This window comes from Hippopotamus amphibius, chromosome 14 (assembly GCF_030028045.1).
Source record: "Hippopotamus amphibius kiboko isolate mHipAmp2 chromosome 14, mHipAmp2.hap2, whole genome shotgun sequence".
Lineage (NCBI taxonomy): Eukaryota > Metazoa > Chordata > Mammalia > Artiodactyla > Hippopotamidae > Hippopotamus > Hippopotamus amphibius.
This window is the reverse complement of record NC_080199.1, coordinates 46,725,376-47,013,733: the sequence shown is the minus strand read 5'-3', so window position 1 is coordinate 47,013,733 and position 288,358 is coordinate 46,725,376. Positions and strand designations below refer to the sequence as shown.

General features: G+C 34.5%; 1 protein-coding gene and 1 pseudogene across 2 annotated transcripts; both read right to left on the bottom strand.

Moving 5' to 3' along the window:
- Window positions 1-12,433: 12,433 nt before the first annotated feature.
- On the bottom strand, window positions 12,434-13,392 carry LOC130835570 (centromere protein L-like; annotated as a pseudogene).
- Window positions 13,393-161,567: 148,175 nt separating this feature from the next.
- On the bottom strand, window positions 161,568-167,700 carry PCDH20 (protocadherin 20). 2 transcript variants are annotated; one of them, XR_009049028.1, is made up of 3 exons: window positions 167,569-167,700; window positions 163,476-166,514; window positions 161,568-161,693 (listed from the first exon to the last, which is right to left on the bottom strand). XR_009049028.1 is itself a non-coding variant. In XM_057707599.1 (2 exons), exons 1-2 carry the CDS (start codon window positions 167,698-167,700, stop codon window positions 163,791-163,793), a joined length of 2,856 nt encoding a protein of 951 aa, XP_057563582.1. In that variant the 3' UTR covers window positions 162,230-163,790. The 2 variants fall into 2 exon arrangements, 1 of the variants encoding a protein (XP_057563582.1); XM_057707599.1 differs by lacking the exon at window positions 161,568-161,693 and having other exon boundaries at window positions 162,230-166,514.
- Window positions 167,701-288,358: the final 120,658 nt, after the last annotated feature.

Genomic DNA, 288,358 nt, shown 5'->3' with positions numbered 1-288,358 from the left:
GTCAAAATAGCCATTATCTTTGTCATAAACCCCATTCTTACCATAGCTCACAAAGATAATTTGCTGAACAAAAATAAAATACTTAAGACTTTGTATTTAAAAATATATTGGATGGAAACATATAAGTTTATAAATTAACAATATAAATTTATAAATACTATATATTATTACAAATCTTGTAAATATTCTACCTAACAATCAGTAATTGTTTTAATGTCAGTAATTATTTTAATGAAGGCAAATTAATGTATTGTTGAGGATTGATGGGGAGAAAATGATCATGAGTTTAATTTTTCTGGAAATCTGAAAGTAAATAAAATTCCTTTGGTTTTCTAGTAAGCAACATTGAAAATCAAATTTGTACCAGAACACATTACTTTCCTACTACTTTTTGATGAACTTATGTATTTATGCACTCATTTATTATTAAACATATAGGTATTTGAGGCCTGATATAGCTTGGGTAATGTACTTAATATTTTATTTATTGATGATATTTTACAGATAATTTATATTATCTATAATAATATAGAGTTGCTACCTCCAGGAAATTTAGTATCTAGTAGCAGAAACAGACAACAAAGTCTTTGAATAATGTACAATGTGAGGCATTATTGTCAAGTGGAAAGAGTATAAATTTTAGCATAAAGTAAATCTTTTTTAACTTTTAATTTATTGAATGACTTTAAATTCTATAGTGTTCTATAATTTTCAAAAGTTTCACACACATGATTTCATATAGTCCCATAATATCCCCTTATTTTTATCCCCCACCTCTATATTGCCCCTTCCCCTTCTCTCTCCCCACTGTTAGCCATTAGTTTGTTCTCTATCTGTAAGCCTGCTTCTTTTTTGTTTTATTCACTAGTTTGCTTTATTTTTTAGATTCAGCATATAGGTGATAACATGCAGTGTTTTTCTTTCTCTGTCTGATTTATTTCACTTAGCATAACATCCTCCAAGTTTTTCCATGCTTCTGCAAGTGGCAAAATTTCATTATTTTTTATGGCTAAGTAGTATTCCATTGTGCATATATACCATATCTTCTTTATCCACTCATCTGTTGATGGACACTTAGGCTGCTTCCATACTTTGGCAATTGTAAATACTGCTGCTATGAACATTGGGACAGGTATCTTTTCAAATTAATGTTTCTGGGTTTTTTTTTTTTTTTTTTTGGCTTTATACTCAGCCTGCTAGTGGGTGGGGCTCTGTGTCTACCTGGTTAGTTGCTTGGCCTGAGATGTCCCAGTACTGGTGCCAACAGGATGGTGACTGGAGATGGGTGCCAGCACTAATAAGTTAGGGGGAGGTTTCCAAAATGGTGCTTACCAGCACCAGTGTCCTGGTCATAGAAGGAGCTCCCAATGATTGCCACCAGTGTCTATGTCCCCAGGGTGAGCCCCAGTTGCCTCCTGCCTCTCAATGAGGCTCTCCAAGATCAGCAACTGGGTCTGGCCCAAGTTTCTTTCAAATTATTATTTATTCCCTGGGTCCTGGAGTATTTGTGATTTTGTGTGTATGCTTTAATAGTGGAGTGTCTATTTGCCACAGCCTCTGTCTCTCTGGTGGCCTTCAAAGTGTTTTGGAGGCTCATCTTCCTGGTGCAGGACTCCAGGCTGGGGAGACTGGTGTTGGTTTCAGAGCCCTTGGTCCTAGGGGAGAAACTCTGCAATTGCAATTATCCTCCTGTTTGTGGGTTGTTCATCTGGGGGTATCTTGAATATGGTCTCTGCCCCTCCTATCCATCTCATTGTGTTTTCTTCTTTATATCTTTAGTTATATAAAATTTTATGCTAATCTTTCAGGCTTTTTCATCAATAATTTCTCTGTAAATAGTTGTCATTTTGGTGTGCATATGAGAGGAGGTGAGCCCAGGGTCTTCCTATTCTGCCATCTTTGCCCCTCCTTATTGTATTCTTCATTGTCATGTCTTTCCAGGAAAAAAGTTTTAATTAACAATGTCTTCAAAAGAGCAGTAACAAAATTTAATATTACTAAACCTCACCCCTTAAATAAATGTTCTTTTAATATTCTGTGTCAGAAAAAGTGAATGCATAAAGTATTTCTGTTAAATGCTACAGTAGGATGTTTGTATCAGGGAAAAGCTCTTAAGTGATTTTTTCAGCTGCAGGTGAGTTAGCTAATTATTCCATTTTTCTTTGAAAGAACAACTGAAAAGCTAAATATGGGTAGTCAGACTTAAGTATTTGATAGACATTTTCTCAAAAAATTACAAAATAAGTTGTTTTCCTGACACTACATGGAAAACAACTTAAAGTATTTGTTGCCAATGATAAAACCTGAACCTGAAAGAGCAGAATTTTAGGAAACTTGTATCCAATGTTGGAAGTTTTCTAGCTTTCTATTATTTAAAGACATTTCTGATGAAGTTGGTGGTAATATTGGCAAATAGAGTTCTTGATACTTTTTAATGATACATGTTGACATTCAGAGGATTTCCAAAACTCAGCACTGAATTTTCCAAATGACCAATGCATATTACTTCAGAATGATGCATGGTAAAAATACATCCAAAGTTGAAGATAGAACAATGGACTTTAGAATAAAAGAGTAAAAATTTCACTCATATGATTTCAGATTCACGTTGCAACTATGGAGTCACTATGTTGTGTATATCAGTAACTAATATAGTGTTGTAGGTCAATTATACCTCAAAAACAAACAAATAAACATAGAAAAACAGATCAGGTTTATAGTTACCAGAAGTATAAGGTGGGGGAAGGGGAATTATAGGAAGGTAGTCAATAGGCACAAGTTATAAGATAAATAGGTACTAGGGATATAATGCACTATATGTTTATATAATTAAAACTGCTGTATGTTATATATGAAAATAGTTAAGAGAACAATACCTGAGTTATCATCACAAGGAAAAAATGTATTTTTTAAAATTTTGTACCTTTATGAGATGATGGATGTTTACTATACTTATTGTGGTAATCATTCATGCTGTATGTAAGCCGAATAATTATTCTGTACACCTTAAACATAAAATAGTTCAAATATATCTCAATAAAACTTGAAGAAAGAAAAGAATATTCCACTGTGTATACCATATTTTCTTTATCCATTCACTCATTGTCAGACACAGAATGTTTCCATACTATGGCTATTGTAAGGCTCCAATGAGTATGGAAGTACAGATATCTCTTTGAGAAAACTGTTTCCTTTGGATATACATCCAGAAGTGGGATTGTGAATCATACTTTCTATTTTTATTAACCTACATACTGTTTTCCACTGTGTCTGTAATATTTTACATTCCCACCAACAGTACAGAAGGGCTTCCTGTTCTCTACATCCTAACCAGCATTTTTTATCTGTTTTCTTTTTAATAACAGACATTCTAACATGTGTGAAGTGATATTTTATTGTGGTTTTGATTTGCATTTCCTTGGTGATGAGCCTCTCTCCATGTATTATTTGACTATTTGTGTATCTTCTTTGTTAAAATGTCTATTTAGGTTGTCTGCCCATTTTTCAAAGTGAGTTTTTGTTGTTGTTTTTCTTATCAAATTGTATGAGTTCTTTGTATATTTTAAATCTTAATTGTTTATGTGGTTTGCAAATATTTTCTCCCATTCCATAGTTGCCTTTTTATTTCATTCATTGTTTCCTTTGCTGTATAGAAGCTTTTTAGTTTAATGTATTCCCACTTGTTTATTTTTGCTTTTGCTGCCTTTGTTTTTGGTCTCAGATCCAAAAAATCATTGCCAAGAACAATGTCAATGAAATTACCTTCCATGTTTTCTTCTACAGGTATTATGTGCAAGTTTATAATCCATTTTGTGTTGATTTTTTGTATAGTATAAAGTAGAGATCCTGTTTCATTCTTTTGCAGGCCACTTTTCACTTTTCCCAGCACCATTTGTTAAAGAGACTGTATTTTCCCCATTGTATATTCTTGGCTCTTTTTTTCAAAACTTTGCTGACCATATATGCATGGGTTTATTTCTGTGCTTTTTTTTTACATTGATTTATTTGTCAGTTTTAATAAAAGTACCATTTTTTATTACTATAAGTTTGTAATTTAGTTTGAAATTGAGAAGTTTGCTGCATTCAGCTTTGTTCTTCTTTGTCAACATTGCCTTGATTATCCAGGGTCTTTTGTGGTTCCACACAAAGTTTACAATTGTTTACTCTATTTCTGTGAAAAATGCCATTGGGATTTTTAGAGGAATTTCATAGAATCTATAGACAGCTTTGAGTAGTATGGACATTTTAGCAATGTTAATTCTTACAATCCATGACATAAATTATCTATCCATTTATTTGTTTCTTCTTCAATTTCTTTTAAAGGTTATAGTTTTTAGTGTTCATTGTTAGTTTATAGAAACAACTAATTTTTATATATTGATTTTTTTATCTTGCAACATTATTGAATTCATTTATGAGTTGTAACAGGTTTTTTTTTTTTTTTTTTTTTTTTGGGTGTTTATGGTTTTCTTATATAAAATCATATCATCTGCAAATAAGGACAATTTTACTTATTCTTTTTTTTTTGTTTTGCATGCCTTTTAATTTTTTTCTTGCCTAACTGCTCTGACAAGAACTTCCAGTTACTATCTTGATTAGAGGGGTGAGAGTTAGCATCCTTCCCTTGTTCCTTAACTTACAGGAAAAGTTCTCAATAAAGTAAGATCTTTCTATTTCAGAGTGAGAAGTCAGTTAATTGTTCATGAATAAATGAGTATATAGTCAAGTTGAATATAATATATTGTAATCAATAAGTGTTTAGAAACAGAGTTCTTGCTGCATAGAAAAACATCAAAAATGAATGATCTCTGCAAAGTAAAGCAGTGTCCCCCATCTAGTATGAACTATGTGGTGATGTGAACTTGTTCATAATTTGGCTTTGAAGATCAGTGCTAACTTAGCTAGCAGAGATTAAAATTATCTTGAAATCTCAACTGAAGATATTATCAGTAAAAGCAAAAGGAAACTATTTTTTTAATATTGAAGTTTAAAATCCTTTGATATGAAAGAAATGAAATAAAGGAAACTTGTTTTTTTGGCCTCAGATTCTTAGTAGAGAATGAATATACAAGTATTAGGAAATAGTTTAACCTGTTTTATACTGTAAATAAATAAATGTTTGTTTTAATATATAATTTCTCATTTAAAGTGCTAATAAAATACATCAATAGAATGTCATACATTACTTGTGCTGGTTTATATAATTGAAAATTTAGTAGTACTTTTTTTTGTCTAAACATTGTTTTTTAACTATTTTAAAACCAGTTTCAGCATCAAATAAGTGACAATTTGAACATTATTCTGAACATTTACTAATATTTTTATTATCTATCTTGCTTCCCTGAATTCACAAATATCCATATTTCTGTAAAGCACATATTCATCCTATATCTTGTATTATATTAAATTAAAAAGTAGAGTAGATATCAGAGCTGAGTTTTGTAATCATTTTATTTAAAAGGTCCTCTTAATTTTATTTTGTATTTCATTTGAGTACAACTGCAATTTACATAATTAAGATGGAGCATCAGTGAAAATACCTTAAGTACTAGATTCTTCCAACAGACTTCCAAGTCATGTGTGTGCCAACATACTCTTAAATCTTAACAAAAAAAAAATTATATATATATATATATATGTCTTCACTTTTTTGTTGTTTTTTTGCTCTGTGATAATAAAATATCTACAATTTTTAAATAGATAAGATATATACCATGTTTTCAACCAAAATTTTCAAAATACTGACACAATATAACAAAGGTTAGTTCTAAACACAAATCTAGAAAGTGTCAACATCCATAATTATTTTACTTTTACATTTATTATTTAACAATTCTTGCTACAAACACAGAAAGGAGACCCTAAAACCATGTGGAGAATTAGTCTTAATTGAAAAAAGGATAACTTCCTATTCTAACAGAAGAAAAGCATATAATGTATTCAAATAGAGAAAGGTTCCTTGTTTGATATTTAGCAGATGAGGTTGTTCCTTAACAATTTTTTAAAAATGTTATTACTATTATTAATAGAAATCTCATCTGTTGAGGGTAGGAGGATTGAGGTGGGTGAAGGTTAAAGGAATACCGAGAAAGTTTGAAATAGATCTTGTGGGAGGGTGTGAGTAGGTTGCAACAGAAATATAATGAAAGGGTTGTGATTTTCAAGGGCTTTCGAGATTGGTGAATTTTGAAGTGTTCAAGATCTGACCAGCTTCCATGGTAATTTCTCCAGAAACTCCATGTTAATTTTTTTCAGATGAAGACATAAGAAATTAAATAGGGGTTGCCCAGGAAAAGGATATTGTCAAACAGATGCAATGAAATATTGGATGGTCAAGGGTATTTAAGGTATGGGAAATTATTATTGAAATTATCTACTGTAGAATATAAACTGGATGAGGAAGGAAAGAAGATTACCATTTGTGCGGTGCAGAAATATAAACCTGTCTATCATTCAAATCTAAAATTTATGCTTGTTCTTTATTGTTGGGATTTGAATTGATTGTTTTTCTTTTTGGGTAACTTTTTTCTTTGTCTAATGTTTGCAGTATTTTATTTCTTTATTGGTTTTAAATATATTCTAGGACCAATTTCTTACTCCCTTTTAATTGTGATGTATAACTTCAGAATATTGTGTAAGATAGTTATGAGCAGTGTTAGGAATAATTACAAAGTTGTCAAGTGAGAGCATGGTGCCTGATTTTATAACATTGCCTGATTTTTTTGTGTCTTACTCCCTAATCACCTACTGCTTCTACCTTTCCTGGATATAACCAATATCCTGATTTTGTATGTATAATGCCCTCCAAATTATGTTTTATTTTACCATTTTTATGTGAGTTCTACACTACATAGTCTATATGTCTGCTAGGTAATAGAAACATATGTTTTGTATTTGTAGGCAACTTTCTTCTTTTATAATAGTTGTGGTTGTAAGATGCGTGCAGGTTTTATGTAACTGTAGCTCATTTATTCAATTTATTTTTATTAATTTATTATTTATTTTTATTTATTCTTTATAACAGAATGAATCAGACATTTTTGATTGGCTGTCTCCTTTACACTCAAAAATTATTGAGAACCACAGATAATTTTGGTTTAGATGTGTAATAGCTGTCAAATTAACCATATTAGAAATGAAAACTGAGATATTTTGTAAAATTTTATGTATACCACAAAAAATTATACAAATTTATTATAAAAATCTCATTACATCACAATATAAATGACAATTTCATAAAAATAATATTTTAAAACCTTAGTAAGAAGACTAGCATTTTTTAATATTTTTTTCAAGTCTATTTAATGTCTGGCTTAAGAACAAATAGCTAGATTCTAAAAATCTGACTCTCTATTTAAGCCATTGCAATAGATATGTGGAAGCACATAAAGAAGAGAAATATATAAATAAAATTCAGCCTCACACAGATAGGTAATTGGAAAACAGAAAATTTTAATAGCCATTTAAGATAATTGAGAATATTCCTTTTGATACTACATAAAATGCAAAACATGGTAGCTTTTTAAAGTTACAAGGGTGAGTCAAAAATTATCCACACTCTGGCTATAGAATTTATTTTAATTAACTTTTAGAAAAGACAAATACATCATTTTTTGACATAATCTCCTTGTTTTCTTTAGGCTGGAGATTTGATACTCTGCAAAAACCTCATTTTGAGGTGTTAAAGCATCCTCCCTATAGACCTGATCTTGCTGCATTGGACTTTCACCTGTTTGGTCCCCTGAAAACAGCCCTACAAGGATGAAGATTCACTTCTGATGAAGAAATGAAGACAGCAGTACATTCATGGCTCACAGCTTAGCCTAAAACATTTTTTAATGAGGGAATATGAAAGCTTGTTGACAGATGGACAAAGTGTATTGAAAAGCAAGGAGATTATGTTGAAAAATGATGTATTTGTCTTTTCTAAAAGTTAATTAAAATAAATTCTACAGCCAGAGTGCAGATAATTTTTGACTCACCCTGGTACATTACCAGAAGATTCATTCAATAAGTCTCACTATTTTCCATCACCATACAAAATATCACATTGACTATATTTCCTATACCATACAGTTCATACTCATGACTCACTTATTTTGTAACTGGAAGTTTGTAATTCTTAATCTTCCTCTCCTATTTCTCTCATTCCTCCACCTCCACCCCTCTGGCAACCATGTGTTTGTACTCTGCATCTATGACTCTTTCTGTTTTGCTATGTTTATTTCATTTGTTTTTTAAATTCCACATATAAGTGAAATCATAGAGTATTTGTCTTTGTCTGACTCATTTCACCTAGTACGATACCCTCTAGGTCCATTCATGTTGACAAGATATCGTTCTTTTTTTATGGCTGAGTAATATGCCACTGTATATGTATACAACCTCTTTTTCATTTATTCATCTATTGTGGGGCACTTAGGTTGTGTTGACATCTTGACTATTGTAAATAATGTTGCAATAAATGTAAGGGTTCATATATCTTTTTTTAAATTATTTTTAATAGAGTATAGCTGCTTTATAATGTTGTGTTAATTTCTACTGTACAACAAAGTGAATCAGCTATATGTGTATATATATATATCCCCTCCTTCTCAGATTTCCTTCACATTTAGGTCACATGAGTGCATTGAGTAGAGTTCCCTGATCTATACAGTAAGTTCTCATTAATTATCTATTTTATACATATTATCAATACTGCATATATGTCAAGCTCAATCTCCCAGTTCATCCCATCCTCCTTTCCCCTCTTGGTGTCCACACGTTTGTTCTCTACATCTGTGTCTCTATTTCTGCTTTGGAAACAAGATCATCTATACCATTTTTCTAGATTCCACATATATGTGTTAATATACAATATTTATTTTTTTCTTTCTGACTTACTTCACTCTGTATGACAGTCTCTAGGTCCAGCCAAATCTCTACAAATGATCTAATTTCTTTCCTTTTTATGGCTGAATAATATTCCATTGTATATATGAACCATATCTCCTTTTCCATTCCTCTTTTGATGGACATTTAGGTTGCTTCCATGTCCTGGCTACTGGAAATAGTGCTGCAATGAACATTGGGCTGCATGTGTCTTTTTGAATTATGGTGTTCTCTAGGTATATGCCCAGTAGTGGGATTGCTGGGTCAAATGGTAGTTCTATTTTTAGTTTTATAAGGAACCTCCATACTCTTCTTCACATTGGCTGTATCAATTTACATTCCCACCAACAATGCAAGAGGATTCCCTTTTCTCCACACCCTCTCCAACATTATTGCTTGTAGATTTTTTGAAGATGGCCATTCTGATCAATGTGAGGTGTAGTTTTGATTTGCATTTCTCTAATAATTAGTGATGTTGAGCATCTTTTTTGAATTAGTGTTTTCATACTATTCAAATAAATACCCAGGAGTCAAAATGCTGGATTCTATGGTAATTCTATTTTTATTGCTTTCCAATGTGGCTGCACCAGTTTACATTCCCACCAATAGTGCACAAGGGTTCATTTATTCCACTTATTTATTTGTTGTCTTTTTGATAATAAGTATTGTGAGAAGTGTGAGGTGATATCTTACTGGGATTTTGATTTTCATTTCCCTGATGATTAGTGATGTTGAGCATCTTTTCATGTTTCTGTATCATTTCTTTGAGACAATGTCTATGTAAGGCCTTCACCCATTTTTAATTGGGTTGTTGGTTTTCTGATGTTGCATTGTATGAGTTCATTGCATATTTTTTATATTAACCCCTTATCAGATATGTCTTCTCCCATATACTAGGCAGTCTTCTTGTTTTGTTGATAGTTTCTTTTGCTGTGCAAAAGCATTTTAGTTTGATGTACATTCATGTATTTGTTTTTGCTTTTGTTTCCATTGCCTGAGGAGACACATCAAAAAAAAAATTATTGCTCATACTGTCTATGTTTTCTGCTAGCATTTAATGATTTCAGATCTTACATTTAAGTCTTTCATATTTTGAGTTTATTTTCTACATGGTGTGAGAAAGTAGTCCAGTTTGATTCTTTTGCATGTAGCTCTACAGTTTTCCCAACACAATTTATTGAGGAGGCTGTCTTTCCCCCAGACTATATTCTTGCCTCCTTTGGGGTAGACTAATTGACCACACCATATAATTGTGTGTTTATTGCTGGGTTCTCTATTTTGTTTCATTGATCTCTGTGTCTGTTTTTGTGCCTGTACCATAATGTTATTATTGTGGATTTGTATCATAGTTTGAAATCAGAGAACATGAAAACATGCAACTTTTTTTCTTTTTCAAGAATGTTTTGGCTATTTGGGGTCTGTTGTGTTTCCATACAAATTTTAGAATTATTTGTTCCAGTTCTGTGAAAAATGCCATAAGTATTTTGATAGGGATTGCACTGAATCTGTAGTTTGCCTTGGGGAACATGACCATTTTAACAATATTAATTATTCCAACTCATGAGCAAGGTATATCTTTACATCTGCTTATGTTGTCTTTGATTTCTTTTATCATTGTCTCATAGCTTTTGGAGTACAGGTTTTTTCTGCCTTCTTAGTTAGGTTTATTTCTATGTATTTTATTCTTTTCCATGCAGTTGTAAATAGTATTTTTTCCTTAATTTCTTTCTGATAAATCATTGTTATTGTATAGAAATGCAACAAATTTTTGTATTTTAATCTTGTATGCTGCACCTTTACTGAATTCATTGATGAGTTCTGGTAGTTTTTTGGTGGCGACTTAAGGATTTTCCATGAGTAGTATCATGTCATGTGCAAACAGCGACCATTTTACTTCTTTTTCAATTTTGGTGCCTCATTTATTTTTCTTCCAATACTCTGTTGAATAAAAGTGGTGAGAATAGGCATCTTTGTCTTATTCCTGATCTTAAAGGAAATGTTTTCACTTTTACACCATTATGATGTTAACTGTGAATTTGTCATATATGGTTTTTTTTTTGTTTTTTTGTCATATATGGTCTTTATTATGTTGAGACATGTTCCCTCCTTACCCAGTTTCTTGATAGGTTTTTTCATAAATGGGTGTAGAATTTTGTCAAAAATTCTGCATCTATTGAGTCAATCATAGATTATTTTTCAATTTGCTACTGTTGTGTATCACACTATTTAATTTGTGGATATTGAACCATTCTTTCATCCATGGATCAAATTTCACTTGATCATGAATGGTGTATGATCCTTATAATGTATTGTTGAAGTTGTTTTCTATTATTCTGTTGAAATTTTTGCATCTATTTTCATCAGTGTTATTAGCCTCTAATTTTCTTTTTTTATGGTTTCTTTGCCTTGTTTAAACACCAGGACAATGCTGAGCTCCAGAATCAGTTTGGAAGTGTTTCTTCTTCTGAAATCTTTTGGAATAGTTTGAGAATGATAGGTGTTAACTCTTACTTAAATGTTTGATAGAATGCACTTGTTAAGCCATCTGATCCTAGACTTTTGTTTGGTGGGAGGTTTTAAACAATTTGTTTTTTTCATATTGTGTATTTCTTCCAGGTTCAGTTTTGGGATATTTCACCTTTCTAGGAACTTACCCATTTCTTCAATGTTATTCATTTGTTGGCATATAATTGTTCATAGTAATCCCTTATAAACCTCTGTATTTCTGAGATGTCACTTGTAACTTCTTTTTTTCTCTGATATGATTTGTTTGGGCCCTGTCTTTCTTTTTTTAATGAAACTAGCTAAAGATTCATCAATATTGTTTACCTTTCTGAAGAACTGTCTCTTAATTTGATTGATCTTTCTATTCATTTTTTGTCTCTACTTAATATATTTCTGCTCTGATCTTTATGATTTACTAACTTTGAGTTTTGTTTGCTCTTCTTGTAGTTCTGTTAGGTGTAAGATTAGATTGTTTATTTGAAATTTTTCTTGTTTCCTAAGGTAAGCATGTATCACTATCAACTTCCCTCTTTGAACAGCTTTTGCTGTGTGTCATGGATTTTGGATCATTGTGTTTTCCTTTTCATTTATTTCCAGGCACTTTTTATTTCTTTTTTGATTTCTTCAGTGAACAATTGGTTGTTTAGTACCATATTTCTTAGCCTCCATGTGTCTTGTTTTTTGGCAGTTTTCTTCATTTGTGATTTCTAGTCTTAAACTTTTGTAGTTAGAAAGATTTGTTGCTGTTTTTTTTTTTTTGATATAATAAACATATATTTTTTAGAAAGATGGCCAGCAAATTAGCAACTTGGCATAATCTAGAGACTGACATCCAAAACAACCATGACTATTACATGAGCACCTGGCTGCAGTTCATCCACTACTGCCTTCTTTGTTCTAGATCTTCTTGGCTTTCATCTGGGTAACACCAAGACACTGTGAGGAAAACTGATGCACAGATTCCCATTTCTACTGCAGTCCCTCTCAGTATAGCAATTAGGCAGATAATCAATGAGAAAAAGGTACATAATCCACAACTTATAGTCCCCACAAGGCCTTAGTCAATTTGAAAAATTGTTAGTTCTGTCAATATGCCAACACTCCAATAAGGTATTTATGACACAAAATCTTTACTTTTCCATCAGTATGTGCTGAAGCTATAAGTGTTGAAACATGAACCAATCTTGTGGCTGATAAATGAATTTTGAAATGCCTATGGAAATGTGAATACAGGCAGTCCATGAATAAGTCAACTTCCTCTTGGGTAACTTCCCCAGGTGTGTTGTGAACACTGTCCCATAAAGGTTTTGCATCTTCTAGGCTAATGGCATAAAAAATATCCAGACTTTGAGGGATACAGGGTACAGACCAAATAAATTCAGTAGTAGCCATATAATGGTCCATTTTGCATGCAGTCCACATAGCAGCCATCCAGAAAAGATTAAGCGATTGATTGTTAAGGGAGGGAAATAACAGTCAAAAGTTTTCTGAAACAAGGTTCCAATTATGGCTGTATTAGTCTCTGCACCATTTGCAAGGAATAAGGGTAAACAGGTGAAATCTTCTGAAACAGTCTACAGAAGACTGTCTCCAAATATACAGCAGAATCAACCAGTCCACAACACTTTACCTTCTCTGTGCTCAGACAGCAATTGAGATTTCAACAGATTCTGGACAAGAAATGCTTCAGCATCTCTCTGTGTTCCTTTTATTCCTGGGAGAGTAGAGAAAATCACTTTGACATTGAAGTCATCTCCCACTTCCACAGAAAGTCCTTTTTGCTATTCAGCAGCAATAAATGCATTCAGAAGTTTAGAATACTCTGAAATTAGTATAGGCGAATTTATACCAGAGAGTTAAACTATATAAAGTCCATTGTTTATGCAGAAGGAATGCAAACTTTTGAGGATCAACATCTTCCTACAGTTGTGAACACTGGGGAATTTTCCTTGGAGGTGGAGTCGGCATAAATGAAGTCTGCTTCCTGACTGATTCTAATCGTTTTTGCAGAGGTAGAAAGAGGTTTAATATGATTTTAATATTTTAGATTTAGTGAGACTTGTTTTGTGCCTAGCATGTGATCTATCCTGGGGAATGTTCCATGTGCATTTGAAAATAATGTAATGTATATTCTGCTGCTTTTGGATGGAATGTTCAATATGTACCTATTAAGTCTATTTGGTTTAATGTGTCATTTAAGGCTAGTGTTTCCATATTGATTTTTTGGGTAAATATTCTGTTCACTGATGTAAGGAGGATGTTAAATTCTTCTACTATTATGTTACTGTCAATTTCTTTATGCTTGTTGATATTTGCTTTACTTGGTGCTCCTAAATTGAGTGGAAATATACTTATAAATGTTATATCTGCTTGTTAGATTGATTATTTTACTATTATACAAAATCCTTCTTTGTCTCTTGTTATAGCCTTTGTTTTAAAGTTATTTTGTCTGATATAAGGATTGCTACATTGGCTTTTTTTTTTTTTCTTTCCATTTGCATGGATTCACCTTTTCCATCTTCTCAATATATGTGTGTCTTTAGAACTGAGGTGGGTCACTCATAGACAGCATATATATAGAATTTGTTTTTGTATCCATTCAGCTAGTCTATGTCTTTTGACTGGAGTATTTAATCCATTTACATTTAAAATAATTATGGACAGCTATGTACTTATTGCCATTTTGTTAATTGTTTTCTAGGTATTTGCAGTTCTTTTTTTGTTTCTTTTTTCTTCCTTTACACTCTCCCCTTGTGATTTTGTTATTATCTTTAGTGTTAGGTTCGCTCTCCTTTCTATTGTGTGTGTGTGTGTGCGTGCGCGCACTATCATATGTTTTTTGGGTGGACTCTCTGTACTTTCTGAAGCTGGATGTCTGTTTTCTTTCCCAGGTTAGAGAAGTTTTCAGCTATTATGTCTTGAAATATTATGTCTTGAAATATTATGTCTTTGTTCCTTTCTTTCTCCCTTCTCCTCTGAGATCTCTATAATGTCCTTTCTTAAACTGTCTCATGGTTTTAAATCCTTTTTTTTTCTGTTCAGCTTGAGAAATGTCTCCATTATTCTGTCTTCCATTTTGCTGATCTCTTCCTCTGTATCATATAATCTACTGTTGATTCCTTCCAGATTATTTTTTTTATTTATTGTATTCTTCAGCTCTGTTTATTTCTTCTTTATATTTTCTAACTTTTCATTAATCTTATTGTGTTCATCCATTTTTCTCATGTATTTGTCAAGCATATTTATGGTCATAAACTTGAATTCTTTATTGGGTAGCTTGCTTATCTCCACTTTATTTCTCCTTCTGGGTTTTATCTTGCTACTTTGTTTAAAAAATATTCTTCTGTCTCCTCATTTTGACTAATAGTCTGTGTTTATTTTTATGTATTATTAAGGTTGGGTACATTTTCTGACATTGGAAAGATGTCCTTATGCAGGATCTCACTTATATGTGGAATAACAAAAGATTAAATTCACAGAAACAGAAAGTAGAAAAGTGGTTGCTGAGAGCTGGGGGTAGGTGGGAGAAATGGTGAGAGGCTGATAAGGGGTGCAAACTGTTGGTTATAAGATGAATAAGATCTGCAAATCTAATGCATGGCATAGTGACTAGATTTGCTAATACTGTATAATTTTATAGTACTGTATAATTGAAATTTGCTAAAAGACAGAACTTTAGTGCTTTCACAAAGAAAAAGGTAAATATATGAGATGAGAGATATGGTAATCAATTTTGTTACATAAATATTTTCACAATGTATGTGTATATGAAATCATCACATTGTACACTTTAAATATATTAACATTTTATTGCAAATTATACCTCAATAAAGCTGAAAAACTTATGTGAAGTTATTCAGGCAATAGTGTAGGTGTAGGATATAATTTGAGAGTAGCACCAGTTTTAGTAAGAACTATGGTCCAATGCCAGGAGACCCATTTTGCATTGGAGTAAAGTTATAGTAGAAGTAGTCTACTTAATCAGCTTACTATTTCTTCATTAGGAAAAAGTGAAAAGGATTCACTGTATGATCTACTCAGCTTAACAATTCTTCATTAAGAAGAAAACTGAAAGTACTGGATCACACTTATGAGGATTGTAGGAAAATTCTATTCCTTTCCCTCTTTTTTTCTATTCTTATTTAGAAGAAGAAAAGCTCCAGGGATGAGCCTGCCAAAAGATACCCTACTTAAGATGATTCTCTCTGGAACTGTTAGGATAAGCAGCAGCATTGACATAAAGCTGAATGCCAAGGTTTTAATGTCATAACTGAATACATGAATGAGGCTGATGATGTTCAAGGGCTTTACAACAGAGATTAAAAATGTCTAAGAATGACTATAACTACCTGGAAGGCTTGGGCAGCAAGGAAAAATACAAGATGTAGGGAATTTCAAAATGGAAGAAATTGGATTTTTAACATATAACACCTACAAATATAAATCTATTGTTAAGGTGAGGTTAGTTTAGGGGAAGGAGAGAATAGTAGATATTCTTTACTTTCATGAAGAGATTCTTTCTCAACATGTGGGATTTAACCACTTGATTTATATTATTTTAATAAAGGTATATTCACTTGGAAAAGAAATGAAAGGAATTAAATTAACTTCTTTTGATGAGTAAAAGAGAAAGATGATGCCAAAATTGTTGCCTGTTCCATGTTCTTAAACTGGCAGCAAATTTTTCAGCCCTTTCAACTCTCTTTGTATAATCACAACTTTTTATATAATTAATGTGAAGTACCAGATGAGCCCTTGGAATATATACATTGATGTGTAATATAACCCTAAGTCAAGAATTCCTGAAGTTTGAGACACTATTAGTTCTTATAAAATAAATATTATTCTTTATGATTTTTAAAAACACTGATAATAATGAATTATATAATTATGAATATGATCAATATGACTAACATAATCATATAACTACACATTATTCATATATAATGCAGAATTGTATATGAGTAACAATGAATATTATTAAAATGAGCATAAGCTTTATTTTAAAATGGCTACAATATGATTGGCAAAATTTATTTTTTATATAATGACAAAAATTTAGTGTTAAATATTAAGCTAACAAACTATCTTAGCTATTTTACAACTTACAATTGCTTTAATGGAATTTATTAAATAAACCTATTTATTAAATAAATTTTATGAACTTATAAAAATATTTCTGTATTAGTTAAGAATTTGGAGATCAAGTGTTTAAAAGGTCTGATACATTTGTTTATTTAAATCCAGAATCTTGTTGGCTCCCATTACTAAATAGTCCAAGCATAAATGGCTTTGGGCCTGGTTTTCTTGGTATCTATATTCTCTGACAGCTTAATTGCTCATGTATTTATCAATTCATTATGAGTTAGCTAATGGTTATTGAGTACTTACCAGGTTCCTAGCACTGTTCTAAGATCTTTACATCTTATTACATTGGTAATAACTAATGCTTACGACAATCCTAGGTTTCTTATTAGTGGATGAACTAAGACATTTAAGTAAAGCAGTCTGGTTCCATACTCTACATTCATAAATATACCACTGCCTTGCCTCACCAAAAATATAAACAAACAAATAAATAATGAATAAAAATTCTTGGAAAGTATTTCTATACATGTAAGCTGTATATGGAACACATAGTAAAGGTTGGAGTTCTCATATAGGAATATATATATCTTCCTTTTGCCTTGAGTTTTTTGTTTGGTTTTTTTTATCCCTGCAAGGGAGTTGTTATTATTGCCTCTACTTACAGAAGACTAAAAACTTGTTCAGTCATCTAGATCTGTATAATTCCCCTGAGGGGCTATGTTCCAGGTTTTAGATACTGCTTGGGTATCCCTCATTTCTCATAAATAGTAACATTTTACCCCTAGGTTGGGGAGGAGAGAAACAGGGGACCTTCTAGGATCTTTATGGTAGTGACATCATTCACCCATGTAAGACTGTGTTCTGGGTAGCGCTGCTTAGTTAAATTTGTATTTCATATAAGCAATAAATATTGCCTTTCATTATAATATGTCCATAAGGTATTTGGAACATAAATATACTAATAATATTTGACATTTATCTGAAATTCAAATTTAACTGACATCCTGTATTTTAGCATTGCTCATACAGGCAACATCTTAGTTATGAATCCTTTTAAGCTTTGTTCATCAGTCTCTTAGAGAGAAAAGATAGAGACGGGTTAATGGTGAGTTTTTGGCCTTTCATTATTTTTCTCCACCTATTTGGAGGACCCAATAATTATTCTAAAAAGACTTAGAGCACCATCAAAACATTTGTTAAGTTTCATACAGTGTTAGCTCCTGAAAACAGATATATAATTTAAAATGCACAAACTCTACTTTGCTTAAAATCATCCAAAGACCACGTATTGCCAGAAAAGAGTTCTTAGTCTGATACAAAAGTCCATTCACAAGCTGTACCTCACTTTATTTCTCAACTTTTCCTTTCATACTATACAAGTTCCAGTTCTGTGACATTATTTTATATTTCCTAAACAAAACATTTGTCTGGTGCTTTGCTATGACCCCTCTGCCTTAAATGTCCCTCTCCTTTTTATGCACAAATATTTTACCCTTCAGGAATCATTTTATGTGTACAGACCTTGTGATCTACATTCATCTGTTTTAGATATTTTATTATACAACTAGAATCTTTCAAGATCAGTTTTGATATCTTATAATCTTTATATTCTGTAGAACATAGACTGTAAGTTCTCAGCTTCTAGGCATTCAATGAATGAATAAATAAAAGAATAATTGAATTTCTCTAATCCTACCAAGAAGCATATGGCTATAACAGGAAGTAGAAATATTTTTCCCTCCATTATTTAAATCTTATTGTTTCAAGACATTTTGTTCATAATTCAAAATGAAAGTAGAAGATACAATAATATATACTGCTGTTTAATTATCACGTGAATTCTTTTGATGATACAGATTGCCGTTTTTTGAGAAACAAGCAGAGTAGAATATATTTTCAGCATGACAGAAAACAGATATGAGAAACATCAATGTTACATCATCCTGATCACCTGTTCTGTATTGTGCAGACAGAACTTTATCTTTTGAAACGCTTACTAGCTCTGTGGAACATTTATCTTTATTGAATACTTTTTTGAGCATGCTAAATAAAGGCCTTGGCATATGGTATATAATTCAAAATGATCCATTCTCCCTTTCTACTCTGCAAGTATTTAAGCATGCCTCTCCCCATCCCCAGTTATGAAGTTAGTAGTAGGTTTTTAATGCACTACACAGTTGTACAGAAAGTTTTTAAAAATCTTCTTGAAATAGCAATAGCAACAATCTCATTAAATGGACCAGAGAATGAGTTACAGTTACAGTCTGTCTATTAAAATGTTATGGGAAAAATGTACAACAAAATATGGTAGCAAGGACTGACTTCTGGGTGATTTTCATGATGTTTTAAGAGAAAACAGAGAAAGGGAGAGAGGACCATCAACTTAAAATATCAAAGAAAAAAGAAATTATATTGTGTATATTATCTTAGTGATTTTTGTGTAAGTTAAAATTGAAACTATTATAGTAAAGTTCTCATGAATTATTTTCCCACTTAAGGAGAGGGTAGAAAGAGAAAATGGCAGAAAGGTTGAAACTTTGCTCAGAAGTTTTTTTTTTCCTAGTTGGAAACATCAAAGACTAATTGGCACTAAATATTGCTAGAAAATGAATAATTAATTTGACATGGAGTCTAAGGTTATTTTTGCTGCTTGGAGGTCAAGATAAGGGAAAATAAATATAAATTTAAAAAGTAAAATCATAAAATTATATGTTTTTATTATGTTCTAAAGAAAATAAAGCAGTAGAAATATTGTATCAAATTAAATTCAGTATTTTATTTTTTTTAATAGACTTTACCTTTTAGAGCAGTTTAGGCTCACAGCAAAATTGAGTGGAAAGTCCAGAGAGCACCCATACACTCTCTGCCCCTACACATGAAACAGCCTCCCCCACTATCATTGTGCTGTACCCCTTGTGGTACCCTTGTTACAATCAATGAACCTACACTGGCAAACCATTATCACTCAAAGTCCATAGTTTACATTAGGGTTCACTCTTGGTGTTCTATACTCTACAGATTTTGATAAATATGAATGATGTATCCACAAATATTGCATCATACAGAAATAGTTTCACTGCCCTAAAAATCCTCTGTGTTCAACTTATTAATCCCTGTCCTCTCCCAACCTCCACAACCACTGAACTTTTTGCTATCTTCATATCTTTGCCTCTTATAGAATGTCATATAATTGGAATCATATGTATGTAGACTTCTCAGATTGGCTTACAAATATAGTAAGTAATAACTTAGTAATATGCTTCCTCCATGTCTTTTCATGGCTTGATAGCTTATTTCTTTTTAGTGTTGAATAGTATTCCATTAACTATGTGTGCAATAGCTTATTTTTTTAATTTACCTAAGGATGTCTTGGTTGCTTCCAAGCCTTGACAATTATGACTAAAACTGCTATAAACATCTATGTACATGTTTTTGTGTGTACATACATTTTCAACACTTTTAAGTAAATACTAACAAGTGTTATTGCTGGATCATATGGTAAGAGGATCTTTAGTTTTGTAAGAAACCACCAAGCTCTCTTCCAAAGTGGCTGCACCATTTTGCATTCTTACCAGCGATAAATGAGAGCTCCTGTTGCTCTACATCCTCTCTGGCATTTGGTGTCAGTATTTTGGATTTTTGCTCTTCTAGTAGGTGTGTGGTAGTATCTCATTGTTATTTTAATTTATAATTCCCTAACAACACATAATTTTGAGTATCCTTTCATATACTTACTTGTCACTTGTTACTTGTCACTTTTGATGAGATGTCTGTTCAGAGCCTTTGTCTATTTCTTAGTGTTGAGTTTTAAGATTTCCTTGATATTTTGGATAATTGCTATTTATCAGATATGTCTTTTGCAAATATTTTCTCCCAGTCTATGGCTTGTCTTCTTATTCTCTTGACAGTGTCTTTCACAGAGCAAAGGCTTTTTAATTTTAATGAAATCCAAACTATGAACTATTTCTTGGATTTTGCCTTTTGTTTTGTATCTAAAATGTAATTGTCAAACCCAAGTTTATCTAGATTTTTCCTATATTATAATCTAGGAATATCTTTTTAATTTTATATTTAGATCTATGATCCATTTTGATTAATTTTTGTGAAGAGTATAAATCTGTGTCTAGGTTCATTTTTTTGCACGTATATGTCTAGTTGTTCCATCACCATTTGTTGAAAAGACTGACCTTACTACTTTGTACTGCTTTTATTCCTTTGTCAAAGATCAGTTGACTATATTTATGTGTGTCTTTTCCTGAGCTGTCTATTCTGTTCTAATAATCTAGTTGTGTATTATTTCACCAATAGCTCACTGTCTTGATTATGTAACTTAGAGTAAGGTTTGAAGTTAGGTAGTGTTAGTCTTTCAACTTTGTTCTTTTCTTTCAATATTGTATTGGTTATTCTTATTCTTCTATCTCTTCAATAAACTTTAGAATCAGTTTGTTGATAGCCACAAGAGAACATGGTGAGATTTTTATTAAAATTGTATGTATAGCTTGATTGGGATGAGTCTATAGATCAAGTTGGGAAGCACTGATATCTTGACAATATTGAGTCTTCCTATCCATGAACATGAAATATCTCTTCCTTAATTTGGTTATCTTTTGATTTCTTTCATCAGAGATTTATAATTTTCCTCATATAGCTTTTGTACATATTTTGTTAATTTATACTTATTTCATCTTGGGAAGTGTTAATGTAAATAATATTGTTTTAAATTTCAAATTCCAATTGTTCATTGTTGATATTTGGGCAATAGTTTAAGTAAGTAAAAGACAATTTGTCTTTGATCATAAATTCATTAATATTGTGGGCAATTTTGAATACAGTCACAATGGAATAAAAATGCAAAACCATATATATCCTCATACTCATATAGGCACCACCACACTAGCACACATACTTTTTGAGTTTTATTATTCAAAGATAAATCACTGATAATGTTTTGTGGAGGTTCTCATAGTGTTTGATGTGCATATGTGTGTGCAAGCATGCATGCAAGAGCTTTTGACATCTACAATTTTGATGTTACTTCCAGTCTACTGACTATCATGTTTTACTCTCCATCACTCTTGTAATCTGACCTTCAATCCCTGACTTACTCCCTTAAAAATCCCATTATAATTATTTCTTTATAACACTTTAATTCCCTTTCTACCTCTCTCTCCTTGTTTCACTGACTTGGCAAAAATCCAAACTCTGGCTGAACTCAACACTGTGGCTTTTTATATGTTTTCCCCAGCAGCTACATATTTTTGAAGAACATTTCAGATAGGGATAAGTACTTTAAATTCAAATCACTAGCCTCAAATAATTAAATCACAAATGCCCTGCTGTTCAACTATGTTTGCTCAGTAATTTCACTTTCTCAAAAATATGCCTTTTTCTTTCCTTAAACCTCATTTTCCCCAAATATTAGCTAAAATGAAGATATTAGAGACAAATGTCTCAATTTTGCTAACAAACTTTCTTCAAGCTTACTGAAACCATTCTTTTCAATTATACTTATTGACCATCTAGTCTTTGAAGGCTTGAGATAAAAACTAAAAAGCTAAAAGGTTATGCCTTTAGGAAACTCACATTGTGTGGGACAGACTGACAACAATACTATATAATTTACCTTTTATATTAATTAATTCATATAAAAGGTAAATTATATAGTATGTAGAAGCTGATAATTGCTGTGAAAAAAAGGAGAGTAGGAAGGTAGGAATCTGAATTATAGGTGTTGGGATTATAATTTTAGATTATAATTTTAAATACAGTAGTCATAGGAGGTCTCATTGAAAAGAAGATTGAAAACAGTTTTTCACCTTCTTTTGGAAGGTAAGAGTTTGTCACGTAGGATTTTGGAGGAAGAGCACTTCAGGCTGAGGGAATGGCCAGGAAAAAGACCCCAAGATAGGAACATGCAGGAATGTTACTGAGCAGCAAAAAGCCCATGTAACAGGAGAAAGAAAAAGAGATATAGAAGATGAGGGCAGATCATAATGGCCAACTGTAAGAAAATGCCTGTGACTGACACACACCCATTGAAAGCTTTTGGACTTTTTTTTTTAATCTGTCATTTAAACTATCTTCAGAGTCTTTAATTCATTTTATTTTTCATTTATAGAAATTTTCTAAATTTTTTGTTGGATATATTGGTTTTCTTTATGGTTTCCTATTCCCTGATCAGATTTTAAGTTTAGATGTATTTTTTAAAACATATGTAATTTATTTATTTTACATTTTATGTTAAAAATTTCGGTATTTGAAATTTTAGGTGATGTGTTTCTCTTGTTTATTGTTTCCTCTGTTTCTCATTCATAGTTCCAATCCACTCCTCCTTATTCAGGGAGTGGGGCTCAATGCTCTTTATACTTCTTGGAAATTTTCTTAGGTTGAATTTGAGTACCTGTAGAGAGGACCTCTGTGTTTGTGTGTATGTGTGTGTATGTTTCAGACATTCTCACACTAACCTGGTGCAACATTAAATTAAATTTTCTGCTGAAGATTTTTCAGACCACACAATTAGCTTGTGGAAATTATGTTGGTGAAATAAATAAAGTTTCCTCTATGTCTTTTATTTTTTTATCAAGAAATGTGGGACAAACTTCATGTGAGAAGGAGAACTTGTGATTTTGATTTCTCTTGGGGAAGGTATTTTTATAAATTTTTCCCTAAGTGCAGAAGTACAAATAGTCACATTTTCCTCTATATTTTTCTATGTGCGAAGTTTTACTTTGGAAGGTATAGACTTTTCAATTCTCTGCTTTAGCTTTTTGTTTTGAGAAATTCCTTCCTTGGTGAGGTCTCAGACCTTACCTCCAAAATCTTCCAATCCCTTGTGGTCATAAACAGGAAGCTCAAGGACTCCAGGGTCCAGAGAAACTTTAAAGCAAACTCAAATTTGTCCTCACTTACCTTCCTGTATCTGCTTTCCATTTGTTTGTGTGTGGGGGTGGGGTGGGCTTCAGAATCCTTACTTTCATATAAGATTAAATGTCTTATCTAGCAAATGATTATTTCATTTATAGGTACTGTTAGGAACATTTAATATGTCATCTTGTTGGAAATGGAATTCCCTCATTATTTATTTTTATAACATCACAATCTAAAATTATGTTTATGTTTTGTTTCCGTTGTTGCTGGTCTTTTCCTAAGCCCTATGCAATGAAGTTAGTAACCTTTATATTTCATGAACTACAGTCTTTCCAGACAATAGCCCAGTCCATTGTACTTAGTAAATACAGAATACATTTCATTCAATGATTAAGTAGATAATTTTATGAACTTCTTTTTCACTTTATAAGTATTTCTCCTACTAGTGAAAAATTCTGTATTAGAGCCAATTTTCAGTGCTATGTAAAAAAGTATACCAGAATCATTTAATCCATTTTCATATTGTCAAAGAATTACATTCTTTTTCATTTTTTTAGTATTCAAAATATTTCTGAGCTGAAAATTATGGTTTGCAGTGCTTTTTTAATATTTTGTAGTTCATCAGATATTTTTCCATAAGTACAATTATCAAGTCAAAATACTTCACATCATTTTTGAAGCTCTTTATATATATTATAGAATTGCATTTCAGAAATAATTACAGCTCCTACTAACAGTGTGTGTGTGGCAGATATAATAGTATCTGTTTCATCATTTTCTCATCAGCATTTTAGAATTTGCCATGTAAATCTAATATTGTGTGTGTTAATAGAGGTTTCCTTGACTTAAGGGGGTGAGGTTCTAAAAGTGATAATGAGGAAAATATCTCCTCAAATTTGAAAACAGAGAAAACACTTAAGGAACAATCCTACAGCATTCACCATTTTAGGCATTTTTGGAGAAGTATTTTATTTTAAGAAGTCTACAATGGAATATTACTGAATAATAAAAAGGAATAAAATTGTGCCATTTGCAGAGACATGGATGGACATGTCTTTTTAGGACTTCATACAGAGTGAAGTAAGTCAGAAAGAGAAAAACAAATATTGTATAATGTTGCTTATTTGTGGAATCTAGAAAAATTATACAAAAGAACTTATTTGCAGAGCAGAAATAGAGACACAGACATAGAGAACAAATGTATGGATACCAATGGGGTGAGATGAATGGGGATATGAGGATTGATATATATATGCTACTATGTATAAAATAACTAATGAGAACCTACTACATATCACAGGGAACTCTACTCAGTGAGCCATGGTGAACTAAATGGGAAGGAAATCCAAAAAAGAGGGGATATGTGTATACATATAGCTGATTCGCTCAGAAACTAACACCACATTTTAAAGCAACTATACTCCAATAAAAATTAAAACAGAAAAGAAAAGAACTTCAGAGGGGGAAGAAAAGTAAAATGGAATAAAGGGTATTATCATATACAAAATAATAGCACTTAATATTTGTTGAAAATTTACTATGTTCTAAGTGCTTTTCATTTATTTTCTAACTTAGAACTCTACTTCTTTAAAATAATGGGGTAAGTGGTTCTTCTTCCCACATCTAACATTTCCTTCCTGTGGAGGGATATCTATTTCTGTGATTCTCTTGGTCTCTCTTGCTCTTTTACATCACCAGGAAGGATGGAGTGACTTTTCTGTTTGATGAGGTTGGGCATGCTTGGGTTGGACAGTTCTTTCTTGGGAGTGAGGTCCTACTACCATGCAGTATATGATCTGCTGTATTCATCGCTGTATACTTCATAAGGTCAGGCATGAATGATATATAGTCTGTCTAACCCTGACAGATTCAGGTTTCACATGAAGAGGTCCCTCCACCTGCTCATAGACACAAATCACAACTGTGAAGATACGTTTTATCAAAAATAAAGGAGGTATTTTGGTCTCCACATGGTAACTTCTTTTCTTTCTCTACTGATTGAGAGTTCAGGTGGGAGAGTGTGTGCTATTGATTGGACCCTCCTTACACCACCAAAAGTAAGTTCTAATTTTGGCCTTGTTTGACAGTTTAAAAAAGCAAAACTAGCTTATTACAGCTTGACACTTGAGAGACCATGTAATTGATGAAAAAAAAGTTGCATCAAGGTTCTTTCTAATTGGAAAGACTGCTTGTAACAAGTTCATTATACTTTCTCTTATTAAAAAATATAATTTAATGAGCAAGGTAAGACTGGACAATTAGATGGAATGAACATAGTGGCCTGGAATCACGGTTGTTTCCAGGCTTTGGGGAATAAAAATCTTATTCAGCCTAGAAACATTGTATACATCATTCACATTTATTAAAATTACTATTGCATATTTAAAAAGAAATACAAATTTTTAGTCATTAACATTTAAAGTAACTTCTATGATACAGGTCAGGTAAGATATCTACAGCAATGTCACAGCACTCAGTAAATTCTTAGGTGTTTGCTTGGTTTGTTTTGATTAGAGAGGCAGTTTTCTTTTAGAGTAGAAGGAAAATCTGTCTTGTTTATTAAACTGGTCAGTGCAATAAAATGCTTAGTGTGAACATGCTTATTTTTCATGGAAATATTTACTGCAGTGCACTATGCCAAATATCTCTATCATATCTACTCATCTATTTAATTATGCATGTAGATACAGAAGAGGGATTCTCTCCAGGCCCTTCCAGCTCAAAAATTCTATACATCTTTGGTGGGCTTAGGCTTAGTCTGAACAAAATTTTATTTCTACTTTTAAAATGTCTTCTCTTACTTAGGCATGTTTCCTTGACCTACAGGAGGCATTCTTTGGAAGACATACCTTTACTACGCAAGGCCTAATATGTGTATCTTTCATATCTTGCTCAATAAAACATTGATATTACTACATGTAATTTGAGATTTCATCATTTCAAATTTTGATTTTACCTTCTAGTTACTATTTTTCCTACTCTTAATTCATTACTCCCCTGATAACTCAGGGGAGTTAATTACAAAGTTAATTTATGAACAGACCAAAGTTTCCAAACCAATGTTTCGTGTTTTCACATCATTTAAGGTTGACATTATCTCTGCTATGTTTCTGACAATTCTGTTATACAAATATTACATGTGGCTTGATAAGACATCTGTCATTAGACCCAATTTTATACCTCCTGCTGAAAAGTTTTCTTGGGAAAACATTTACATGCCATGCCCATCCTGTAATGTGAAAAACAAATGAAAAATATTTTCCACAGCTTACTACAACTTCATGAAACAGCCTGGTGTAGTGGGAAATATGCAGACTCTGTAGTCAGGGATACTCAGGCTCCAATTCTACACTTATAAATGTGTGATCTTGGAAAATTTGTTTACTTTTGTTCATCTGCAGTTTTACTACTCTTAGAATAGTGGTAATTATACCTACTTTGCAAAACTGTTGAAAGGACTTTTAGATAATCTGTGTCAAATGTTTGGCATTTAGTTATTACTCAATAAATTTAAGCTATTTTATTCATAAATTCTTCTTTATATAGAACTATGAAATAATATAAATATATCCTTTAAAGGCCTTGAAATGTCGCATACTTAGTATCTCCAGGCAGATGTGTGTCTGAGGCAGGAGGAAGTGACAGAGCACCTCAGCTCTCTTTCTTCATTAATTCAAAGTTATCTGCTGGTGTATGATTGCACTTATGCCTGAGGTGCTAGCTTTTCTCTGAAGAGAGTGATGTTTACATCATTTAGATAAATGCCTTGGGATTCCTTAAGTTAATCCATTCTTCCTCTTTTTTGCTCTTTTTACTAACAATATTAGACAGTTTTCCACTTGACAATGATTTATGCATCTCAGTGTTTCAGATTTCCTGCTGCTAGTGCTGCTGATACACCCCCAAGGCACCTGTACATAGTTTACTCCAATCTCAGAATATATATATGGATAAGAGGTGTATTCTTGCAAACGGAATAGGCTACGACCAAAGGAAAAAACGTATTTTATTTTCCAGACACATTGAGGTGCTACAATCGTATGTTATCCAGTAAGAAATTATATACAAATGATCCTCCTATGAGGTATTTGAAACTTCTCTATTGGTGTAGGAAGTTGCACTTCATTTGCGATAGCTTGGATAGAGGGCTTCTTCAGAATACTTTTAATATCTAGACTTGCTAGCATTCAGAGATATGATATGATGTGTTTAGTTTAATACTTTTTTTGATTTCTACATGGATAAACAATTCACTTTATTGAAGTTAATAAATAATATTTTGACATTCAGTTTTCCATTTAAATTATTTTAATGTTCTCCTTATTTCTCACCTGTTGCTTGAATTGTCTGTCATCACTGATTCTCATTCTTCATTCCCATATGCAATTGAGTGTCACAGATGTCACTATTTACTTGATTTCTAAAGTTCTTCCATTACAAAATCCTACAAATTATTTATGTTTTAAAAGATAAAAGACATGATACTGTACAAAAACAAAAGGGACTCTATTGTTATTTTTAATTCTATGGACATAAATTTTAGTGAATTTGATCTATTATCAGTTTCTTAGAATTATTTTTATTTTATTGGTACACTGTAAAGTTTATAAAATATGTACAAGGCACAGAGAATAGATACAGATTCAGAAATAGTAGAATAGTAATACAGAGTGAATGAAGTAAGTCAGAAAGAGAAAGACAAATATTGTATGCTAACTCACATATACGAAATCTAAAAATGGTACTGATGAACTCAGTGACAAGAACAAGGACGCAGATGGAGAGACTGGACTGGAGAACTTGAGGTTTGGGGGAGGCGGGGGGTGAAGGGGAAGCTGAGATGAAGTGAGAGAGTAGCACAGACATATATATAGTACCAACTGTTTCAATAGATAGCCAGTGGGAAGTTGTTGTATAACAAAGGGAGTCCAACTTAAGGATGGAAGATGCCTTAGAGGACTGGGACGGAGAGGGTGGGGGGACTCGAGGGAGGGTGGGGGGGGGAGTTGAGGGAGGGAGGGAATATGGGGATATGTGTATAAAAACAGATAATTGAACTTGGTATACCCCAAAAAATAATAAATAAAAAAATAAAAATACATAAATAAATACATTTTTAAAAAATAGTAGAATATAACTCTTAACGTGGAAGTCTCCTGCAAATACCTCCCATTTCTCTCCCCTCTATTCATTAGCACAAAACTATACTGTAATTTTACATATAAACTTCCTCTGCTTTATAATTTTAGCATGAATCTTTAATTTCTTTGATATATTTTGTTTAGATTGATTTTGAATTTTTCATTAAAGGAGTCATATTATATATACATAGTCTTTTACAATTGATTTTTCTTTCCTCAATCATATTTTCCTGAGCTATTCATGTTGTGGCATGTAGTTCATTCTATTGCCCTGTGCAAAGGTAACTTCTAGCAGACAATAGCCAGTGATATTGACTATGACAATAGATTTCAGTATATGAATATACCACAACTTATTTATACGTTCTACTGTGATGGTCATTTAAATTGTTTCCCATTTTTTAATTTGTTTTTGCTATTACAACCAATGTTGTTATGAACATTCCCCTATATGATATGACTTAAATAGGGCTATCCATTCCATTTCTCCTCTTACTTACTGTGCTAACCTCTCTGTTTCTTATTTCTCCATCTGTATAATGGGAATAAATAGTACTTAATTCATAGGGCTGCTATGAAGATTAAATGAGATAATATACAAAGTACTTAGTTTTAAATGCTGATAAGTATTGATAATTGTGATGATGTTTTCTGGATCATATACACAAGAGGATACATTTTTTGGAGTGGAATTTCTGGTTATAATATATAAGACACCTTAAACTATGCTATGGCAAATTGTGAGTAGTCTTCTATTGTCCATTCTCCCTTCTACCCACAGGGTTGTCATTTCATAGACTCTTTGCAACTATGCAAAACCTATGATATGACTAAGTGCTTGTCTGTGAAATGTTACAGGAAATAATGGATGCCCTCCTTCTTCTTGTCCTTAAGAGATTGATATATGCTCTTTTTGTACCATCCCCTTTTCCATTTGTGGGAAAGAATTAAAATTAGAGCAAGTGCCTTGGAGCTGGAGATGAAAGCCACACGTTGAAGGTGTCAGAATAACTTTACCAGCACTGCTCTAATGCTTGAGAGAAACACACTTTTCTCTTATTTCAGGTGGCTATTTTGGGCTCTTAATTTTTCAGCAGCTAAGCCTATAGCTTAATAAATAAATATGAAGTTGACAAAAGGTGAAATATTTAAGCCTCATTTCCAGATGTTTAAGTAGGATTTGTTGGCACAGTCAGGAGCAGCATTACAGCCTCATTTAGAGTGACTCTGAATGACAGTGGGGAAGGAAATCCTGGTAAGTTGCCAGGCCTTCTAGAAGTAGAGCTATGTGTAAATTTTTCTTAGAAGGAGAGATAATCAGAGGTATAAGTCTGAATCAATTAATGAGCATTAGTTAACGTTTGGTTGAATTTTCTTAAACATCAAAGGAAAAATACTGGTGAATTGGTACAAGGTGGTTGGGGTAAGAAGTACATGCACAGATCTCTTGGAATGCACTCATATTGTGACAACAGTTGAGACCCACAAAATACTCACCAAAGGGAGTTCACCACAGAAAATGACATCAGTTACTTTCTAAGATCCGATCATGTGGACAAGGTGACTCGTTATACATATGTCAGGCAACTTGTCCCACCCACCCTAACGCTTGCTCAATAGTCTCTTAAGCAAAGTGGCCATGGTATCAGGATGGAGGTGATACATGAATTCAGCAACATGTGATTTCCCTTACTGAGGCTGATCTGGCTACTGATATTGCTGAGACACTCAAATGAGCAGAGAAAATACAGCCCCCATTACAGCATCATATCCTAGGAAAACCACCAAAATGCTTAATTGATTTCATTGTACACTTTCTATGACAGAGGAGGTAGTGATTTATCCTTCCTAGAATAGATACTGATTGTGGTTACGAACTTGTTTTCTTTGCCTGTCCTGCTTCTGCCAGAATCATTATGGCTAAACTTTCTGAATTTCATGTTGACTGAAACAGATTCCTTCACAAAATTTCTCTCACCACAGAACTATCTCACAGCAAAAGCAGTGAGGCAATGGGATTCAGTGTTCTTATTATGTGCCTGGATACCCACAAGCAGCTGAACTGATACAAAATTGGGAGTCCTCCTGAAGCCTCAGTTATAGGATCAGTTGGAAAGATCACATTTTTAATATTATAAATGCATGATGAATTTTATCTGATTCTTTGAATTTTATCTGATTTTATCTAATTCTTTTTGAGCATATATTGAGAAATTCATATTATTTTTCTTTTATCTTTAATGAAGTACATTACTACCATTGATTTTTCTAAGGTAAAACCAAATTTTTATTGTATTAATCTGACTTTTTTATACATTACTTCATTATTTTATTTATTTATTATACTTTCTTCATTAAACACGGCTAGTTTCAATTTGCCAATTATTTATTTGTGAATTAGGAGGATTTGGGGAGAATAGGACAGAAGGTATATTCTCCAGATGCTTCAGGCCAAAAAAAATTCAAAAGTAGAAGATGAATTGGAGAGGTACAAAAGAGACAGTAGGAGCTTAAATCTTGGTGAAGGTTTGATGTGGGAGATAAGGAAGGGTGAATATTTAGTCTAGGATGATGTAGGCAATTGGGTAAATGTCATTGTCAATAACAACAAATCAAGAGGAATGGATTTTGGTGAAAAGATAATGAATTCTATTATGTATGCACTGATTGTAGAGTATCATCTACAGTATCATCTACAGGATATCCAGATAGAGAATTCCAGTAAGCAAATGGATAAATTGCTGTGGTCATGAGAGATGATTTCACAGATATATGTAAATTTGGGAAGCAGCAGGCTTATATACATGGAAATAAAAACTCTGATAATAGACAAAATGCTGGGACAAAATGTAACATTGGGAAATAAAACAACAGAACACAAGTTCAAGACAAAAAGAGAAATCAACACTTTGTGATAACTAGCTGTTTTCACCACACACACTAAAAAGAGTGGGTTTTTTCTCATGCAGTATTTCCTTTGTTTTAAAATGATAGAGAATTTAGGCCATTTATGTATTGAAGGTACATAAAAAACTGAAGATAGTTGGGAGAGGGAGAAAATTTGAAAGCATGAGAGGAAGGATATATTTTAGAAAGCAAGTCTCTAAGGAGAAGAGAGTTAAACAGATCTAGAAAAGTATTATAAGCAACAGCCTTAAACAGGAGAGAGAATTTTGTTTACACTGTTGAGGAGGAAATGATGTTATAAATATTAATAAGTTGGTTGAGAGAGAAGTGAGAATTTGATATTTACAGTTTTCTCTCTGAGGGAAGATGTGAGGTCATTTATGGAGATAAAACAAGATGTAATATGATAGGAGAAATCTTTGGATTGTAATATTCTGGATAATTGTGTGAATGTTTGTCAGCAACTCATTAGCTAAAGTGCAAAGGGGTATCATATATCTTCCATTTTCTCAACATAATTTGCATTAGATAAGTAAGAATACAAATTCACAAACATGTTAAATTGACCAGAGTTGCTGTGTGAGTGAGAGTAAAGGGAAACTAATCATACCAACATCCAAGGAAAACACAATTTGTAATTTTGAATAAAGCTCTTCTAATTGAGTTCTTTTTAATTTGAAAACTATAGTTAGGAGAACTGAGAGGGGTTGAATAAACAAGATTCTCTGATTTATGCATTCAGTTCAGTTTCAACTAGAATAAAGTGAGTAGTTGATTGGGGTGAAAAGAGGTGGGTTGGACAGCCCTTGCTCAGCTTGAACAAAGAATAGATATACATATGATATTCATCATAGTTGTCAATTTGATTGAATTAATTAGTAAATGCTAATATTTACTTACTACACTAGAGTCATAATAGTTATGAAGAGTAGATGCTTCTAAAAACTTTTCACCAGGTAAACTATTTTCTAATTGAATGAAAATCAAAGAGATTTTTCAGAGATAGATGATAATATAATAATTGGTGTCAGGTAAGGCTAAGCATCTTCAACTTTTTAAAAGATAACTGCAATTTTCAAAGTTCTATGTACTTTAAAATTGTGTTAAATAATTATAGTTCAAGAAACATATAAATGAATCAAGAAAATTGACCATAATCCATTTGTATAGGCCAGTAAAGATATATAATTTTAAATTTTAAAACTCCTGACTTAGTTCCCTTTACCCTCACTCACACAGCAACTCTGGTCAATCTGGAGGGATATCATAACATCTATGATTATCTTGAAATGCCTAAATAACAAAAGTTATACTTGGCATACAGGGTAAAATGTCAAAGATTTGTTTTCATAATAGACAGAGAGAAAATTGACAAGAATATTGGAAAAACATGGAAATAAAGGAAAGAGAAATAGAGAAAGGAGCTAGCAGTCTTTAAGTTACAAGTCAGTATGACATAATGGAAGGAATATTTGACTTGGACTTGGAAAGGCTATATCACATCCTATTTCTAGCTAGCTGTGACCTTAACCATTTCACAATTTTGGACTTGCATTTTATCATTTGTATGTTAGAGAAAATGATATCTGTCCTATCTTCCTCAAAGGACAGGTGCTAGGATCATGAATAAGTAATGAATGGTTGATAAACTTATCTCATTACTCTGGGTGATCTCTAAGACATTCCAAGAATTTCCAGTTGAATGAAACAGTTTGTTTCATCTGCACATCTGTAGAATCTAAAAGACCTGTGACTGGTACAAGGATAGCAATCTGATAAATATGAGTAAGATTGCTTCAGATTGTTCTGATTATATATAGAAATAATCTGAAATCTTTGAGCAGAAAGAACAACCTATTCTCCTATGGCTGTTCTATATAGTTAGGTACTTCTTGAGACTAGATTTATATTTATTAAGCTGGGTTTCAGTCATAATAAATAAATCAATCCTTGAAATTAGTTTCTTTGTCATGCTCATAGAAGCTCTACTTTTTTTGAATATATGACAACCATTTGGTTTTTTATTTTCTCTGCACATCTAGCTGGGAACACTGTTTCACATTTGTTTCATTTTGTTACATCTATTGATAAGGCAATTGTGCTCAAGACACCTTAAAATCCATCCTAAAATCTATCTCCTGAACATTTTGCCTTATCAAGATACTTTGCCAATTTCTTTTATTTCGTAAAACATCCAATAATTGCAAACACTGATATAGAAATATTTTCTAAAAGAAAGAAAAACTTTGGTATCAAGAAGTCTAACAGAAATATCAATGCTTACATAAATCACTCACTACATATATAGTTAACAGTGCAGTGTAAAATTTGGGAAAGTAATTGAGGTCTCCTGATAATCTATTACCAACTATTATATTTACTCCTAAATCAAAGATCAAAAAGGAAAAAAAAAAGTTCTCAGTTAACATTTTCATTTCGGTTATTTGTTACTAGTCATTATATACAAACAGACATACACCTATATATGTGTATATATGTATATACTGATCATAGTATTTCTAAACCAACAGCGTACACAAATGTTTGAATGCTCTTTGACCTGACCACTACACTTAATAGTAATTTCAAGAATCAGCTCATGGAACATTTATAACTCAAAGACTACTCATTTGATTATACTGAAAAAATCTGTTTTTAGTAGAAATTTACCTTTTGTAATCAGTTTTCACCAGTATCAGCAATCTTGTCAGCTTCTCTGCTTGTTCCAAGCTTCTCTGCATGGCCAAGCAGCTAGGTAGGTCATTTGTCACAGAGCATAAAGGAAACAATTCACCACTTTGAAGTGGGGAATCCAAACCTACCAGCCTGTCAGTAATTCTTGCTATAATTCCATCTTTGCATAATCAGGGAGATTAGCTGCCAGCAGTCTGCTCATGTGCAAAAAGTACAGCAACATCTTGTAGTTAGTTTTCCATTCACGCTCATAAATTTTTATGAGGGGTATATGGTCTGATCAGCAAAACACATTTAAAAAAATTAAATATTCCTCTTTAAAAATAAACATTTTAATTTTTAATGAAAACACAGTCATGGCAAGAGACTTTTTATTTTGAAGGACATCTTTTCAGTGAAGGATTTTGTTCCAAGTTGAGGCCACATTCTGGATTTTAAAAGAGCTGGCACCAGCAGATCACAGTGCAGATATACTACTGAGTCCATTTGACCTCCTAGTCAACCAAACTCAAAAAACACATAAAAGCAAAAGTTTACTGCCTTTAATGGTTGATACAACAGTTGAATTATTTGATATAAAGAAGTTCCTTTCCAAAATAATTTCAATATATATATAACCAATATATAAAATATATATTAAACATGACTACTTTAAGACAGAATTTTTTCTTCTATTATGCTTTTTAATTGGAAGATATATATCAAAACTAAGGAAAGTCCTTGGAGAAGTCTGAAATAAATAACAGTATGATACCATCAATTTCTTAGAAATAATATACAACCTACGATTACTTTTTAAATCTCAATGCCAAATATCATACATAACCTCTCAGCTGTAATGCAGTTCATAGAAATCAATCACATCAATCAAATGAAAAATAGATTCAACATACAAAACTGATTGGAATTGCCTATAATAAAAGCATCAGTCTTTTAAAAAATATATTTTTCAAATAATCTAAATTCTTACTTTTATTGAAGCTACTTATAGTGGAGACAATTTTAATAAAGAAATTCCCCATGAACTCAAGTTCTCCAATATATATCTTAATCAAAAATTAAAATGTTTCTGAAATGCAGCAAAATTTTATTTTAAAATAAAAATGAAGAGAATGAGAGTTACCGCATTTTATTTTTGTTCCTCCTCAAATAAACTTATCTCTACTTTGAAAATTTGTGTTTGTTTTATTTTTATGACCCTGGCCTCAATGACTATGCAGACAAATGAAGCCATCTTTGCATTTGTGTTGAGATTACAATAGCTCCATACTTATCTGCTCATACTGGAGGGGACTTTGTGAAACCCAACAAAGAATCAGCATTTCAGAGACAAAGAGAACAGCTTACATGAATCTATAATAGAGTCTGCCATTTGCTATACCTATATGGAAACCCCATTTTCTTCCTCTCCTGCTCTGACCTCCCTTGTCAACATACTACTGTTAAGACTGATTACTGGAAACTTGTCTTTGCCACTGTTAACAATGATCCCCAATGTAAATGACAATAACTTTGTCACAGGTGTCATCTTCTACTGTTCCCAAAGCCACAGATCCTCCCTGAGCCAAAGCTGTGCTAGATACCATGCTGGGCTGGAAGAAGTGCCCTCATATTTGGTCATATGCTTTCCCCTAGAGTTTCACAGTCCTTTATTTAAAAAAAAAAAAAAAAAAAAAAAAAAGAGTTCCATTAGCCTCTGGAAATACTCCTAGTTCAGAATCTGACAAAGTCTTATGAAAAAACATATACTGCCAGATTTTGACACTGATCTCTCTAGCCACACATGGGTTAAATCCAGAACAAGGAAATCAATCCCCTTTCTAAATACAGGCTGACTAGAATATGCGTATCCAACCACCCCTTCCATCACCTTCTTACTTCTCCAGTGGCTGCTTTTGGAAATAAATGTGAATACATAGTGATATATGGGAACAGTATGAAGGAGGGTCATCTACATGCATAGTATGTAGCAATGGTGTAGCTAGAGAAAATAACATGGTATATAGAAGAAGTTAATATATATATGTATGTGTGTGTGTGTGTATATATATATATATATATATATATATATATATATATATAATTAGACAAAAAACCTGTTAATAGCCTAACAAGGCAGGTTACTATTTTCCAGAACCAGTAGTCTTGATCAAGCATGTGACTGGTACACAGTGTAAAGAATTATATTACTATATTTTATTACTATATAGTAATAAATAATTTTCTATAATAATTTTCCCTTACCTTGTTTATTGGACTGAAGAATCAAGGATTTCTCATGACTATCAAATTAGAATTAAGAATGATTTCTGTAGAAGGCACAGATTTCTTGTACCATTTTTACCACAAATCTGGTTGCTATCCTTTATCATTGTAGGTTTGTAAAGTCAATCAGAGATTATCATATCTGAAACCACCTCTTATGGCAGAGGGTTTAGTAAAGAGTGTCAACTTTTACTTGAGATGGAAAAACAAACAAGTCAACTGAAAAGGTAGGGGGATGCTTAACTGAAATGTAGCTGTGGAAAACCAGAATGTGGAGCTCAGACTTAGAAGCAGAGAAAGACAAGAGCTGGGAGCAGTACCAAGCATTCCCACACCAACACTAAACATTAGGCTTGTCTTCTACTGGCTAGCTATATCTGAAGCACCAGAGAAAGGGAAAGCTTCCTCATTTTAGCCGCAGGGTGGAATCAGTCCAGGCTTTCTTGTCTCTGCTGGTGAATAGTACTGATGTATCATGTCATTTTCCTGAAGTGGGAAGGAGGTTCCCATGATCATTTTTTTTTAGTCTTATATACTTAAACTAGTTGCTGAAAAATAGATCTAGTATTTCCTCAAAGACATTGAAGTGCTGTACGTTCAATTGAGTTGTTGTGGCAGGTCATCGGGTGCATGGCTAAAGTTGACGTACTTTGTAAGCATTTGTACTTTGAAACAAATTTAAACTTTTTTGATATTTCAGTGTGGGTGTTAAAGAACCACAGGTTTGTTTACTCTTTCAAAAATTATAATTGTGGCCTTGTAAAGCTTAACCCTGAGTCTTTTGAACATACACACAATTACTGGCACCCTCTGGCTATCAGCTCAATTTGTTCTCCTGAACTTTTTTCTTTTTGTACTTTGCTTTGTTTCAGGGTCTCTTTTACCCCTTGACTTTGCCTCCTGCTTTTAATCCTATGACTGTTCTTTCAACAAGACTGCAAAATCTGGACCCAAAAGTGGACTATCCTAAATGAAGTTAAAATTTCACAACTTGACTGGTACAGTATAAAAGAAGGTGTCCAAATTTTCAGTAGAGATTAGATTGCTACAGTGAATTTATCATGTAAGGCCTGATTGGGAAATCCCAAATTCTGTTCACAGGATGATCCAAGGGACACTTCCCTCACTGAGGAGGTTAGAAATATATTTGTGAGGGAGCCCTGGCTTTTATAAAGAGCTCTGAGATGGATATTCTTTGCAGGTCATGAGTGAAAATGAAATTGCTGCTTTGGATCTAGGCTCCAAAATCATAACAAACTGTGGGGGTTATCTGACCTATAAAACCATACAATTCAATAGTGTGCATAGCAGTCTATCATCAAAGGTCCTGGTCTGTAAAATATCAAGTTCACATATGTCCTGAAGACATAAGTACCTTGCATGGATAGTTGGCTTCTATGTCTCCTGTTCTGCTATATTGCCTCCTCCCTCTCAATCTGCCCCCTTGTCCTCGTAAGGATTTCCCTATAAAATTAACCTAAGAAAAATTATGTTCCTGGTTGACAGGTAGTTCTATATGATGATGCCAAAACTACCTGAAAATAGTTGAGTACAAAAATACAGCCCCACTCCAGGGTGTCCTTCAAGGACAGTGGTAAAGGAAAACTCTTTTAGTGGACAGACCATTGAGCAATGTATATTGCTGTTTGTTTTGTCTGGAATAAGAGATATTCATAATTATGGATCTATTCTGAATTATAGATAGTGAGTTATGGTTGTGCTGAATGACCTTCATTTCTTGGGAATTGGTGCAATGGGATCTGGAGTAAAAATATGTGGGAAGACATTTACAAATAGGTAGAGAATATAAAGACACCTATGCCCCATGTGAATGCTTAGCAAAGGGGTATTTTTATAGTTTTAGGAGTATTTTTATAGTTTTGTAAGTAAGATAACCACTTTGTAGATATTAGGCAGCTTCTGTCCTCATAAACCGAGAGGTAATGTTGGCAAGAATATTATTCATGGGATCAGCAAAATGAACTTACACTCCTAATATCTGACAATAGCTGTTGATGAGTGGCCAATCTACTCTGAAATAGTATCATTCCTTGAGGATCAATCTACCATCTCATGGAAGGTTGATTGCATTTAAACATATCCATCACAGAAGGGAGAGTGGTTTAATATTGCTGGATAAGCACTTATTTTGTATATGAATTTTCATTTTCTTGTCCACAGTGTTTTTGGCAGTACCATATCCAGGTACTTACAGAATGCCTTAGTCATCATGGTATTCCATACAGCTCTGCTTTTCACCAAACGACTCATTTTGTAGCAAAGGAAGTACAACAATTGGATAGTGTGTAAGGAATTCATTGGTTTTACCATGCTTCCTATCCTACTGAATCATTTAACCTGTTAGAATAGTGGAATGATCTTTTGAAGATTCAGGTATAATACCAATTGTTTGATGGTATCTTGAGGGTTTGGGCAATTTCCCTGGGATATAGTATATGCACTCAATCTGTGTCAAAGTGTGGTGCTGTTTTTTCCTAGCCAGTATTTACAGGTCTGGGAATCAACGATAGAAATGGGAGTGGCTTCTCTCTTTTGTGCCTTAGAAATCTGCTAACAACATTTTTGCTTCCAATAATTGTGAATTTGTGCTCTTCTGATCTAGGCATCTTAGTTCACAAGGAAATAATGCCTCTGTCAGGGTCACATCAATGATTCCATTAAATTTGATGTTGGAGTTGCCATTTAGCCACTTTGGTTTCCTCATGCAAGTGAATCAGTGGACAAAGAAGGAGGTCATTGTACTAGCTGTAGTGACTAATTCTAACTATCCTGAAGAAATTGAGTTACCACCAAATAATGAGGTTAAGGAGGAACATGTCTGCAATGAAGATGATTGCCTGGAGGCTGTCTACAACAAGTGATAAAAGGCAGTGCAAAAGTACAACTCCATTCAGGCAGGATTGCCAATGGACCAGACCGTTCAGGAAAGAAAGTTTAGATCACCCTATCCGGCAAGAAATTATGACCAGCAAAGTGCTTGCTGAGAGGAAAAGTTATGTGGAATGAATAGTCTATGAAAAGGGTTAATAAATAGCAGTTATGAGTATGAGCAATTGTATAACTGAGAACTATAATAGTCTAAATATTTTCCCATTCTTATATGAATCTACTTGTAAATACATTAACTAATTACCATCTTTCTCTTTCCCCTGTAATCTAACATTAGATGTGTCAACCACATATTTCAGTATTTAAGTTATGAACTATCAAAGCATCAGTGTGATTCAGCTAGAAATTAACATTGCCCAAATTGGATAGAGAAAGTTTATATCCTTTTGAAAAGAGATTTAGTATGCTCATGGTTGGATACGGGATACTTATATAAATCTAGGCAAAACCATTACTTAGCTATTATTTTTACTGAAGAATTAAGTATAGTTAGAGGAGGTGGGTATGATGCCAACTTGACCAGGGGTAGACTTTGGTGGCTTTCTACTTTGCCAATATAGCCAAATTTGAACCTACCTTTTTTTCTGCCAGTCCAGGTTAGGGGTAGCCACAATAGAAATTTGTGGGAGATTTGGAACAGGAAAGTAAAGAGAAGCCATTTTGATGCACTGGGTTTGGCAAAAGATACCTAACAGTGTGGCAAACCATACATATTGTCTTCTGTTCTGTTAATTCAGAAACTGGCAAGGGATACTACCAGGCCCACCACTCTCCCAGCTCCCAGGATTCCTCCTCTTTCAACTTCTTTATACCATGGACCAGGTGTGTGTCTAGTTCTGTGGTGACTGATGGATGATAATGAAACCTCTAGGTGTCATTTTCAGGGGCTCTGAGGAACTCTGGTCCTATATGTCTCAGCACAGAAAGAATTCAGCAAAAGGCAAAGTGATAGATAAGTGATTTACTAGAATAGGGTGCCTTGTGAGGCTTACAAGTGGTTGGGTGAGAGGGTGAACTTAGTGAGCTGCAGTTTTATAATCAAGGGAAAAGTGTGGAGGGGAGAAAAGACAATCTTCTTCCTCATTCTTGAGTAGTTGTCATGTTTCCATCATCAGCTCCTCCTCCAGGTTTGGCAGGGGAGTTTTCTTGTCCCAACATGGTCAAGCCAGGACTGCCATGGCACTATGGAAAAATTATTTCAAGTCTCAGTACAATCAGGGCCTTTCACTTTGAAATGTCACCTTTCCATAAATTGTTTTTTATATGTGCAGAGAGCATGTCTTAGGGGTCATTAAATTACTGAGCTCCCTGGGCTGGATGTGGGTCTCATGCCACCATTGCTTTATTGTTTGGGGGCATGTCTCATGCTTCTGTTGCATTGTTTTGTTGCTAAGCAAGCCTGCTTGGTTTTGTGGTTAAGCAAACCTGTTTTCTTGAGTGATCATTAACCTACAGGAATCTCCTATACTTTTTTCTTTACTTACAATCCCCTAGTAGGATTAACTATTTAATCACCTACTTTGTCCCTATCAATACTAGCATCTTCAGTAGGTCACTCACGTTATCAAATTTGGATGTGGTGAAAGACCGAGGTATGTTTTATTCTATCCTTGTGTGTTCTAATTTATCTTTGCTTTCCTCCAAGTTATATGCAGCTGTCCTTCCTGACTGCAGACTGGGGTGACCTATCATGACTTTGGGTCCAACACTAGACAAAAAGGCAACAACCTTGTATAGAGTCATTAGCTAACTCTCATAATTATGTTAGATCTAACCCCTATAACAATTCCCTTTTCCTATATCATGCATTGAGTTTTGTTTCTCTGATCAAACCCTGATGTAGATAATGACCATACATTTTTTGTGTTTATGCACCTAATGCCTAACAGTATGCCTAGCATTAATAAATCTTTAATAAATTCTGGCTGACTTGTGATGATGATGGTACTTGATTCCCAAGGACTTGATTTATATTTCTGCTGTACTTTTCTTACTCATTTTTAGTCTCTTAGATCCCAGCAATTCCCTTTATCTCTAAATGTGCCTGTCATACCCACCCCTACCTCAAGAAGGAAGAATTAGAAAAAAATCTACAATGCTGGGTAAAAGAGGTAAACTATATGTATAATAGATTGACTCAGAAGTCCACCTAAAATTATCTGCTAATTTTTGGTTTTTAAGGAACATCCATACTGTTTAACTACCATATGACACAGTAATCCCATCACTGGGCATATACCCTGAGAAAATCATAATCCAAAAGGATACATGTATGACAAAGTTCATTGTAACACTATTTACTATAGCCAAGATGTGGAGGCAATCTAAATGCCCATCAACAGATGAATGGATAAAGAAGATGTGGCACATATATACAATGGACTATTACTCAGCCATAAAAAGGAATGACATTGAGTTATTTGTAGTGAGGTGGATGGACCTAGAGTCTGTCATACAGAGTGAAGTAAGCCAGAAAGGGAAAAACAAATACTGTATGCTAACACATATATATGGAATCTAAAAAAATGGTACTGATGAACCCAGTGGCAGGGCAAGAATAAAGTTGCAGATGTAGAGAATGAACTTGAGGACATGGGGAGGGTGGAGGCAAAGGGGAAGCCGGGAGGAAGTGAGAGAGTAGCACTGACATATATACACTACCAAATGTAAAATAGATAGTTAGTGGAAGCTGCTGCGTAACACAGGGAGATCAACTCAATGATTGGTTATGATTTAGAGGGGTGGGATAGCGAGGGTGGGAAGGAGTCACAGGAGGGAGGGGATATGGGGATATATGTATAAATACAGCTGATTCACTTTGTTGTACAGCAGAAACTGGCATAACAGTGTAAGGCAATTATAATTCAATAAAGAGCTTAAAAAATAGTTAACTAATAAAGACCTCCTGTATAGCACAGGGAACTCTTCTCAATACTCTGTAATGGCCTATATGGGAAAAGAACCTAAAAAACAGTGAATGTATGTATACATATATGTGTAACAGATTCACTTTGCTGTATACCTGAAACTAACACAATATTACAAATCAACTATACTCCAATAACAATTTTTAAAAAATAAAAAAATGAAAAAAGAAACAAAAAAATTATGTGCTAAGTTTCTTCAAAATGAAAAGATCTGATGCAACTTAAGATTATATGCAAACAATAGAATTGAGAAGTCAAATTAAAAGCAAAATTATGAAAACCCATGAATATAATTTTAAAAGTAGAAATTGTTACAATATGCTTATTACACATCTGAAAGTTGTTCACTCAATTTCTAATTTTCAGGGTCTTTCATGGTTTCTTTTAACCTATTAGAGGAATTTTAACCATGTTTCTTTCCTCTTGGAAACATGTTTTACAACTCTCTTGCCATACAATTATACCTTATATGTTTTAACAGGTCTTATTATTATTTAGGTATGGTAATGGCAACAGAACAGGAATAATAATCAGTTCCCAAGAAGAAAGGTCCACATGGGGAAGCCCCAAGGTTGGTCAAGAGGGTTTTGGGGCATAGCTGTCAAGTGCTTGGCCCAGGGTGACAAAGGCAGGTGGATAGCACCCAAGAGTGTGAGGTCTTGATAATGGAGGTTGCTGAGGGCATGGACTCTAGATTGGTTGGCTTTTATTTGAAAAGCAAGCTCCTGGGTGAAATGTTTGCTATCTCTAGGAACTGGCTGACCCTAGAGACAATAATACAGGGTCAGCAAGATCCCAGATGTGAAAATATCAGAATACAGAAAATAAAAGACATGGTTTATACAATATTGACAATATAAGTAGCTGATTAAACACATGTCCTTACCAATGTTAGTAGATGAGACATATTTTCAACTCAGGAATATCATAGTTTAAAGAATCAGGCTCTTCTATTATCAGTGATGAAAAAAATATTTTGTATTGTCAACTTAAATTTAAGTTGTGAAAAACTGAATACAGAGTGCTAAGTCTTTTCATTTTATTAAAAAAAAAGATCATATTGGAGAGTTTATATTTGGTATTATTCTCATGTGTTTAGAGCTAGGTAATTGTAGATGTGAAATGAGTGTCAGGAAAGGCCTTGCAGTCTTTGTACTTTTAAGTGCTTGTGGATTTCACTGTAATTTAAGGTTATGTAAACAGAGAAAAAACTCACAGTTTTGAAATTGCTAAGCTATTCATTAAGGAAAGGTTGTTGGGGCACAATTTTTCCGTTGGAATAAGAGGTAGATAGGCCATTGAAAACCCTTCAGTGAAAAGTCCAGGTCCAATTCTCCCTACTCTTTAAGTCACAGCTATCTAAAGATTTTTCTGATCATTCAAAGAAGGAACTATCACTAATTTGATAAATGGAAAATTAATAAAGTGCTAAAATGAAGGACGCTATCTTGAACAAAATAAATGTGTTTAAGGTTGGCTTGTTAAGTCCAATTGACCACTAACAAGGAGTCGTTCTTTCCTTATTATTTGAATAGAAATGTTCATTCTGCTTCTTATCAATAGTACTATGAAACAAAACTGGGAAAACACTGGTGTTTTGGGAGCCATTCATTTATGTAGTCATTCACTCATTTGTTTAATAAATATTCATCGATTGCCTACTGTGAGCGAGGCACTGTTCTATTTGCTAGGAATTTAATGCTGAGGATGACAACCAAGGTTCCTGTCATGATAGAATTTATAATCTTGTGAGAATAAACAAGTAAAGAAACAAGCAAAGAACTTTCAGGCTAGTGATAAAAGCTATGAAGGAAGTAAGCAGGATGATAGAGAGTAATTAAAAGAGGTGATTGCTTTAGACAGAGTGGAAAGGTAAATCCTCTCAGAGGAGGTCGCATTTACGCTGAGGGCTGAAGTATGAGAAAATGGTTCCTTATATCTGAGGCCAAATTAATGAGTTAGGTAGGCGTCTTGGTTAGAAAAGACTATTACAAATGCAATGAGATTCCATTGAATTCCATTTTAAGCATAAAATAACACAATCTGACAAATTAAGAAAAAAATACTATTTTGCTATCCTGTAACTCAAGGTATCAGTATGCCCATTTTTCTAAATAATTTTAATTGAGTACAATTTGTACTTGTATTAAGTCACTAGGTTAGGGATGATAAAAATATTACAATTTTTATTCAAATTTCTTTGTCCTGAATGCAAACTAAAATGGTGGAAAAGATTTTATTATGCAGCTTATATGGTGTACCCACATCTTAGATAAGATATTCACCCTAAAATCCAGCTTATATTTTATTAACCAAATTATATATCTTATATCAATTATGATGCTGTTAAATACAAGTAATAGAAACTGTGATTTAAACTGACTTTAAGAATAAGAAAACACATTGCCACACAAAAAAAGATATGACAGGCTTGAGGAGCTGGGTAGTCAAGTCTTGACCTCTGCTTCTCTGTGGATTCTTTTGATTCTGGCCTCCTTATGTCAGCTTAGTCTTTAGAATGGCTTCTATTGTGGTCACAACATGGCAGCAAGAGTAATAGGGGCCATGAGCTTCCTTGTTTATGCCTAGCATGAGAAGGAGAAAAGTCTATCATCTAAATATGAAAGAAAAGTCCTGTCCTATTATCTGGTTGTGTCACCACCTATAGATGAATAATAGTCATTTTGTCATGTGATAATTTACTAATGTTTGGATTGCTGAAATAATTAGAGAGAAAGGTAGTGGGGTTTTAATGTTTGGTTTAATCTAATTTAAGACCTGCCTCCCTGGATCTAGGCGTATCATGAGATTTTCTTGCATGGGGAAAAGGTGGATTCCATCCATCTTTCACTCCCCCTACAAAGAAAACAGTGCCCCCAAAGGAAGTAAAAATGGGACATGAATTCCAGTTGAGCAACAAAAAGTATTTAGTACTTAGTTATAAGAAAAAGTTTTTAGGCTATGCATGAAATTAAAGTACATGGATTATATGCCTAAATATGTACAAGGCGCTGTAGGGCCTGACAGAAGCATAAACATAAATGAAGTAAAGTCTAATAGAAAAGTGAAGATTTTAAAAAGATAGGAATTGGCATTTGAAAATGCTAGGAATACATCCATGTTTCATCTCCCATTGGATCACTTTGCCCAAATATAACTAAAGATGTGGGAGAATTTGCATCTTGTTAGAAAAACCATATCTTTTTTCTTCCACAAGTATTCTTCTGCAAATATTGTATGTCTAGGAGTTTCCTTTCTTTTTCTTGAGTAATATATGGACTTTGGAGTCAAATAATACTGGCTCAAAAATTTGTTCTACCTACCATTTAAGAACTCTGCCACTGTGGCTGAGTAAAATACTTAGCCTCCCAGCCTCTGCTGAGATAAATATTTGTAAAATACCTGCTTATAATGTAAACACAGTGTATTATTGTTGTATGGATTCTCTCATGTAATATTGGATTTTTTACAGCTTGACACACTGTGATAATATTTCTCACAATATCTGATTCTGAGATAGTTGGATGTTTGAGGATAATAGAGCTTCTTTAAAAGGTGCATCATTAAGTGATTTTGAAGACACTGCTATGTCAAAATGTACTGTTCTATTTATATGCTTTCTGGTTGCCCATAGATACATTACATCATGTGCTTGATTCACTGTTGATTCTGCAAAGGCCTAAACACCTTTGGTAAATTCAGTTTCTTGGAACAGATGGTTCAGTTTGCCTGCCACTGTTTTAAAGGTTGTTGTCACCACTTTTAAGTGTCTCTGGGCTTTTCTGGTGCTATTGTTATTTGTCCATTACTATTGTTTTTTGTTTTCAGATTTTTATTTTGTTCTTCCATTGCTCTTTCTTTTTTTATGATGAGAATTAACTCTGTTCTGTTAACTATATTTTAAGGCCTCAGATTCTCATACATACAAGGGTCCTGATATTAATAATAAATAGCTTTGTTTCTAAACCATTGAAATTTTTATGATAATACATTTAAACAGAGGTTTGTTTAAAACCTTTTGTAATACTAAGCTGCTAACAATTTTTACAATATCTCCTGAGTCTTTCCAGGACTGGGATTCTCTAAAAGCAACCCCACTGTGCCAGCACAGCAGTATGCTCAACTAATCATAAGCAGCAAGAATATTTTGAAATTCTCCCTTGCAGAATTTGTTCTTGTTTTGTTTGTTTTAATGAATCATTCTCAGTGTCCTTGCCAATGCTTATTTTTAGTTTCATGATCTGGGAATTGATATAATGAATACAAAAACTTATTTTCCCTTGCACATTAAGGTAGTTAAGAGAACATTCTCTAGAAATTTAAACTTTTTCATGTATTTAATCTGCTTCTGGAAAGCCACTTAGAGAATGACTGCAAGTCTCTATCCATATGGACAACCCGTGTTGTATTTTCTGCACTGGGTGATATTTTCACAGTGGAAGTACTAGAGATATAATAGAGATATGAGTGCTGTCCCTATATTCCATAAGTGTCTGTCATTTGGAAAAATGATTATTGAGGAGAGCAGTAGGTAGCCTCCATCTATGAATAAAAGAGATGAATTAATGATTTGTGGTCACAGTTTACTTAGATAAGATTGTTACTTATTTCTTGCCCTCAAAGTAATTCAACAAGTGACTATGGTGATTGTTATGAAAATTTGCCTGGATATCTCACTTATTCCTTCACTCAGTAAATATTTGTTGAGGATTTTCCCCAAAGTATAAGCATAATGCTAGGCTCCAGAGACAAAATGAAGAGCAAAACATAACATGGTCTTTACATACAGCTTCTGGGCTAATGGTGATGGGGGCAAAATGTAAAGGAACATATTTCTATGAGTTTGACAGTGGAAAATTGGTTTGGTTCACTTGTTTAGAGAAGTGGTGATTCGGGTGAAGGGAAAGCTGAGACGAAGCGAGAGAGTAGCACAGACATATATATACTACCAACTGTAAAATAGATAGTCAGTGGGAAGTTGTTGTATAACAAAGGGAGTTCAACTCGAGGATGGAAGATGCCTTAGAGGACTGGAACGGGGAGGGTTTGGGGGACTCGAGGGAGGGTGGGGAGGGAGTCAAGAGAGGGAGGGAATACGGGGATATGTGTATAAAAACAGATGATTGAACTTGGTGTACCGCCCAAAAATAATAAATAAATAAATTAAATTTAAAAAAAAAAAAAAAAAAGGAAGTGATGATCCAAGCTAATGGGAGGATAGGGGTTAAAAGGGAAGAAAAATCCTTCCAGGAAGGAGAAATCATTTATACAAGGGACCTTAGATACAAAAGAGCATGAGAGACTGAAGACAAGCTGTGGGGCTTGAAAAGAGCATATGGACCTGAGAGGCGAGATAGAGATGAGGCTGTAGAGTTGGATGGAAGCAGGCCATGCATAGCCTTCAGTTTCATGTTAAGACATTTTATATCTTTTGTAAGAAGAAAAGTCACTAAAGACTTCCATAAGAGGAGGCAAAATAAACAGATTCACATTTTGTAGGGGTCACCCTTGATATATTTCTAAACTATAGATACTCATCTAAATCTAAATGTTATGTTTTTAATTTATTTTTATACATTTCATTTTCTTTTTAATTTTTACCTTTTCCCTGGACATATCAATATATCTGTTTTCTTCCTTGATTTTGTAAGTAATTAAGATGGTTTGTGATTTGATTGAGGCCTCTACTTTAAAAATTAGAAGGTCACATATCCTAGTCCTTAGATGATGAAGCTTGACTTAGTCACAAAGAACCACATGTACTTCTCCAGGGACAAAACTGGCTCTACATGATGTTGGTTTGACATTTGATTAACTGCTATTTCTTCCCTTTTGGCTTTTACTGATATTTGAAACATTTTACAGATTTGCTCTTTGTAATAGCATCCTGTCCATCAGTTAGTTTCAATGGTGAGATTTGTGAGCACAACTCCTACTGAAATCAATAACAGCTCTGGAAACCAGTCCAAGAGAAGACTTGGCTCAGAGTTTGCAGTGATCTGTAGAGGTGACTTCATTTACTTTTTCAGTTTGATAGACATAGACTATTCTTTGAATTTATTTACAGAAGATATTACTATGAATAAAATCTAATGAAAAGAATATTTTATGTTTACATGTTCACTGTATGCAGGATGTTAACTTCTTACCTTCTTTTTCCCCTGGTATAAATTTTTATACATATGAATTTTTTATTCAAATATATATCATGAGATACTTCAGAAAAGGGACCTAAAATGCCCTATCTGAGATTTCTTCCATTTGCTGAGGTCCTACCACCTGTCAAAGTCCATGTCAACCAAACTTTCCTTTTTTGAAGCTGATTAGAGTTCATCATTCTTTTCTTTCCTGCTGCATTTATCTTTTCTTAATAACCACACAGGGTAACACATACTTACTTGCAAGATTGTGTCCTCTATGAAACTGTTTCTTTTCCTCTTACTTTATGAAAATACTTTTTTATCCATATTTGTGTCCCCAGCCTTTAATACATACTGTCTTTGATGAGTGATTATTGAATTCATGGCGGGAGGTTAGACTATCAATGAGGGAAAAAGCGCATAGTGCATCTTGCAGAAATTAATGTGCCCATATTAAGACAGAAAAAAATTCCATGCATAAATATCATTTATCGTTGTTTAATGAATACAGTAAATATACAAGTATATAGGTAGGTAGATAGAGAGATAAAAGGAACACTTGAAAAAATATGCAAAGCTTTCTATATGTGTTTTAGTAGAGAAAAGAACACACAACAAAGAAATCCATAGTTTTCCACCTTGTTGTCACTCTAATCCAAAAATAACTTTTAAAATGTTAGGATTCTTCAATAGTGAACAGTTAGAAGCATTAAAATGTGATTCCCTGGCTTTATTTTCTAGTGAGATGTGTTAGACTGACATGTTTTTATACCTAGCCACTTAAAAAACCAAACAAAAAACTGAACTACCAAAATCAAACCCCAAACTCAGACACTTTAAGATAAAGAATTAGATTTGAAAATAAAAAAAAAGACAAATAAGTGTAAATTTAAATCTCTCTGACCTTAAAATGATGTTTCCCTAAACTCTGTGCCACTTATCTTTTAGTTACCTTGCTGCTTCCTTTCTTTGACAGATGCCTCAGAAGAATTACAATTATTTTGCCTGTTTCCACTTCCTCCATTACCACTTTTTTTCCAAACCCCAGAGTGATAAGCAAAATGTCAGAGCACTAATTCATTTTTTTTTTTGTCCACATCAAATTTGCATATTTGGTCCACTTGGTTTCAGAATTTGGGTTCATTTAGGTAGAGTCCAGAAGCTAGGCAGCTGGAGTAGGAATAAGCCTTCCTGGGACAAACACATTTCTTTAAATTTAACTGGAACATTTTCCACAATAAGCTGGCACCATAGAGTGCCATCTTCCTTTGGGTAAGTGTCGACCGGAATTAACCCCAACCACCATCCCCAACAGTAAGGAGGCTGCTTTGGGGCTGAGTAAAGTAATGAAAGAAAAAGAAAAGGGAAATACTACCTATTCTTATAAATGTTGGGTCACAGTTAGGCCTTCACATGGATTTACACTCCTGCATGCGGGGACTATTTGGCCAAAGAACCCACAAGCTGTAAAATTGGTTTGAAGTGATCCCTGATTGCTCCAAAGCACATTAAAACCAGAAAAAAAAAAAAAAAAAAGAACTAGAAAACTCTGCACATATTTGGAAATTAAGAAATACAGTTCTAGGTATTTCTAGGGAGTCATTTCCTACATCTGTGCTGTGGGGTTGGTGGGATCTACTTGGTTAAGGAAAAGGGCAGGAGGGAAAAATTGATGTGGGAAAGAGAACTGGAGATTAACTCAGCTAGTGGTATGAGCTATGAGGATGGCTTGTTGGGGATGGACCAGCCTCAACCGCAGACCTTCCTGATAGGATGAACAGCAGCACTGCCAGTGGGAAACCAACTGAGTATGAGATTATGGAGTTGCTGGGGCTGAACCAAGTGAGCCACCAGAATAGGAGTTGGGCATTGTAAGCCAAGACAGATTGTAGAAGATCCTACTGTGTCCTTGAAAGCATCTCACAGTTTCAAACACCCAGATGTTTCTGATGTAGATTTGGTGCATTATGGGGTGCAAAACCATCGTGATCCTATCCTATGATGTCCTGCCCACTCAAGGTTACTGAAGTCAACTGTAGTTTACCCTACGGATATTGGTCTAGTTGAGGGTAGTTGGTATTTCATGGCCAAGAGGTCCATGACATGTTTCACCTGTGCTTCTTTATTGACACTGACCCCCATTGTCAGATAGTCTCGAGAATTTTCCAGGTTGTGCATCTTGGGAAGATTGGGGTTAGATTAGAACTTGGGGACTTCCTAGGTGGCATAGTGGTTAAGAATCCACCTGCCAATGTAGGGGACTTGGGTTCGATCCCTGCCCCAGGAAGATACCACATGCCATGGAGCAACTAAGCCCATGCGCCACAACTATGGAGCCTGTGCTCTAGAGCCCATGAGCCACAACTATTGAGCCCATGTGCTGCAACCACTGAAGCCCATGTACCTAGAGCCCGTGCTCTGCAACAAGAGAATCCACCGCAATGAGGAGCCTGTGCACCCCAATGAAGAGTAGCCCCCACTCACCGCAATTAGAGAAAGCCTGTGTGCAGCAATGAAAACCAAACACAGCAGATAAATTGATTAATTAATTAAAAACAAAAAAGAATAGAACTTGGTTTTAGTAAAGTACACCACATTTATGAAAGCATCCTTCAAGAAATTCTGTCTGTTGACAGGAAGTTTGCTGTTGTAAGAATCCCTCCAGGGGTGACTTTTATGGTTGCTATCACCTTGATTGTGCTACATGTCCAGGACCTTACAAATGGCAACAGTAAATGGCATTGAGGAAGGCCCCATTGGTAGAGAAACAAAATGATATTTTCTAAGCCACTAGAAGATGAACTTGGTGTATACTTCCTTGGAAAATAATCCCTCTTGGACGTCAGCAGCAGATCCCACTAGGCATACCCGTACCCATAATGAGGCATGGGTACAGTGACTGGGTCTGGAGATGCCTCCACTGATCCTAAGAAAACAACCAAAATATCCTTTTGGCATCTGTTACAAGGGAGCATTAGGATAAAGTTGTTACTCATATATGAATGGAAATCTGTATATTTTGCAGAAACTCAAATTTGTAGGCTAATAAAATTGTGTTCCTAATATTTTACCTGCTTCTTGATATTTCAGGAGTTTTAAAAATCTCTCTGCTGAGAAAAGCCATGAAATGAATGAGAAAGTTGTTTATGCTTACGCCCACAAGAAATTTTGGAAAAATTCAGGAAACAGTGTTACTGTGGCTAGGATGATCTAACCCAGCTTCTTAGACTTTTATGACAGTGAAAGCAAAGAAAGAAGTATATTTTCTCCCGTGATCAGATTCACACTCACAAAAAAAAACACAAAAGTTTCAAGAGACAGTGGTTTCTCTTATTACATGATATATTCTCTAACATTTCTGTTTCATTATATTTCATAACAATATACTGGCTGTAACCCATAAAGTTGATTTCATTATCCAGTAATGGATCATGCTGTCCAGTTAGAAAAAGTGTGATCTAACAGCAACCATATAGAAAGGACACTTGGTTTGAGTTGTCCCATTTTTTTTCCTTCCACATAATGGCCATTGCGAAAAAAGTAATCCCTTTGCATTGCCTTAAGCAAAACTGCTTGGTCACTTGTGTTTTCCTTCTACCTGATACAAATCATTGCAGTTATATAAGATATACTTTTATTTGAGCTCTGTTGGCTGGTTTCTAAAATATAACTGTGTACAAGTTTACTTATTTTTGTTTGTGCCATTTTCTCAGAGAGAATCAATAAATGGCCACCTAACATTTAGGTGAAATAAAAATTTAATTCCAAACAATTAAAAATGGTGAATTATCTAGGAAAAATTAGTGGTAGAGGACATCATTGGGAGAAGTGGCAAATTTCAAACATGAGTGTTAATTGTGTAACAGTATTACATGCAAATTAGATTTCCTGATTATGATAATTGTATGGTGGTTATATAAGAGAATGTCCTTGTTCATGAAAAATACATATTGAAGTATTTCAGGGTAAAGGTGTATCATGTCTGCAATTTTCTCTCAAATAGTAAATGGTTCAGAAAAAGTATGTATGAGAATGTGCTCATGTAGAAAAAGAGTCATGAAATAAACAAATAAGGCGAAAATGTTGACACTTTAATCTAGTTCAAGCATATATTGGAGTTCTTTATACCATTTCCACAGTGCTTTTTGACATTATATCAAAATAAAAGTATAAATAAAAAAGATATACACTGCTAAATGACCTATGGTTCATGGAAGAAATCACAATGGAAGTCAAAAAATGTTTTAATCTGAGTGATAAAAATGTTACTTGTGAAATGTAGTTAAAAAGAACATAGAGAAAGATTTTCAGCTTTAAATGCAAAGCCTGAAATAGCCATCTCAAGAAGTTAGAAAAAGAATACTCACCCTTTCCTCAAAATACACATAATTGAAGTAATAAAATAATAAATACCAATAATATAAATTAATAAAATAGAATACAAATAAACAATAGAGAGAATCAACAAAGTCAAAAGTTGTTTCTTTGAAAAGTCAAATAAAATTGACAAACTTCTGCTAAGTTTATCTAGTAAAAAAGAGAAGACCACAATAAGCAAGTCAGAAAGGAAGAGGGAGATCACTAGAGATGTTGCAAACTTAGATATATAGTAAAATAAACAGTTTCCATGAAAAGTTCTACAAAGCATTAAGTAAAGAAGCAGCTCTATGTTTACCAAAATTTTCTGGAGTGAGTTGGGAAAAATAACCCTGAATTTATTTTATGAAGCTTGTCAAAATTGCATTTCAAAATCTGACAACAGTACCATTATAGAAAATTACAAGTCAAACACTTTTATGGGAGTGGATACATACATCCTAAATAAAATACTAGAAGAATGACTGCAGGTATATGTAAGAGTACTCTACATAATTAATAACTTGGATTATCCAAGAAATTAAAGAAGACTTTCTCAAGCTGATGAAGGGTATCTACAAATTACTTATTGCATTGCAGCTTGAAATCTTTCATTTTGAGATCAGGAAACAGAGAAATTGTCTAGCATCGTTACTTCTGTTTAATATTGTGCTGGAGGAGGTCTTAGCCTGGATACTGAAGTAAGAAAAAAATGGAAGAAACATACTGTCATTAGTATGACATGAGTATCTCTATGACCAGTCCAAGAAAATAACAGATCTAGAATGGAGGCTTAACAAATTTTCTGGAAACAAAATAAATATCAAATACTCAGTTGCATTTTCAAATAAGAGGAGGTGGACATAAAGAGTAAGCACACTTTGCTAACCCTGGCTCAAGGTACCCTTCCAGAGGAGTGGTCTTATCTTGCAACTCCTTCCTCCTAGCTTGCAGAAATATTAGCAGAAGTTGGGGCAGCCTTCTTAGACCACAAGATGGAATCTGTATGCTGCAAATGGCAGAGCAGCTAGATGAGAAGAGTAGGAGCTCCTTCTGACTCCAAGAAGCCAGAACATGCAATTGATTTATTATGGGAAAGAGATCTCTATTTTAAGCCAGAAGTATTGTGTACTTTGCTACCAGAGAAAAATCAGTTTCTAAATTAGTATAGTTAGGAAAAAATTAAGAGAAGAGAAATTGGAAGATACATTATTGGAGAACCAGGAAAATATTCATGACAATCTGGGTGAAGGAATGGTCTCTGGAAACTCTATGAGGGCTTTAAAACCAAAGGCACTTTAGTATAAATATTCTCTAATTAGGAAAAATTGTAAAATTTGAAATTAAAAATGTAGCTCTGTTTTCTATTGCTAGTAACTCTGATTATGTCCATGTATAGTGTGAGAATACACATTGTGAAACAGTATACTGAACGATTCTAAATAATTAAATCCTTAGATGCTGTGATTGATATCTATGCCCAGGGGGATAGAGAGAGAAGATTTAACCTCACAGCTAGAGAGGAGTGCTGCTCCGTTAGTCCTTAGTCACACAAGAACACAGGACATAATGAGCTGGGGGCCTCATTAGGACTATTGAAGCATTTGTTCTCAGCCTATAACAATTTGGTGCTGTGTGTGTTGTGTGTGGCAATGCATGTACACGCGTGTTTATTCCCAAAGGCGTATGGTTAATTTTATCTAAATTAGTAACAGTGGAAAATGCAATTCATCAAGGCAGAAGAGGCAGTAAACTATGTTTTGTTTTCTCTCTACCTTTTCAGTCTTTCTACTTAGTTGTTCTCTATTACCTGTATAGAGCATATCAGCAGCTGCCTCACCATCAGGCCAGTAGCTTACATGTCTATGTGTGCTATAATGGCACCTTTATATTGAGCCAATGGAGCACAGAGGGAAACCCTTGCATTAGGCTACATTCCAAGTTTTCAAATGGTTACATTCTACTTTTAACTCAGGGCAAATAATTTAATCTTCTCAGACCTCAGCCCCTCATTAATAAAATGAAGATATCTCCCATGCCTACTCCAAAGGAGGAGCAACAGAACACATTCTGAAGTTAAAAAACACTGGTCTGAATCTTGATTTTGCCACTATCTAGTCATATATTTTCTTGGGTATATCAGCAACATTTTCTAAGCCTCATCATTCTCATCTGGAAAAATCGTAATAAATACACACACAGCAGAATTTTTATTGATATTTAAATGAGCTAACGGAGGTGAAAGTGTATAGCATAAGACCTTATCTGAGTGGATCCTTAAAAAAACTTGATTTAATCAGTTTATCCTCACTTAGGTTGCATGGAATATCAAATGAGATAATAATGAGAAAGTATTTTAAAATTTAAAAGTAATTTACAACAATTATAGAACAGCATATTCTTATATAACTACTTGCCTTAGAAAGATCACCTCTCCATATACCCTTTAGAGAATGCATCTTCTTGGTCCATAGTTGTTAATAATATCGAGAGTGAGCTATGTGTTGGATAAATAGTACCTTACATAAATTATGCCTTTTCAAATATCTGATTGGATATGTTAATGTAACACATGTTAAAATGAGTTTGAAGTGAAATTTTTCTTCTGGTACAAAATTCATAAAATTCATGTTGTTCATGTGATCATATAAATCTTATTTGTGTTCAAACTAATTTGAAAGATATTGGGTGAGTTTTAATATTCATGATAAAAAAATTCTCAGATGACTTAAAATATGAAAATAAGATCAGTTAAAAAAATAATATCTTAGGGACTTCCCTGGTGGTGCAGTGCTTAATAATCTGCCTGCTAATGTAGGGGACACATCAATCCCTGAGCTGGGAAGACCCCATATGCCACAGAGCAACTAAGCCCACACACCACAACTACTGAGCCTACATGTCACAACTACTGAAGCCCCCACCTACAGCCAGCGCTCCATAACAAGAGCAGCCAGTGCACAAAGAAGCCCCCACACTGCAATGAAGAGTAGCCCCCACTCACCACAACAAGAGAAAGCCTATGCAGCAATGAAGACCCAACTCAGCCAAAAAAAAAAAATCACTTCTTGCATTCTCTTAGTGAGCTTATGCTATACACCTATAATAAAATATGCAATGTCATGTTTTCTTGGCGGGAGATTTAAGAAGAAGACTATGTATCTCACAAAAGGCAAGGCTTGTTCTTTTTTAGGTTATTTGAAAGTTTATTTTAAATAAAATATAAAAACATTGATTATTAAAAGAATTTCTATAGTGATTGCTATAAATAATGAAAAAAGTCTCATAATTTGTGTTTTCTAATTTTTAACGAACTATTTTAATATTAGATTTCTAAAAATAAAATCATTCACTTATTTCTGGATGACATACAATGGAAATATGCTAAGAATATATTTTCGTAATGTTCACTGTATAAAATATAAAGTTCTTCATGTTCTTTCAACAATCAATTAAAGATAAATTCTTAAAATTAAATTAAATACCATAGTACTAGAAGATGTGGGATCATATTGGGAATTCCCTGGCTGTCTAGTGGTTAGGACTCTGCTTCAACTGCAGGGAGCATGGGTTCGATCCCTGGTCAGGGAATTAAGATCATGCATGCTGGTTGGGATGGCTAAAAAAAAAAAAAAAAAAATAGGAAGATGTGGGATCATATACCATAAACATTTTCTTAACATCTAAAATATCATTAGAAAGAACATAGTTTTTTCAACAAGAATGAAAAAGAAGTCAATTAAATTTTATGGCATCAGGAACAAATAGAATTCAGAGACAGAGAGAGAGGTCTGTATTTCACAGTGGAAGCTAATTTAATCTGCACCTTAAAAATGGAACAAATCTGGATAAATGCTGTGAGGCAAGACAATCATTTATATTAGGCAAATAATATGAAAACACAGTCATGATATGTTTTCTTGGTGAAAAGTAAACATATTACTTTGACATAATCTAAAGATTCATACTGAGGAATAATAAGGGATAATAGTGGATAGAAAAAAAATATGGTTGAGTAATTGGTCAGTCTTAAATGCTAGGCAAGAGTAAATTATTTTTAAAGAATCAGCAGTATATTGGGACAGGATCAAGACTGCAGAGTAGGAAGACCCTGAACTCACCCCTTCCCATGGCACACCAAAATTACAACTTGTTACAGAACAACTATCTACGAGAATAATCTGACTAGCAGAAAAACTTTTCCACAACTAAAGACATAAAGAAGGATCCATAATGAGATAGGTAGTAGGGAGAAGAGATGCAGTCTAGTGAGGACTCACATCCCTGGGTCAGTGACCCACCAATGGGAGGAATGTCATAACTGCAGAGATCCTCCCCAGGTAGGGAGGGTTCCAAGCCCCACATTAGGCTCCCCAGCTAAGGGGATGAGTGCCCCAGAATGTCTGGCTTTGAGAACCAGTGAAGCTTATGTTCAGGAGAGCTGGAGGGTTATAAGAAACAGAAATGCTGATCTTAGAGAGTGTGTGCAAAACCTCACCTGCTCGAAGTCCCAGTATAGAGGCAGTAGTTGAAAAACACCTGAATCAGACCACTTGCTGATCTTGGAGAGCCACCCAACAAGGCAGGAGCCAGCTGGGACTCTCCCTTGGGATGGAGATGCTGGTTGCAGTCATTTTGGGGATCTTATTCTACTGTACCAGCACCAGCACTGGCAAGCACCATTTTGGAATCCTTCCTCTAGCCTATTAGTACTAGGGGCTTTCCCTGCCCAGCAGTAGACTTGCAACAACCACATGAGGAAGGGCTTCATGGCCAGGAGGCTAGGGGCCAGTCCTGCCTATTAACACACCCATAGTAACTGCCCTTGCTATAAGAGAAGGGTATGTGCAGACCACATAAGGGACACCGCTGGAGCATCTAGCTCTAGTGGCCAGAGGGGCGTGAACTGCAGGGACTCATAGACTGTCTTCTATATAAGGACACTTCTCCAAGACTGGGAGATATACTGGACCTACCAAATACATAGAAATAAACACAGAGAATTATGCAAAATGAGGAGACAGAGAAATTTGTTCCAAAAAAAAAAAGGGGGGGGAGGACAAAACTTCAGAAAAAGAACTAAAATAAATATAGCTAAGCAATCTTCTTGATAAAAAATTAAAGGTAATGATTGTAAAGAAGCTCACCAAATAATGGATGAGCACAGTGAGAATTTCACAGAGTTAGATAATATAAAATAGGACCAATCAGACCTGAAGAATACAATAACTGAAATTAAAAATTCACTAGAAGGAAGCAACAGTAGACTAGATGATATCAACTACAAATCGGCACTTGCCATGGGCACTTGCCATCTACCTCTACAAGGATTAAATCACATATGCTGCTGCAGCTGCTGGCCTTCAACATTTCCTGATGGGAATTCAGTGTGGAGATCAGAAATGAGGCACATTTGTGCTTTGGAAAAATGGGCAGAACAGGTCTTCAGATAGTTAGATGTTTTCAGGAGCTGATTTTGTGAGCCAATCCTTGCATCTCCTCATATCCAGAAAAGCACTAAATCCTTTCATGGTGATGTCTGCTCCTTGTAACTAGCAGAAACATTCTACAAAAATATGTTTGATTATAAGTACTTCTCCTTCACCAGGATCATATGTATATTGATCTCCCCCTACCTCTTTGGAGCAGTTTCTCAGAGCTATCTGAAATGCTGTCTCCCAGGCTGCAGTCCTCATTTTGCCCCAAATAAAATTTAACCCACAACAATCACACTGCATTTTTTAAAGTCAACAATCATATAGAAGAAGAGAGCAGTGATCTAGAAAACAGACAGTGCAAATCACTCAAGCTGAACAGAGAAAAGAAAGAATTAAAAAAAAAATAAGAATAGTTTAGAAACTCCTAAGACAATATCAAGTATACTAATATTAACATTACAGGGAATACAGAAAGAGAAGAGAGAGAGAGAAACTGGCAAAATACTTATTTAAAGAAATAATATCTGAAACTTTCCCTAACCTGGGAAAGAACACAAACATCCAGGTCCAGGAAGTTCAGAGAGTTCCAAAAATATGAACCTGAAGAGGTCCACACAAAGAGACATTATAATTAAAATATCAAAAATTAAAGATAAAGAGTGCATCTTAAAAGCACCAAAAGAAAAACAACTAGTTACAAACAAGGGAACTCCCTTAAGACTTAGTTGACTTTTCAGCAGAAACTTTGCAGGCCAGAAGGGAGTGGCATAGTATAATCAAAGTGCTGAAAGGAAAAAAACCTGCAAGTAAGAACAACACTGTACCTGGTAAGGTCATCATTGAGAATTGAAGGAGACACAAAGAGTTTTACAGATAAGCAAAAGCCAGAAGAGTTTACCACTATCAAACTGACCTTAGAAGAAATGTTATGTGTATGTGTATGTGTGTGTGTGTTTTAATATAGGAGATCTACATGAGTTTCTTACATACATATATATATATATATTTGTTTGTTTATTTATTTTTGGCTGCATTGGGTATTTGTTGCTGCGTGTGGGCTTTCTCTAGTGGCAGAGACCAGGGGCTACTGTTCATAGCAGTGTGCAGGCTTCTCATTGTGGTGTCTTATCTTGTTGTGGAGCACAGGCTCCAGGCACGTGGACTTAGTTGCTCTGCAGCATGTGGAATCTTCCCAGACCAGGACTCAAACCTGTGTCCCCTGCATTGGCAGGCAGGTTATTAACCACTGCACCACCACAGAAGTCCAGAAGAAATGTTAAAAGGGCTCCTCTAAGCAGAAAAGAAAAAGCTACAACTAGAAATAAGAAAATTTTAAAGGAAAAATCCCATTGGTAAAGGCAACCATACAGTAAATGTAGTGAATCAACCACTTTAAAGCTAGAAGGAAAGTTAAAAGACAGAAGTAGTAAAATCATCTATATATAAAATAAGTACTTGAGATACACAAAATAAAAAGATGTAAAATATGATGTCAGAAACATAAAACCTGAGTGGGGAGTGAAAATGTAGGACTGTTAGAATGCATTCAAAACTTAAGACATCATCAACTTAAAAAGAAAGCTACATATGTAGACTGTTATTTGTGAACCTCATGTTAGCCACAAATTAAAACATGTAATAGATATACACACAAAAAAGAGAAAGGAATCTAAACATAACACTAAAGATAGTCATCAAATCACAAGGTAAAAAAAAAAACAAGAGAAGAAGAAGAGAACAAAAAAATCTATAAAAACAACAATGAAACAATGGCAGTAAGTACATATCTATCAATAATTACTTAAAAGTAAATGAACTAAATGCTCCAATCAAAATACATAGTGGCTAAATGGATAAGAAAAGACCCATCTATATACTGTTTACAAGAGACTCATTTCATACCTAAAGACACACAGACTGATATTAAGGAGAAAACTATATCCCATGAAAATATAAACAAAAGAAAGCCAGGGTAGCATACTTATATCAGAAAAAAATAGACTTTGCACCAAGACAATAACAAGTGCATCACATAATCATGAAAGGATCCATCTAACAAAAAGATATAGCACTTGTAAATGTATATGGACCCAACATGGAAGCACATAAACACATGAAGTAAATATTAATAAACATAGAGGAAGAAGTTTAGAGTAATTCAATAATAGTAGGGGACTTTACTACCCAACTTACATCAATGGGGAGATCATACAGACCGAAAATCAACAGGGAAACATTGGCTTTAAATGACACACTAGCCAGATAGCCTTAATGGTATATTCAGAATATTCCATTCAAAAACAGCAGAATACATACTCCTTTCAAGTGCGCATGGACCATTCTCCAGAATGGGTCATATGTTAGGTCACAAAATAAGTCTCAGTAAGTTTAAGAAAATCAAAATCATTTCAAGCATTTTTTGACCACAAAAGAATGGGACTAGAAATTAAATACAAAAAAAAAAACTGAAAAAACAAACAAACAAACATGAGGAGGCTAAATGATGTGCTGCTAAACAACCAATGGGTCACTGAAGGAATCAAAGAGGAAATGAAAATTACCTGCAGACAAATGAAATGGAAACAATGCAAAACATCTGGGACTCAGCAAAAGCAGATCTACATGGGGAGTTTATAAAGTTTATAAAAGCCTATCTCAGAAAACAAGAAAAAACTCAAATAAGTAATCTAAACATTTACCTAAAAGATCTAGAAATAGAACAAACCCAACCAAATTAGCAGAAGGAAGAAAATAAAAACATGAAAATGGAAATAAATGAAAGAGATTTAAAAAAAACAGTAGAAAGATCAATGAAACTAAGACCTGTTTCTTTGAAAGATAAACACAATTTATACATGTTTAGCCAGTTTCAAGAAAAAAAGAGAAGGCCCAAGTAAATAAAATCAGAAATGAAAGATGATAATTTACAATTGACACCACAAGAAATCAAAGCATTATAAGAGACTACTAGGAATAATAAAATAAAATAGATAACCTAGAAGAAATGGATAAAGTCCTACAAAAGTACCATTTTCCAAGACTGATTCAGGAAGAAATAGAAGATATGAACAGATGAATTACCAGTAATGAAATTGAATCAGTAATAAAACAACTCCCAAAAAACAAAAGTCCATATTCAGACAGCTTCATCAGGTAATTCTAACAAATATTACATAGTTAATAGCAATCCTTCTTGGACTATTCCACAAACTTGAAGAGGAAGGAATGCTTCTGAACTCATTCCATTAGGCCAGCATTACCCTGACACCAAAACCAAAGACACCACAAAAAAGAAAATTACAAGCCAATGTCCTTGATGAAAAAACTACTAGCAAACCAAATTTAAAAATGCATTAAAAGATCATACACCATGATCAACTGGGATTTATCCCAGGCATGCAAAGATGGATCAATATCTTCATATCAATCAATGTGATACACCACATTAACAAAATGAAGAATAAATATCATACCATCATACAATAAATATCATACAATAGAGGCAGAAAAAGCTTTTGACAAAAATCAACATCAATTTATGATAAAAATCTTTAAATGAAGTTTGTATGCAGGAAACATACCTCAAAATAACAAGGGCATATATGACAAACCCACAGCCAACATCTTACTCTATGATGAAAAGCTGAAAGTATTTCATTTAACATCAGAAACAAGATAGGGATACCCACTTTCACTACTTTCATTCAATAGTTTTGAAGTTCTAGCCTCAGCAATCATCCAAGAAAAAAGAAATAAAAGGAATCCAAATAGGAAAGGAAAACTGTTGCTGTTTTGCAATTTACATGATACTATATACAGACAATACTATTTGAAGAAATATTTATACAAACAGGTGAAAAGTATAAATATTTCTATTCCAATAATAACATACTAAAAACAACTAATCTTTTTGTGAAAGGAATATAGAATTTTCTCTTGTTTTCTACAAATATTTACTGAGCACTATATATGGTTCAATAGTAGCCATATTGTTTTCCATATAAATTTCAGGACATTTTTATACCACTGAAAGAGAAACATGTGTTTTTAAATAATATATAGGTTTTTGTTTTCTATTAAGAAAACAAAGATACTTCCAAACAATTACCATTAATTATAGTGAAATTTATTAAAATTTTTATTATACTTGTTAAATCATTTTGAATATTGTTGGAAAAAATTTGTAAATGTCTTCAAATTTTAGATATTTCCAATTCAAAGTTGTACTTCTGATTATAGCATTATGCTGTCTTTACTGTCTCAGAATATTCTGTATCTTAAAACCAACATCATGGTTACCATATTTATAAATACATAATTCCTAGAGGCTTCCTGAAAATCTTGAATTATCATCACTGAATTCTTGTCACTACTGATTAGATCATATTTATTTTTATCTCATAATCCAGCTGATGAAGAACATTCACTAGGAATGGGAAAAACAATAGTCACTATTTTCACTGTTCATTTTTACATGAGTAAGTAGTATTATTTTCAACCTGTGGTTTGCTTGTAGAATTCATTTAAAGCTACTGGTCCATTTGCTGAGAATATTTAATTCAAATCATATCATATAATCCATAATTTCATTAACCAGGTGATGAGATTTACAGGTATATGTAAACTGTTACTGATTAGAAAAAGTGCTACTATCAACCACTCTACCACAAAGAATTCCCATGCTTCCCAAAAATTTATCTGGCCTCATAGTCAATGAAATTATCTGTCCTTTAATCAAGGTGGGTGTCCACCGTCAATTCATATACTAGAAAATAGTAAAGCATATCATTATTTTTAAAGTAAAAGAAAATGAAAGCTGTAACTTTAATGCAATATACTTTCCTTTTATTTCAATGGTGTGTGTGTCTGTGTTTGTGTGTGTGTGTGTATGAGACTTGGATATTATAGCCCATTCTTAAAGGCAACATATTTTCTCAATGAGAAGTATGACTTGAAGTTGAGATTATTTGTGTAGGGAATTTAGGAAGGAAGTTACTAGAAGAGTCTTGATGAGATAAGATGAGGACTTGGAGACCATAATGACAGGTCCCCTTTGGCTCCCTAAGAACAATTCTGTTAGTTCAATTTTACAACACACCCACAAGACACCTGAAGGATACATCAAATGGTTTTGTTATTTTGAGGTTAATATACCTCTTTTATTTAGTCTTGAATGACTAGGTTATTTGCCCTTTAATTAATTTGAAGCATTTATTTACTCATCCCTCCAACAAATACTTATAGAGCACAGTATATGTGGCAAGTATTCTTCTCTTCTACACACTGGATACTCTTACAACATCAAGTTTAAGCAAAAATGTAAGCAAATCTCTGTCTCGTGGAGCTTACATTCCGCATTTACTGAGAGTCTTTCCATCTACCAGGCAGTGTATTCATATCTAGGGATAAAATGGACAAATAGGTTATGTCCTCAGGGCCCCATATTTTAGTTGCAGAGTCAAAAATGTCCAAAATAAGCATAGTTTAAGTGACAGAGCAAGAAATCAAGAGTAAGTCAGAGGATCGAAGATACCTCAAAGGACTGGGACGGGGAGGGTGGGGGGGACTCGAGGGAAGGTGGGGGGGAATCGAGGGAGGGTGGGGGGGAGTCGAGGGAGGGAGGGAATACAGGAATATGTGTATAAAAACAGATGATTGAACTTGGTGTACCCCTAAAAAAATAATAAATAAATTAATTAATAAAAAAGAGTAAGTCAGATTTTCATATTTCTTACTATGTGATGAAAGAACTGTATTTCTCTTAGAAATTGTAGTGAAAAAAAGAAAAACAGGAAGAAACTAAGGGGCTGGTAAAATATGAAAATGCAGCACTCTTCAAAATGCTCAAAATTATATTACTAGTTCTAAAATTGGTTAAAAAAAGGTTGAGATGAGTAATAAGGGTCATGAATAAAAATGCAGCCCTGAGATGTTGTGCATTATTGTTAACGGCAACACTGCTCAGGGTTCTGAATGTAAGGAAGCTTTGAATCAGATTTGATAGTGAGTGTCAAAAACAAAGTGATATATAAATTTGTGTATGAAAGTATGCTATTGAAATGGTAAAGAACGTTTTTTATGTGTATGCATATATAGCATAGTGCTTGGGAAGCTGTTATTTCTCGACACCTATCATACCTTTAACATAGCATAGAATTAAGTAAATATAGTCTTTGTAAAGTATGTCTAATTTATTCCCCTCTATTCAAAATATGGTAAAAAAAACACAAAACACTAGAGTAGAGAATTTTTGCTGAATTTCATATCCTTGTGATTTCACATCTCTAATATAATTAAGTAGTCAAGTGTTTTTCAAGTGCCACTCATTCCTTAGGAGCTATTTAAAACCATGGCCATATCCATTTTCTGTTTCATGAGCTTTGTGTACAAAGAAGGCATCTGTCAATAATAAATGGCAAATAATTACAGAATCATAAAATCAACAGTAAGTGACTGAGCCTTACTGAATTGTACTGAAATAGCAGTGCTTTCACACAAAAGGAAAGCAAAGAAAATTCTGGAAAAATCATCAAAGAAGACATCTTTTCTTGTTTAATTTTTTTAAAGAAAATTCCTTTATTAACATATTTTAAAGCCTTCTTCACAACTTTTAAATAAATGGATATTTCAGGATTGTCGAGCAAGCATAGCATCTGCTATGTATTAAGTGATACTTCGTGTCTACCGAGATGGTGCAAAATGGGAGAGGAAAGCCACTGGATGAGAACTTAGATCAGAATTGAGACTTATAGATATCTTGTATCTAATTATTTGTAAAAATAGTTTACTTGCATAAGCAGGGGAATAATCTTTCACATGTTTCTTATGTTTTCATGACATAAATTGAAATTTTGAAGCATGTAAAGAGAACTACAATGTGAAAGCACAATCCATACTATTTATAGATGGTTTTGTGTGGAGCACTAGGTTTTACCTGAGAAAAGAACCCAGAACTTAAACTGCATATGTGATTATAAAATTTATATGTCCTTTATAACCTGATTACATGTTGTCTTTAATGATACTGAAGTTTCTCAAAGCACTCAGGGTAAAAGCCAATGTCCTTGCCAAGGCCTACAATTGAGATCTTTAAAATAGGGCATGTGTACCAAATAGGTGAAAGACTTGAACAGTGAAAACTACCAAGCAGTTGTGAAAGAAATTAAAGAAGACACAAATAAATAGAAGAGAAAGTATTCAAGCATTGGAACACTTAATATTGTTAAGATCTTAATACTACCCAAAGTGATCTATGGATTCAATGCAATAGATGGAGATTGTTTATATATCCAATGGAATACTATTCAGTCTTTAAAAAGGAAATAAATTCTGACATATGCTACAACATGGATAAACATTGAAGACATGTTAAGTGAATGAAGTCAAACACAAAAGGATAAATATTGTATGATTTCACTTATATGAGGTACCTAGAGTAGTCAAATTCATAGAGACAGAAAATAAACTTATGGTTTCCAAAGACTGGTAACAGAGAGGAATAGAAAGTTATTGATTAATAGGTACGCAGTTTCAGTTGGGAAGATGAAAAAAGTTCTGGCGGTGTATTATGGTGATGGTTACACAACAATGTGAATGCACTTTAATGCCACTGCTCTGCCTTGGACCATTCCTGTGAATAGTCTAGCTTACCTTCCTACCTCTACTACAACATTCACTCTGCTCCTGCATTAGAGAGAAGGTATCTTTTACCCACCCTGAATATTGTTATAGTGCATTGCCCAAGGTGTTAAAACCTCAAGAGGCACCAAACAAATAAAAATTCACAATTTTTATGCAATAAAAGCTCCTTTAGTCAAAGTACAATAAGCTCTCAGTAGGGATTATTGTCTTTGCCTTTCTAAGATATGTCTTTAAAAATGTGTACAAAGTTTCAGTTAAATCAGGTGAAATAGTCCTAGGAATATACTGTAAAATAGAGTACCTATATTAAAGGTACAGTATTGGATATTTTAACATTTGCTAAGGCCTCCACCTTTCACCATTTCATATCTTATCTTGCTTTATATTTATATCAGTTATTACTGACAAACATACTTTTAGATACATACATAAAATGTCTCCTTCTAGCAGACTATAAGCTATTTGTTGATTGGTTTATTTCTAGCATCTGTTACATAGTAGTTGCACAAAATATGTGTTTAATGGATGGATAAAGGAAAAAAAGAAAGAGGGGGCAGAAAAAAGCAAAAAGAAAAAGGTGAAAGAAATGAACAAAAGAAAATAATTATTTTTCTTTAAACATAAACTCTGAAAGATATGAAACCATATCTTTTACCTTCAATTCAATGTTCCATATTTTCTAGAAGTTCTGAGGTTCACTTTTGATTTCATTCAGCTATACAAATGTATGGTCATGTTGCAGAATTCAAAATCACACAGCACTATTTCACATCTAAAAATCTCCAATTCATTTTTCCCTATCCCATACTTTTTTTTTTTCTTTTTCACTAGAAAGTCTGCTCTCTGCCTCTATTGAAACCTTAAATCATGAAGGTCTGTGTGCATCATTCCTCTAGGAACTATTCAGAACTTCCAAGAATCCTACTGATTATCCCGTCTGTTGGTCATCACTCCCCTTTCTACCTCCCTTGCAACAATACAGGCTATATCTTTTCAAGGATTACTGTGTTACATGTTGTTCTTAACGGTTTGCTTGCTAACTGTTTTATGTAAGTTGTTCTCAATTCCCTAAATATTTTGAAAATGAGATCTGGGCAGAGACTTAGCCTGCCCAGATCTTTTCACATATGGGGCACATAACAAACTGAAGACATTACATGCTTTTTTCTGCATTGAACGTGGTCTTACTCCAACACTTCTTACCCCAATGTCCAACATTTTCAGTTGTATCCTCTCCACTGAGTAATTTCTTTTGTCCTCAATCTCAGAGTTATTTGATATAGTCCATAGATCTCTCCCTGTATCTTTCTCAATTGGTTTTCTTATGGATGCATTGCTATGATTTAAACTTGATTTATCCAAGTGCTCTATCCAGTGCCAACAGTTTCTTCCTTTTTCTACTCATTAATACACCTTGTGTATATGGTGAAACAATGAATCCCTAAGTTTGACAACTTTATTCATGATTACTATATTTCTGTCTCTTACTTTATCCACTCTAATTCTTCAGTACATAGTCATTAATTCCTCACTATGTGCAAGATTCCATACTCAATATCTCATTCACTGGTGTATCCTCAATTTGAGGATAATGATATTATATAATACTGAATAGTAGTCTCCCAGGAAATATGATTGCATAAGAGAGATTAGAGGCCATATAACTAGCTGCTAAAGTGAAAGATGGTAAAAATCTTTCTGGGGTGGAGGGATGCCTCTCCAAGCCTCTAAATAAAGTGGCCATAATAGGCCTGCTACCGCCTAAATTAGCCCCACACTTTCCTCTCCCCAAGCCTGTAAGAGCATAGTTCCATAGAAACAAAGGAATTGCTTAAGGCAGGAGTGAAAGAGTGTACAGAGTTTATGGTAATAGACTAATCCCTCACTCCATTTTTGGGTACCCAGCAGATATATTGCCTATGGTGCAAAGAAGAAGGGGAAACTGGCATCTCATTCCTTATTTGAATACCTTCTGTCCTCTTACGCGGTATTTTAGCTGCTCCTAATTGATTACCTCCTTGGGTTGATGCAGTAGTAAAGGGGAAGAGTCAGCAACTACATGTAATTGAAGTTTTTAGTTGGGCTAGATTGGTTTGGTTACGTACTTGAATGTGACCTGAAACGTCCAAGATTTTCTCATGAGAGTATTACAGGGGGAAAAAAGATAAGGCACAACATAGTTGAAGACAGTAATTGAAAATAAACTATAGAAAACATTTTATTTTTTACATATTATAGAGTTGGAAGTGTTCAATAAATCTGATCATTTGAATGACTGAAGAAATGTGGAAGATAAAATTCAATATAAAGTATACTTCATTCAACATGAAGTATTAGTTCATGAATTTCATAATCAAGGACATCAGAATTCGAAAATTTGAATCATGACTTCCTGTCATGTGGTTTTGTGACCTTGGGCAAGTCATTCATCATTTCAGTTGCTTTTAATCCATAAAATGATACATTAAATTGACATCAGATTAGGATTAAATTAAACTAAATGACACAACAGGAATGTTCAGATCTTCACACATAGCAGCCTCTCAAACCTTTACAGGTCCTTTCCTTCTTGTTCTTTATTCCCCCAAGAATTGACACCTGACAGATTATACCTGAAACACAGAATAAGAAATCATATGACAATAGCATTTGATTCCAAAAATAGTGTAAGATTCAAAATATAAGTGTATGACTTCCAGTGAGGACTGCTGGTATTCCTCTGGAATTTGCAGAACAAATGGTGTTTTGATAGGCTCTGATTTTGGAGAGGAAGACTAGATAGAAATGTGACTTGAGAAGAGAAAAACTTTTGAGTCATGTGGATAGCAGTGGAGGATACATAATTAGGTCAGATGGGAGATATTTGGGGCTTCATGGAAAGAACTCTCCGAGTGAGAAGATGTTACCAATAAATGTTAATGATTTAAGAGATGTTAATGATTACTAATCATTAGCCTTACTAATCATTCTCACTTATAACAAAAAATAACTATATAATCAATATTATATCTTTTAAATTAATTATACCTGCCTTCCCTGTTGCACAGTGGTTAAGAATCCACCTGCCAATCCAGGGGTCATGTGATCAATCCCTGGTTCAGGAAGATCCCACATGCTGCAGAGCAACTAAGCTCGTGTGCCACAATTACTAAGCCTGTGCTCTAGGGCCCATGAGTCTCAACTAATGAGCCCATGTGCCACAATTACTGAAGCCCACGTACTGCAACAAAGAGTAGTCCCCACTCACCGCAACTGGAGAAAGCCTGTGTGCTGTAATGAAGACCCAACAGAGCCAATAAATAAAAATAATAAAAATAACTAAATTAATTTTAAAAAATTAAAAGAAATAAATTATATGAACTGAATTTTAGAAATGTTGATACTTTGTTCAGGAGCTTTAGACTCACAAAATATTCCTCTGAATAAACACTATTGTTATAGTGTTTACTCACTACTGTATACAGTCACTTACCTGATGTGACATTTGAAAATTTTGTTTTCCAGATATTCTATTTCACTAAGCTTCAGTTTTCATTCTATTTTCTTACAGTCAAAATGATGATAAAAATCACTCTAATTTATTATACTTACTAGTATAATAAAAAAATTAATGGGCTGACAAATTTCTTTTCTTTTGGTAGAAAAAGAAAACCCTACTTAGCTAACCTTGATCACCTACTACATAAGTAGCTATTCGATTCAAGAAGTATAAAATTCTACTCCATTCTAAATTAACTAATCAGGAGTTATTAAAATAATAGCAAGAACTTGGAAGGGGAAAACTGACAAAACATTCTCGTTTACCAATAAGTAATTTAAACTGGGCAGGGTTTAAACACATAGATTTGTAACATCCTTCATTTTAAAGAGTTCATTTACCATTTCCCTTAAATCTTAGCACTAGATGCATATTATAATAACCTGGACAGATTTTAAATTTTATCAGCACTGAGGACCCACCTGCAGAGATTCTGCTTTAATTGGCCTGGCCTGGAGCATGAGCAGGATTTGTTTAGAGAGCTTCCCAGGTGGTGCTGATATAGAGTTAAGTTTGTGACTTTTTAACGCTTCATTCAGCTCTTTCAGAAATGGTGAGTTGCTCTGTCCTTTGAGATCTCAAAGATCTGTTCATAATTCTGATAGCATTTTTTATGCAATGTTGTAATATTTCTATTTATACATCAGTCTCCTGGATCTGGATCTGAAAGTGTCTCAATATTAGGAACTCCTTATTAGGTATCTGGCATCTACTAGAGTGTCTGGGCTATTGTGGGCCCTCATTGTGTTGCAGGGCCCATACCTGGTGTATTAAATTAAGAATATGCACATTATGATCTGCTGAATGAGGAGACACAAGTCACCACATGGGGTTGGCGTGTAGCTGCCTCACATCTGAGCTCCCACTTTAGGGAAGTGAAAACCCTGGATCATTTTGATTAAAGGTGCAATTTCAATACACTCACACAAAGGAAGTAAAATCACAAGAAGTAAAACATGGCAGGGCATGGGGTTGGGCTGGGCGATGAGCCAGAGGAAGGATAGTCCTCTATCCCTGGTCACCAGGAAGCAGGAAATAGAGAGGAAGGTTACAAGCATCTATTACTTATAAGGTGGTGAGTATGGAGGTCATTAACTTTTCACAGGTTCAACTCTAAGCAGTTATTTTAAAATGTGCCCCAGGAAAAGCAAAGCAGGAATTTATGGCAAGAATCCTAAGCTTGGCTTCTTAGCTAAATGTCCAGACTAAGTGTGAACAGGGTTGCCATACTGTAAAATGCCCAGGCAACAACTCAAAATAGCTGTTTTCTCTTCATACCCATCAGTGAATGAGCATCAAAAGATATGACATGTGGATGCTCTTATAAGGTAATCTCTAAATATTGGTGCAAATGTTAACGGAGTAATAGTATAGACAATGGTCTGGGAGAAGATAATTTTAGGTAGAAAAGTATTTGATTATGACTCCTTCAATGCTTTTGCTTTTTAACTTATTCCAACTAGCCATACAGATATTAGAACATCAGCTTTATAAAAATAAGATTATATCACTAAATTAAATATTCTCTTTATTTAAGGAAGAACTAACATGCATTCAGATGCCTGGTTAGCTTTTCCTTCTCAGTTAACTGCTATTATTGGAAAATTTGTCTCATTAAGGTATTAGTTGATACACTTTAAGCCCTTATCTATGCCAATGACATATGCAATCTAATTGTAGATCAGTACCATTTTCAAATAAACATAGAAGTATTTTGTGAACATTTTAGACAATTCAGAAAATACATATACTCCTCATCCTAAATGGGTGGACAAGCTTCTCATTGCATCCTGTGGAAGAGTGACCAAAGCTCAGTGGTGTCAGTCCATGTGGAAGAGGGCTGAGATTGGTCAGAACAGACTAGAAATGAGGGTCAGAGTTCTTTCTGTGAGTGACTGAAGAAGACATGCCATCAGCACCCCAACTGCACCATTTTATCACCTGAGAAATTTCTTGCCATGCCTCAGGTACCTGCTTTGGCAATCTGTTTCTTACTGTTCAATCAGACTTGCTTAAGTTTCAAGACATTATGCCTTGTTGTGTCCTAACATGCTATGAGATATAAAAGGGGCATCAATATCACTATGAAGATTTCTCTCATAATTTCATATTTTATAAAGATGTATTATGAAAAAAAGAAAGAACATGCAATCAATCCAATATGATACACATCTCTCATAGGTCCAGTGTGCACAAGATTTTATTTACTGAGATGTAAAAGATAAAATAAAACACAGTTCTCTGGAGTCTCAAAACAAGGGAATGATTGGCAGGATTCAGCAGGATACTCCAAAATACCCCCCCCAATATAAGTTTTAGGAAATCAGAGGCACCTGAATAGACCCTAACTAGTACAACTGCACATATCTTTTGAGCTCTACAAATCATGGGATGATAGGGCAGGCACTGGATGACACAGAGGCACCACTTATCTTTGACATTGATACCAGTGGGCAGGACCCTCTTCGAAACAAAAAGAACTGTGCTTTTAAATTCTGGAACAGAAAAATCTGCCCTGAACCACCTGAGGGGCTTGTTAGCATGAAGATTCAGGGATACATTGAATTGGAATCTCCACCAGCAGCAGAGCTCTGGAATCTGCATTTTAACAACACTCAGGAGAGTCTTCTATGTGCTAAACTGGAGAACTATTCCCCTAGTGTGTAGATATGACTTTGGAAATGGGAGATGTGGATTGTAATACCAGTTTCTCTACTAACTAAAGCTCCTGCAAGGCAAATTCTGTGTCATACATGTATTTGTTACTCCCATTATTCTTTGGAAAAGCGCATTCAGTAATGTTTATTGAGCTAAAGTTAATCAAACATTGGTTAGGTCTCAGTTTCTTCATCTATAATTTGGTTATTCCAGACTGCATAATTTTAATGCATCTTCTAGCTCTAACACTCCATGATTATAGGTCTTTCTCTATAGAAGGGGTGGAATCAGCTTTGGATAAAAACAATAGTTACCTCCTGTTTTTGACTCTGTGTCTTAGTCTGTTCAGGAGGCTGTAACAAAATACCAGAGACTAAGTGGCTTATACACAACAAAAACTTATTCCTGGATACTGAAAATCCAAGATCAGAGTCCTAGCACAATCAGGTTCTGGTGAGAGCCCTCTTCCAGACTGCAGACTTCTCACTGTGTCCCCATGTGCTGAAAGGGCAAAGGAGCTCCCTGAGGTCTCTTTCATAAGGGCACTAATCCATTCATGAGGACTCGCATTATCTCATGTATCTGCTCTCATAACCTAATTGCCTCCTAAGGCCCCATCTCCTTATACCATCATCTTAGGGGTTAGCTTTCAACATACGAATTTTGAGGGGGACACAGCCATGCAGACCACAGCACACAACTCTATGAACCCTGAACCTTCATTTCCCCTGATAGATGTTCTCTGTAGTTTGGGGAACTCAGGGTATTTGTATTGGACTCACAAGCAAGAAATCTAAACAGTAAGAGAACATGACCAGTTAGCTGGTTTAAAGACATGTTTATAGACGTTTACTGTGTCAGGGCTCACCGACACATACAGATTGTGCTGAGGGAAAGAATGCCTGGAGGTTTCTTGGTGGACTGTGTCAGCTCCTATCTAATCAGTTTACCCAGAGATGCAAGTAGTCATTAGCAGGAAAAAGCTGGAGATAGAACAGTGATTCGCTACAAGAATAAAGAAAATCAGCTTTCAACTCCTGCCAAGCCGATTTACAAAGTTAAATCACCTTAATAGTACACAGCAGGTGAGACTTACTTGGCCCTTCCCACTCCTCCAACAAGGGAGGCATCTTGAGGTGGGCTAGTGATGGGAGAGACAGAAGAACCACCCATAACCCCCGTCCTACTTCAGGCACCACAAGCCTAAAGCTTTCCCAATCAGAGGAGGGGAGCAAATTTACCTCGATATGAAGTTGGAAATTTTATTACATCAAAATAGATGTTTTAGTTACTAAAGTTAAATTGTTTTAAGGATTAAAGAGATCAGAGGATTTACCCTTGATTTCAAACAAGTGTAAATGGGAAAAAAGTAGGTTAACAGAGAGTGGTTTAATGTCACGAAGGAAAACAATAAGATTGGGTTTTTTTAAAATGTATTACACTATAATTCCAAATACTTGCATTTTATTCTAATAATGAACCTACAACTATATGTTGAATACTAGTAAGTGAAGAGAATTCTTCCTGGTCTTTTGGATGATAGAGAGATATGTATGACAATGCCCCCAGCCTCAGTGAAATTCTTCTTTATCTGGAGGATAATATGTCAGTGATTATACTTCAAGGCATAATAACATAAATGTAATTCATATAAAGTTATGAATCTTAACTGGAAACATTTGACAAGTTTTCATCTAGCAGGGTATATTATCCAAGGTTTCTTGGAGAACAGGCCTTTTTTTTTTTCTTTTAACGGGGAAGCAAAATAATAACAGCTTGATGAGAATGGCAGAGTAGTAAAAATATAGGGTGTTTAGAAAGGGAAAATTAGATAGTTTCTAATTAGAGTATGATAGAGGAATGTCAAAAACAATATCTTGGGAAGATACTTTTGAATAAGAAAATAAATGTTTTTAAATAAAAAAGGTTTGTACGAAAACTGTTGAAAGTAAAATGTGATTTTGGAGACAAAAATGAGAGAAGATATGATTTTATAAGGTTGTGGACATTTGCATTTTTCCAAAATGCAGAATATGGATTTTACAAACAAAATATATACTACATTAGTAGGTTCTAAACTATTAACTGAATTCTAGAAGAAAATAGAACTCAAGAGTTTTCATGCTTACTCTAAACAAATGCCAATAAAATGCTGGTCCCTGTTGGAAAGAGTATGATAAATGAAAGGGAATATATTAATTGTCTTTGGAACCAAATTATTGGCCATTTACGTAAGGAGAAGTGTGAGCCTGAGAGTTGTATTTCAGGAAAAACTTTATAAAACTGGAAACTTAGAAAAGCAAAAATAGCATATTTCAGATGATGAACTATCATCACCTGATATTATAACAGGAGAGACTAAATAGATTAGGTATTTTTAGTCTGGAAATTAAAGAAGTGAATGAGAGAGGCTACAAACACTCTTTCTAAAATAAGAGGACAGGAGAAAGCTTCTTCCCCAAAACCCATTATGAGTGAACCCTGCGTGGCATTTCTCAGTCATATGTGGGTGAACATTGAAAAGGATAAAGGGAATAAAAATTTTGCAAAATGTTGTCATGCAAATGGTTATGTACACACATATTTAGTACCATGTGTTATAGGTGTAAAATAGGGTTTATTGGGAAATAATTTAGTAGCAGAGGAGTAGCAGAACACACGTAATTTTCTGAGTTTTTCAATGGTGTAGCCAGGCAGGATGGATGGACTGCATGCACCATGGCTGCAGTCCCAGTAGTGGGGGCTCCAGCCCGTAAGGATCTACACTTTTGTGGGTACAGCAGATAGGAGCACCTATCTGGTCTGGGAAGTGGCCTTTTAGAAAGGGAGAGCTCCAGAGCAAACAGTTCTCCTCTTCTACTGAGTAAGCTCGAAGCTGCTGAACCAGCTTTCAGCTGAGCTGCCTAAAAAGGAAAGACATGATTCTCCAGATTAAGCAAATAAAAGTACAGGATTCAAATTATGCTTGAATTTCAGACTAAAACCTAATAAATTTTTAGTATGTCTATGCCATATCTAGGACACACATACCAAAAAAAAAAAAAAAAAAAATGGTATACCTGGAACTCAGATTTAAATGTGTGTTTGTATTTAATCTGGAAATCCTAGCCAGCTCCAGAGGTTAGGATTTGTCTCAAAGCAATGCAGACATAATCTTTACCGCCACATCATTCATTTTTTTCTTTGGTTCTGTTGTTTTGAAACCAATCTACGTGATCTCAGGGTTCTCAAAATGGAGTCAAAAGTAGTGGTTTAGAGCATATTCTTTGAATCTGGACAGCCTTGAGTTTTTATCTTCACTTGTTATCATGGAAAAATTGCTTCAACTTTCTCAAGATTCATTTTCTCATCTGTAAAGTATGTTTGTAAAATAGCTGACATAGATGCTATTAAAGTATAACACAATGTATATAAAATGTGTGGCACTTCATAATCTCTAGAGACTTTCCAACAACAAACATAACCAGGCTGGTTTTGCCTCCAGTCACATTTTTTTTCCCACTTTATTTTATTGCCAGTTACCTTGGAAGTGGAGGGGACAGATCATGGAATAATGATCAAAGGATCAAAGGACACGAATTCTAATTCAGGAGGGATTCTTTTTCTTTAACCTTGAGTGAGAGACTTCATCTCTCCCATCCTCCATTTTCTCACCTATGAAATGATAAATAATAATATGTACTCCACCTAGTTCATAAGATTTAGTTATAGTGTGTTTAAAAGTGCTCTAAAAATGATAGTGTTAAATGACATACATCTTGCAAAATAGAACTAGATGTATGTCAGAATTTTAGGATTCTGAATTTCTGGCAAAGTCTTCATTTTTAGCTTCTTGACTGAGTAAGCTCTTGTGATGAGCCATCAAACATGAGGGACAAGAAACTAAACTCCTTGCCACTCAGTGGCTTGAGATATGGTAAGAAGGGATGAGCCTGTGCACTCATGGAATTGTATCAATTCATTCAATTCCTTGTCTAATAGCTTGGATGACTAAAGGAATGGAAAACTGGGATATCCACCTCTTATTTGCTTACTTCTGTTGTCAAATGAATTGATCTTACTTCATTTCTAAGTGTCAGAATCCTAAATATTGCTACAACATGTTAAACAAAATTGACATAATGTTCTAAAGAAAAATTAAAAAAAAAATGTGTACCACTGGTAAAATCATTAAATGGAAGATTTTATTAATTTCACATAACCTAGAAATACATTTTCCCAGTTTATAAAAACTAAGGAATACTTTATAAAGCCTAAAATACGTACATTTAAAAACAAATGTGAGACAATGATATTTTACATTCTAGGTAGAGAATAAGCTAAAAATGTGGTTCCCTCAAATTGAGTATATTTCAGCGAAGAGGTTCATAATGGAATACTGAAAACAAACAAAAATTCCACATCTCCATACTTAAATATTATTAAAAACATTAAAATATCATGGTCTTCTGGAGCACACCCTTTATATAGCACCACATAACAAAGAAAATACCATGTAAATAATAAATAATATTTATATTTTTATAAATATTAATATAATCAAATATGGATTATCCAACAATTAACACCACTTAAATGAAAAATTTAAAATCATTCCTCCTCTTGTCATTTCCCCCCACTTTCACCCTCAATAATCACTCTGGATAGACATTTATCTCAATCAGATTTTTTGAATGTAGCCTTAAAGACCCTACATGGAAGTATTATTTGAACACAAATGCTTTCCTCTCATGAGGCAGATGCTAAAATGTGAGTATTGAGGCTTCAGGTATGGCATTGAAATTTGTTAAGACTTAAATAAATGTTTTCATTTCTATAACAGTAATGGCTTCCCACTGAAAGTATGAAGGCATTTGGGGATTCCTGCTGCCATAGTTCATAAACTACTCAAGTGCTGCAGCCACCTTCGAGAATTACAGTGTTATGGTCATTTGCTGATCATCTATTATCCTATATCTCATAACCTTCCATTTCTAGGCTTTGAGTGCATAATTGAAATAATATGTTGGTGTTATATTATTAGAAATATGCATCTATAAGTTATTACAGAGAATTTATAAGTATACTTCTAACTAAATTGATGGAACTCATAAATACAGCTTACATAAATATCATTTTTAAAGCTATGAATTTTTTTAGTACAACTTCCCCAAACTCATTTTTATCATCTGATTTTAAGGAAATGTCTTTTTTTTTCAAGGATTAAATAACTGAGCTGTGAAATTAGTTGTTGTTGACTATATATATCAGATGTAAGTGGAATGAGAGAGGGGGAAAGTGAAAGTAACTCTTCCTGGCAACTTCAGTGAGCCAAGTTGCTGAGTAATGCTTTGTGGAAAGCAGTAAATTAAAATGAGTTGAAGGAAGTGCCTTTAAGGAAACTCATAATTAACCCTTGGAACCCTGCCATAATATTTTATGAAGGCAAATAACTTAGCAAGATTCAACAAGAAATTAGATACTATATTTGAATCAGTCACTTGCAGTTAATCTACCTCTAGTGAAAATTCTAGAAGTTATCAATAATTATGCTTATATTTTATGATCACAAACTAAGGCTAGAGGAATAATGCTCTTTACAATATAGTATACAAACTGAGCTAAGTATTTTGGAGGTTGGATAGATTGTGGTCTCACCAAGTTCTTAGTTGTTGCAAATTTATTATTCTGAAGTATATAATAGTGTTACAAAAAATACCAGGTTAAGTATTGTGTATTTTTTTTTCTTTCTGGACATAAATGTTAGATTTTTCTTTTACCCTCTCCTTAGTCTTAAATTCACTCATATTTTTTATTCCAATGTCAATTCACTGTGCCCCTCAACTCTGGATAGTGAAGACAATTAATAGAGAGGATTAAAGATTCCCTGAATTTAGTGTTGAATTAGGTGTTCACCACATCATCATCTCAGATATTAAATTAGGTAGTGGAGACATTTTCACTTGTCCAGGCAGGTCTATTATGGTGAACATGTCCATGCTATCTTTTCTCAAGTGATTAAACTGCTGTGGGATAATGAGCTATGAAAGAGCTCCACAAAATAAAGTAGATCATGATTTTTTTATGGATTAACTATAATCAGAATTCACAAAAATTTAAATTAGATATTACTTTAAAATATATGTGTGAAGAAAATCTGAGTATTTTCTACTACCCAAAGACAAAAAAGAAAGTTTGGATTGACTGTTTTTTTTTTTTTTTTTTCCTGCCGACCTAAATCTATCCTAGTGGTGTTGGCTCCTGTTTTCAGTATTTTTATATTTATTTCAGCATGTGACTTGCTGTGTGATTTTACTTATGACGAGAAAGGGAAGGTGATGGTACAGAAAAACTCAAAACAGCATAGAAATGCCAATGTGAGAAACTGTCAGTTTGCCTCATTTAAATACCATGTCTTCCGTTTGGAATCAGTTCCACCTGATCACCTTGGACATTTTTTTTCTTATTAGTCAGGAAAAATATTTTTAGTTATTATTAAGCTTATCATTGTTTATCCTCTTCAATGGAATTAACTATGAAAAAGCAAGATTTTTTTGTTGGAATAAATTTGGTATCAAAGTATGAACAAATTACATCAACAGCATTTTTTAAATTTAGCATTTGGAAGAGCAGTTTTTGCTGAAATTAGGGTACTTTTTTCTGTTATGTTTGTCTGATGACATCTGCTCATAGAATATAACATAAAAGACTGGTCTGGTTAAACTAACAGAGAGTGAAACTTCCTTCCATCAAGTCATAAGTTAGGTGATTATAGTAATAACTTTGAATATTTTACTGAGCAATCTTTATTGGTTTCACTTTGGCTAGAATAGCACAAATTGTTACCAAACCAAACTTGGATCTGCTCATTTGATAAGCAGCAAAGCCAATCTACTGATAGACCAGGTTGTGGTGAAGGAAAATACAGTGTTTATTGCACAGCACCAGGCAAGGGCAGCTCATATTCAAAAGACCTACACTCTCTGATGGCTTTTAGGGATGGATTTTTAAAGGCAACATTAGAAGTGATGGTTTGCTGGGTTTGTGATCAGTTCATGAATTTTCTTCTCATTGGTTGGTGGTAAGGTAAAAGGGTGATGTTTCAAGAATGTTAATCATCAACCTTCTGATTCCAACCAGTCTGGGGTCTACATGCTCTACATGTCTGTGGTAGCATGTAGTCACCATCCTCCACCTGGATAGGAGTCTGTTTCTGCAGAACAACTCAAAGATATGCTCAGATTGTTATGTATATCCTGTGAGGAGGGACTAGGATTTTTTTTTTTTTTTTTGCTGAACTATTTTTAAAGCCATCATTACTTTTCTTGCTTAACTGGTCTTTGGAACTCAGGGAAGGCCTAGGAGACTAAAGCCTTTTTTCTACAAACAAGAAGCAGAGGACACAGAGAAGATTTTGCACCTAGGAAGGCCTCACAGGTTCCTGCTTAGCTTCAAAATCTTCTCAGCTGCTAATCTTCTGAAAGAGAGTACAGTCATAACACCCTGCATGATATTCTGTATATAAGCATATCAGTGTGGTCTCACATTTAATTTGCAGAGTTATTAATATTAATGCTTTATATGTATAACTTATTTGAAAGTTTAGTGTCTGACCTGTTCCAGTGATCACAGCTCTAGTAAAATCTACTTTCTGGTAATATATCTCATTATGAGCTTAAATTCTAGTTACTTTGTTGCATGAAAAACTGCACTGATATATTATAAATATATTAATGCATATATAGTATAAATGTATTGATGCAGAAACTATCAACAGTTATATTTTTATTCTTTATAAATTTTCAATTTAGAAAAAACAAACTGCCATATTTTCCCCAGGTAAGAGAGCAATTATTGGCAATTTGGGGGTATGCAAATGCTTTATTGTTATAGAATAGCAGTACTTACTAAAAGGACTGGGTGGTCTCAGAATTTTCATATAGACTTAGCAGGTTTACTATTAACTGCATTTTGTTTTTATATTGCTATTTGGAAATTATGATGGTATGTAGAGGTTTTCTAAGTTAAAGAATAAAAGGCCAGGACAACTGTAGTATAAATGTCTAACAGTTTTTTTCTTTTTTTAATTGTAATGCAAGTGATTGACTTAAGCTTTTGATTGCCAAGGCCTCTGCTGACAGCTATCGTAAATAAAACCTTGCCAGCTGCAGCTAAAGAGCCAGACTGCCTCCCCCCGCCCCTACCCCCAAGTGCTGCAAAGTTTCCTTTGTTTTAGAGATATCTAGTAGCAGGTTGACTTAATAAAATATCTTTTGGCCACTTGTTTTTCCTTTCTCACATTTTAATTCCTGCTCTTATGCTTTAAATTCACTAAAAAGGAATGAACCTGAGAAACCTTAGGCCCCAACCCTTGACCCCAATAAAATCAGAAACCCAGGCCTGCTTTCTCACCTCCCCATGCCCCAACCTCCCCTACTTCCCAACCTCCCCACCTCACTTCTCTACTCCACTTCACTCTGAGGTCCCAGGTATGCTGCATACCCTCCAGGATTTGTGAGTAATAAACATTGTCTCTCAAAGTTTCCTGATGGTTATTGCTAAGGGCATCTTGCAATCATAGTAAGAACTACAAGGGCTAGTCCAGCCGCAGTATGGGTTTTGAAAGGGGAGATATCTGTGGGGAGCTTGCTGGGCCCAGATGAGTGCCCCTAGACATTTCTAGCCATAGCATCACTATAGACAGGCACAAAACAGCAGCATTTTTCTTTACAAATCTTGTTCATAGAGCATACTGGATAAAAGAAGGGCAGGAGGGCAGGGAGTGGAAGAAAGCTTAACTGCTACGGAGAATAGCTATGCTAGCGTTAAAAAAACAAAAGAAACAAACAAAAAAAAAAACAAAGAATTTTATTCACCATCCTATAAGGATTAAGTCACTAGCCCCTGCAGTTGATGATTGAAAGTGCACCTGGAAGAGTTTTGGAGGAAAACAAGATGAGGCACTCTATGCTTTGGAAAAACACACCCCTTACAAAGTTTGATGTATATTTCAGGAAGAATTTTAATAAACTTCTATTTATGGGAATTTGCAGACTCTTGCAGCTATCCATACATTGGAAAACATTTAAATCACTAATATCTATTATTTATGACTAGCAGTGATCTTTTACCAAAATGTATGTTTCACTGCGTGTATTCCCTAGCCCCAAATCACATATATATACTGGCTTTTCCCTCTACCTGTTCTGAGCAGTTCCTTAGAGCTATCTGAGAGGCTGTTTCCCAGGCAATAGTCCTCAGGAAGATCCTGAATAAAACTTAAATTTACAGCTCTTGCATTGGTGTGGTTTTCTTTCAGTTGACACTAGGTATTTTATATTCACAAGTTTTTCTACATTTAAGGTTCAGACAAACTCTGTTGAAAGTTAGCCTCATTTACTTCATCTGAAAAATTGAGTTATTGAGGTGCAACTTAAGTTATAGGGAAGAGTTTTCTGATGTAAACAGAGAAAATATCTTTTCCTTACTAAGGTCTCTGGAAGTTCCCCTGGTGGTTTAGAGCACATCCTATGGTGTCATATTCACTGGGCTTGCTGAATCCTAGTTTTGCCCTTCACCAGATATATGATCTTGGACAAAATACTTAACTTTTTTAGGTTAAGTATTTTTCTGATTTTTCAGTTATATGGAAGAGAGTAATAATAGAATTTGCCTCATTCCGAGTGATGATTGTTATGGGATTAAATGAGATAACATGTGTAAGGCACTGAGTGTACTTCCTACCCATCAGATCCAATATTCTTATCAAACTTAGTTGTGGTCATTTAAATTTGTAAGTGCTCAAATATGTCATTGCTCAAGTATATCATTTTTCTAATCCCATGCCTAAAATCCTATTATAGTAATTACCAGAGCTGGAAGTCAATCCAGAGTTTTCACTTTCATTTTTCTTTTTCTCTCTTTGTTTTTATATTTTACAGTATGAAAATATTTCAAAACAAGCTAAAATATTAAAAAAAAAAGATGAAACCTGATGCAACTACTGTCAATATTCAGTAAATGCTAGCACTGTTTCATTCATTTAGAATATTTTATAAGAATTTTATAAGACTTTAGATGCAATTGCTTAAGCCTCCTTTATACCCCATTTCTACCAAAGACACTACATCCCCTTACCTCATTTGCTTCCTAAAACAAACTACCACACTCCAGCTTGTGTTGATCTTTCTCACTCTTGTTTTTAAAAATTCACCATATGTGTATGTATTCAAAAATAATATAATGGTATTGTTTTGTGGGTTTTAAAATTTTGTATAAATGGTATTGTGCCATTTGTGTCATTCTGCAAATTGCTTTTGACTTCAATATTGTATTTTTGAAATTTACTTGTGGTGGACTATAAAGATATAATTGGTTTATTTTAGTTGTTCAAGAACATAACCTATGTAACTATTTTATTCCCCTATTAACACTTAAGTTGTTTCCTACTTTCTCTATTACAAAAAACAATTCATCAATGAACAGCTTTATTTGTATCTAGTTGTGCAAAATTGTAAGAGTTTCTCAAGAGCTTATATTTAGAAGTAGAATTGCTGACTTATAGAATATATCTCTTCAACTCTATTGATGCTGTAAAAAATTACTGCAAACTGAGTGGCTTAAAACAATATGTATTTATTTTCTTACAGTTCTGTAAATCATAATTCTGACACAGGTCTCACTGAGCTAAAATCAGTATGTCAACAGGGCTTCATTTCTCTCAGGTGAATGTAAGGAGAACCTATTTCCTAGCCTTTCCATGATTCTAGAGGCTGCCCATGGCCTTTGGTTTATGGCTCCCTTCTCCATTTTCAAAGCCAGCAATGAAAAGTTGAGTCCTTCTTACGTCTCATCACTCTGACCTCTTCCATAGTCACATCTCCCTCTGACGGCAGCTGGGAAAGTTTATCCACATTTAAGAACTCATATTATTACATTGGGTCCAGCCAGACAATCCAGAGTAATCTATTTTAAGGTCAGCTGATTAGCACCCTTAATTCTATCTGCAACTTTAATTCCTTTTTGCATGTAGCCTAACATAGTCACAGGTTGTGAGGATTAGGAAACTGACATCTTTGGGATCATTGTTCTGCCTATCACATCAACTTTATACAAGTAATAGTTCCTCAAAATGTTTTTGCCAATTATATTCCCATAAGCAATGAATGAGAGTTTCCTTTTTTTCCCTTTTGGTAAATACTGAATGTTGTTGGGCATTCTTATGCCAATCTCAATCTATCATTGTTGATTTCATTTTTATTTTTTCAATGAGTAATGAAATTAAACTTTTTCTGATGTTTATTGATTATTTTGGCTTCCTCATTTGATAATTGGTTTTATATGTATTGTTCCTTTTGCTAACTGCATTTTTTTGTTGTTTTCATATTGTTTTTAGGAGTTCTTTGTGTTATCTATTAATTCTTGGTTATCTATTAATTCATGTATTTTATTAATCCTTTAATTCTTATGTTATCTATTAAATCTGTTAATAATACTAATTCTATCAAAACAATTAAAATTAATTCTATTAATACTATTATTCTTATGCTATCTGTTAATTCTCCGTCTGTTGCTTTATTTTAAAAAATATTCATTTACCCAATTTTTGTATGAGAATTAAAGTTTCAATGAAACAAAACATATCATTTTTTTAATAGTTTGTGTATTTTATGTCTTACTAAAGACAGCATTCCTAATCTGAGGTTAAAGATATTGGCCCATATTTCTTTTACACTTGTACATTTTTTATTTCTTAGCAAAAGTCTTTAAACTACCTGAAATTTTCAATGTGTTATAAGGCAGAGATCCAATTTGATTTTGTTTTCCACATGGGTAACAATTGTTTCCATTGTGGATGTCCTGATTTCTAATCCAGATATAATCCTCTAACTTCTTACCTGTAGTTTATAATACAACTTCACCTTTACAAACCTTTTATGAATGGTGTTCTGTTGTATCTTTTTTTAAAGAACTTTTATTCAGATATAACTGACATACAATAAACTGCATATATTTAAAGTGTACAAGTTGATATTTCTTTTCTTATTAGTAATGTATATATGGCAATCCCAATCTCCCAATTCATTTCTCCCCGATCCCCTCCCACTTCCCCACCTTGGTGTCCATATGTTTGTTCTCTACATCTGTGTCTCTATTTCTGCCTTGCAAACTGGTTGATCTGTGCCATTTTTCTATAGTCTGCATATATGCATTAATATACAATATTTGTTTATCTCTTTCTGACTCACTTCACTCTGTATGACAGTCTCTAGGTTCATCCATGTCTCTACAAATGTCCCAATTTTGTTCCTTTTTATGGCTGAGTAATATTCCATTGTATATATGTACCACATCTTTTTTATCCATTCATCTATCGTTGGATATTTAGGTTGCTTCCATTACCTTGCTATTGTAAATAGTGCTGCAGTGAACATTGGAGTGCATGTGTCTTTTTGAATTATGGCTTTTCTCTGGGTATATGTCCGGTAGTGGGATTGCTGGGTCATATGGCAATTCTGTTTTTAGTTTTTTAAGGAACCTCCATACTGTTCTCCATAGTGGCTGTATCAATTTACATTCCCACCAACAGTGAAGAAGGTTCTTTTTCTCCACACCCTCTCCAGCATTTATTATTGTTTGAAGATTTTCTGATGATGCCCATTCTAACTGGTGTGAGGTGGTACCTCATTGTAGTTTTGATTTGCATTTCTCTAATAATTAGTGATGCTGTGCAGCTTTTCATGTGCCTCTTGGCCATGTGTATGTCTTCTTTTGGAGAAATGTCTATTTAGGTCTTCTGCCCATTTTTTGATTGGGTTGTTTGTTTTTTTGATATTGAGTTGCACCAACCGTTTGTATATTTTGGAGATTAATCCTTTGTTTATTTGTTTACAAATATTTTCTCCCATTCTGAGTGTTGTCTTTTTGTCTTATTTATAGTTTCCTTTGCTGTGTAAAAGCTTTTAAGTTTCATTAGGTCCCACTTTATTTTTGTTTTCATTGCCATTAATCTAGGAGATGGGTCAAAAAAGATCTTGCTGTGATTTATGTCAAAGACTGTTCTTCCTATGTTTTCCTCTAAGAGTTTTACAGTGTCCAGCCTTACATTTAGGTCTTCAATCCATTTTGAGTTTATTTTGTGTATGGTGTTAGGGAGTGTTCTAATTTCATTCTTTTACATGTAGCTGTCCAGTTTTCCCAGCACCACTTATTGAAGAGGCTATCTTTTCTCCATGTATATCCTTGGTGTCCTGTTGTATCTTAATCTGGGTTTTGGGTACACTGGTACATTACTTAGATTTGCTGCAATAATAAATGATCCCCCCCTTTTCTGTTTTCAAAACAAAGGATTTATTTGTCAATTTTGTTACATGTTGACTGCTTATCAGTTGATCCTCTGCTTCTGCCCCATATGTCTTTTTATTTCTGAATCCTGGCTAAAGCAATGGTTCTCAAAAGTCTCTGCTTGGATGTGGACTTCATCACATCCACACTTCCATTTGCCAAAAGAGGTCACATCGTTAAACCCTATGTTAATGGGGCAGGAAAGTATACATCTTCAATAGGAGACACTGTAAGTCACATCACAAACAGCAAAGGATGAAGGATTCTCTTTCAACCTGGGATAGTGAATTATTGGAAAAAAATTATCTACTTTCCAGAATCAATATGATTTATCACTTATATTTGTTAGTTTTACATGTTTTGAACACTTGCATATTTGATATATTTTACATTAAAAATAGTGAATTAATAATCTGTACATCCCAGGTGAAGGAATATGCTGAATGCACAACAAAGAGATAGAAGGTGTGAAACAAGAAAAAAGACATGCAGATTATATTCATAAGATCCAGCGGGGCTAATGATGACATGGTGAGAGAAAGTTTAAAGAAAAAAAATCAAGCATATTTTCTAGAAATAATGTTTAGTTGTACAGGTTCAGTTTGCTCACAGAGTGCCAACCAAGATGAATACATAACTAAGTAAATGCGGATTTTCATATAGAGGAGGAATTGGTTGACCCTGTTATTAATGTAGTATTAATAAAGCTTGGGGTTTAAAATTAAAGATGTAGCATGTTTTATGTAACCATTTATGATTCATTCTGAATTCATTTTTATGCATTGTATCAATTTCCTCTTTCTTTAGACCTTCACTTGTTGCTCCAGGCAAACTGAGCTTTTCATCATTTCCCTAAACAGCCATGCTCTTTCATTCTTGTCCATGTTCATCTCACTGCCTGGACTTTAGTTCATCTTTCACTGTGCAAACAGTTAACCGTGCCCTCCTCTGTGCTGTATTGACCTTTATACTACTTTTGTTATAGCACCTATCACTCAAGGTGTGCTGTGTTTCTGTATTTCCACTTACCCTCTAGTATCTGTAACAGTCTTGTGTACAGAAGCAACTTACAGAGTGTATGATTAGTGAATGGATTACATCCCTTACTTTTCTTAGTACTTTCTCCACTTATTCTGCTGAAATTTAACCCACCATTCAATGCAGCAGTTTTCAACAGTGGTATAATACCTTTCAGGTAGAGATAACAGAGAGCAATAGAAATCAATTGGGGAAAGTGGCACTTCAAAGGAAACTTTTAGCTTAAAGTCAGAAATTCTGTTTTAAATGGTGGTGATCTGAATGGCTATTACAGTCTACCTCTTCTTTATCAGTAAATCAATCAAAACCCTTAATTAACTTAAAGGAAAATTAACTAGAAGGAAAATTGAGATGTACATTCATTTTTATCATTGCTGTGAAAATAATTTACCATTGCAACTACTTTAAGCATAAGGAACACAAATTATCACTTGGCTAATGATAAAGACTTTACAGCAGCTACAAACTATTACATGTAGGATGGATAAACAAGGTCCTACTGTATAGTATAGGGAACTATATTCAATACCCTGTAATAAACTATAACAGAAAAGAATATGAAAACAACAAATATATGTATAACTGAGTCACTCTGCTGCACAGCAGAAATTAACACACGTAAATCAACTACACTTCCATAAAAATTTTAAAAAAGAATTTACATATTGTGGTAAAACCTATAATCTTTCATTATAAAATATAAATTTGAACAATATTCTCTATAGTGTTTCCCTAGGGTGTGAAATCAGACCCTACTTTTATGAGGATAAAAATAGAAGATGAGCTACAGAAGTGCTTTCAAGAGCTGCAAGTGAACAAAATATTGTGTTACAAACACTAGAGAGGTACACAATGATAATCATTGAAGGGATTTTTACAATTCCCAATGAAAAAGAGTGCTGTACAAAGAGGGTTTATTCAATGCACTTTAGTAGCATAAAATACCAAACAGGTTATAGAATAAAGCAAGGTAGAAGACAGCAGTGTTACAGATTTTTTCTAGCATACCTAATTATTTAGCTGATTTATTTTTGTCAGCATCGTTAGAGTATTCAATATGGTATGATTTGATTGAATTTGATATTTGATTTTGAAGGCTGCTTCTATAAATCAAGCAGTTGAATGAATATCTGATATTGAGTATCAATAACTTGTTACTATTTATGTGTTTATTTTTGAGGGACTTAGAAAAAAATTAAATATATTTATTTTTCTAATAGTGGGAATACTTGAAAATAAAGTATACATAATTAAGCCTAGGGAGGAAACGCATACCAGAGGTAGTAAAGAGAATGACAACATAAAGTAGCAAGACAATGTACAAATACATTGGATGTATTACACCAGGGGGCCCCAAGCCTTGGGCTGTGGACTGGTCCTGATCCAAGGTTTGTTAGGAACCTGGCTGCACAGCAGGAAGTGAGAGGTGCATGAGCAAGTGAAGCTTCATCTGCTGTTCCCCATTGTTCCCCATAGCTCCCATTACCTCCTAAACCATTGCTCACATTACCACAGGAATCATCCCCCCACCCTGTCCATGGAAAGACTGTCTTTCAGGAAACCGGCCCTTTGTGCCAAAAACACTGGGGACCACTGTATTACATTATGCAAGCTGACAAGAAGTGGTAAAACTCCTGTCTTACATAAATTGTTTATAAAGCACTAGAATTCATAGATATATTAGAGAAGAGTTTTTACATTAGTTTATTCTTTCTTTTTTCTCTTCTTGTATTAATATACTAACTATTCTTTACGGCTGCCCAATATTTAAACAAATTCCTATTCAGCAGAAATCTTACATGAATCTTTCTGGAAGGTAGAGTTCAGGAGTCTGTTTTCTGCAAGGTGGTAGAGTCAGACATTCTGTCTCTTCAAATGATCCATACCTTGATTATGCAAAGAATTGTGTTCTGGGGTCAACCCAAAGATTTGCAGCTACAAATTCCTATGACAAAAAATAAATAATAAAATTATTAAATGGATAGAGAATGTAGTTATATTTAAAAGAATCAATTAGCAGTCAATGTTTGGTTCCTCTCTAGAAACATCTATGAATGGTGTGAGATTTTTCCCTACTGGCAAGTTAACAAGTTAGCCTGTCATGGAAGATGGAAGAAGTGTTAGCGGAGGAGAGTCTGGAGACCCCCCCTCCCATGGGCCTCAGTTCTTCGTAAAGAAGCAAAGAAGAATCTGAGGTCTTACTGGTTGCAAGAGTTTATTGAAGATAAAGAGAAAACACAGAGAATACCTAAAAAGTGAAGTAGGCCAGGCCAAGGGAAGCAATGGCCCCAGAAGACCTGGGATGTAGAGTTTTTAAGGCAAGATTGTTGATTGACAGTCTTGATTGACAGCTGCAGGTTATATTACAAGAGACTCTACTGTGCATGTCCTTGCCATAATTCAGTCTGTTATAATCAGATGTATGTATTGGTAGAAAATTTATGAACATTTATTGAGCATACTGGCCACCAAAAGTTACCTTTGGACATGATCACCTGAGGTGTGTGCATGTGCCAGAGTGGGGAAAGTCCCTCCAGTCAGCCAGTGGGGGATTTTTCTGGTCCCCTGACTGTTTTGGAGCACTGATGGGGGCATGTTCAGAGCGGGGTTGGCAAAAATAACTTGGCGGAATTGGGCGGCTATTGGACGGTTCAGCCAGTGGGGCCGCCTCTCTTTGCTCATGGCTAACTTCCTGCCTAACAGAAGATATAAGACTTCTGCATCAGAGATAAAGGGCAGTTTGTTACCCACAGCAACAGGGCAGTTATTGCTCACAGCTTTAGCAGAAGTCAAGTATTAGCATTTTTGCACCAATTTCTTGAGTACCAGTTTCTACCAGGCTATATGAAGAGTGCCAGGTGATAGATACATGCACACTCAGTGAGATGCATGGCAGGATAAGGGCTTTGAGACTCTGAATCTTTTATGGGCACCAAACATATCTGCTCTTTGCTCCAGAAGGAGGCACTATCCAACTCTATCTACTAAGGTGGTTTACTATACAAGCATTCTTGAATAAATGGCAATCAATGCCCTGCTCATAGATCTACAGAAGTTCAATAGAAAATTCAATAGAAAGTTCAATAGAAAGTTTCTTGTCTCCTAGCATTCGTGGACCATGAGTCATTCCATGTTATAAGATCCACGCCTCAGAATTTTACAGTCTCAGGATATAACAGAAAAGAAAGATTTAATCTGGAATGTGTTTATGATTTTGTGTTAATGCTACTATTTTTAAGTAGAAATAATTGTTACATAAAGAATATAAAATTTAAATTCCATCTACAGAACTGTTATCGGAATGAAAAATTATTTGTGAAGTGCTTTGAGTATAAAGTTTTATATCTCTCAACAAAGACTATCACGTATAATTTACAGTCACGCTATAACTATTAAAGCTTAAAGACAGTGATAATTAAAGGGCAAATCTAACTTCAGTTTCAAAGACTGATCATTGGTTAACTTATGCCCTATGATTTAGTTAAATGTTTTTAATTTTTTCAGTATGAAAATGTTCACTGGTGTTTAATACTAAGCTTATAACAAGCAAATGTACTTTTTGAAAATCAATTTTTTTCCTCCATATTCATTGGACATCCTGTTTTACAATATGTTCATTTGTTTTAAAAGTATATACATAATTATTTCTAAAATTTCTTTTTTTCCCCTTCATGATGCCATTTCTAGGCTATTTTTTTTCCATTTTCATGAATGATAATGACAATGGCATCCGTATCAGATCACAAGTGAGTCTGAAAATACATAATCTGACCTTTCTCTAATATGATCAGCATGGGCTGCCAACCTTCATGGTGTAACGTAACAGCTCTTCTGATAGCTGACTGCAATCAATCATTTGCACTTTCCTGAGTCAGCAGGGCTGAATTTCTATAAGCCTTTCTCTCAAGGAGGACTAAATTGGTTGGTAATGTTTATCTTACTCTACAGGGCTTTTGAGGGAATGTCATGAAATTGTGAATAAAGCAGAATAACAATGCATATGCAAGTCTCAAATAAATGTATGTTTAAAACTATGTTGTTAAAATTAAATTTAGTGAGTTGGGTATTAGAAATTTAGAATGAATGCATAGGCATCAAAATTAAAAAAGAAAATCTAATGTCATTTTATATGCTGTTAGGTTCCAATGTAAGTCTTATTAAGCTCATAATAAAACTGAATAACAGTAGAAAATGATTTCTAAGACCCAAAATTAAAGCAAAGGTAGAAATATTGAATTAAAAATACCATTTTATTTATCTTTTACTACTTGGGGAAAAATGTTTTTAGAGAACTATGGATTTGAAAACTAAAGTGTAAAGGTTTACCTGACATTTCTAACATAAATGGTGATACCACCATATCAGAGTAGAATCTTGGGTCGGTTATGGGTCAGCAAAAAAATAAATATATATATATATATGGCAGAAGCCCACTCCTAGAGCTAGAAGAGGGTGAGAGCCCCTAAGAGCCAGCTCACCTTAAGGCAGAAGTATGTAAATATCAAACTCACCACTAGGTGGGGCTTTAAATGACCTATTTGTTTGAAAATGCAATATATTGGTTTATCTACGGCATATACTATCTCTATATCCACCATCTGATCAAAACCTAATGATGTCTTTGTGGTGCCAGTACAATTACAGATTCATAGTACTCCCATAGAAATTTATTTCACCTTGGTGATTTTTTGTTATAATATTTTAAACTCTTTGTCATCTTATAATGAAATCATTTATAATGATGTTTTAAAAAGCTGAATTGGGAAATTATTTTAAAATGTTGAATAGGGAGATTTTAGCTGTTTTTTTTTCTTCCCCTCAGTGATTTTCCTTGTAACAAGTAGATCATTCAAAATCATTTCTTTGACCTTAAGTCTACTCAAAGCATGGTGGCAACTGATCAATACTTTTGTTGTTGTTGATAAAATAATGTTAGTGTTTCTTCAGCTGAAAAGCCAATTGTTTAGCTACTCTCTTCTACACAAGGCAAGGCATCTCCTCCTAGCTCAGCTGGAATAGTTCATTAATTATTTCTTCATATGTCTAGACTCTTGACATCTTGTTTGACCTTACTCTCATCTGCAAAGCTTCATGCACATGCAAATGTTCATGGAAAATGTACAAATGGATTCACATACATATTCCATGTCATTGTTATGAACGGAGGCCATTACTCTGCTGCCTAGATTAATAAGTGAGGTAATAGGAGAAAGTTATAGTTTGCTATGATGTTACATATGTACATGTTACACACACATACACAATTATATTTGGTAATATGATACTTCATGTCCTTACATTTATATCTCTTATTTATTTTCTCCCTGCTTATGCTTTGAGATCATAGACCACATATTCTAATAATTTTCCCCCTTTTAAAATTCCTTCTCAACATTGTACCCCATATATTATGAACAATTTATAAATTATGTTAACTTTTACTACAAATATATGACTGCATCCATTTTTCTCAAAATATGCTTATTTATACTAAAAGTTTTACTTTGACAAGATATTAAGGAAAAAGTTTTCTTAAATTTTTTATTTGACTTTGATGGTTAATAAACACCTAGTTTAGAATACACTTAACATTATTAAATTTAAAGTCTGATATTATGAAGGAAACTTTTTAAAATTACTAAATTTGACATCTTATTTTATGAAGAAAAAAGTGCATTTAATTAAAATTATGCAGTTTTTCAAATTAGAAGGAATGCCACATCACCAACAAGGAACATGGGATTTCTGCTGGCTCTTGTGTTTTTTTTTTTTTTTTTTTTTTTTTGGTTTTAGTTTTAAGTATTTATTTCATTGCTTTTTAAATTTTTTCAGTTTGATTGAGATATAATTGACATATCACATGTTGTTTAAAGTTTACAACAGGATGGTTTAATATACACATATATTGAGAAGCAATTACCTCAATAACACATGCATCACCTCACATAGTTGTCATTTTGTATCTAGATGTGGTGATAACTTTTAAGATGTACATTCATCCCAGCTTTCTAGTATATAGTACAATGTTGTTAACTATAGTCACCATGCTGTACATTATATGTCAAGAACTTATTCATATTATAACTAGAATTTTGTAATCATGTGAATATTTCCCTCCATGCCCACTACCAATCACCAATATAATCCCTGTAGAATTCACCAATGAAACCATCTGGTCCTGAGATTTTTTGTTGGGAAGTTTTTTTTATTACTAATTTAATCTCTTTACACATTACTGGGCTGTTCAGGTTTCCTATTTTTTCATGATTCAGTCTTGATCTGTCTTGTGTTTCCAGGAATTTGTACAGTTTTTTCTAGGTTGCCAATTAGTTAGCATACAGTTGTTCACAGTAGTCTCTTTTGGTCCTTTATATTTCTGTTATATTTATTTTAAAGTCTCCTCTTTCATTTATAATTTTATTTGTCCTCTTTTTTTTTGATTAGTCTAGCTAAAGTTTTGTCAATTTTGTTTAAGTTTTGTCAATTTTGTTTACTTTTAAAGAACAGTTTTTTTAAATCTTTTCTATTGCTTTCCTATTCTCTATTTCATTAATTTCTTTTAATCTTTATTATTTCCTTCTTTCTGATAACTTTCAGCCTAGTTTCTTTTTCTTTTTATAGTCCCTTGAAGTGCGAAGCTAGGTTGTTTGAGATCTTTCTTCATTTTTGATGTATGCATTTACAGCTATAAAATTCCCTCTTAGAACTGCTTTTGCTGCATCTCGTAAGTTTTGGTATGTTGTGTTTATATTCTTATTTGTCTCAAGATAGTTTTGATTTTCCATATGACCCTCTTTGACCCCCTGGTTGTTCAGGCATGTGTGTTTAATTTCCATACATTTGTGAAATTTCCAGTTTTTGTGCTACTATTGATTTCCAGTTCATACCATTGTGTTTGAAAGAAATACTTGATATAGTTTCTATCTTTGTAAACTTGCTGAAACTTGTTTTGTGACCTAACATATGATCTATCCTAGAAAATGTTCTGTGTGTGCTTTGGAAGAATGTGTATTTGCTGTTGTTAGATGGCATGTTCTGTATATGTCTATTAGGTCAATTTTACATACATACACATATATAAATACTATTCCATACTGATTTCCTATCTAAATGAACTTCCCATTGTTGACAGTGGGATATTAAAGCCCCATCTATTATTGTATGGCCATTTATTTCTCCTTTTAGTTCTGTCAGTGTTTGCTTGATACATTTAGGTGCTTGGATGTTAGGTGCATAAACATTTACAATTATTTTAGCTTCTTGATGATCACATAATAATCTTTTTTGTCTCTGACCATTTTTATGTTAAAATCTCTTTTTCTGGTATCAACATAGATTTGCTTGTGATATCTTTCTCCCTCCATTTCCGCTCATCCTATGTGTGTTGGTAAAGCTAAAGAGTCTCTTGCAGGTACCAGATCATTGGATCTTGCTTTTTTTCATCCACTCAGCCATTCTATGTCTTTTGATTGGATAATTTAATCTACTTATATTTAAAGTAAATATTGATAGATAAAGACATTTGATTGCTATTTTGTTGATTATTTTCTCACTGTTTTATAGATATTTTGTTCCTTGCTTTCTCTCTTCCTTTGTGATTTGATGACTTTTTTGACTATACGCTTTGATTCCTTTATCATGGTCTTTTGTATATATACCACATGTTTTTCCTTTATGTTTACGATGAGACTTACATAAAATGTATTTCTAACATTCTTGTTTTAAGCTGATAACAGTTTAACTTGGATAGCATACAGAAACTTTATACTTTTATTTCTTCTGCCTCACAATATAGCTTATTGATGTTACAGTTTACATACATTTCATATTGTATTTCCAATAATAAATTATTGTAGTTATAGGTATTTTTAATACTTTAACTTTTAAACTAGTGTTTTGATTGGTACATTGCTATTATATAATAATATTTGAGAATCTTACTTTGATTCTTTGATAATTATCTTTACTAAGTTCTACACATTAGTATGTTCTTATGGTGTTTATTAGAATCCTTTCATTTCTGCTTGCATTTCAGTTAGCATTTTTGTAAGACACATCTAGTTGTGAAGTACATCCTCAATTTGTGTTTATCTGGGAAAGTTTTTATCTCTCCTTAATTTCTTAAAGATAACTTTAGTAGCATAGCATTCTTTGGCAACATTTTTTTTTTTTCTTTATTGTATTGAATGTATCATCCCACTCTCTCCTGGCCTGCAAAACTTCTGAGAAATTTGCTTAAAATCTTACAGGAACTCTCTTGTATTTGATGAGTTGCTTTTATCTTGCTACTTTCAAAACTCTCTCTTTGTCTTTAACTTTTGACAATTTAATTATAATGTACCTCATTGTAACTCTTTTTGGGTTTCAAACTATTTTTCTTTTGGGACTCATGAATGTGGATGTGCATTTTTCTCCACAACTTTTTGGAAGCTTTTGTCACTATTGCTTTAATAGACTTTCTGTATTTTTTTTAATTTTTCTCCTCTCCTTCTAGGAGTCTCATAATGCATGTATTGGTTCCTTCAGTCCAATTCTATACATCCTGTAGGCTTTCAGGTCTAGGATTTCTGTTTGTGGGGTTTTTGTTTTGTTTTGTTTTTGGTGGGTTCTATTTCTTTATTGAACTTCTCATTTTGTTCTTGCAATATTTTAATTTCATTTTATCTGTCTGTGTTCTTGTAGTTTGCTGAAATTGTTTAAGAGGATTATTCTGAATTATCTGTTAAACAGTTCATAGATCCCCATGTCTTAAGGGTCAGTTATTACAGGTTTATTAGTGTTCTTTGGTGGTGTAATTTTTACCTGATCCTTCATGATCTTTGTATCCTCATGTTGGTATCTGTGCATTTCAATAAGTCTTCTAGACTGCATAGGTTTTCTTCTTCAGGGAAAGATTTTCACCTGTCAGTTCAGCTTGGGATACTGGATGGGTTAGCTAGTAGTGTCCATTGGCAAGTGGAGCTTGCTTTTGGAGTCCTAGTTTGCTAAGACCACTGTCCATGCTCTGAGGTAAAGGAAAGTGCACTGGCTCTGTGGTTGGGTGAGCCTGCTGGCTATGTTTCACATTCTAGTGGGGCAACTCTGTGGTTTCACAGTCAGGTGGGGCCACAAGCTAGGCTCTCAGTTAGTTCTGGTTGGGTGGGGTCATAGGCTGTGTTCCCTGGAAGTGTGGTGCCACTGGTCTGCAATTGGGCAAGGCTGCAGATTACCCTCAGCAATTATTCCTGGTGGGGCCTCAGGCTGTGCTCATCAAATGGATGGTGCCACTCGCTGGACTCCATGTATAGACAGGGACATGGGCTCCACTTCATGGTCAGGCAGATCCTTAGGTTGTGCTCTGCCATCTGCCAGAGCATCAGGCTATGTTCTGAACTTGGGTGGGGCTGCAGGCTGGGTTTCCCAGTCAGGTAAGCCATTGTTATGTTCCAGTGTTGGTCATTGAAACTTGGTGCTCAAAGTCACAGGCCAGGCTGTCTTATTAGGTGGGACCTCTAGCTGTACCCCACAGTTGGATGAAGCTGGAGATCTGTGCTCTGCAGATTCACTGTGTCACTGGTTGGGTTTTCTTGTTGGGTGGAGCCTCAGGCTATGCTCCACAACTGGACAGTGTTGCAGCTGGGCTTCTTGCCTGGGCAACACTGCAAGCTGTGTTTAGCAATCAGTCAAGACCATAGGTGGGCTGTGCTGCTGGCTGAGGTTGTAGGCTGGGCTCTGTGGCTGTGTGTCATTGTGGGCTGGCTCCAAGTCTGCTTGGGGTCATTGTTCAGGCTCCCTGGTATAGTGTCCAGAAGCTATGTGCTCAACAGTTGGACAGAGCTACTGGCTTAGCTCTCTGCCTAGGCAGGCCATAGGATGTGCTCTGCAGTTGCTGGTAATCTATGGCCATGCTTCCTTATGGAGTGACACTGGAGGCTATGCTTAGCAGTTGGATGACACTGCTAATTTGCTACCCTGCTTGGGTAAGGTATAGTCTCCATGACCAGTATGGTCTGTTAGCTGGGAACCCAAATTGGGCAGAAATACCAACAATTCCTTCTGGCCTGATGGAGCCACTGGATCAACTCTGAAGATGAGCAGAGCTACTGGCTTGGATCTATGCTTGGGCGATGCTGCAAGTAGAAATGAGGTTTACTGGTTGCTGTAAACTCTTTCAATCTCCACTCTTTTGATCTGAGCTCCCAGTGTTTGAGATCCACAGTTTTTCCCAGTGATCCCTGTGAGGTAAGACCTATGTGTGACTCCTGGGAAATGTTCTGCTGTACTGGGAAAGTAGATATCCACTTTGAGTTCTCTTTTTCCCATTGCTGAAACTGTAGGCCAGGGGGCCTGCTTGATACAGCACCATGCCATCCTGGGTGAGATGTGATGAGATGAAAGCAAAGATATTCCTCTTACTCTTCTAATGAGATCATCCTCAGTCTTTGTGGTCTAGGGCATTGCTTCACCCTCATCCCCAGGTTCTGCAATTTTCACAATGGTGTCTTGTCTATGGATAGTTGCTAGTTGGTCTTATGGGTAGAACTGAAGTCAGAAATGACCTATGTAACCATCTTGATGATGTCACTCCTCCACTGATTCTTTTTTAAGCTTGAGGTCATGAAGCTATTTCATGAGCATAGCTAGAACTATGATTCATACATTTAGGCCAACAGAGTTTTTTTGTTTTGTTTTGTTTTTTAACAACTTTTATTGTGATACAGTTAACAGACAATAAACTGCATATATTTAGAGTGTGCAATTTGGTTTTTTTTTTCTTAGTAGTAATGTATATATGGTAATCCCAATCTCCCAGTTCATTCCCCCCCCAACCTTTCCTGCTTTCCCCACTTGGTGTCCATATATTTGTTTTCTACATCTGGGTCTATATTTCTGCCTTGAAAACAGGTTGAGTTGTACCATTTTTCTATATTCCACATATATGTGTTAATATACAGTATTTGTTTATCTCTTTCTGACTCACTTCACTCTGTATGACAGTCTCTAGGTCCACCCATGTCTCTACAAATGTCACAGTTTTGTTCCTTATTACAGCTGAGTAATATTCCATGGTATATATGTACCACATCTTCTCTATCCATTCATCCGTTGGTGGACATTTAGGTTGCTTCCATGTCCTGGTGATTGTAAAGAGTGCTGCAATGAACATTGGAGTGCATGTGTCTTTTTGAATTATGGCTTTTCTCTGGGTATGTGTCCAACAGTGGGATTGCTGGGTCATATGGTAACTCTATGTTTAGTTTTTCAAGGAACCTCCATACTGTTCTCCATAGTGGCTGTATCAATTTACATTGCACACCCTCTCCAGCATTTACTGTTTGTAGATTTTCTGATGATGCCCATTCTAACTGGTGTGAGGTGATACCTCATTGTAGTTTTGATTTGCATTTCTCTAATAATTAGCAATGTTGAGCAACTTTTCATGTGCCTCTTGGCCATGTGTGTGTCTTCTTTTGGAGAAATGCCTATTTAGGTCTTCTGCCCATTTTTTTGATTGGGTTGTTTGTTTTTTTTGATATTGAGCTAGATGAAATGTTTATGTATTTTGGAGATTAATCCTTTGTCTGTTGATTCATTTGCAAATATTTTCTTCCATTTTGAGGATTGTCTTTTCATCTTGCTTATAGTATCCTTTGCTGTGCAGAAGATTTTAAATTTCATTAGGTCCCACTTATTTACTTCTGTTTTTATTTCCATTACTCAAGGGGGTGGATCAAAAAAGATCTTGCTGTGATTTATGTCAAAGTGTTCTTGCTATGTTTTCCTCTAGGAGTTTTATAGTGTCTGGCCTTACATTTAGGTCTTTAATCCATTTTGAGTTTATTTTTGTGTATGGTGTTAGGGAGTGTTCTAATTTCATTCTTTTACATGTAGCTGTCCAGTTTTGCCAGCACCACTTATCGAAGAGGCTGCCTCTTCTCCATTATATATCCTTGCCTCCTTTGTCATAGATTAGTTGACCATAGTTTATCTCTGGGCTTTCTATCCTGTTCAATTAATCTATATTTCTGTTTTTGTGCCAGTACCGTACTGTCTTGATCACTGTAGCCTTGTAGTATAGTTTGAGGTCAGGAAGCCTGATTCCACCAACTCCATCCTTCCTTCTCAAGATTGCTTTGGCTATCCAGGGTCTTTTGCATTTTCAAACAAATCATAAAATTTCTTGTTCTAGTTCTGTGAAAAATGCCATTGGAAATTTGATCGGGATTGCACTGAATCTGTAAATTGTTTTGGGTAGTATAGTCACTTTCACAATGTTGATTCTTCCAATGCAAGAACATGGTATATTTCTCCATCTGTTTGTGTTGTCTTTGATTTCTTTCATGAGTATCTTATAGTTTTCTGAGTACAGGTCTTTTACCTCCTTAGTTAGTTTCATTCCTAGGTATTTTATTCCTTTTGTTGCAATGGTGAATGGGATTGTTTCCTTAATTTCTCTTTCTAATCTTTCATTGTTAGTGTATAAAAATGCAAGAGATTTCTGTGTGTTAATTTTGTATCCTGCAACTTTACCAAATTCAAGATTAGATCAATTCATTTTCTGGTGGCCTCTTTAGGATTTCCTATGTATAGTATCATGTCATCTGTAAACAGTGACAGTTTTACTTCTTCTTTTCCAATTTGGATTCCTTTTATTTCTGTTTCTTCTCTGATTGCTTTTGGCAAGGACTTCCAAAACTATGTTGCATAGCAGAGGTGAGAGTGGACATCCTTCTCTTGTTCCTGATCTTAGAGGGAATGCTTACAGTTTTTCACCATTGAGAATGATGTTTGCTGTGGGTTTGTCATATATGGCCTTTATTATGTTGAGGTAGTTTCCCTCTATGCCCACCTTCTGGAGAGTTTTTATAGCAGAACTTTTTTAAGATTCTATACTGATTTTCAAAGATTATTAGATTTCATTGGCCAGGAATTATATCGTTTTCCCCTGCTTACCACAACATCTCTATACCAAATTTTCTTCTAAGGTCAGTTTTAGTTATTTCTCCTTTGAACCTCAAGTTTTGGCTAATATCTGTTATTTGTCAAGATCAAAATTATCCTGTGCATTTCACAGCTTTTGCTGTAATGTAACTTTAAGGGATGTCTGTGAAGAAACAAATTAGAATTTTCTGCTCATCAAAGCCTCAGGGAAAAATGAATTGCTCCAGTGAATTCTCTGGAAAGGGAAGGCAAAGGAGACAATTTATTTGTATTCAGTTTAACCTCTTCAGGCTGTTGACATTGGAACTGGCTAGTGGCAAACTATTAAGAACTATAAAATTCTTGTAAGTGATGCCCCTGGGTTAGAGCCATATGGTACAGGATATCATTTAATAGTAAATATTAAAGCATATTTATGAAAAGAAGAGAAAGTCACATCTGCATTATTCAGAACAAAAAACGGAAGAGTAGAACTTGGTATCAAAATCGGGTCAGAGGCTAATTATGATTTTAGTTCCATGTAACTTTACCTTCTCATTTCTTGACTTAGCAATTGTTTCTGGCAATACCATGGCTAGAAGAATAAAGTGCTTTCAGAAATGTGAGCAGCTCAGAATCATTATTAACCTCATGCTGTCTACACAATTAATAATTCAATGTAATTTTATCGTACTAGTTTTCAGAATGCTTCATTATAAGGTAATATTAATCCATCTGCCAGGGAGCAATCTCTCAAAAAGAATACAACTCATATATCAATTAATTTATTCTTAGTTTGGAGGTCTCTATGTTTACTGCAATGTGGCATTAATTTTTAATGACCTATATTTTAATGAATTCTTATATATTATTGACATATAAGGTGCAGTAAAACAAGGACAGCAATGAAAATTGGCATGTGATGGCACTGAAAATATCTATAAAATATGTATACAAAAGCAGGTCTTGTAAATGTTATTAGCTCTCTTTTCTTAAGTACTCATCTAGAAGTCACTTTTTAGACTGCTTTAAAAAATTAGATTTATTATTTTTGAAAGTTGAGCATTTGTTTTCATGTTGGCTTTAGATTATTCATTATTTTCTCCATATCTAGAATATTTTGTCTATCTGATTTGTAAGGAAAAAAAAATAATTAACATATAACTTTGAAGAGGAAAAAAAAAAGCCAGAAAAGAAACAAAGTAACAAAACCTGATAATTAGAAAGACAGAAATTAAAACAAGGAACAAGGCAAACCCAGAATTCAAGTATATTAAAAACAGTATTTCAGTGAAAGACTGAAATTTAGGTAAGCTAATGTCTTATTTGGATTCTGCTTTTGTCTTACTGTGTGACCATATGAACATCAGTCTGTTTTAATTTCCTTGTATGCAATGTACAGCTAAAAAATTCTACTTACTTAGTTCATTGGATTATAGTGAAAGTGTAAAAGCAAGGTATAGTGTTATATTGCAAAGACCCCAGCTTTGGTGTTAATGGCAGATTAAAATCCCATTAACACTGTGATAGTGATTTCCTCTTTCAGATTCTCTCTTTCTTCATCTGCAAAATGTTGTGAGAGTTAAGTATGTAAAGCATCTGGCACACACTAGGTATTTAGCCACTGGATCTATTTTCTAATTTTACTTTACAAGACTTGGTAAGAAGATTGATAACCTATTATAAGTATCTCAAAATGCAGTTTCCCACTAAAATTGAGGCAAGGACAATTATTGTTTATGCAAATAACAATGATATATATGTTTGTATGAAACCGTAATTTTGATTTGTATGTTCACTCAGTTATGACAAATTAAAGTTAATGATGAAAGATGATATTTTGTCAAACATTTAGCTGTTTATCAGAGCCTCAATTTTTATTTATAAATTTTATACTATAGGTATATGTTAGATACTAGAAATTCATTATACTTTTTTTTTTTCACAGAAAGTTTTAGCATTCCCAAGTAAAAGCCTATATATAGCAGGTATATTAATAGCAGTATTGGATCTCTGCTACTTTTAAAAATTTGTTTGATAACAATAATTCCAAATAGATCCTTTGAATGTCTTTGAATCCTGAGTATCAAGCCCTCAAACCCAGCCTGGTCTTGGAGCTGAATCAAGAAGTGAATGGAGATTGAAGGGATTAAGATAGTGGTACTTTAGCAGCATGGAAATTAAAAGGGGAAGGAATATTTTCTTTAGAGATAAAAGAGTGAGTTGATGATGGGAAAGTTCTTTAGCAGCAGGGAGGCAGTGTAAAAAGTGAAAACACGCATGCAGCAATACTTCACTGAAGGTTGAAGGTTAATGGAGAATGTCTGCCCTTATGGTTTGCTACTGCATACACATCATGCTAGATGTGGTGGGGATAAAATGTATAACATTCTTCATATATTTATCTATGTTATAAGTCATAGAATCTCATATTTGGAGGAGACATTATTGGTTATTTACTTTAACCCATGTGCAATTTCTCATCTCATAGACACAATTTACAAAGTTTTCCTTGGATGAAATGAGGATTTCAGTATCCATATTTGTTTTTATTTGCCTGTTTTATATCATGTCTTTTTCACCTGAATAAGAATATATGTGACTTAGACTATACATCATTTAGTTCAATTTAAATTGGTGGCTTACAGGGGCAGAAGGTTTGTAGGCAGTTTGGTAGCTGACTGCTTGGCAACATCAAAATGAAAGACTGGCAACCTTGATTCTGCTCATAACTAAAAAATTTAATTAGAACAATAATAGTAAAAGTAAGATAGGTTCTGTAGCAACATATTTCTGGTTAGTTTATATTTACTTAACATTTAGCTGCTTTTGGGAAACAACAATAACAAACTACTAGAACACACAGGATATTTATGGTGACCAGATCTATAAAAACATATTTCTCTCAGAAGGTTATTGAGGATTTTTGTCCAAAACTGAAAGTGACAGCTGACAGATTGTATTCTATTATTTGCTACAGTGGAAAAGGATACCTTTTGTCTCTTGGTACATATTTTGCCAAGGGAACAATTGTACCTTCCTAATGGATTAATTGTTTTTAATTCCCATTATCTTAAAAGCTGATTTGTGTCTATTTAAGCATTATAAAAAGCATCACAATACATTTGAAATTATAAATTTCGTAGCTGTGATAGGATATGATGAAAGAAATTTTCACATATTGAGGTATGGGGATGTTATTCTGGCATATACAAGTTAATCTGTATTTTATGCTAACTAAAACAGCCTGTTTGTGGCCTATCAAAGATACATTGTAAATCTGCCTTAATCATTAAAGGAAAGGATGCATTAACCAGAAGTAAAGAATGTCCACTTTAAAAATAAAGATTAAAATCTCACTTCCTGGTAGGCCAATGCTGGTACTCCTTTGACAAGTCTCCTTTCCCAGGTGCCAAGGGTATACTGACTCAATGTGTACATGCTGTTCTGTTTTTTCTGAAACCTTGAATGAATCTTTCTCTGTCTTGTTTAATGCTCTTTGTTCTGACAAGATGTAAAGCTGTGCTGAAAGCCCTGCGTCTCTGGAGCAGTTCCTCAGAGTTATCTGAGAGGCTGTCTTCTGGGCTGCAGTCCTCAGTTTGGCTCAAATAAAACTCTTTTCTATTCCCAGTATAGATTGTTTATTGATTATTTTGTTGACAGATATATGGACAGGAAGGCAGTGGTCTCTCATTTTTCCTACGTTAAAAACAACAACAACAGCAACAATAACAATAATAAAGTTTGGGTTTGGGTTTGATTTCTTTATTTCCTCTTTTGGTTTTGACCTACAAATTTTAGGAATTTTCAAAGACTTGAGTTATCAGAGATGGAAAATTCTTAGCCACAAATACAGGAAAATAAAGCAAATTCCTTTAGATGAACTTAACTGCCATAAAAAGATAAAGCTGTGTTATGTCACTGAGGTACTATATCTAGAAATGTGAATATCCACATACATATCTTTGGAGATTACAAAATAAAAGCATCTAGTGGTGTAGACAGAGTCTGTATAAAGCATTAGTGCTAGAGAACTAGGAGAGAGAAAAAGAGGAAAATTTGGAGGCACCCAAATATTAATTTCTATTTGATGTAGTTTTAAACACTTTAAAGTTATGATATTGGAAACATAAAATCTTAACTTTATATGCATAAGCATGTCTTGATTTTCACTAAAACATTAGTCATACCCCAGAGAAGTCTGCCTTTTCCTTATTCTTCCATTTCTGAGCATCTCTCCGAACTCTAGACCTATGCCTGTGTTGGCTAATTACAAACCGAGTAGTACTCATTCTTCTGTGTTAGTTTTCACTCTACTAATGATATAAGGTTTTTCTATGCAACCATGACCTCTCTAGGTTTAGTTAAGGTCCTCTGAGCTCTCTAAAGATAAAGGAATAATAGGGCCTTTTTCATATTGATTATTCACCAGCCACCTTCAATGATATAAATATTGATATTACTTTGAGAAATTTTGCCAGGAGATTGTAGCACACAAGAAGCTCTTACTCCAGTTTGCAGAAGAGATTGTTATCATGTGAAGGCAAAGAAATTGTAATAAATTATCTGACAGTTAATACAGATTGTGTGCATTTAATACTTAAGAAATTAAAAAATAGATATTTCACAAATTGACATAAATTTTAAACAAGAGAAAATATATATTAAATGGGTTTCTAGGAGTTATAGATTACTACATCACTGTAATAAGGTCACAACTATGTTTAATTAATTTTATGTGGTTATGCTGTTTCTTTTAGTTCTGGATATTCCATAAAGTACAAAGAAAATTGATGGCTAATAAATTAAGACTTTTCAAATATTTCAGCCTGTAATGTTTATTGTAAATGAAAGAATTAACAAATAGATTCATTTGAAATTTTTAATTTGAATTCTATCATATATTTGTCAACAATGGGACAAATAACTCAAGGAAAAACTATAGCTGCTAATTATAGATGAATTCATAAACTCCTTGACAATTGCTAAAGTTGAAAATTTGATTCATGACCCAAGAGAGGTCTATTAAATATACCAGTAACATTTTGCTATTGTTTGATTGCTTTTCCTGTGACCAGTCATCTCCTGAAATGTTCTTTCAACAAGGTTCTATTCTGTATTTTCAACAGATTTTATATTTAATACATGCGTGTCTGTATGTGTGGATGTATGAATACATGAGGAGATATCCATATGTAAATGTCTATCTATGCATCTGTCTATCATCTATCTATATCATCTATCTATCTATCTATCTATCTATCTATCTATCTATCTATCTATTTATCTGTTTAATGTAACCACAAGAGAAATAACCTGATCATCTCTAGTAGTCTTGTACTGTTGATTTCTACAATAAAGAGCACAGGTGTTCTAGTTTGTCCTGTGTGATTCCTCATGAAATGAAGAGTCTGAATATGCAATCTCCTGTAGTTTAGCAAAAATTTTTAGTTTTATTCATAATAGCTACAATTCCTCTATCATATAATTATCAACTCCATAATTAGTAACTCTTTAGACTAGATTGGGACATTAGGATTTACTCTGAAATCTTTCCTTCTGGGATACCTTGACACTGAAGTACCTCTTCTGCCTAAAGTAGTAATACATTCTCAACCAAACCAAACTGCTAATTTTTCAAAGTAAAAAAAGTTTCATCGACAAATATTGTGAACAATATTTTTTCTTGTAAACCAGTTTAAAATACTTGAAACATAAAATATATATGTATAATTTTAAAATTGTGTTTTTGTTATCTATTTTTTCATTTATTTAGATAATTACCCAGGAGTGGAATTGCTGAATTTTTAATTTTTTGAGGAAACTCATACTGTTCTTTATAGTGCCTGCACCAGTTTACAATACCAACAATACTGCACAGGGCTCCCTTTCCTCCATATCCTCACCAACACTTGTTATTTTTTGTCTTTTTGGTAATAGCCATTCTGACCCGTGTGAGGGTGATACCTCATTGTGATTTTGATTTGCATTTTCCTAATGCTTAGTAATATTGGGTATCCTTTCAAGTGTCTGTGGGCTGTTTGTCTTCTTTAGAAAAATGTCTGTTTATGTCCTCTGCTCATTATTAATTTTTTTTGTCTTTTGATATTGAGTTTTTTATATGAGTTCACTGTATATTTTAGATATTAACCCTTTATCAGATATATCATTTGCAAATATCTTCTCCCTTTCAGTAGGTGGCCTTTTCATTTTGCTGACAGTTTCCGTCACTGTACAGAAGCTTTCTATTTTGATGTAGTGCTGTATGTTTACTTTTGCTTTTGTTTCTCTTGCCTGAAGGGACAGATCCAAAAAACACCAATGTAAAGGCATATACTACCTATTTTTTCTTCTAGGAGGTTTATGGTTTCAGATCTTACATTTAAGACTTTAATTCATTTTGAGTTTATTTTTTGTATATGGTGTGAGAGTGTAGTCCAGTTTCATTCTTTTGCATCTAGCTGTCCAGTTTTTCCAACACCATTTATTAGAGTAGTTGTCTTTTCCTCATTATATGGTCTTGCCTCCTTTGCTGCAGACTTATTGAGCAGGTAAGTGTGCATTTATTTCTGGGTTCCTTATTCTGTTCCATTGATCTATGTGTCTGTTTTTGTGCCAGTATCATGCTATTTTGATTACTGTAGCTTTGTAGCATAGTTTGAAAGCAGGGCTTGTGATATCTCTGCCTTTGTTCTTCTTTGCCAAGATGGTTTTGACTATTTTCAGGCTTGTTTTTCCATACAAATTTTAGAATTACTTCTTCTACTTTTATGAAAAACATCATCAGTATTTTGATAGGGATCACAGATTTGCCTATCTGTGATCTGTAGATTGCCTTGGGTTGTATAGACATTTTAACAATATTAATTATTTCAACCCAAAAACACAGTGTGTATTTCCATTTGTTTGTATCATCTCCAATTTTTTCACCAATGCCTCACAATTTTCACAATATGTGTCTTTCATTTCCTTAATTAGATTTATTCCTAGGTATTTTATTATTTTTGATGCAGAGATAAATGGGATTGCATTCTTAATTTCTTTCTTTTTTGATAATTTTTTATTAGTGTATAAAATGCAATAGATTTCTAAAGTTATTTTGTATCCTTCAACTTTACTGAAGTCATCAATGGATGTTAATAGTTCTTTGTGATGTCTTTAGGATTTTCTATATATAGTACCGTGCCATCTGCAAACAGTGATAATTTTACTTCTTTCCAGTTTATATCACTTTTATTTATTTTTCTTATCTGATTGCTATGTCTAGAACTTCTACTCCTATGTTGAATAAAAGTGGTGAGAGTGGACATTTTTATCTTGTTTCTGATCTTAGAGAAAACAATTTCTGCTTTTCACCATTGAGTAAGATGTTTTACATATATGGCCTTCATTATGTTGAGATATGTTCCTTCCATACCCACTTGGTTGAGAGCTTTTATCATAACTTGATGTTGAATTTTTCAATAGCTTTTTCTGCATCTGTTGAGATGATTAGATGATTTTTATTATTCAATTTCTTAATGTGGTATGCCACATTAATTGATTTGCCAATGTTGAATCATCCTTGCATCCCTGGGATAAGTCACAAATGATCATGTTATATGATCCTTTTAATGTATTGTTAAATTTGGTTTGCTAATATTTTATTAAAAACTTTTGTATCTATGCTCATTAATAATATTGGCTTGTAATTTTCTTTATTCATGGTTTCTTTGTCTGGTTTGGTATCAGGGTGGTGCTGGCTTCATAGAATGAGTTCAGAAGTATTTCTTCCTCTTAATCTTTTGGAGTAGTTTGAGAAGGATGGGTGTTAACTCCTTTGTAATGTTTGATAGAGTTCACTTGTGAACACATCTTCTCCTGAACTTTTGTTTCCTGAGAGTTTTTTGTTTACTGGTTTACTTTCGTTACTGGTTATTTGTCATATTTTCTAATTCTGCCTGATGCAGTATTGGGAGATTGTACATTTCTAGGAGTTTATCCATGTCTTCTAGATTTTCCATTTTATTGGCATATAATTATTCCTGGTAATCTTGTATGATCTTTTATATTTCTGTGGTGTCATTTGTAACTTCTCTTTATTTCGTATTTTATTTTTAAGGGCCTTCTCTTGTTTTCTTGATAAGTCTGACTAAAGCTTTGTAAATTTTGTTTATCCTTTCTAAGTCTTGCTTTCAGTTTCATTGATCTTTTCTATTTTTTTAGTTCTTATTTCATTTATTTATGTTCTTATCTTTATTATGTTTTTCTTTCTCCTAACTTTGGGTTTTGTTTATTGTTTTTTTTCTAGTTCCTTTAGGTGTAAAGTTAGGTTGTTTATTTGCAATTGTTCTTGTTTCCTGAGGTATGCTCTTATCACTATAAACTTCCCTTTCAGAATTCTTTCTGCTGTAATCCATAGATTTTGAAATGTTTTTTCCATTTTTATTTATCTCCAACCATTTTTTTTTAATTTCCTCTTTAATTTCTTCAGTGACCTATTGGTGGTTTAGAAGTATATTTTTTAGCTTCCGTGTGTGTGTGTGTGTGTTTGTGTATTTATTCTTTCTTTCTTTCTTTCTTTCTTTCTTTCTTTCTTTCTTTCTTTCTTTCTTTCTGTAGTTGATTTCTAGTCTTATAGCACTGTGGTCAGAAAACAATGCTTGCTGTGACTTCAGTCTTCTTAAATTTACCGAGACTTGTTCCGTGGCCTAGCAAGTGATCTATTCTGGAGGATAGTCTATGTACACTTGAAAAGAATGTGTATTCTGCCACCTTGATGGAATATTCTATACATATTACTATTGAGGCCATATGGTCAAAAGTGCTGTGAAGGTCAGTTTTCCCTTGTTGACTTTCCATCTGTATTATCTGTCCATTGTAAGTGAGGTGTTAAACTGTCCTACTGTTATTGTTACTGTCAGTTTCTCTCTTTATCTTTGTTAAGAGTTGCTTCATGTATAAAGGTGCTCCTATTTTGGGTGCATATATTTACAGTTCTTATATCTTCTTGTTGAATTGATTCCTTTATCTTTACATAATGTCTTTCTTTGTCTCTCTTACACTCTGTTTTGAAGTCTATTTTGTCTGTCTGATATAAGTATTGCTACCTCAGCTTTTTAATCTTTTTTTTCTTTTTATGGAAAACCTTTTTTTATTGCCTTACTTTCAGTCTGTATCTTTAAATCTAAAGTGAGTCATTTGTAGGCAGCATATAAATTAGTCTTGCTTTTTAACCATTTTGTCACTCTAAGTCTTTTCAATGGAGCATCTAGTCCATTTAATTTTTAAGTAATTATTATTAGATATATACTTACTGCCATTCTGTTCATTGCTTTTGGTTTGTTTTGTATATCTTTTTGCTTTTGTTTATTCTTTTTCTTTGCTCTCTTCCCTTGTGATTTAATAACTATCTTTAGTGTTCTGTTTGGGTTCTTTTCTCTTTTTTTTGTATGTGTACCTATTATCAATTTTTAGTTTGTGGTTACCATTAGGTTTATATATAACAACCTAATATATGTGACATCATATTCTACATCTTTTTTTATGTATGTATCTTTTTGCTTATTGTGCATATAGGTGAATTTACTGCTTCATCTTTTATCCTTTCCTTTAGCTTTATGAGTGATTGATCTACTGCTTTTACTCTGTATTTGCCTTTACCAGTGAGATTTTGTTTTCTTCCCTAAATATGTTTCTAGTTGTGATGTTTTCTTTTGACTTAGCAAAGCTCTTTTAAACACTTCCTGTAAAACCGGTGAGTGTTGCTGAACTCCTTTAGGCTTTGTTTTTATGTAAAACTATTTATCTCTCCTTTTTATCTTAATGATAGCCTTGTTGTGTAGAGTATTCTTGGTTGAAGGTATTTTCCTTTTGGGACCTTAATATACTATGCCACTCCCTTCTGCCCCGTAAAGTTTCTGTTGAAAAGTCAGCTGAGAGTCTCAGGGTAGTTCCCTTGTATGTAACTAGTTGCTTTTATCTTGTTGCTTTTAAGATTCTCTCTTTATCTTTAACTTTTGCCACTTTAATGATGATGTGTCTCAGTGTGGACCTCTTTGGGTTCACCTTGTTTGGGACTGTTATTCTTGGCCCTGGATAATTGTTTCTTTTCCCAATTTAGGGAATATTTCAGTTATTAATTCTTCAAAAAAGTCTCTATTTTTCTCTCTCTCCTCCTTCTGGGACTCTTGTAATGTAAATACTACTATGCTTGATATTGTCTCAGAGGTCTCAATATATTCTCATTTTTAATTATTTTTTTTCTTTTTTCCATTTAGCTTGGGTGATTTACATATTTCTTTGTATCATTTATTCTACTGATGATTCCTTCTAGTATTTTTTTTTTCACTTATTTAGCTCTGTTTGGTTCTTTTTTATATTTTCTAGATCTTTGTTAAACTTCTTATAGTGTTTATCCATTCTTATCTTGAATTCATTGAGCATCTTTGTGATTAGTACCTTGAACTCTTTATCAGGTAGACTGCTTATCTCCACTTGACTTAGTTCTTCTGGGCTTTGTCTTGTTCCTTTGTTTGGAACATATTCATCTCTTGACTCATTTTGCCTAATTCTCTGTGTTTATTTCTGTGTATTAGGTAGGTTGGTTATATTTCTCAATCTTAGAGAAGTGACTTTACATAGGACATATTCAGCACACTCTCCTCTGGCCACCAGAGCTGTACGCTCTATGGGTGTCCCCTATGTGGGCTGTGTGGGTCCTTTTGTTTTGGTGGGTCAGACTCGTGTGGTGCACTGGCAGAAAGGGCTGGCCTCCAGGCTTGTTGACTACCAGGACCTGTTTTCTGTGGTGGCTGATTGTCTTCTGGTGAGCAGGGCTGGATACTGGGGCAGAAAGTTATGTGGTCTTGGGTAGACCAGAGGCCCTGGTGCTAGCATGCTGGTGGGTTGTCCCACATGGCTGGCTGGGGCCTGTGGAGCCTGGGGTTGATAGTCAGTTGAACTTCAAGCACTAATAGGCTAGAGAGAGGACTCCAAAATGTTGTTTTCCAGTACCTGTGTCCTCATGGTAAAATAAGCTCCCCAAAATGACTGATGCCAACAACTGTGTCCCCAGGGGCAGTCCCAGTTGTCTTCTGCTTCTTTGAGGGTTTCTCCCAGATCAGCAAGCAGGTCTGACTCACACTTCTTTAAAAATCATTGCCTCTGTGCCAGGACTCAGAACATGTGAGATTTTGCACACACCTTTTAAGAGTGAACTCTCTGTTTCCTATGGCTCTCGGGTCTCCTGTATGCAGCCCCCACTGGTCATCAAAGCCAGGCATTCTGGGGGCTCATCTTCCTGGTGCAGGACCCCGGGGTAAGGAGCCCCATGTGGGACTTGGACCCCTCTCTCCTTGAGAAGAATCTTTCCAACTGTGATTTTCCTTTTGTTTGTGAGTCACCTACCCACCCACCCTACCTATCCTGACTATACCACAACTCTGCCCCTTCTACCCATTTCATTGTAGTTTCTTGTTTATATCTTTAGTTGTGGAAATATTTTTCTGCTATACTTTAAGTTATTCCCTTGTTCTATAAATAGTTGTAATTTTGGTGTGCTTATGAAAGGAGCTGAGCTCAGGGTCTTCTTACTCTTCCATCTTGTCCACACCTTTCATGATTTACCTTTTATAAAACAGATGTAACTACACATTTGTATGTAAAGTGATGATAAATATATCAAAAATTCTCCTTTCAGACATTATAGCTACTAAAAAACATGTAAAATAAAATAACTAAAATTTTAGGTGTCTGCAGTGAGCCATATCTTTTTTTAAGTAACCCTATGTGTAGCAAATTAGATAATATTTTTCAACTGATCTCACATTATAGAATGATATATTATATGAGCTAAATTTAGGAGTTTCCTTTTGAAAATTTTGCTGATGTGATAGTTAGAGTCTGTGGGTTAAATCTAATAATAGTATCTGTAAGATAAACATGCTAATTCTAGACTTCCATGTTATTATTAAAGTGTTGCTATTTTTTCTACTTTATTATCTTGGCATATCAATGATGGCCTCATCTCAAATTCATATTTTTTTAGGACTAGAATGGATTCTTAGATTTCTTTTAGAATAAACCCTTATTCTTGGCATAATTAAATTCCAATTACTAGAAAAGTATATCATAATCTCTTTTCTTAATAAGTTTTACAAATGAAACCTTCAACCATCTATTTGGAGCCTTATCTTAGCAAGCTATGATTTTAATTGCCTAATTTATGTGCAAGTTTTTTGGTGTTGAGATATGTTGTCATATCATTTGAGGGAAAAAAATCTTATTGTAGAAGAAGAATACTGAAAAAATTACAAGCATAAAACATTACCATAAATTATCAAATTTATTGTGGAAAAAAAAGAATTAAAATTTCCACAACTGTGAAAATTGAAACATTTTGCCCTACTTGCAAGCTAACAAATAAGCCTGCTGTAGTTTCTTGGCTGGTGATAGAAGACACAAGACTCCTAGGTCATAGACAAGACAGTTTATTACTAAGAGCAATAGCAGGAGACAGAATATTAACATTTTGTACCATTTTCTGAAGCTCAAATTCCCATAAACATTAAGAGAGTCAGATGACACATGCACACCTAACAGTTGCATTATAAGAGAGGAAACCTGAACTTAGGGAACCAAAAATGCCCATTCTTTGCCCTGGGGGAAACCTTATCTTTATTACACTGAACAGTAAGCATGTGTTAACTTTGCTCTGGAGGGACATTATCTCTATCTTCAAGGCTGTAGGCAAGCCTGTCTTTTCATACTGTTTGCCAAGAGCATTGTTTTTGCCACATTATCCTTAAAGAAATATTGTGAATCAAAGAAGAGTCAGTGACTCACTTTCCTAGATTAGGGGAAATATATGAAACCCATGGGAAATTATTTCTTAACAATAAAATGTGCAATATAGTTTCTCTAAAACAAATATAAGATAGAAATAAATATTAGTGGCGTAACATAGTGAATGTTCATTCACAATGCCTCAATTAAAAGTCACACTGGGTAGGAATTTTTTGGTTTTCTTATTGATACAGTATATTAAAATAATAAGGTTTCAGAAAATATTAGAGCCCTTTCAACCTTTTATACAGAATCTAAAAGTGGTAGGTAGTTGTTGGAAATGCTAGGCATTATAGCAGTATCAAAAAAATACATTCCTTAAAATGATTTATAATTTTTGTGGGGACACATAATGTCTATATATGAAGCAAACTAAAGAAAAACTTATTAAGGTGTATGTTGAAATACTAGATTATAGACATAGAATTAATATACTATTGATTTAATTTATAAACCATTTTAACATATATTGCCTCATTTTGTATTCATACCTCATTTGCATTATTGTATTTTATTGATTTTACAATTTAAAATTTTTATCATCTCTGAAATAACCATGGATTTTACAGCTGATGGCATCTTAGAAATAAAATAACAGTACTTTCTGAGTGGTACAGACAATAGTGGCGCAGTTTTCACCATTTGAAATGATACATTTCCATTTGGAGAAGGAAGTCAAGCTCAAAAATATTATTTTCTCAAGATAACACTGCCAATACCTGTTAAAACAAAATTTGAACCAAGGTCTTTTTATTCTACCACTTCTTAATCTAAGAAGTGCTTTCTGCTTCATAGTTTAACACTTCACACTATTTCATTATTGATAGTATTGAGAGTTTCAGAAGAAATATTTGCTCACAGTAGCTTAATACCAAACAGATCTTTTGTTTAAGTCCCAGTGAAACATTCTTCAAAGTGTTAAAAGGTTAAATACAATATAGCTAAAAGAAAAGAAAACAATACTGTCTTTTTGCCTGTGATGATCTGAATTGTTTCTCTCATTTTAGTGTATAGGTCTTTTTTTTTTTTTTTTTTTGTATTAGTAACATAAATAGTTTGTCATAAGTATTTAAAATATTTTCCTGTTTCTAGCTTTCATTTTAGTTTTATGTTCAGTATTTTGCTGTAAACAGAATAGTCTATTTCAAGCTTGCAAATATATATTCAAAATTTTTTTACATATAATTTCTATATTTATTATGCTCTCACATCTGTGATTTGTTTTCATTTTCATTTTTGATGCTGACATTTTTACTTTTATTATTTATTTGCTTGCTTCTTCATTTTAATTAATTAAGCTTTTACATTTCCTTCAAAATTATTAGATGATTTGTGAGTCTGGGGAAGGCAGAATAGATCACAAATTGGTCCAGTTTTAAGGACTGGTGAGATTACTTGGACTCACTCAAGGCAACTTTCACTAAATTCATAAATAAGCATTGCAAGTTCTCCAAATATTTGTATATTAAAAAAAAAAAAAATGAGTGTAAGGAGACTTGATGTGTGTCACAAGGTGGTGTCTTCCTATTTCCTCTTGCAGATACTCCAAAATTTTGACCTTAACTGTGAGTGCAGATTCAGGAACAGTCTAAAGAAAGTTTTTCACAGACATTTGTAATTTTTACTGGGAATTGGGTCACAATGGAAGCCCATATTGCTTGGTGTACAAATTCTAAGTTTTTGCCAGTACACAGCTATATATTCTGGTTATATAATGATTACAAACTCACTACTTTTGTATTTTGAGATTTCATCTCCACAGGCCCAGTTGTGGTCTACCACAGTAGGATTCTGAGGAGAAGTTAACTATAGGTGTGCTTAAGAAAAAGCCTATAAGTAAAAATAAGCTAAAGATATGTGGCCTATTTTGGGGTTTCCTGGAGCCTGATGACTCATAGGAGTACAGGACATGCTATTTGTCTTTGTGGTCTCCCAGGTAACTCATACATTTATGTTCTTTTCTTAATAAGTAAGAAGTAATAGAAATTCTCCCTATATTGGTGCTTTGAGAAATAGGGCTTTTTAATTTTATTTTCTTCTTTTACCTTCCTTTCTATATTTTTTGTTTTTTTTTGTTTCATTTATTTATCTGCTAGTGCCACAAAACCCATATCATATCATCTTGTAATCACTGTTCTCAAAAGTAAACACCATCTTGAATTCTATGTCAATAACTCCTTGTAAAATTATCTGAAAAGAGAGAGTTCATAGCTTCTTCTTATTCTCAGAGGGGTCTAAATATCCCTAAAGTTAGTTAACATTTCTCTGGAAGTGTAATCATTATGATACTATAGAAGCTGCAGAAAGAAAGGAGTGTGAAAAAGAACCTCATCCTAGAACTGCTTGATTTTAATTCACATATATAATACTTAGGACTATACATTAAAAAATGTAACTAGCAGGAGTAAGAGGAGCTAGAGAAATTAAATGTTTCAGGCATTATATTTATGTCAATTTTAGTTTAGTGGTAAACCACTAATTCATAAAAGGAATATACTAAAATTATGTATTTTCCAATTTTATGGGTTTTTTCCCTGAGTAATCTGAAAAATGGCAGGTTTTACTATTTTGATGAATTTTTGATTCTCACAATGGTATTCTAAGGAACATTGTGGAAGAAACACAGAAATTAGGGGCATTTGGATTTCCCTGGGCATGACCCAAACATTTTTACCTGCCATCTCCTTTTTAATGACAGTAACAGCTAATATTACTGAGTAAGAACTTTGCCAAGAACAGTTACAAAGTGTTAATTGTATATTTTTACAGTTGAAGTTCATCATTACTGTTAAATTTTCTGTATTCTTTCTATGTAAGCCTCGAATTGAGAATTTGTTTTAGAGGATGGACTTATTGCCTTATAATAATCTAGTAATTTCCTCCAGGATTTTTCAACCTGAGTTCTTCAACTTGGGTCCTTAGACTCTGAGGGGACTTATAAATGGTTACACCTCAGGATCTTGAATCATTTCCTTGCCTTTTTAAGAGTTTAACTAAACATGTGTCCCTAAACACTCTAGTTCAGTTTTTCCTGATTTTTTTTTTGTATTTTACATAAATATGGTCATTTGGTATATATTATTTTGTGTGCCTGGGTTAACATTATATTGTAAGATTCTTCCATATTATCAGTATTTTTAAACTCATGCATTCAGGTAAGTGCTTAACAGTACATTGTGATTCTAATTAGCATACCCCTGAATTATTTTTCTTTTCTTTAATCTTCATATCAGTCGATTTATTATAAGTTACTAAGCTGTTGTTTAATAAAACAAATGAAAGGAAATGAATAAAATTAAAAAGGAGAAGAAAGGGAAAAAAGGAAAAAGAAACAAAAAGGAAAAAGGAAAAGAAACATCAGAGTTTTACAATGACAAAGTATTTTTTTCATACATGATACTTGGTCATCTAGATTTGGTTGTGGATCTCCACAGGTTCTACACTCTGGGACCTAAGCTGATAAAGAAGCCCCTTCCTGGACATTGCTTGCCTCATACCAAATGGAAAGGAGAACATGGTAGGTACACTCCATGGATTAAAGCTTTTGCTCAGGTAGCACATGTCATTTTCACTCATTTTTTATTGGCCAAAGCAATTTGCATGGTGAAGCCTTTTATCAATAAGGCATAGAGGAGTGTGGAAAATTTTGTACAATAATACGATCTATCAAATCCTCTTTTGTGAGGTGTCAGTTCAAATCATATACCCATTTTTCTCTTGATCAGCTCCCCCCAACCAACTTGTTAATGCTTTTACTTTGTTTTTTTTTATTTTCTATTTTCTTTCTATGTTTATTTTGTTTTATTAATTCCTCCTTCTATGTTTATTACTTGCTCATTGTATTATTTAATTCAATATGTCCTTCTTATACTGATTTCCTATGATACATTCTTAACCTGTTGATTATCAACATTTTCATTTTTAATGTATACATTTAATCATATATATTTTCCTCTGACTTAAGTTGTATCCCACCAGTTCTAATATATACTAATTTTATCAACATTCATTCAAAATACTTTTTAAAAATTTTACATTGTGATTTTTCTTTAATCAATGAGTCATCTGATAGTTTCCAAACACATTGAGATTTCCTAATTATCTTTTCTGGTTCATTTCTATCTTAATTGTGACCATAGAAATACTTTGTATGATTTTCATCTCTTCAAATTTGTTGCCAAAAATAAATGTTGTTGTAATGAATATTATCAGTGTATCAATAAAAATAAGTATATTGTAGTTAGTAGTAGGGGCAATGGCCTGCACATACTAGATCAACCAGTTAATCTTTTTGATCCAGTCTGATATATCAAGTGGCATGGAAAAACTCAAATTGACTTTCCGGAGCCTACTGTGCTCATTATTTCCCAGCTCAAGATCAGTGACACCACATTGGCAGCTTGAAATTAGCCATGATGGGAGAATTTACACCATAGAAGTCAGTAAATACTACTAATGAATCTGGGGATTTGAGAGTTTCTGTATATCCAGAAAATTTACCTCATTTACTAGGTTTGGTAAAATTAAATGAAAACTTGTATAATGAGATTAATATAGGAGATATTATATACAATTATGGCCATCAGGAGTGAACTGGATATAAAAAACAAACAACAAAACAGATGCCTGTTCTAGTTCTCCATGAGTGTCATTTTTCTTCTAGGGCATCGCAAAATACTTGTAACGTGATTGGTGGCACCAGTTCACATGAGTTTTCTTTATCATATTAAATTTGACAAAATTCTATAATAAAACTAGTCTAGAAAACATTATAATAGAAATGAGAAGTCATCTTATCATTTGTTTCTCTTATCTCTGATCTGTCCTCCCTTTCTTTAAAGGGGATATCACAGAGTTGTCAAAATAATATAAAAATTACAAGGAGCAGTACAAGAGGAGGAAAAATATAATAGCTTACTATTTATATAGTATGGATGAACCAAGGGGTATTGTTACTTTTTGATTTAATTCCGTAAAGGAAAGTAATGGTTACTTCCCTGTGTTGTGTGATTATAGATGTGAGTACAGTTTTAAGATTTTACATAGCCCATGAGTTTTTAACTTAAATTGGATCTAGCAAGAATGGAAAAGATTTAAAGACAAGCCAGGAAATAATCATTTAGTGTGGTAATCAAGCAGAATTCTTCAAAAACTAGAAGTTGTATAAGCAGTATAAAAAATATTTATGACATTTCCAATTTGGTGACTAACCAATAATTCACAAAAGAAACCTTCTAAAAATAGATATTTTCTAAATTTTGTGGAGGTTTTTCTGAATAATCTGATAAACGGTGGCTTTTATTGTTCTTTTTGCATTTCAGATGCCCAAGGCAGTATTGTAGAGATTTTCATGGGAGAGAGGCAGAAATCAGGGACAAGTGGATCATGCCAGGCATGACCCAAATATTTTTTACTCGTCCCCTCCTCTTTAAAGAGAGTAATGATATTTAATCCTGACTGCCTAGGTAAGAACTCTGCCAAGAACAATAACGAAATAAAGTATCTTTTTATAATTAAAATTCTATATCACTGTGGAAATATCTTTACTCCTACTTATGCAACATGTTGAGAATTTAGAAGATGGACTTATTGTCTTATGATCAACTTATAATTTTTTCCAGTGTATAATTCCTTAATCAAGGTCCTTGTATTTTGAGGGGATCTATAAGTGGATGGACTTTAGGAACCGTGAGCACAATTTTCTGGAATTCACAACTTCAAATTCTCAAAGGAATTCTATTTCCCCAAAATCTACAGTCCTTTGGGAGTATTATCCTTGTATTACTAAATGACATTTTGAAAGAAATGATTGTGAAGAAAAGCAGTTTCTTGGGGTGATTTTAACTACCATATAAAACACTTTATATAGTTATTAGAACATTGAAATGCATGTTATTGATGTACAGCAAATAGGAAAAAAATGTTCCAGGTAAATAGAATGCATTGATTTCCTTCTATACATCAGGTACTATGTCCTGTCCATCATACAGATTTCATTTTCGTGAAATAAGTTTTACACTTGTATGTAGCTATTGTATGGTGACTATTTTGGATTAAAATAGTTTCTATTATCAATATTAATTATACTTTAATCAAAATCATTGCGTTAGACAGAAATTAATGATCTCTTGTTCCTAGCATTTGTTCTGTATTAAAATCACCTTGGTAGTTTTAATGCACTCCGGATCATAGGCCTCACCCCAAACCAGTTAAATAGAAAACTCTAGGGCAGGGCTTGGGCATTGGTATTCCCCCCCAAAAAAAATTCTCCAAAGATGATCCCATTGTGCAGAGAGTGTTGAGAACCAATGCTTAACTATTTAAATGCCTAATACCTAATTATATCATTCAAGCAATAAATGCATACAAGTAAAATTTTACTTAATTTATCCTGACAAACTCATAATTCATTTATTCATTATTCACTAAATATATATTTATAGAATGCCTGCTGACAGGTGAGTACTATGTAAAATGTTTTCAATTAGTGATAAATGTTTGGGTTTTATTCTCAAAGATTTTATAGACATATAATTAAAATGATTATTCTATTTGGGCTTGAATTGCTATTCATAGAAAGTTGTACAAGCAGTTAGAGAAAATCAGTTTTTAAAAATACTTCATGGTTTTGAGATCTTCAGATTTTTAAAATAGTCTTCATACATTTTTTCCTAATTTTCATTGTTCATTTCATCCAACTGTCAAATATTTAGAACAGTTTTATAATACTTCCTACATAGGCAACTGAACTCAAAGTATAACACTTTACCTTGCTAACTCTTTTATCTTTAAATGCATGACTCTAAAATATTATCTGAGCACCCAGTAGAGTCCAGTAATCCTATTCTATCTCCTTGTAAAGGAAAATTAAAATTAAAATCTCTTACAGGTTAGAACTAATAAATGAGTTCAGCTATGTTGCAAGGTCAAAAAATCAATATGAAAAATCAGCTATGCTCTATAGGCTAGCAATAAACTATGGAAATTAAATTAAGGAAACAATTGTATCTAAAATAGCATCAAAACAAAATAAAAGTCTAACTTTTTAAAAAATATGTATTTATTTCTTTATTTCTTGGCTGTGTTGGGTCTTTGTTGCTTCACACAGGCTTTCTCTAGTTGTAGTTAGCAGAGGCTACTTTTTGTTGCAGTGCGCAGGTTTCTCATTGCAGTGGCTTCTCTTGAGCACAGGCTTTAGGTGCTCAGGCTTCAATAGTTGCAGCACACAAGCTCAATAGTTTTGGCCCACAGGCTTTAGAGTGCAGGCTCAATAATTGCAGCCAACAAACTTTGTTGCTCCGTGGCATGTGGGATCTTCCTGGATCAAGGCTGGAACCCAAGTTCCCTGCATTGGCAGGCAGATTCTTAACCACTGCACCACCTAGGAAGTCCCCAATACAAGTGTAACTTTAACAAAAAGTGTAAAATTATACTCTGAAAAATTAAATATATATATATATATATATATTGAAATTGAAGAAAATCCAAATAAATGAAAAGATGTCACGTTTATGGGTCCAAACACTTAATATTGTTAAGATGACAATACTACCCAAATTGATTTACAGATGCAACACAATCCCTATCAAATCCCAGCTAGATTCTTTGTAGAAGTTTACAAAATGATCTGAGAATTTGTATAGAAATTTAAGGGAACGAGCATGGTCAAACATCTCAAAAAAGAAAAACAAAATTGGAGGACTCACACCTCCCCATTTCAAAACACACTGTAAAACTACAGTAATCAAGATAATGTGAATCAGGCTAAGCTTAGATGTATAGATCAATGGAATAGAATTGAGAGTCCATAAATAAATCTCCACATTTGCAGTCAATTGATTTCTGATAGTGGAGACAATACAATTCAGTAGGGAAAGAATAGTGTTTTCAACAAATGGTACTGGAATAACTGGATGTTCACAGGCCAAAGAATTACATGACCTTTTCCTCATACCATATATGAAAACTTACTCAAAATAAATCATAGGGCAAAATGTAAGAGCTAGAATTATAAACTCTTAGATAAAAATATAGGAATAAACCTCTGTGACCTTGAATTATGTAAAGCTTTCTAAGACATGACCCCAAAATCATAAGTGACAAAAGAAATAATAGATAAAATTTGGACTTAATCAAAATTAAGAACTTCTTGGTTCAAAATACACATTGAGAAAATGAAAAGACAATCAACAGAATAATAGAAAATATTTGCAAACCATGCATCTGATAAAGGACTTTTATTCAGAATATATAAAGAACTCCTACAATTCAGTAACAAAAACACAAAAGCACTTGAAGAGAAATTTCTCCAAAGAAGATATATCATTGGTTAATAAGCACATGAAAAGATGCTCAACATCAAATGCTAATCAAAACCATAAGATACAAAACAAAACAACAACAAGAAAACCCAAAAACCAAAAACTAACAAGTATTGATGAGGATGTGGAGAAATTAGAACCCTCATACATTGCTACTGAAAATGTAGACTGTTACAGCCATTGTGGAAAAAACATCTGACAGTTTCTCAAAAGGTGAAACAGAGTTACCATATGATCTATTAATTCCTCTACTAGGTATATTCCCAAGAGAAATGAAAACCTAGGTCCACACAAAAACTTGTACATGAATGTTTGTATCAGTGTTGTTTAAAATAATCCAAAAATTGGAAACAACCCAAATGCCCCTCAGTGAAGAAGGGACGAACAAAATGCATACTCATACTATGGAATGTAATTCAGCAATAAAAAGGGATGAAGTAGATATATGCTACAACATGGATGAAAAATATGATAAATCAAATAAGCAGACAAAAGACCACATATTGTATAATTCCATCCAGACAAGGTAAATCTATAGAGACAGAACATAGATTAGTATTTGCCTAAGGCTGGAGGTGGGGGGCAGCGGAATGGCCTTGGGGATTCTTTGTGAGGTGATGAAAGGGTTCTAAAATTGATTGTGATGATGATTGTGAAGTTCTGTTAAGACACTAAAAAATGATCATATTATACAGTTAAAATAGTTGAATTGTATGGTGTGTTTTTAATTATATTTCAATTAAGCCATTAAAAATTCCCTTATACAAATATTACACATCACCTCCCCTCCTAACAACATCATGTCTGTAGTCTTCATTTTTAGCCTCACCCTGGTGATTTATTTTTGAAAAAAAAGAAGCACCCAAGAGGAGTAAAAAGGAATTCCTTATTTTCTATCTTCAACCCCATCTCCTACTGCTTCCTCAGGGTCCTTTGCTGGTGTCTCCTTTCCCCTGACCTCTCCGTATTGGCATGTTCTAGGTTCATTGTATGCAACTTTGTATATAACAAATTCCTAGGTAACCACAACCAGTCCCATGGCTTTTAATACTATCTGTACACTAATGAATTCCATGTATATTTCTAGCTTAGCACTCATATTAAAACTTTAGAGCTATATATCTGTCAACATCTAAAACTTCATTTCCAAAACCCTTTTCTTTCTACATACTTTTTCCTAATCTCAGCAAATGGCAACTTTATTCTTGTATTTGTTTAGACTCAAAACTGTGGAATTCTCATTGACTTTCTTTTTTGAAATCTTGCTGACCACTTATTTTTCATACTGCTATCCTCTGCGTCTAGGCCACCATCATATTATTAAGCCTCATTCTGGTGCCCTAGGTTTCAAGTGGGGAAAAGAAGCTTGGGATTTTAACATTCAGGATGTATGTTTCACTTAATCTTCTCTTTTTCAATACAGCACTTCTATTCTTAGTGTGTCATATATTCTCTATTTCATAATCACTCTCATTCAACCTTACTGGAAAGTAATCTTCTTAGTCTTTTGTGTTGGAGTGGCAGTCTTCCAGCTGGGCAGAGACAGGGAGGGAATTTGGGGACCTATTTGTCTTTTATGTATTATTTCAACCAATATTTCTGTTCTCAGTCCAATCTATTCAACCACTTTAAAAATTACCTGGTATTATTTGGTACATGTGGTGTTAGAGAGTTTTTCCCTAGACTTTTCTGTTTACCCAGTTCTGCTCATTCAGCTGACTCTTTTTCATCTTTTTTTTGTATCTAAAATTCTGCATGTTACTTCTCTCAGACTCTACACATTGTTTTTTGCTTAAAAAATTCCTTTTCTGTCATTGGAATGGAGTCTCTGGAAAACCAGTAATTAACAGTTTTTCAATCTTATGTTTGCTCATATCCCTATTATCTTTTTAATTCACTCAAAGTACGATTTTATCTTTCCCACTCCACTTAAATTGTTCTTTTTATGATGCAAAATATTTCAGTTTGCCAACTGAGTAGTCACCATCCCAGAAAGTTTCAATGAAATTCTTTACCCATTTAGCCTTGAAATACTTTTAACACTTTATTTTCAGGACATCACGTATCCCATTTATTTATGGTTTTCCTTCCTCTTCAATGGACACTGCATCTATATCAGTCTCCTCTATTGGCTCCTACTGTTCTTCTTTTCTATCTACATTTTTAAATGAGTTAATGTATTTACCATGGATTTAAAATTATTTAAATAAATAACTGTCAGATTTACATGCAGCTGTGATCTCTCCCTTGAGGTCCAGATGTGATCATATAATTCTCTTCTGTCAGCTTTGCTTAGTTGTCTGAAAGGCATCCTCATTTCAACATACTCAAAATGCATGTCTTGCTTTGTCAACTCCCCAAACATTCCACAGGTTCTGTCTTTATAGTGTAGTTAATGGCATCACATCATATTAATCTTTTGTTTAAATACCTGTTATTGCTTCTCACCATGCTTATGATAAAAACTAAATTCTTACCATGACCTGCATGTCCCTTGCTCATCTAGCAACTGCATACCTTTTCAAAAAAATCTCATGCCATTATATTCATCCTTCATCTCCTATTCATTATTTCCTTAGATACTCTGAGTTCATAGGGACCTCAGGCTTTAAGGCCTTTTTAGTTTTTACTCCTTCTAAATGGAACACAAAAATCATCTTTTTATTACCAGCTCTTCATTTTAACTCATGTTTCATGAATAACAACAGTTACTTCTGCAGTATTTCTCTTTATTCCCAGTTAACCCTTTTTTTTTTTACCTTTTTGCTTTTCCTCATACTATATGTAATATCCACATATTTTTTAATCTATCCCAGTTTTCTTTATTATTTTACTTATTTATTTTCTTTTAAAAATTTCTGTTTCTTATCACTAAAATATATGGTTGAATAAAAGAAAGAATTAAGGAATATATCATATGACCAAGGAGGAAAACATAATACTCAAGGGGGTGTTAATTAAATTGAGTCACCTAGACATCCTCGTGTTAACATTAAGGTAGTTGCTTAACCTGTTTCATTTTCCTCCAGATTTAACATAGAGAATATTAAAGAAAAAAAAAACTGGTAAATGTTAGTTAAAAAGGAGTGATAAAGAAGTTAGTAATAAATCTGAAACCATGTTGTCACAGAAGTCAGAAGAAAAGATTTTCAAAAGAGGGCATGTTCCACAAGTGTCAGGTCAGGCTAAGATGTCAAGTTAGATATGAGGTAAGACGAGTCTCCTGAACAATGGGAGGGGCAAAAAGAGAACAACAGAGTGCATTTATTTTCTCAGGGTTTTCCTTTACAAAAAGATGCAAAAAATATGGTGGTATGTTGACTGTGAGGGAGTAATACCCTGACTAATTCATCTGATATTAGAGCAGTTACCATTTTGGAGCAGGGGAACAGCTGCCTGTTTCTTCAGTGGAATAAGACTTGGTCTCTTGAGTTCAGTGATAAACATTATGAAACTACACAGTGTCTTCCTACTAAAATTTTAGGTAGCCTCCATTTCTTGTGTGTAAAACTCTTTTTTTCATGATACAGATTCCTTTATTTATGTTTAAATTCAGTCCTATCTGCCTGATTAGACATTTTTCCAAAGAAGACATACAGATGTCCCACAGATACATAAAAAGATGCTCAACATCACTAATTATCAGGAAAAAGCAGATCAAAACCATGATGAAATATCACCTCAATCTGCTAAAATGGCTGTTATCAAAAAGACAAGGAATAAAAATACTGGTGAAAATGTGGTAAAAAAAAAAGAATGTAAATTAATACAGCTACTGTGGAAAACACTATTAAGGTTCCTCAAAAAATTAAAAATAAAGCTACCATATGATACAGTAATCCCATTTCTAGGTATATATCCAAGGAAAGAAATCACTCTTTTTTTAAAATTTTATTCTATATTGGAGTACAGTTGATTTACATTGTTCTGTTAGTTTCAGGTGTACAGCAAAGTGATTCAGTTATACATATACATATATCCATTTTCAGATTCTTTGCCCATATACATTATTACAGAGTATTGAATATAGTTCCCTGTGCTATACAGTAGGCCACTGTTGATCATGTTTTATATATAGTAGTGTATATACGTTAATACCAACCTCCTAATTTATCCCTCCTCCCCACCTTTCCCGTTTAGTAACCATAAATTTGTTTTTGAAGTCTGCATGTTTCTGTTTCATAAATAAATTTATATCAGTTTTTTAAGATTCCACATGTAAATGAAATCATGATAAGTCAGTGTGCCCTGACTTACTTCACTTAGTATGATAATCTCTAGGCCCCTCCATGTTGCTGCAAATGGCATTATTTCATTATTTGTTATGGCTGAGAAACATTCCATTATAGATACATATATATATGTGTGTATATATATACATACACACACATGAATAAATACACCTACACACACACACACACACCCCACATCTTCTTTATCCATTCATCTGTCAATGGACGTTGAGTTTGTTTCCATGTCTTGGCTATTGTAAACAGTGCTGCAATAAACATTGAGATACATCTATCTTTTTGAATTATGGTTTTCTCTGGTTATATGCTCAGGAGTGGGGTTTTTGGATCATATGGTAGTCCAATTTTATTTTTTAAAGGAACATCTATACTGTTCTCCATAGTGGCTGTACCAGTTTACATTTCCACCAATAGTGTAGGAGGGGTCCCTTTTCTCCACATTCCCCTCCAACATTTATTGTTTCTAGATTTTTTGATGATGGCCATTCTGACCAGTGTGAGGTGATACTTTATTGGAGTTTTGTTTTGAATTTCTCTAATAATTAGTGATGTTGAGCATCTTTTCATGTGATTTTGGCCATCTGAAAAATGACTATCTTGGGAGAGAAAAAATGGTGGCGAAGTAGAAGGATGTGGAATGCCTCCCTCTCCACAGATACATTAGGAATACACCAAAAGATGCAATAATTCCCACAGAGAACTAGCTGAACACCAACAAATGACCTTGGAAACCAGAAAGGACTGCAAAGATCCCGACATAACCAGGTAAGACAGAGGGGGAAAAAAGAAAAGAAGGAGAGAGAGGAGGAGAAGAAAGGAAAGGGATGGGTCCCACATCCTAGGGGGGAGGGATCTGAAACAGAGGGGAGATTACTGAATTTGGGGAAAAGTCCATTATCTGACAGGGAAACCCCTTCTGCAACAGGGAATTTCCTTGGGTCAGTAGGAAGGAATTTACAACAGTTCAAAGAGGGTGAAGTGGCTGAGCTATGGCAGATGGGAAAGAGTGAGAAACACACAGAGGGTCTGCACCATGGCTCAGTGTGCCCTGACTGAGACATCAATTCACAGCTGAATGGGGGTCTGGGAGCTGGAGCATGGTAACTGGAGAACTGGTTCAAGGTGAGAAATGTTGTTGGCAGTGGGGAGATGGACTGAGAGGACAATAGGGAAGAAATCTGCAGCAGAGAGTGCCTACCACAGAAAGCTGCAGGGCCATAGTGTTGGCTGGATACTGCTGACTCACAAGCAGGGGGAAGGAGCCGCGGGTGTAGCCTCTCTCTCAGTGCCTGTGACAGACAGAGGAAGGACCCCTGTGGACCTAGCTAAAGCACTCAGGGATAACAAAGGCCCCCAGGCAGGGCTGCCCTAGAGTGCCTTCAGCTGGGAGTAGCCCAACTCTGACACATTCTGTTTACAACTGAGCCGCCGGTGCCCCTCTGCAACAGGAACCACCATGGCCAACTGAACAGCCTTGACCTAGGCCATGTGCCCAATGGAGTCATAGCAAGGGGCAGTAGCTGCAGTTGCAGTCGCTCTCTCAGCTCGAGCCACCCAAGCCACCATGTCCCAGGCAGGGTGCCACTGCTCACTCACTCCCAGAGGAAGGAGCCACTATTGCACCCTCTCTCTCCCCACACACCAATGCTAACAGACAAACAATAAAGGAAGCTCTGCTGGCCACAGAGTAACACAAAAAGCCCAAGGCAGGTAAAAGGACACTTGCAACTGAGACCCCAAGGAAACAGAAATATTAGTATTAATTCTATTGAACTGGCCATTCTGGTGTCGGTTCTAGTTTTTTGTTTGTTTGTTTTGTTTTTGTTTTTGTTTATTTATTTATTTATTTTTTAATTAATTACAATCTTAGTCCTAAGAGATCTAAACATTTTATAACATAATTTTTATTCAATTTTTATTTTTATCCTTTTTATAAATTTCTATTTCTAGCTAAGTTCTTTGTAGTGCTGACTGTATCTCTCCTACCTTCTTTTCATCTCTATCTTTTATACATTTCTATTTCTTTCTTTTTATTTTCATATTTCCAGTCACACTACACTCTTCTGTTGCCATGTCCTCTATCCTTTCTCAGTTTATTTTATCTTAATATACTTATAAGCAACATTATTGGTCTGCTCTGTCTCCTTGCATTATTTTCCAGAAGACACACTGCTTAGGATTTTATTATTAGGTTTTTGTCTTTATCTTAGAACTTAGTATAATTATCTGATTTCATTCTAAGAATCTTCAGTCTGTCTGGTGGTACTCTAGCTCTTTATTGTATTTGGTCCTAGCTTTCAATATCTCCCTGGATTTGTGTTTGTGGTGTTATTTGTTTGTTTGTTTGTTTTTGCTTTTGTTTCTGTTTTGTTCTGTTTTGGTTCTGAATTTCTGTTGGTTTTCTCTTTGAATGTATGATAGCATACTGGGGTTCTTCTGTCAGGTCTTTCTAGTGCCTTATGTTCTATTGGATTCAGTACTTGTGTGTCTTATATGTGTATGTGTTTCCTAGACTTAGTATTTGTTTGACTCAACACTTTGCCATTAGTCTGGGGCTTGGACAGTCTTCTTTAAACCCCCTTATTGCCAGGAAAAGCAACCTCTGAAGTTTGGACTACCATAAAAAAACAAAGAAACACCATGCAGGCAAAGGAGAAGGAAAAAAAGCCACAAGGCCAAATAAATGAAGAGGAAATAGGAAAAATGCCTGAAAAAGAATTCAGAGTAATTATGGTAAAGATGATACAAAATCTCAATAACAAAATACAGAAAATACAAGAAACAGTTAATAAAGACTCAAGGGAACTAAAGAACAAACAAATAGCAATGCACAACAAAATAACTGAAATTAAAAATACTCTAGATGGTATAAACAGCAGAACAACTGAGGAAGAAGAAAGAATAAGTGAGTTAGAGGATAGAATGGGGGAAATAACTGCCACAGAGCAGGAAAAAGAAAAAAAAGAATAAAAAGAATAGAAGACAGTCTCAGAGACCTCAGTGATAACATTAAGTGCACCAACATTTGAATCATAGGCATCTCAGAAGAAGAAGAAAAAAAGAAAGGGTCTGAGAAAATATTTGAAGAGGTTATAGTGGAAAGCTTCCCCAACATGGGAAAGGAAATAATTAACCAAGTCCAAGAAGCACAGAGAGTCCCATACAGAATAAACCCAAGGAGAAATACACAAAGGCACATATTAATCAAACTAATGACAATTAAACACAAAGAAAAAATATTAAAAGCAGCAAGAGAAAAGCAACAAATAACATATAAGGGAAAACCCATCAGGATAACAGCTGACCTTTCTACAGAAACTCTGCAGGCCAGAAGGGAATGGCAGGATATACTGAAAGTCCTGAAAGAGAAAAAAAACTACAGCCAAGAATACTCTACCCAGCAAGAATCTCATTCAGATTCAATGGAGCAATTAAAAGCTTTCCAGACAAGCAAAAGTTAAGATAATTTAGCACCACCAAATGAGCATTACAACAATTGCTAAAGGAACTTTTCTAAGTAGGAAACACAAAAGAAGGAAAACACCTACAAAAACAAACCCAAAACAGTTAAGAAAATGGTAATAGGAACACACACGTCAATAATCACTTTAAATGTAAATGGATTAAATGCTCCAACCAAAAGACACAGACTGGCTGAATGGATACAAAAACAAGACCCTTACATGTGCTGCCTACAAGAAACCCACTTCAGACCAAGGGAAACATATAGACTGTAAGTAAAAGGATGGAAAAAGATATTCCATGCAGATGGAAGGCAAAAGAAAGCTGGAGTAGCAATACTCATATCAGACAAATTAGACTTTGAAGTAAAGACTATTACAAGAGGCAAGAAAGGACACAACATAATGATCAAGGGATCCATCCAAGAAGAACATGTCACAATGGTAAATATCTATGCACCCAATATAGGAGCACCTCAATACATAAGGCAAATGCTAACAGCCATAAAAGGGGAAATCGACAGTAACACAATAGTAGTGGGAGACTTGAACACCCCACTTACATCAATGGACAGATCATCCAAACAGAAAATAAATAAGGACCCACAAGCTTTAAATGACACATTAGACCATCTCAACTCAGTTGTTATTTATAGGACATTCCATCCAAAAATGACAGAATACAGTTTCTTCTCAAGTGCACACGGAATATTTTCCAGGATAGATCACATCTTGGGTCACAAATCTAACCTTGGTAAATTCAAGAAAAATGAAATCACATCAAGCATCATCTCTGACCAAAATGCCATAAGAATAGGTATCAATTACAGGAAAAAAAACCAGCAAAAAATACAAACACATGGAGACTAAACAATACACTATTAAACAACTAAGAAATCATTAAAGAAAACAAAAAGGAAATAAAAAAAAAATCTAGAAACAAATGACAATGCAAACACAACAACCTAAAACCTATGGGACACAGCAAAAGCAGTTCTAAGAGGGAAGTTTTACCAATACAGTCCTACCTTAAGAAACAAGAAAAATATTGAATAAACATCCTAACCTTACACCTAAAACAATTAGAGAAAGAAGAACAAGAAACCCCAAAGTGAGCAGAAGAAAAGAAATCCAAAAGATCAGATCAGAAATAAATGAAAAAGAAAAGAAGGAGCTGGGCCCTGAAGAATCAAGATGGTGGAGTAGGAGGACATGTGCTCACTGCCTCTTGCAAGAGCAACAGAATTACAACTAACTGCTGAACAACCATCAGCAGAAAGACACTGGAACTCACCAAAAAAAAAAAAAAAAAATACCCCACATCCAGAGACAAAGGAGAAGCCACAATGAGATGGTAGGAGGGGTGCAATCATGTTAAAATCAAATCCAATAATGCTGGGTGGGTGACTCACAAGCTAGAGAACAGTTATACCACAGAAGTCCTGAGGGTTCTGAGCCCCTCTCAGGCTTCCTAACCTGGGGGTCCAGCAATAGGAGGAGGAATCCCCAGAGAATCATTCTTTGAAAGCCAGGGGGATTGGATTGCAGGACCTCCACAGGACTGGGGGAAACAGAGACTCACTCTTGGAGGGCACACAAAAAAGTGTGCTCACCAGGACCTGGGGGAAGGAGCAATGACCCAGTAGGAGACTGAACCAGACCTACCTGCTGGTGTTGAAGAGTTGCCTGCAGAGGTGGGGGGCAACTGTGGCTCACTGAGGAGACAGGGGCACTGGCAGCAAGAATTCTGAAAAGTGCTCATTGGTGTGAGCCCTTCCAGAGTCCACCATTATCCCCACCAAAGAGACTGTAAGCTCCAGTGCTGGGTGGCCTCAGGCCAAATGACCACCAGGGTGGGAACACAGCCCCGCCCATTGGCAGACAAGCAGATTAAAGTGTCACTGAGCTCCACCCACCAAATTGGATTAAAGTTTTACTGAGCTGCTCCCACCAAGCCCAACTCACCATCAGTCCCTCCAATCAGGAAGCACGCATGAGCTTCCTAGACAGCTTCTGCCACAAGAGGGTAGACAGCAGAATCAGGCAGTATCACCAAATTTTATCTTGTGGAACTGAAAATCACAGCCACAGAAAGACACAGAAAATGAAAAGGCAAAAGACTTTGTACCAGATGAAGGGACAAGATAAAACACCAGAAAAACAACTAAATGTATAGGAGATAGGCATTCTTCTGGAAAAATAATTCAGAATAATGATGGTGAAGATGATCCAGGACTTTGAAAAATGATTGGATGTAAAGATCGAAAAGTTGCAATAAAAGTTTACCAAAGGCCTAGAAGAATTAAAGAACAAACAAACAGAGATATTCAACACAATAACTGAAATGAAAAATACACTAGAAGGAACCAAAAGCAGATTAACTGAGGCAGAAGGGTGAATAAGTGAGCTGGAAGACAGAATGTTGATAATCACTGATGCAGAACAGAATAAAGAAAAAAGAATGAAAAGAACTGAAAACAGCCTAAGAGACATCTGGGACAATGTTAAATGCAACAACATTTGCATTATAGAGGTCCCAGAAGGAGAAGAGAGAGAGAAAGGACCTGAGAAAATATTGGAAGAGATTATAGTTGAAAACTTCCCTAGCATGGGAAAGGAATTAGCTACCCAAGTCCAGGAAGTGCAGAGAGTCCCAGGCAGGATAAACCCAAGGAGAAACATGCCAAGACATATAGTAGTCAAATTGACAAAAATTAAAGACAGAGAAAATTTATTAAAAGCAACAAGGGAAAAGTAACGCATAATATACAAGGGAACTCTGATAAGGTTAACAGCTGATTTCTCATGAGAAACTCTGCAAGCCAGAAGGGAGTGGCACTATATATTTCAAGTAATAACAGGGAAAAACCTACAACCAAGAATACTCTACCCAGCAAGGATCTCATTCAGATTCGATGGAAAAACCAAAAGCTTTACAGACAAGCAACAACAAAGAGAATTCAGCACCAACAAACCAGCCCTACAACAAATGCTAAAGGAACTTCTCTAAGCAGGAAACAAGAGAAGAAAAGGACCTACAGAAACAAAAACAAAACATTAAAAAAAATGGTAATAGGCACATACATATCAATAATCACCTTGACCAACTTACAGTCCCACCAACAGTGCAGGAGAGTTCCCTTTTCTCCACACCCTCTCCAACATTTGTGGTTTCCAGACTTTGTGATGATGGCCATTCTGATTGGTGTGAGGTGATACCTCATTGTGGCTTTGACTTGCATTTCTCTGATGATGAGTGATGTTGAGCATCTTTTCATGTGTTTGTTGGCCATCTGTATGTCTTCTTTGGAGAAATGTCTATTTAGGTCTTCTGCCCATTTGTGGATTGGGTTATTTGCTTTTTTGGTATGAAGCTGCATGAGCTGCTTGTATATTTTGGAGGTTAATCCTTTGTCCGTTGTTTCATAGGCAATTATTTTTTCCCATTCTGAGGGTTGCCTTTTAGTCTTGTTTATGGTTTCTTTTGCTGTGCAAAAGCTTTTAAGTTTCATGAGGTCCCATTCGTTTATTCTTGATTTTATTTCCATGATTCTAGGAGGTGGGTCAAAAAGGATGTTGTACCAACTGTAAGTTGGTACAGCCACTATGGAAAACAATTTGGAGGTTCCTTAAAAAACTACAAATAGAACTACCATATGATCCAGTAATCCCACTCCTGGGCATATACCCAAAGAGAACCATAATCCCAAAAGAAACTTGTACCATAATGTTTATTGCAGCACTCTTTACAATAGCCAGGACATGGAAGCAACCTAAATGCCCATCAACAAATGAATGGATACAGAAGATGTGGCATATATATACAATGGAATATTACTCAGCTATAAAAAGGGATGAGATGGAGCTATATGTAATGAGGTGGATAGAACTACAATCTGTCATACAGAGTGAAGTAAGTCAGAAAGAGAAAGACAAATATTGTATGCTAACTCACATATACGGAATCTAAAAATGGTACTGATGAACTCAGTGACAAGAACAGGGAAGCAGATACAGGGAATGGACTGGAGAACTCGAGGTATGGGAGGGGGCGGGGGGTGAAGGGGATACTGAGAAGAAGCGGGAGAGTAGTACAGACATATATATACTACCAACTGTAAAATAGTCAGTGGGAAGTTGTTGTATAACAAAGGGAGTCCAACTCGAGGATGGAAGATGCCTTAGAGGACTGGGGCAGGGAGGGTGGGGGGGAATCGAGGGGGGGGCGTCAAGGAAGGGAGGGAATATGGGGATATGTGTATAAAAACAGTTGATTGAACCTGGTGTACCCCCAAAAAAAATAAAATAAAATAATAAAAAAAAAAAAATAATCACCTTGAATGTAAATGGACTAAATGCCCCAACCAAAAGACACAGACTGGCTGAATGGATACAAACACAAGACCCCTATATATGCTGTCTACAAGAGACCCACTTCAAACCTAGGCACACATAGAGACGGAAAGTGAGGGGATGGAAAAATATTCCATGCAAATGGAAATCAAAAGAAAGCTGGAGTAGTGATACTCATATCAGATAAAATAGACTTTAAAATAAAAAAATGTTACAAGAAACAAGAAAGGACACTAGATAAAGATTGAGGGATCAATCCAAGAAGAAGAGATAACAATTATAAATATATATGCACCCAATATAGGAGCACCTCAATACATAAGGCAAATGCTAGCAACTATGAAAGAGGAAATCAACAGTAACCCAGTCATAGTGGAGGACTTTAATGCCCCCCTTACACCAATGGACAGATCATCTGCACAGAAAATTAATACAGATACACAAGCATAAGTGACACATTAAATCAGCTTGATTTAACAGATATCTATAGGCCATTACATCCAAAAACAGCAGATTACTCATTCTTCTCAAGTGCACATGAAACATTCTCCATGATAGATCACATTTTGGGTCATAAATCAAGCTTTGGTAAATTCAAGAAAATTGAAATCATATCAAGCATCATTTCTGACCACAACATTATGAGATTAGAAATCAATTACAGAAAAAAACTGTAAAAAACACAAACATGTGGAGGCTAAACAATACGCTACTAAATAACCAACAGATCACTGAAGAAATCAGAGGAAATCAAAAACTACCTAGAGACAAATGACAATGAAAACACAACAATCCAAAATCTATGGGATGCAGCAAAGGCAGTTCTAAGAGAGAAGGTTATCGCGATACAATCCTACCTCAAGAAACAAGAAAAATCACAAATAAACAATCTAACCTCACACCTAAAGAAACTAGAGAAAGAAGAGCAAACAAAACCCAAAGTTAGTAGACAGAGAGAAATCATAAAGATCAGAGCAGAAACAAATGAAATAGAGACAAAGAACACCATAGCAAAAATTAATAAAACTAAATCTGGTTCTTTGAGAATATAAATAGAATTGATAAACCTTTAGCAAGACTCATCAAGAAAAAGAGGGAGAGGACTCAAATCAATAAAATTAGAAATGAAACAGAAGTTACAATGGACACCACGGAAATAAAAAGCACCATAAGAGATTACTACAAGCAACTATATGCCAATAAAATGGACAACCTGGATGAAATGGACACATTCTTAGAAAGGTAAAAACTTCCAAGACTGAATCAGGAAGACATAGAAAATATGAACAGACAAATCTCAAGTAATGAAATTGAAACTGTGATTAAAAATCTCCCAACAAACAAAAGTCCAGGACCAGATGGATTCACAGGTAAATTTTATCAAACATGTAGAGAAGAGCTAACACCCATCCTTCTCAAACTCTTCCAAAACTTTGCAGAGGAAGGAACACTCCCAAACTCATTTTATGAAGCCACCATCACCCTGATACCAAAACCAGACAAAGATACTACAAAAGAATAAAACTACCAACCAATATTGCTGATGAATTTAGGTGCAAAGATCCTCAACAAAATACTAGCCAACGGAATCCAACAACACATTAAAAGGATCATACACCATGATCAAGTGGGGTTTATCCCTGGAATGCAAGGATTCTTCAGTATACTCAAATCAATCAATGTGATACACCATATTAACAAATCAAAGGATAAAAATCACATGATCATCTCGATAGATGCAGAAAAAGCTTTTGACAAAATTCAGCACCCATTTATGATAAAACCCTGCAGAAGGTGGTCATAGAGGGAACCTACCTCAACATAATAAAGGCCGTATATGACAAAGCCACAGCAAACATCATTCTCAATGGTGAAAAACTGGAAACATTCCCTCTAAGATCAGGAGCAAGACAAGGATGTCCACTCTCACCACTACTATTCAACATAGTTTTGGAAGTCCTTGCCACAGCAATCAGAGAAGAAAAAGAAATAAAAGGAATCCAAATTGGAAAATAAGAAGTAAAACTGTCACTGTTCACAGATTACATGATACTATACATAGAAAATCCTAAAGATGCCACCAGAAAATAATGAGCTAATCAATGAATTTGGTAAAGTTGCAGGATACAAAACACAAGGAAATCTCTTGCATTTCTATATACCAGCAATGCAAGATCAAAAAGAGAAATTAAGTAAACAATCCCATTCACCATTGCAATAAAAAGAATAAAATACCTAGGAATAAACCTAACCAAGGAGGTAAAAGACCTGTACTCAGAAAACTATAAGACACTAATGAAAGAAATCAAAGAAGACACAAACAGATGGAGCGACATACCATGTCCTTGGATTGGAAGAATCAACATTGTGAAATGACTATATTACTGAAATATATTTACAGATTCAATGCAATCCCTATTAAATTACCAATGACAATTTTCACAGAAATAGAACAAGAAATTTTATGATTTGTATGGAAACACAAAAGATCCCGAATAGCCAAAGCAATCTTGAGAAGGAAAGACAGAGTTGGTGGAATCAGGCTTCCTGACTTCAGGCTATACTACAAGGCTACAATGATCAAGACAGTTTGGTACGGGCACAAAAACAAAAATATAGATCAATGGAACAGGATAGAAAGCCCAGAGATAAACTATGGTCAACTAATCTATGACAAAGGAGGCAAGCATATACAATGGAGAAAAGGCAGCCTCTTCAATAAGTGGTGCTGGCAAAACTGGACAGCAATATGTAAAAGAATGAAATTAGAACACTCCCTAACACCATACAAAAAAATAAACTCAAAATGGATTAAAGACCTAAATGTAAGGCCAGACACTATAAAACTCCGAGAGGAAAACATAGGAAGAACACTCTTGACATAAATAACAGCAAGATCTTTTTTGATCCACCTCCTAGAATAATGGAAATAAAAACAAAAATAAATAAGTGGCTCCTAATGAAACTTCAAAGCGTCTGCACAGCAAAGATAACTATAAGTAAGATGAAAAGACAACCCTCAAAATGGAAGAAAATATTTGCAAATGAATCAACAGACAAAGGATTATTCTTCAAAATATATAAACAGTTCATCCAGCTCAATATCAAAAAACAAACAACCCAATCAAAAAATGGGCAGAAGACCTAAACAGGCATTTCTCCAGAAGAAGACATACACATGGCCAAGAGGCACATGAAAAGCTGCTCAACATCACTAATTATTAGAGAAATCATATCAAAACTACAATGAGGTTTCACCTCACAACAGTTAGAATGAGCATCATCAGAAAATCTACAAACAGTAAATGCTGGAGAGGGTGTGGAAAAAAGGGAATGCTCTTGCATTGCTGGTGGGAATGCAAATTGATACAGCCACTATGGAAAACAGTATGGAGGTTCCTTGCAAAACTAAAAATAGAACTACCATATGATCCAGCAATCCCACTCCTGGGCATATACCCAGAGAACACCATAATTCAAAAAGACATATGCACTCCAATGTTCATTGCAGCAGTATTTACAATGGCCAGGATATGGAAGCAACCTAAATGTCCATCAACAGATGAATGGATAAAGAAGATCTGGTACATACATACAATGGACTATTACTCAGCTGTAAAAAGCAATGAAACTGGGACATTTTTAGAGATGTGGATGGACCTAGAGACTGTCATACAGAGTGAAATGAGTTAGGAAGAGATAAACAAATATCGTATATTAACATATATATGTGGACTATAGAAAAATGGTACAAATCAACCAGTTCCCAAGGCAGAAATAGAGACACAGATGTAGAGAACAAACATATGGACACCAAGTGGGGAAAGCTGGGAGGGTTGGGGGGGAATGAATTGGGAGATTGGGATACCAAAGTATACCCTCTAAATATATGCAGTTAATTGTAAAAAATTAAAAAAATAAAAGAAAATAAATAAAAAAGAAAAGAAAAAAGAAAAGAAGGATACAATAGCAAAAATTAATGAAAGTAAAGACTTGTTCTTTGAGAAGATAAACAAAATTGATAAACCACTAACCAGACTTATCAGGAAAGAAAGGGAGAAGATGCAAATCAGCAGAATTAGAAATGAAAAAGGAGAAATAACAATGGACACCACAAAAATACAAAAGATCATGAGAGACTATTACAAGTAACTATATGCCAATAAATTGGATTACCTGGAAGAAATGGATAAATTCTTAGAAAAATACAGTCTCCCAAGACTGAATCAGGAAGAAATAGGAACTATAAACAGTCCAAACACAAGTACGGAAATTGAGGCTGTGATTAAAAATCTCCCAACAAATAAAAGCCCTGGGCCAGATGGCTTCACAGGTGAATTCTATCAAACATTTAGAGAAGAGCTAACACCTATCCTTCTCAAACACTTCCAAAATATTGCAGAAGGAGGAACACTCCCAAACTCATTCTACAAGGCCACCAACACCCTGATACCAAAAGCGGGTAAAGGTGTCACAAAAAAAGAAAATTACAGGCCAATATCACTGATGAATATACATGCAAAAATTCTCAACAAAATACTAGCTGACAGAATCCAACAGCACATTAAAATGATCATACACAATGATCAAGTGGGGTTTATCCCTGGATTGCAAAGATTCTTCAATATACGCAAATCAATCAATGTGATACATCATGAGAAAATTGAAGGATAAAAACCATATGATAATCTCAATAGATGCAGAAAAAGCTTTTGACAAAATTCAACATCCATTTATGATAAAAACTCTCCAGAAAATGGGCATAGAAGGAAATTACCTCAACATAATAAAAGCCATATATGAGAAACCAAAAGCCAACATCGTTCTAAATGGGGAAAAAACTGAAAGAATTCCCTCTAAGAACAGGAACAAGACAAGGGTGTCCACTCTCACCATTATTATTCAACATAATTTTGGAAGTTTTAGCCACAGCAATCAGGGAAGAAAATGAAATAAAAGGAATCCAAATTGGAAAAGAAGAGTCAAAATTGTCACTCTTTGCAGATGACATGATATTATACATAGAAAACCCTAAAGACTCTACCAGAAAACTGCTAGCACTCATTGATGAGTTTAGTAAAGTAGCAGCATACAAAACTAATGTGCAGAAATCTCTTGCATTCCTATACACTAACAACGAAAGCACAGAAAGAGAAATTAAGGAAACTCTCCCATTTACCATCGCAACAAATCAAATAAAATACCTAGGAATAAACCTGCCTAAGGAGGCAAAAGACCTGTATGCAGAACACTATAAGACACTGATGAAAGAAATCAAAGATGATACAAACAGATGGAGGGACATACCACGTCCTTGGATTGGAAGAATCAACATTGTGAAAATGACTATACTACCCAAAGCAATTTACAGATTCAATGCAATCCCGATCAAATTACTAATGGCATTTTTCACAGAACTAGAACAAGAAATCTTATGATGTGTATGGAAATGCAAAAGACCCCGAATAGCCAAAGCAATCTTGAGAAGGAAAGATGGAGTTGGTGCAATTAGGCTTCCTGACTTCAAACTATACTACAAGGCCACAGTGATCAAGAGAGTGTGGTACTGGCACAAAAGTAGAAAGGAAGATCAATGGAACAGGATAGAGAACTCAAAGGTAAGCCCAAGCACATTTGGGCAGCTTATGTTTGACAAAGGAGGCACGAGTATACAATGGAAAAAAGACAGCCTCTTCAATAAGTGGTGCTGGGAAAATTGGACAGCAACATGTAAAAGAATGAAATTAGAACACTTCCAAACACCACACACAAAAATAAACTCAAAATGGATTAAAGACCTGACTGTAAGGCCAGACACTATCAAACTCCTAGAGGAAAACATAGGCAGAACACTGTATGACATCCATCAAAGCAAGATCCTTTTTGACCCACCTCCTAGAATAAAGGGAATAAAATCAAGAATAAACAAATGGGACCTCATGAAACTTAAAAGTTTTTGCACAGCTAAAGAAACCATAAACAAGACTAGAAGGCAACCCTCAGAATGGGAGAAAATACTTGCCAATGAAGCAACGGACAAAGGATTAATCTCCAAAATATACAAGCAGCTCATGCAACTTAATACCAAAAAAGTAAATAACCCTATCCACAAATGGGTGGAAGATCTAAATAGACATTTCTCTAAAGAAGACATGCAGATGGCCAACAAACACATGAAAAGATGTTCAACATCATTAATCATCTGAGAATTGCAAGTCAAAACCACATTGAGGTATCACCTCACACCAGTCAGAATGGCCATCATCAAAATATCTAGAAACAACAAATGTTGGAGAGGGTGTGGAGAAAAGGGAACTCTCCTGCACTGTTGGTGGGAATGTAAGTTGGTACAGCCACTATGCAAAACAGTTTGGAGGTTTCTTAAAAAACTAAAAATAGAACTACCATATGATCCAGTAATCCCACTACTGGGCGTATACCCAGAGAAAAGCATAATCCAAAAGGAAACATGTACTGTAATGTTTATGGCAGCACTATTTACAATAGCCAGCAACCTAAATGCCCATCAACAGATGAATGGATAAAGATGATGTGACATATATATACAATGGGATATTACTCAGCCATAAAAAGGAATGAAATGGAGCTGTACATAATAAGGTGGATAGTCCTAGAGTCTGTCATACATAGTGAAGTAAGCCAGAAAGAGAAAAACAAATACCATATGCTAACTCATATATATGGAGTTAACAAAAAAAATGGTACTGGTAAACCCAGTGACAAGACAAGAATAAGGATGCAGATGCACAGAATGGACTGGAGGACACGAGGTTGAGAGGGCAGGGGGCGAAGGGGAAGCTGGGACAAAGTGAGAGAGTAGCATAGACATATCTACACTACCAACTGTAAAATAGATAGCTAGTGGGAAGTTGCTGTACAACAAAGGGAGATCAACTTGATGATGGATGATGCCTTAGAGGGCTGGGACGGGGAGGGTGTGGGGGAGTCACAGGAGGGAGGGAATATAGGGATATGTGTATAAATAAAGCTGATTGACTTTACCTCAAAAGCTGGTACAAGAGTGTAAAGCAATTATATTCCAATAAAGAGCTTAAAAAAATGACTATCTTGATGAGATAATCTGCATCATCATATTCATTGCAGCCTTATTCACATTAGCCAAGACATGAAAACAACCTAAGTGTCCATCATTGGGTGAATGGGTAAATGGGATACACACACACACACACACACACACACACACACACATACTGGAATATTATTTAGTCATAAAAAAGGGAAATCCTGCCTTTGCTTCAACATGCATGAGACTTGCGGGCATTATGCTAAGTGAAATATGTAAGATAAAGTCAAATACTGTATGATATCACTTATATGTGGAATCTAAAAATACCCAACTCATAGAACTGGAGTGTAAAATGGTGGTTGATGGGGGATGAGATGGGAAGTGAGGCTATATTAGTCAGTATTTAAAAATTTCAGTTATAAGATATATAAGTTCTGGAGATCTAAGGCACAGTATGATGACTGTAGTTAACTATACTGTATTATACACTCCACATTGCTAAGTGAGTAGATCTTAAATGCTCTCATCTCCAAAAAAAAAAAGATAATCATGTGAAGTGATAGATATTTTAACTAACCTTATTGTGGTAATCATTTAACAATGTATATGCATATTGAAGCATCACATTGTCCACCTTAAACTTACACAATGTTTTAAGTCAATTATATCTCAATAAAGCTGGGGAAAAAAACAGTATGTATTTGTTCTGAGACTGACTTGGATTTTTTTAAGAACAATTCTAAGGATGAAGAAATAAGCCTCAAGTTCATTGTCATGGTACCAAGTAGGAAGGAATAAAACTGAAAAAACAATTTCAGAAATTATTACAAAAATGGAATTATTAAAGGATAAAATATTGAAAATGATTTAAAGAGATAGAAGATAGATTATTATAAATGATCTAGATTATTGGCAGGATTGGAACTAAACACAGTTCCATAATATAAGTAAGTACCTGCTATAAGACCATGAGATATAAATTACTGAGAAATAATATTTCAAACATACTTTCTCTATATCTATTACAGATTAACCCAAATATGAAGAAGCAAAAAAAAAAAATTCAGAGAATAAATATTATAAATTATCAAAATATTGAAAATAGCCCGATTATTTTACCGTGGGGGTCATAACACACTGAAAAGTCTTCTTAATAGAACTGAATAATTTCTTACTTTGAATAAAAGTTACTGCCTCTTTGAAAAATTTTCCCTTTTTTTTTTTTTGGAAAATATGCTCAAAATTTTATGTTAAAAATTCCAGGTAACTACTTGCCTGAAATTTATATTTATTATTTAAAAGTTCAGTTTTCTACCTCTCTTCCTAAGTCCAGTGGCAGGACTTTTTATTAAGGGCTAAAGTAAAGGACCAGTTACCTTGAGGAGTGATGGTGACTGACATTAAAATAATTAAAATCCTTATTTCTAAAGTGATATTGAATATTAAGCATCATTTAATAATGGTTTAATAAAATACATCAGTTCTATTTAATATAAAATTAGAAAATAATTTATTTTGCTGAATATAAAGGCAAGAAAGAGCAATATTTTGATCCAAACTTCATGTCATTTATTTAATTTATGGCAATTATAAAATTATTACAGACACATTCCAAGTGATCTCTAGTAAAAGAATTGTTAATACTCATGAAAAGACAGAAACTCAAAAGTTATAGATTGTGTGTCCTATATGCTATTTTAGAGACAAGTAAAAAAACACACAGTTACCTTAGTTTTCTAAAGTCAATTACAAAGAGAGTTACAAGTCCTAGACAGACTGTTGTGGAGGTAAAGACAAACAAGGTTTTTCAAGAGACATACCATGGGGCCCACTCATGTCAGAGAGGCATTAGACTCTCTACAAATATGTCAGTTCTGTCTCTGTCCCTGGCTCAGATAGAAGCAAGTTCTCCCAACTTGTCACCTGACACTGGCGTATATTTTCTGTGTGAGGAGTGTGTGTGTATGTGCATCTTCTATGTAATATTCTTTTTAAAAAAAATTGTATTGGAGTATAGTTGATTTACAATGTTTTGTTACTTTCTGCTGGACAGCAAAGTGAATCAGTTATACATATACATTTATCTACTCTTTTTTAGATTCTTTTCCCATATAGGTCATTACAGAGGATTGAGTAGAATTCCCTGTGCTTGCTATACAATAGGTCCTTAGTAATTATCTATTTTATATATAGTAGTATGTTATATTCTCTTTTAATCCCGACTGAAGACCTACTGAGAAAAGTTTTGAGAGAATCACATCAATCTCTTACAAACCACAGCATACCTCCCATACTGCTGTAATACTGAACAAGCGTATATTTCCTCCAAAAAACATGAACAATAGAAAGTATATTTCTACAAAAATGTGCTGCTGTTAAAGCACATGTGGCAACCAGGACTCTGGAGATTCTGAGATACTGCCTTCCTTCAAAATAGATTTAAACTTACAAATGGAAAACACTGTGAGTTCTGTTCTCCATGTGAATGAAGACATTATATTTGTAAATAGAATATCTAAGGACTGGTCCTAGGGACAGTTTGCACATTTCTATTTCATTTCATTTCATTTCATTTTAGCTTTTATAGCATTTATTTTGTGTCAGGCTTTTTAAATTTTTTTTCTACAGAGAGTATGATTGAACAAGAGTTCCATGTGCTGTGCTTTGAAATGCATCAGTAGGTTTGTGCCATAGCTCACACAGGCTGCTCTAGGACAATGACTTAGCTGGCAGGATACTAAGGCAGACCTGTTCCTGGGAGACAGGTGACTCCTAGATGGCTGACAATGGCCAAACACTGCCCCTTGAGCAGCAGTACAAGATGCTTCCACTCAGCCTTTTCTAAATTCAATCCTTTCTAATTGTTCCAAAGAATAAAATATATGGAATGCTTTATTTCATGATTTTTAACATATTCCTGAAATTGTGAAATTTTTAAAGAATAAAATAAGTAGAGAAAAAAATATATATAAAAGAAGAAATTAATATCCATTTTATTTGATTTCACTTATGGATGTAAGTACAGAATCATAATTAACATGCCTGAAAATAATTCAACATTGTATTCAAGAAAAATCAGAAATGAGTGTCATTAGTGCTTTTAAAAATATATTGGGATAGGGAGAGTGGGAGGGGATATGGGGATATATGTATAAATACAGCTGATTCACTTTGTTGTACAGCAAAAACTGGCACAATAGCGTAAAGCAAGTATATTCCAATAAAGAACTAAAAAAAAGTGAGATCTTAAAAGAGTAATAAAATATATATATTGCCAAACTTATTTGCTAATTTTAAATTTTATTCTTCAAAAATAGACATTAAATTGGAAATATGAGGTTTCTTTTTAACATAATAAAATTATCTCATACTGTTGTAGGATTTAATGTATTTTTCCTAAGTTTGTAAATGACGCCAATAACTTTTCAAAGATCCTTTAGAAATAACTACTAAAATTGCCAGGTTTATAAATTTGTAAAATTAATGTCAAACCTGAAAAAAAATGAGTTGTTAAAGTTTTTCATGTAAAGGCTTTAGACACTAGGTTAGTTTTCTACTTAAAGGAAAACAAAATGAAACAAAAACCTCTGGAGAATCTTCAGGGAGCAAAAGAATTTACTCTTGAGTCATCAAAAGTCCTAAATTTTAAAAGACCATTCCATGAAGGCACCTAACATTATCTGATGAGTGATGACTAAAAGATCATAATTCAATTGATAATTAAAAATATAAAAACAGTAATTAACTTTTATTATGTCATTACAGATCATGAGTTTGTAGTGTAAAGTGTACAAATGAATAACATTATTTTTTCAGTTTTGCTAACTTTTAAAAAAGCCCTAAAGCCCTAGAATATTTCACGTGAACTATAGTGCTTACAATAAAATATTAGGCTTGAGGCATATGTTATTGCATTTGTTATAAATAAGATTTTAATCAGTCAAGTCCTTGTGCATGAATTAATTTTTTCTGACTTACAACTGCTTTCCAAGCCACATATAGCCTTTTACAAACACATTCTGTTCAATTGTGTCTCAAGAGTAGATTATACATTATTTGAGTACAAGAGTCAAGGTTTATTCACTTTTGCATCTTTTGCATTTCAATAGAAATGAAGCCAGATATGAAAGTGATTTCTTCAATGACAATTTGTTTAATACATATTGAATTTTATTGAAACTCAGACGTCATTGAATATAATATGCTGCACTAAGACAGCAAAAACAATGACAATTCCAAATGTAAAATCTATTTCTATTTCAGAGATAATATACATGCAACATTTTGCATCTCAGAGTTCATGAAATATGGTACTACCACCTCTAAGACTGACCCCTGGACCCCTTCCCCCATGAAGCTTTAAAATTAGATACTTATGATCTTGAGCCTTTAACCCCTCCCTTAAACTGTTGAATTCCGCCACACCATAATCAGTACTTTTCAGAGAGACTGGAATAAAAATACAGACTTGAATCCCATGTGTAACAACTTACAAGTAAATCCTAAGTGTCCTGAGTAGTATCTTCTTTGCCCAAGTTCCCACCAAGATGGGACCATTGAAAGTTATTCTGTTTAACATTAAATCCACTGCTCTGTATTTTCCTGGTCTACATTTGAGGTATATGCCTTCTTAATCACCTTTTCAACCCACATTGTCCTTTCTTTTGAGTCAGTTTCCCACTCATCTCTCTCCTAGTTTTTTAACATGCATGGCCCAAACTCTATTCTGTTTGTAGTAGGTAGATATTTTACTGTTTATATACTAAAGTGTGCAAAAATGTAACTGTATTTTCATATAATTCAATTTAACTTTTATTTTAAACCTCATTCCACTCTGTAATGGAAAGCTTAATCTTGCCAATTCAAAGTAAATTCAGTCAAATCTGTTATTTCTGTTTAATATGGGCTTATAATTCAATCATGCTAAGGTATAAACATACTTCTGAGGTTTTCTCCTTGCCCTTCCATAATGAAGTTACTTAAGTTATAAGTTCTGCCATGCACACCTGTTGCTAAAGATCTATTGTGAAGATAGGAATCTCTAGTGTCTTCAGAATATAAAACATCTGAAGTCATATGCATGGGCACAAGAAAGGTGAGACAGATAGAATTAAATTATATTATTGCATTTCTATTTTGCCTTTTGGTGCTAATGACCCGCTAATACTTGAGATGTACCTTCACAAATTTTCTAGTGAGGATGGTCCAGACTGTAGTGAGCAAGCCATCTCATGGTGGGCCCAACAGCTTTCTCTCAGTTAACTTCTATACCTTAGCTGGAGACAAGAAAAGCTTTCAGATACCACTTTATTCCACAGACTCAGACAACATGGCTGATCTCTAGGCATCACAAATCTTCAGATGTCACACATGTCCAGAATGAGATTTCTACTCTTCAGCTCCAGGTTTCTGTTTCTGCCTCTTTGAGCTCTTGTGTAGATGCACACCTGAGCCCTACTTTTGGATTCCAAACTTGAAGGAGGATTCCAGGTAGGAAGATGTGCCCCCCCACCACACACACAAATCACTTTTAACAGATTAGCTTTCCTTTCCCAAACTCTCTTCCTATATAGATTCTAAGTGTTTTCTAGTTCAGAGATTTCAGGAAAGAATTTCTTTGGCCAGGATATGTGGACTTGCCTTCTCACATCTGCAACCTGGGCTTTTGAGCTTGGAAATGGAAAATGTGATATCTTTTCTACCTGGCTTTTAATCTGACTTTTTTCTCTAGAGTGAATGGCAATCCAGAGTCCTACACTTTGCATTTCAGTGGTCATGGAGAAGCAGAAAAAATATTGTACAATTAATGTTGCAGATTATTATTCTGCCACACTCAGTTAACATCTGCACACTTTTCTTTGACTCTTTATTTCATTTGCTGAACTAAGCAGAAACATGGCTTTTTCCAGAGAGCACTGCTGCCCTAAAGACCACTTAATTCTCTATTTTTCCATACCTCATGTGACTCAGGATCAAGAAATGCAAAATATCCTCTTTACCCCACAATGCTGGAAACAACTGTCATCCAGCCAAACTGGTGTGAAAATCCCTGCTACCTAAAAGATGCAGGGCATTCATACAACACAGTTTTATAGTGGACAGTAATGCAATGAGATGCAATTGATATCACATTTCAAACTGTGATAACAAAAGTGGGAATTTTCAAACAATTTAGAATAAACCAGTTACATGGCTTTAAGTACCCATTCACTTTAGGGATGTACAATAGTTGAGACTGAGAAGATTAATGAAAAAGAATTTTGATTTGAAAGTGTTTTGATTTTTAGAGTTGCTAAAAAGTTTTTTTATTTTTAATTTAAAAAATTAATTTAAGGTTTACTAGAAAATTTGTGAGGCCTATGTGATTTCTCTTTTGGGAACAGTGAGGAAATGAATAAGTGTTAAGGAACAGTGGGAAATAAAAACAAATTTTTATGTTTTATACCACAAACAGTGTTTGAGGTTGAAATATTTACATTCTGCTATACTTTTCTTGGTCACTGTCAATCTCAAAGTTCCTCATCCTTCTCTCTTATTCACTGAGGATATGGCATAGCCATAGTCTTCCCTGCCTCTGCAAGTCTTGCCACTTTTGTGGGTTACTTTACAGCCCATGTAGTTAATTCAGACAATACTCTAGTCATCCATTACCTTATGTCCAGTTCTTTTCCACCTCCACTTTCAAACCTCTCTACCCCATTCATCACCCTTTGGACCCTGTGGTCAGTCAGAACTGCTCCACTTCTAAAATAATAAATAAATTGTTGTGTCTGATCTAAAATAATAAGTAAGTTGTTTTGTCTGAACTTCTAACCCTCTCTCTTAATTTAAATAAATTAATTCCTCCACCTTATATATTTTAATCAATAGAATCCTTTAATTTCTTCATAGCAGCTCTCTTTAGTCAGAATCTTTTTTTTCACATCTTCCCTGAGTTTTAATATTTTATCCACTTCAACCACCCTCTTTCTGGTATCTTCATCTCCTTTCCCATGTTTTATTTTTATCACTTGTATCTTGCAAAATCTCAGTCTTGGTTGGGATTCATATGTCCCCTTTCTCCATGCCTGCATCTGTGCACATGAGCAGTGATTTAGACCAGATCATACAATCATCCATTCTTGCCATAATGGTTCCTTTTCTCTTTCCTTGAAAGCAGTTACTTCAAATATCTTCCACTGTCCACAAATTTCTATTCTCCCATCTCCCTTTAATTCTCAACAGATGATTTCACCTTTCTACTTCTTTCTACTTCACAGAGGGAATAGGTAATTACTCCCTTAAGTTCCTCTAAACAACTCTACAATTTCACCTATCTACAATTGCATCTTTGGCACCTTTCTCATTATAATGAAGCATATCTCATCTTGCCTCCAGCCTCTACACCTATTCTTCTTTGGATAGCATGCTCTGCTGGATTATCTTTGACTTGAGCTATTGATTCTTCTCTATTTTCTCCCTTCAAATCTTCTTTCCTATTGATTCCACAGCGTCCAATATTTTTTACTGGAGGCAGGAGGAAAAAAAAAAACTTCCTATAACCAGACTTCCCTCTTCAACTTTGCCCTATATCTTTCCTCTCTCTCAAAGCCAAATTTCTTTTGACAGGAATTCTCTTCCCTTATTCACTTTCTATTAAGTCCAATTTCTACTGCAATTTTGTTTTCACACCCACCACTCCACTAAAACTCCTCTGGTCAAGGCCATTGTAACCTTGGTGCTGCTACAATAATCTGGCATTTTTTGAATATACAAGTCATTTTTACTTACCTTCTTTTCTTTTAGTGTTATTTCAATCTTGTAGTATTATCCATATTTTTGGAGAAAGATACTGATATTTTTAAAGTTAATTTGGTCAAGATCACAAACGTGTAGCTGTTGATGGCAAAGATCTTGAATTGGGGACTTCTGACTCAGGAACCTATATTTTGCTACAGTAAAATAAGACAAATCAATTATATCCGCATATTCATTATTTCATGGATATTTACAACTTATTATTTACTTAAGAGTATAGATTTCCATGGCTTACATTGATAGTACAGGCTACAGAATCTGAAGTTATTAATAATGTAAGATGACCCAGAAATTTCTAGGGAACGGGGAAGCTAAGCATAAAAGTTTTGCCTCACAAATTTCCTAGTAAATATAAGGACACTAAACATGTTAGAGACAGACTATTCCTTCTAAGTAATATAAATTGACTAAAAAGTACAAAGGGGACACTGAAAGATTCAAAATTTCTGGTTGTTAGTAACTAAGTTGATTGGCCTAAAAAGCCAAATATTGAATGATAGGTCTCTGAGGTATCTCTGATCTGATGGGGAAACCATTTTCCAATTATTTCTCCTTTCCTTAATAACTCTCTTTCCATTGAAAAACATATTTTGTTGATAAGAAAATTATGCAGAAGAATAGTTACAATCCACAAGAATTTCCAGTTCATTGCTATGGTGTAGGTATGTGCAAAATGACCTGGAAGCAGAAGAAAATAAGCTCTTGGGGGCAGACTTTCCAGAAGAAATGACACTTGAGCTAAGACTTAATGATCGTAGATACTGTCCAGGTAGGAGAGGGAGGAAAGGACATCTGAGCAGAGGAAACAGCATGTGCAAAATGCTGAGACATAGATCTTATGGGGTGTTTAGAGAACTACAATCAGTCGTTCCAGTGAAGTATTAGTCAAGTCTTTAAAGAATAAAATTACCAGGATGAGAATTCAGAATACTTTGGAGGAAGAAAACAGCAGAGTGGATTTATTGTTCACACAATGGAAAACCTCCAGAGTGGCTCTTTTGAAGCACAGATGGATCGGAGGATTTAAAAGATACCGTCAATTTTCTATTTTGTTTTCCTCCCCTCCCTTTCTTTCTCTTTCTTTCTTCTTTCTTTCTTTCTCTGTCTCTCTTTCGTTCTTTCCCTTTCTTTCTTTCTTTCTTTCTTTCTTTCTTTCTTTCTTCTTCTTTCTTTCTTTCTTTCTTTCTTTCTTTTCTTTCTTCTTTTCTTTCTCCTTCTTCTTTTCTTTCTTTCTCCCTCCCTCTTTTGTATTCTGAATTATCCTGATCCTCAGATAGGCTCTTATTACAGAGAAATCAAAATAGTCACCAGCAGTGCTAAACTAAGATCACCCTGGATCACAAAGTGTTTATTCATTTTATGACTAATCTCCTGGGTATGAATGCAAATTTCTTGATAATATGTCCCCCAGTACCCTGTCCTACTTTATTTTCTATTTTTACCCACATTTCAGTTATACGCATATCAGGTTAAGAAACCCTGCTGTAGATAAATGCGGAGCCTTTGTCAAGAATGTAATAAATTAACAGTGAGAAAAACAAGGTAATTCTAGTAAAGAGGGATAATACAGGGAAACAAAAAAAAAATGCTGTGGAGTTTGTGATGATTCAGACATATTGTCTTTACTATGTTTATATCATAATTTATTTAACCAATTTATTTAGCCAACTATATATTAATATAAATGTAGAGTTTTTTCCATTACTATTAAACTTTACAATAAGCATGTTTGTGGAAGCTATTTTCTTTGTATTTTTAGAAGTGGAAATGCAAGGAAAAGTATAATGCACGGTTGTAAATGTATACATATCATAGATATCAGCCAATAAATAGCCCTCCAGGAAAAAATCCCAGTTTTTACTTGCATCAGCAATCTATTACACTTGTTTTATTGGGTTGGCCAAACGGTTCATTTAGTTTTTTCCGTAAGATGGCTCTAGTAGCTCTTAGTTGTCTCTAACTTCATTTGAAACAATTTTGTTAGACTGTATTGTGACAGTTATATCAGCTTGCATTTAAAAAAAAAACTTATCAAAATTGGTGAATTTTTGTGTAACCAATTTAATATTGAAAATGGAAAGAAAAAAGCAACATTTTCAGCATTTTATGCTTTATTATTTCACAAAAGGTAAAAATGCAACTGAAACACAAAAAGAAAAAAAAAAAGATTTGTGCAGTGTATGGAGAAAATGCTGTGACTGATAGAATGTGTCAAACATGGTTTGTGAAGTTTCATGCTGGTGATTTCTCCCTGAATGATGTTCCACTGTCGGGTAGACCAGTTGAAGTTGATAGCAATCAAATTGTGACATTATTTGAGAACAATCAAGGTTACATCACATTGGAGATAGCCAACGTATTCAAAATATCCAAATCAAGTGTTGAAAATCATTTGCACCAGCTTGGTTATATTAATCGCTTTGATGTTTAGATTCCACATAAATTAAGCGAAAAAGACCTTCTTGACCATATTTCTGCATGTAATTCTCTACTGAAACATAAAGGAAACGTTCCATTTTTAAAGCAAATTGTGACAGGCGATGAAAAGTGGGTACTGTACAATATTATGGAAAGAAAGAGATGATAGGGCAAGTGAAGTGAACCACCACCAACCACAGCAAAGGCTGGTCTTCATCCACAGAAGGTGATGTGTATGTGGTGGAATTGGAAGGGAGTTCTCTATTGTGAGTCCTTCTTAAAAACTAAACAATTGATTCCAATAAGTACTGTTCCCAATTAGACCAACTGAAAGCAGCACTCAACAGAAAGTGTCCAGAATCAGTCAACAGAAAGTGCATAATCTTCCATCAGGATAATATAAGATTGAGTGTTTCTTTGACAACCAGGCAAAAACTGTTACAGCTTGGCTGGGAGGTTCTGATTCATCCACCATATTCACAAGACATTGCACCTTTGGATTTCTACTTATTTCGGTCTTTACAAAATTCTCTTAATGGAAAAAAAATTTCAATTACTTGGAAGACCGTGAAAGGCACCTGGAACAGTTCTTTGCTCAAAAAGATAAAAAGTTTTGGGAAGATGGAATTATGAACTTCCCTGAAAAATGGCAGAAGGTAGTGGAACAAAAGGGTGAATACATTGTCCAATAAAGTTCTTGGTGAAAATGAAAAATAGATCTCTTATTTTTACTTAAAAACTAAAGGAACTTTTTGGTCAACCCAATAATTTTCCAGCAGCATAATTTCCCTGAAATAATGTCTCTTTATAATTATCAATATGCTAGTACACTTCTATTGGAAGAGAATTCCTTTGCGTATGTTTTAGCAAAGTAAGATCTATCTATAGCTGTCTTCTGTGTCCTTTCAAGGTTTGGTTGGTAAAGGGTGGCAGAGATAGTTGATCAGTATATTTGCTATCTTGTATCTGAATTTCTAATCATAAAATGTATCCATGTGTCTACCTCAAAGAGAAATACAGGTGTGAGAGAGAATTGACAAACCCTACCTTTTTACATAAACAATAGTTTAGCAGTACAAATTAGGAGGAAAAGAGCCAAATGAAGATGGCATATATTACTGGCATCATGTCTCAGATGGAAGGATCAGAAAAACAAATTAGAGAACCATTTGGATGTAATTAGGAAGCAGGAGGCAGAGAAAAGAAAGAAAATCTAAGGAACAGATGATGCCTCTAGTCCAAACTCCTCAAATCTTCCAGCCTGCCTGTCCTGCTTGTTCTGCTGTAACAATATATGTGGACACTCAATGAAATGTATTCAGCCTTGAGATTATTAATAATTTTGAAATTGAAACAGCTTCATAGCAAAACTGTAAGCCAAATGCTTGAATTGAGTCCCTTGGCTTTATTCATCCGCTACTAAGACATTTATTCCATTAAATTGCAGTTTTATATTCAGTGTACTTAGATAAATTCTGAGTGCCAAAGAATGGTTCCAATTGCACATTTTAAAGTATTTCTATACATACTACATACTAGAAGCTTAATGAGAATTTTTAATAAATTGATTTATGAATCAATTTTTACATCTTCATATGTTTCCACCATACCATCCATTTAAAGCAACTGAAACACAAAATAATACCAACTACCTTTATTATTTGTTCATTCAACAAACATTTAATGCTAGGTCCTGAATATACAAAAGTTGGCCATAGAGAATTCTATGCCCTTGATATGTCATCCTTTAAATTAGGTGGAACAGGCAAATGGGAATGAAGAAGGGAAATAATATTTGAATGATTGACCCCCATGTACAAAGGATAAGCATAGTGCTGGCCAGTTCACATACATTATCTCTAATCCCAGAACAAACCCAGGTCATTCCCCTGTGTGCATTTGGGGAAAAGGTGGCTCATAGATATTCTTGAAGTTTCCCCAAGCTTTTAACACCAGTAGTTTGAAAATGCAAGGTGTACATGTTTCCTTTACCTTGTTGGATATTGCCAGTCCTTTTTCACTTCTAATCAAGCCAGGCAGTATTTCTCTGTTTCTTTTCAGTTATATAAAATAGGAGGATAAGTAGTCAAATTCTCATCAGCACGTCTTTCATTCCTAACAATTAAAATTGCTGGCAATTTCATCTTTGTTTACTTTAGATTTTCATGCCTAGAATACACTTTTCTAAACTTTCCCCTATTCTTTCTCCTCCCTAGACATCTCTCATATTGAAAGTTGAAACAGCGTTTATAGCCGCTAGAAAAGAGAACCTCCTGAATAAGTATATCTTTTGTCCCATTGGCCAATACATGATACTTCTGCTACTTACTTCCCTACTTTTTCTCCCCCAAACATGAACCAGAACACTAATGGTATGTAAGATCATGGGGCAGATCATACCTGTTTTAATTGCAAACCCTCCTTAGAGCATTACTCCCAGACTTGGCTCCAAGACTCTGCTGCATTGCCTTTTTTAAAGTGCTTTTTTATTGAAATAGAGTTGATTTACAATGTTGTGTTAGTTTCAGTTGTAAAGCAAAGTGATTCAGAAATATATATATATTCTTTTTCAGATTCTTTTACCTTACAGGTTATTACAAAGTATTGACTCTACTTCCCTACATTATCTTTTAAAGTCCAAATATAATGGTTTTCTTCTAAAGCACATAAATACACTAATTTCTGTCTTAGGACCAACTGCCATTCATGCATTCATTCATTTATTCCACAGATATTTTTTATGGAGTCTCTATTATGTACCAGATATCGTTATAGGTTCCAGAATTACACCTTTAAAAAAAAAAAAAGTTGCTGTGCTCATCAGGCTTATATTCCAGCAATTGTCCTAGACTAAAATTTCTAGAAGATAGGAACAGACATGCTAATTACTATTCTAGCTAATTTGTCTGCTTTTGATGATAATGATAATGTTCTGATGACAATGGTAATGAAAAAAGATCTGATTCATGCTAATTTACGAGTTTAGTCTTTAGGAGGTATTGGGAAATAGTGTCCCACTTTATAGCAGGTTGGGAGGGGTTGTCAGTAATGAAATAAATCCCTAATAGGCTGGTTGTTAGAGTACCAAGTAAAATGGTAAATTACAGAATAATGGGACCCTAACTTGGTGATTCTCAAACTTTGCCGGATGTTAAAAAGCTGCTTGGGGAGCTTTAAAAAAGTCCTGACTCCCATCCTACACCCTGTAACAATTAAATTAGAAAGTTGTGGGGTAGGACCCAAGTGTCAGTTGTTACTTTCTTAACTCCATAGATTATTTCAGCATGTAGACAAACTGTAGAGCCAATGATCCAAACACATTTTTGTCAATCTTTAGTGTACATGCAAATCAACTGGGTATCTTATTAAATACAAATTCTAGTTTAATGGTTCTGGGGTGGGCCCTATGTTCTTCATGTCCAACAAGCAACCAGATGTTGCTACAGCTGCTGCTGCTGTTCTGTGTGCCACACAGTGACTACAGAAAGGCGACAACACGTGGCCTTATCAGGCCTGTAAGGGCTCTGAGGCTAGCTGACTGCCCTTTTCTGAGCGGTGGTTACCCAACCCATACAGGATAGTGGAGGCATTGTGTTCCACATCAACAAGGACCACCTAAAAACATTCAGCGAAGAGACTCTCCAATGCAGTAGGTTTTTCTGACAAATTTGGAAAAACTCCCATCCCAACCCAAGCATGATAGGGACTTCTGGGATGTGTATCTGTAAATGCTGATCTTCAAGGTCTTCAGGAAGTACCATCTCAGTACATCGCTCATGTTTAACCAACAACTAAACTCCTAGGAAGAGAAGAGAGGGCCAGACATATCACATCTATGTGAAACTCCAGTTTTGTAGCTTCTCCATGTCCTAAATGTGTTTCATAAGTGAATAACTTGAGTAGAAATTATTTCACAACCTAGGGAGTGATTAGACAAATGGTGGGATAGACATGTTCTTTTTATGAAAGTATAGCTTAGACTCGGCAACATTTAGAAAGATGTCTAGCTCCATGAGTGATGATCCCAATTTCTTTCTAAAATGTGTTCTAAATGATCACTTATGATCTCCTGCCTCTTCACCACAAATCTTTCTTTATTAACTATGTGAAAATTTCATTCATGGAATATGCTTTTCCTGCTTGTATTTTAAATTTATTTGAACCAATATCCCTAATTTTTTTCTTAGATTGGAAGTTACAACAAAACCCCTACAATCATCAAAAAATAACTGACATACAAAGTGAAAGAGAAATATAAATACTTCAGAAAGAAACACGCCTTTTTTGAAGATGAGGGAAAAAATGACTTTGTATTTTAGCCTTTCAGTCACAGGAGTTCTGTTATGAATCCAAAATATTTGACTGCTCTTGCAAAATGATATCATTTTCCCAGTGTAAAATGTTTTCTATAATATAGTCCTATGTATTATGTATTGGATATGCCAATAGAAAATGCCCAGTAAGAAGTCAGTGCATAGTAAATTAATAATTCTAATGAACTTCATCTTCTGTGAATTCATTATGTAGTTTGAAGCAGGTTTTGAATAGGAAGTAGAGTTAGTAGACAAGTGGAATAAGAATGAATGTGTTTTTAAAAAAGAGAAAAGAAACTCCCCAAAGTGCTTGTTTTCAGAGAATTAGAGATTACAAGTCACTTCAAATGATCCATTAATTGAAGAGACTCATCCTCATCCATTAGAAAGTCTATCTTGTCTGCAACAACAACAAAAAGATGCATTTTAACATGCATGTTTTTTCATCAGAGAAACCCTTTACATATGCAATAACAGCACATCCACCCAAAGTATCTCAATTATAAATATCACTCATTCAGTTCATCTCATCAAAAATTGAGTCTGAGATGAAATCAACAATTCAGCATTACTCATTCCACTTCCAGTCAACTGAAAAAGTCTTTTAGGAAAATAAAAAAAAAAAACCTCTGTTTTTCTGTTTATTTCTGTGAGTAGTAAAAGTAAAATGAACATAGAGTTTAACTGGCAGGGTCACAATGCCTGGAACACAGTAAGCTCACAGTACATGATTTTATTTTCCTTTGTATATATAATATATATTTTAAATTAATATATTCTAAGATTTGTTTTTTTACTTTACTTAGCAAATTATAGTTAAATATATACTTAGCATCAGTTTTATAAAGAAAAATTAAAACATTTATTATATAAGTTACCCAAAATAAAACAAATGTTTTGTTGTACTAGGTCAACTAAACTCTGCCTTTAATGGATGTGTAAAGTATTTTTCAGGATACTGTAGTAGTTTTTAATCATGGCTTTAACAAATTAATGTAAAATTATCAATGGAAGCTTAAAATAACACCCATTTATTAACTCCCATTCCTGTAGTCAAAAGTCTGGGTACAGAGTGGCTCAGTTGGTCCACTGCTTGGTGTTTTGAAATGAATTCATGGTATCAGCAGAGCTGTATTGCTTTCTGGAAACTTTGTGGATGAATCCACTCCCAAGTTCATTCCTTGCTGACTGTCAGGCTGGATATCTCTCTATTTTAAGGTGCTTAACATCAATTGCATTTGCAAGGCCTCTTTTACCATGTAATATAATGTATTCATAGGTTCCATACATTAAGGCATGACATCTTTTGGGGGGCCCCGGGGGCTGTTATGCCTACCATAGATAGACTAATAAATGGATTCTGAGAATATTGAGCTTCCCTTATGAGAGACCAACAGATACAGTAAGAAAGATCAAGGAAGCTCAAAGGGGAAGAAAACACTGATGTTTTAAGATTTCTCCTGGCTCCATGAGACAGATGTTGTGTCAGTTTTCATAGATATTTTAACTTTCTTTCCCGGTATGTACATTCACTATCAAGGTCTTGTACAAACCATCTCTAATTGCACTAATTGACATTTCCCACCAAATGGTTTGGGAATGTTGGTTTGTCACAGCACTTCAAACAGTATGTCTTGAGTCAAGCATAAAGCACAAAAAAAGGAAAATTTGATTCATTTGTTATATTAAATATCTCATTTTGAAGAATCTTTTAAGACAACTTCTCAGTTATTCTTCACAGAAATCTGATTCAACTGCTAAATACATTTGTAAATGAGACTGAGAAAATATGTTCTATAATGCTTTTTTGTAGGAAAATTCCTTTGTAGGACTAGATGGAGAAATCAAACATATGCAGGGTAGTTGGCATTGCTAAATTTGAATGCTTAGATAACTCAATGTAAGTATTTTAAGCATAAGCCAAATACCTGTTACTGTAATTCTTCTCCTTGCAGTGAATTTTAACCACTGCTTACAAGAAAGTCTATAAATCAAATGCCAACTTTTTACTGTTGAAAAAATGATTGAAAGAATCATAAATGGAAAGGTGTCTCAATATAAAGCAATAATGTTTTTTAGCACCTGGTTTATAATTAGCATCACCCACATTCATTTGACTTTGAAAATGTTTATGATTTTATAATTTAACTACAAAAATGTGAAGGAAACTAGTTTCCCAACTTAATAAGACGATGGAGTGAGGAGGGAAGTTGGGTAGATGAAGTTTTTCGAAAGGGAAAATAAACAATTTTTTAGAAACTTAAAATTGTTGTTACTTTTCTTCCTTTGCCCATTTTATTCTACATTTAAAGTACAATGCTTTTTCCTATGAATCTTCTAGAATTAACTTCTCTGGAGTGTGTTTTTCTTCATAATGAGATGGAGGATTCAGAATATATGTACAGTAATTTTTATACATTAATGTTAAAATATCCTCTCATTGTACATTATACCAGATCTAATAACTTTGAGAAATAATGTTGCATAGTATTATTTGAAAGATTTACATAACAATTCCCAAAGTACATGTTACACCCCATTAAATCAAAACCTCACATTGCGAAGAAAGTACCTTAAGAAAGCTTATTAACACAAAGCTATGAATTCGAAATGATATAAAGTATATTTGCAAAACAGAAATCAGTGCTATCTTTGATATATAGCAGCAGAATGACTACAGGGTACATATGTACATATGTAGAGTCAATGAATATCATAGTTACATTTTAATTATTCTGAAATGTACATGTATGATTTTTCTGAAGAGAATAGCTGGTTCACAGTGGCCAGTGCATTTATTTCTTTAATCTTTTAAGTGAAAGTTGTACTTGGAAGTTACAGGGAATTCCAATTTTCAAAATGAGTAAAAAATATATGTTATAAAAGTCTTTGAATTTGCCCATTCTATCCACAGGAAACACTCAGTCCCTATTTTGTAATTTATAAACATTGCAAAGATTATATTCCTCTAATGTTTCTTATATTCTCCTTATTAGCTTCCAGTATGTAGTTTATATTGCTAGATAGCACTTTCATCTGCCATTATGATCCTTGTCTCCCTCTAGTAGAGGTACAAGAAACACAGTTGAAGAGTAGATGGGAGGGAGAACATATTCATCCATTATTATGTGTGATTTTCATTAATTTCCTCAAACTGGAGAGTGATTTTTTTGAGGATGGAAGAAAATTTACCCTTGTGCCTAGCACAAAGTCTTGCTTATAAGAAGTATAGGCTAATAGTAAATATGTTTAGTAAATAAATAGTTGATAATAGATTTTATCTTTGTTGATGCTCTAGGATATTGTACCCAAAACTATAAGGAGAAGAACAATAATCCAAAATTCCTTTGAGGTTGTAAAGTTTGTGTTTTAGTGAGTTCCTAACATTGTCATACTGGGTTTACCTTCGTTTACCTTACTATACACAAACCTGGTCATCTTCATTTTTGAATTAACCATATCTCTTATATCCACACTTGAACCAGCCTTTTCTGTATCATATATATAGATAAATTTTATCTATCTATATAAATATATGTATGTAAATTTTGCATAAGTATATATTTACATATATATAAATTCATAAGTAAATATTTATTCCCATATTATAAATCAAGTTTATTCCTTCCATTTTTCTGTAAGGCTCATAAAATTTTCCTTGATTATTCTCACTTACTCCCTAATCTCCTAAAGTTTTGTTTCTTTACTATTTTCTTGCAAATATTATATTAGTCAAACAGATAATTTTATAATTTTTTAATATTTTTCTCTTTATGAGGTATAAGTAACTTTATTTTTTAAATTGTGTCTATTTTTTCTACAAGTGCATAAAGGGAAGATGTATGAGTCTTATTAATTCATTGTAAGAGTTTTGATTGATTTCAATTTTAGATGTGATTTCTGCTCAGAGAATTTTTTTAATATTTGGCATATGGTCTTTTTAAGTATCATACTTTGGTTAGCTTTCTAATGAATGTAAAATTAAAATGTGTGTTTTAAGAACAATATTTGAAGGAAAAATAACTCTGCTGTTTTCAGTAAGATTTTGACTAGTTTTTACATTCGTGATTGCTATTTTCTCTTCTAATCCACTCAGTTGTCAAAATTTTTCTTGATATTCTGTCTTAGATCCTCAGCTGTAAAATGAGGGGGTTGGACTAAATTATCTGTAGTGTTCCATGATCTGACAATTTAAATCATATTCCTTGCCCTCCTGAGATATCCAAATGAAAAAGGACATATGAACTCATGGGGAAAAAAAAAGTCAATGGACCTAAGAAATGGATAATGAGGATAAATATATTAGAATGTGTTGAGCACATAGGCCTTTAATCTAAAACACTAACAATTTTACAGATTTTTTTCTGTGTAATAAAAATAAGGATTGAGTGAATTTGATGGAAGAATGAATGAAAACTGCTAAGACAAACTCAGCACACTGTTTAATTCAAATAGCAATAATAGTTAATATTTGAGTAACACTTCATTTGTGTAAAATATTTTGCATAAATTAATTTATTTGATTTTCAAAATTACACTGTGAGGTAGAATACATTAATAATTTCCATACAGATGAGCCTTAGTAGGGGCAATTTTTGGAAAGAGAGGACAAATGACTTTTCTTGAAGTTAGGACTACATACAATATTGTTTCTGCATCTACTATATATTGATCTAGCCTGAGTTTGAAATTTCCACCAGTACAAATTAAATTCTTCATTTATACAAAATAAACTGAAGCACAAAATGTGTTAAATGACTTCTTTCATCCAAAAGTGATGTTAAACTTGAAGGTCTATATTTCTTGGCCCTAACTACCCATTTAACCTGCTCATATTTCCTGGATCTTGTTCAGGATTGCCTGGAACAGACATATCATTTTTTCTTGATAATCACACAACCCTTGAAATTATATTTACATCTTATGTTGTCTGCTTGACATTTTATTGTCTTTTTCTTAAATTTTCAACATGATTCTTCTGCATGTGGAGATTTTTAATGCAACTAAAAGCAGAATATTGCAAATGAGTTAGATAAAATATTCTTGATGAGGTCACCCTCATGTTGGAATATCTACCACATGGCACAGTAATGTTTGTTAAATTGAATAGAATTGACAGTCATAAATATGAAATAAACTGAGTAGATTAGTTTCTTTATAATTCTATCTGTGTTATAAAACCCAACATTAGAAAGGGGGTTATGGCTACAGTGCTTTTGTTGCTGATTTAATGTTTAGTAAGTGAGTTCTATATCCTTTTCAAATTTGTAAAATAAGCTTGAAAGCAAATTATGAAAATTATGAACTTTCTTATCTATCACATGTGGATTAATTCCTGTTACCACAATTTTCTTTATCAGCTATAAATTACTACCTACTATGTTATATATCGCCTTCATATTACCTAGTTTAAGGCTCTGTCTTTCACTTAAATTGTCACTACTCCTTCTAGCCAGTTTCCAGAATCTTCTTCAACACAAGCTCCACACATAGCCAAAGTGATCTTTTAAAAATACACATTCCCTGGTCAAACCCAAAATTACCATTACCTTTGGAATAAAATAGCAACGTCCAGATATGACATGAGTCCCTTTATTATTTGCACCACATATACATCTCCAAGTTTATATTATTGTTAATAATGTCTTTCATTCTCTTCATCCCTTCAGCCCAGAAGAAGAGTAGTATTTGTGTTTCTTTAGTCAAGATGTGCTCACTTGCTCATATGTGCCTTGCACATTATTCCCTCTTCCTCAAATACCCTTCTTTCTCCTTCTGCCTACTCTCCCCTGGCTTTCTCCTTTTTATATTCAAATTAGGTATCATCTTCCTGAGAGGGCCCACATTAGAAATCACCTCCTTTAGGAAGCTTTCTCTAAGACTTCCCAAGATGGGTTAGGTCCTGTTCACTTGGCATCCTGGAAATAGGCATTTATCCCACACAATGCTTTCAGATTGAAGGTTTTCTTATTAGCTTTTCCCACCATAATCTGAAGTCATCAAGAGATGTTGTCTTGTTCTCAGTTAAGCTCATGGTAATAGAGAATACCAAAATAAATATGTATGGTATGAATGACCGAATTTATTTTTTAACCATCACAATATTCCTACTTCTTGACATTAGTGAGTTAAGCCTTAAAGTTCATTCAGTTTTGTTTTATATCCTTAAAGGAATACATTTCCAGTTTAGGGTTTTATCAGAGAAAAAAGTTCTACTATTTTAAGAACAATTAAATACAATAACTGGCATTTAAAAAATGGTTATAGACTGTAGATATGTATGTATATATCATCTGAAAAATATTCCTGATCTTTTCTTTCCAGAAATAGAAATAACTAGAAAAAAATGATGGTGAGTGTTTTGCTCAGGAATTACTGATTTTTTTGACTGATTGATTTTTTCTTCTTTGAGTCCATTTGCATAACTGCCAATCCTCTTCCTTTCAATAAATATTTGTTGACTGCTCACACTCTGAAGGTGCATTGCTAGGCAGAGATTGCACAAGTCAGCAAAAGGGTATCAGGTAGCATTAACTGCTTTCTTACAGTGAACAAATCTACCTCAGAATGAGGACAGTGTTCAGGTATCTATGTCTCTGATCTCTGTGCGCTGAGGCTGACCAGTGAACTGAAGAGCACCATATGTTCAACGCCATCCTTGCATCACATTCTTCATTGTCTGCAAAAGGTCAGGACCCCACAGAGTCCTCACCTCACTGAGGAGAGATTGCAACCTGTCTCCATAAACTCAGGAGAGGATTGCATAATTCCTCTTTTCCTCACTTATCAATTGAGACGTTCTGCAAGCACAAATTAGAATCCTTATGAGGGCTATTACTGCAATCAAATCCACTTTATACACCATCCCTAATATTGCTTCAGTGATGTTATTTCATAGGCAAGATTAGGTATGGTGTTTTCATAAAACACGTGTAGAACACCCAAAAAGACAAAGGATTTGAATTTTATTTTTAAAACACTAATACTACAAAATTGTTTGAAAAGAAGCATTTATATTTTTCCTTTTCCTTTTAACTACCATTGATAAAAGCATTACTGCCAAGAAAACTTTTTTTTAGGGTCAGGGCATCGAAAGAGTCAAGTAAGGTAAACTGTTTCCTCCTTGGAGCTGAAATTGCTGTGTTGTTTTAAATTTCCCAATCCAAATTAATGAACAGTTTTCTCTGTAGTATAAGAATGGATTTGGCAGTGCGAAGATCAGAGCAATTTCTTCTTCATTAAATTGGGCAAAGAGTACTCACTGGTTCTCAAACTGTTAAATGGATATTAGGGTTTTTAATGAATGGAACATTTATTTTTGTGCCAGCTCAACTAACAACATTGACATGATTAGCATACATTTTGGCAACCATTCTAGCACAAGGTGTTAGTAAAAAGGGGCTTTTATCTTTGAGCTTAATTTATTTTAACTTTCCTTGTTATAAATGCTCTTAATGTGAATGAGATGTTTTTGTAAAGGAAATCCTGGCACAAGAAGTAATTCAGAAATATGTCCTTTTATTAATGTTACAGGCATTTTTTTCATGCTAGAGATGAAATCCATACCCCCAAAACACATGAACCTATTTCAAATTCAGAAAAGAATAAAATATTTTGTTATTTATACTGATAATTAAATTCATTGCATTTGTAGAGAGTTTTTTTTTAATGGTGCTACTTGTTTCCCATGTAGTTCATTCCTGTAAAAGAGAGAAATGAGATATAAAAATGACTGGTGGAGGATGGTTTCTTCCATTGTTCTATATCAATTATGAATGAAAAGTTTGGGGGGTTAAATGATCTTAGTTTCTTAGCTCAATTGTCTCTCATACAAAAGAAATTTCCAATAAAAATATATTTCCTTTTTGTAACAAACACTACTGCCTCATATGCTTATTATTTTATTTATTTAAATGGTCAAATTGAAGAAAACAAGAAAATGAGTTAATACCTATCTGAAAGGTCTTGGGTTTTTGTATTCAATTATTTTTTTGCAACGTGTTTTTATTTTAGAATTTGTTGAAAGCACTTGTAACACAGCTAACAAAGGATTTGCTATAAGTATGTATTAAAATGAGTGTTTATAATTGATTCTAAGTCATAAATTAATATGCATGTACACATTCATGGGTATAAATTTTCATGTGAACTTCTACCAAACACATACACATACTCTTTTTCTATTTTATATATATATGCCTATATGTATGTCTATAACTACACGCATAGTTAATAATTTACCCAATGTTTAATTAATTAATTAGTTTAATATAAACTTTAGCATAACAGAATATTTACAGTTTACCCACATTTACCTCTAAAAGCAAATGAATGCCATTAACAGGCACTTCAGTGAAAGAACAAGCCCATGTTCAAATATAAAAAAGTAAAAATGAGAAAGAAATTATGAAAATATATACCTTTAATTTGCAGACATATAAACACTTTTGGTACAGTACACACACATGATGCCAAAAAGTAGAGTGATCCAGTTTAAGCTAACACTTCTTTGTTTACACAGATAATTTTGCTATAGCTCTTATATAAAATAAAATTTCCAGCTCACACAATGAAGTGAAGGTGATCAATCACTGATAAACCAGCTCACTTCACTGCAAAGCATTCAGTAAAAGCTAAGTTATCAAAGAAATCTGCTGCCAGGCTTACAAATAAACTCTTGGACCTAATCCAAAGCCAAAGAAAGGAAGCCAGAAACAGTAGCCAACAAACCTAAACAACAACAAAAAGATAAGTATACCTTGCATAGAAAAGGCCCAGCTAAAAACAACCAGTAGCATCTACCAGCTTCTAGAATAATTTTGTTTTAATATGATTTTTCTTTTTTTATGTAACACGAGTTTCAGCATATAAGAATCTAATATATAACCCAAGTATAAAGTACTACTGACAAGTTGTGAAAGCATCAAAATATCATGAATACCTATGAAGCACCTAAGGATTGAAACATATCTTTGCTTCTGGCTGTTTTTCTTGGACACAATTTCTAGGTACATTTTCTCTAAGAAAGAATATATATATTTTCCCCTGTAATAATAGCAAGTGCAGTGGTAAAGCAAATAGAAAGTAACCAGAGTACACAGCAAGTGAATTACTCTTCAGCCTGTCAGATCTTTTAACACATGCAAAGTGTTTATCCTTGCTAAAAAAGAATTGCGCTTCTTTGTGATGCCTTCTCTTTCAAATTATACACGATGCACTTGTGAGGTAATAAACATTCTGTTTACAAATGCATTTCTTTTCTTTTTTTAATTATACATTTAAGTGGGGTGAAATTCCATTTACTTTAACTTCATCTTTGTTTAATTTTAAAAACAATATATTTAAAATAGACTCTCTCATTAATATCATGTACAACTGGTCATGTACAATACCTTAAAACAGTTCCCTGCAAAGGAGCAGCCGATGCCCTCTTGTGGTTAAAGGACTTTTTAGACAAATAAGACAATATACCATTTTCTTACCTTACTCCCAGGTTTTAACAATCATCTGCTTGGTGTATGAAAGCTGCAAATCATGTCCAAGCTTTTTTTTTAATAACAATTCCATAGCTGCTAGTACCAATTTTCATTAAAAAATGCTGTACACGTTTTATAATCTCTGATTTTGAATTTAAAAACCTGTAAACAGTTATCTACAATATAGTACAAGTTATAAATTAATTGTCCTTCATTGGAACTGACATCCACACTCTTGTTTGGGTGGTAAAGACTCTCCAAAGTCAGTTAAAACATCTCTGTTACTCCACAGCAAAAAAAAAAAAAAAAAGAAAAAGAAAATCAAATATTAGAAATATCCATTGGTTTCCTCTCTCTCATATGCAAGTCAATATTTCCTTTTAATGGAATTTGTACTTCCAAATTTTCATCCTCCCTGTGATGATTTTTCTCTCTCCTTAAACAGATGTATATGCCCATCCCTGTTACAAGTATGATAGAACCCAAGCTTATTACAGACAGAGCTACTAAGGTAGGCATACAAGACACAGGTTCAACTTTCCTATGAGTCGGTTCTATTGAGATCTGTGGTTCTTTCTCCTCTATATTAATTTCTGGTTCCTTTCTTAAAAGACTCTCAATATAGCTCTCATTACTGACAGTGTCATTGACAAATAGGTTCACCATGACTGTGGAATGGAGAGGTTCTGGATAACCATGATCACTCACTTTCACCAGTAAACGATGGAGCCCATAATCTGTCTGCAGCAATGCCTCTTCCAAAGTAATGTTGCCAGTTTTAGGGTCAATCCTAAAGGACTCAGGCCTAGGACCTCTTCTCCCTATGATGCTGTAAGCTATGACAGCATTCATGCCTGTGTCTTTGTCAACTGCATAGACCTCTGTAACTGGGGAGCCAGGGACAGTAGAAGGTAATACCAACAGGTAAGACATGTTAGACTGAGGAAATAAAACAAGAGGCGGGTTGTCGTTGATATCTAGAAGGAGAATTGTGATTTTTGCAGTAGAGGAGAGGGGAGGCTCACCCCCATCAACAGCTTCAACCCACAAAGTATAGGAGCTTTGCTGCTCTCTGTCCAAAGAGACTTTGGCTCTCAGCATGCCCTTTCCTGTGTCTATGACAAAAATATCACTCTGGTTCACCACGGAGAGGGCGACCCATCCATTTTGCCCAGCATCGGCATCTGTTACACTAATTACTCCAATTTCACCATATCCTGGAAAGTTTTCTGGCACAAAGAAGCTGAAGTCCTTGTTGATGAACCTAGGGCTGTTGTCATTTTTATCCAACACTGTGATAGCCACAGTGGCTACTGATTCTTTGGGTGGCTTCCCAGAGTCAACAGCTCTGACTGTGTACCTATACTTTTCTTTCTCTTCTCGATCCAGCTGGGTAGAAACTGTCAGAATTCCTGTGACGCTGTCTAAGGAAAAATATGATGGAGCATCAGGTCCCAGAAAATATGAAACTTGGCCCCTCTCTCCACTATCAGCATCTGTAGCATCTAGTTTAGTCAAAAAGGCATTGGGTGCATTGTTTTCTTCAATGGTTAGTTCTACCAAGGGTTGAAGGAAAACAGGAGCATTATCATTGTCATCTAAAAGTTGCACTTTAATCATTTTTTTGACATGAAATCCCTCAGAGTTCCAGGCTACCACAGTTATTTCATAGAACTGCTGTAGCTCATAATCCATAGGTTTCGTGGTTTCAAGCAGATATTCATTACTGTATGGTTTGTAGGGTGATAACCTAAATGGTCCTTCACCATCCAGGTAGCAGTTTACCTTGTATTTATCTTCTGGGTCTCTTATGGTGAAGAATGCAATTGGAGTGTTAACAGGTTCCAGTTCTTTCAGGTAAACAATACCATCTATCTCATTTGCTATATAACGAGGGACAATTTCCGGTGGTCTGAAAATGACTTTGATAATGGTCACCAGGGCAGTGATCACAGCAGGGATGCAGCCCGGCCCATTAGCAAGGATGGTGAGCTTGTGTGTTTGCAGAACACTTCCCCCAATCTTACTGAAAAGTTTAATGACTCCAGTGCTTTCATCCAGATGGAATAAATCCTTGGATGTTTGTGGAACTTTCTGGCTGTAAGAGTAGGTGATCTGAGCATTGTTTCCTAAGTCTCTGTCCATAGCCTGGACAGCTGCAATCGGTGTGCCCACTGTAGCATTCCCATACACAGTGACATTGATTTGTGAGTCTGTGAAGAGAGGGCAATTGTCATTAATGTCACTTATGCCAATGGTGAGGGTGGCACTGCCCAACAGTGGTGGAGACCCACCATCCTCAGCTATGATGATGCTCACATACTGGTCCTGGGTCTCCCTGTCCAACAGTCCCATGACAATTAGGTAGGGAGTGCGTTCCCCATTCTCATTCTCCTCCACATCCAGGGTGAACATACGATGGTAGTCCAGCAAGCGGTAGGTCTGAACTCCGTTAGTGCCTATATCTGGGTCCATGGCAGGATGCTCTATGGCCAGCCGGGTATTTACAGGTGCATTTTCTGGGACCCACACCGATATTTGGGAAACAGGGAACTGCGGGGCATTGTCATTGATGTCCCGGATAGCGATTTTCACCTTCACAAACCTAAAATATTCCTGAGGCAGGACCAGTACATCCAGAAGCAAAAGACAAGAGTCAGCAGAAGGCGAAGAGGAGATGGAAATGCTGCCCCCCCAGGCAGCCCCGCCACCTCCTTCAAGACACAGGGCCTCCCTGTCGATCTCCTGTGCAGAAGTGTGCAGCTCCCCGGAGCGGTTGTCTAGTGTCACGTACTGGCCACTCAGACCCTGGGAAGCCAGGCTGAAAGAGAGAGGAGGGTTCCGCTCGGCGCCGCTGTGCTCGGGCGGCTGCGACTGCGGGTCCTGCCTGCCTGTGCCGGGAATCAACCGCAAGTCCTCGGCCAGGCTGCCGATGAGCACCCCCGCGGGCAGTCCCTCGTTCAGGCTGTACAGAAGCTCCGTGGCCCGGCTATAACTCGCCAGGCAGTTGAAGGGTCCCACGAAGAGGAAAAACAGAAGCAGATGCTGGACGTAGGGGAAGGAGAGAAGACATTACACACAAGCAGAAACACAGAGCTTGGAGTCAGAACCCGTGCCCCAGGGTCATTCTGGCTCCATGCCCATTCCCAAAGGCAAACGCTCCAGTCAGAACGGGGTGAAGGGGAAACTTGCTGCAAAGGAGAGATCTACGGAGCAACGCTGTCTCCAAAACTTAATTTTTCTGTTTACTTTCTACACCGTTTCCCCACCCCCCGCCCCAGCCAGGCTCCCAATCACCACCTCACTCAGTTAATATTCGGAATCCCAAACCATAAAGCAATCCCTGAAGGTACTTGCTGGAGTGGAGAGGACTGCGCAACGCGACAGGGAAACCACCAGGGTAGGTCATGGGGAGGGAGGGGGCTGATAGCAGAGAGGACTGAGAGGTGGGCACTTTATTTCCACTGAAATGTTTCTACCACTAAGGTCCCCGAAACGCGAAATGTGTTACGTCCCTTGCTATGAGACAGATAACAATACCAATAATAATAATAATAACAACAACAACAACAACAACATAGTAACTCTACCCCTTCGGACCCCCTACCCCGCTAAGTAAACGCTTTAAGTTGAAAGAATTGATTTTAATTTTAGTACGTACCTAAAATCAAATCGAAAGGATCTGAATTTCCACCCCTAACAACCTCTCACTAATCCGCCTCCCTTAGGGAAAGACAAGTAAACGCGGAAAATGATTATGCAAAAACAATTTGTCAATTGCAGTAGACAATCTTAGCCAGATGCCGGCCGCAGGAAACAATCAAAGAATCCCTTTATCTTAAAGCGAACTGAGCACACCCCAGCCCCCTCTGCCTCATCTGCCTATATTTCTGCTTCAGAAACTTCTTCTCACGACCCAAGGACTTGCCTATTCCTTGCTAAAATGCAGACAATATCCCAAACTCCCTTTCCCTCCTCCCAACCTTCCTGTTAAGTTTGGACTAAGGTAAAAGGTTTGAAAAACCATCAAGGAGTGGGAACTGCTCCAACAGTACTGCAACTTGTCGGAGCCGCGGGGCTCCCGGACCCCAATCCTTACCGGCAGGTTTCTATGGTTGGTGCTGCTCCTGGGACGACTTAGACGCCCCATATCCAAGCGTGGGTGCCAGGTCGCCGGGCGCCAGCTCACTGCCAGGGCCCGCGATCTGCGCGCATCCCTTCGGCCGCGCATTCCCAGGGAGGCTGCAGTCGGCGCGCTCCTGACGGGAGGGTGGCAGAAGACACTCCCTCTCTGTGCATGCAAATCACTGGGGGACTCCAGCCAATAGTCACTGGCTCGTCAATTAAGGGCAGCAGCCCAAGGCTGGCAGAAAGGCGAGAGGGCGCCGGGGCAAGGTCATGGTTTCCTGCCCCGGGTCTGGGTAAGTCCAGACGCCGCCCGGGGAGCCGGAACCGGGACTTGCCTCTGAAGACTGCGACTAGGCGCCACCCGGTCGGGCTCCGGGACGCGTGCCCACCGGCCTCCCTCCTCGCAGCACGGGTCAGGACCCAAGTCCACAGGTTGCGAGCGTGAGAGGGAGAATTAGATTAAATAAATAATCCTGCATTTATATCTGAATAGAGAGAGAGCAAGTCGGTGCTTCAAAGCAATCACAGGCGCGATCCCCAAACGCCTGCTTTGCCACCACTTCTTCAGAGAGACCTGAATCCAGCAGTGTTTGCACAGAGAAAGAAAATCCACTTTCTCTGCGGAGAGAAGGAACTTCAAACTCTTTGTACGGCGGTCTGAAGCAGGGAAGCAAATGTATAAATTCCGTGAAGGTTTCGAAGTGCTTTAATTTTGAAGCTTCGCTGCTGGCGGTGGCAGAGCTTCTGCCAGTTTCCTAGTTGCAGGCGCAAGTGTCTCTGGGTGTCTGCTTTGTGGTCTTTAGAGACAGCCGGGGCTTCTGGCTAAGGTAAACAGCCAAGGGAGTGGAAACAAGTGGTTCCGCCAGCAAGCAATTTTACCATATTTCTCTAAGGCATACTTTTATTTTTATTTTATTTTATTTTATTTTATTTATTTTTTAGTTTTTTTGAGGGCACTCACTTAAACCTGTTTAAAAAAAAGGGCTACTTTTCAAGTTATTATTATTATTATTATTTTCTCTTGGAACGCTTACTGTGAAAGGAATCCTGGAGGAGTGTGTTGGAAAATGCTTGGATATCCTATCTGGCTCTGACACTAAATAGCCATATGACATGTTTCCTCATTTATAAAATCAGGGCTCATGAGAGACTCCAGTGTGTTAAGTCTGTGAAACACGTTTTTGATCTACAGGGTGCCATGTAAATAGTGGAAAAGACCATTGGCCTTTGGCTGAGTAGACATTTCTCATCACTAGGTTTCCATATATCCTGTGTGCTGCCCTGAACATAAAAGCCTCCCAGCTGAGTTACTAATGACTGAGCCTGGAATAGAAAAGTTCTCTTCTTGGGTGAGAGAAAGATCTGGCATCCTGTGCTTTCCATAGAATTCACTTCAATTTTCTTCTTCTGCTGTATGCTAAATATAATATAAATTGCTTAGCAGAGCTAATTGTTTTGCTTTTGACCCTTCTTATTTTCTCTTCATCCCCACTAATCCTAGAGACAGAGTTCTAAATATTGATAACACTATATCAAAACATCTTGTTTGTGTAACAGCTTCTTATTGCACAAATGGGGCTCTACATGGAGTTCACAAACAACTTCCTATAATACAAATCTGGCTTATAAAATCAGCTCCTTTAAGCTCTTTGAGTGAAACTGGAATGCTGATGAAGTGGTAAACACATACTAACATGTACATGTAGCTGTAAAGCCATCACACAGCTGGTACACAAAACACAGTCAGGGAAGTATGCTTTACCTCTTCTTGCTTCTTCAGCTGCTGGCTCTGCCCTACTGCTGAACTTTTACCACATAATTGGTAAATAATTATACTTTGGAGTCTGTAGTTGAAACATATCTGACTCCAAAAATCAGTATAAAGCTACTTCTGAAATGTGTTTAATTTATGTCTTCACACAATACCCACAGCTTCTGGAAGTTTAGGGCACATGGCCAGAATTAGACAATCCACTATGGTCAGGATACATAGAGGCTAGGCCCACAATCTGAATTAATTCTACATTTACACAGATAGTAATGACCGTAGACTTTATATCCCCTTACAGCTCATGCCCTCTTCAACAGGTTACTCTCACTCACTTTCTGTTTTGGTAAAAATATAGGGATTTCCTTCTTTAGTTTATCCTTTGTTTACAAGGACACTACATGTAGCAATAATTTTCTACAGTGTTTCTAAAAAGCATGACTATATATAATGTAAGTTGAAACACCAGAATTAAACATCCTGGAAGTAATGTTTGGAACAATAACAACCTCCTTTCCTCTAAGTTACTGTGATTATTGCAAGGTCCCTGCATGGAAGTTTGTCATCAAGGCCAGCACATTTCGGGGAATACCTTATATGACACATTCCAAATGGTTAACTGAACTACTTGTTATTATCTTTCCTCTTTGAAGAACTAAGTAGAGATTTCATGCAGGTTTACACTGTAATTGTGCTTAAAAAAAAAAAAAAAAAAAGACCAAATTCCCTTCTTTCTTCTTACTAGGCACTGTGAAAGTGTTCCCAAACTCCTGTTCCTTATGATGCCAGCTCTGTGACCTGCCATCTGGTGTCACATATTTCTTTCTAAAGATGACTTAGAGAGCTTCTATGCTATTAGCCCCCTGAAAATAATACTTATGAGCCTCTCAGATGTCTCAATTGCTCTGGGCCTGCTTCCCAGGTGTTCTGTAAAAATCGATCTAGAAGAATAGCTAGATTACAAGCCTCCCAAGCTTATTTCTTTTTATCGACAAGGAAAACAACTTGATACAATAGATGTCGCTGAGCTGAGCCAGGGGATTCGGATGCGGTTCTCTAGGTTGTTGCAAAGTTACTGTGTGACTTTAGACAATTCATCAGAAGTCTGTGTTTCAATTTCCTGTAAAAATACCCATACACACTACATATATATATATATATATATATATATATATATATATATATATATGAAGGAAATGGCTTACCTAATATATGTCTTTGATAGACATTGCATAATGATACACAGGTTGATATGATCCTTATTTACTGCATTATATCACTGAAGGTTAATAATTCTTTTCATTTACTGCAAGCCTTCTCTCTTGTAGGAGGTCTCCAAAGCACATAATCTTTCTACTCTGGTACTCTTCTCACCTAAATGGGTGGATCTAGGGCCTCTATACATTTAAATATACTTCAAATCAACAAACATTCATCACTCACCAACAAAAAGAAAAGCACTATTGTAGGCATAGATTTGCTATATGAGGCCATTTTGAAGTAAAAACTTCTTTAGTCAACTACTGTTTCCTGCACACATACATACACACAGACACAAATTTCTCTGTGTTTGGCTACTTTAGGTCTTCTCACAGCTTGTAGACAAAGTATATTATGAATGCATCTTTTTGTGTGTATATACTTGAAAGTATTGCAAGGGTCTAAGTAATGTTATGGATCACCTAGTTAGCCCTCATTTTACATATGAGTTGAGAGCAAGAGAGATGGCTAATGCGAATCCTCAAAATACTCCTATTTCTTAAAATGGTAGTAGATTTTGTTCTCAGGATTATTTCCAATAATAGAGGATAACCTAGCAAAACAGCATTTCTTTAAACTATCTATTATTTCCAAAAGTCTTGCTATTAAACATTGCCATAAGTACCAGTTACTTTATTTTATATTATTTTATTAATTTTGCAAATTTACAAAATTTTTTTGAGAAACAGTGCTAATTTGAGTAAGTTATTGTTCAAGTATATCAGACAAACTTCAAAAAAATCCCATTTCATTTTCCCTACATGACTTAGAAATTAATTGTATGACTAACAGAAAATCAGCACATTGGTTCTTTTGCTAAAAAATCTGGATGGTTAAGAAAATAAATATACATTTACATTACTAGTATGAAAAGATGCAAATAAGCTAATTTACTAGAATATAAACTTGTATTCTAAAACATTTACCACTGTACTGTGCAACTCATAAATGTGACTTTTTTTAAGCATTAGTCTATTCTGACTAGTACTTTCCTTTTTGTTTTAGAAAACTTTGTGTAAATAGATTTCATATATCTCCTCTTTCTCCCTGTATTCCAAGAGGAAGGAATATAATAGGGTTGAACTGTCCTTTTATTTTTCAGAACCCAATTTGCCTCACTTTAACAGGGATAAGTATAGCTGGGTGAAGTCATCAGAAAACTCCAGGCCTAATTTTAGCTCACATTTCCAACTTTCTCTCCTTATCCTCAAAATAAATTTTAAAAGTCATTTTCAACTCATTTACATTTCACATCTTTCCTTCTCACTTCTGGTAGAGGTGATAATGAGCAGTGAAAACATCAAAAGAAAGGTAGTCCGATGGAGGAGGAGACAAAATGAAGGGCACGGAAAATCCACAAAGTGGATCAGCAGTTGCTGAATAATGAACAGTTAACCAAATGCAGTGTATTAATGATATGTGTATGCCTTGCTCCCTGGGAGACTTGAAAGAAAGGAGTTGTATGGGCTTTGCCAAGAATAAAGCAATTGTAAACCCTATAAATTAGCATAGAAATTAGGTCAGGGACAAAACAAATCCACTGAAAGAGAGAAATCATTTGAAATTTCATTTTAGGGCACTGATCCTATGCCCTGTATCCTTCAGATACCTATTCTTCACTCTCACAGACTAAAGTGTTACACTGGGAAAAGCTGAATGAAAACTTGTGCTCCTGTAATGTTTTTACACGGATTGACAGATCTTTTGCCTGGCTTTACAAAATCTCTTTTTATCTGATTCTTTGAATTTAAGGTGGGATTGTTAAAAACTGCATAACTATTCTGATCTCAGCAAGCACTGAATTAGTGCTATAGGGTCAATGAAAATCTCTGTCAATGACATAAAAAGTCACCATTTTCATAGTAGTGTACCTATGATCACTAGCTTCTTTCTGGATATCTTTTTAGGAAGAGGGTATAGGTTGCAGACCTCAATTTCATTTACTGCTAACAGCTACCAATCACTGAGCACCTACCTTTTACCTGGTGCATGGTGAGCATTATATCTAATCTTCAAGAGGAACCTGCAAGTTAATAACCCCATTTTTAAGATGAGGAATCTGAGATCCTCAGAGGTGGTAGATTGCTTAAGGTCACATAGCCAGGAATTAGGCCAAGTTAGGCTTAAATAAGGAAAATTTGGGTAGTTTATTTTAATTTGGTGGCTCTTTTCTCTGTGTATTGGGGTTAATCTAATATTAACTGAGGTAAGCATGTATGTTGAGTGTTGAATATGTGCATGTTATTAACAATGGACAGAATCTGACAGCAGCAGAATCATTCCCAAAATACCAAACTTGTAGAAAAATTGAATAATTATGAACTTCAATAAAAATGTACATGTCATATTTATGAAATAACAAATATGTTTTTCTTTTCTTATGTAGATTATCAAGAACAGAAAGTGGATTTTGTAAATAAATTTTCATTAATGGTTTGGAATTATGTGGAAATAAAACATTTATTTGGTGAATGTAGTGTGCTTCTTGAGAAAAAAATTATAACTATCTTAAAGGCCTACCAATTCCTAATCATGGATAATATTTAAATCTGGTCAAGATGATATCAACTTTATTTGTAATCAATAATAATAACTGTAGTTTTTTTGTGGCTTGCTCCTCTTTATGGATAAATAACTTCTTCATTAACTAGATTTTAAGTGGAATATCATTAATAGTAATTGGCTTTTAGTGACAAAATTGTATTACTAACTTTATTTTAAATATTCATATGATCTTTTAGTATTTAAAATAATTCAAACAAATGTAAATAATTTAAACATTAGTAGACTAATATTTGTTATTACCCATAATTTAGACTTTGAGCAACTTAACACTCACATAGACAAAACAGGAAAGAAAGAAGAAAGAGGTTGAGAGTCATGTGAGAAGCAAACATTTTTAATGATATTTTTCTCTAAATAAAAGGATTAAGATTTCTTTGAATCCATTTTAAGTATGACATACACTCACTATAGAAGCAATTTGCCTCATTCTAAATGTGGATATATAAGGTATGCTTTCTTGGGGAAAAAACAAGCATTAAAATGCAGTTAGTGCTATTTCCATATTTCAAAACCTCTTTTTAAAAAAAACACTGAATCTATTAAAGTCCTGCCAGAGCTTGTTAACCTATGCATTAATTATTGTAAAAGGCATTTTACACACAACATGCACTAGTCATAAAGTTGAGAAACCCCAGGTATCCTTGCTATCTGTGAGTGTGCATATTTTAGCATTTCCATGGGATTTCTGGATCAAGACTGATTCCAGGTGCCATCTCCACATATGTGTGTAATAGGTGAGAGAAGCTCTTGTAGACTAGACACAGATCCTTTGAATTGACATCATTGCCAAAGGCTCTCTGAGGTGTTACAGCACAACCTACAGTTAAGCTCTTTAACACCATAATCACAGCAGCAGTGACCTTTTTTGGCAAAAGGATCGGTTTTCACTTACCACTTATCATTAATCAAAAAATATTAGATATCTTGAATCACCTTTATATTTCTCCTCCAATAGGTTTTGGCAAGTAAACAGCTTATTCCTGAGAAGTTACCAGACAATGAAGAATGGCAGAAACAGCATAGAAGGTGTTATACTCTTAGTTTTGTTGTTTCTCTTGCATGATTATGGTTTACTTTCCCTGAACTTTTCCTGTCACTAGGAGAAGTTATCTGGAGATGAAAATGCCTTTCTCCCAAGGAAGAGTTCTCCCACTAAGGATACTTGTTCTTTCCTAAAAGTGGCCTGTTCTAGGTCAAGAAATCGAACATATGACAATGCATCTAGCATAACACAGAAATGTCCATACTTATAAACATATTCACTACTAAAAGGTAGTTCATAAATATTATGAAGTCAAATAGCTACTGTTGCCATCTATTGGAGGAAGGCAGAACTGAGGTGCATAGCTTTGTTTTCCCCATATTATCACATAAAGGACTAATTATTCCTGGAACAGAGCAGATGTAGAAGTTTGAATAAATCACATAGAATTACTGAGCACTGTTGCCTGAGAAAAGCCAGCTGCCTACCTTTCAAGAGACCTCTGAGAGTTGAATTAGAGTGGTGAGAAAATAATAGCTACCAGTTTTTGAGTATTCACTGGACTAAACTAAATGTATATAAATGTATATTTATATATATATACACATTTATATATATAGACATGCACACACATACCTACATGTGTATGTATATGTATATGTGTGTGTGTTGAATATAAATTCTTATGAAAGCACTATCAGATAGGAATTATTATTTCCAATTTAAAAATGGGGAAATTACAGATTAAAGCATTATGTATATTATTCAAGATCACATATCTGTAATTTAAAGGCTTCTAAACATTACCTTAATTCAGGCACTATTTTCCTGACTGTACTAGGCTATATAGTCATACAGGCTGAAAAATCTAATTTGCGGAATGAGGAGAGATAGAGTATTTTAAAATCTCAGGCTTAACTCATACTGACTTAGTCTGTCTTTATGTACAAATCTCCCCCCAAACAGTCTGTTTTAGCCTGTTGTCCCACGGCATTGATAGTGCCCACTTTCACTCTCAAAATACTGTGGTTTAGATAATGAAATGTAAGGCCAACTTAAAGTAACCATATTTGCAAGATTGTTGCAGAAAATCAATGTGCAATAAAAATATAACTGTTGCAAAGACTTTTATACTCTTGTAGCATGGTCAGTGAATTCTTTTCTGAAGACAGATCTAATTGGGAAGCAAAAGAGGAACTGGGAAAATCAAATTGTAAAATTCATCAAATGTTTATGCACAGCAGATTGAGCATAGGACTTCCCAGCCAATGGAAATGCAATACCCATAGTCATTTGGCTTCCATGAACTCTCCACTGCTCAGTGCTTCCATGCACACTTCCTCAGGGATGCTCCTTTTTTTGTTTCCAAAGCTGGTTGGTGTCTCTACTGCTGAGTGCCTGCTTTCTTTAAATACATAGATACTTCTCTCAGGGTGTGGAGAACACTGATGACCGAATTGTTCTCTTTCAGTGAAGAGGGATTTCATATTTCTGCTCTGATCATGTATTAAATCAGGGGAGAGGGCATTTTTCCTAATTGCCAAAGCATTTCACTGTAGCCTGTGGGTATGGAAAAGGGGGCATTTTGCCTATTAGCCTTGGCTTTGTAGTCAGACATACCACGTTCAATTCCCCATTCTACAAGTTACTAGTGGTGTTACTTTGAGCATTATTAGAATTTTGAAGACTCAATATTTCCATTAATAAAGGTACCTTAAAATTGTCGGCACTTACCATTTGCCAGGCACTGTCATAAGGACATTGCCGATTTTAAATCATTTAATCTTCATAACAATCATATGAGCTAGGTACTGTTACTATCATTATTTTCATATGAGACATAAAGAAGCTCTGTAATTTGCCCCAGGTCACACAGCCAGCAGTGGAAGAGCTGAGATGTAAAATGAGCCAGGGTGCCTCCAGAACTCCCCTGTACCTGGCCCTGTAAAACAAGATTAAGGATACTTACATACTAGTGCTAAGTATGTAAATAAGAGAGTGCCTTTAAAGCATCTATCACAATCTTGGCACAAAGTAAGGTTCAATAAATGCTAGCTGTAAAATTTAAGAGATATTAGTTCCATTCTTTCCTTTCTTTCTCCTTTCCATCATTCATTTTCACTCAAATTAGACCATAGCTCTTTTTATTTCCAGCATTCTGTAAAATTATTGCTATTTGCCAGTACATTTTTCTTCATTTAAAAATTTCCATATTGTCTGCTAAGTTTTTCAGAACATGGTTGTTTTTCACAGTGTGGTGTATATGACTTTATTCCACCTTTTTTGTGTCTTCATCTGCATCAATTTGGATTCCTGTGGGTTTTACTGAAGTAGAGATTTTTTCAAATCATTTTGTTTATATTTTGTAATAACATGAATATTTTGCATGTCTTTACATATTCTTCTGTATCATGTTTGGACAGAATAGAATTCACTCATATAGGTTTGCCAGGTGGATATAAACATTTTAAGTATTTCCGTATTTCATATAAATATGTTTTCAGTGAAGCTTCCTTTATCCACATCTTTGTAAATATTCATGATTACTTAGTATTAGTTACTAAACATTGAATATGTGTTTAAAATGGAATGTAAAAATTTAATTCCTGGTATGGAATATAATATATCAGTATAAATGCAAATACAATATATCAATATATTATTATGTTCATTACAAATATAATAAATTTATAATGTATTCCATAATAAACATATCTCAAGGATTAATAAATGTATCTCAAGAATTTTTTTAGTGATTTGTAATAGTACTTGCAGTGTATGAAGGTACTCATTTCTTTACTTTGATATCATTATTAGATAATGTGTTTTTATTTACTTCCAATATAATAGGCCTAAACAGCATTTATGATCATTTTTATTGGAAGAGTAATAATTTTGGAAAATGGAAAATTTCTCTCATGTTTTTCATTTTTGGGAGAGAATTAATAGTTTTTTTTATTACTCTATAAAGTTAATTATACATTAGGGGTAGGAGAGCTGATTATTCTGTCAAATGTTAGGTAAATTTCTTAATTTTTTGGTCTATCTTGACTTGTATTTCCCCAGCTAAATAACAAGCTCTTTATGGATAATGGTTAGCACAAACTAGGCAGATAGTAAATGTTCAATTAATAATTATTAAATGACTGAAAGCACTAATCTCTTAGATTTTAATTATTTATAAAATATTCTAAAATGCCTTTGAACTTCACTAGCATCATAGATGATAAATTTCTAGATACAGGAGGTTCTGTCTATTTATGCAGCATTTGCCAAAGCTGTATTTATTTTGTAATGGATATAATAATGTGTATTAACATAAATGTTCTTTGACTAGAATATAATATAGTTCTCTAATGTGAGCCTAAACAATTTAATTAATATTTCTTTAACCAAATTTAAAATTTAATGTGACTAACTTTATTGAAGAAATATGATACTCTTTTTCTCCAAATTAAATATATAGAAAATGTCATATTCTCATTTTTGTCTCGGCTGGATGGCAGAGACATCCAGCATCTAGAGACTGTTGGTCCAGTGAGAACTGTAATCCACTTGGTTTTTTCCTTGGTCATTAAATTTCTCACTAGAGTTCAGCAAAATGAAAATAATATAGAAATACTTTGGTCCTCCAAGGGAAAATATTTCCTTTTTTTTTTTTTTTTTTGCTTTCAGTAATAGATATTTTCATTTTGGGCTCTACTTTCAGCCATGAGAGAGCACAATAAATGAGTAACTGAGTGGAAATGAAGATCTTAGAGCTGCTTTCCCCATAGAGGAAATGCCTTTGGGTAAGGAGTGACTCTCTTTTATTCTTCTTGTGGTCTATGGTATATTTTTCTTATCTGCAAAGTAAAAGAAATAATACCTTTCTCTGATGTCATTTGGATTAAGTAAAAAGTATGTCTGTAGAAAGCTTAAATTCCTGAAGCAAAAAAGAAATTTTTATTTCACTCCTAGGGTTGGAGATGAATTCAAGTGGTCTTCAATTCCAGAGCTTCATAGATAAAGCTATAATCAGAGCATTACATGAAAATCCTGCAGTAATCTTTTGTACTCTTCACTATTGTTTCTCTCCCCTCCCCCAATTCTTCCTCTTACCTAGCTAGTATTTCCTTTTGTATAACAGGAAAAACTATTGTTTCTAAAAATGAACGGTATCATTAGTAAGTCAGCAACTGGAGTATATGTCAACATGCAAATATTCCCATGACAAAAATATTACATATTCTAGTAGAAATATTTTATATTAAAGCAAAATTTGAGACTTTGTTTTTCAATTTGTGATAGGCATTGCAGAAATGTTAACTCACTGCTGGTTAAATCTGGGTTTTATGACAGGTAGAATGTTCTAGAATTTAAAATCTATTAAGTGAAGGGGTATATATGTTACTACTTTTAATAGGAAATAAAACTATATTGACCTCTTGTTTCAATAAAGTTTTGCTGACAATCATAAAAATAATTAGATACTGTTGTTATCCCAGTTATAGATGAGAAAACTGAGACACAATGAGTATAAAGCCATATTAGGCAGGGCTATATGCAGGAACAGATAAATTCAAACCCTCAGCAGTTTAACACAGACAAGGTTTCTTTTCCTTTTATAATATAATCACATGTCCATTGTTGGTCTGCATGTACTCTCACTTAGGGACCAGAGTGATGGAGGTTCCATTGTTTGTGATTCCTCCATCCCATCTCTTAGCTTACAGGGTCACTGTAGTGGGAAGGAGAAACCATGGATCGCTCATACCAATCCTGTGATGAGATTTGGCCAATAAAGTATTGTCAGAAAAGATGCCAAATCTCATCACATTTCTTGCCCATCTGTAAGAGATGGAGAAATATAGTCTTCCCCTATGCTTAAGAAGGAGAGGGGAGTCAGATTTGAACAGTTAGAGTAATTTCAACAGAAAGTTTTAGTAGCTTGTCCAAAGCCCAATAGCTGGTATGTAGCGGAACTAGAATTCAAGTCCAGACAAACTGGCTCCAGAGCCAGCACTCCTAACAAACTTACTATCATTGGTGTCTGATAACATTTTATGATCATTATTTCTCATTCCAAATTATAAACTTAACTGATTTTTGAGTTATTTATTCCAAATATCTATTGCATTCAAAACAAATAAAATTCTGAAGAAGACATATGAATGGCCAAGAGGCACAAGAAAAGCTGCTCAACATCACTAATTATTAGAGAAATGAAAATCAAAACTACAATGAGGTATCACCTCACACTGGTTAGAATGGGCATCATCAGAAAATCTACAAACAGTAAATGCTGGAGAGGATGTGGAGAAAAGGGAACGCTCTTGCACTGTTGGTGGGAATGTAAATTGATACAGCCACTATGGAGAATAGTATGGAGGTTCCGTGCACAATTGAAAATAGAGTTACCTTATGACCCAGCAATCCCACTGCTGGGCATATACCCAGAGAACACTGTAATCCAAAAAGACACATGCACTCTGATGTTCATTGCAGCACTATTTACAATAGCCAGAACATGGAAGCAACTTAAATGTCCATCAACAGATGAATGAATAAAGAAGATGTGGTACATATATACAATGGAATATTACTCAGCTGTAAAAAGCAATGAAACTGGGACATTTCTAGAGACATGAATGGACTTAGAGACTGTCATACAGAGTGAAGTGAGTCAGGAAGAGAAAAACAAATATCATATATTAACACATATATGTGGACTATAGAAAAATGATACAAATCAACCGGTTTGCAAGGCAGAAATAGAGACACAGATGTAGAGAACAAACATATGGACACCAAGTGGGGGAAGCTAGGAGGGTTGAGGGGGAATGAATTGGGAGACTGGGATACCAAATTGTATACTAAATATATGCAGTTTATTGTATGTTAACTGTATCTCAATAAAAGTTCTTAAAAATAAATTATAATTATTTTCATAAAAAAACAAAATACAATAAAGAAATGACTTAAAAAATCATAACTTTACTCTCATCTAATGCACATCCATGAGTATAGCTTTTGAATATGTTCTCAGTAAATAGTTATCTGAGAGGAAGGCAGGGAAGGCATAGGGAAAGAATAGAGAGAGATTCAAAAAGAGTTGTTTTGTCCAGTTCTTGAGTGTGAGTTAATTTATTGTTTTTATTCAGAATTTACTTGTGTGTGACATATTCTTTTTTGTATCAAAATTTATATATTGTAGTCATTAACATGTAATTATAGCAAATATGCACTTTTATAGAGTGACTCTCAATCTTTTGCCATTTATTTTTCTGGAAACCATATTATAAGAAATTTTGTGGGAGTAAATTATTTTCTTCCCAAAGAAAAAAATATTATAACTGGGGGATAAATTAATATTCAATTACTTGGTATTAAAGATTTTTGAGATCTAGTTGTATACAAAATGAATAGTATTCAGCTTCTTTTCTGAAAGCAGAGGGACATCAAAATTATTATAATACCGTGTCATGTGAGAGATCCTTGCGAAGTGTTAATAGAAGCACATAAAAGAAATCCATTAAGTACTGAAGAATTTTTGGAGGAAAATAAAAGAGGGCATTTAAAAGTTAAAAATTTTACAAAGGAATTTGCTAGACAGAAAGAGACATGGAGCAAACAGCATGGTTAAAGATGCCCAGGAATAATAAAGCAAAACACTTTGGGAAAGACAGTTTGCCCAGTAGGGTGGTATTTTGAGGTCATGGAATAGAATGGAAGAGATGGGTTTATAGCAGAAAAGAAAAGCAAGCTTGTGTCTTCCATATTAATACATATGGATGGCAATTGGTAAGAATTGAGAACACTTCTGGATGACCATGGTTTCTAGTTTTGATAACCGGGAGCACATTTTTATGGGGGAAAAGTGACAATCTATTGAACTTATTGTGTTTCATACTCCTTATTTGAGAAATAATTACAAGAGCACTTAGACATACAGGCTAATTTCTAGACAGAGGTGAGAATTAGAAATGTAATTACACTTTAAAAAAATCAGTATAGACATGGTGGGTGAAACCATGGACTTGGTGAAATCATCTAACGACAATGGTTAAAGAGGTGAGAACAGTCAAAGGCAGAAATCTGCATTATGATAATCAAGAGACACACATAAGAGACTGAAAAAGAGAAATCAGAGAGGTATGGCTTTAAAGCCAGAAGAGAGAAGACAAAGGAAGTAGACATTTCAGTAGGAAAGGAAGGGTACCTTTAGTAGAGTGCTTAGGTGTTAAACACTGTACTAAGCTCTTCACATACTTTATCTCTTGCCATCCCCCCACCCCCACAGGCTTATGAAATAGTATGTTATGTTCCTAATTTTATAAATGAAGTGAATGAAATAGAAAATAGTTAAATTTGCTTACTGCTACACATACTAGTAACTGTTAGAATTAAGGTTCAAACTCTGGTCTCGCTGACTACAGCTCACACTTTTAAATGCCCCTCTGTACTGGAATAGATGGAGAGTTGATAATGCCCAAAGCCAGAATGTAATCTACTGGAAATTCATCAGAAATCAAGATTTAAAAAGAAGTCATTAGATGTAGCACTTAGTAGGAGAAAGTTTGGTATGTTTAAATGAGAAATCAATTAAGTCAATAAAATCTTGGGAAAACTTTTTTAACTTGAAAGTAAGAAGGTTATGAAGGAATTTATAAGGCAACTGTGATAGGCAGCAATGAGTTGTATAATTAGGCAAACTTTAAACAATAATGGACAAGTTACTTCATAGTTCAACATGAGTTTTCTCATCTCTGAATTGTAAATGATCATTAACTTATTTTAGTTGGATAAATGAAGTAATATATATAAAATCTCCTGTCACTAGTGTAATGTATAACTTCAAATAGGAATAATGTTTGCCATCCGCTAATGTGTGATTATGCTCTGAAACTTTTGAAGAGTGTGAAGAATGAAACCAGACTCAGCAGTATGTTGAAGAGTAGTTGAGAAATACAGTCGTGGAGACCATTAATGGAGAGATAAACTGAGAATGGAAACATTAATGGAGCCCTAATAGAATAAAGCTGAATCATATCCTTTAGAAAGATTGGATTTGAGTGATTTCCTTGATGATTTGTTTCTTTCCCTTCTGTTTAACTCCTTTGAATAACAGGTATTGGATCATCTTTCAGTGGAAGGGATATCAGACCAATTTTCAGAATATCTGAGTCAGGGTCTTCTCCACCTGCCACCAGCTAGCAGTGTGACTTTGAGCAAATCCTCAATGTTTGTTATGGACTGAATGTTTATGTCTCCCCAAAATTCATATGCTGAAGCTCTGCCCCCATTGTGATGATATTTGGAGATGGGGCCTTTGGGAGGCAATTACAGTTAAATGAGGTCTTGAGAGTGGGGCCTTCGTGATGGAATTAGTGCCCTTATAAAAAGAGGAGGAGACACTGGTGCTCTCTCTCTTTCTCTCTCTCTCTCTCTCTGCATGCACACACCAAGGAAAGGCCATGTGGAGATATAAACATGAAAAGAGCCCTTACCAAGAACCTGACCAGGCTGGCACCTTGATCTTGGACTACATGCCTCCAGAATTGTGAGACATAAATTTTTGTTGTTTAAGCCATCTAATCTATGATATTTCATTATAGCAGCTTGAACTGACCTAAGCAGTGCTCCAGGACTTAATCATCCATTTATATAATGAGGCAGTTGGACTAAAGAACCCTTGAAATACTCTCCTGTTATTCTGACTTTAATTTTGACAGTGTGCAAAACTGGTTCTTCTTGAATTTGGTACTTGACTTTTATTTCTTTGTTCTTAACCCAACACTAATTCCCAAACTTTGGGAAGCCAGAAACACACACACACACACACACACACACACACACACACACACACACACACATCACCCTGAGGGTATGTGAAAGTGGTTAGGGAGGGGAACTTTCAATATTTGCTTAGGTAAATCCAAGTGTTTATGGACAACTTTGTATACATCAAGATCAGATCTTCCATTCTCCTTTTTTTCCCTTCTCTTTTTCCCTTCCTCTTTCCTTTCTTCCATTTTCCTTCTTTCTTTTCTTTTTCTTTTTTCTTCCTTTTGTTCTTCTTGATAAGAGAAGCTATTTCCCTTTCACTGCTCTTGTTCTCTCCATTATTTACTTCTTAATTGGGAACTTGATTCAGATACAAATAACATAGAAAATTTTTCAAGTAGTAAATAATGAAGGTATGTATTGTATATGATGTTGAATAAAGTAATATTTACTAAGTGCAAAGCACTGAAAACTAGGCATATCATCTATTTTAATGTTTTAATGATTTGCAAACCTGTTTCCTTTTTTTTTGAAAAAGCAGAAAAGAAAGTATCTAATTATTTTAATGTTCCCCTTTATTTTATTATATTTTTTAGCTCTTTATTGGAATGTAATTGCTTTACACTCCTGTACCAGCTTTTGAGGTACACCAAAGTGAATCAGCTGTATTTATACATATATCCCCATATCCCTTCCCTCCCGTGACTCCCTCCCACTCTCCCTTCCCTGGCCCTCTAAGGCATCACCCAACATGGGGTTGGTCTCCCTTTGTTATACAAAATGTTCCACTTTTAAAATAAAATATTTCACCTTTTAAATCAGCTATAAAACACAGAAGTATTTAATTTAGAAATCTACTAAACATCTTTGCACTCTATGTGTATAACATGTTCAGCCAAACTAGTCAAAGGTTAAACTGGATTTAGGCTTCAGTTCCAGGAGACTATACCATCCAGATCAGTTTTCAATGATTAATCATTAATTAATTCACAAAAAATGTGCTGTTCTGCCACTAGCAAGATTCTAAGATTGACATTTAAGATGAAAGCATAAAAATCATGACAAAATATGATTTCAATTTAGCTAAGATACAGACAAAACTTCTATAATCTTGACTAAGGCAGTCATTAAGTAATTAAATGATACTGTCTTTCTAATATGAAGTGTATACATAAAACTTCAGCTATGTCTCCAAATTCTGAGTAAACATAATTTATGTTCTTCCAAGATGAAATAAGTAAATAGAAAAAGTAATTCCTTTTATTCTATATGTTGAAACAAGATAGCTGAACCATATTATGGACAAAGTATTTTAGATAATTTTGCTTATGATTATTAAATGTTGATATACTCATGAATTTTTAGTTTAAAATTTGTACATTTTTCTAAAGAACAAAATAGGAATTCTATAATACATATATTGACATGTAGATTTCTTCACAAGCTATTTGGAAACTTTGAAAGTCAGTATCTTACATGACTTTATAGACCCTTTTCAGTTCTATTTCTATTCTAATTCTAACTGTTCTATAAACCCTGATACACATACCCTTACATTCACATCCTACACATATGAAGTTATACACACACAAAAAAATGCCAAACACCTACTTGCACATTTCTGCCAAAAGAGAATAAGAATATGGAATAATAAAAATTTCCTAACAAAATTATTTTATTATTTCCAGAGAATAGTATAAACCAAATGTTTTCAGACATTTTGGTTTGGGGAAAAGTTTTAAAGATACACTTTTTTTTTTTTAAAGAAAAGAGTTGAAATAACAGTGGATTTTAGATCTCCTATCCCATTAGCTCTTTTTCCAATTATTTCTTTGATACAAAGTCTTAATATAATAATGATTTCTGTATTGTGCTGGGGAAAACTAAGTGATATAGTGTTATATAGTGTTAATATGATACAGTTGAAATGCTTAATACTATAAGTCTTTCATACCATTTCTTATCATATTAGCACAGGGAGAGCATTCCTCTTCTGGCCAGCTTAGTTTCCCCATTGCTTGCAACTGTTAGAGATGCATGAATATTTAAATCTTGTGGAAACAAGCTCTTGTTGACTTTGTGCTATAGCTCAAGAGCTGAGTTTGGCTTTTCTTTCTCTCCAGAAGTTGGATTCTCTCAAGGAAGATTCTATCACCTGCAGAGAAGCACAACACCTGAGAGAAAGGGGTAGGCCTTGCCAGGACAAGAGCAAGGATTCTCTGATAATTTTCTGTGTCTTCCAGTCACTACACAGGGCCAATGGACTGCAGGCAGCAACTCCACCATGTTGGCAGCAAAATGAGAGGTATGTATGTTCAGAGAGTTTTCTGTTTCCTCACTGCCAAACTTCTTGCTGACTTTCTTACCATTGTGGATGTAGCAAGTTAACAGTTTACTATTGATGCCCTAAAGCAGATAGTTTTGCATAAGTACTTTGCATAAGCACTAGGCCATTTCCTGTATTTGCCTATGTGATTCTGTGCTATATCTGATTCCTTTTCACAGAAAGAAAAAAAAATAGCAGTGAATGGAATCTGGATTCCACTGTGACTTCTAACTTGTAAGTTTTTCTTTTTGCAAAGTAGACAGGTAAGATATTCATTCAATACATAGAAAATGGTACTGATACTCATCTAAAAGCAGAATTATAACTTCTTTAAAAATGCATTTTCTTTTTGAACAGCTATTTTGGCTTTAATATGATTTAGACAAATTTATTATGTATTAGGTATAGGTGAATTCAGCATAGCAATGATCATTCAATCAATTCACATTTATTCAGTGATCACAGGCTTTGGACACTGCCTTAAACACTGAGCACAATAAAATCAACATATTTAAAATTTATTAATTTAGATTCATTTTGGATATATTAAAGTTCATATATTTCCTTACTGGAAAAAAAATGTAAACTTGGATATAGTGTTTTCCCTATAATTTTCACAGCTTGAATCTTTAGGCAACCTAAATTTAGTAAGTAAAAAGGAAGAATTACTTTGACTTCTGATTTTTATTATATGTTATTGTTCAACAGTAATTTAATGTTTATTATATGATGTTAAAATATAAGATTATCATGCAAAAATGTAGGTATCCATAACAAAATCTCAATCAAGCTGACTTCAACTTTTATAACATTTAATATCTCATATAACAGGAAACCTGAAAATCAGGTAGATTCGAGACATGGTATGATTAGGGCTCTGGATTCACTCCTTGATTTTCTTGTCTGTACTTTTGAGGCAGGTTAATAACAAAAGCAGGGAAGGAAGAGGCAAACAGAAGAGAATGCAAGCCTCAGGGAATAAGGAACTTATGGCCTCTTTCCCAAAGATCCTGCCATAAACAGCCCAGACATCTGAGTCAAGGAGATAAGGGAAAACCTAACTTCTGCACTCTGGCCTCTGTACCTTGCCCCTGCCTAGATAAACATAGCTATAGGCTCCCAAAAAAGCATGGGAACTGGTTTATAAAAGGGGGAACTTTTCTTTGTTTCGGGACTCAGTCTTTGGGTGTGAATCCACTGGGCCTGTACTGGTACAATAAACATTGCTTTCTGTATTGCCAGCCTCGGTGTCCTGCCTACCTCTACTGATTCCTTCAACACTTCTGGGGGCTCATCTGGGATCAGGAGACGGTATACAGAGATGGTGCTTTCACCTCCCTTGTCTCCAGAGTGTTAGCCCTGGGACGCCGGGGGTGGTGACATCGCCTGGCGCCAGCGGACCAATTGATCCATAGGAGACTAGCCCTCCCGGAGTGTCAGGGTGAGACTTCCGAGAGCACAACAGAACCCAGAGAGGCACAGGAACCAGTGCAGGGAGCACCACCCGATAGGCTGGTAAGAACCCGGGTTCATTTTGGTTTAATAGGCCCGTCCTTAAGTGATGGAAGGGGAGCCTGATCACCTCCCAAGAGTCACCTGAGTAACCTCCAAGATCCTCTCAGGGGGAGAGGAGGAGGCGAAACCATGACTCTTAAGGTTAAAGGATTAGGCAGAGGGCTGGAGCTTGTTGAATGAATGCGAGTGAATGAGACGATCAATTAAGATCGAAGCGAGTGTTGAGTCCTAATCTGGTTCCGTGGCAATCCTCATATGGCTTAAGGTGATTTTCTTTGGAGAAATCCTGACATGGGGCTTATTCCGTCTTAACACATGCTAAGAGGTGCCTGAAATTTCCGCGAGGGAAGCGGCCAGAGATGGACGAAGCGCATTTCCAAAACCCAATTTTCCTACTCCTACCCTCCCTTGTGTGTGTGCCTGTCATTTGATGATAGGATGGGAGGAAATGGGTGGCAAGCAAAGTAAACCCATCCCTTAGAATGCATGAATAAAAAATTTAAAAAGGGATATTCAGGAGACTACGGAGTTAAATTGACCCCTAGAAAACTCCGTACCTTGTGTGAAATAGAGTGGCCATCATTCAGAGCAGGATGGCCCTTGGAGGGCTCCTTGGATAGGGAACTAATCAATAAAATATCTAAAGTAGTGACAGGAGACCCAGGATACCCAGACCAATTCCCCTATATAGACTCTTGGCAGGATGTGGTCCTGATGAAGCCACCTTGGCTTCAGTGCCTCTGTCTAGCTCCACCATGTCAGAACATTTTTGCATTCCAATGGGGAAACCCTATAAATGGAGATAAGGGCCAGTTGACTTGGACCAGATTGCCACAGGGGTTTAAAAACTCCCTGACTATCTTTGGGATGGCCTTAGCAAATGATTTAAGGGCTTATCTAGCTGGACTGCACCTTGCTCCAGTATATGGATGACCTTTTATTAGCTGAAAAAATAAACAAACAAAAAAAAGATGCATGGAGGGAACCTGGTGCCTCCTTACCCTCTTATGGGAAGCAGGCTATAAAGTTTCTAAAAGAAAAGCTCAGATCTGCCAGGAAAGTGTAAAATGTCTTGGGTTCCACCTTTCACATGGACAGCAACAGTTAGGCCCAGAAAGAAAACAAGCCATTTGTTCAATCCCAGTCCCTACAACCTGACGCCAGGTCTGAGAATTCCTCGGGGCGGCAGGTTTTTGTAGAATTTGGATACCCAGCTTCTCTATAATGGCAAAACCCCTATATGAAGCAACAAAAAGGGGGGAAGGGAACCATTAATATGAGGACAGGCACAACAAGAGGCACCCACCAGGCAGGGGCCTTCCCACAGGGGAGGGTACCCACCAGTTAGAGGCCTTCCCAGAGCGGAGAGGCACTGTGATAAACTCTGGTGTGAATGTGTGTGTGAGTGAGCTCCCTGGTACGTCCTCATTCCAGAGAGACTGTGTGGCTCCATGGCCTTTGTGGCTATGGAGTCCAAGTGGGCCCTAACCTGTGGTTCCGTGGTGACCTCATATGGCTCAGAGCAGTATCTGTCTCTGGGGGACCCAGTCCCTCTCTACGAGTCAGATTCAAGTGGGACTCTATACCACCCACCAAAGCTAAGAGGCACTTAAGCTCCCCACAGGGACATGCCAGGTGGGCACCTGAATGGCCTCCTCTTTGGAGGGGACACCCATCCTTGTTTGTCTTTGCGTCATTGACACAGGGGGTGATTGGTTACTGATTTGATTTAGCAATTGTGCATGTCCAAATGGCCCTTTTGCCCTAAGGCCCTTAGCCAAAGTTTTCTTAAAATTTTAAGGCTCACTCTCCCCTTCCATCAGCTGACTCTTTGAGCCAACTTATTGAGAAATTAGGTTTTCCCCAAAAAGACTTGCCCCTTTTGCCAGACAGATCTGCACCTATCTCTAGGTCCCTGGGGCCAGTCCTTGTGGAGCAGCACACTCTGTCATGTTCTTGCATACTTTTGGATTCTCATTACTAGGCTGCCTTCCTCTGTCACCTTTCCTTGATAATCCCCTGATTCCCCAAGGATTTCAGGCTCTTCACTTAAGCGAGGAGTACACATACTGCTCCTCTGCCTGCTCAGTGCCCTCGAGAGGGTCAATCACCCCAGACACCCTCCGGAGACCCACCTGAAGTTATTTGTCCGTGAACCCTGTTGCAAGGGGCCACCTCCTTTCAGTCCCATCTCCCTGAGAAATTTGATGGTCAGGGCCATCTTCAGGGAGGCACATAGTGGCACTGTCTGGGAATACTGGGCTTTCTGGGAGTGGCGACATTGGCGCTACCTGGGTTATTAGGCCCTAGGACGGGGCCCTTTCCATGTGCACCCCTCTCCTTCCTGGTCAAAGAAATAGATTACACTTGTTAACAAAGGGGAGACAAAGACATCTTAGGAGGAACTTGCTTGTACCTTTGAGAGGTAAATGTCTTATCTGGTCATCTAGAACACTTATGTCTGCTATCTTTTTAAATGAAGATTAAAAAAATTAAATTAAAATAATTTAAAACTTGACTTGTCAAAGATAAATAGAAATCCTAAGTATCTTTTCTGCAAATAGTAAAAGGGTTTAGCCATCTAGATAGGTGACCTCGACCTGTTCCATCTGCTAGAAGCCAATTTAAATCCAACCCTTTGTGACTGATGGCTTTCATGTTGTACCTGACTCAGTAATGAAATTTTAGAATGAGAATCATGAGGCCTCTGTGTTTGTGTGTGTGTTCATGTGTATCTATATGTTCATTGTAGGTGTGTGGTATTGCCAAAAGAATTCATAAAAGAGCTCTAATTGGCTTAAAAAATTATTAAGCACTTATAAATACTCAGAAATAGAAAACAGTCTGGCCAGAATGAATTTCAGGTTCATGATATCTGGAAAATTTAGTATTAAACTGATATCTGGTATTGAAGATGGCTTAAGCTAATTGGTTTGATTAATATAGACATGTTTTAGAGTCATCAACATTAAGTATAATTTTTATATAAATTTTTATTGTGCCTAGATGTAATATAAGCTAAATAAGGTCTTGTTGTGTCTGTTACAAATTTGTCAGCATGGAAAGTAACCTGATGTAAAGAAACTTCTGAGGAAAGAAAATGTAAATGAGATAAGAGCTTTTAGATAAACTCTGTCAAGAAGAATTATGCTTTAGGAATATCTACCTAAAATAGTCTCTCCAGATCCTGGTAACTTGAAATTCTGGAGTTGCCCTAAATTAAGTGATGAAAGCTTATTGACCAGCTGGATCATTCCCAAATAAAATAAGATACTAAAACATAAATTACTAAACACTGGCTTCCTTTTACAGAGAGACAAAAAGATATTTAGAACTATTGATAAATATGCTTGGTGCCATGTTCTGTAAAGAAAGCAAATGTTTTTAGAAAATATCACTGGTATTTATGTTCACCAATCTACAGAATGCTGTCACAAGGGACAGTTCATGGTTGCTTAAGGAAAGTAGGATGTGTGTTTTCAGTAAAGAAGGCCTGAGGAATGGAATTACACTTTATTAAGGGAAAGAAAGTAGGTCTGATTTACAGGTGACTGAATGGGAAATAAAATAATGATACAGAAAGTGATAAGATGGTTTGTGGAAAGTGGACCCCGAGAAAAGGGTTTTGTGCATGATCAGGATTGACTAAGTTTAGATAAATTTAGTTGAGTAAATTAATTTGGAAAGTAAGCTGGTGCAAAACTTGAATTTGGCTTTTCTCTCTGTTAAGAGGACAAGTTTTCTTAAAATGTTGAACTGCCCTTTGATAAAAGATTTTAAGTTTCCTTACCTTTTAAGTGATCTGTTCTTGTTACTTTGGCTAAGTGACTAACTATTGTTTCACAGTTACCTGTGAGCCTATCTGACAGTGTTCTAAACCCTTTTTTTGGGTATTTTGGACAAAACTTCCTAAAACAAATTCTGATAAAATCCTTTTGACCTCTAGGTAACTTTGAGATGCTTCGAAGGGCCCCTAAAACATCCCAAAGAGAGATATAAACTAGGTTCATTTAGTACATTAAGTTATATAGGAAGTATTGTCAAATGAGTAAATGTTAGATTTTAGTGCATGGTAATTGTTATTAATATAGATACTCTAGAAATTATATGGAGTTCCTAAAATTCTGATATGTCCTGGTAAAATGTTATCAGTCATAATTCTAGTTATTATCTTAAAATGTTGTATGACACAACAATAACCAAATTGATTGACCTTGCAATCAGATTTTAAACACACCTTCTTAAGCCTTATGTCTTAAGATGCTTCTGGTTTTATTCTGATGTCTTTGCAAAATGCTTCCTCTTCAAGAAGATTTATAAAAAGGACTTTTGGATAAATACAAGTTTCTGACTTTCAGACCATAATGCTGAATGGGGTAAAAAAAAAAAAAAAAAAAAATTGAAGAATCCTAATGAGGAATGTGATGGCTGCATAAGCTGTTAACAAAAGGATGTTACATAGGACTGAGTAAACTGGTTAATATGGTTATAAATTTTATGGCTTCTATCTAAAAATTACTGGTTTAAATCTGTTATCGAGGTGCAAGGAAAACCTTCTCTTCAAACTAATTATGATTTACAATAATTTGTTAGATTGTACATTTATAAGCAGGATTGAAACATTTATCTTTTCTCTCTCTGTTCCCTCCAGACATTGGAATCTCTTAGGTTCCCAGCAGCTTTATCAGATAAATTAGAAAGGCTACCTCACTAACAGGTATAGAAAACTCAAGGTATTTGGGGAACCTTGAAAAGGGAGGAATTCAGCTACATTTGTTAGGCAAAAATCTGTGATAAGCCCAAGCCCCTGGCATGGCTTTCCTAGCCCTGAAAGGTCTTTAAAAAGTCCAGCCTGTGGCTCTTTATAAAAGTTTCAACAAAGCCAAAAGCCTATATGATCAATTATAGTTACATAAATTATCAGGCCAAGTTTCTTTTGAGACCAGACTTATTTTGCAAACAAATTAGCTTTAATCTGGTTATATTAGGTAAAAATGAGGGTAATTTTAGAGAGAAGAAGATTATGTTTCAATAAATATTAAATGCCAGTTTTGCTGATGGAGCTCTGTATTTACTAAGATTCACTCCCTGGAAAGTTCTTTGCTGTTGCACTATAGTAATGTAAGATCCAACTAAGCTTTTAAAAGGACACTCTAAATTTGTTTCTGAAGCTTATCTCAGTAATCTCTCTTTGGATGATTACAGATACTAAAAGGACCTAATTTAAAAGACAACCTGCAACCTAGATGGAAGGGCACTTATCAAAGGAGAAACTACACTCACACTAGGATGAGAAGAAGCTGACATCAGAAGTGGACAGCTAGCCCAAGATGCTGGACCTGACTCGTATAAGCATTTATAATATTTTCTTGATTTTTTGCACCTTTACATATAAATCACATGTTTTTCTATCATGGGCACAATCCTATGCTAATTTTGAAAATCAATCCAATTGTTGGATTTGCGGTCAATTATCTATGACTAGTACTTTTGGGCTGCCTTGGTGGGTTTCTCCCCTCCAAGTCTCTAATTAGATGGCCCTTAGGAAATTTGCTTTAAAAACAAAACAAAACAAAAAAACTATAGTCCTGTTCGGGGGTCCCCTCGCCTGGCCAATTAATAATACCTGTTCAGATTTCTGCTACCCACTGTGAAGTCTTGACCTCTTCAAAACTGATTTGGTGTGGGAAGCTCATTGCTTAAGTATTTACTTGTAACTCTATTGAAGCTACTAGCTATATTATTTGTATTTTGCCTGCTTTTCAATATTATTGCTTCTTGTATTACCAAATGTGTGACTGACCACCAACAAAAATAATGATGACTAGACTACTTGAAGCAGTTGATCAAATATATAGTTCTGTATGTGATCAATGATTGTAATAATGTGACTCTGGATATGGGAAGATGCAACAAGAGGGAATTTTTCCTGGACCATAACAGATTAGGAATGCAGGTGGTCCAGAGAGCTTTGGCTTTTGTTACAAATACCTAACCCAGTACTGGCACACTGAGTGGCCTATCGGTGAGCTCTTCATCAGACCTAGGAATGAGCCTTCCTAGCACCGTGGGACAAAATGGTCATGAAATGCCTCCCAAAGCGTGGTCAAATTTATGACCATGAGGGGCCCCTGTCAACTACAAATTGGAACTTGCCATCTGCCTGTACAAGGACTAAATCACCTTGTGCTGCTGCAGCTACTGACCTTCCACATCCCCTGAAGGAAATTCAGGGTGGAGACCAGAAATGAGGCACTCTGTGCTCTGGAGGATGGGTGGAACAGGTCTTTAGATAGTTCGATATTTTCAGGAGCTGATTTTATGAGCCCAACCCTTGCATCTCCTCATATCTAGAAAAGCACTAAATCCCTACTTGGTGACATCAGCTTGGGCAAAAGATGGGTCCTGGGGCTCTGAACTCCAATTTACATGCTTAAGAGAATTATTCAACTCCAGGTGGTAGTTAAAATCATTAGTAATGAAATGGCCACCCATTCAATGATGCTATGGAAATGTCAACCAGTAAGTCAAGATGAAAATGATGCTATTGGACCTTAAGTCAGATCCAAGCATCAAAGCGGGGAATGAGGCAGGTTAATAACAAAAGCAGGGAAGGAAGAGGCAAACAGAAGAGAATGCAAGCCTCAGGGAATAAGGAATTTATGGCCTCTTTCCCAAAGATCCTGCCATAAACAGCCCAGACATCTGAGTCAAGGAGATAAAGGAAAACCTAACTTCTGCACTCTGGCCTCTGTACCTTGCCCCTGCCTAGATAAACATAGCTATAGGCTCCCAAAAAAGCATGGGAACTGGTTTATAAAAGGGGAAACTTTTTTGGGGGGCTCAGTCTTTGGATGTGAATCCACTGGGCCTGTACTGGTACAATAAACATTGCTTTCTGTATTGCCAGCCTTAGTGTCCTGTCTACCTCTACCAATTCCTTCAACATTTCCTTCCTTATACCAACAACTTTGTCCCCAGGCTAACAGATCTCACAATTATGTCAAAGCAAAATTTGCACTAGACATTGTTAAGTAGGCAAGGAGATTTAATTAGACACTTGTGATAGGGGAGAGTGAAGCTAGAACTGAGTCTGAACTCAACTATGGTGAAAGAAGGACAGATTTTTAAGAGGTAAGGTGAGGTGTATCATAGGCTTTCTGTGTTTGCTAATTGGCTGTACCTAAATGAAACTGAACTTTCTCATACTTCCATGATAGGAAGTAGTCATTTTAAAATTGGAGCAAGGCAACTGCAAACTAGGCTTCTACACTCCTATGGAAATCTGAAGAGAAGGGCTCTATCTTCCTCAATAATTACATGTCAAAAAGATGGCTCATAAACTCTTGAAAAAGACAGTTCTGGTTTATAAAACTGGCAAGAGTCTTTTTAAAAGATTTACATTTCAAAAGGACAGAGAAATGATTTACAATTACAAAATTTCTAAAGTAAAATTTCTCAGAAAAGAGAGATTGGGGCCAAGAGTCAGGCAGAAGCCTGTCTAAAATTTAGTCACACTGAAAAAAAAAAAATAAAACATTAAGGCTATCTTGGTCAGTTATAATGTGGTTTTCAGTAGAAATTAAGATAGTCTCTTTCTTTAAGTTTAATTAGAGAGAGGAAAAAACCTATCTCCCAACTATTCATTATAAATTCTTCCTTAGACTTTGTTTAGTAAACTTAGTACAAATGCTTACTCCCAAACAGCAAAAACACATCAACAGAAGTCATATGGTGATTGGCCTAAGCCTGCATTCCTGAGACAATCACTAGGAATAGGGATTTTATTGTTGGTTAATATTCATCCTGGGGTTGGCAATGGAGAGACTACTTGAGTTAAATTTGTGTTCTGCTGAGAAAAAAGAACGGAGGGAAAGAACCTGGGTTGGTAAGAACCAATGCCACTATGTCTTGTTTTAAAGATTTTCTTCATTTATATATTTTACTTGTGAGAGAGGTGTAGGTAGTTGTTTAATTGTTATAGAGTTTCAGTTTTGCAAAATGAAAAAGTCCTGGAGATTGGTTGTACAACAATGTGAATATACTTAACACTACTGAACTGCACAGTTAGAAATGGTTAAAGTGGTAAATTTTGTCATCCATTTTTAATGTAATAAAATTTTTTATATCCATTTGTAGGAATATTGGAGTTATTTAGAGTAACTTAAGCTAGTAGGGCATATTCCATCATTCTAATCATTCTGCTTGTGAAATTGTATTTTTAATTCATGTACAGATTTTGCTCTTAAGGATATTTTAGTTCATATTTTTATCTCACAAACAATATGAATTATTGCAAACATTGCTATACTGAATATGACTTAACTGTTCTCTGGAAATGTTACATTAACATGTTAAATGTATTGGAGTTAATTAGTTTATCTTGTAATCAAAAGGCAAAATATAGCCTTGGTAGTATAGAGCACTAGGGTGACATACTTTAAACCCACATGTCATTTAGAAAGCTGTAAATGTACTCCCTTCACACATCTAAAACTATCTTTTTGCTTGCCCTCCCCTACAACTATACAAATAACTCTCAACTGTACTGTAAGAGAGTGACCAGCTTTTGCTTCTGAAAATTATAGCATGGAAAAAACTTTGATTGCATTTTAAAAAGTGATCAAAAATGAGGATGGATATAAATAAATTTACAATTTTGTGAACATGAAAATATCTAATGGATATATAATACTGCAAGACAAAATTTCAGAGGTTAATATCCCATAAAAATTATTTTAGGACAAATTTAAGCATGCAACTTTCCTATTCATGATGAATCTTCTAAAATAAATGTGAAATTCTTCTCTATTAAGATAAACATAATTTTACCAGTAACAAGTTGTTCCTTGACAATTTAATTAGATGGTTGATTTCACATACTCAACTTTTGCCTGACCAGTAAATCAGAATGTTGAAAAGTGAGAGCTGAGTTATATATTATGATTTCCCCTTAACTACCAACCTCACTGAATAACCATGTACTTAAAAATATCTGAAACTTAGGGGATTGCCAAGGCAGGGGGTAAAGGGAGGGGGAGAGAAGAGGAGACAGATAACTCAAGGCCACCTGAGTGTGCTATTTCAAATCTATTTGGTAAAATAGTAAAGTTAACTTTTTTTTTTTAAATTCTGCTTATTACATTTTTCCCTGGGAAAACAATTATATATTTTAAGGAAAGGATTATTTATCTGTGGATATTAACAATGTTTTGTAAACATAAATTTGCTGTATAAAAAGTTTAGGCACAATTTTCTATTTAGTCTCAGAAGAATTAGCAGTCAGGTTGTGAATTTATTTTTAGAACTGAATTAATAGTGACTGTTGGTTCAGGATTACTTGGATTTTCTATGTGTAAAATAACTTGTAAATGGGGAATTTTGTCACCATTTCTTGCCATTAGAATGCTCTTATCTTTCAGTTTAGATAACACAGCAGCAATATAGTTTCATTGACACAAACTGACAAGAGAAATGATAGAAAAAACCCAAAAGTTACATGACATCAATGTTTTTAATTTCTCCTTATATAAAAATTCTATAAGCTATATAGTCATTGTCTTAAAAAAAACTTCAGAAAAGTGACAGAAATGCTAACAAATTATTATTCAGTATTAATCCATCTAAATTCTAGGAAAGAGTAAGAATCCAGATATTTAAACTCAGCAGTATAAGCTTCCTTTATCCTGAGCATTTGACAATATAGTGCAATCATCTGTGAAACTGAGCTGTGTATTTTGCAGCATCAAGGGAAAAAGAGATAGCAGCAAAACTCAGATTTTGCATGAAAGACAGCCTTACAACATTCCTCACCTTAAGCTGGGACACTGATTAGCTACAACTTCATGTTAAAATTAACTGCAATTATCAGAACATCATCAACAGCAGCCCAGTCTTCTGTCACCTGAATGGTCCAGAGAACCTCACAAGTTATAATTGGACTGAATATCTTCTGAATGTGTAAGTGCTGAAAAAATTCCAAATGAAGCATGAAATTCATCTCCAGGAAAAATTTCTGCTAAGTGAGGCTTCAAATTATCCCATAAACTAATTTTTACACAATGTCTAAACTACAGATTAACTAGATGTAAAAGAAAATCAGACAAGGTGAATGAAAAGCACTAAAAAACAGATAAAAGATACAACAGTACAAAAAACATGAGATAATGAAATTATCAGATGTGTACTAGGAAATAATCAGACTTTTAAAGAGATCGGAAAAATCCTGAAAATATTTACAGAAAGCAAGAAACTATAGAAAGTGAAACACCAATTTGGAAAATAACAGAACAGAAATTCTGAAAATGGAAAACACAAGAACTGAAATTAAAAAGTATAGATTACACATAAGTAAATGAGATTGAGCAGAATTACTGAAGAATACAGAGAGAAAAATATGGAAATACAGAATAGAAAATGAAACAAAAGATACTATGAACTGTTGATTGGGACTGCCACATATACATTACTAATAAGAAAAAAATAAAATAAGATACTATGAACTGTTGTATTATATATATATTACTATCTTCTGTAATATATTTTTATAGAAAACAGTAGAATGAGAACTTTGATTAAAATATATATATATATATATATATATAAAATCAGGAGTACTATGCCCAATGAATTACATATTTCAAAATCATTTTCAGGCAAACATAATCATACAGTTCACCACTGAGAGAACTACATTAAAGGAAATTATAAAGGATATATGTCAATGTAAAGGAAAGTGATCCCAAATGGAATATTTGAGGGATAAGAAGGAATGCAGAAGCAAAACACTGGGATAAATATATGGGAAAAAAAAAAACCCAACAAATAAACATGAATTGTATAAAACTACAAAATAAATAAACATTTTATTATAAAATAGAGAATTAAAATAAATGCAGACATATTATATAAATTGACAGAGACTTAACTCTTTCAGTATTGCAAAGTAATTATTTCATCAAGCAGGAAAGCAAAGCTTTTGATTCAAGTTAGATTTGAAAAGGATTGAATGCATGTTGAAATCCAGATGAGCCATTACAAAAAACTCTGATTTTCAAACCCAACTCACATCAAGATTTACTGTTAATTTCAAGAATAGTGCTGATCCAGAGGCCCTGACAAAGCAGGGAGAGGTCTAGGCACTGAGGTAACCCCCCCAAGTCTTTTTTCCTCTTATGGGACACCCGGTATCTGGTCCAGATCAGAAGACTTCTCTAAGTGAGGTGCATAAGTTATTATCTCACAAAGCTGGAAGTGTTTATTTTATGAAATATATCTATTTCGTGCTTCCAATTACATGATGTATTCTTAGAGAACAATATACAAATTCATAGATTCTAAAAGGTTTAGTACTTAAGTAATCCATTAGCCTGGGTTTCCTGTTTAAAATATTCTGTAGATAAAGACTTACCTCCTAGAAAATATCATTATTTTATCTACCTAGAGCTGCAGTTATCATGTTGACTAGGAAATTAGACCAGGACACCTGCCTTGTTTTCTCTCCACCAGAAGCATCCTTCCAATAATCTTCAAAGGAATGAATTAAAAGTTAGCTATTTAACTTCTTCCTTTCTGTATATGATAACCCATAAAAAATAGAAGTAAACATGTAATGTTCATATTAGTAGAAAACACAAAATAGAATGGTAATAGAGTAATTATTCAATCCTACCAAAGGCAAGAATGGATAAAAACAGAGAGGATAAATAGAAATCACAAAATAAGAAGATAGAATTAAATGTAAATATTGTAATGATTATATTGGGCTGGCCAAAAAATTCATTTGGGTTTTTCTGTAAGATGTTATAGAAAAACCCAAATGAACTTTTTGGCCAATCCAATATTAAATATTAATGTCTAGCATGTTCCAATGAAAAGGAAATGGTTGCTTGATAAAAATAAAACTCTGTCATCTTGTTTATGAAAAATCTGAGATAGAAAAATATGGAAAGGTTTAATGTAACATTTACAATGAGATAGATATATAAATACTAACCAAAATAAAGCGGGTTGAAAAACACTGATGGCATCCAAAATGCACTTTATTGCAAAACGCGTTACTAAAATTTAAAGTTACTTCAAAACAATGAAAAGATTCAATTCATTAATAAAGTAAAAGAAACTTTACTCTTTTAATTATGTGTCTCAATTGAAATAATTAAATCCAGAATCATAGAGGTTGATTTTATTAATTCTTCATTTTTTGTCATCTCTTCCAGGTCAGGCATTCATTCATTCATTCATTCATTTATTGAGAAAACAATTATGTAGTGCCTGCTATATACCAAGAACCATTTTTCCAGCTTTAGTGAGGTATAATTAATGAATAAAATTATAATATATTTAAAGTGTTCAAGGTGATGATATGATATATATGTATGCATCATGGAATGATTACTACAGTCAAACTAATTAATATATTCATCACCTTACATAGTAAACTTTTTTGTGATGAAAATAAAGTCTACTCTCAGCAAATTTCAAGAGTACAAAACATTGCCAACTATAGTCACCATGCTGTACATTAGGTCTCTGTAACTCATTCACCTTAAAACTGAAAGTTTGTGCCTTTTGGCCAACTTCTCTCCATTTCCCTGGTCACCATTCTACTCTCTGCTTATGTGAATTCAACTGTTTGTATGTTTGTTTTTTAAATAGATTTTCCATGTAAGTGATACCATAGGGTATTTGTCCTTCTCTGTCTGGTTTATTTCACCTAGTATAATGCCCTCCAGTTTAATCCATGTTGTTGCAAATGGCAAAATTTCCTTCTTTTTCATGACTGAATAACATTCCATTTTGTGTGTGTGTGTGTGTGTGTGTGTGTGTGTGTGTGAGAGAGAGTGTGTGCACACGTGTGTGTATCTCACGTTTTCTTTATCTATTTATCCATCAATTGATGCTGGACACTTAGGTGGTTTCCATATCTTTGTTACTGTGAATAATGCTGCACTGAATGTGGGGCTGCAAATATCTCTTTCAGATAGTGATTTCATATTTTATATCCTTTGGATATTGACCTAGAAGTGCAATTGCTAGATCAGTGTTCTATTTTTAATTTTCTGAGAAACTTCCATATTATTTTCCTAAATGGTTGTACCAATTTATATTTCCACCAACAGTACACAAGGGTTCCCTTTTCTCCACATCCTTGCCAGCATTTGACATTTGTTGTCTTTTTGATAATAGCCATTCTAACAAGTATGAGGTGATATTTCATTGTACTTTCGATTTGCACTTCCCAATGGTTAGTGTTCTTGGCCATCTTTTCATATATATATTAGCTATTTGCATGCCTTTTTTTTAAAATTGTTTACTTGGGTCCTTCACCCATTTTTAAATCATGTTATTTGTTTTTTTGCTATTGAGTTGCAAGTGTTCCTTACATATTTTGAGTATTAGCACCTTATAGGATATGTGGTTTGCAAATATTTTTTCCAATTCCTTAGGTTGTCTTTTTATTGATTATTTTGTTGTGCAGAATATTTGCATAGAGTGTTTCACCCAGCAACTCTAGAATATATATTAAGCACATTGAACACAATTATAAATATTAACCATATGCTAGTCCATAAATCATCCCAAAAATTTTCAGATGATTCAAATCATACAGAGTATATTCTTTGACAACAGTATCTTAGTCTAGATAAAAATAACAAATGATAATTACAAGCATATATGTATGTGTGAGTAAAGAGAGGGTGATAAGTCTTGGAAGGTTAAATGCTTTTCTAGCATCATAAAATATCAACAGCTAATTTATAAAATCAATAAAGTAACATAGTATATTATTTTTAAAAATTGGAGTAAATACTCAAGGAAATAACTTGAAAAATTAAAAGTTGTTGCCTATGGGGAATGGCTTCTGGACTGGAAAAGTCAGGAATTTCTGTTTTTGTTATGGACCTTTTGTCAATTTTGTAAAGTGTGTACAGTTATTATGCTTAAATATGTAAGGAGAATCAAATCCAAATGAAACCTAAATGCAAACATAAAAAATCAGTTTGATTACTTTTTTGCCTAAAATACCACTGGATTAGCCTCCCTAGACAAAATTTTTCCACCATCTAACTAGCATATCTAAGAAGACAAAGAATAAGGCAAAACCTCTCTACACACCATAAACTAGAACTTGAAATTGCCTATTGTCAGACACTAGAAGGAAGTTCTTCTAATCACAAGGCTGAAGTACATGGTCTTTTAAAAAGGCACATGCCGGCCTTTTCACCCCAAATAAATCCCCTTTCTGAACCTCTGCTCTCTGGCTCAGAAATTCAAGTGTACTCAGAAATTTAACCTGAAAGTGAGTCAGATTTTCTGACATGATAGCTATGTACCATACCAGAATGGCCACAGTAAGAGACCTTGAAATGGCAATCTTCCCGAGTCCATTTCTGGACTGCAACAACAGTAGTTTGACAGGAAATTGTTATGGTTGTGGGTCAAGTGTGGGGAAGTGATGATTATCAGTAGTACAATACTTCTTTTGGAAAAGTCTCAATAATCAATTAATGTGCTTTAGATATGGTCAAGCCAGGAAAGAAGCCCTAGTAACAGTCAAATTGGTTTTGCATTTTTGTAATGTATTTTGCATTTAGTTTGCATCGAATTGTATATTAGTTTTATTTTTTATATATCCCTTCTCTTATGATGTCAAAGAGCCTATTATTCAGGAAAAGGCTATCCTATTTCAAACAGGAAAATGGTAGGAAAAAGAAGCCTGTTTGATAAAAGAATTTGAGCATATGAACATGTATGCAAGCTATTAAATGAAAAGATAATTTGAGTGGAAACGATTTTTGTATTCAGTGAAATCAAATAAAATCTTCAGTTTTACATAGTATTTTTATTGTATTTATGGTAAACACACATAGCAAAAAAAATATAAGAATATGCTGCATCATGTTAAGGATGACTGTATCTATTTTAATTTTTCATAGTGACCATAAACTACTTTCATGATAGGAAATATCTGTTTTAATTTAAAAAGAAAGATTTAGTAGGACAGTGAATATTCTTATGGAAAAATAGAAAATTAAGAACTAAAAAAAGTTTCTGCAGAAAGACTGTATTTGATGGCAAAAAATAATTTAAAAAGCCACTAGTTGCACAGAGTGGGCAACTATCAGTTGATTCTTTTTTCAACTCCCTCTTTTTTTTGTGCTCCTGGCATTCTTAATTACCATGATTATAATTCCATTCACATTTTTTCTTGATTCTGTCTTTGACTTCTACAGTTAGATCTCTTCTTCTTCTAGGATGGTTAGTAAATTTTTAACATTTTTATATGCTCTTTACAGCTTGACAGCACTCTGACAATGTAAATAAAATCTTGAACGTTGAATGGCTTGACCACATTAGATAGTATGAAATTATTTTTTAAGAGAACTTGAACTTTGTAAGTACCAAACATCTAAATGTAGTATAACTTGTAATAAAAATGAATATCTAGAATGTAATATATTCTATTTACTACAGTGGTCTTCCACACTTTCCCTCCCATCATTGATCTTGGTTATTTGATTTATTTGGCCAATGAAATATTAGCAGATATAAAGAAAGCAGAAACTTGATCTGTGATTGTATAGTTGGGCTTGTCCTTATGTTTCAGCCATTGCTATAAAAATAATTTACCAAGGCTACCTCACTGGTCCAAGGAGGATGGGAGACATGAGGAACAGTGCTGCCATGAGATGAGCCCTGATTTGATCAGTCAACTACTCAGGCATGTGAGAAATAATAAATTGTTAATTTAAGCCACTGAGTTTGGAGTGCAATTATATATTTATAGATACATATATATTATTGGTTTTAGGATTGTGAAGTGGTAGGGTGGTAGGTGAGAAACTTGTTATAAGATATAAGGAATTGGATGCTTAGAAATCTTGCAGCTTTGACTGCAGAGGAAGCCATTTGGAGTAGTGAAGTTTCAAGACAGTGTGAAGAATAGATACTTGTTCAGATACTTGTTTAGCTGAGAGGTGAGAGTGGAGATGGTAACTCAAGTGTATTGCATTGTAATCCAGAGTATAAACGTATTGTGTGTCACTTTAGGGAGAAAATAGTAGCAAATTTGGAAGGTACTACCTTTAGTGCTCTAATTGTGCCCCACCTTTTCTGCCTCTTTGGTTTCCGTTGCCATTTGTTTCAGTCAGCTTGTCCCTCTTTTCAGTTGCTTGAATGCAGTGGTCTGCCTCCCTCTTCAGAACATATGCCTCCCATTTTCCTCACTCTGACCTCTGAAAAGAAACAATCTTTCCTCCTCTTCCCTCCTCTGGGTATCCTCCATTCCTGCCCCACCAACCTCCATTTAACTCCCCTTCTCTCAGTTTATGCAATAGTATTTTTTAATAATATACCTGTGTTCTATGATTTTGATGTATTTTACATTTCTGTCATTAAATAAATACTTGTAGCAGGAATGCATGAATAGGGAAAGAGTTTAACAGAAGTAAAATTTAATAAGTACTCCATCTGTCCATATGCAAAATGATCTGCCTTTAAATTACTGAGCTTGTGATCACTTGACATTTTAAGCAAAGGATGAATGACCATCTGTCAGTGATAAGGGTTTTCCAGAAGGGTTTACACAAATAATGGAGTGGGAAGTTGATGGTCTCTAAGGTCTTTTCTGACCTTTATATTCTGTGACTTACAAATGAAGTTTATAATACAACTTGCTTGTAAGTTAGAACTGCCAGTATTTCAAAAATAATTATTCTGAAATACTACAGGATGAGACCCATTGAGTACTGTACATTAAATTAAAGAAGTTGAGAAATGATTTTCTTTATTTTTCTTCCTTTCCAGCTAAGGATTTGAAGACCTTAATTCAATGAGGTGTCAAATTGAAGTTTGGTCTAGATTAAGATTTAGAACTCAAGATTCAAGAAGCTTCCTTTGCATAATGCATACTATAATCTTCAATATCTTAAAACATAAGAAAAATAAGCATATTATTTGGCACACTGAATGATTAGAACTAAAATTATGTAAAAGCATTTTCAATTTTCTAGTGAGATTACAACTACTAATTTCAGAAAATTCTGCAATTTCCATTGACTTTGCCTTCCATGTCAAAAATTATCTTATACATGATGCCAAATATTGTAATATACAGTATCTCCTCATAAAATAAGTTCTTCAAAACCTGTCTGTTTCTGAGAACTTACCATCTTATAAGAAAAATGTGTTTATAAATTTAGATATTTGTAATGCATCAGATGCCATCAGATAAAAAAGTATTTCAATTTTTCATACCATGGATATGTTTGCACTAATAACTGTTACTGGGTTGGTCAAAAATTTGTTCACGTTTTTCCATAAGATGATATGGAAAAACCTGAATGAACTTTCTGGCCAATCCAATATTTTTAAACTTATGTGTTGTTATGAAATGCATTAACCATTATGCATGTCCATGATATTCATATTTTTTGTTCATTTAACACTTTTTTAATGCTTACTTAACTGCAGGCACTATTCTAACCACTTTTAAAATATTAACTGGTTAAGTCCTGACAAAAAACTCTACAATAGAGGTATTATTAATTCCAATTTGCAGAAAACTTTTTAGTGTATTCTCATCATTAAAGGCAATTTTTTAATCTGCTTCTTATGATAATATTGAACAAGGTGCTTATTTATACAAGATAAATAGATGTTTAGTCAATTGACTAAGGCCACATGTTTTAAGTAGTGAAACTAAATTTGAATCAAGGCAGTCTGGTTGCAGATTATACTCTGAGATGAAAAATGAAGAGTAAATGTCTCTTGTCCCATTCCTTCCTCATACTTTTACCACTTCTTAGAAGTAAGCATACTTAGTCTTTGGTGCCCATAACTATTTCTGGTAGATATCACCATAACTTTAAATAAAGAACATATACCTTTGTTAACTGATTTTTTTGAAGCATAAGGAAATTTGAATACACTACTGATAATTCTTTTTCAACCTCATTTCCATACTTTCATTGTTGTGTTTTGGTTATATTATTTCTAACCCTTGCTCTTTTAAGAAATATACTTAAATATCTAATTTTGATCTATCAACTTTAGCTATTTTTCATCTAAATAACCCCTCTTTTACCTTTTCTCCTCATCTTCTGTGAACCAGGATATTAGATTATCAAAACATATAATTTGCATTTTATAGAGAAACTTTGCTGATTTAAAAGTTAAAAACAAGTAAAAGGTTTTCCCTGGTGGTGCAGTGGTTAAGAATCCACCTGCCAATGCAGGCGACATGGGTTTGATCCCTGGGCTGGGAAGATCCCACATGCTGTGGAGCAAACTAAGCCCGTGTGCCACAACTCCTGAGCCTGCAGTCTAAAGCCTGCAAGCCACAACTATTGAGCCCATGTGCCACAACTACTGAAGCCTGTGCACTTACAGCCTGTGTTCTGCAACAAGAGGAGCCGCTGCAATGAGAAGTCCATGCACTGCAACTAAGAGTAGTCCCCACTTGCTGCAACTAGAGTAAACCCATGCAGCAATGAAGATCCACACAGCAAATAAATATATAAATAAATAAAATTAATACAAAAAGTTTTTTAAAAAATAAAAAAAAATTTGACATATTATGCTGATGTAATCATTATTTAACTTAGAATCACATTCTATGAAAGACATAATCCAATGCCATTAAAATTTGGGATTTTTTTCTTTATAATTAGTAACAATCATGCTATAGTATCTTTGCTTAAAGGAAGACCATGCTTTTATTATGCAACTTTAGGTTTCCACAGACTTACTTCAGGGGAGAGGTATATACTGCTCTCCTGATTCATTAATCATGTTGTCAAATATGTATCAGAGATGCAATTTTATACATGACCATTGCAATAAACCATTGCAACATGGCTAATTCCTATAACAATATCTGTATATATGTGCATAAATAAACATGAATGGGTAGCTCTTCACACTTAAACATATGTATATAATTGTATGTATAAAATAGGAAAATTATGTAGTTTTTACATATGTAATAAGTTTATGAATTATTCCAATATGAAGTTAGTCAGTATAATGTAAGAATAACTTTAATTCTTTCATTAATAAAACCACTATGTGTCTATGATGATCCATTAGTCCCCAAGGAACATAAAATAATTATACTAAGCAGCCTACTGCAAAAAAGATTTAAAACTGAGTAACTCTACCTTCTCTCGGTCAGCTTTATGTATTTTGTTTTTTCCCCTCTCAATAAAATTAATAATTCTGAGGCTTTTAAATAAACCCACTTCACTTTGTCCTGTACATTAAGATATCATGGTTGCTCACTGTAGTTGCCATGTACATTTTCAGGGAGACTTTTTAGTATATTCTCATCATTAAAGGAAATTTTTTTATCTACTTCTTATGATAATGTTGAACAAAGTGCTAATTTTTTTTTCAGATCTTTATTGAACTATAATTGCTTTATACAGTTGTGCCACTTTCTGCTATACAAAAAACTGTATCAGCTGTATTTATACATATATCCCCATATCCCCTGGCTCTTGAACCTACCTTCCGCCCTTCCTATCCCACCTCTCTAGGCCATCACCAATCATCGAGTTGATCTCCTTGTGTTATGCAGCAGCTTCCCACTAGCAATCTATTTTACATTTGGTAGTGTATATATGTTAATACTACTCTCTCACTTCATCCCAGCTTCCCCTTCCACAACCCCTGTCCTCAAGTCCTTTCTCTATATTATCATCTTTATTCTTGCCCTGCCACGGGGTACATCAGTACCATTTCTTTAGATTCCATATATATGCAAAAGCATACAGTATTTGTTTTTCTCTTTCTGGCTTACTTCACTTTGTTTGACAGACTCTAGGTCCATCTACCTCACTACAAATAACTCAATTTCATTCCTTTTTATGCTGAGTAATATTCCATTGTATATATGTGCCACATCTTCTTTATCCATTCATCTGTTGATGGGCATTCAGGTTGCTTCCAAGTCCTGGCTATTGTAAATAGTGCTGCAATGGATATTCTGGTACATGTATCTTTTTGAATTATGGTCTTCTCTGGGTACATGCCCAGTAGTGGGATTGTTGGGTCATATGGTAATTCTATTTTTAGGTTTTAAGAAACTTCCATACTATTTTCCATAGTGGCTATACCAATTTACATTTCCCTAACCATGCAGAAGGGTTCCCTTTTCTCCAAACTTTATTTTATCTAGATTTTATTTTTTTAATTTTATTTATGTTTTCTGGATTTTTTAAAAAATTTGTTTTTTCTAGATTTATTTTTTCTACATTATTTGATGATAGCCATTTACTTTTTTTCTAGATTTTTTTTCTAGATTTCTTTGCTGATAGCATTCTGAATGGTGTGAGGTGATACCTCTTTGTGGCTTTGATTTGTATTTCTCAAATGCTGAGTGAGGTTGAGGTTCATGTGTTTGTAAGCCATCTGTATGTCTTCTTTGGAGAAATGTCTGCCTAGGTCATCCACCCATTTTTGGATGGGATTCTTTGTTTTTTTGATATTGAGCTGCATGAGCTGCTTGTATATTTTGGACATTAATCTTTTGTCAGTTGCTTCATTGGCAAATATTTTCTCCCATTCTGAGGACTGTCTTCTGGTCTTGTTTATGGTTTCTTTTGCTGTGCAAAAGCTTTTAAGTTTCATTAGGCCCCAATGTGTATTTTTGTTTCTATTTCCATTATTCTAGGAGGTGGGTCAAAAAGGATCTTGCTTTGTTTTATGTCATGGAGTATTCTGCCTATGTTTTCCTCTAAAGTTTTATACTGTTTGGCATTACATTTAGACTTTAATCCATTTTGAGTCTATTTTTGTGTATGGTGTTAGAAACTATTCTAATTTCATTCTTTTACATGCAGCTGTCCAGTTTTCCCAGCACCACATATTGAAGAGGCTGTCTTTTCTCCATTGTATATTCTTGCCTCCTTTCTCATGCCCATATGTGCATGAGTTTATCTTTGGATTCTCTATTCTGTGCCATTGATATATATTTCTGTTTTTGTGCCAGTACCATGCTGTCTTGTTCACTGTAGGCTTGTAGTGTAGTCTAAAGTCAGGGAGCCTGATTCCTCCAGCTCCATCTTTCCTTCTCAAGATTGCTTTGGCTATTCAGGGTCTTTTGCATTTCCATACTAACTATAAAATTTCTTATTCTAGTTCTGTGAAAAATGCCATTGGTAATTTGATTGGGATTGCATTGAATCTGTAATTTGCTTTGGGTAGTATAGTTATTTTCACAATGTTGATTCTTCTAATCCAAGAACATGGTGTGTCTCTCCATCTGTTTGTATCATCTTTGATTTCCTTCATTTCTTTCATCACTGTCTCATAGTCTTTAGCATACAGGTCTTTTGCCTCCTTAGGTAGGTTTATTCCTAGGTTTTTTATTTTTTTTTTTGCAAGGGTAAATGGGAGTGTATCCTTAATTTCTCTTTCTAATTTTTCATTTTTAGTGTACAGGAATGCAAGATATTTCTTTACATTAATTCTGTATCCTGCTACTTTACTAAATTCATTGATTAGCACTAGTAGTTTTCTGGTAGCAGCTTTAGGATTTTCTATGTATAATATCATGTCATCTGCAAAGAGTGACAATTTTACATCTTCTTTTCCAATTTGGATTCCTCTTATTTCTTTTTCTTCAATGATTGCTTTGGCTAAAACTTCCAAAACTATGTTGAATAGTAGTGGTGAGAGTGGGTACTCTTGTCTTCCTGTTTTTAGAGGGAATGCTTTCAGTTTTTCGGCATTGAGAATGATTTTGGCTGTTGGTTTGCCATATATGGCTTTTATTATGTTGAGGTAGTTTCCATCTACGCCCACTTTCTGGAGAGTTTTTATCATAAATGGGTGTTGAATATTGTAAAAAGCTTTTTCTGTATCTATTGAGATTATCATATGATTTTTATACTTCAATATGTTAATATGGTGTATCACATTGATGATTTGCATATATTGAAGAAGTCTTGCCTTCTAGGGATAAACCCCACTTAATCATGGTATATGAACTTCTTAACATGCTGTTGGATTCTGTTTGCTAGTATTTTGTTAACTATTTCTGCATCTATATTCATCAGTGATATTGGCCTGTAATTTTCTTTTTTGGTGATATTTTTGTCTGGTACTGGTATCAGGGCAATGGTGGCCTTGTAGAATGAGTTTGGGAGTGTTCCTCCTTCTGCTATATTTTGGAAGAGTTTGAGATGGATAGGCATTAGCTCTTACCCAATATTTGATGGAATTCCCCTGTGAAGCCATTTGGCCCTGGGCTTTTTTTTTTTTTTTTGAAGATCTTTAATCAATTTTAATTTCAGTTTCAATTTCAGTTTTTGTGATTGGTCTGTTCATGCTTGCTATTTCTTCCTGGTTCAGTCTTGGAAGGTTTTACTTTTCTAAAAATTTATCCATTTCTTCCAGGTTGTTCATTTTATTGGCATATAGTTGCTTGTAGCATTCCCTTATGATCATTTGTATTTCTGTTGTATCAGTTGTTACTTTTCCTTTTTCCTTTCAATTCTGTTGATTTGTGTCTTCTCCCTTTTTTTCCTGATGAGTGTGGCTCATGGTTTATCAATTTTGTTTATCTTCTCAAAGAACCAGCTTTTAGTTTTATTGACATTTGCTATTGTTTCCTTTATTTCTTTCACATTCATTTCTGATCTGATCTTTATGACTTCTTTCTTTCTGCTAACTTTGGGGGTTTTTTGTTGTTCTTCTTCTTATTTCTCTAATTGTTTAAGTGTAAGTTTAGGTTGTTTAGTTGATATCTTTCTTATTTCTTGAGGTAGGATTGTATTGCTATAAACTTCCTTCCAAGAACTGCTTTTGTTGCATCCCATAGGTTTTGGGTTGTTGTGTTTTCATTGTCATTTGTTTCTAGGTACTTTTTGATTTCCTCTTTGATTTCTTCTGTGATCTTTTTATTGTTTAATAAAATGTTGTTTAGATCCATGTGTTTGTATTTTTTACAGTTTTTTTCCCTGTAATTTATATCTAGTCTCATAGATTGTGGTCAGAAAAGATGCTTGATAAGATTTCAGCTTTGTTAAATTTACTGAGGCTTGATTTGTGACCCAAGATGTGATCTGTACTGGAGAATGTTCCGTGTACACTTGAGAAGAAAGTGTATCCTGTAATTTTTGGATGGAATGTCCTATAAATATCAATTAAGTCGAGATGGTCTAATGTGTCACTTAAAGCTTGTGTGTCCTTATTTATTTTCTGTTTGGTGATGTGTCCATTGATGTAAGTGAGGTGTTAAAGTCTCCTACTAGTATGTGTTATTGTCAGTTTCCACTTTTATGGTTGTCAGCATTTGCTTTATGTATTGAGGTGCTCCTATGTTTGGTGCATAAATATTTACAATTGTTATATCTTCTTCTTGGATAGATCCCTTGATCATTATGTAATGTCCTTCCTTGTCTCTTGTAATAGTCTTTATTCTAAAGTCTAATTTGTCTGACATGAGTATTGCTACTCCAGCTTCCTTTGGACTTCGATTTGCTTGGAATATCTTTTTCCATCCCCTTACTTTCAGCCTGAATGTGTCCCTAGGTCTGAAGTGAGTTTCTTGTAGACAGCATATGTAAGGGTCTTGTTTTTGTATCCATTCAGCCAGTCTGTTTCTTTTGGTTGCAGCATTTAATCCATTTACATGTAAGGTAATTATTGATATGTATGCTCCTATTACCATTTTCTTAATTGTTTTGGGATTGTTTTTGCAGGTCTTTTCCTTCTCTTGTGTTTTCTGCCTAGAGAAATTCATTTAGCAGTTGTTGTAAGGCTGGTTTGGTGGTGCTGGATTCTCTTAACTTTTGCTTGTCTGTAAAGCTTTCATTTCTCCTTGGAATCTGAATGAGATTCTTGTTGGGTAGATTATTCTTGGCTGTAGGTTTTTCCATTTCCAGACTTTACATATATCCTGCCATTCCCTTCTGGCCTACAGAGTTTCTACTGAAAGATCAGCTGTTAACCTTATGTGGATTCCCTTATATGTGACTTGTTGCTTTTCTCTTGCTGCTTTTAATGTTTTTTCTTTGTGTTTAATATTCATTAATATGATTAATATGTTTCTTGGTGTGTTTCTCCTTGGGTTTATTCTAGGTTGGAGTCTGCATTTCTTGGACTTGATTGACTGTTTCCTTTCCCATGTTGGGGAAGTTTTCAACTATAGTCTCTTCGAATATTTTCTCAGACCGTTTCATTTTTTCTTCTTCTTCTTGGACATCTATGATTTGAATGCCATTGTGCTTAATGTTGTCCCCAAGGTCTCTGAGATTTTCTTCCATTCTTTTTATTCTTTTTTTCCTTATTCTGCTCTGAGACAGTTATTTCCACCATTCTATCTTCCTGCTCACTTACTCATTGTTCTGCTTCAGTTACTTTGCTGTTGATTCCATCTAGATTATTTTTAATTTCAGTTATTGTGTTGTTCATTACTGTTTGTTTTCTCTTTAGTTCTTCTAGGTCCTTATTAAATGTTTCATGTATTTTCTCTATTATGTTTTCAAGATTTTGGATCATCTTTACTGTCATTCCTCTGAATTTCTTTTCCAGAAATTTGCCTATTTATTCTTCACTTATTTGTTCTTATGGGTGTTTATCTTGCTCCTTTGCCTGCATGATGTTTCTCTGTTTTCTCATTTTGTCTAATTTACAGTATTTGAAGTCTCCTTTCCCTAGGCTGCCTAGTAGTGATTCTTCTTGCTTCTATTCTCTGCCCCCTGTGGTGGGGATGGTTTAGTGTCTTGAGTAGGCTTCCTAATGGGATTCACTGGTGCCTGTGTTCTGGTGGGTGGATCTGAGTTTTTTCCTCTGATGTGCACAGATGTGTCAGGTGGTGTGTTTTGGGGTATCTGTGAGCTTAGTATCACTTTAGGTCTCTGTGCTGATGGGTGGATTTGTGTTCTTGTCTTGTTTGTAATTTGGTCTGAGGCATCCAGTTACAGAGAGTTAGGAGGAAACTTGTCTTGGACTTTGAGAGAGGCCTCTGTGGGAGCTCTCTGTGATTAACATTCCTTGTGGCTGGGGATTCTTTAGTATTCCAGCATCCTGGATTCAGTGCTTCCACTTCAGATCCTCAGGCCCAACTTCTGGTCAAGGAATAAAGACCCTACATGTCACCTATCCCAGCAATAAGGAGGATTAAAAAAGACTAACCAAGCCCCAGACTAATGGTAAAAATTTAAATCAAACAAATACTGAAAGAAGGAAACACATACATGCACAAAAGAAACAATAAGAGAACCCAATAAAACATAAAAACTAGAACAACCCAACAAAAGAATCCCAGAACAGAATGAGACAATTGAAAAGAAAACAAACAAAAACTCAAAACCAATAAACAAAAAAAACAAAACAAAGTGCCAACTAAAGACTGATGCAAAGAAACAAAACAAACTGACAAAAATGATTTAAAAAAAAGAAAAAGGGAAAAAAGACAAAACAACAGAAGTGTAACATAGAAATGGAAATATATAAAACAAAATTTTAAAAGGAAGAGAAAAGAAAATGAAAAAAGACAAAAGTGACAAACAAAACCCCAAAGGAATGATGAAAACAAGGACCAAATATAACAAAGAGTAAGAGAACAGCCAGATAAACTGAAGATCCCTAAAATGAAACCAAACAATTAGAATTAGAACTAAGATAAAGACAAAATCTACAAACAAAAACTAAAACAGGGTGTTAACTGAAGATTAAGCAAGGAAACAGAACAGACCAATAAAAATTATTAAAAACATAATATGATAAAATAAAATACAGATAAAACAGAACAACAGAAAAGCAAAGTATAAATGGAAATATAAAATGAAAAATAAAATAATGTATGAAAGAAAAAGAAGAAAAAAGGGGAAAAGAAGTCAGCACAACAGAAAAGCCAACTAGAAGTAGAAATATATAAAAAGAATAAAAATAAAAATAAAAGTAAAAAATAGACTTAAAACAATTATAAAACATGAAGATCTCAAAAGACTAAAAGAGTAATTTAAAAAAATAGAAGCCATAACCAACAACAGAATGAATCAAAACAATGAAATTAATAAAAATAATTATGTTTCCTTGGGGTCTCAGCTCTAAGTGTCCTTGTACATGCCTTGAGCCACAGGCCACCTTTGCCTCCCCAAGCAGCCCTCCTCTGCCTCTAGGTTGGACTCTGGACCTGCTGTGGGCCCTGTTGGGACAACTTAGGCTCTGACCTGGTCCAATTCCTTCATGTGCTTGCTCCCAAGTCCACAGCTGCCAGAGCTAGACCTTTTTCATTTGTGGGAACATTTAGTGTCTACTCAGATATTCCAAAGACACAGGGTCTACCTAGCTGATCATGGAGAGTTAATCTGCAGCTTGTACAGCTGAAGTAAAGATTTTCAATCCTCTTCCTTAGTCCCTCTGTCTCTGGCATTCAGCTTCAGTTTTGTCCCCACCTCTGCATGTGGTCCAACACAGGAGTTTGGTCCTGAGCCTGCCTTGGAGTCTGGTCTTGGGTCTGCCTCAATGAAGGTTTCCTTTATTGTTCATCTGCAGGCATCTGCATGTGGGAAGAGAAAGGCTGATAGTGGCTCCTCTTCCTGCATGTGACTCAGCAGTAACACCCAGCTTGGATCATGGGAGCCCTGGCAGAAATGCCAAATGTGCAGGGATGCTTGTGGTTGTGGGTGTAGGAAATCTGGCCCTAGTGAGGGCCTTTACTGGCACCTGGCATAAGGTGCATGAAGGCCAGTTCTTAGGGGGCTTTTTTGCATTACTCTGTGACTGGTGGTGACAGCCGGTCCTGGAGAGGACTTTCTTTATTGTTCATCTGCAGGCACTGGCTTGTGGGGAGAGAGAGGGTACAACAGTGGCTCCTGTGTGTGAGTCAGCAGTAGCATCCTGCTTGGATCCTGGGTGCCCCATCATTGGTGCCAATTGCACAGGGAAGCCAGCAGGCATGGGTGTACATGGTATGGCCCTATTGATGGTCTACCCTATCTGGATGTTTTTTGGCACTTGGCAGCAGGCACACTAGGGCCAGCCCTTGAGGGGGCTTTTTATATTACTTGTCCACTGGTGCACAATGTCTAGGCCTAAAGGGAGCTTCCTTTATTGTTCATTGTGGGCACTGAAAGGCTACAATAGTGGGTCCTCCCCCTGTGTGTGACTCAGCAGTATTGCCCTGTTTCCATGGCAGCCCTGTCTTCTCCAGTAGGCATTCCCTGCTGTGGATTTCTTCCCTACCTTCCCCTCAGTCCATCTCCCCACAGCCAACAGTAGTTCTCACCATGGGCTTGTTCTATGGTCCCCATGATCCAGCTCCCAGACCCCTTCCACTCTTGTGAACATGTTTCAGTCTGGGGCATGCAGGGCCACAGTACAGACCAACTGTGTATTTCCCACTTTTTCCCCATCTGCCACAGATCAGCCACTTCAGCCTCTTTGGACAGCCCCAAATGCCTCCCTATGTCCCAACTGAATTCCCCACAAGAGAGGGCATTTCCCCATCAGCTAAGAGGGGTTTCCCCAAATTTGGGAATCTCTCCTCTTCTTCAGCTCCCCTGCCCAAGGGTGCAAGTTCTGTCCCTTTTTATCTCCTCTTCCTCCTTTCATTTTTTCATCCTACCCAGTTATGCAGGGATCTTTATATTCCTTTCCAGTGTCTAAGGTCTTCTACTAGTGTTCAGCCAGTTTCCTGTGAGAATTGTTGCATTTATTGATGTATTCCTGGTGCATCTGTGGAGAGAGACCAACTCCACATCCTTCTACTCTGCCACCATCTTTCTACACTCTTCAAGGTGCTAAATATTGTGAGTGGCCTAGTTGCTAAAATATTTTTATTGCATGAACATAGACATCCCTTACTTGCAAGATTACCCCTTTCCTATCTCACTTTAGGGAGGATCTCAGAGAAAAGGAGAGGAGGAGAAACATTTAATTAGTAGGATGACAATAGTTTAAGAAAAGCAATAGAAAATGATGTCTGCTGCACTATTAACAAACCTATTAGCAACATGTATGTTTTATTCATTTGGTGAGTTATATTTACTCTGGACATTTTCCTCTTATAGTTACTCAGTGTCTATTTTTTTTTTTAACATTATTGCTTTCATCTTATTTTCAACATTAAGATTTGGGCAATTATGCATAATAGCATCAAAATTTTATAGTTTTAACATTTTAAATCTTAAAATAATGAAGAGATTCTTCTGAAAAATTTATTCCAAATCATTTAAAAGTGACTGATAAACACAGTACAAAGTACAGGATTGTGTAATAGAATGGAACATTCTATTAAAAGATTAAAATAATATAATGGTAAGTAAAGTTTACTTCAAAGTTTAACATGCAGATATTCTTACATAATATTATGCTGTGAGGATAGTCATATCCAAATATCATTAATGAATATCCATAAATGGAAATGTCATCAATGCTTTTGCATTCATATATTTTTTGGGGGAAATAATCTAAACAAGCACCTACATAGCATACAGGAGCACTCAAACTTAATCAATATACCAATCACTACAAAGTGGCTGTTTCTTGCAGACACAAATTGCTTGTATACTTTATGTTACAATAACAAACTTTTTCATTAGGCTTGCATGAATGTTTCTAGAGACAGGTATATTAAAGTAGCAACTATCACCATAATCACAATTCAAATCACCTATATACCCATAAGTTCATCCCAGACTCACAGTGCTCAGCATGGTGAACATTTTTGGGTGTCACTAGAGGTTTAAAAATCAATATACAGGGTAGATTCTTTTTTTAAATACTGATATTTTAACAGTGGATTAGGACTTCCCTAGTGGCGTAGTGTTAATAATCTGCCTGCCAGTGCAGGGGACATAGGTTTGATCCCAGGTCCTGGAAGATCCCACATGCTGTGGAGCAACTAAGCCCGTGTTCTACAACTACTGAAGCCTGTGTGCCTAGAGCCTGTGCTCCACAATGAGAGAAGCTGCTACAATGAAAAGACTGTACACCACAACGATGAACAGCCCCTGCTTGCTGCAACTAGAGAAAGCCCACATGCAGTAACAAAGACCCAACACAGCCAATAAGTAAGTAAATAAAATAAATTTATTTTGAAAACAAACAAATAAACAAAACAGTAGATTAAACCCTAAATAAATTCCTCAAGTTTTCATGGGACAATGCTGTTGACTTCAGTATCTTATATGGGGATAAATGAGAACAACTAAGTTTTATGTATACTTTGTTAAGAAATAGAAGTAGGGAGTTTAGAGATATTCTCATTTTAGAAAGAGTGATTATTTTCAATTTTTGCACTGAAAATAATACTTTCCAATGATTTTTAAAATTTTTATATAAATGTGTATATATTATACAAATGTGTATCATGTATACATAATATATGCACATATCACATATATATACATAACATTACACAAAAGCATATATGTGTATATTGTGTATATATGTATATATTTACACAATATACATACATGCATATATTTTTCTTTCCAATAAATTTATAAGAACCAGTTATATTCAAATTAAGATACAGAAATATAATATAGAGAATATAAATGTGGAAATTGATAAGCTAATTGAGCCATAATGGAGGCAGCACAATAGATTATGAAGATATAAACAAATATAGATGAACAGGTATACAGAATTTGTCATAAATATAACCTTAACAATTTTTCATAATTTTCACACATTAAAATTTGCCATATTGTTAAAATGTTACTAAGTAATATCTTAAAGATACTTACACTATAGTTTGTAACTGTTATGTCTAATACTGTCTCCTTAATTATTTTAATCCAAATATTCCTCTTCAGTATCTAGATATTTCTCTTAGCCTCACATTTTGGAAGTCAATGTAATGAACTTCTGTCTTGACCAGTAGCATAAAGTTGCTTTGAGCTAATTATGCAAAACATTTTCAATTCTACTTAAACCAGTGGTTTCCAAACAGAGGTGGTTTTACCCTCAAGTAGGCATTTGACAAAGTCTATTTTGGATGTCACAACCTGAGAAGGAGGCACTACTGATATCTAATGAGTAGAGCCCAAGTGCTTCTAAACATCCTGCAATGCACAGGGAAACCTCCCATAACAACTATTTGCTCCAAAATGTTAAAATTACCAAGGTTTGGAAACCCCACTTTAAGCAAGTTGTATTCAGTCCCTACATCTAGAGAATCATTTAAGATCTTTAAAAGAAGTAGCCCAAGTTCTCGTGACCTAAGCAGCACTATGTAGAATCAATTTCTGTTATTATTTTGTATTCCAAAATCATCAAAATGTACTTTCAAAGCCTCCACCTAGGTGATGATATTTTCTATATCTCTCTGAATTTTCTGATTTTTGGTATCTAATGATATTTTAATAATTATTTATATTGAGATCAAGTTCTTTTGATCAGGACCTTTATAGATGCATAATGCAATAAATCTGGCAGACCTGTGTTCATCAGGGCAGGTTTCCACAGAGGCCCAGGGCCTGTATGTTGTAATCCACTCTTTCCTGAAAAACATCTTCTAAATGGTAGAATAGAACTTGGAGAGATAATCTAACCCCTCTGACCACTCTGGTCAACATTCTAACTACACTAAATTATGCCATATTGACAAAAAATTAAGATAGCCTTAGAAAAAACATTTCCAACCTTCTTCAATATCCTGTTCAACTCAATTGAAATGTTTGAGGGATTGTATAAGTGTGACGTAAACTGGGATCAGTGACATCCTTAATTTTTTTCTCAAAATAAGGTGTGGGATGAAAGGTATTAAATTAAATGGATTCTTACGGTGACTTCAGAATGTAAGTAAACTTCTAATCAATTTATTAAATATGACACCAGCCATATTTCTAGTTTCCTTTGAGATCTATTTCTGTGAAGAATTTCACAAATAGACTCTGATTTATATATGTGAGCATGTGTGTGTATGTATAACTGACTATACAAATATTTGGTACATGTATACCTAATATATATTTTATATATGTATTTGTATATGTATATTCACTTAAAATGGCTACAAATGTTTATAAACTGTAATCTATGTAAAGAATAAATGTACAATAAGTGATACTGAGCACCTATTTATTTCTTCATGAGAAATCATAGTCTGCATTAGTAGAGAGGTAAGCTTTGTAGCACATACTGAGTTACATATTTGTTTGTCAATTCATACATTTTAACCAATAAAAGAAAATATAGAATTATTTTAAGGTACTATAAGATACTATTATAAAAACTGTAATCTGTATTAAATGGGGGATGATTGTATTTCAGTGAAAACAAATATGTTTAATCATACTACCTGCCTTCAAGGAAGATATAATTTTTTGCAGTATGCTGTCAATAAAACTATTTTAATACAAAGCATAATAAGTATGTCTTACAATAAAGTTAGAAGTAAAACACAGTAAGAAGGTGGAGTGATTATCTGATTGGGCTTTAAAACAGTCATCATTAACAAGGCAGCTTTTGAGTTAGGTTTTGAAGAATTAGGATAAGTATAGGATAATGATATCAGGATGCAGTTTCAGGCAACATATTCTTTCTTATAGTCAATTGAATTTAACTTCTGAAAATGCATTTTGTTTTCCATAACTTTCAATTAAAATGAGATCATAGTTTATCATAATCTGATCATATTATATGAAGGTAAATGCAGATAAATTGTCATAACTCCTGCACTTTAATTTTTAGAATATATGCCATTTCTTTAGCTAAGTTAAAATAATTATAATTTCTAAAAGTAGATACTTTTGATTTTATTTTCTCATAACATAAGCTTATATTTTACATGGTAGTGTTGTTATTGAATTAATTTATTCTCTTTGCCTCCTCATGGTCTCTAGGCACACACAAAAAAGAGTTTGTACAGTCTCTTTTTGGATTATTTATGTATGTGGCAGTCCAAAATAAGGGTGGAGTGGTAAATAGAGCTCAGATCATGCAAAGTTGTGTAATTAAGGAATCTAAAGCTAATGCTGAGAGAGAGTCATATTTAGAGTAGGGAGACCAAACGGGATGATGCTGTCATATAAGAGATGGAGTAGATAAGACAGAGACATAACTAGACAGAATATACATAGGAAGTATAATAAATGTAAGGTATGGTGTGTGAGTATAAAGAAGTAGGAAAGCAAAAATTATGGGTAAATCCTGGTTTTGAGTTTTAAAAGCTGGATTGAAGTTTGTCCCTTTCTGAAGACAGTGAAAGGAGCAGGAAAGAGGCAGGGAAATACTGTGTAATATTTCTGATATGTTGAGGGTGAGATATCTCTGGACAGTTGGTAAACATAGAAATATTCAAGTTCAATGAAAAAATCTGGGCCTGAAATCTAGAGGTATAAATCATAAGCAGACAGGTGACATTTGAAGTATCATGAATAGATGTGAATGCAAAGGAAAAATGACCGGTAGGAGAAGAGAGCCCAGTTGGGATTCTAAAAACTACAATTGGGAGCTTTCCTTCCCAATCCTCACCTGTTATTTTCCCCAGACACACCTATCCCCTCAGAATGCTCAGATTTTACATAATATTGATTTATTATCATGAAGTGACTCACTCCTATTTTTCATTAAAAGCATGTCCCTCAAAAGAACAGCACTGGTGTTGCTTGACGCTGGGCTGCTTCTACTAATCCTTACCAAATTGTCTACTAGTTTATTTGACATTTTCAAAGTTACAAAAATGCTTTAATCCAGTTAATTATGCACCAGGGAATGTCTACTGTTTGGAATCTTATTCCCTAGAAGGTGGGCAGAGAAAATAATTTTGCTCACAGATCCTGTTAACAGGATGGGAACTGACTCCTTCTCCAGGCAACATAATCTGCTCTGCCAAGTGTCAGGAAATATCCCAGCCTAACCATTTACAAAATTTCAATGACAATTTTATTATGATAATAGTATTATATTTGACATATGGTTACTGCTTTATTCTCATACATTGTTCTATTTACTCCACTCAGAGTACACACCCTTTCTTCCAGATTCCCTGCCACTTCACTGGCCACACCACTTCAGTAACCTTGTCTCTTTCCTCCTCTCCTTTCTAAATGTTTTTTCTTCTCTTGTGGCTATGAGTATTCTCTTGCTACATGATGTTCTGTATCCCCAGGATTTTAAATAGCCTCTATATGATGATGATTTCTGAATGTAGAGCTCAAGCCTCCATCACCTCCCTTCAACATATACAGTTTCACCAAGTGCCAGATTCCTATAGCCAACTTTGTTTCTTAATATCACTACTTGAATATCTAGTAGGCATCTCAAATTGGATATATCCAAGATGTAACTCATGATTCTACTGTCCCCACCCAATGGTATCAATACCAGTGATTGTCCTACCATTCACCCCATACATAGCTCAAGCCAACATACTGATAGCATCCTTGATTTGTCTCTTTCCCTCTCAGCCCACATGGAACAGATTTAATTTTTACTATTGCCTCAGCATTCAATCTATAGTCTCAGTCTAATTATTGTCACTTCCACTGGTGCAACCTAATCCTTCATCACTTAGAAGTCTGCAAGTAGCCTTCTAATGGGTATAACCTCATCTCCCTTCTATCTACCTCCCATTAACATAACTCAGTTTGTTGCCTCTTGAGGGTCTTTGAACTTGCTGTTCTATCTGTATGATATATTTCTCCCTCATATCTTTACATGGTTCATGCCCTTATTTAACCCTGGTCTCTGCTCAAAAGACACCATTTCGATTAGTATGATAATCTCTAGGTCCATCCATGTTTCTGCAAATGGCATTGTTTCATTTCCACTGTATACATGTACCACATCTTCTTTATCCATTCCTTTGTTGATGCACATTTAGGCTGCTTTCATGTCCTGGCTATTGTATATAGTGCTGCAATGAACACTGGGGTGCATGTATTTTTGAATTATGGTTTTCTCCAGATATATGCCCAGAAATAGGATTGCTGGATCATAGTGTAGTTCTATTTCTAGTTTTTAAATGGAACCCCATGCTGTTCTCCATAGCGGTTGTACAAATTTACATTCCTTCCACACCCTCTCCAGCATTTATTGTTTGTAAACTTTTTGATGATTGCTGTTCTGAGTGGTGTGAGTGGATACCTTTTTGTGGTTTTGATCTACATTTCTCTAATAATTTGCAATGTTGAGCATCTTTTCATATACTTTTTGGCCATCTGTATGTCTCCTTTGGAGAAACATCCATTTAAATCTTCTGCCCATTTTTTGGTTGGGTTGTCTGATTTTTTGATATTGAGCTGCTTGAGTGGTTTGTATATTTTGGAGATTAATCCCTTGTCAGTTGCATTGTTTGCAAATATCTTCTCTGTGGGTTGTCTTTTTTGTTTTGTTTATGGTTTCCTTTGCTGCTCAAAGGCTTACTAAGTGCAGTAAGTCAGACAGAGAAACAAATATCATATGATATCACTACATGTGGAACCTAAAAAAATGATACAAATTAACTTATTTACAAAACAGAAGCAGACTCACAGATTTCAGAAACAAACTTATGGTTACCAAAGGGGAAAGGTGGGGTGGAGGGATAAATTAGGAGTTTGGGACTAATATATACAGACTACTATATACACAACAAATAATCAACAGGGACCTACTGTGTAGCACAGGGAGCTCTGCTCAATATTATGTAACAAGCTAAATGTGAGAAGGACTTGAAAAAGAATAGATACTTGTATTTGTATAGCTGAATCACTTTGCTGTACACCTGAAAGTAACATAACATTGTAAATCAACTATAGTCCAATATAGAATAAAATTAAAAAAAAAAAAAAGACATCCCTTCTGATAGGGCTTGAGTGACTGCTCTTTGTAAATTATCCATCACTCAGATCACTTTTTATCTGCTATCTGCTTTCTTTTCCATCACAGGACTGACATTTTATAATATATTTATTTATACTTTCACCCATCATCTTCCTCACTGATTAGTATTTAAGTGCCATGAAGACAAGGACTTTTCCTTCTTCATTTCTATATCCCCAAAACTTAAATAGTACCTGGCTATAAATATTCAGAATTATTTGTTGATGAGTGAACACAGTACACAAGAGATTTAGAAATGAAGTTTTTTAGGTTTTCCATGTCTCTACCTTAAGTCTTTCTTTATTATCCTATTGGAAGGAACGTAGGCAGAATATTTACAGATAAAGGAAAGCAAAACATAACATCATTCTCTGATTAGTTCCACTAATGATCTTACACATTTATGGGTGAAAAGCCTACTTCTCCTAACTGAGCATTCATTTTTTTATCTGTTGCTCTTATGTTTGTCTTAAGTCTTTAAAGAGTGAAATCAGACTGCTGTTTTCCAAAGGGTCTTATTTCCTCATGATGAATGCAGGACTTTTATATTTAGGAACACAAACTCTTCTAATTACATACAACCTACCTTTCTAAATTTTGCATGCCACTTTGCAGTTTAGTGCTATGCAATTTACTTGCTACCAGTTTTGATGTCAGAAACTTGACATTTAGATTGCTTTTGTAAAGTAATTGTAAAGTGGATTTAGTACTGAATGAAACAGTATCTGCTTTCTGGGTTTCTTTTTAATTAATTAATTATTATTATTTTTTACTTATGTGCAATGGTCTGCCCACAATGTAATGATGATAGGTTAAATACTCATCCTGATTTATAAATTCAGAGAAAATATTTTTAACCTTCAGTAAGCTAATTTTACTGAGATTTTTTCTCCAAACAACAAAAGATTAGAATACAACTTTTATAATTCACTAAATAAATATCTACACATTAATTTACATTTATTAAAGATAGTGTAACTTGTAGAGCAACACTAGAAGAAGTGTTAGTTTATTGTGGAATTCTGATATTAGCTAGATTCACATTGTGGTTTTGAATTTTAACTAACAAATTGATTATACTTAACTATTGAACAGCATTACTTACATTTTGTGGTAATGTGTTAGTTCTCAAAAGATATATATATATAGCTTAGATAGTTACATACATAAATACATATACATATGTGTGCTTTATATATATAATTATGTGTGTGAATATAAATATGTATAAACATTTAATCAAAGAAACATTAACTAAAAATTCATAGCAGTTAGAAATTCAAATCCTTCCTGTTTTGCTTTAATGTCTATTCCATCTATTCACTAATTCATAAAATAGAGTTGTGGACATTATGTTAAAATGCTATAAAACCTCTATGCTAATGTATGATAAAACCTTTTAGTAGGACAAAAAAATAACAGTATTATTCAAAATTTCCCTTTAGGATATTGCCTAATTTTAGTTATACTGCAAGGCAGCTTGAAAAAGGGCAAATTCATTAAAGGATTTCATTGTGAATATTTTCCAACCTGCAAAATAAGATTTAAGTTACTTTATTTACAGTTTTGCCTTTGAGCTATTTTTTACTTCATTGTAAAAGAGAGAAGCTGGTGGTATTCCTAAGTGTTAGCCTAACTTTAAAGATTCTTACACTCTTTTTTGCTTGTTTGATGTTACCCTTAGCTATCACAGTTACATAATGAGAATCTCCTTTGACATTTGAAAATTAAAGACGTGAAAGGCTTAAATACTTACACATTTTAAAATATAGATGATTTCTCTTGCACTCTTATTTGATATTATTCTTATATTCCATTAATCTCATGATTTTCAACCTAAAACTTTTGTTTTCTGTTCACAGACTGAAAGTCTGTCTTGCAGATAGACCACTGTCATTTGATTTAAATGAGCTATACAATATTTTTTCAATTTCAAAAAAAGATTTCAGGTTTTTTCTTTACAGGAAAGAATGTGATAATTTGATTCTTTCCTCAATTTTATTGCTCAGTGCAAGTTCTCATAATTTTCAAATATTTACAAATTTTGTATTATTTTTTTGAGAGAAGTATCTCTCAGGATAAATTACTTGAATTTTTTATCATAGAAATGTGCTGCTATAAGTTGATGATAATTAGTAATTACCTTCTAAATGTTCCATTAGAAACACAAAACTCAACTATTGAAATTTCATTAATTTTTGTTGTGTGAAATATTTTTAATTTGGGTAAATCCTATGAAAGATAAAATATACTCTTCTTCTGTGACATACCACATCTACTGAAAATAGGGCTCACCTATAATAGAGCTACTCCTAGTGTTTGATATTTGGCATGCAAAATTATTATAAAATGATGTTCCTCATACTTCAAACCTTCTTTTACAAAATTTTCCAAAACATATCAAGAGAGCGTTCAGTAATGATAAATGCAAGTAAATCCCTTATGGGAAAAATGTTTAGTTGCTTGGTATAGTTTATTACTTTCTTTAATGATAAATTATACAGTCATTAATATTTGTCCACAATTTTTGACAATTTCCACTCCTCTTCTTCTCCTGAAGAACATTCTTCTGTGTCTTATTTCTCTTTGACCAACTTTTATTTCATATAAACTGCTGATCATTATTAATAGTCTAAACTAAAAATTAGAAAAAGGAAGGAAATTGAATGTCTCATCAATCAATACATTTTATTTTTATCTTTTATCAAAGCCTTATTATAAGGGTAATAAGTATTACTGGATTTTTATTCAAAATGGAAGCTATAAAGAGCAAATAAATTTTTCTTCCTACATTAGTTAGGATATTTTTTTTGTTTTCTTGTTTTTGTTTTGCAAGTGCTCAAAATGCATTTGGAATAGCAAATAATCAAAGATTTATCATATATATCTCTAACATCTCAAAGTTTATTATGGCTTCAGGCAAAGCTTGGTCCAGTGAATAAAATAATTTCATCAAGGCTCTGTTAGCTTTTGTCCATTTCCTGAAATCCCCTTTGCCTGTGATCATTTTATTTGGAGGCATAATGGCTATGAATTGGGAAAAATAGCTCATGTGGCCCTTATAGCAACCCTATATACAAAGCATACCTTCTCTATATGGTCCTTACTGATTAAAGTTTAGAAAAGTGGGGAAATTTTTTTCTTTTTTACAATGCTAGCACAGAGAAATGATTTGGAAGTGATTTGGAGGCCTATTAAGAATTTGAGAAAATTGTATTGGCAAAGAAGTCATGAATTTGGAAGAAAAAGTCTTTATGGTTCAAGCCTAAACTCATATTGTTGGCCCCCAAAATTTTATGAGAAACTGGGGACACTGCATAGTCCAAAAAACATCACACTCAACAAAACTCACTTCAGCTATCACTACTGAGATTACTGGATAAAGAAAACCCTCCCAGATGTTAGAAGTAGGGACCAAAGATTTCACATACATACATAACCAAAGATTTCACAAGAATATTCTTCCACAAAGTAGAATCATAAGTTTAATCAAAGAACTTCTCTCATGTCCATGACAGTGGGTCCTTAAATCATCTGCCCAACAGGATTCTAAACTTGCTAAGTGTGTGTGTCTCCAATCTTATTTCTACCAAATGGAAGTGTCTATTACAGTTGTCCTGTTCCTAGTTTACCATTAAACAGTCAGTAGATAATTTATCTTTTATTTCATAGATATTGAAAACATGAGGATCACTGAATTTGTGGGAGAAGACCACCTATCTTCCAGAGACTATAAATACAAAGCTGGATTCAGTAACTAGATGAGACTTTGGATTTTTCCTTTGGAGGAAGGATAAGTATGATCTATTTGTGTGAAGAAGAGAGCAAAGGGTTATCTGGTGATCACAAAAACAGATTTGCAAAGAATACTGGTGTTCACCAACACTGATGTTCTTACCTTTTCCTGGACATACAACTAGATCACACTTCCTTACTTATTTAGTATAAGTGGGCATATAATTAGCTCTTGCCATTGGAATATCATGTATACCATATCCAGGACAAAGTAGTTGAGAGTAAGTATGAGTTTTTCAAGTTTTCTCTCTTTCCTTATCTGCTGGATAGAGTAGCAGACCTTGAAAAGTGTGCTAAAGACATAGAATATTACGCTGTGATTAGAAGAAAAAAACCACATGCCTGAATTGCTGCATAGAGAAGAGTTCTACTGACACACATCAAACTGTAATGCATGTAAGAAATACATTTGTGTTTGTGTTAAACCACCAAGGTTTGATGTAATTTGTTTGCTTGTTTCCTTTACCAATTATCTAGAAATTCAAGGAAAATGGAAGGAATAAGAGAAACATGGGTAAAAAATAAACCTAAGTTTGATAAATCTAGGAGAATGAGCATGTGAAATCAAGACAAAGAAAAAGCAAAAAAATGAGATGTATTGACTAAATAACATATTTATTTGAAAAGACCTATAGAGTCCATCTGGCATTACTGATTTTTAAAGAAATGAAGAAAGGCAAAGAATAAAGCAGAAGCATGTAATATAGGGTACACAGGGGTAATGGAAGACACATTAGAAAATCTTAAAATATGACCTAAAATTACATGCCTGATTTGCTGAATTATGAACTATATTTTTAGTGATGATACAATATCAATTGTCATAATATTACCCAATGGTTTATCATATTGTCAAATGGAAAATGCTACAAACAGCTTTGCTTTTCTCAGTTGAAAGTATTTTTATGGTTTAAGAAGATGATGTACAAAATATATTTTTCTAAAACATAAATTTGAAAGAATAAAGAAATTTAAAATTTTTACAAATATGAGGCAGATGTTGTAGTGAAGGAACATATTTCTCCATTACTGCCTCTGAATGATTATATCAATCAATAATATATTGAGACTATAGTAAAAACTTGATGTGTTGTAGGAAAGGGTGATGGAAGGTTGTATTATTTCTCTGCAGTTCAAAATTGTAAGTAAATATAAAAGTAAATTATATATGTTTTCTTCTGTGTTTGCTTTTATCCTTTTCTGAAACCATTTTTTTTTTTTTTTTTGGCAGACCTACTGTATTCCAGGCACTCTGCTGGGATATAATATGAAGGGTATAATATTAGAATATAATATGAAGAAGATACCTGTGCCTGTGTCTTCTACTTTTCTCTTCTTCTCATCCCCAAATACAGCCCTATGCAAATAGACCCTGATGTAGGTCCAGATGGCTCCTCAGCTAGATGAAGGCAATTATTGAGATACATGAATTACAATTTTGTGACTTTATAACTACACACTAGATCTTTGATTTGGAGGGTGAACAGCAGAGTATGAAGTGTGTTCTTTCATTTCTGACCTAGATTACTTACCTTAAATGTTCTATTGATTATGCTAAACTCTTCTATAAACTTAATCTCTATCAGACCCCTTTTATGCACCACATCAGATGCTCTATATCTTACCTGTCTCTAGGGCTTTTTGCCTGTTTGTTTCCAGCCAAGTGCACATTGTGCTAATCAACTGTTTGAACAGTGACCAGCTTCCATGAGTGCTAACATTCCTGGCAGGTGCATCTTTCACATCATGCCTCCGAACTTCCTGCTGCTACTGAGGCTTGAGGCACCCAGAAGCACCTTTCATGCATAATCTTGGCATTCAATCTATGGGATAAACCTTTGACCAATGGGATCACTGGATCAATTCTTCTCCCTTTGTTGTCTCAAAGGGACTCCCTAAGATATACTAGATTGGACTCTTGAGCAAAAAGTCATGCTTGATAGCAAGCAGTGGTCAGCCCAGTAATAGATGCTTTATTAGTCTTCCTTTCTTCTCTGATTCACTTCCCTTTTTTCTTTCTTTTCTTCCTTGGAACTTTAATCCCTAGTGAAGTAATAGCCTATAAGCCTTTGCCTCAAGATCTGTACTCTATGCAATCCAGGTGAAGAAATTTTTCCTTTTTCTGATTCTGATTACAAATTTCAATCTTTAGAATCTAATAAATCCATCCTCTGTTCTATAGCTTCATCTAACTGTTACCAAAGTCTGAGTTACCATACAGCAATTAAGTTCAGGGCCTTTTACACACACAGGCCTCTTTTAAAGCCTGTGTGCCTTATTTTATATTTGTAAGTTTGTATTCTTTTAAAAAATATATCCACATGACCTACTGATTATATAAGCTTACAGCCCCACAAAAACTAGCCCTACTCCAGTCTATTATACTGTCATTTCACTTTTAACACGTTCTAACATCTTGAAAATTGCCTATCTTTACCACTACCTCCTCTACCTCAGATCTACAATTAGTAAAATTCCTCTTAATAGTTTGTTTCCCCAGTGAACTCCTTCAGGACACTATTCTACCCCTTATTTTGCTTTACTTCCTCACTTTTTAAACATTGGTAATCATTCCCTCTTTCAATAAACATTGTCTTCCATTGCCTTCTCAAATCCTTGCTTATTTGATTTTTCTTACTACTCTTTTCCAGATTTTCTTCTGACTCTCCTTTAGGTATTTCTTACTTTAGACATTCTCATTTTTGTTTTAGTTTTTGCCTCCTTCTCTTCTCCTTTCACATATGAATCCTATATGATGTCATATGTGCCCATGATATTAATTACTATCTTTTTAAAGTTAATTCTCAAGTAAATACATAGAAATTGTAATTATCTCCTGGTTTCTAAATATTTATGGCCATTTACTCAGCATCTTCACTTGAATGTTTTCAAATGGAAACACATTTGAATATGTCTAAAAAAGAACTTATCCTCTTTGTCCCTAGATATCTTTTTTTTTTTAGTTTCCTTTCACAGTTGATGGTATTGCTGTTCATCCAATAAGCCAACCCAGAAATGTGGAAATTATTCTTGTTAATTTTCTTTTCTGATACTTTCCTACATCAGTTAATCACCAAGTAAACTAACTTCAATTTTCTAAATATCCATCAATTATATTTATTTCTATTCTTCTTAAAGTTTAAGTTTATCATGCCTTATAAAGCCTGCCCTTACTTCCTTAATCTCATGTATTGTCACCTCTCCTCACACATTTGACTCTTCAGGAATTTTAATATTCTTTAATTCCTTGAGTGTTCTAAGCTCTATAAGCTTTTCAAATGCAGTTCTACCTACCTGGAATATGTATCCCCCTTCTAAATTCCTCATCCTTCCACCTTGTCATGTGGAATATAAATCAGAAGAAGAAGTGTTCTTCTCTGCCACCTTTCTCTATTAAATCTATGATTAATCAAGGTTACAGCTTCCCTCATATCAGGACAATTCTTCTTGAGGAAAATAATTCTTCTCCAATATCAACCTCTGCTCCTTCTTTTCCTACCACAAAAAACTGAGAGTATTTGACATCATCCCTAATAAAGACAATTTAGTCACACCCAGTTACTAAACAGACCTCAGGCTAGAGTTTAAGTTGGTGTCTATTCTTTTCAGTTCTATAGCAATGCAACATTGGTATTCTGCATCATGTGAATGAAATGGTAAAGCTACAACCACCAAATAACCTACATACATAGTAGAGAAGTGAAAAAGAAAGGTAAAAATTAAAAATAGGATATATAATTCAGTAAGCTGGGAAATGTAAGGAGAATCTCTATTTATGTTTTGTGTAATGGTCAGTCCTCTGCCATACATAACATTATGTCTTTAACATTCAGTTACATTCTCAGTTGATAGGAGTCTTTTCCAAGCAGGTGACCTCAAATTTTCACCTTACTTCTTGTGTCATCAAGATTTTTTGGACCCAATGTAATTGATTTTTTCTTTATTAAACAATTGTATTCATTTATAAAAATTGATCTTTTGTAAAATTTATACTTTATTAGAAGTCCTCTAAAAAACACAGAGGAATTTTGAAATATTTTACAAATTCGTTATTCTAGAAATAATTTCAGCATCATTCATCAATTATTAAAGCATGATACAGAGGACTAAAATAATGACATGGACAAGGAATGGAATCACCCAGAAGGATTATGCAATAGTAAAATTAAATCATCACTATTGTATCATCCATAAGTTTTCTTATTATATTAGCAAAGTATTGCATTATCTTTCAAGAAGATATAAATGACATCTGGAGACACCATACTTGTAAGTTTTAAAAACTCTTTATTAAACTTTTGAAAATTCAAATTTTAAAAAAATTTTCTGCTCAACATCAATGAGAAAAAATTACAAAAGAAAGAATTTTACAATCATTATGTAAATGAAAAGAGATTCATAACAGCACTCAGATTCTAATAATGAGGATGATATTGATTGTATTTTACTCATCTTCATATAATGCTATTCTAAATGAATTTTCTCAGATAAGAGGAGGGCTGAGGGATTTTCTTTTCTCCTGTCTTTTTTTTTTAAACTCTTTATTGGAATATATTTGCTTTACACTCTTGTACTCGTCTTTGAGGTACACCAAAGTGAATCAGCTGCATCTACACACATATCCCCATATCTCCTCCCTCCTGTGACTCCCCCCCACCCTCCCCATCCTGGCCCTCCAAGGCACCTCCCATGAAGTTGATCTCCTTTTGTTATACAGCAACTTCCCACTAGCTATCTATTTTACAGCTGGTAGTGTAAATATGTCTCTGCTACTCTCTCACTTCATCCCAACTTCCCCTTCTCCCCTCACCCCAGCCCCGTGTCCTAAGTCCATTCTCTACTTCTGTATCTCCACACTTGCCTGTCACTGGGTTCATCAGTACCATTTCTTCAGATTCCATATATATATGTTAGCATACAGTATTTATTTTTCTCTTTCTGGCTTACTTCACTCTGTATGACAGACTCTAGGTTTATCCACCTCATTACATATAGTTCAATTTCATTCCTTTTTAATGCTGAATAATGCTGTCTTTTATTTTTTCTGAGAAATAAGATCGGGGAGTAGGAGTGGGCATGTTTTAAGAAAAGTGTGGTGAATAACCATCATGATGAAAGGGAGAGTAAGATAAATCAGAAAAAATAAGGATTATTTAGTTGTGGTTGGTGACCATCAAATTATAGGTAGACCTTCTACCTTGTTTTGTGCTTTTTTTTCTTCACAAAAATACTATTACATGAATGACTTTATGCTTATTTCATTAATGCTGTACTGTCAGGTGCATAAAATTCCAATCAGGTCTCTGGGTCACACTCCCTTCTTTACCATATCCTTGGAGGATGCAGGAACATTTGTCTTATTTCTAGGAAGGAAAACTTGCCTGTTTCTGAGAAGAAAGTCTGCTTCTAGATTTAAAAGATCCCTCAACCATGAAGAACAGAGAATTGTGAAGTAATTTTTTGACAATTTCTTCCAAATACTCAAGTACTTGAAAGCTCTTTGACATGAAAAATTTTCTCAAATTTCAAGGATATGATTTTTCCTGTCTCTAAACTGAAAAGAACACAAGGAGTTATTCCATTCCTTAAGTTCTGAATTTCCATACGTCTTGTAATTTTTGATAAGTAGAAATTTGGAATGTAGGTATTTTATTTATAGTGTGTGCTTAGTGTTTTTATGTAATTATTAATAGTGTCCACTCTCATTATCCAAAAAGTTATAGTTGGAGCAATAAATTATATGGTCATCCTCGAATCTTTATGGAATGCTTGAATTCCACAAAATTCATGTTTCAGTTTATTACCAGACACCCTCATTATCACTTTAGGTAGAAGGAAATGTAAATCAGGCAAAATAATTATGTTTATACAATCAGAATTAACTGACACTTTCTTGGGACAAGTATTCAATGGTATAATCATCCTCTTTAGCTCAGATACTTTGACACATGGTTTTAATGTAGAGCTGACAATGTTTATTGTGGAAGTTGAGAGCAGCTGATTGGATTAAGTTAGATAATTAGCAGCTGTTACACACTTCAAAAGTTGGCTGGAATTCAGAAAAGAGACACAAGGACTAAGTTATATGACATGGTTACATACTCAGGTGTGACACAAAGATGCAATAATGAGGCCTTTCTACATCCAAAAAAAAAAAGAAAAAAAAGGTAGAAAAAGATTTATCAAGTGAAGGCCTTTGACTAAGGTAATATACAACTTTTATGAGGATTTGCAAACCTCATTTTCAATCCCAGTATGCAGAATTGTGGGATTTGGATAACAATCATGATTTAGAGGGTTTAACAGCTATTTGTAACTTTGATAGACATGTTTCCAAGTCTCTTCATGAATGTAAAATATATATAAACTGTACCAACACTTCATTAAAGAGTTACATGATTGTTCCAAACTTCTCTTGCTGTGGTAATGTTTTTATGTTTCTGTCACTGCTACTTATATTTCTAGGCATGCTGGTTATTTCTTAGCCCTTTTGATTACAGAGATGTGGGCAATTTGAAGTTTCCCTCACTACAATTAATTATCCTTTGATAGTAAGTTTTTCACTGTCATTGCTCGAATAATGTGTCACTTGGCTATTTTGAGATGTAAATCAAATTGCTATTGATAGGAGATTGTTCAAGATGGTGGAGTAGAAGGACATGAACTGTCTCCCTCTTGCAAATGCACTGGAATTACAACTAACTGCTGAACAAATATCAGAAAGACACTGGAACTCATCAAAAAAGATACTCCATATCCAGAGATAAGGGAGAAGCCACAATGTAATGGTAGCAGGGGTGCAATCATGATAAAATTAAATCCCATGGCCACTGGGTGGGTGACTCACAAACAAGAGAACAGCTATACCACAAAGTCCAGACACTAAAGTGAGGGTTCTAAGCCCCACATCAGGCTTTCCAATGGGAGATCTGGCAATGGGAGGAGAAATCCCCAGATAATCAGACTTTAAAAACCAGCAGGATTTGATTGCAGGACCTCCAGAGGACTGGGGGAAACAGAGACTCCACTCTTGGAGGGCACACAAAAAGAAGTGTGTGCATCAGGACTGAGAGGGAAAGAGCAATGATCCCATAGGAAACTGAACAAGACCTACCTGCTGTGGTTGGAGGGTTGCCTACAGAGGTGGGGGGGCAGCTGTGGCTCACTGAGGAGACAGGGGTACTGGCAGCAGGGGTTCCGGAAAGTGCTCATTGGCATGAGCCCTCTGGGAGTCTGCCATTAGCCCCAACAAAGAGCCTGTAAGATCCAGTGCTGGGAAGCCTCAGGCCAAACAACTAACAGGGTGGGAATGCAGCCCCACCCACTGACAGACAAATGAATTAATGTTTTACTGAGCTCCACCCATCAAAGCAGATTAAAGTTTTACTGAACTCTGCCCACCCAGCCCTACCAACCATCAGTCCCTCCCATCAGAAAGCACTCACAAGCCTCTTAGATTGGTTTCTCCACAAGAGGGCAGATAGCAGTATGAAGGAGTATCAGTAGTATTTCATTCTGTGGAACTGAAAACCATAGCCACAAGAAGATAGAGAAAATGAAAAAGCAGAGGACTTGGTAACAGATGAAGGGACAAGGTAAAACCCCAGGAAACAACTAAATGAAGTGGAGATAGGAACCCTTCCAGAAAAATAATTCAGAATAATGATGGTCCAGAAGATGATCCAGGACTTTGAAAAAAAAAAAAAAAAGAAGCATGCAAAGATTGAAAAGATGCAAGAAAAGTTTACTAAAGACCTAGAAGAATTAAAGAGCAAACAGAGATAAGCAACACAATAATTGAAATGAAAAATACACTAGAAGGAAACAATAGCAGATTAAAGCGGAAAGGTGAATAAGTGACCTGGAAGACAGAATGGTGAAAATCACTGATATGGAAAATACTAAAGAAAAAAGAATGAAAAGAACTGAAGACAGCATAAGATACCTCTGGGACAAGGTTAAATGCACCAAAATTTGTATTATAGGGGTCCCAGAAGGAGAAGAGAGAGAGAAAGGACCCGAGAAAATACTGGAAGAGATTATAGTTGAAAACTTCCCTAACATGGGAAAGGAAATAGCTACTCACATCCAGGAAGTGCAGAGAATCCCAGGCAGGATCAACCCAAGGAGAAACATGCCAAGACATATAGTGGTCAAACTGACAAAAATTAAAGACAGAGAAAAGTTATTAAAAGCAACAAGGGAAAAATGACAAATAACATACAAGGGGATTCCCATCAGGTTAACAGCTGATTTCTCAGCAGAAACTCTGCAAGCCATAAGGAAGTGGCATGATATATTTCAAGTGATGAAAGGGAAGAACCTACAACCAAGAATACTCTACCCTGCAAAGATCTCATTCAGATATGATGGAGAAATCAAAAGCTTTACAGACAAGCAACAGCAAAGAGATTTCAGCACCACCAAACCATCCCTACAACACATGCTAAAGGAACTTCTCTAAGCAGGAAACATAAGAGAAGAAAGAACCTACAAAAGCAAAAACAAAACAATTAAGAAAATGGTAATAGGAACATACATGTCGATAATCACCTTGAATGTAAATGGAATAAATCCCCCAACCAAAAGACACAGAGTGGCTGAATGGATACAAAAACAAGACCCATATATATGCTGTCTACAAGAGACCCATTTGACACCTGGGGACACATACAGACTGAAGGTGAGGAGAAAGAAAAAGATATTTCATGCAAATGGAAATCAAAAGAAAGCTGGAGTAGCAACATTCACATCAGATAAAATAGATTTTAAAATAAAATAATGTTACAAGAGACAAGAAAGGACAATACATAATGCTCAAGGGATCCATCCATGAAAAAGAGATAACAATTACAAATATATATGCACCCAATATAGGAGCACCACAATACATAAGGCAAATACTAACAACTATGAAAGAGGCAATCAACCATAAGACAATAATAATGAGGGACTTTAACACCTCACCTACACCAATGGACAGATCATCCACACAGAAAATTAATAAAGACACACAAGCTGTAAATGACACAATAAACCAGCTAGCTTTAATAGATATCTATAGGACATTACAACCAAAAACAGCAGATTACACATTCTTCTCAAGTGCATATGGAACATTCTCCAGGATAGATCACATCTTGGGTCACATATCAAGCCTTGGTAAATTTAAGAAAATTGAAGTCATATCAAGCACCTTTTCCAATGACAATGCTATGAGATTAGAAACCAGTTACAGGAAAAAACTGTAAAAACACAAACACATGGTGGCTAAATGCATTACTAAAAATCCAAGAGATCACTGAAGAAATCAATGAGTGAATCAAAAAATACCTTGAGACAAATGACAATGAAAACACAATGATCCAAAACCTATGGGATGCAGCAAAAGCAGTTCTAAGTGGGAAATTTACAACAATACAATCCTACCTCAAGAAACAAGAAAAATCCCACATAAACAATCTAAGCTTACACTTTAAGAACTAGAGAATGAAGAGCAAGCAAAACCCAAAGCTAGTAGGTGGAGAGAAATCATAGATCAGAGCAGAAAGAAATGAAATAGAAACAAAGAAAACAATAGCAAAAATCAATAAAACTAAAAGCTGGTTCTTTGAGAAGATAAATAAAATTGATAAGCCTCTAGCAAGACATGAAGAAAAAGAGGGAGAGGACTCAAATCAATAAAATCAGAAATGAAGCAGGAGAAGTTACAATGGACACAGCAGAAATGAAAAGCACCATAAGAGACAGCTACAAGCAACTATATGCCAATAAAATGGACAACTTGGATGGAATGGGAAGATTCTTAGAAAGGTATAACCTTCCAAGACTGAATCAGGAAGAAATAGAAAATATGAACAGATTAATTGCAAGTAATGAAAATAAAACTGATTAAAAATCTCCCCAAAAACAAAAGTCCAGGACCATATGGCATCACAGATGAATTTTATCAAACATTTAGAGAAGAGCTAACAGCCATCCTTCTCAAAGTCTTCCAACAAATTTCAGAGGAAAGGAGCTTCCTAGGTGGCACAGTGGTTAAGAGTCCACCTGCCAATGCAGGGGACACAGGTTCGATCCCTGCTCCGGGAAGATCCCACATGCCGCGGAGCAACTAAGCCTGTGTACCAAAAAAAAAAACAAAAAAAAAACAACAACAAAAAAAAAATTTTCAGAGGAAGGAACACTCTCAGACTCATTCTATGAGGCCACCATCACCCTGATACCAAAACCAGAAAAAGATACTACAAAAAAAGAAAACTACAGACCAATATCACTGATGAATTTAGATGCAAAAAACCTCAACAAAATACTAGTCAACAGAATCCAAAAACACATTAAAGGGATCAAACACCATGATCAAGTGGGCTTAATACCTGGAATGCAAGGATTCTTCAATATCAAACAATATGATACACCATATTTACAAATTGAAGGATAAAACCACATGATCATCTCAATAGATGCAAAAAAAGCTTTTGACAAAATTCAACACCAATTTATGACAAAAACTCTCCAGGAGGTGGGCATAGAGGGAAACTACCCCAACATAATAAAGGCCATATATGACAAACCCACAGCAAACATAATTCTCAGTGGTGAAAAACTGAAAGCATTCCCTCTAAGATCACGAAGAAGACAAAGGCATTCCCTCTAAGATCACCACTACTATTCAACATAGTTTTGGAAGTCCCTACCACAGTAATCAGAGAAGAAAAAGACATAAAAGGAATCCAAATTGGAAAAGAAGAAGTAAAACCATTGCTGTTCACAGATGACATGATATTATACATAGAAAATCCTAAAGAGGCCACCAGAAAACTACTTGAGCTAATCAATGAATTTGATAAAGTTGCAGGATACAAAATTAACACACAGAAATCTCTTGCATTTCTACACACTAACAATGACAGGTCTGAAAGAGAAATTAAGGAAACAATCCCATTCACCATTGCAACAAAAAGAATAAAATACCTAGGAATAAACCTAAGTAGGTAAAGGACCTGTACTCAGAAAACTATAAGACACTCATGAAAGAAATCAAAGACAACACAAACAGATGGAGAGATATACCATGTTCTTGGATTGGAAGAATCAATATTTTCAAAATGACTATGCTACTAAAGCAATCTCCAGATTCAGTGAAATCCCTATCAAATTACCAGTGGCAGTTTTTACAGAACTAGAACAAAAAATCCTAATATTTGTGTGGAGACACAAAAGATCCTGAATAGCCAAAGCAATCCTGAGGGAAAAAAATGGAGCTGGAGGAATCAGACTCCCTGTCTTCAGACTATACTACAAAACTGCAGTAATTAAGACAATATGGTCCTGGCACAAAAACAGAAATATAGATCAATGGAACAGGATAGAACACCCAGAGATAAACTATGGTTAACTAATATGTGACAAAGGAGGCAAAGATATACAATGGAGAAAAGGTAGCCTCTTCAATAAGTGGTGCTGGGAAACTGGACAGCTACATGTAAAAGAATGAAATTAGAACACTTCCTAATACCATACACAAAAATAAACTCAAAATGGATTAAAGACCTAAATGCAAGGCTGGGCACTATAAAGCTCCTAGAGGAAAACATAGGAAGAACACTCTTTGGCATAAATCACAGCAAGATGTTTTTTGATCCATCTCCTAGAGTAATGGAAATAAAAACAAAAATAAATAAGTGGGACCTAATGAAACCTCAAAGCTTCTGCACAGCAAAGGAAATTATAAGCAAGATGAAAAGACAACCCTCAGAATGGGAAAAAATATTTGCAAATGAATCAACAGATAAAGGATTAATCTCCAAAATATATAAACAGTTCATCCAGCTCAATATCAAAAAAACAAACAACCCAATCAAAAAATGGGCAGAAGACCTAAACAGGCATTTCTCCAAAGAAGACATACAGATGGCCAAGAGGCACATGAAAAGCTGCTCAACATCACTAATTGTTAGAGAAATGCAAAACAAAACTACAATGAGGTATCACCTGACAGTGGTTAGAATGGGCATCATCAGAAAATCTACAAACAGGAAATGATGCACAGGGTGTGGAGGAAAAGGAACTCTCTTGCACTGTTGGTGGGAATGTAAATTGATATAGCCACTATGGAAAATAGTATGGAAGTTCCTTGAAAAACTAAACATAGAGTTACCATATGATCCAGCAATCCCACTACTGGGCATATACCCAGAGAACACCATAGTTCAAAAAGACACAAGCACTCTTATATTCTTTGCAGCACTCTTTACAATCACCAGGACATGGAAGCACCCTAAATGTCTATCAACAGGTGAATGGATAAAGAAGAAGTGGTACATATATATGATGGAATATTACTCAGCTGTAAAAAGGAATGAAACTGGGGCATTTGTAGAGACATGGATGGACCTGACTGCCATACAGAGTGAAGTGAGTCAGAAAGAGAAAAACAAATATTGTATATTAGCACATATATGTGGACTATAGAAAAATGGTACAAATCAACCAGTTTGCAAGGCAGAAATAGAGACACAGATGTAGAGAACAAACATATGGGCACCAAGTGAGGAAACCAGGGGCGGGTGTGGGGGGATGAATTGGGAGATTGGAATTGCATATATACCTTACTAATAAAAAATATCAAATTTTACACTTTAAATATATGCAGTTTATTGTATGTCAATTTTATATCAATAAAAGTTCTTAAAAATACTATTGCTAAAGAAACCATCAAGTGCTTCCATTGTGAGGTAAATCAAAAAGTTGTTTGTGAAAAAAGAGTTTTATTGATAATAGTAATTTATTGGAATAGTACACCTCACATACTTATAATTATCAGCACATTATATTTTGAAATACAATTTTAGAATCTATCATTCCAGTAAGCTTTAAATTGCGAATTTGTTTTCATTATATAATAAAATATGCAAGTGTTCCAAGTGTAGGAGGCAGTACTATGTCACTCATTACCTTATAATGAGTTCCTCTGTTTAGTCTAGACCTAGGTTTAATAAAGGCTCTAAATGTAATAAATTTTATAGTGTTCCTTTTAACTTTACCAATTGTGTTCTGTTTTCCAGAAACACAATTATCTGATTAAAATGACTTCAACTTTAATATCCATCAGTGCCAAGAAATAAAATCTGAAAATTTGGCATTTGCAAATGAAGACTCAAAACAATGTAATTTTTGTTCATTGGAACTGTCTATAAGCTGCTAAATAATGAGGTTAATTCTCTCTTTGAAGGACATGTAAGTTCAACTCTATGAGACAATCAGCTTCACTAGTTTCCTATTTTCATTCAAAAAAAGTCATTATCTTTTGCATATGACGTGTTCAGAGGCATAACAGTCTATACAGGAATATCAATTAATTTAGGAAAGAATTTAGAATAAACTAAGTAAAGCATTAACTATGTCCAGGAGAGCTGCATTAGAGACATTCTTCTAAGACCTCTTTATAATAAAAGCATTTTCACTTATATTGTTTCACAAGTTGTTTCTTCAGCATAGTATACACCTGGGCTTTGCTATAGATTCCTCTTAAGCCACATATATGAAAAAAGAAAAGACCCAATAATTTATGCTGAAAAAATGCAGTGAGAAAGTCAAAACTATGAACTAGGCTATTTCTCCTACCTTTGTTTTACAGAGCAAGCTGTCTCTTCTAAATTAATAAAACTGAAGTCATGACCCAGAACACATTAAGATTTGTCTAGAGATATCCAATTGTTGCTACAGCTTTAGCTCTTCAAAAGATGATAACATTCTTCAATTTGTAACAGTATAAATACACAATTAATAGATTCTAAATTATAAATGTAATTTTATATAATTCAAAGTTTCTATAATTCAATAAAACTTCTCTATCCTACCCAACTATTCCATGATATGCCCTCTTCAACCCAGACTTGTACTTTGAATATTCTGAACATGTTGACTCATGGTGTTTGTTCATGGTGTACACTTATGTTTTTTATATTTTTATTCACAGTCCAGCTGGCATCCCACTTCTGCCACAAGGCATCCCTAGCCACACTGTATCTTCCATTGTTTTCCAACATGCTCTGGAGCCCTGATAGATATTAAATAGTTTTTCTTCTCTTAATTCCACTACCTTTAAGTACCTCAGAAAATTTCCACATAATCTAAAAATGACCTCTTGCTCCTTGCTATACAAATTGGACACATAATGATAGAACAAAAAGATGATATTTGAATATGAAAATACCTTCTCTTAACCTTCATTAAGATGAAGATTACTCTTAATCTTCATTTTTCTCCACACTCAACCACTTTGTACGATGTACATTTGTTTAGTGTCTTTCCTCTTCCACAGAATGTAAAATCTACAAGTGAGGAGATATTTTTATTCATTGCTGATCCCCCTGAGCCCATTATGATGCCTGATGCTACTCCACAAATATTTGCTTATTCATTGAATAAAAGTCAACAAATGTTCAAAGATATTAGACTCAGGAAGCTTGGTTTAAGATAAAAAATGTGTCACAAAGTACTTTGTTTTCCAGCTTCTGTCATTAACAATATTTATTCCAAGAATGATAAAATATTAAAATGATTTTAATGATTACATGGGTAAATTAGGAGTCTATGATCTCTCTTTATATATAGGTTTTGCAATATATTACTTCAAACATATTTGAGCAATTCTTCAAAAAATGATTTTACTATCCTACACCCTATTCAGTTAGGTTGTGCAATAAGAGAAAATATATTAATTGTTTAAATACTAATAGTATTGCTGCTCACATTTCATCATTTACCAGTGGCTTTTTTTTTATAAATTTATTTATTTATTTATTTATTGGCTGCATTGGGTCTTCGTTGCTGCACACAGGCTTTCTCTAGTTGCTGCGAGCGGGGGCTGCTCTTCATCGTGGTGCGCGGTCTCCTCATTGTAGTGGCTTCTCTTGTTTTGGAGCACAGGCCCTAGGCACGTGGGCTTCAATAGTTGTGGCTCACAGGCTCTAGAGCACAGGCTCAATAGTTGTGGCTCTCAGGCTTAGTTGCTCTGTGGCATGTGGAATCTTCCCAGGGCAGGGCTTGAACCCATGTCCCCTGCATTAGCAGGCGGATTCTTTACCACTGCGCCACCTAGGAAGTCCTACCAGTGGCTTTTAAAAAAATTAACTTCTCTTGAGGAAATAGGTCTACTATTACTATTTTGTTTTGATTCTTTAGCTTCTGATCCTATATGTATTTGTTTAGCACTCTCTAGGGCAGTCTGGCATAATTTATATTATTGTAATTGTGCTTAACTTTACTTTATACAGGAGCCAATGTAAAATACCATTTTATTTGCAGAACATTAATACTCTTTTCACTAATTTAAGTTGTATTTCTTTTAGTATAAGGACATTAAAAAAAAAGTCCAAACCTTTAAGAAAATCTCAGTATAACTTTAGAATTTACATGCACCCTGCTTGACTTCAAAAATAGAATCTTGTTACCTTATGTCAAGTAACCACCAAATAACTGTATACATTATTTAAAATTCTAGTTTCTTCCCTTGGATCATCTGGATCAATGTAATTTATTAAATAAGAAGAACAGTTCAATTTCAGTCCTATAACCATTAACGATTTCTTTAAAACAGTCCCTTCATTGTGATCTCTCTTATCAGAACTTAATCTGGGGGTTATGAAGTTGGGAATAAGAATTACAGATTTTCTTAATTTATTCAAGGGGAAATGCATGTCATACAACACATACACACACATACACACACTTAAGAGAGTACAAGAAATAAAACTGTAAAGTGGTAATCTTAATAATCTTCATATTATAGAACAATTTAAGTTACAACCAACAAACTGAAGAACTTGTTTTTGGTTTTCATACTCCCCAACTAGATGAAAAATATGTATTTGATCCTGTTCATGAATTTTGTGATTTAAGTATTAGTCTATAGTGAGATAGGCAGTAAGTACTTCATTTTCATTTTTGACTCAGTAGGAAAAACTCAGGTAAGCACATTTACCTACTTTACCAACCAGTCCTAAGCAGCAGCTGTGATACAGGAGTCATCAGTAATAGACTCAGAGGGAACCTTACCAGGTCAAATTTCAGGAAAAAGCAGCACATGATTAGGGAAAACACTACTATGGTGAAATTTTATATGCTCATTATCAGTGCTTATTCCTAATTTCTCAGTATCAAAATACAAAATTCTCAAATGTCTAAAAAGGCAGAATGGAAGAATTGAAATATATGTGAAATTTGAAACTATAGAGTTTAATTATATATAATTGAAAATATGAATACTTTTGAGGAAGAATGAGAAAAAGTGAGGAAAAAGTAGGGAAGAAAAAGAAAGAAAAAGAATGAGAGAGGAAATAGTGGTTGAGAAAAAATATTTAAGTTCAAGGAACAATATCTCATTTTGGAGACTACAAAGTGTAAAAAAGTTCTGGATATTATAGAGATTATAATATTCTTTGGAAGATGAGATAAAAATTGGAACTAACAGAGAGTAGTGAAAGATTTTCTGCCACCACATATGAGAACATAAGCTGCTTTAAGAAGTTTTTGTGATTTTTGTTCATTAATGTGTTCTTACCTCCTGTAACAGAGTCTGGCACATAGTAGCTTTTCAGTAAATAGTTCTTATATGAATTTAATGAAAGATCTTATATAATAAATAAGAGCTTTCCAAAATACATTTAAGTTAATTGCTTACTTAATTACTTAATTACACATATTTAATGATTTTCAAGTAAGAAAGATTATCTTGAGTTAGTGTGGTGGCATTTGAGTTGTGTTGATAAATTTTTGGCTAATAGATTTCAGATAACTAGAAATTAGGGGTTAGGCATAGCTCATTATTTTTTTTTCTTTTGACAGGTTTATTGAATGTTTGTCATGGGCCCATAGATATGGTAGGTCCCATGGATACAGAGATCAAAGGCAACATATCTGGCTCCCCTTAACCTAAATTCTAAGAAAAACAAGAAAAAACAAACAAACAAACAAACAAAAAAAACAATGTGCAGAAAGAAATATTTCAATACAGGAAAAGTGATATGCTAGAGATTCAAGTGTGCACAGAGCATAGGTGTCTAGTGAATCCTGATGAGATAAAGAAGAATGCCTGGAAGTAATTGTAACTTGGCTGATTCTCAAAGACAAATGTGTGACAATCATAAGGAAAAGAGAGAAATCATTTCTGGGGATCAGGAATGGCACCTACAAATGCCTTGGGGTTTGAGATGGTCTGGTGCTTCTTGAAACAAGAAAGTAGGGAAGATACCTGTGGAGGAGTGGCAGAGTATTGCCTGCTGAGCTACAGAGCTTAGATTTTATGCCATTGGCAATTATCATCATGGAAAGGGTTTATGCTGGTGATTATGTGAATACGTTTTACTGAGAAAGGTCCCTGACTGAAGAGATAATTGGATGAGACCTCTCAGAATGTGAGAATGCATTGAAAGTAATTGTGAAAGGAGGTGGGAAAGTGTAGTTCTGTGATTCAGATGAGAAATGGTGAGAGCTTGAAGTCACACAGGAGCAACTGAAATGAAGTGAGGATGATAGTATCACAAAGTAAATAAATCACCATAGCTGATATGTATTGAGTATTTTCAAGTGCTATACACCATCATGAGTGTTTTACACTTATAAACCCTTTCAATATATACTACAACCTAATATGATATGTATAATTTTGGCCATCCATCCCCATTTTACAGATGAAGAAAGTGGAGCTCAGAGAGGTTAAATGATTCACTCAATATCATGACTAGTACACAGCAGGAAAGTGGCCAAGACAGAACTTAAACCCATGAAGTTGGCTCTAGAATCCATGCTTTTGACCACTATATAATAGTACCTCTGGAGAGACAAAATAAGTTAATAAGGTAGAGTCAACATTACTTGCAGGTTAATAATAATATAAAATGATATTAATAATAAATACATGAGGGGGAAAGGTAAATTTAAGATGATTCCTAAATTTCTATTGACTATAAAATACACATAGTAATTGTTATAAATTAATAAATGAATAAATAAATAAATAATCTCCCTCAAGAGGTTGTATGGTAATCATTAAGGCTGTTAACAGATATTCTGTTTCATCATTTTTGATGCATGTGTTTAAATTGCAAATCAAAAATAGCATGTGTCATCTCCAGGAATACATTTTAGGAATTTGTATGTGATTGACCACACATTTTTCCCATGTTATCAGAACTATTTCATGAAATACTAGCTTTTGAGATTAGTCCTACCTAGAGTAAGATGGCAGAGTTGAACCCTAAACCAACCTGTGATGGATATATAAATTGAGTAAAAAATAAATCTTTAGTTTTTTTTTTTTTTTAAGCCATTGAGACTCTGGGGTTGTTGGATATTGGAACATTATAGCCTATCCTGACTACAGCAGGTTTTCTCAGTATTAATAATATAATACACATAATATGTTGGACCAATGGTAGAGCCTTGCTGTATGAGGATGAGTCAAAAATTATCCACACTCTGGCTGTATAATTTATTTTAATTAACTTTTAGAAAAGACAAATACATCATTTTTGAATATAACCTCCTTGCTTTTCAATACACGTTGTCCATCTGTCAACAAACTTTTGTATTCCCTCATTTAAAAAAAAATGTTTTAAGCTGAGCTGCAAGCCATAAATGCACTGCTGTCTTTTTTCTTCATCAGAAGTGAATCTTCATCCTTGTAGGGCTGTTTTCAGGGTACCAAGCAGGTGAAAGTCTGATGCAGCAAGATCAGGACTATAGGGAGAATGCTTTAACACCTCAAAATGAAGTTTTTGCAGAGTGTCAACAGTGTGGGCAAAAATATATGGAAGTGTGCACTCTCAGACCACAAAAAACTGCATGTTGCTTGCCTGCTCTTCTTTTGTGCAAATCGCAAGTGGGGCATTCATTTTTGTTTGCACCTCAGATACAAATGAACTGAAGTAATATGTTCACACCCGCATAGCAGTGATTGGGAAGACAATAGCCTTGAACAGAAAATGCTGATAAGACAGTGAGGCCAACAGAAGTTTTAATATAACTGGAATGTATATAACTTTTGACTCACCATTGTATGTCCTTTACAATAATTACTACCTTTCATTCAGTGCCCTCTATGTGTCAGGCATTTGTATATATTATCTCTAATTTTTCAAACAACCTTGCATATTATAAAACCTCCATTTCATGTAGGAGAAAAACAAAGCTCAGAATGGTTAGTGTTTTGTCTAACATCATCCAGCTAGAAAGTTACAGATTTGGAATTCAAACTTGGTGTATTTCTTCTCTATCATTTTTACCCCTGGTCTTTGGAAGTTTATCACATTTTTTTTTTAATTATTTACATCATTGTGTGAATTTCTTTACATTTGTATATGAACTTTGAATTTATTCCTGCAACAACACTTCTATTTTTTAACTTACTTTATGATAAACAGAAATAGATTCAAAGGCACAGTATCCTGCTATTCAAGTCCCTGCTTAATCCCTACAGGAAAGCTCATGAACTCAAATACTTTTACATTTATCTTGGCTTGAATGTATCTGAGAGCAGTTAAGATTTGTATTCTTATGAAAGGAAAAAAATGGTTTCAAAATTGGGGTGGAATGAATCAGATTAGAATGAATTAGAGTATATTAAGTAAACATCAAACCCAGTATTTACTGATTCTATGTCTCTCTCTTTCTTTTAATATTTTTATCAGGATACAATTCACATGCCATATAATTCTATCATTGAAAGTATATGATTCAGTGAAAAAAAATAAAGTACACTGTGAGGCACCAACACGAAGTTAACAGGCACTGTGATTTGTCAATACATATTTGGCAGAGAAGTCTGAGATAGAGATCTAGAAGTTGTAATTCCAAAGCCCGTAGCTTTGTGTGTGACCACTCAGAGAGCTGACAGTCAGGATGACAGGTGATGAATGAGGCATTCTAGAGCATGCAGCCATTCTCTTAGTTAGGATGCTTTGGGCTGTAAGTATCTGGAAACCTCAAGTTAATTGGCTTAAATAGCCAGAAAATTAATTGCCTCAAAAAACAAGAACTTGAAGGCAGTTTTCTAGATTTTTTTTTTTTTTTTTGGCAATGGTTTAACACTCTCATCTTCTCTGTGCTTCCCCATCCTCATTTTTGGTTCTGACCTAAAGTGACTCTATCATGGTTATAAAGTACTGCAGCAGTTACAGGTAATATATTAAAATACATGGAAAACCATTAATATCTGTGACCTCAGATATGTTTTAAAATCTCATTGAACAGGACCACAACACATGGCCACCCTTAACATTACCAGGAAATGGATCCACTCTGATTGGTCCAGTCCACTCAGCACTAGCTCCGTGTTGGGGATGGAGTAAATATCTCTTGGGGAATTAAGGGGAGACATGAATATTGGAAAAAAGTTGAAAGTCAGTTAGTGGGTATAAAGAATGGGAATAAATGTATAGTAAGCATCAGATGTTTTTGCTATTGCTAAAAGCAGACTTATATAAAGCAAAAAATGAGTGAGCAAGAAGACAGGAGAAGTTTAAAAAAATGATAAGAGTATAAAAGTTCAAGAGAGAAGAATAACCTCAAATAAAGGCTAGAAAAAAAAAAAGGATTCATTTTAACTTACATTGAAAAACTAAGATTCTTTTCCCTTTTCTCTTCCCCCTACTTCTCTCCCATTTTCTTTTTTTTTTTTATTTTTAGTTTTGCTTTTGAAACCTTATGATGTGATGAAATAATGAAGGAAAGCACCTGGTGTGTGGAAGCAATGAGAGATGAAGAACCAAAGAAAAATAAGGAATATTCTTTAAGTTTCATCATAAAGAAAGAGAGAGATAAGGTGGTAGGTAGGAAAATTCTCAAAGTCTTTTACAGTTTTTTGATATGAAAAGTAATACACATACCTTCAAAAATTCAAAGATTCCTAAATTAAATGATGTACAAAGTGATATTCTCCCATATTATAACACAAAAATACAATTATGGAGTTGATATAAAATCCTCTTGTTTTGATTATGTATATGTTTATTCATATAACCATAGCCATAATTTTGGCAACCAGCTTTTTTCTTATTAATATATGTTGGGTATCATTTTAAATAAGTACCAATAGTTGCCCCAGGCTCACCTTGATAGGTGAACAATGTGCTTTCATTTGGCTATAACATTTATTTATAAAATCAAATTGTTATTTTTAATTTTTTATGCTCTTCATTGGAATATAATTACTTTACACTCTTGTACCATGTTTTGAGGTACACCAAAGTGAATCAGCTGTATTTATACATATATCCCCATATAACCCTCCCTCCCACAACTGCCTCCCACCTTCCCTGTCCTGGCCCTCTAAAGAATCACCCATCATTGAGTTGATCTCCTTTTGTTATACAGCAACTTCCCACTAGCTGTCTATTTTATATTTGGTAGTGTATCTATGTCTATGCTACTTTCTCACTTCATCCCAGCTTCCCCTTCACCCCCACCCCCCCACCCAAGCCCTGTGTCCTCAAGTCCATTCTCTACATCTGCATCTCCACTCTTGCACTGTCACTGGGTTCATCAGTACCATTTCTTCAGATTCCATATATAGGAGTTAGCATACAGTATTTGTTTTTCTCTTTCTGGCTTATTTTGCTCTGTATGACAGTCTCTAGGTCTATCCACCTCATTACATATAGCTCCATTTCATTCCTTTTTATGGCTGAGTAATGTTCCATTGTATACATGTGCCACATCTTCTTTATCCATTCCTCTGTTAATGGGCATTTAGGTTGCTTCCATGTCCTGGCTATTGTAAATAGTGCTGCAATGAACATTGTGGTACATGTTTCTTTTGGGATTATGGTCTTCTCTGGGTATATGCTCAGGAGTGGGATTACTGGGCCATATGGTAGTTCCAGTTTTAGTTTTTTAAGGAACCTTCAAATTGTTTTCCATAGTGGCTGTACCAGCTTTACATTCCCAACAGTGCAGGAGAATTCCCTTTTCTCCACACCCTCTCCAATACTTATTGTTTCTAGATTTGTTGATGGTGGCCATTGTGATCTGAGTGAGATGATACCTCATTGTGGCTTTGACTTGCATTTCTCTAATGATTAGTGATGTTGAGCAACTTTTTGTGTGTTTGTTAGCCATTTACATGTCTTCTATGGAGAGATGTCTATTTAGGTCTTCCACCCATTTGTGGATTGGGTTATTTGCTTCTTTGGTATTAAGCTGCATAAGCCGCTTGTATATTTTGGAGGTTAATCCTTTGTCCATTGCTTCATTGGCAAGTATTTTCTCCCATTCTGGGGGTTGCCTTCATGTCTTGTTTATGGTTTATTTCACTGTACAAAAGCCTTTGTTTCATTAGGTCCCATTTGTTTATTCTTTTTTTTAACTTTTTATTTTTTTATTTTTTACAATAAACTGCATATATTTAGAGTGTACAATTTGGTATCCCAATCTCCCAATTCATTCCCCCCGACCCTCCCCGCTTTCCCCACTTGGTGTCCATATGTTTGTTCTCTACATCTGTGTCTCTATTTCTGCCTTGCAAACCTGTTGATTTGTACCATTTTTCTATAGTCCACATATATGTGTTAATATACAATATTTGTTTTTCTCCTTCTGACTCACTTCACTCTGTATGACAGTCTCTACATCCATCCATGTCTCTAAGAATGTCCCAGTTTCATTGCTTTTTACAACTGAGTAATATTCCATTGTATGTATGTACCACATCTTCTTTATCGATTCATCTGTTGATGGACATTTAGGTTGCTTCCAAGTCCTGGCTATTGTAAATAGTGCTGCAATGAACATTGGAGTGCATGTGTCCTTTTGAATTATGGTGTTCTCTGGGTATATGCCCAGTAGTGGGATTGCTGGATCATATGGCAGTTCTATTTTTAGGTTTTTAAGGAACCTCCATACTGTTTTCCATAGTGGCTGTATCAATTTACATTCCCACTAGCAATGCAAGAGTATTCCTTTTTCTCCACACCTTTTCCAGCATTTACTGTTTGTAGATTTTCTGATGATGCCCATTCAAACCAGTGTGAGGTGATAGCTCACTGTAGTTTTGATTTGCATTTCTGTAATAATTAGTGATGTTGAGCAGCTTTTCATGTGCCTCTTGGCCATCTGTATGTCTTCTTTGGAGAAATGCCTATTTAGGTCTTCTGCCCATTTTTTGATTGGGTTGTTTGTTTTTTTGATATTGAGCTGGATGAACTGTTTATATATTTTGGAGATTAATCCTTTATCTGTTGATTCATTTGCAAATATTTTTTCCCATTCTGAGGGTTGTCTTTTTTTTTTTGTCTTGCTTCTAGTTTGCTTTGCTGTGCAGAAGCTTTGAAGTTTCATTAGGTCCCACTTATTTATTTTTGTTTTTATTTCCATTATTCTAGGGGATGGATCAAAAAATTCTTGCTGTTATTTACATCGAAGAGTGTTCTTCCTATGCTTTCCTCTAGGAGTTTTATAGTGACTGGCCTTACATTTAGGTCTTTTATCCATTTTGAGTTTATTTTTGTGTATGGTGTTAGGAAGTGTTCTAATTTCATTCTTTGATGTGTAGCTGTCCAGTTTTGCCAGCACCACTTATTGAAGAGGCTACCTTTTCTCCATTGTATATCTTTGCCTCCTTTTTCACATATTAGTTAACCATAGTTTATCTCTGGGCTTTCTATCCTGTACCATTGATCTATATTTCTGTTTTTGTGCCAGTACCATATTGTCTTGATCACTGTAGCCTTATAGTATAGCCTGAAGTCAGGAAGCCTCATTCCCCCAACTCCGTCTTTCCTTCTCAAGATTGCTTTGGCTATTCGGGATCTTTTGTGTTTCCATACAAAGCATAAAATTTCTTGTTCTAGTTCTGTGAAAAATGCCATTGGTAATTTGATGGGGATTGCATTGAATCTGTAAATTGCTTTCAATAGTATAGTCATTTTCACAATGTTGATTCTTCCAATCCAGGAACATGGTATGTCCCTCCATCTGTTTGTGGCATCTTTGATTTCTTTCATGCATGTCTTATAGTTTTCTGAGTACAGGTCTTTTACCTCCTTGGTTAAGTTTATTCCTAGGTATTTTATTCTTTTTGTTGCAATGGTGAATGGGATTGTTTCCTTAATTTCTCTTTCAGACCTGTCATTGTTAGTGTATAGAAATGCAAGAGGTTTCTGTGTGTTAATTTTGTATCCTGCAACTTTACCAAATTCATTGATTAGCTCAAGTAGTTTTCTGGTGGCATCTTTAGGATTTTCTAGGTATAGTGTCATGTCATCTGTGAACAGCAATGGTTTTACTTCTTCTTTTCTAATTTGGATTCCTTTGATTTCTTTTTCTTATGTGATTGCTGTGGCAAGGACTTCCAGAACTATGTTGAATAGTATTGGCAAGAGTGTACATTCTTGTCTTGTTCCTGATCTTAGAGGGAATGTTTCCAGTTTTTCACCATTGAGAATGATGTTTGCTGTGGGTTTGTCATATATGGCCTTTATTATGTTGAGGTAGTTTCCCTCTATGCCCACCTTCTGGAGAGTTTTTATCATAAATGGGTATTGAATTTTGTCAAAATATTTTTCTGCATTTATTGAGATGATCATGCGGTTTTTTTCCTTCAATTTGTTACTATGGTGTACACATTGATTGATGTGCATATATTGAAGAATCCTTGCAATCCAGGGATAAACCCCACTTGATCATGGTGCGTGATCCTTTTAAAGTGTTGTTGGATTCTGTTGGCTAGTATTTTGTTGAGGATTTTCACATCTAAATTCATCAGTGACATTCCTCTTTAGGTTTCTTTTTTTGTAGTATCTTTGTCTGGTTTTGGTATCAGGGTGATGGTTGCTTCGTAAAATGAGTTTGGGAGTGCTCCTTCCTCTACAATTTTTTGGAAGAGTTTGAGAAGGATGGGTGTTAGCTCATCTCTAAATGTTTGATAAAATTCACCTGTGAATTCATCTGGTCCAGGACTTTTGTTTGTTGGGAGATTTTTAATCACAGTTTCAATTTCATTACTTGTGATTGGTCTGTTCATATTTTCTGTGTCTTCCTGATTCAGTCTTGGAAGCTTATACCTTTCTAAGAATGTGTCCATTTCAACCAGGTTGTCCATTTTATTGGCATATATTTGCTTGTAGTAATCTCTTATGGTGCTTTTTATTTCTGTGGTGTTTGTTGTAACTTCTCCTGTTTCATTTCTAATTTTATTGATATGAGTCCTCTTCTTCTTTTTCGTGATGAGTCTTGCTAGAGGTTTATCAATTTTATTTATCTTCTCAAAGAACCAGCTTTTAGTTTTACTGATTTTTGCTATTATTTTCTTTTTCTCTATTTCATTTATTTCTGCCATGATCTTTATGATTTCTTTCCATCTACCAGATTTGGGTTTTGTTTGCTCTTCTTTCTCTAGTTTCTTTAGTTCTAAGGTTAGATTGTTTATATGCGATTTTTCTTGTTTCTTGAGGTAGGATTGTATTGCTATAAACTTCCCTCTTAGAACTGCCTTTGCTGTATCCCATAGGCTTTGGATCATTGTGTTTTCACTGTCATTTGTCTCTAGGTATTTTTTGATTTCCTCTTTGATTTCTTCAGTGATTTCTTGGTTATTCAGTAGCATTTTGTTTAGCCTCCATGTGTTTGTGTTTTTTACAGTTTTTTTTTTCTGTAATTGATTTCTAATCTCATAGCATTGTGGTCAGAAAAGTTGCTTGATACAATTTCAATTTTCTTGAATTTACCAAGGCTTGATTTATGACCCAATATGCGATCTATCCTGGAGAATGTTCCATGTGCACTTGAGAGGAATGTGTAATCTGCTGTTTTTGGATGTAATGTCCTATAGATATCTATTAAATCCAGCTGATTTATTGTGTCATTGAAAGCTTGTTCATCCTTATTAATTTTCTGTGTGGATGATCTGTCCATTGATGTAAGTGGGGTGTTAAAGTCCCCCACTATGATTGTGTTACTGTTGATTTTCTCTTTTATACTTGTTAGCATTTGCCTTATGTATTGAGGTGCTCCTATATTGGGTGCATATATATTTATAATTGTTATCTCTTCTTCTTGGATTGCTCTCTCAATCCTTATGTAGTGTCTTTTCTTGTCTCTTGCAACATTTTTTATATTAAAGTCTATTTTATCTGATATGAGTATTGCTACTCCAGCTTTCTTTTTATTTCCATTTGCATGAAATACCTTTTTCCATCCCCTCACTTTCAGTCTGTATGTCTCTAGGTCTGAAGTGGGTCTCTTATAGACAGCGTATATATGGGTGTTGTTTTTTTTATCCATTTAGCCAGTCTGTGTCTTTTGGTTGGTGCATTTAGTCCATTTACATTTAAGGTAATTATTGATATGTATGTTCCTATTATCATTTTCTTAACTGTTTTGTTTTTGTTTCTGTAGGTTCTTTTCTTCTCTTATGTTTCCTGCTTAGAGAAGTTCCTTTAGCATGTGTTGTAAGGCTAGTTTGATAGTGCTGAATTCTCTTTGCTGTTGCTTGTCTGTAAAGCTTTTGATTTCTCCATCAAATCTGAATGAGATCCTTGCTGGATAGAGTATTCTTGGTTGTAGGTTCTTCCCTTTCATCACTTTAAGTATATCATGCCACTTCCTTCTGGCTTGCAGGGTTTCTGCTGAGAAATCAGCTGTTAACCCGATGGGGGTTCCCTTGTATGTTATTTGTTGTTTTTCCCTTGTTGCTTTTAATAACTTTTCTCTGTCTTTAATTTTTGTCAATTTGACTACTATATGTCTTGGCATGTTTCTCCCTGGGTTTATCCTGCCTTAGACTCTCTGCACTTCCTGGACATGAGTAGCTATTTCCTTTTCCATGTTAGCGATGTTTTCAACTACATCTCTTCCAGTATTTTCTCATGTCCTTTTTCTCTCTCTTCTCCTTCTGGGACCCCTACAATGCAAATTTTGGTGCATTTAACATTGTCCCAGATGTCTGTTAAGCTGCCTTCAGTTCTTTTCATTCTTTTTTCTTTATTCTGTTCTGCATCAGTGATTATCACTATTTTGTCTTCCAGCTCACTTATTCCTCCTTCTGCCTCAGTTAATCTGCTATTGGTTCCTTCTAGTGTATTTTTCATTTCAGTTATTGTGTTGCATATCTCTGTTCATTTTTTATTTAATTCTTCGAGGTCTTTGGTAAACTTTTCTTGCATCTTTTTGATCTTTGCATCCACTCTTTTTTAAAGTCCTGGATCATCTTCACCATCATTATTCTGAATTATTTTTCCATAAGAGTGCCTATCTCCTCTTCATTTAGTTGTTTTTCTGGTGTTTTATCTTGTCCCTTCATCTGGTACAAAGTTTTTTGCCTTTTCATTTTCTCCGTCTTTCTGTGGCTGTTATTTTCAGTTTCACAAGATGAAATACTGCTGATACTGCTTGATTCTGCTATCTTCCCTCTTGTGGAGGAAGCTGTCTAGGAGGCTTGTGGGTGCTTCCTGATGGGAGGGACTGATGGTGGGTTGGGCTGGGTGGGTGTAGCTCAGTATAACTTTAATCTGATTTGGTGGGTGGAGCTCAATGACACTTTAATCTGCTTGTCTGCCAATGGGTGGGGCTGTGTTCCCACCCTGGTTTTCGTTTGGCCTGAGGTGACCCAGCACTGTAGCCCACAGGCTCTTTGGTGGAGCTAATGGTGGACTCTGGCAGGGCTCACACCAATGAGCACTTCTCAGAACCCCTGCTGCCAGTGCCCCTGTCTCCTTGGCAAGCCATAGCTGCCACCCACCTCCACAGGCAACCCTTCAACACCAGCAGGTAGGTCTGATTCAGTCTCCTATGGGGTCACTGCTCCTTCCCCCTGGGTCCTGGGTGAGCACACTTTTTGTGTGCCCTCCAAGAGTGGAGTCTCTGTTTTCCCCAGTCATGTGGAGGTCCTGCAATCAAATCCCACTGGCTTTCAATGTCTGATTCCCTGGTGATTCCTCCTTCTGTTGCTGGACCCCCAGGTTAGTATGCCTGATGTGGGGCTCAGAATCCTCAGGACATCTGTGGTATAACTGTTCTCCAGCTTGTGAGTCACCTACCCACCATTTATGGGATTTGATTTTAATGTAATGGTGCCCCTCCTACCATCTCATTGTGGCTCCTGCATGTGGCTTGTTTTTTTTTTTTTTTTTTTTTTTTGTGAGTTCCTGTGTCTTTCTGTCAATGGGTGTTCAGCAATTAGTTGTAATTTCAGTGTTCTTGCAAGAGGGAGCGGGTGCATGTCCTCCTACTCTGCCATCTTGATTCCCAGCCCCATTTGTTTATTCTTGCTTTGATTTCCATGATTCTAGGAGGTGGGTCAAAAAAGGATATTTCTTTGATATATATCATAGAGTGTTCTGCCTATGTGTTCCTCTAAGAGTTTTATAGTGTCTGGCATTACATTTATATATTTAATCCATTTGGAGTTTATTTTTGTACATGGTGTTAGGAAGTGTTCTAACTTCATTCTTTTACATGTTGCTCTCCAATTTTCCCAGCACCATTTATTGAAGGGGTTCTCTTTTTTCCATTGCATATTTTTGCCTGCTTTGTCAAAATAAGTTGCCCATATATGTGTGGGTTTACCTCTCGGTTCTCTATTCTGTTCCATTGATCTACCTTCCTATTTTTGTGCCAGTACCATAGTGTCTTGATCACTGTGGCCTTATAGTATAGCTTGAAGTCAGGAAGCCTAATTCCACCAACTGCGTCTTTCCTTCTCAAGATTGTTTTGGCTATTTGGGGTCTTTTGCAAGTCCATACAAATTGTAAGATTTCTTGTTCTAGTTTTTTGAAAAATGCCATTGGTAATTTGATAAGGATTGTGTTGAATCTGTAAATTGCTTTGTGTAAGATAGTCATTTCCACAATATTGATTCTTCTAATCCAAGAACATGGTATGTCCCTCCATCTGTTTGTGTCATCTTTGATTTCTTTCATCAGTGTCTTATAGTTTTCTGCATACAGATCTTTTACCTCCTTAGGCAGGTTTATTCCTAGGTATTTTATTCTTTTTGTTGCAGTGGTAAATGGGAGAGTTTCCTTAATTTCTCTTTCTGCTCTTTTGTAGTTAATGTATAGGAATACAATAGATTTCTTTGCATTAATTTTACATCCTGCTACTTTACTAAATTCATCAATTAGTGTTAGCAGTTTTCTGGTAGAATCTTTAGGGTTTTCTAAGTACAATATCATGTCCTCTGCAAAGAGTGACAATTTTACTTCTTCTTTTCCAATTTTGATTCCTCTTATTTCCTTTTCTTCTCTGATTGCTGTGGCTAAAACTTCCAAAACTATGTTGAATAATAATGGTGAGAGTGGACACACTTGTCTTATTCCTGTACTTAGAGGGAATGCTTTCATTGTTTCACCATTTAGAATGATTTTGGCTTTTGGTTTCTCATATATGGCTTTTATTATGTTGAGGTAATTTCCTTCTATGCCCATTTTCTGGAGAGTTTTTATCATATATGGATGTTGAATTTTCAAAAGCTTTTTCTGCATCTATTGAGATGAACATATGGTTTTTACCCTTCAACTTGTTAATATGATGTATCACATTGATTGATTTGAATGTATTGAAGAATACTTGCATTCCAGGGATAAACCCCAGTTGACCATGGTAATCTTTTTAATGTGCTCTTGGATTCTGTTAGCTCATATTTTGTTGAGGATTTTTGTGTCTATATTCATCAGTGATATTGGCCTGTAATTTTCTTTTTTTGTGACATCTTTTCCTGGTTAGCCAAACTTATCAGGAAAAAAAGGAGGAAGATGCAAATCAACAGAATTAGAAATGAAAAAAGGGAAGTAACAATGGACACTGCAGAAATACAAAAGATCATGAGAGACTACTGCAAGCAACTATATGCCAATAAATTGTATAACCTGGAAGAAATGGATACATTCTTAGAAGAGTACAATCTTCCAAGACTGAACCAGGAAGAAATATAAAATATGAATAGACCAATCACAAGTACAGAAATTGAGACTCTGATTAAAAATCTCCCAACAAACAAAACCCCAGGGCCAGATGGATTCACAGGTGAATTCTACCAGACATTTAGAGAAATGCTAACACTTATCCTTCTCAAACTCTTACAAAATATTGCAGAAGCAGGAACACTCCCAAACTCTTTCTACAGGGCCGCCATCACCCTGATATTTTTAATTTTTAATAATATATTCAATGAGCAATCTTGCACTTATGAATACACCTTTTTTTTAGAAATTAACTACTAGATGTAGAATTAGTATTCAGAAAAAAATAACTTTTACTATTTTTGAAGATATGGCCAAATAGTTCCCACTGAGTGTGTGGGTGTGATTTGAACATCTTTCACTGTAAAGAAGTGCTTCCACCTCTGCTTCTTTATAAAATCTTCCCTAATATCACCAGGAAGGATGAATCTCTCCTACATGCTACTTATATCTCATAGTAGTATATTCTTTACTCAGCACTGTAAGAAAATTTGGTTGAACAGTCCTGGTTCATCATTTTTGTTTCTTTCTGCAGCTCCTGTATTAAGGACTGTGTAAACATTCATTGAATTGACTTCAATTATGGTGAAAAAAGCCAAATCTGGGGGCAGAGTAAGTAGCATAGTTTTGTCCTAATTTCATCAAAGATGTTAAGAATCTCTCAAATGTGTAGTTCTATAAGTATAATATTTAAAATTTTGTATTTAAAATTTTCTTCAACAAGCTGGATTCATCAAAAACTCATGCAAAAATAATCAAAAATGTCCTGGGTTATTTAAGAAGCAGCATTGATCTTTTGATTGTAATATACTTAAAAGAGAAATAAATTAAGCCATAATTAGACACAAAAATGACCTTTTACAGAAAATGTATATGGATATTAAGCATTTGAACTATGACATATTTGTTAAAAGTTGCTTGCAGAAAATATTCCACTTAAAGCTGACATTCTCCCTTGACCTCTGTGACTGTGGGTTGATTACAACATTTTTAGATGAAGCTAATGAAAGGTTTAATAAAATCAACTCAGTTAAAATGTGTAATCCAGAGAAATGATGTTTGTTTTCTATTCTTAGACCAGGTTAACCAATGTCTACTTTTTTTTGCCTAAGATGAGATCAATGTAGACTATTCAAAAAGCTTCACACTGAGGCTTTTTGCTTTATGCTAATAAGTATACATCTTACAATTTAAAAGAGGAACTTTTATCATTCCACAAATATTTAATTGTCACAGTAAAATCAAAGTCAGCTTTGTTCAATTCCCTAAAAGAAACCTCAAGTCATTGAGTCAAATTTCCAGTTGAGACAGCAAATTGCTTTTGCTGCTTGATTCAATTACACCATTTTAACAAATGTATATGAACAAAACTGACAATGCAGGTATCCAGAAAACACACAGACTATACAAGCATCTCTTTGTATTTTACATGTTTTTGCATATTGCTTTGATTAAAGTAACATGAGTAGAAGGCTAAAAGAAAAAGTGTTACAGTATATTTTTGTATTGCTCAACTGAAGACAATTTTAGGTTGTCTGTTCAATATAGGTTATGTGAATCCACCTGTACCTTCCCCCCATATATGTATTGCCATTTACTTTTGTCCATGCCCTCCTTATACATCATAGCTGGCCTTTGTTACTTGGATTTCTCTAATACTATTTTTTTTTGTTGTTCTCTAATTATTGAATGTGAAGTACAAATCTACAATGAATATGGTTGTATGTCCATCTACAATCCATTCACTGTAGCTAGGTTGTGACAAACTAGCTTTGAATTACACACTCACCTCTGTGAATTTAGTCAGCAAAATTCTGCAGAATGAAAGTGTTGTTCTATAAAGAAATATTCAAGTACTATTGTTGAAAAGGGGGGAATTAATATTATGTCAAATCTATAAATGCCAACCCCATACTGTGAGAAACACTATATTTATTTTCCAGGCTTATATATTTTGTTCTTTTCTGGAATTCTTACATTAAAATGACATTAGTATATTAAACGAATACAAGTTTATCAAATATGGAACTCTCTCTCTGTCTATATATGTATATCTATATAGCGATATATAGGTATATAGATATATAGATATTCTTGGAGTTTTCTTTTTTTAAATTCACATACTTATAATTGAATTAACTATGAAGTACATCATAAAGTTATACATAAAATCCATTTATGGTATCTTATGAGAGAGCACTTTTAATACTTTGAGTAAAAAGAAAAAAAAAGATGCAATTGGAATTTAGCACTTTATATTTCAACTATATTTTACAATCTTTAATTAGGTATTTTCTTTCTAACACCAAAAAACACAAATTTTTTTTTATCAAAACACACTTTTGAATATTAATTAATTAGTTATAGGAAGTTTATTCTCTTTCTTAATACAATATTAAATATATTACAAAGGACTTTTATTTTTTTTTCCCTCTCCATTTAGTACTTACACTGAGGGGGTGCAAATGGCATTTTTTAAATGCAGATTTTGAAAAGCCCCATCTAGGGTACTTATAAACGTGGTTTAAAATGTAAACTAAATAAAGCATGAGCCTCTGACTCAGCAGCCAAATTGGTAACACAAATTTTTGAAATATCAAGTCTTTGAAAATAAAAAACAACTAATTTCAATGATAGAATAGCATAGTAGAAAAGCACTGGAAGACTATACCACAAGCTTTACTTATAAAAGGTAATTTAAAGTCTACTTTGAGAACTTCATGATTTGTCTCAACTTTGAACCATTTCATTAAAAATACCTAATCCATTCTAGCTAAGTAACACTATTTTTTTAAAAAATGCTTTAATATTTTCCTCCAAACTACCAGAAAAATTTTAAAATGTATCATATTTCATAACAAATAAATACTATTTTTGGATGGATCAATTCATATATCTTTTTTCTTTGGATCAGAGAGGGCATTATGCAACCACAAGTAATTTATTTGTGTTGGTGCCAGTTTCTCACTATAGTCCAGACTTTGTGGCTTTCCTTATGATTAAAATCAGTCTCAGGAAATAGCCAAATGCTCCTAAACACAGGTAAGCTATACTAGTCATTTTAGAATTGGGTCAAAGTATTTTCAATAGGAAAAATACATATTTCTTCCTGTGTGATGACATTGGAGAAATCAGCACATTTAGGAGTGTTTTTTTCTTCAGTAAATCATAAGGCAAACAGATACAGCTTTCACCATCTCCCAACTTCTTATTGGATAAGTTTCCTCTCTTTGATCTTGTTTTCAATGAATCCTGGGCAAAATAGCCTCTGCACTAATATCCAGTAAAGACGATGTAACAGAATCAGAGACAGTGGACTGAGTCCTTCCTCATGTGAAGAGGCATGGAATTAGCCCATGGTGGGGATACGTTCTTGGAGCTGAATAGTGGGAGAAAGATGCCAGGCACTGAAGAGGTGGAAAGTTAGGGCAAGAAAGCTGCTACTAGGGCATACTCCTAAGTCTGGCACAGAATAGCATCCTTCCCCACTGCCCTTCTACATACTTCCCACAGAGATACATAATAAAATACAGAATAACAGATAGAAACAAATATAGAATTACTTCTTTTCTTCTCTAAATTTTTAGAAAAGAAATTTGGAAAAGAAAAAACATCATGGCTATCAAGATTCAGTGGTAAAATTTCCTTTATTTAAAAGAAAAGTAAATCCTCAACATTAGGGTATTCTGTAATTATAATAATCTATTTTGGATAGAAAATAATTACAATGATCTACTTTGGATAGAAAATAGTAGTTTAACATGACCCACTAAGCTGTTAAAAATGTAGTCGTATTATTTCACTACCATAAAAAGTGAAAATTGCCCACTCCAGCATCCTTTTTCATTTTCACTGTGCCTAGAAGCTGGATGATAAATGTGGCGATTCAGAAAGTTCTATGTAAAATAAAGAGAGAAAATGTGCTCTTCTTCCCTTCACTCCACTGCTTGGAACTAGATGTGATGTTGAAGGAGTAGCTGTCATCTTGGACCACAAGGGAAAGAGCCAGATCTCAAATTACAGGGCAAAGAATTGAAAGTAGCCTGTGTCTTTAATGGATTTGGGACTGTTTTACAAGTTGTAGACTGCTTGACCTCCAGACATAATTAATGGGAGAACTTAAATAAGCCTTTCTCTGTTTAAGCCAATTATTTGGATTCTTTTGTATATGTAGCCAAACCTAATCTTTATTATTTACCTTATCTAAAAATAAAGAACTATATTTATATTTTAAGTAGGCATGTGTGGAAGTCCTATGTGAATCTAAGTTAATGAATGTTAATCATATATTTTCATTATTTTTCCAAATATATGTCTTTGAGTGTCTTTTAAACTTGAGAGTGTTTTAAAAAGGTTCTCTTAATTTTGTTTCATTTTAAGTAACACTTATTTCCACTGCAAACTTACTTACATTGTAAACTTAATTACGCTATAAATGAAAGAGTAACTTTAACATTTATAAATTTTAAGACATGGGGCAAGCCGACTGTCACCAAACCTGAATTAACCAAAAATGAGCATCAAAATTTTCTCAAATAATTATTTCCCTGCTCTTTTTCCAAAGTAATTTACTATGCCTTGGATATTAATATATAGTATACAATTATTTTCCTTTATCACCGAAGGTGGTGGTATTGATGATAATTACTACTCAAGTACCTTGATGTGATTGCAAAACCTGATGTTTCTTTCATGCATGTTTCTTTCAGTGGAACATATGTTTATATGAGAATCACCATTGCTGAATTCTAACAACTAAGTGGAATGAACTGAAATTGAATCAATGAAATTCCACTGGAATTCTTTTGAAAAACTGCACATATCTTACTCATAGCAATTATACCCTTTTGTTTCTAAAATGACTTAAAACGTTGACAAAGAAGTTACACCACAGTGGGGAGAAGGGGATGGAGTATTGTGTAGTATATTTCAAAGAACATGAAAACATAAAGATGGGCTTTCCTCAGCATTCTTCTAATTGCTTGCTCCCTTTAAATACTGAATCTTTTCCAACCTCATTATTTTATTTTCTTCATTGAAAAAGGCAAGTAAACCTTCTACTCATTCATTTTTCAGAAATAGCAACAGGATACAAAGTATGTAGGTAGTTCTAGCAAATATCTAAATATTAAAATCATCTAAAATAATTGAAATAATTGAGAAACATTTCTGTTTTTCATATTTAACTATACACACTCTGGATTAATACAGGCACAGTTATATACCAAACTTCTATTAAAAGTTAATGAATAAAAGTAATTTTGCACCTTCTATGTGATATTCTATACAAACAGCAAATACAGAGGGCAATTCTGAAAGTCAAGGAGATAAAAATCAAAATTATACCACCATATTTAATATATTTGTTGTAATAAATCAAGACAACCCACAGAATGGGAGAAAATATTTGCAAACAATGTGACTGACAAGGGATTAGTCTCTAAAATTTACAAACAGCTTATATGGCTCAATGTCAAAACAAACAACCCAATCAAAAAATGTGCAGAAGCGCTAATTAGAAATGGCTTTGAAGAAGGCATGCAGATGGCCAAGAGGCACATGAAAAGATGCCCAACATCACTAATCATTAGAGAAATGCAAATCAAAACTACAATGAGATATCACCTCATGCCAATCAGAATGGCCATCATCAAAAAATCTGCAAACAATAAATGCTGGATAGGGTGTGAAAAAAGGGAAACCTCCTGCACTGTTTGTGGGAATGTAAATTGGTATAGCCACAGTATGGAGGTTTCTTAAGGAATTAAAAATAGAGCTACCATATGACCCAACAATCCCACTCCTGGGAATATATGCTGAGAAAAACATGGTTCAAAAAGATATATGCACCCCATGTTCATTGCAGCACTATTTACAATAGCCAAGACATGGAAGAAACCTAAATGTCCATCAACAGATGAATGGACAAAGAAGATGTGGAACATATTTACAATGGGGTATTACTCAGCCATTAAAAAGAATGAAATAATGCCATTTGCAGCAACATGGATGGACCTGGAGATTATCATACTAAGTGAAATAAGTTAGACAGAGAAAGACCAGATCATATGCTATTGCTTATATTCAAAATATTAAAAAAAAAAGATACAAATGAGCTTATTAACAAAACAGAAACTGAATCACAGACTTAGAGAACAAACTTGTTACCACAGGGGAAGGGTGAGGGGAGGGGTAGATTGGGAGTTTGGGATTGACATGTACACACTGCTATATTTAAAATAGATAACCAACAAGGACCCATGGTATAGCACAGGGAATGCTGCTCAATATTCTGTAATAACATGAATGGGAAAATAATTTGAAAGAGAATAGATACATATATATGTGTAACTGAATCGCTTTGCTGTACACCTGAAACTAACACAACATTGTTAATCAACTATTCTCTAATATAAAATAAAATAAAAAATAATTCATGTAGAAACAATATATAACTGAGGAGGTAAAACTGTTCTTAGTTTTCAGGTTTGTACAGAGAAGGAAAATGGAAGGAAATAACAGAGTCTGAATAAAATTTCTATTTGTATTAATATGTAGCAAACTTCTTCAAATACATGAGGTGTTACTCTGTGCAAAAAAGGACTGCTGTTATGAAGCAGGTTTTTACATTTTTTCTACTATTCTTATCAAATTTGTGGAAGACAAATATTCTTTTATAATAAATGTAAATTCTGTAATAATGAAACTGAGCAGAACCCTGTGGGGCTCCTGGGCACAAAAACCTTTCTGTTTCCTCAATTCATTTTTTGTAGGAAATACATTTAGCCTCCTTGAACTTCCCTGAATTCCAAAAGGCAGTTTCAAAAAGTTGCTAATCAGGGAAGTGAGGGGATATGGAGACAAGGGAGGAGCAGTCAAGAAACAGTGCAGTATAAAACTCTTAGAGGAAAACATAGGCAGAACACTCTATGACTTACATCAAAGCAAGATCCTTTTTGACCCACTTCCTAGAATAAAGGAAATAAAACAAAAAATAAACAAATGAGACCTAGTGAAATTTAAAAGCTTTTGCACAGCAAATGAAATCATAAACAAGAAGGCAACCCTCAGATTGGGAGAAAATATTTGCCAACAAAGCAACTGACAAAGGATTAATCTCCATAATATACAAGCAGCTCATGCAGCTCAATATCAAAAAAGGAAATAACCCAATCCACAAATGGGCAGAAGACCTAAACAGACATTTCTCCAAAGAAGACACATAGATGGCTAACAAACACATGAAAAGATGCTCAACATCACTAATCATTAGAGAAATGCAAGTCAAAGCCACAATGAGGTATCACCTCACACTGGTCAGAATGGCCATCATCCAAAAATCTAAAAACAATAAATGCTGGAGAGGGTGCAGAGAAAAGGGAATCCTCCTGCACCGTTGGTGGGAGTGTAAGTTGGTACAAGCACTATGGAAAATAGTATGGAGGTTCCATAAAAAATTAACAATAGAACTACCATTGACCATGCAATCCCACTTCTGGGCATATAACCTGAGAAATCCATAATCCCAAAAGAAACATGTACCGCACTATTCATTGCAGCACTATTTACAATAGCCAGGACATGGAAGCAACTTAAATGCACATCAACAAATGAATGGATAAAGAAGATGTGGTACATACATACAATGGAACATTACTATGCCATAAAAAGGAATGAAATTGAGTTATTTGTAGTGAAGTGGATGGACCTAGAGTCTGTTATACACAGCGAAATAAGCCAGAAAGAGAAAAACAAATACCGTATGCTAAGTCATATATATGGAATCTAAAAAAATGGTACTGATGAACTCAGTGAGAGGGCAAGAATAAAGATGCAGATGTAGAGAATGGACTTGAGGACAGAGGATGGGGGGAAAAGGGGAAGCTGGGACAAAGTGAGAGAATAGCATTGACATATATACACTACCAAATGTAAAATAGATAGCTAATGGGAAGCTGCTGCATAACACAAGGTGATCAACTTGATGATTGGTGATGACTTAGAGGGTGTGATAGGGAGAGTGGGAGGAAGGCTTGGGAGGGAGGGGATATGGGGATATATGTATAAATACAGCTGATTCACTTCATTGTACAGCAGAAACTGTGACAACAATGTAAAGCAATTATACTCCAATAAAGAGCTGAAAAAAAAAAAAAAGGAAAGAAAAAAAGAAACAAGATTTATTGCCAGTTGGTCAGAAGTACAGGTGAAAATGTTGGCTTGTGACTCTCATCCAAAGTATGTGTGTGGTGGTGGTGGTGGTGGGGGGGTCTTGCAAGACTGAACCCTTAACCTATAGAATCTCACATGCTCTCTGGGTAGATACTGTCAGAATTGTGTTGAATTGTAGCACAACCAGCTGGTGTCAGGAGCATCGCTTGGTGATATGAAGAAAACCCTCCCCTACTGTGGAATTGGTACCAGAATACCTTTACCAGGTTTTAGCTTTTATGAATAAACCTAACACTTTATTCATAAAGTGTTAGCTTGTACTATCCTTTTGTGGACATTAGCATTAATTTCTTTTGGGTAAAAACCAGATTATTTTAAAACAAAACACATAACTCAGGAAATGTTATTCAAAAAAAACAAATGTTCCTTCTTCTGTCTGTACATCTATGTGTAATATTTTAGGAGAGGAATACTACTTAAAGGTAAATAGGAAAAAAAAAATGAGTCTGTTAATGATATAGAGTACAACACTTGAAACTTTAGGTAAAGATGCATTGTAGAGCCATGCTTAAAATTTTAACCACTTGCCTTAACATAGGAATAGAAAATTATGTAATTATCATGGGTAGAAACCTACAACAGTAGGCAGAAACTAGAGTTGAGAGCCTAAAGGAGAGAAAAAGGCAGAATTTGTGCAGAACTTGTGCAGAATAAGGGAGACCAAAAAATTTATATGCATGGGAGGGGCCTGAGATAGGCTCATTTCATAAAATTAGGGATTGGATGAAGCTGAGTAAAGCATTTACTGATAACTCTAAGGAGGCACCAGTGCTATAATACTGCATATTGGCAATGGTGTAAAGGGTAGAGAAAACTGCCCTTTCAGGATCTGGCTTAAGGCTCAGTGTATTCAAATTTACTCTGGGGCAAGGGCTCTGAACCACCACTTTAAGAACTGTTTCTGGATAAGCATTTTAGGAATCTAGGTAGAGTTTTCATAATACCATTAGGAAAGAAAGAAGATTAATGGGAAAGAAAAAATACCAAGACCTCTTAAAAAGGTGAACTTAATAAGTCAAAGAGTATGAGGGAAATTATTACTAAGAAATATTTTCTTTTAATTATCAGAAGATAAATACACTCCAAATAAAACTAGAACAACACAAAATGATACTATATTAAATATATATGTATATATGTATATATATTAAAACATATGTGAAGAAAAATACTATCTGTAAAAAAGAATTTATGAAAAAATGCACATATGTATCAAGAATATATAAAACATATACACATGAAAGCTAGCCAATTACAAATTTTATGTGTGTGTGTTTCATAATAATTAATTTATAAGACAATATCAGTGCATGGTGTATTTTCTACTTTGAATAAAATAGATAAAGAAATTGGTTATTTAGAAGTTAGTATTGAATATTTGAGGAAGATAGCAGTATAGAGATAAACATATGAAGACTATGAAAGTTTTGAAATGGCAAGGTTAAATCAAGATGCCCCAAGAAGTTCTAAAATACATTTTAAAAATAAGAATTAAAAACATAATAATCAATAAATATATAATCATTAAAAGATTTCTGATATTAAGAAAATGCAGTATTGGTGGTGAAAGCTCATCAAATACCAAGCAGCATAAAAAAAAAAAAAATCCATTCTTAGGAATAGTTCAATTAAACAATAGAACAATACAGGGGGAAACAAGACAAAAAAAAAAACAAACAAATTTAGTATTTGATTTACTACTTACTCACCTGAACAAATGCAGAAGAGGGAGAGAAACAGTTTTTCAGCTTAGGCCTAAAGTGAAGAATGAATTTGTTGTAATGAAATGAATATTGTTCTATCTAGAGCAACAGTAAGTTAACAGAAGTGGTATGATAGCCATGGAGGACAGCAGCAACTGGGAAATGACACAAACTGTTGTTGTCCAAGGGCTTTTTGGAAAAGGACACAGAACAAAGAGTAGGAGGCATGGTAGTGACTTTAGGAGCATCTGAAGGTGGCACGTTGGCCTGGCACCCGTGGGACCTGACATTGAGGTCATGCTGGTTTGGAGGACTCTCAGGCAGAAGAATTGTGACCAATGTCATTGGAAGATCCACAGCAAAAGCAAGAGCGAGGGGCTCCTGTCACATTGTATCTAAGAGGTTTCATATACTAATGTCATAAGATTCTATCTAGAAACAACCAGAATGGGATGACTGGATACCATATGTGGGTGGGCTAAAAGCTAAAAATGCATCCCTTTATTGTATCCTCAACTACTTCCTTGTGCTTTTCTTCTTTCCCAAGGTGTGTGGTCCAACTAAGTATGTGTTAAACATTTTGGATATGATTTGGAGAAATCAGATGATATATGTTTTTCATTTTCTTACTTGGTAGAGGAGCAAAGAATATTATTAACTTAATACTGTAATGTACTTAAAATCCTTCTTTCCTGTTATAATATACAGCTATTTTTCTAACACTAAATCTCAACTGTTTTATATCCCAATATAATATTATGCCATAATTTATTTTACCAGTTACTTGTTTGGAACATTAGATTTAATTTTATTATCATTAAGAATTCTGGGTAAACAGCTTCAAAATTAAACTTCATCACATAGTTGTGATAATTTAATAAAAATAAATTCATGGGTAAAAGATGAATAATAATTTGTGAATAATTAAGTGGAAGCTAAGAAGAAACTGTGAAATGAAATTAGAACCTGATCATGATAATATTCAAGTTGAATAAGGAGACAAAACAATTGAAAATTATGTTCCTGAACATGGCTTAACATATATGTCAATGCATAATATAGACAACTAAAATATTAAGAAATATCAACATAAGCATATTGTTTAGAACTATAGAAATATAAACCAGGTGTAAAAAACTAAAATAATGAAAAGGCTGGAACTAAGAAGCACTATTTCTTTTATAGACCCTTGAACCATTTGACTTTTTAACTATTATTTGTTCAATTAGATAAATATTAAAATTAAATCAAAAAGTGGAAAAATGTATCAGGAAGCCATATATTCTAGAGTGTCCTAGAGAAAAAGAACATGTTTTAGAAATTAAAATGAAGTATGGTTTTGACATGGAACTAATGTTAATATATTTGTCCTCTGTTGTCTGTTAGGTTCTTGAATAAGATAGCAAAATTATATTCAATTTTTAATGCTTGATATTTGTTTTAGAGTTTACTGAAAATAAGTTAAAACTTCACTTTGTAAATGTGATTATGAGAAATATAATTCTTTTATTGTATTTTAAACAATAAAATGTTTTTACATAGGCATATCAAGTTCTTTTTTAATAGCATTCATATCTATTTGCAACTCTTTCTCCTGTCTCTTTCTATCTCTCCCACACACATGTACATACATACGTACATGCATACATTAACCACCATGTATCTACTGGTTTGGATATTTATATGTTATGGTATATATTACATTAATATCTAAAGTATTCTACACTGAAGAGAATGTTGGTGTTCTTAGAGAATCAACCAGATGACACAATAGATCATTGGTAACATTTCCACTCATTATTAAGATCACATAAAAAGTTTTAAATGTGCTTAGTTTTAAAAGTACACCGAAATATTATTGTGTAGGTGTATTAGAAACCACAGCAAAAAAGATCTTGAAATATTAAAAACCTGAGTCTTGCCTTGTAACCACCCGCTCTATGATACCCCAATATGCAAGATTTTGTATTCCTATTGCTTCTTGCCCTCAGGTCCTACTTTTATATTTTGAAGAAATTAATAAGGTTTTCCTGTGGTACTATAATATCAAATTATTGTTCAACATAGATAACTAAACAAACATTTTAAAATATCCATTTTTTTTCAAATTTATATTTTGAGCTATTTATGCTTATGTGATTAATCCAATCTCTATCTCAAGTAAGAAAACAACAATAGCAACAACCTTCTATAGTGCAAAATACTTTAGGAAATTTCTTGATTATCATTCTACTATTCAGTTGAATTTTTGTTTAAAACATAGAGCAATAAAGTCTATGGTTTATTCAAACACTTAAACACTTTAACTAAGTTGTGTTCTAAATATATAGTGATATATAGCACCGTGGAACTACCCAAAGAATTGAAGAGAAAAAAAAAATGCCAGTCAGTAGTGTATGATAGAAAAACATTCTTCTCAGGAGAAATATAATTTTATTCATACTTCAAAATATTTATCCCTACCATCAAGATATCTTCAGGCAAGCTTTACAAATATATTTTAATACATATTTTTGAATAAACACAAAAAATGATCTATGTGGATTTGAAATCTCTTCTATACATATTTTTATGAATAAGAATTTTAATGAGAGAAAGACCTTTATCATTATTTATAATTTACTGTTAATGAATATGAAATGAAATGTCTCTAGGTTCCCAATCCAGTGACATCATTCCATTTTCATCCTATCTTACCACAGTTTTCATCCTTCTGTCCACACATTTTGCTGGAAATTACCTCCTCTGCTTATTTTCAGAGACTACTTTCTTCAATTTAATTCTATCTCTCTGACAATTACTTTTAGGGACATTTTTAAACTTTCTAATTTTTTATGTATAAAATGCCAACATATGTAAAAATTACATCATAAGTTATTTTTTATACAGTGTTAGTTTCATTGAATAATATGTATGTTAATACAAAATATTGAGTTTAATAGCAAAATAAAATTGGAGAAAACATATTTGTCAACTTACATGAGATTCTTTATTGCAGGGCTTCTCAGAGACTTTGGCATTTTGAATCATCAAAAAATGCACTTCTAATAAAATAATAAGCTGAGAAAAGTTCAGTACAGCTGAAACAATAAATTAATATAGTTACTGCATATATTAATCTTCTAAAAGTAAAAATTTTAAACATATGGTAGAAAATGGTCAAAATGTACAAATTTCCCAAGTATAATAGAATATTTTAAAATATTCCATTGCTCTAGTAATCAACACAACTATTAAACTGCTGCTATTAGAGGTTATATTTTGTCTGTCAGATGAGGAAAACATAAAATCCATGGTATCCATATTTGGAGAGGGCAGAACTACTTAGATATAGTTTTCATACAATGCTTCAGAGATTCAAAATTGGCAACTCTCTTCAGGTGAACAATTTTCAAGATATATTAAGCCTTAAAATGTGCATTCTATTTGGAGAAATTAATTTATTATTATTATGAAATTATCATAGTTTATATGGTAAAATTTAATTTTGAGCCTGTTTATCAAGAACTCAATAATAATAAAAAATAAAGTCTAATGTCCAAAAATAAATACCTGGTTAAATAAAATATGGCATTATATTAAAGTGTAATGCAATATATTAGTTATAAATTATTTTGTAGAAGAAATATTTATATTTGTGACATCAGAAAAGCATTTAAGAAAGCAAAAATATTGTCTTAATTTAACAATATTTATATATACATGAATGTGCAGAGAACAAAATGCCTGCATACATGGAATCATTGACAGTCATCTTCTCTGGGAAGAGGAGTAACAAGTGGTTTGAACTTTCTTCTTTGTGCTTATCTGTATACTTAAAACTCCCTGTAATGAACATGAATTAATTGCTAATCTGCTAAATATATATCCTTAGATATTTAACATTGTCATTATCATGATTTTTCTCATATTCTTTCCAAAGTGATAAGTGATGTTTAAGAAGCATTGCGTATCTTATATGTACCAACCACTATAGTAATTACTGATGACAAAACAACAAATAAGATGTAGTTCTTATATTTATGCATTGTTACTGTATCTTGGTAGGTGCTAAAAGAAAACTATCACAGGTATTATTGAAACATTGAAGAAGTTCACAGGGATACAGTATAGATAAATCATTCCAACCTGAAAGAATAGCATAAAGTCAGAAAAGAAAGGCACCCAACAGAGGGAATGTGTAGAAATATGAGGAGTGCCTTACTAAAAATTGAAAACAGAGGGGCAGTTTACTGATGGGGAATAAGACTGGGGAGATATCTAAAATCAGGGTAATAGTGACTAACTTGACTTATGCAAAAAATCAGATTTAGTCTGTTATGGAAAACAACATTTTAGAAACAGAAATTCTCATTCTAGTGCCTTCTTAACATCTTTTCCTCCTATTTATCCAATCTCATTTTATAAGAAATAATTAAAATTTCAATTTGCAATTTATATTTCTCTCCTGAGCTTTGGAATGGTATTTTCCAATTAGATGGCTAAAATATTGGCCCCAAAGTCCATCAAACATGTAAATTTTATGAAAAAATGCCAATAACTTACTGTCTAGCACCTCCTTCATGCAGATCTCCATCTCCATTTAATGCCAATTCTAGTCACCTCATCTTGAAACAAAATGTCTTAAATTTATAGTGTATCAAGGCATTTTCATCTGTTCTACCCATTTGCTTATTTCTGACTCATGAATTAGTGTCATCCTCTGATTCCTCATCACTGTCATCTATATCTTCATAAATTCTTTGTTTTTGATTGAAATATAGCTGATGTACAATATTATATTAGTTTCAGGTATACAACATACTGATTCAATATTTTTTATAGATTATACTCCACTTAAAATTATTTCAAAATAATGGGTATCAATTCCTGTGCTTTACAATATATCCTTGTTGCTTACTTGTTGTATACATAGCATTTTGTATCTCTTAATCCTATACCCCTATCTCTCTCCTCCCCTCTTCCCACTGGTAACCACTAGCTTGTTCTCTATATCTGTGAGTCTGTTTGTTTTGTTATACACATTAATTTGTTTTAATTTTTAGGTTCCACATAAAAGTGATAACATAATTTGCCTTTCAGTGTGTGAATTATTTCCCTAAACATAATATTCTCTAGATCCATCCACATTGCTGCAAATGGCAGGATTTCACTCATCTTTATGGCTGAGTCCACTGTATACATATACTACATCTTCTTTTACCCAGTCATTTTTCGATGGGCACTTAAATAACTTACATATTTTGGCTATTGTAAATAATGTTGCTGTGAGCATTGGGGTGCATGATCCAACAGTGAAATTACTGGATCATATAGTAGTTATATTTTTAGTTTTTTGAGGACTCTCCACACTGTTTTCTATGGTGACTGCTCCAATTTACAATCCCAACAACAGTGTAATAGGGTTCCCCTTTCTCCACATCCTCACCAACATTTGCTTTTTGTAGACATTTTGATGATAGCCACTTTGACAGGTGTGAGGGATTATCTCATTGTGCTTTTGACTTGCATTTCTCTGATGATAAACAGTGTTTAGCATTTTTTTCACATGCCTGTTGGCTATCTGTATATCTTCTTTGGAAAAATGTCTATTCAGGTCTCCTGCCCATTTTTTATTGGGTTCTTTTTGTTTGTTTGTTTGATATTGAGTTATATAAGCTACCTATAAATTTTGAATATAAATTATTAATCAGTCATATCATTTGCAAATATTTTCTCCCATTCAGTAGTTTGTCTTTTCATTCTGTCAGTGGTCTCCTTTGCTGTACAAAAGCTGCTAAGTGTAATTAGGTCCTATTTGTTAATTTTATTTTTACTTCTCTTGCCTTAGGAGACAGGTCAAAAAAAATACTGCTATGATTTATGTCAAAGAGTTTTCTGCCTATGTTCCCTTCAAGGAGTTTTATGGTTTTAGATCTTATATTTAAGTCTCTAATCCATTTAGAGTTTATTTTTGTATATGGTGTGAAGAAATGTTCTAATCTCAGTCTTTTACATGTAGCTTTCCAATTTTCCTAGCAACACTTATTGAAGATACTGTCTTTTCTTTTTTGTATAGTCTTGCCTCTTTTGTCTTAGATTAATTGGCCAACAGTGCATGGGTCTATTTCTGGGTACTCTATTCTGTTCCACTGATCTATGTATCTGTTTTTGTGACACTACCATGCTGTTTTGATAATTGTAGCTTTGTATGAGGGTGAGTCAAAAATGTCCACCCTCTGGCTGTAGAATTTACTTTAATTAACTTTTGGAAAAGAAAAATACATCATTTTTCACCATAATCTCTTTGCTTTTCAATACACTTTGTCCATTTGTCAACAAGCTTTCATTTTCCCTCATTAAAAAATGTTTTAGGCTGAGCTACAAGTCATGAATGCATTGCTGTCTTTGCTTCTTCATCAGAAGTAAATCTTCATCCTCATAGGGCTGCTTTCAGGGGATCAAATAAGTGAAAGTCCAATGGAGCAAGATCAGGACTATAGGGAGGATGCTTTAACACCTCAATACAAACTAATCCATGACAGACTGGATTAGTAAAAAAAAAAAAAATTGTGTGAGATGGGTACAACTCACAGAAGAGCATAAACAGAAGTGCTTGGATATCTGTAAAAATTTGGACTGATACACTCAGGAAGGTGAAAGTTTCTTAAAGAGAATCATTACTGGTAATGAGACATGGATTCATCACTACGAGCCTGAGAGTAAATGGCAGAGTATGGAATGTAAACATCCTCAATCTCTGACCAAGAAAAAGTTCACAAATCAACCATCAGCTGGAAAATTGATGCTTAACAGTATTCTGGGATTCTCAAGGGCCAGTATGGGAACATTATCAGGAAAAAGTACAACTATCAACAGTGCTCATTACAGTAAGATGCTTATTGAAGACCTGAAGCCAAAGCTTCAGATTAAATGCAGAGGACTGCTATCCAAGGCCCTTGGTATCTTACATGACAATGTACATCCACCCACTTCTGCCCACACTGTCAACACTCTGCAAAAACTTCTTTTTGAGATGTTAGAGCAAGTCCTGATCTTGCTCCTTCAGACTTTTACCTGTTTGGTCCTCTGAAAGCAGCCCTATGAGGATGAAGATTCACTTCTGATGAAGAAGTAAAGACAGCAGTGCATTCATGGCTTGCAGCTCAGCCTAAAACATTTTTTAATTAGGGGATACAGAAGCTTGTTGACAGATAGACAAAGTGCATTGAAAAGCAAGGAGATTATGGTGAAAAATGATGTATTTGTCTTTTCTAAAAGTTAATTAAAATAAATTCTACAGCCAAAGTGCAGATAATTTTTGACTCACTTCATAGATCATGCCTCCTAATTTAGCATTCTTTTAAAGTTTTTTTGTGTATTTTATTTGTCAGTTTTTAATCCTCTTGATCATATTCAAAGCTTTAAACATGTCACCAAAAACACAAGACAGCTTTATTTGCAAAAACTTTCAAGTATTATATTACTATCAATAGAGTTTAATATTTTTAACAATTCTCAAAAAGTTCTTGAAGATATAATACGTTTTATGGTATGATAATTTGAAGTTCATTGACCCTCTGGAAAAAAATTTGATATTGTATCCTGATTACGTATTTGTTTAAAATATGAGGGAAAATGTTAGAGGTATTTGTTTTATCATATGATAAATATTTCAAATGAGATGATACTATCTTTGAAGAAAATTCTTAGATGGGTTTAATATCAACCACTCTGTCATTCTTCAATTTCTGTATACTCTTTCAATTTTAGATACTCTCAGGAATTACAGATATGAACTTCCCACTTGAACTGTTCTGGGCATAGTGTCTACTGCGACTTTAAAAAAAAAAAACAACAAAAGTGGGTGGTGGATCATGGAGCAGGCTTAGGAAAGGTGGAGGAGGGGTGGGGAGCACTTCCAACTCAGAACACCCAGCCGAGTGACTGGCCAGCAAGCAGCCTTTCCAGGGCTGGCAGGAAAAAGGTGCAGTCCGAGAGGTTGAAAAAGGTGTGAGCAGAGTCAGGAGTAAAACATTCCTGGGCAAGCAACCCTGAGAAGCCATTATGTCCCAAGGACTGAGGTAGCAAGGGAAGGAGACTTCACAGGAAATCATCAGAGCTGCAGGAATAAACATGAGGCCAGCAGTGTACAAACTATTTGTTACCATCCAAAGAGGGACTTAGTTGCACAGTGGTTAAGAATCTGCCTGCCAATGCAGGGGACATGGATTTGATCCCTGCTCCAGGAAGATCCCACATGCCTCTGAACAACTAAGCCTGTGTGCCACAACTATTGAGCCTGTGTGCTGCAACTACTGAAGCCCATGAACTTAGAGTCTGTGCTCTGCAACAGGAGAGGCCACTGCAATGAGAAGCCCAAGCACCACAACAAAGAGTAGTCTTCACTCTCCACAACTAGAGAAAGCCCCCACAGCAACGAAGACCCAATGCAACCAATAAATTAATAAGTAAATGAATTTATAATATATATATTTTTTACAGCCATCAAAATGATACTCATGAGTAACTTAGAATTACATGGGAAATTATTTCATTTGTTTGGGAAAAATGCATAAATGCTATGATTGCAACTATTGTATATAAAATGAAATAAAATGTTAATAATTCATGCATACAGAAAGACTAGAAAGCATTATATGAAGGGTCAGAGTTATTTGACTATGAATATCATTTTCTTTTCTCTTCAGTTTTCTTTTCTCTATTGGGTTAAAATACACAAACATTTTTAAAAATTATTATTATATTCTAATCTACCATTCTCCATGGTGAATTACTAAAATCCCATATGGATACCTAACAAATATTATGTTTTCAGTAAATATTGATTTCTTTCTTCTCCTAACCACTTCTGGGGGTGGTGAGAGACTATGTGTATTGCTTTATATTTTTATTCTTACTAATTTATGGAATATATTCCTATCATTATTTGATATTCCCACATGAGACCATGTATTCTGAATCTGTGTCAGAATATTACACATGACTACATAAGAATGTACATAGGTGTGGCTGACTGTTAGAGGCAAGAGTCATGGTGAGGTACAGCATCTTAGCATGATCATTGTTTAGGTCCTTGATCTGCAATTAAGAGCTGGGCTTTGACCCCATAGAATTCGAAACTCTTGTTAACTGGTTTCTTCAGGCATGATCAGAATAGAGCCATTTTAATGACACTCACAAATAAATCTATAAAATAATAATAATAAAAAAAAAACTTCTTAGGAAGCCCCTCACAGTGTCCTCACTGGGGTTTAGAGATCCCCTCCCTTAACTTAAGCCAGAGCAGTGTTTGGGTTTCCATGTTTTAAAGACAAGTTTCTCACAGTTCATACAAAATCAAACACAGCACTAGAAGATTTTTCAGCAATAGAGGAAATCTGGATGCCAAACACTCATATATAATAAGAAATCACAGATTCTACTTCATCTCCTCTTCTTTTGTTTAAGGGAGCATATTATTCTTTTTTTTTTTTATTTTTTTGGGGGTATACCAAGTTCAATCATCTGTTTTTATACACATATCCCCATATTCCCTCCCTTCCTTGACTCCCCGCCAAAGGGAGCATATTATTCTTTATAGACAATTTCTTCCAGTTAAAAATTTTATAATTATTAAAAATTTAAAATCATATTTATATTATAATCATAAATATTAAAATATGACTCATACATATATTAAGTGAACGAATGTCAAATATTTTATTATATTCCTTTTTTAATGAGGGAAATAGTAAGGAGTTAAAATCATTTCCAATGACGATTTGACCTTAGGAGGTTGATTTTCTCTACTGGAAAAAAAACTATTTTCATTGCTACAGGTGAAAACATTTGTATTACATTTGGTTTTCTATAAATAAATTTATCTTCCCAAAGAATTGTAAAATGGACTAGTCAATCAAAGTCAGTCAAACATCCACACCCTCATAGAATTAGAAAATGTCCAGAGGATGCACTGAACAACCCTTTAAGTGGCATTGCCATAAAAGATATAATAATCTTTTCTCCATTTACAATTTTTGACATTTATTTCTTATGGGGAGAAAAGTGAATCTCCCCTTAAGTTATGTAAAATAAATACCTAAACATATATAAGACTAATATCTTAATTTTTATATAATATATTGAAAGTTATAAACATATAATTCACATATTGGTTACCTTTATGTTTATTTATTCTTTTTTCTTATTATAAAGAAACAAAAAATCATATTATTTTCTGATTGTTTTTAGAGTTTTAGTTTATTTTTCTCAAATTTATATTATGCCATTTTCTTTTAAAAAGGAATTAAGGAATTAAAAAACCACTTTTTTTATAGCCTTTGTATTTCTATCATCTACTATTCTCATTGCTGCTTCTAAAATGAACATTCCAGCAGAAAGGAGGCAAACAAGAGGCAGAAAAGTGTTTGAGATTCAAGAGAAAGAAGAAAGAGGACAGGACTGTAAAACTATTCTTCTTATAAATACTCAATATTAAAATTTGGTGTTTTTTAATTAAAAATAATGGAAACAAAAGGAACAATATACATACATAATTAAACAATGCAATTAGAATGACGTAGATATTTGTAAAATAAAGTATTTCATAAATTGACAATTTAAAATTAGGAAAAGCAAATTCAGAGGCTCATACAACAAAAATGCTTTCCAAGCAGAAACTATAAAATCATTTATTATAGGCCATCCTCTGATATATTTTTATCATTCAGTGGAATCATTAATCAAAGTATTGTAAAAATCAAATAGTGAAAGCAAGATCTCTATTTAGGGGGGATGGAAATCAAAGGAGAAAAGAAAATATTAGACAATTTTCCAAGAAATAAACTAAATCTTTTCTTTATATCTCTTTATTGGAATATAATTATTTTACACTGTGTGCCAGATTTTGCTGTACAACAAAGTGAATCAGCTGTATTTATACACATATCTCCATATCCCCTCCATCCTATGACTCCCTCCCACCCTCCCTATCCCAGCCCTCTAACTCATCACCCATCATCAAACTGATCTCCCTGTGTTATGCAGCAGCTTCCCACTAGCTATTTATTTTACACTTGGTAGTATATATATGTCAAAGCTATTCACTCACTTCCTCCCAGCTTCCCCTTCATCCCCTCCCCTGGCCATGTCCTCAAGTCTGTTCTTTACATCTGTATTTTTATTCTTGCCCTCACACTGGGTTCATCAGTACCATTTTTTTAGATTCCATATATGTGAGTTATCATACAGTATTTTTTTTCTCTTTCTGGCTTACTTCACTCTGTATGACAAACTCTAGGTCTATCCACTTCACTACAAATAACTCAATTTCATTCCTTTTTATGGCATAGTAATATTCCATTGTATTTATGTGTTGCATCTTCTTTATCCATTCATCTGTTGATGTACATTTAAGTTGCTTCCATGTCCTGGCTATTATAAATAGTGCTGCAATGAACATTGTGGTACAAGTTTCTTTGGGGATTATGGATTTCTCAGGGTATATGTCCAGAAGTGGGATTGTGTGGTCAATGGTAGTTCTATTGTTAGTATTTTAAGGAACCTCCATACTATTTTCCATAGTAGTTGTACCAACTTACACTCCCACCAACGGTGCAGGAGGATTCCCTTTTCTCTGCACCCTCTCCAGCATTTATTGTTTTTAGATTTTTGGATGATGGCCATTCTGACCAGTGTGAGGTGATACCTCATTGTGGCTTTGACTTGCATTTCTCTAATGATTAGTGATGTTGAGCATCTTTTCATGTGTTTGTTAGCCATCTATGTGTCTTCTTTGGAGAAATGTCTATTTAGGTCTTCTGCCCATTTGTGGATTGGGTTATTTCCTTTTTTGATATTGAGCTGCATGAGCTGCTTGTATATTATGGAGATTAATCCTTTGTCAGTTGCTTTGTTGGCAAATATTTTCTCCCAATCTGAGGGTTGCCTTCTTATCTTGTTTACAGTTTAATTTGCTGTGCAAAAGCTTTTAAATTTCACTAGGTCTCATTTGTTTATTTTTTGTTTTATTTCCATTATTCTAAAAGGTGGGTCAAAAAGGATCTTGCTTTGATGTAAGTCATAGAGTGTTCTGCCTATGTTTTCCTCTAAGAGTTTTATAGTGTCTGGCATTACATTTAGATCTTTAATCCATTTTGAGTTTATATTTTTGTGTATGGTTTTAGGAAGTATTCTAATTTCATTCTTTTACATGTAGCTGTCCAATTTCCCCAGCACCACCTATTGAAGAGGCTGTCTTTTTTCCATTATATATTCTTGCATCATTAATCAAAGATAAGGTGCCTGTATGTGTGTGAGCTTATCTCTGGGCTCTCTATATTGTTCCATTGATCTATATTTATATTTTCGTGCCAGTACCATGCTGTCTTGATCACTGTAGCCTTATAGTATAGTTTGAAATCAGGGAGATTTATTTTACCAGCTCAGACTTTCCTTCTCAAGATTGCTTGGCTATTCGGGGTCTTTTACATTTCCATACAAATCATAAAATTTCTTGTTCTAATTCTGTGAAAAATGCCATTGGTAATTTGACAGGGATTGCATTGAATCTGTAACTTGCTGTGGGTATTATAGTCATTTTCACAATTGGTTCTTCCAATCCAAGAACATAGTATGTCCCTCCATCTGTTTGTATAGTCCTTGATTTCTTTCAACAGTGTCTTATAGTTTTCTGCATACAGGTCTTTTGCCTCCTTAGGCAGGTTTATTCCTAGGTATTTTATTCTTTTTGTTGAAATGGTAAATGGGAATATTTCCTTAATTACTCTTTCTGCTGTTTCACTGTTAGTGCATAGGAATGCAAGACATTTCTGTGCATTGACTTTATATCCTGCTACTTTATGAAATTCATCAATTAGAGCCAGCAGTTCTGGTAGCATCCTTAGGGTTTTCTATGTAAAATATCATGTCATCTGCAAAGAGTGAAATTTTTATTTCTTTTCCAATTTGGATTCCTGTTATGTCATTTTCTTCTCTGATTGCTGGGGCTAAAACTTCCAGAACTATGTGGAATAATAATGGTGAGAATGGGCACCCTTGTCTTGTTCCTGTTCTTAGAGGGAATGCTTTCAGTTTTGCACTATTTAGAATGATGTTGGCTGTTGGTTTGTCATATATGGCTTTTATTATGTTAAGATAAGTTCCTTCTATGCCCGTTTCCTGGAGAGTTTTTATCATAAATGGATGTTGAATTTTGTCAATAGCTTTTTCTGCATCTATTGAGATTATCATATGGTTTTTATCCTTCAATTTTTTTCATATGCTGTATCACATTGATTGATTTGCTTATATTGAAGAATCCTTGCATTCCAGGGATAAACCCCAGTTGACCATGGTGTATGATCTTTTTAATGTGCTGTTGGATTCTCTTTGCTAGTATTTTTTTTTTTTCTTTGCTGGTATTTTGTTGAGGATTTTTGCATCTATATTCATCAATGATACAGGCCTGTAATTTTCTTTTTTTGTGACATTTTTGCCTGGTTTTGGTATCAGGGTGATGGTGGCCTCATAGAATGAGTTTGGGAGTATTCCTCTTTCTGTTGTATTTCAGAAGAGTTTGTGATGGATAGGTGTTAGCTCTTCTCTAAATGTTTGATAGAATTCGCCTGTGAAGCCATCTGGCCTTGGCTTTTGTTTCTTGGGAGATTTTTAATCACAGTATCAATTTCAGTACTTCTGATTGTTCTGTTCATATTTTCTATTTCTTCTTGGTTCAGTCTTGGAAGATTGTTCTTTTCTAAGAATTTATCCATTTCTTCCAGGTTATCCAATTTATTGGCGTACAGTTGCTTGTAGTAGTCTCACATAATCTTTTGTATTTCTATGGTGTCAGTTGTTACTTCTTTTTCATTTCTAATCCTGCTGATTTCAGTCTTCTCTCTTTTCTTCCTGATGAGTGTGGGTAATGGTTTATCAATTTTGTTTATCTTCTCAAAGAACCAGATTTTAGTTTTATTGAACTTTGCTATTGCTTCCTTCATTTCTTTTTCTTTTATTTCTGGTATGATCTTTATGATTTATTTCCTTCTGCTCACTTTGGGATTTTTTTGTTCTTCTTTATCTAATTGTTTTAGGTGTAAAATTATCTTGTTTATTTGAGATTTTTCTTGTTTTTTGAGGTAGGGTTGTATTACTACAAACTTCCCTCTTAGAACTGCTTTTGCTGCATCTCATAGGTTTTGTGTCATTGTGTTTTCATTGTCATTTGTTTCCAGGTATTTTTTGATTTCCTCTTTGATTTCTTCTGTGATTTATTGGTTGTTTATTAAAGTATTGTTTAGCCTTCATGTGTTTGTATTTTTTAGTTTTTTCTTGTAATTGATATCTAGTCTTATGGCACTGTGGTCAGAGAAGATGCTTGATACAATTTCAATTTTCTTGAATTTATTGAGGCTTGATGTGTAACCCAAGATGTGATCTATCCTGGAGAATATTCCATGTACACTTGAGAAGGAAGTGTATTCTGTAGTTTTTAGATGGAATATCCTATAAATATCAGTTAAGTTGAGATGGTCTAATGTGTCGTATAAAGCTTGTCTTTCCTTATTTATTTTCTGTTTGGATGATCTGTCCATTGGTGTAAGTGGTGTGTCAAAGTCTCCTACTATTATTGTGTTATTTTCAATTTCCCCTTTTCTGGCTGTTGGCATTTGCCTTATGTAGTGACTTGCTCCTATGTTTGATGCATAGATACTTACAATTTTCATATCTTCTTCTTGGATGGATACCTTGAACATTATGTAGTTTCACTCACTGTCTCTTGTAATATTTTTTACTTTAAGGTCTAATTTGTCTGATATGAGTATTGCTACTCTGGCTTTCTTTTGACTTCCATTTGCATGGAATATCTTTTTCCATTCCCTTACTTTCAGTCTGTATGTATCCCTAGGTTTGAAGTGCGTTTCTTGTAGACAGCATATAAAAGGGTCTTGTTTTTGTGTCCATTCAGCCAGTTTGTTTCTTTTGATTGGAGCATTTAATCCATTTACATATAAGATAATTATTGACATGTATGTTCCTATTACCATTTTCTTCATTGTTTTGGGTTTGCTTTTGTAGGTCTTTTCCTTCTCTTGTGTTTCCTGCCTAGAGAAGTTCTTTAACAATTGTAAGGCTGATTTGGTATTGATGAATTCTCTTAACTTTTGCTTGTCTGTAAGGCTTTTGATTTCTCCCTCAAATCTGAATGAGATTCTTGCTGGGTAGAGTATTCTTGGCTGTAGGTTTCTCTCTTTCAAGACTTTCAGTATATCCTGCAGTATATACCTTCTGGCATGCAGAGTTTCTGCAGAAAGATCAGCTGTTATCCTTATGGGCTTTCCCTTATATGTTATTTGTTTCTTCTCTTGCTCCATTTAATATTTTTATTTTGTGTTTAATTTTCATTATTTTGATTAATATGTGCCTCAGTGTATTTCTCCTTGGGTTCATTCTGTATGGGACTCTGTGCTTCTTGGACCTGAATAATCATTTCCTTTCCCATGTGGGGAAAGTTTTCCACTATAAGCTCTTCAAATATTTTCTCAGACTTTCTTTTTTTCTTCTTCTTCTGGGACACCTATGATTTGAATGTTGGTGTGCTTAATGTTGTCACTGATGCTTTGAGACTGTCTTCCATTCTTTTTATTCTTTTTTCTCTTTCCTATTCTGTGGCAGTTATTTCCCCCATTCGATCTTCCAACTCACTTACTCATTCTACTGCCTCAGTTGTTCTGCTCTTTATACCATCTAGAGTATTTTTAATTTCAGGTATTTTTTTGTTCATTACTGTTTGCTCTTTAGTTCTTCTAGGTTCTTATTAAATGTTTCTTGTATTTTCTCTGTTTTGTTTTCAAGATTTTGGATCATCTTTACTATCGTTATTTTAAATTCTTTTTCAGGCAATTTCCCTATTTCCTCTTCATTTATTTGGTCTTGTGTGTTTTTATCTTCTCCTTTGCCTGCATGGTGTTTCTTTGTTTTCTCATTTTGCCTAATTTATAGGATTTGCTGTCTTCTTTCCCTGTGGTGCCTAGTGGTAATTCCTCTTGTATCTGTTCTCTGCCCCCTGTGGTGGGGTTTGCCCAATGGCTTTAGTAGTCTTCCTGATGGGAAGGTCTGGAGCCTGTTTTTTGGTTTGTGGATATGAGTCTTTCCCCTCTTATGAGCAGGGCCATGTCAGGTGGTTTGTTTTAGAGTATCTGTAAGCTTAATATTGCTTTAGGTAGTCTATGTACTGATGGGTGGGTTTGTTTTCCTCCTCTGTTTGTAGTTTGGTGTGAGGTATCCAGCACTTGCAGTTGCTAGCACTCAGGCAAAGTCAAGTCTTAGATTCTGATAGAGGCCTCCATGAGAATTCTCTGCAGTTAATCATCCCTGTGGCTGAGGACTCTCTAGTGGTCCAGCAACCTGGACTCTTTGCTCCTTCCTCTGAGCCTCTGACTTGACTTCTGGTTGTGGAATCCAGACTCCAACAATCACTCATCATGGCAATAAAGGGGATTAAAAAAATTATCCAAGCCCCAGACTAATGGTAAAACATTAAGTCAAACAAACAAATATTGAATCAAGGAAACTTATACATGCACAAGAAACACAAAAGCAGAACCCAATAGAACATAAAACACTAGGACAACCTGACAGAAGAACCCAAGAATGCAGTCAGGCAATTAAAGAGAAAACCAACAAAAGTTCAAAACAAACAAAAAAATGAAAACAAACTGGGAAATTATCAAAACGAGGACCAAATATGACAGGGACCAAATAGCTACAGGGAGCAAATATTACAAAGAGCAAGAGAACAACCAGATAAACTGAAGATCCCCAAAACGAAATCAGACAATTAGAATTATAACTAAGATAAAGGCAAAACCTGATAACAAAAACCAAAGAAGTGTATCATCTGAAGAATAAAGCAAGAAAACAGAGCAGACCAATAATATTGATTAAAAGTATAATAAGATAAAATAAAATAAGAAGGGGTAGAATACAGAGCAACAGAAGAGCATAATATGACTGGAAATATAAAAAGAAAAAGAAAAAAGAAAATAAAATAGAAATGTATTAAAGATAAATAAGAAAAGAAGTTAGGGTAGATAAACTCAGCACAAAAGAAAAGCTATCTAAAAATAGAAATATATAAAAAATCTAAAAATAAAAATTAAATTAAAAAATAGATTAAAAATATGTTTTAAATGTGCAGATCCCTTAGGACTAAGATTGTAATAAAAAAGGAAAAAAACAAAAGAAAAAAAAACTGACCAGAGAATGGGTCAGATCAATAGAAATAATAAAAATTCAGTTTCCTTAGGGTCTCATCTGTAAGTGTCCTTGTACATGCCTTGAGCCTCAGGCCACACTTGCCTCCCCAAGAGGCCCTCTTCTGCCTCTGAGTTGGACGTTGGACCTACTGAACCTAAATCTTTTAAATAAAATGTTTGCTAATGTGAAATGAATTAGTTCATCCTGCTATATAAAATGAAATCTTGAGGTCATGAGATTTTATCCAGTATTCACATGGTAACTGAATAAGAGTTTACTTGTTATAGAATCAGGCTCTTCCTGTTTTTATAACAATATCAATTATTTTAATAGGTTTACATAAATAATTAATGTATTTACACATTAATAGAATTTCTTTAAACAGGATTACTCACACTCCTGTAATTTATAATTATGTACAGTATATTGTTTCCATACATTATAAAAGTGTGCATATAAAAGAAATATTTTTAAAGTGGTTCATATTATAAAACTTAACTTCTTGAAAACTTGTGAAGTCCATTACATTTACTCAACAGATTATCATTATCCTTCAAAAAAAGGTTCATGCAATCTTTGTATAGAACAGATTAAAACATATGCAATAAAATATGACTGCATTTATTCTAGGAAATTTTAAGGGATTAAAAATACAATGTGGTCCTCAAAGTACAGTGAAATTTTCTAATACAGCAAAGAATTTCAGCTTGCCATATAGATGAGAAAATCTGATGTTGCCAAGAAATATTTAATGTATGGACAGTTAACAACTCCCAGAAAGGAAGTTAATTTTCTGAAAGACATGTAAACACACACACACACACACAACTTTGTGAAGATTTTTAAAGCTAATGTGGAAATTATACCTTTGATATAATTCTATTTAGAACATGTTGAAAGAGCCAATCAATTAACATGCAAATTAATTTTAAACCCATATCTCCTAATAAGACATAGTGCCCTGCTGGTGGGTGCTGCAATGAGAAAAAAAGTTCGTTCTGACAACTAAATTTTTATTGTGATAAAAATTGAGAAAAGTAGCAGCAGCTAAAAATATTGGTGATGGCATAATTGTCACTTGGTAGTAAATACATTGAAAGACTCCTTTGTATCTACACCCTGGTTTTATTTTCTCTGGAAGACTCATCCCCTTCTCTTCTCTGTCTTTTCTGCCTAAAGGACACCAGTCAAATGAGGAAACTCATAGGTGAGTTGACTAACAATGAGAGATGATCATTCCAGGGTTTACTCAGGATTAGGTAGAAGAGATCTAAAATATGGATATCATTATTGTTGGAAAATAACACCTTTTCACCTTTCTAAATTTGTTGGTGATATGCTATTAATGTTATCTTCTGGCCAGGATGTGTATCATGATTTATGCCCATGGACATTTTCAGCAATGGAAATATAAAGTTAGAGATAGGATTTACTGTATTTGTTGCTATTTTAGAACACATATTCAAAGATAATTTTTGGAAAAAACTGTCTAGTAATTATTATAAAATTCATTTTAGGTTTATTATTAATAAAATCCTCCTTATAATTTTATGATCAAGGTTTTGCATAAACAGATCTTCATTTCCCAGACACCCCATGGTGCTTTGAGAATGTATTATTTAGCATAAGCTGAGTTAGGCTGATGTAACAAATAAACCTAAATATCAGTGGTTTATTAGAAGAAACATTTATTTCTCACCATGTTATATGTTCTATGGGAGTTGTCAGATGGGTTCAGTTCATTGCATTCTTTCTGGGACCCAGGCCAGTGGAGACATGACCTTGATATATGTTTCCAAGATCACTATAGTAGAGAAAAGGTAAGGTGGCTAATTGCACACTGACTATTCCCTGAAGAACTTTACATGTTGTTTCTGCTCTCATTCCATGTTACTTCCAAGTGGCAGGAAAGTACACCCCTGTCATGTTCTCAGAACAGACACCATGAAATATGCAGATTACAGCATGAGTAAATACTTTTAGTGATAGGTCACATTTTGGAGGGAAGAAAATGATGGGGACCAATAATAAGAACTTTGTTCCCTCCTAATTTAATGATGTTAAATTTCAAATTCTCCAAAATTTATGACACCCATTAGAAAAAAAAAGGAAAGTACATATAATAATCTGAAATTCCAAATCCTATACTTCCACTTTAAATCTTTTATCCCTTTCCTCTATCTCCTATGTCACATTTGCCAATGTAAGTGATTCCTTTTCCCAAACTTGCTTTTATCCAAGAGAGCTGATGAATTAATTTGTGTCAATTGTAAAATAATTGCAAATGGGCTAAAATCTCTCTTAAGAGGCAGTGTATTACAATAATGACAAGTGTGGTCTTTTGGGTTAGAATTTCTGAATTCTGTCCCCTGCCCTGCTACTTATTTGTAGTGTGAATTTGGACAGGTTGCTAGACCTTTCTATGCTTCAGGATTTTTTTCTGTAAAATGAGTGAGAAGACTTTCTGCAAGTTTAAACATATGAAGTACTTGACACAGTTCACAGTATGCCCTCCATTAATGTTAGCCTTGTTGGGCTACTAAACTTTTTATTTAGGAAAAAAAAAATCAGTTTTCTGTTTTTATCTGATATGTTTATTAGATTAAAATTGGTATAATCTGTTTTTAGATGTATTAATTTCAATATTTATCTAGTAATGTAATGCACGTCTTCCCCAGTTAATTCATGTAATGCTAAAAAGACATATTTTACAGTTCTTTTATAAACTACACAAAATGATAATTTTATCAATTTAAAAGGTAGTCCACTTTTATGATTTTATAAGAGTATGCATCCTCAATAATTGAATATGATATCTCATCACTGAATTGAGTGAATATAAATAAGAAAAAATGTGTAAAATTAGTATATTTAATTAAGTTAGGTATCTTACAAGGAATATTTTTCATATAAATGAAGAAGTACCCTACTCCACTTTTGGAATAATTAACTGAAAAAATTTCAAAATTTGCAAGTATACTATTTTAGTTAAAACATGACTATAAATATTAAATATATGTTAGGTGGATTGAAGGCTACAATATTGACATTTTGAGACTTCTGACAATTATAATATTTTATAAAACTCAAGATTATTAAATCAACAGTACAACTTAATATTCCTATATATATTTCAAATTTTCAAAAAGATTGCTTAAATTTGCCAAGACTTAAAGCTGTACTAAATATCAAAAGCCAAATCCAAGTACTTCTAAACCTACTGAAGATAAATAGGACTTTAGTAAATGGTGTGTAATTGTCCATAGAAAGTGAAACCACTTATGTTATTCATATATGAATTAATATGAATTTTTTTTGCATCATACCCAGCACAAAAAAAGGGCTTATGTACTTTCACTTGTGATTATCATTAGCTACAAATAGCTTATCTAAGTTTTCTGTGTTGAAAAGATTGAACACTGAGGGGAGGAGTCAAGATGGCAGCATGGGAGGATGCAGAGTTCATGTCTCCCCACAACTAGGGCAACTGCCTGATGCTAGTGAGGGATCCTGATGCCCAAGGAGATGAGAGGAACCTCTGAGCAACTGGGTAGAAGTGGAGGGAGTCAGAGGGGAGGAGAAGTGGAGGCTATACAGGACCAGCACCACTGAGGGGAGGCTGGGGAGGGGAGGGTTTACCACCTGTAGGGAGTCTTGGGGGCTTGGAGGATCAGGTGGGAACATGTCTAGTGTTTATCCAGCCCAATCAGGCCAGGAAGTCTGCTGGACTCCTGGGCTGTGTCTTCTGCCCTCAGAGGACCAGAGGAGGCATGGAGGGCATTTCCCCTGTCCACTTGGGCCTCAGGAAGACTGCTGGGCTCCCAGACCTGGTCCTTTGTTCTCCAGGACCCCCAGCTGTGTGGGTCCTAGGCACATGGCAAGAAGGGAGGAGGGTGGAAGAGGAAGAGGTGGAAAGGGGGACCCTCCAGGACTAGGAGATCAAGGGGAGTGCCACAAGCATTTCCTTCACCTGGTCAGCCCCAGGAAGCCTGTTGGGCTCCTGGGTCATGCCCCCTGCCTTCTGAGGCTCCCTCCACATGTGTGGGTCCTGGGGACATAGGAGGGAGGGAGTGAGACAGAAGAGAGGACAATTGGGAAGGACCCTCTGAGATCAGAAGATTTGATTACTGCCTAGAATTTTTCCCACCCACACAGGCCCAGGGAGCCTGCTGGATTCCTGGACCTGGTCCTCTGCACTCAAGTCCAGAGGCTCTCCTGGGCCTCTCCTTCTCCTTAAGCCAAAGCCCCACCCCCACCCCACCCCACCCCCTCAGAGCCTTTTCTGGCCCTGGGGGTCCTAAGCATAGGCCCCACTAACTACCTAAACCCCACACTTGCCTAAGCCCCCCAGCCAAGGCCTTTTCCAGCTTCATCCCCCCCCCCTTTATTTTGCTATTATGGTTCTGTTTTACCTTCTGGTTGTTTCTTCAATGATTTTTTTTTTTTCTTTTTTCAAACACATCTGTTAGTTTTCTGATCTTATTGTATTTTTTACTATTTCTTATTTTTCTATTCCTTTTTTTTTCTTTTCTTTCACTTTTTTTTCCACCCTGCACAGCTTGTGAGATCCTCACTAATAAGCCAGGGCTCAGGCCTTAGCTCCTGTGGTGGGAGCCCTGAATCTGAACCATTGGACTAACAGAGAACCCTAGACCCCAAGGAATACTCATTAGAGTGAGGTCTCCTGGAGGTCCTCACCACAGCACCAAGACAGAGCTCTACCCAACAGCCTACAAACTCTAGTGCTTGAAGCCTCAGGCCAAACAACGAGTAAGAGAGGAACACAATCCCACTCATCAAAAAAAGAAAAAAAAAGAAAAAATATATATCACAGATGAAGGAACAAGGTAAAAAGCTACAATGCCAAACACATGAGGAGGAAATAAGAAATCAACCTGAAAAAGAATTCAGAGTAATGCTAGTAAAGATGATGCAGAATCTTGGAAATAGAATGGAGGCATAGATTAAGAAAATAAAAAAGAAAATTAATAAAGATATGTAAGAACTAAAGAACAAACAGAGATGAATAGCACAATAAGTGAAATGAAATATACAGTAGAAGGTACAATAGCAGAATAACTGAGGCAGAATAATTAATAAGTGAGATGGAGGATAGAATGATAGAAATAACTGCCAAAGAAGAGAATAAAGAAAAAAGAATGAAAAAAATTGAGGACAGTCTCAGAGACCACTGGGACAACCCTAAATGCAACAACATTTGAATTACAAGGAATGAAGTGAAAAAGAAAGGGTCTGAGAAAATATTCGAAGAGATTATAGTGGAAAACTTCTCTAACATGGGAAAGGAAATAGTTACCCAAGTCCAGCCAGTACAGAAAGTCCCATACAGGATAAACCCTAAAAGAAACACACCAAGACACAGATTGATGAAACTAACAAAAGTTAAATTCAAAGAAAAAATATTAAAAGCAGCAAGGGAAAAGCAAAAAATAACATACAGAGGGATCCCCATAAGGCTATCAGCTGATTTTTCAGCAGAAACTCTACAGGCCAGAAGAGAGTGGCTGGATGTACTTAAGGTGATGAAAGAGAAAAACATACAAAAAAGATCACTCTAACCAGAAAGGGTCTCCTTCAGATTCCACAGAGAAATCAAAAGCTTTACATCAAGCAAAAGCTAAGAGAATTCAGCACCACCAACTCAGTTTTACAACAAATGCTAAAGGAAATTCTCTGGGAAGGAAACACAAGAGAAGAAAAAGACCCACAAAAACAAATGCAAAACAATTAAGAAAACATACATATCAATAATAAACTTCAATGTAGATGCACTGAATACTCCAACCAAAAGACACAGACTGGCTGAACAAGACCCATATATATGTTGTCTACAAGAGACCCACTTCAGATATA

What these genes read in the sequence shown, in the direction of transcription:
- PCDH20 (XM_057707599.1), bottom strand. Translation starts at nt 167,700, where the DNA reads ATGCGCGGCCGAAGGGATGCGCGCAGATCGCGGGCCCTGGCAGTGAGC. An exon ending in CCAACCATAGAAACCTGCCG is followed by an intron (nt 166,515 to 167,568) that starts GTAAGGATTGGG and finishes CCCTACGTCCAG; the next exon opens with CATCTGCTTCTGTTTTTCCT.